The 288,358-nt window shown below is 40.2% G+C and overlaps 5 protein-coding genes, 1 long non-coding RNA gene and 1 pseudogene across 8 annotated transcripts; 3 read left to right on the top strand and 4 right to left on the bottom strand.

The window, feature by feature from the left end:
• Window positions 1-2,472: 2,472 nt before the first annotated feature.
• LOC114690987 (tripartite motif-containing protein 43B-like) lies at window positions 2,473-7,538 on the bottom strand. The gene is made up of 6 exons (XM_028866055.2): window positions 7,127-7,538; window positions 6,158-6,253; window positions 5,377-5,670; window positions 4,572-4,594; window positions 4,078-4,175; window positions 2,473-2,975 (listed from the first exon to the last, which is right to left on the bottom strand). The coding sequence occupies exons 1-6, from the start codon at window positions 7,535-7,537 to the stop codon at window positions 2,473-2,475; spliced, it is 1,425 nt and encodes a 474-aa protein (XP_028721888.1). The 5' UTR covers window position 7,538.
• Window positions 7,539-23,138: 15,600 nt separating this feature from the next.
• On the bottom strand, window positions 23,139-27,933 carry LOC114690988 (tripartite motif-containing protein 43-like). Its single transcript, XM_037208237.1, has 6 exons — window positions 27,526-27,933; window positions 26,907-27,002; window positions 26,124-26,354; window positions 25,234-25,256; window positions 24,758-24,855; window positions 23,139-23,656 (listed from the first exon to the last, which is right to left on the bottom strand). The coding sequence occupies exons 1-6, from the start codon at window positions 27,931-27,933 to the stop codon at window positions 23,139-23,141; spliced, it is 1,374 nt and encodes a 457-aa protein (XP_037064132.1).
• An 18,251-nt stretch (window positions 27,934-46,184) lies between these two features.
• Window positions 46,185-57,241, bottom strand: LOC114690989 (annotated as a pseudogene).
• A 28,064-nt stretch (window positions 57,242-85,305) lies between these two features.
• Window positions 85,306-182,651, bottom strand: LOC114690936. Of its 2 annotated transcripts, XM_037207829.1 has the most exons (22): window positions 182,563-182,651; window positions 168,895-169,037; window positions 130,690-130,760; window positions 129,345-129,369; window positions 124,961-125,074; window positions 122,020-122,090; window positions 120,744-120,768; window positions 117,131-117,244; window positions 107,907-107,977; window positions 107,203-107,221; window positions 106,115-106,228; window positions 103,554-103,588; window positions 102,741-102,765; window positions 100,207-100,347; window positions 97,431-97,498; window positions 96,948-96,972; window positions 94,785-94,825; window positions 94,366-94,390; window positions 94,077-94,145; window positions 92,876-92,932; window positions 90,900-91,017; window positions 85,306-85,465 (listed from the first exon to the last, which is right to left on the bottom strand). In XM_037207829.1, exons 2-21 carry the CDS (start codon window positions 168,914-168,916, stop codon window positions 90,923-90,925), a joined length of 1,227 nt encoding a protein of 408 aa, XP_037063724.1. In that variant the 5' UTR covers window positions 168,917-169,037; window positions 182,563-182,651; the 3' UTR covers window positions 85,306-85,465; window positions 90,900-90,922. The 2 variants fall into 2 exon arrangements, with proteins under 2 accessions (XP_037063724.1, XP_037063726.1); XM_037207831.1 differs by lacking the exon at window positions 168,895-169,037 and having other exon boundaries at window positions 182,563-182,644.
• Bcl2a1 (BCL2 related protein A1) lies at window positions 170,797-179,875 on the top strand. The gene is made up of 2 exons (XM_028865944.2): window positions 170,797-171,493; window positions 179,612-179,875. The coding sequence occupies exons 1-2, from the start codon at window positions 170,987-170,989 to the stop codon at window positions 179,801-179,803; spliced, it is 699 nt and encodes a 232-aa protein (XP_028721777.1). The 5' UTR covers window positions 170,797-170,986; the 3' UTR covers window positions 179,804-179,875.
• Window positions 182,617-219,457, top strand: Mthfs (methenyltetrahydrofolate synthetase). 2 transcript variants are annotated; one of them, XM_028865947.2, is made up of 4 exons: window positions 183,265-183,353; window positions 187,152-187,224; window positions 187,958-188,219; window positions 217,461-219,457. In XM_028865947.2, exons 3-4 carry the CDS (start codon window positions 188,012-188,014, stop codon window positions 217,691-217,693), a joined length of 441 nt encoding a protein of 146 aa, XP_028721780.1. In that variant the 5' UTR covers window positions 183,265-183,353; window positions 187,152-187,224; window positions 187,958-188,011; the 3' UTR covers window positions 217,694-219,457. The 2 variants fall into 2 exon arrangements, with proteins under 2 accessions (XP_028721779.1, XP_028721780.1); XM_028865946.2 differs by lacking the exon at window positions 187,152-187,224 and having other exon boundaries at window positions 182,617-183,353.
• Window positions 219,458-263,287: 43,830 nt separating this feature from the next.
• LOC119088356 lies at window positions 263,288-275,528 on the top strand. Its single transcript, XR_005092017.1, has 3 exons — window positions 263,288-263,449; window positions 272,064-272,170; window positions 273,804-275,528. It is a non-coding gene; the product is annotated as an uncharacterized LOC119088356 (long non-coding RNA).
• The last annotated feature ends 12,830 nt before the right edge of the window (window positions 275,529-288,358 follow it).

The raw sequence follows: 288,358 nt of genomic DNA on the forward strand, positions 1-288,358 counted from the left end.
TCCATGGCTGATATGTAGAACTGAATTGTATTGTAAAATAAAATAAATTAAAAAAAATAGAATCAATTTAGAAACCTTTCCTACATAGGTATTTAATTCTTTTAACTCTGTTTATGTTGCAAAAAATCCATTCTAAAATATTATCTCTCTGCAAAGGGATTCCTGTTGAAGAAATTGTGGAAGGTAGTATAACCCGAATACAACCAAATTCTGCATCCAAGCAATCCACATGTGCATCCTGTAGTTTCTTTTGTAAGCCAATTCTCTTTCAGCTTCAGCTGATAAGTTTTTGGAATATTTAAGTCTTTGTCACCTTGTAAAGTTTGAAATAAATTACTTAGTTCTTGAATTTTTAATGATTGAGGGCCATAACTCAGCAATTTTTGAAAACTTTTATGAGTTCGTAATTGGTCTGGATTACCTCACTCAGTATGATATTTTTCTAGTTTCATCCATCTACCTGGAAATCTCATGACTGCATCTATTTAATGGAGGAGTAATATTCCATTGTGTGAGTGTGCCATACTTTTTAATCCATTCATGTGTTGAATGACATCTATGTTGTTCTAATTTCTGGCTAGTATGAATAAAGCAGCAATGAACATGTTTTAACAAGTGTCTCTGTAGTAGATCCTTCTTCAAAGGCTTCTCCTGGCCTCTCATGCTTCCAAGCCTGAGCTGTTCTCCATGACCTCTTCATGCCTTCACAACCAGGACCCCTTACACTACCAAGTTTGGCTAACAGCAAGAGTACAAGCTCAGGTCTTCTGGAACCCAGCTTTTGTGGGATGACACTGAAAAAACACTTATCAGAAGACATCACCTAGATGATGCTGATCTCTTTCTTAATCATATCTGATTTCTTCAGCCAAGCTGACCAGCATCCATTTACCCAGCAAAGCAAAAATTTTACTTTAGTGGTTTTGGTCTGTGGTGAATCACAGCTGATTCCAGCTCCAGATGACAAGACATCACAGGTTCTTTACACAAAAGGCCTCATAGACTCTTTCCTTCCCTCTGAAACTTCACAACCCAGGTCTCCATCATCTCAACATTCTTACCTTCCAAAGTCCTATAGAACAGGACATTGGGCACTCAACACTCAATGACTTTTCTAGTGCAAAGGTACCAAATTCTTCCACCATTCTCTCCAAAACAGCATGGTCTGGTCTGTTACAACTCAAACCCACTATCCTGGTACTATATTGTTCTATTAATAGTACTATTGCTGTGATTAAATACCTTGACAAAAGCAATCTGGGGAGAAAAGTGTTTATGGTGATATTTTATTTGTACTGAAATGTGATTTCATTGTATGTTAATAAATAATGTTGCCTGGGGGTCAGAGCTAATAGCAAGCCATGGTAGAAGTCTGGCAGTGGTAGCACATGCCCTTAATTCTGATCACACGACAGGCAGATCTCTGTTTGTTCAAGGATACAGTCAACATGGAGACACACACCTTTAATCTTAATACCAAACATAGAAGACCTAGACGTCTGCATAGATGGGCAGTGACAAGGAGGTCATGTGGTTGGGCTTACAACCAATGAGAAGGCAGAACAGAAAGTCTATAAAAAGACAGATATACAAGAAGTAGCTCTTGCTGAGTGTAAGGACAGCGGCAACAGTGAAGGGTAAGAGAGGGTTTTTAGCTCTTAGTTATTACTCTGACATCTTGGCTTTTAACTAGGCATTTTGCTTTGTGTTTCTTATTTAAAAAGACTGTTCATCTACAAGTGTTTATTTGGCTTATACTTCCATATCATTCATTGTTCATCATTAAAGGAAGTTAGGACAGGAACTCTTACAGGGTAGGAACCTTGAAGCAGGAGACTTGGAGGAACCCTACTTACTCAATTACACCCTGTGGCTTGCTAATACTACTTTCTCATAGAACCCACCACCAGCAGCCCTGGAAAATCCTGCCAACAGTAATCTGCCATGCTCCATCATCAACAACTAAGTAAGAAAATGCTCTACAGGCTTGCACAGAGTCCATGGTCATGGATGCATTTTCACAACTTGAGTTCCTTTCTCTCAGATAACTGTAGCCTGTTTCAAGCTGACTTAAAATTAGTAAGTATGATACATATCTGTGCTCCTGCGTGGCACCAATAAGATAGTAAAATATTATATGCATAGATATGTATATATAACAGACATATATAAATAGCTACATGAATTTTTTGTGGTGCTAGAATCCAACTGAAGGTCCTGAGCATACTTAAAAAGGGCTCTAGGACCAAACTAAAGCTTTAGTCCTAATTAGTAATTCTGACAAATTTGCAAAAACAAACAAGACAAAACCACTTTGAAAGGATGTTATCTTGATATAACATGTGGACCACAGATGAAAAGGAAACATAGTCAACCATCTTTTTCATGTAATAGTATTTTAATATTTAATAGCAATAAATGAGGTAACAGAGCAAATACTTTAAAAATACCAAAGTACTGGATTACATCTTCCTATGACCAAGTGTAGCCAGTGAGGAAGAAAGGCTTGACCTGATAATTAAAGGTACCAGGGGGGTACCTGTATATGAGAGAACTCCGAGCAACATTCAGGAAACTTAAACTTCCATCCACACAATCAAGGAGCACCCCAACTCGACCTATTGGCTTCTTTATATAGTGCTGGAATACTGGGCACGTGGTGAGGAGACTATAATGACTACCCTCCTTCACACACACAAGAAGAAATGCACCTTCATAGTCAGTCAGTTGGTTTCTGTTCCTTAACCAGGAATCCTTACAGAACCCCACAGCCCAGTCCCAAGTGTCCTTCAAATCCAGTTCCCAGTAATATCTCCCAGAAGTGAAGGAGTTCTTTGATCTCCAGGAAGCAAAATAGCATCCAGCAGAATCTGCAGGTGTATCTTTATGGTGAGGTCGAAAGATAAATCTTCTCATGGCATTAAATATGTTCATTTTGTGATGGAATACGATTGTATTTTCAAAGAAAATGTGAACTGTTGGAAGAATCAACATTTTAGTTAAAATGACCATTTACATTTCTCAGGGAGAGGTCCATAGAGTCTTCTTGATCTTAAAGAGTGAAGGCTAAGACTTGGAGTCATATACAAGGTGATGGATATCCACAAGAAACAGAATAGCAGCATTTTTTTATGAAACTTTTTAAGTGCTGTAGAGGAGCTTGCCTCAGCCAAATTCTATCAGGTGACTTTTATTACACTGGGCAAAAGATGATGTGTGTATAGTAGCGAGGGCCAGAGCAAAGGCTGTGCTCGTGTGTCTACATCAAAAGTTATTACCAAGGTACAAGCAGTGATAACTTTCATATTAGTGTTTTTATTTGCATCTAACTGAGCATATTTATACTCAAGGAGAATCTAAATATACTCTAGAAGTGGATCCCTGAATGTATTGGTCCTCATTTAACCTTTGGTTCCTCTGATTTCTTTGCCTGTGAGGTTATAATTGACTTTTAGATCTACAAGGGGGATTTAGACACTGCCTCATGTCTTTTCAATTTGTTTTATTTTCATTGCTCATGATACATGGCTTTGTCTGTTTAGTTATTTTATGATTTTTCTTTTCTGGTTCCTTTTGTGATAGGGTCTTGCTATTTATCCTTGACCTGCATGGAACTCACTATGTTGACCAGACGGTACTCAAAATCATTGGCAGTCCTCCTTTCTCTAGTTTTTTGATGTTGGGATTCTGAGTGTGCACCACTATATTCTGTGTATTTTTAACTATGGAGTTAACTGCAATGTAACAAATTAATTGCTAAAATGTTTAAAGTAAAATATTCAAATATATCCATCACTGGCTACATTAATTTGAATTAAACCATTCTGAATTAATTTATAATTCCTTATGTCTCAGTGAACAAATGATACTCTTTTCAGCCAGTATCACATACACCATAATTTTGATATTCATTTATGTTTGTTTTTTTGTTGTTGTTTGTAAGATGACCACCTCATTAAATAAGATTACAATGTAACTTACCTAGACATATTACTGGGGAGTAAAATATTTGTGTTTGCAAAGGTTATCTTGTTATTGAAGGGTACCTTTGGTCATGTTATCAGTGGAGACACTTACCTTGGAACTGTTTGTAACTTTCAGTCAGTCCAGTGATGGGTAGGGCATTGAGTTCTGGGTTCGTAGTCTGAGGCATGCTTAGCTGCGTTGACTCACTCCTGCAAGGAAAAGAAAATATTGATCTGGCTGGCCCTAAAGATATTATCACAGTGATTAGGAAAAACCACACTCCAAGTACAGCCAAATGGCTCAGGGGATAAGTCCCTTGTTACACAAATTTAACAACTTGAGTTCAATCCCATGGTAGAGGGAAAGGACTGTCTCCTGAAAGATATCCTCTGACCTACACACCTGTGCAATGGCACATGTGCATGTACATCCACAAACATTCACACACATAAGTATAACAAATCAAATAGAAGAATCCCAAACATATTAAACACCAAAAATTGAGCATTTTCTATATAAAGCATATCTGTACTTTGCTAAGGGAGGTTCATCAATTTTATAGCATATTTCAGGGTATCCTGGGTTGCACTGATATCTAAACTCACCTTCTGAACATGTCGTCCAAACCCTGCAAACAAAACAAGAAAAAATTAGATAGCTTAAGAAATGGCATACGTTTGTTTTTAAAATTCATGTAATTTTAGTCATCATCACATCTATCTACTGTTAAAACTTATATTTATGTCTCAAGATAATGCCAATGAAGAAGTTTAGCAGAATTTGAATTCTTGTTGAAATTAGACTGCAAGAGTAAAATTTGAGGACAAGGGTAGTGAACAAGCATTGCATTTGAACCCCCACCTGTCTCAAAAGGTAACTTTCTCTGAGCTTTGCTGCAAAGCACAGGGATACTTTAAGTAAGAGTACTTCAAATGGATAAGTTCACCTCTGCATGCTGCTTCACACCTATAATTCATGAATTACAGGGTTAGAGACCTGAGCATTACTGTGAGTTGCAGGCCACCATCCACCAGAAAAGGACATTATGTAAACCTCGAAAATCCCAACCTCCCAAAGAACTCTCAAAAACACAGCTTTCAAACATAAGATAATAAGACATAGGTCACTTTAAAATTGTGCACAATATTGAAGTAGAGGGGAAAAGAGTGTTGGAAAGAGCAACCACTGAATTTGGGTTCTCAGAGAAGCAAGGTACAAAAGCCAACAGTTACCACATATTCTTTGGGAAATCTACTGGCATAATTTCAAAAAGCTTGTTCTTTCAAGATTATTCCTGAAAAGGAAATCTCCTAACATAAATACAGGGGACATTGAAAGCTATCTTAGTATATCAATCACTAGTGTGGGCCTAAGACAATAAAGCCTCTTCCTACCCTCCTCCATGCTCACCTGCAGCAGGACCACATATGGCTCCTGGGACATTGCCATCAGCTCCTGATACATGTCTCTTAGTTCTTTGTTCTTTTGGAACATCATGGCTTCACTTGTCTTGAGTTTCTCTAAAACAAATTGGCCTTCATTTCCCATAGACTCAATGTGTTTCTCTTCCTCTTCACAGAGGAGTGGATGTAGCTTTCTATACTCTGTCCTGATCATTTCTTCCCGAAAAGTCAAGTAGTCCTGAAGAAAAAAACATTCCCAATCATATTTGCAAAGTATTTTGTCCTCCCTCATTCCATCCTCCTATGCTTAAATTCCACAAATGACTTGTATAACTTTGTACATAGACTGTGATTGACTGTCCCCACTTTTCAGAAAATGTAAATGCCTTGGTTTCATTTATTTCTTCTTTATTAATTACACAGGCAAACAGACACTAAGCATTTTCACCTATATTAGAGATGCAGAGGTGCCTGAAGAAAAGGTATTGATTGATAATTTGTATGTTCACAAAGATATGAAACTCTGCATGTAGTAATTACAATTCATGGTGTAGTCATAGAGTCTAATGCAGTGTGCTGAACTGTCAGCAATTCACTCATTATTCCCAGACTCTTCTGCCACAGCCAGACAATTCATTCTACATATAGTTATACTAACACTAGGAATTAGAGACTAGCATTACATGTACTCCTAATATCATATCCAATGCCTTATACTCAAATCTTAATTGATGAATTTTGAAAAATATCTGCTTCAACCAGATTTTAAGCTTGAATCTCATACTCACCATCCACAAAGTTATCATTCTGTTCTCTGCCTTTATATTCTCTTGATTTTCTTGAATCTTCTCCCATAAACATGTCATTTGCTCTAGAAGTCTTTGCTGTAAAAAAACAATAAATATCAACTTTTGATAAATAATACTGATAGACATACTCTTGGGCATTTGATACAATTACTTTAGTGGGAGTAGAAGAATCACAATATTAATTTTTTCTTTTTTCACTATGAATGTTAGATTTCAGAACGTAGAAATAGAAAGTATAGTATACCCTTTCTCTCAGGTATACTGCTTAGTAATTTTGACTAATGTCTGGGTACTGTAGTGGGTAGCCATTCCAGGTTTGGTTTGGAAGTTCCAACCCCCATTGAGGTTATGCTAACTATCACGCCCACAAGGCGGGGCCAAGGGAGGGCCTGAAGACCCCAGATTGAGATCGGATATGACGTGCTCTCTTGCTACTGGGAGCCTGGATGCCTGAGGTGGATGGAGGAGAGTTCTCCAGAGAACATCGCCAGACTACTGCTGTGTCTTTCCCAAAACCCTCAACCTACGTATTCCTTCATTTTTTAAGTTACGCCATTAAATAAATCTCCTTTTAACTAAGCGGAGTGGCCTTAATAATTTCACCAATAGGGAAATTTGAATAAGATTGGGATTCCCAGATTCTTGGCTGTACCTGACTCCAATGTATTTTATTAATTTAGTCTCCAGTCATAGACAATTTTAAAATATATGAATTCAATATTGCTGTTTCCAGTGACCTAGGTATAATGCATCATAAAATACAAATTATCTTTTTACTAATGGGTCAAGACATATTTACATTTCTAGTCACCCTTTCTTTATTAGCTGTTATTAAAGTTACACCATTCTGAAAACAGTGGCTTTGTCATAATGAGGACCAGCATCTTCCTGTGGTTTCCTAAGCCTACCTCTCTCCAGCTTGCAAGTTCTCTCAGAAGCATCACTTACCATTTGATCCTCAGCAGCTACTTCAGTGGGACAGTGTCTGTGTCCTCTGTGCTCGTGGGAGTTTGAGCAGAGTTGACAGAGGAAGATCCTGTTCTCAGCACAGAAGATCCTCTTTGTTTCCATGTGAGTCACACACTTATGCTCCTCAGAGCTCAGGTCCTTCATGAGGCTGGCTTTTCTGGCAATGGACACCAGCTCCTTCAGAACAATGTTAGTTCTCAAGCCCTTCTTCTGGGCTGGTTCCCTGCACATAGGGCATTGGACAGGACATTCGATGTCTTCCCAGGAAAGGTGGAGGCAGGCTTGACAGAAGCTGTGACCACAGCTTATGGTGACTGGGTCTGTCAGGCAGCTCAGGCAGATGAAGCAGGTGAGTTCTTTCTGGAAGGCTTGTGAGATGTCTGACTCCATTTTTCTGAAGGAGGAAAAGCAGTATTGCTATTATTGGACCTCGGACAAAGAAGAGACTACACAAAATTTCCTTCAAGTTGTGATTCAATTCTATGTTTGTCAAAACAGGTTTTATTTTTGGGTGACCAAAAATCAACATTAGTGTAGGATTGCAGTTGCTGATCTTTCCTGTTTCACTCTTCCTGACAGAAGCATGGATTCATCTAATGACCTTCTGTGCCCCACCACCTGCATCATTTTTGGAGATTCCATCCATATTAGTACCTTGGTTCATGGTCTGAGACATGATCTCTCAGTTCTTATGAAAAAATTATACACTGTGGAGTGATCTAAATCCTTCACGTCCACATGTTGGCCTTTCACTACAGACATAGGTAGGTTAAACATATGCTTCTTTGTTGTCTATTCAAGAATGCACTTCCTATTTCACATGGTCCATTATAAATGATTTGTTTGATTTCTGATGTGAGTGTCCTACATGACACTGTCCCACCCCTTGACACTTGAAGGCAATATTAGTTACTTATCTTCTTTTTGTTGAAAATATGTAATGAGAATAAGAATTATGTTGGCTCATAATTGAAGGATATTATTCATCATTGTGGGGATGAAATGATGTCAGGAGCTTGAGGTAACTGGTCTCATGGCATCCAAAATCAGGAAGCAGAAACCAAGGAACACCATTTGCTGCTCAGCTACTGTTCCATTTTTTTTTTTCAGATTAAGACCTCAAACCATGGTATGGTCAAGTGATGTCTTGAGCATTTAGTGTGGATTTTTCCAAGTGTAGTGAATCTACACCAAATAATCCTTTAGACATCCCCAGACGTTTCCATGTCTTTCCTAAATCCCATTGAGTCCAATACTAAGGTACTCTCTGGGGAAACTTATTTGTTTACTAAAGATACAGTTCCTGGCTTGAGTTTATAGGATGAACATGAGGCATAAATTAGGTTCTCATGACTGTTGAGAATCGGCCATCTAGGGCTGGAGAGATGGCTCAGCCGTTAAAGGCTAGGCTCATAACCAAAAATATAAGAGAATTGGCCATCTAATCAACAGGTGTCCATTGTCCTTCTCTTTAAACATCTACACAAATAAAGAATTTTGGTTTGACCAAGATAAACATCCCTCAAATGACTTAAGCTTCTGGGGTCTGAAGCAAATGGAGTCAATGATTTTAGTATTTAAATCAATAATAATACTAATGCTCATTGTGAAGATTAGTTTAGAAAAGAGATGGAGACTCTAGTTCTGCCTTCTTTAACCTACCTAATCACTTCCATTTGGTATTTTTTTCTGTACATTTGATACTTCATTCCAAAATAATTCATGAGTTCACAGAAATAATGAAAACTGAACATAGAATTGAAAAATTGCACCAGATTATAACCAGAATCTATTTTTTTGAATACAATATTGTGTTTAGTTTTCTCTAATTTAATCACACATATACTTCCAACCAAATAAATCTGTCTATAGCAGGAATAGCCAGTTCTTCCAAGATGTAAACTATTATCAAGCATTATTTCACACTGTGATGTTTTCCTATAGTTTACAACAGAAAAATACTAAAATGTTTTCCTTTGGTAAATCATGAGTTTTCACTTTTATATACAATATTTATAGAATGTATCTCTAAATACTAGTAATTATCAACCTAATCTGAGCAATTATTTTTATATATTATCCATATAAAATTAATTTAGAGGTATTGATCTTGCATATATGAAGTACATACAAAACTGCTCTAAAATATTTTTAAAATTTAGAGAAAGATCAAAATTGAAAAGTAGAACATCAAAGAAAGACTATATATATATATATATATATATATATATATATATATATATATACTAAAATTTGCCTACAGCTGTAATTCACAGTATATTTATGAGGAAAGATGACCAAACAGGAGCAGAATCTCTTTTGATAAACAGCCAAATTTTAAGCAATTTTAAGCAGGAACCTTTAGTTTGGTAATAAATTAAAAATAAGAAATATCAATGACTTTCCAACTGTAAATTGTCCACTTACCCACAAATAGACTCTGGCCTCAGCAGTGTTTAGTGGAAACACAACAATATTAGCTCAGCTCTGGGGTATGATCTTCAATGTGTGGAGGAGATATATCTAACAGTCTGAGAGCCAGAAGCTATGGAAACACACTCTGTCTGGTCTAGAGAAGAATGAAGCTGTCTGGCCCCTGGACTGTCCTTATATACTCTCTAAGGACCACGCCCTCTTCCTCACATGTTGCTTTTACTAATGCTTGTTGTAGGTGAGTTCCTGTAAATAGCAGTATTCTAAATTGATGGAAGATTGAATTAAATCTATAACCAGTATCCATAATTAAATCTGCACAACAAGGTTTCCTGAGTTCCTCCTTAACTGGGTGTGGTAGCTCACACCTTTAATCCTAGAGTCCTAGGGAATGGGCTGCTGAAGCAGAGGGAGTTTAGGTTCAATGCCTTCTTAGGATATACAATGAGAACTTGTCTAAAAAAAATTCCTACAATATTTCACTGTTTCTAAATATTTCATGGTGTGCTCATATTTTTGATTTTGCTTTTGTAATTTCACAGATAATGATATCAATCTGTGATTTTAGCAAATATCAATATTAAACATTTCTTTAAAATTCTTTAGAATTTTGTTCAAATCATTTTTATCATATTCACCTCAACTGTGATTTCTTTGAGATTCACCCCACTCTCTACCCACTCAACTGTTTGTTCTTTTCTTTTTAAATAAATACATTGTGAAGTCAGGCAGTGGTTGCACATACCTTCAATCCTAGCATTCTGGAGCCACAGGCAGGCAGATCTCTGTGAGTTAGAGGCTAGCCTGGTCTACAAAGTGTTTTCAAAGATGCGCTCTAAAGATACACAAAGAAACCAGGTTTTGAAATAAAATATTTGATTAATCTAAAACCCAAGAGTCTTAGATTTTTCTTGTGAGGGAATTTTCTTGATTGAATCATTTGAAGTGGGATGCCCCATCTAAACTCAGATGTTTTGAAGTGTGAGAATCCACCTTAAATTTTAGCTGGTGGCAGCCTATATAAAGGACATGGAAGAAGAAAACTCTCTCATCTTTGCTCTTTGTCTTCCTGCTCTCAATCTCACTGCCAAGTTCATCCCTTCACTGGTATAAGAGCCTATTTTTTTGCGGGGGGGGGGGGGGGGGGGGATTCCAAAGTATACTGAAGACCAGCTCATACATCCATCCTTGTAAACTGAACCACTGCTCTCTCTCTCTCTGTCTGTCTCTCTCTGTCTGTCTCTCTGTCTCTCTCTGCATGTGTGCCCATATTCATTTAGTTTTGTTTCTCCAAATTCAGGGTAGTTGCTCCACTTATCTCTTGGGTTTTAGTTAACTCCACAAGTAATCAAATTGACAACAAGGAATAGCCATCAGCAGGGCTTACCACTTTGTGTATGGATGATCAGTAGGGAGCTCGTCCCTAATAGAGCCTAATTCTTTGTCTAGGGGTTGGACTCTCAAAATTACCCACATTCATATCAACATATTTATTGTTCTGGTCTTGCTTATGCAGCCATTTCTACGAGAGACTGCTTCACAGCACACTTGCTGGTATTCTGGCTCTCACTGTCTTTCTGACCCTTATTCCACAATATTTCTGGAGCCATTGATGAAGGAAATAGATGTATCTGTTAGTGTTCAGATCCCCATGATCTCTTGATTTTTATATTTTGTCCAGTTGTGGTATCCTGTGAGTGTCTGCCTGTATGGCCAATTGATTTTTTTCTATGTTCTTGTAAATAAACATGACTAGTCTTCTATTACTTGATCTGAAATCTAATGTATTGTTCAGTTTAATAGTAAACCAAGACAGGTGGTGGTGGTGGTGGTGGTGGTGGTGGTGGTGGTGGTGGTGGTGGTGCACGCCTTTAATCCCAGCATTCAGGAGGCAGAGGCAGGCGGATCTCTGTGATTTCAAGGCCAGCCTGGTCTACAGAGTGAGTTCTAGGACAGGCTCCAAAGCCACACAGAGAAATCCTGTCTCAAAAAACCAAAAAAAAAAAAAAAAAACCAGGTAAACCAAATCAAGGATAAATTGTTTCAGGGATTGTGAGTTCAAGTAATGATAGGAATAACTACTAAGAAAACAGGCAGGAAAAATGTGCTTAGTATTTTTTGTCATGCAAGTTGTAAACACTGAGATGTGTTTAGTGTTTAGAGAGCATAAGGAACCATAATGGGTATCTTAACACAGCTTCCAAGGAGTGTGTAAAAAGATGATGAGAAAGACTTTAATATTACATATAACTTACCCTTTAAATACTGGGTGAGGGAACTGGAGTTGTCAGACTGGTGATGATTTCCTGTATGTAAAGTTTATTTGAGTCTTCTAATATAAATATGGCTCAGATAAAAATTATTTCTGTCTGGAGTTAGCAGGAATCTTATTGATGGAGTCATGACCTGTGCTATCATTCATGCCGTGGCTTCTATGTAGCATCTCCCTGGTGTTTGAATTAAAATCACTATAGTAACATGTGTTACCTGATTGGAGACCAGGAGAAGGAGCTTCTTGGTTCCTCTGAGGCAATTTTCTTTGCCTCTAAAGTCATCACCAGACTCTTGACAGCCTTAACCCTAGTTGAAGCCTTTTAGAATCTGCCATTGGGACTACTAGGGCAAAAGAAGTTGGATGATTTGTTTCCTCTAAGGAAAATTTGGGGTGCAAATGAAGCTTTATGAGGAGCTCCTTAATCCTTCTCTATGGTGGGCTCAGTATTAGGAATGGAGGCTACAGGAAAAAGACATCCTGAAGTGGAGTTTGTTGTGTGTCCTCCTTTGGGAATTCTCTGTTTAGATCTATACTCCATTTTTAACTAGATTAATTGTTTTCTTGATATCCATTTTTTTAAGTTCTTTATGTGTTTAAGATATTAGCTCTTTATTGGTTTTGTAGTAGTTCAACTTCTTTTCTTATTCTGTAGGCTTCCATTTGTCCCAATGATAGTGTGTTATGCCAAACAGAATCTTTTCAGTTCCATGAAGTCCTATTTATTAATTGTTATTCTTAGTGCTTGTGCTATTGTTGTTCTGTTCAGAAAGGCTTTTCCTATTCCAGTGAGGTCAAGGCTGTTTTCCACTTTCTCTTCTATCATATTCAATGTATCTGGCTGAGGTCTTTTTTATCTATTTAGAGTTGAGTTCTATATAGTGTGATAAATATTGATGTATTTGGAATCTTCTACATGAGGTCATCCAGTTTGACCAGGTACATTTATTAAAGATGTTGTCTTCATTTTAATATGCATTTTGGCTTTTTTAAGAATGAAAAATTAGGTTTCCATTTTTCCATGAGTTTATGAATTTATGTGAAGATCTTCAATTTGTTTCCATTGACCAATGTGTCTATTTTTATGCCAACAGCAAATAATTTTTATTACTATAGCTCTGTAATACAGTTTGCAAACAATGAGAGTGATATATCCAACAGTTCTTTTATTGTTCATGATTGTTTTGGTTTTCCTGAGTTTTTTGTCCTTTTTTTTTGGTTCTTGTATTTGTTTTTGTTTGTTTTTTATTTCCATATGAATCTGATGATTTTCCTTTCAAGATCTCTAAAGAATTGAGGGCCTGGCAACAACCTAGATGCCCCTCAACCAAAGAATGGATTAAGAAACTGTGGTACACATACACAATGGAGTACTACTCAGCAGAGAAAAACAATAGCATCATGAAATTTGCAGGCAAATGGATGGAACTAGAAATATCATCCTGAGTGAGGTAACCCAGACTCAGAAAGACAAACATGTTATGTACGCACACATAAGTGGATTCTAGGTGTAAATCAAAGGGTAATCAGACAACAACCCAGAACTCCAGAGAAGCTAGCTAGTAAGGAAAACCCAAAGAGAGATGCATGGATCACCCTGGGAAGGGGAAATAGATCAGATGCCCATGAGTAAACTGGGTATGAGGGGTGGGCAATGGAGAGTAGGGGATAGGGAATGAGAACATAAGGGAATGGGATCATTGAGCTAGAACAGGGATGGATGGGAAAAGCCATGGAAGAGATACCACAATAGAGAGAGATATCATGGGGATAGTGAGAAACCTGGTCCTTGAGAAGTTGCCAGGAATCCCCAGTGATGACCTCAGCTTGGAATGCTAGAAATAGTGGAAAGGTTGCCTGAACTGAACTAGCTTACCCCAGTGATCAGACCAGTGAATACCCTAACATCATCACAGAGCTTCTCCCCAATGACTGATAGAAGCAGATGCAGAGATCCACAGACAAACACCAGGCTGAGCTTTAGGAGTCCAGTCAAAGAGAGATATGTGAGATTCTATGAGCAAGTGCATCAGAATCATCATGGGGAAACCTTTAGAAATGACTAAACCAAACTAGTGGGAACTCATGAAAGTTGCATCAATTACCGTGGAGCCTGCATGGGACTAGACTAGTCCCTCTGCATGGTTAGACAGTTGTGAAGCTTGATCTGTTTGGGGGTGACCCCTGGTAGTAGGATCAGAATCCATTTCTGGTGCATGAGCAGGCTTTTTGGAGCCCACTACCTACGATGCAACACCTTTGGCAATCTTGAGACAGAGGCAAGGGATTGGATTTGACTCTACTGGATGTGACTCCTCATGGGAGGCTTTGCATGCCAGTCTCTCTCTTGTGGGAGAGACTGGTAGGTGGGTTGGGATGGGGAGGCTGGGGTGTGGGAGGAGGGAAGAGTGGGATCTTTGGTGTGTAAAATGAATGAAAAATTTTCTTAATAAAAAAATGCATTGTGGGCTAGCAGTGGATTTTCACTCATTTAATCTTAACCCCAGGGAGGCAGAGTGGACAGATCTCTTTGAGTCTGAGGCCACCCTAGTCTACAGTTGAAGTTCTGTAACAGAGAAGGCTACAGAGAGAAACCTGTTCTTAAACCAACCCAAATAAAGAGAGGGGGATCTTTCTTGTGGTAGTGACATAAGCCTTTAATCCCAGCACTTGGAAAGCAGAGACAGGGAGATATCTGTGAATTCAAGGATACCCTAGTCTATAGCATGATCTAGAACTTACAAGGCTACACAAAAATACCTTGTCTCAAATAACAAATAAAAGCAAGCAAGCAAGCAAGAAAGAAAGAAAGAAAGAAAGAAAGAAAGAAAGAAAGAAAGAAAGAAAGACAAGAAAGAAAAAAAGAGAAAGAGAAAGAGTTTTTTTCAAGTGATAGTGGTATACAACTTTAATCCCAGTACTTGGGATGTGTAGAAGATAGCCAAGGTTACACAGAGAAATGGTGTCTCAAAAAATAAAAAATAGCCTATGTCAAGCTTACATTAAATTAGCCAGCACAATACATATCTGTGCTCCTGCTTAATGGCATTAAAAGAGTCCCATAGCTAGATCATATTTTTATGATGCTAGATCCAACTGAGGGTCCTTAGCATACTTTAAAGAGCTTTCTAACTCTAACCTAGAACCTTAGTTCCTAAGACTTGTCTTTTTTATACTCTAAGCTTAATAACTAAATTAGTACTTCTAGTGAGTATGAAAAAACAAACAAACAAATAATGAGGTTTTCTTCAAGGTTCTTTCTCTCCAGAAGGTTCTTCCTGCCCCGCCAGCTCTGGGTACTGGGCTCTGCATCATGCAAACATGATGGACCAAAGTCCTTTGCTTGTGCTCAGTCAAAATACAAAGTATGAGTCTAGAAGAAAAGTTCAATCTGGAAATATCAATGCTACTAAGAAAATTGCAGACATCATCCGGTCATGTTTGGGACCTAAATCTATGATGAAGATGCTTTTGGACCCAATGGGAGGCATGGTGATGACCAATGATGGCAATGCCCTTCTTTAAGTCCAGCATCCAGAAGCCAATTCCATGACTGAAATTAGCAGGACCCAGGATAAAGAGGTTGGAGATGGAACCACATCAGTAATTATTCTTGCAGGAGAAATGCTGTCTGTGGCTGAGCACTTTCTAGAGCAGCAGATGAACCCAACAGTGGTGATCAGTGCTTACCACATGACACTGGATGATATGATCAGCACTCTGAAGAAAATCAGTACCCCATTGATGTTAATAACCGTGATATAATGCTGAACATCTATAGTGATATTTTATTTGTACTGAAATGTGATTTTATTTGTATGTTAATAAATAAAGTTGCCTGGGTGGGGGTCAGAGCTAATAGCAAGCCATAGCAGAAGTCTCACAGTGGTAGCACACACCCTTAATCCCGATCACATGACAGGCAGATCTCTGTGTGTTCAAGGATACAGCCAGCATGGAGACACACACCTTTAATCTCAATACCAACCATAGAAGACCTGGAGGTCTGTATAGACAGGCAATGATGATCCAGCTAGGATCTCCCACTCTCTTTCCCTTGACCCTCGCCCTTCATTGCTCCCACTCATGTCCAGGCTGTTCATGTAGATCTCATCCATTTCTCTGTGTCTTTCTTGGGGTCCTGTTTTTCAGCTAGCCTCACTGGTGATGTGAGTAGCAGTACAGTCATCCTTGTTCCACATCTAGCATCCTCCCATGAGTGACTACATACCATATTTGTCTTTCTGAGGCTTGGGTACCTCACTCAGGATGATTTTTTCTAGATCCATTCTTTTGCCTGCAAACCTCATGATGTCATTGTTTTTCTCTGCTGAGTAGTATTCCATTGTGTATATGTGCCACAATTTATTTATCCATTCTTCAGTTGAAGGGCATCTAGGTTGTTTCCAGGTTTTGGCTATTACAAACAATGCTGATATGAACATAGCTGAGCAAGTGCTCTTGTGGTATGATTGAGCATTTCTTGGGTATATGCTCAGGAGTGGTATAGCTGGATCTTGGGGGAGATTGATTCCCAATTTTCTAAGAAAGCGCCATATTGATTTCCAAAGTGGGAGCAGGAGATCCCAGCTGGATCAAGAACAGAGAGGGAGAACAAGGAATAGGAGACCATGGTAAATGAAGACCACATGAAAAAAGGAAGAAACAAAGTGCTAGAGAGGCCCACAGAAATCCACAAAGATACCCCCACAATAGACTGCTGGCACTGGCAAGAGACAGCTGGAACTGACCTACTCTGGTGATGGGATGGCCAAACACCCTAATAGTCATGCCAGAAACCCCATCCAAGGACTGAGGAATCTGGATGCAGAGATCCACGGCTAGGCCCCGGGGTGGAGCTCTGGGAGTCTAATTATCGAGAAAGAGGAGGGATTATATGAGTGAGAATTATTGAAACCAAGGTTGGATAAAGCACAGGGACAAATAGCCAAACAAATAGAAACACATGAACTATGAACCAAAGGCTGAGGGGCCCCCACCTGGATCAGGTCCTCTGAATAGGTGAAACAGTTGATTAGCTTTATCTGTTTGGGAGGCATCTAGGCTTTACCTGGCATGGCTAAAATTCCTCTTCTCTATCTCAATCACACAAGCAACCACACACCATAGTAATAGTCCTATACATAGTGTCATATATAGGTGAATGAACCTCCCCGTATTGTGACAACAGGAAAACATAAAATTGAAGAAACTGATTGTAAAGTGAATGATTCTATATCTACATATCTAAGAGTAATTCCTTTTTTTTTTTCTTTTTCTTTTTTTTTTTTTTGGAGGGGGGTGACAAGAGGGTTGTTTGTTTTTTGGTTTGGTCTGGTTTGGTTTTGGTTTTTCAAGACAAGGTTTCCCTGTGAAGCTCTGGCTGTCCTGGAACTTACTATGTAGTCCAGGCTGGTTTAGAACTCAGAGATTCAGCTGCCTCTGCATCCTGAGTGCTGGAACTAAAGCCATGGGCCACCACAGTCTGGCAGCTACTGGGTGAGGTTTCTCTGTGTAACAGTCTTGGCTGTCCTGGAACTCACTTTGTGAACCAGGCTGGCCTTGAACCCACAGGGATCTACCTACCTCTGCTGGGATTAAAGCTGTATGCCACCACCACCCAGCTAGATATATCTAGACTGATATCAAAGATAAGTGCATGTCAGAAGAGCAGCAGGTGGCAACTGAAGTCAGAGAAGTCAGCCCACCAGGAGGCAAAGCTTTGATTAGTGAATCTTGGATAGGAAAGTCCTTGAGGGTTTCAGCCCCAAAATGTCTCTTGCTACTTCTGTGCCTATATATGTTTGCTGCTGTCATTTTTCACTGGTATCTGGCATGGTGTGAATGGGCATGGGGGGACCCCCATTTACTTTAATGTGGAATAATTATCTCATGGAAATATCCTGTTCTGCTGGGCATTTTTACCTGTGGATTATTGTGAAGATGATTTTCCCTAAACTGTACTGTAACTAAATTAATGATTATACACAATAGTAGTGTTGGTTTAAATAGGACTTTTTGTTGTTCTGTTTTTTTGTTTGTTTTTCAAGACAGGGTTTACTCTGTGTAGTTTTGGAGCCTGTCCTAGATCTCACTCTATAGACTAGGCTGGCCTTGAACTCACAAGTTCTGCCTGGTTCTGCCTCCAGAGTGCTGGGATTAAAGGCGTGCACCACCACCACCTGGCTTAAATAGGATTTTGATGATTGACAGGCTTTAATAAATACAGTAAGAGGTTAGAATAAAGGTTAGCTTAGTGAGAAAACTAATACAGGTGAAAGTAATATACAATGTTGCCCCTGCCCCTAATAAAGCAGGGGTTGCAGAGGATAGAAAATACAAACAAGAAAATGTCTCTTGAGGAGTGCTATAGACATTGACTAGTGACGTAGGTTAATGATTAAGAAAAACAATTGAAGCCAGGCAGTGGTGGTGCACACCTTTAATCCCAGCACTCCGGAGGCAGAGCCATGTGGAACTCTGTGAGTTCGAGGTCAGGCTGGGCTACAAAGTGAGTTCCAGGACAGGCTCCCAAGCTACACAGAGAAACCCTGTCTCAAAAAACAAAACAAAACAAATTAAATAAATAAATAAAAAATAAAAAATAAAAGAGAAAAGAAAAAGAAAAGAAAGAAAGAAAGAAAAACAATTGAGTCCCAGGAGCCCAGATAGCTTGAATTCTTTTATCCTTAATGTTGGGAGATGTGCTCACAGGTTTTGGTGTACATTGTAGCTAAAACAAAGTATTAAATAAATAATGACTTGAGGTTAGGGAAAAATGTTTTTGTTAATTGGCTTTGAGGTAAAAACATCTTGGAAAATATTTTAAGGCATACTTTATTAGTTCACCAACTCTGTGGCTTCCTCCTCAATCCTTGAGTTGCTGCAGCCTGGTCCTCATGGCAGCAGTAGGTAAGCTTTATATGCTGACTGGTATTCCGTACAGATTAAAGGTGTGTATTCTGACATTCCAATATTTCCTTGCCCATACAAATAACTGCTTATTACTTGTTATTATTAAGACCTACTAATTACAAAATTATAGTATAATAGTATGAAGTTGTATCAGAACAGGTAAGTGAACTGAGCAGATCTGGATTTCAACAGCTATCCCATAGTAAAATTAGAAAGGCTTATGGGATAGTCAGAAGGAAGAAAAGAGAGACATGGGAGTATTTTCAGATACAAAGGAGGAAACACACACACACACACACACACACACACACACACACACACACACACCAAACAAACAAAAATCTTGCTATGAAATTCCTATTCCACAGGTAGAGGCTCTCCAAACAGACTAAGGTAAACAAATTACTACTAGATAAAGATTGGATTGAAAAGACCTCTTAAATAAGTTTTAGAATATTTTGAAATGGAGAGATGGCATAATGGTTTAGCAATTAAATGTGCTTGCCATCAAGACTTACACACTAAATTCTATCCCTGGACCTACATGTTCCTCTGATTTGTACCCATATGTGTGAGTGCTTGAACATACATGCACACACACACATACACACACACACACACACACAGAGAGAGAGAGAGAGAGAGAGAGAGAGAGAGAGAGAGAGAGACATAAATGTAAAAAAGAATATTCTGAACTGAATTTTAAAAAGATAAGTAAGGTAAAAACTGGAGACCACAGCATAAACTGCTACTAGAAGGAAACTGATGCATGAAATAAAATATTAGGAAGAATAAGCTAAGATTGGTAATCTAAGTTTGAACCTTTTGAGAGTTGAAAAACAAAAATTGAATACAGCAATGGGAGAAAAACAAGAATCAAAGAATAAATCAATGAAATTAAAATAAAAAGTTAGCATACAGAGCACACACACACAGAGACACACCACACACTCTGCTCAACAACTGAGGGTTAGAACTATTCTGGACCTGAGTTCATTAGAAATCAAAAGAAACACCTTTAATCCCAGCACTTGAGAGGCAGAGGCAGGCAGATCTCTGTGAGTTCAAGGCCAGCCTGGGCTACATTGTAAGTTCCAGGACAGGCTCCAAAGCTACACAAAGAAACCCTGTCTGGAAAAACAAAACAAAAAAGAAAAGAAAAAAGAAAAGAAATTAATGGTACATAGGCTACAAAGTCAAGAAGAAGGCAGATATTGATGACAAAAATCTTGATTTTAGTGTTAAAGAAGAAACAGAAAAGACACCAAAACAGAACATTATATTGACCCAAACTCAAATCCCCAAAATAAAATGCTATATATGCTCTGAATATAAATCCTTTAAATAAGAAACCAGTATCAAATCAAGAGTCTAGGAATGACTCAATATTCAGGAATTAAATACTGTACTTTGAAATAACCTTTGAGCTAAGCAAGTATACGTGAAGAACACTTTAGTGAACTTGGATAATGACTTTTGGGAGTGGTCCACAACTATTGGGCAATTCTTCCATCTATGGTGGAAACTAAATCCTCTTAGGCCTTATCTGTAGCAACCGGTTTGATCAATGAAACATGGCAAAGGTACCATCTGGAAAATTTATAGGCTAGACTGCAAAAACTCACACAGTGAGGGTGTCCCTGCAAGTATCATACAGGGAAGCAAACAACTGAAGAGGTAAGAATGAAAACTGAGGATTGGGAATTTAGCTCATTGGTAGAGCATTTGGCTAGCAAGAACAAGGCCCTGGGTTCAGTCTTCAGCTCAAAAAAAAAAAAAAAATGAAAACTGCCGGGCGGTGGTGGTGCACGCCTTTAATCCCAGCACTCAGGAGGCAGAGGCAGGCAGATCTCTGTGAGTTCAAGGACAGCCTGGTCTACCAAGTGAGTTCCAGGAAAGGCGGAAAGCTACACAAAGAAACCCTGTCTTGAAAAACCAAAAAAAAAAAAAAAAAATGAAAACTGTAGGCAGGTGGTGGTGGCTCATGCCTTTAATCCTAATACTTGGGAGGCAGAGGCAGGTGGATCTCTGAGTTTGAGGACAGCGTAGTCTACAGAGCAAGTTCCAGAACTGACAAGGGTAAACAGAAAACCCTATCTCAAAGAAAGAAAGAAAAGAAAGAAGGAAAGAGGGAAGGAGGAAGGGAGGAAAAGAAACAAAGAAAGGAAGGAAGGAAGGAAGGAGAAAGAAAATAAGAAAGAAAGAAAGAATAAAAGAAAGAAAAGAGAAGAGAAAAGAAAAGAAGAGAAAAGAAAAGAAAAGAAAAGAAAAGAAAAGAAAAGAAAAGAAAAGAAAAGAAAAGAAAAGAAAAGGAAAAACCTGGTGCAGATTGACTTTTTGAACCTAGATCAGACTTTGGGGAGTCTAATGCCAGGTATTCATTGTCAGCATATTTAAAACAGTACAATTTGGAAAGAGGTTTCTAGGCAATAATTGGTCCAATCAATCCAATTTCATGTGCACAGTAAAGCTCAAACTGTGACTACAAAGAAACTCATTTACAAGGTACATGTGACCATGAGGGTGAGTTCTATAGCTCAAAGACCTAGAATTTAGATTGGTGAGCAGATTATAAAGTACACGAAACATCTTCCCTAAGGATTTCTAACTATCTAGGGAGAGAAGAGTCTGGAATAATAATTCTTGTGAATTTGGGCAACCCTCTGCCTCTATAGCAAAAGCCAGGTGAGATCTGTCTCTGTAGCAAAAGGTAGGTGAGGTCTGCCTCCACAGAAAGCAAAAAGGTCACCAGGTCATTAACAAAATCCACTCTAAGCTTTCTGGATGGAATAATGGTATTTGGTTTTTAACTCCTCCATTGAGGAGACACTCCTGCAATGATTAACATTCCTGGTTTTCCAGGGGCTTCTCTGTGAGTAAAAGGGCCTCTGTGCCCCCAACAACACAGCTCTGTTAGGAAGCTAGGCATTGGGTAGGAAATCCAGATATCCTGAGACAACCAAAGAAGCACAATAAAAATCCAGAAGAACCCTTCTTCCTAGGACACATGGAAATTCCTGCAGCTGCCCACCGTCAGGCAACAGTGAGTGTTCTTGTACATCATCCCAGTTCTGCTTTCAGTGACCCACTCCAGCTTCCTGATCACTGCAACACTGAGTTAAAGCCAGCCAGCAGAGAATCCCTACCACAAACCAGTAGTCATAAACTATTCTAAGTTGTCACATTTTTAGGATGGTTTTTGATCCATAGTTTGAATATGAAAGTTCCTCCACATTTTCATGCACCAGATGCTTGGGCATAAACTGGTGACATTATTTTTTAGAAGTGAAGAAAACTTCAGGAAGTTGGGACCAGCTAGAAGAAATAGATCACTGGGGTCATGTCCTTGCTTGTACATTATAGTCTCTGGCCCTTTATGGCCTCTTTGATTGCTTTCTATAACCAGGAGAATAAGCTTCAAAGCCACTCATACCTACCAGTATGATATATGATATTCTTTTCCAGTACAGGAGACCAGGACACCATAGACTCAACTTGCAATTACCATGAGCAACAACAACAAAAGTCCTTTCCAATAGGTTGTTGCTCTCCAGTTATCATGCTACAAAACAACAAAAAGTCTAATTCAAGAAGAATAGCTGGCTAAATAAAATATAATCTGTTGTGTAGAAATGGGATTTTATTTTAATAAAAAGTTATAAACCAAGACCGTGTCATTGAAAGGAAGTTGAGATCTAAAGGTTACCGGAATTCAAGCTAGAAGGACACCACAACACTTGATGAGGTATGAAGGGTGATCATAAATGTATTGTCAGAAATTGGTGAAAAATAAGGAAGAAGTAAACAGGGATATGATCAAAATTCTTACCTAACAGAACAGGTAAAACGGTAAGTGCTACTGAGTATCTCATGGGTCTGTCAAACAAATTCCTGGGGAAATGTACAAAGAACTGCCTAGTTACCTATCTCTACCTTTGGAAAAGATGCAGAGGACAGCCCACGCTATACAGGGAAATCATGTCACAAAACATCAAAAGAGTCAGTGTAAAATTGACATTAAATTAGAGAGCACAATACATCCTGTGCTCAAGTTTGACACCATTAAGTGGAATTCCATAGGTAGAGCATATTTTTATGGGGCTAGAATGCAGCTGAGGGTCCTGAGTACACTTAAAAGGGGCTTTAACTGCCGACTAGAGCCTGAGTCTCTAAGACTACTCTCTTAGTTTCTAAGCATAATTATTTAATGTCAAGTACACAAAAAAAGCAAACAAAAATCACTATGAAATAAGGTTTCTTTGTGGAATATGTGGACTACAGAATAAAAGGTAGTATAGTCTACCATTTTTCATTTAATAGTATTTTAATATTTAATAGCAATAAGGAAAGTAACATTACAGTAGGGAGTACTTAAAAATCACTTGGTACTGGACTGCAGATTTGCCCCATGGAGAAGTAAGGCCAGACAGGGTTTTTGAGGGTGCCAGGAGGGTACTTGTGTATGAGGGAACTTTTGGCAACATTCACAAAACTTAAACATCCATCCTCACAATCAAGGAACACACCAACTCGGCCCAGTGGCTTCTCTATATAGTGCTGGAATACTGGGCATGTGGTGAGGAGGCTGTAATGATTACCCTCCTTCACACACACAAGAAGAAATGCACCTTCAGGTTCAATCAGTTGTTCTCTATTCCTTAACAGGGAATGCTTACAGACCCCTATAGCCCAGTCCCAAGAGTCCTTCAAATTAATCTCCCAGTAATATTTCCCTAAGATGAAGCTCTGTGATCTCCAGTAAGCAGAATAGCATCCAGCATAATCCGCAGATGTATCTTTATGGTGAGGTCTGAAGCTCAATCTTCTCATCGCATTAAAGAGGTTTATCTTGTGTTGGATGATGGTTACGTTTGGTAAGGAAATGTGCACTGTGGGAAGAAACAACGTTAGCTAAAATGACCGTTTACATTTCTCAGGTGAGTGAGGTCCATAGAGTCTTCGAGATTTTAAAAAGAGAAGGCTAAGACCTGAGGTTAAATTTGGCTCAAATACACCAAGGTCAAGAATTTCCACCAGAAAAGAGTGGTAGCATGCTGAAAAGTTTTTTGAAAATTTTAGATGCTGTAGAGGAGGGAATCTCAACCTATTTCTGTCAGGTAACTTTTAATTACACCTGCCTAAGGGAAGATGTGTGCATTGCAACAAGGGCCAGAGCAAAGGCTGTGCTCATGGATCTACATGAAAAGTTATGTTTTGTAGATATAAGTAGTGATAACTTTCATATTGGTGTTTTCATTTGCATCTAACTGAGCATATTTACACTCAAGGAGAATGTAAATATGCTCTAGAAGTGGATTCCTGTATGTATCTGTCCTCCTTTAACCTCTGGTTCCTCTGATACTCTTTCTCTGTGAGGTTACAACTGACTTTTAGTTCTAACAGCGGGATTTAGACACTGCCTCATGTCCTATCAATATGTTTCATTTTCATTGCTCATGATACATGGCTTTGTCTGTTAAGTTATTTTATGATTCTTTTTGGTTCCTTTGATGATAAAGTCTGTGTATTTGTCCTAGACTGGCATAGAACTCGATATGTTCACCAGACAATCCTCAGTCTCATTGGCAGTACTCCATACACTAGGTTTTTGATGTTGGGATTACTAGTGTGCACCTCTTTATCTTGTGTATTTTTTAATCTATGGAGTAAAATGCAATGTAAGAAATTAAATTTTAACACATTGAAAGGAAAATATCAAATATCTCCATCACTGGCTGCACTTCCTTTGAATTATACTGTCCAGAGTTAAATAACCATTCTATTCAATAAACAACGGATACTCTCTTTTCAGCCACTATTACATACCACATGATATTAGTTTGCATTCCATTTATTGGTCTGTTTGTCAGATGACCATGTGATTCAATAACAATACAAAGTTACTTACATATACATATTTCTGGGTGTTTGCAAAGGTTTTCTCATTATTGAAGGGTACCTCTGGTCATTTCATCAGTGGAGACACTCACCTTGGAACTGTTTGTAACTTTGAGTCAGTCCAGTGATGGGTAGCACATTCAGTTCTGTCTTAATAGGCTGCGGCATGCTCAGTTGCATTGACTCACTCCTGAAAGGAAAAGAAAATATTGACCTCTGTGGGGCTACAGATATCACACACAGTGATTAGGAAAAGCTTCATTCCAAGTTCAGCCAAACACCTCAGGTTACACATGCCTGACAACTTGAGTTCAATCCTGGGAACCCTTGATGGAAAGAGAAGTTGTCCCCTGAAAGTTATCCTCTGACCTGCACACAAGTGCATGTACATGCACACACATTCACACACACATAAAAATAACAAAACTTATAAAAGAATCCCCAAAACAGCACAATAAAGCAAGTGAGTATTTTCTATATAAAAGACATCTGCATTTTCCTAAGGCAACTTGGACAATTTTATAGCATATTTCAGGGTGTCCTGACTTGCACTGATGGCTAAACTCACCTTCTGAAAATGTCATCCAAACCCTGCAAAGAAAACAAGAAAAACTTAGACATCTGAAGAAATGATACAGTGTTTGTATGAAAGTTCATATAAATGTCAATCACTATCACACCAGTCTATCCTGGTAAATTATATTCATGTCTTAAGATAATGACAAATAAATAGATTAGCAGAACTCAAATTCTTGAAAAAATCAGACTGGAGAGTCAAATTTGAGAAAAACATGGGTATCGACTGTACATTGCTTTTTAACCCCTCCTTGTCTGCAAAGGTAACTTTCCCTGAGCTTGTCTACAAGCCATAGGAATACTTTAGCTATGGATACTCCAAAAGGGTGGCCTCACCCCTGCATGGTGCTTCATATGTGTATTTCAGAATTGTAGGGTTAGAGGCCTGAGCATTATTCTGAGAAGCAAGGTACCATGTACTACCAAATAGGATACTTTCTCAAAATGCCAACCTCCCCAAGGATTCTCAAAAACACAGTGCTCAAACAGAAGAAATTAAGCCATAGGTTACTTTAATATTGTGCAATATATATATATATATATATATATATATATATATATATATATATATATATAGAGAGAGAGAGAGAGAGAGAGAGAGAGAGAGGTAAAGAATTTTGGAAACAGAAATCACTGAATTTCAGTTATCAGAAAAGCAAGGCACAAAAGCCAAAAGTTAGGACATAATCCCTGGAGAATCTATGAACATAGTTTCAAAAAGCTTCTTCTTTCAAGACTATTACAAAATTTTGTTTCTTCAGAAAATTTCTGATAAGGAAACTCCCTTTAAAAATGCAGGATATATTGAAAGCTATCTTAGTATAACAATCACACTGTGGGCCTAAGACAATAAAGCCTCTTCCTGCACTCCTCCATGCTCACCTGCAGCAGGACCAAATATGGCTCCTGGGACATTGCCATCAGCTCCTGATACATTTCCCTTAGTTCTTTTCTCTTTTGGACCATCATGGCTTCACTTGTCCTGAGTTTCTCTAAAACACATTGGCCTTCATTTCTCATAGACTCAATGTGTTTCTCTTCCTCTTCACAGAGGAGTGGATGTAGCTTTCTATACTCTGTCCTGATCATTTCTTCCCGAAAAGTCAAGTAGTCCTGAAGAAAAAAAGACATTCCCAATCATATTTGCAAAGTATTTTGTCCTCCCTCATTCCATCCTCCTATGCTTAAATTCCACAAATGACTTGTATAACTCTGATGTATATAATCTGATTGACTGTGTTCACATCTCAGAAAATGTAAATGCCTTCGTTCCATTTATTTCTTCCTTATTAATTACACAGGCAATCCAACTCTAAGATGCATTTACACCTATATGACAGGTGCAGAGCTGCCTGAAAAAAAGATTGATCATTCATATGTTCACAAAGTTATGAAACTCTGCATGTAGTAATTAGAATTCATGGTGTAGTCATAAAGTCTAACGCAGTGTGCAGAACCATCAGCAATTCACTCATTCGTCCCAGACTCTTCTGCCAGAGGCAGACCATTCTTTCTAAGAACAGGGACATATTATACACTCAAAATTACAGGTGAGCAGGACACATATTCCAAGTATCCTATCCTAGGCCTTATATTCAAATCTTGAATGGTGAATTTTGAAAGTATCTGCATCAAGCAGATTTTAAGCATGGTTCTCATACTCACCATCCAAAGAGTTTTCATTCTGTTCTCTGCCTCTAAATTCTCCTGATTTTCTTGGACCTTCTCCCATAAAGATGCCATTTGCTTCAAAAGTCTATGCTGTAAAAAATCAATGTATATCAATTTTGAAAAATATAACTGATTGACAGACTCTTTGGCAATTAATACAATTATTGTAGTGAAAGTACCAGAATCAAAATTATCCTCCATTTTTTTCTTTTCATAACTACGAATTTTAGATTAGAACACAGAATTAGAAAATGCAGCTATCCCTTTTGCTCAGGTATATTGATGAATAATTTTGATTACATGCTTGGCTGTACCAGACTCCAATGTACTTTTCCTAATTTAGTCTCCAGCCATAGACACTTTTAAAGATAGGAAGTTAGTATTGCACTTTCAGTGACCTGGGCATAATGTATCATAAAATATAAATTATCTTTACACTCATGAGTCCCCCAAAGGATGTTTACAGTCCTAATCACCCTTTATTCATTAGCTGTTATTAAAGGTACACCATTCTGAAAACAGTGGCTTGTTACTAATGAGGACCAGCATTATCCTGTGGTTTGCTAAGCCTACCTCTCTCCAGCTTGCAAGTTCTCTCAGAAGCATCACTTACCATTTGATCCTCAGCAGCTGCTTCAATGGGATGGTGACTGTGTCCTCTGTGCTCATGGGAGTTAGAGCAGAGTTGACAGAGGAAGAGCCTGTTCTCAGGACAGAAGATCCTCTTAGTATCCTTGTGGGTCACACACTTATGCGCCTCAGAGCTCAGGTCCTTCATGAGGCTAGCTTGTCTGACAATGGTCACCAGCTTCTTCAGAACAATGTTGGTTCTCAATTCCTTCCAATATTGTTCCCTACACATAGGGCATTGGACAGGAGGTTGGAAGTCTTCCCAGGAAAGTTGGAGGCAGGCTCGACAGAAGCTGTGACCACAGCTTATGGTGACTGGATCTGTCAGGCAGCTCAGGCAGATGAAGCAGGTAAGTTCTTTCAGGAAGGCCTGTGAAATGTCTGACTCCATTTTTCTGAAGGAAGAAAAGCAGAATTGCTATTATTTGACCCTAGAGAAGCCAGAAACAGCAAAAAAAAAAAAAAAAAAAAAAAAACCTGATGCAAGTTGTGATTTAATTCTGTGTATGGCAAAGCAGGCTTCATTTTTCAGGAACAAAAATCAAGATAATTATAGAATTGCAGTTGCTGATATTTCCTGTTTCACTCTTCTTGGCAGAAATATAGATTAATCTGATGTCCTTCTGAGCCATTCCACCTGTATCTTTTTTGGAGACTCCATTCAAATTAGTGCCTTGTTTGCTGGTCTGAGACATGCTTTCCAAGGGTTTATAAATGAATATATTCTAGAGTGATCAAACTCCTTCAAGTCCACATGTTTGCCCTTCACTACAGACATAGGTAGGTTAAACACACCCTTCCTTGTTGGCTACCCAAGAAACACTCCCTATTTCACATGGTCCCTAGAAAATGCTTTGCTTCATTTCTGATTTTAGCATTTTAGTCCTTCACATTCTCCTGTCCCACCCCTTGACACTTGAAGGCAACATTAGTTACTTGACTTCTTTCTGATGCAAATAGTTAACAAGAATAAGAATTAGGGAGGCTCATAATTCAAGGTTATGTCCATCATTGTGAGGAAGAAATGGTGGCAGCAGCTTCACGGAGCTGGTCGCATTGCATCCAAAATCAGCAAGAAGAAAACAAGGAACTCTTGCTGTTCAGCTCCTGTTCCCTTTTCCTTACTTTGAGACCTCAAACCATGGAATGGTCAAGTGATCTCATGAGCATTTAGTGTGGATCTTACCAAATGTAGTGAATCTACTTCCAATTATCCTTCACAGACATCCCCATAGGTTACCATATCTATCCTAAATCCCATCAAGTTGAAATCTAGGGTACTCTCTGTGGAAACTTGTTTGTTTATCAAATATACAGTTCCTGGCTTCAGTTTATGGGATGAACCTTGAGGCATAAATGAGGCTCTCATGACTATAGCAGAATTTCCTATTTAATCAACAGGTACTCATTGTTCCTTCTCTTTGAACATCTACCCAAATAAAGAATCTTGGATTGACTGAGATAAACATCCCCCAAATACATTCAGCTTCTGAGGTCTGAAGCAAATTGAGTCCATGGCTTTAGCTGGTGGTCCTATTTACCTTGAAAATAATACTAATACTCATTGTCAAGATTATTTTAGAAAAGAGATGGAGACTCCAATGCTCCCTTCCTTAACTTACCTAATTCCCGCCCCATTTGGTATTTTTTCTGTATATTAGATACTTCATTTTTTTGAATAACTAAATCTGTTTATTGAAGGAGGGAAGAGATCTTAAATACAGGCTTACAGCACAATGGAGGAACCCCGGAGGGCAGAAGGTGCTACTGATATTTTACAATCTTGCAGGTAAGCTGTTACTGCCCTATATGCAGGATATACACACAAGGAACTTGCCTTAACCATTCGGGAGGGTGGATTGGGGCAGGGAATTAGCATAGGGAGGTTATCAAGGTCAAGGTCAGCAAGCAAGGAAACAGTTAACCAAAATTGGAGCCAGTGTAACACAGGTCCCCACTTTTACTAAAAAATGAGCTTCTGATACTTCATTCCAAAATAATTTATGAATTCACAGAAATAATGAAAACTGAATGCAGAATTTAAAAATTGCACCAGATTATAACCAGGATGTACTTTCCTGAATAGAATATTGTGTTTAGTTTTCTCTAAATTCATCACATGTATACTTCCAACCTTGCAAATCAACTAATAGCAGGAAAGATGGTTTAAAAGATGATAAACTATTATCAAGCATTATTTCACACTGTGATGTTTTCCTATAGTTTACAACAGAAAATACAAAAATATTTTCCTTTGCTAAATAATGAGTTTACACTTTAATGCATCATACTCATTGAATATATCTCTAAATGCTAGTAATCATCAATCTCTTCAGAGCAATTATTTTATATATTACACATGTAAAATTGATTTAGAGGTGTTAATCTCACATCTATGAACTACATACAGAAATAATCTACAAATATTCTTAATATTTAGAGAAAGATCAAAATTGAAAGGTGGAACATCAGAGCAAAGAAACACTGTGAATGGATAAACTACAATCATCTACAGCTGTAACTCACAGTATTTTTATGAAGCAAGATGACCAAATGGGAACAGAATCTCCTTTGATATATAGACAAATTTCAAGCATTTTTAAGGAGAAACCTCAGTTTTGTAATAAATTAAAATAGAAAACACCAACGACTTACAATCTTAAATTGTGCACTCACCCAAGAAATAGTCTCCAGTCTCAGCAGTGTTTTGAGGAGACACAGCAATATTAGCTCAGCTCTGGGGTGTGATCCTCAATGTGTGGAGGAGATAGATCTAGCAGTCTAGGAGTCAGAAGTTTTGGAGACACACTCTGTCTGGTCTAGAAAACAATGAACCTGGCTGGCCCCTGGAGTGTCCTTATATACTCTCTAAAGACCACACCCGCTGGGCGGTGGTGGTGCACGCCTTTAATCTCAGCACTTGGGAGGCAGAACCAGCCAGATCTCTGTGAGTTCGAGGCCAGCCTGGGCTACCAAGTGAGTTCCAGGAAAGGTGCAAAGCGACACAGAGAAACCCAACTCAAAAAACCAAAAAAAAAAAAAGACCACTCCCACTTCCTCCATGTTCCTTTTACTGATGCTTGCTGTAGTTGAGCTCCTGTAAGTAGCAGTATTCTAAATGGATGGAAGATTGACTTAACTCTATGGCCAGTATCCACAAACAAATGTCCACAACAGGGTTTCCTGAGGTCATGCTTAGCTGGCTGTGGTAGCTCACACCTTTAATCCATAGAGTCCCAGAGGATGACCTGCTAAAGCAGGAGGAGTTTTAGTTTAAGTTCTGCCTAGGATATACAGTGAGAACATTTCTAAAAAAATAAATAAATAAATAAAGAGGAATTTTTGCTACAATATTTCACTGTTTCTAAATAATTTGTGGTGTGCTTATATTCTTGCTTTTCCATTTGTAATTTCAAACTTAATGATATCAATCTGTGATTTTAGAAAATATTCTGGTCAAAATGTGTTTCTAAGTACTGGGAGCTGACAAGTAGTGATGGGTGTGCTGGTGTAGGAGAGTTAAGGGAGTTCTTAGGATGGAGAAAAGCAGGTGTTCCACCAGAATCTAATTTGTGCCCTGAGAAATGGGGCAGAGAGTGAAGAGAGGCCACAGCAGGTAGTCTGCTACAGAGCTGGGCTGAGACTATGGCATTGGATTTGGAGAGAAGACTGAAGATCTTCAGTTAGCCTGCCTGCTTCCCTAGCCTACATGCTTCTCTGGCAGGCTTCACTGAAGGGTTCCTAGGGAATGCATGCTGGTGTTTGGAGGCTGGAATAATGTGATTAGAAGCTGGAAAGAAGGTTGGAGGGGAAGATCTGTGTAATGCACTAGAGGTGGGGGCAGAGAGGAAGGGAAGGTCACAGCAGTTGGTCTGCTACAATGCCTGAGCTAAGACTAGGGGATTGCATTTGGAAGAGAGGAGGGAGAAGTGATGGTCCACAGTTAGCCTGTTTCCCTGGCTAGAGTTCTGAACTTTATTTTTGTTTCCCATTAAAATCCCTGTGGTATATATTGCTGGAACACAGTAATGTTTTGTAAAATGTATCTTCGTGGGCAGATTTTAAAACAGGCTGCATTTTACTCCATTGTACAGTCATCCTAACAAAAGTAGGGGAAGAGGCAAAGGCTTGCTCCAGGTAATGCTTGTCTTTGAGAAATTGTAGCTAAAGTTTTTACATGACCATCCCACATTCTCTCTCTATGATCTTTCAAGATGCAAGAGAGATGGGATAAAAATGAATGTGGCTTTTCATCTAGGACCTCTTCTGACTTCCTCAGGCCCCAGACATGCATGTGATAGACATACATAACATACATACATTTATTCAGGCAAAATACTTACACATAAAGTCAAGTAAATATGTCCCTGTTTTTCTTTAAAGTGTAGTGGAATCAAAGCTTACCAATTAAATAGCTATTAGTGGGCATGTACCTAGCATTCCATAACTGGAAATTCAATTATACAGAGTAACTCATCACACATCCTTTGGCATACATACCTACACCTGTGCAGGTACCAATTTCAACATCTCTGGAAATTCATCTTCCAGAGATTGCATTTAACTGAATGGAATAAAATATTACCATTGTTCACAGCTATCTGAGGTAATTAACAGTTAATCTGTTCAAAGTAATGTGCAAGGGTTGTATATATCTACAAAAATGCTTCTTTTTTTATTACAGGGTGCAACTATGCACAGTGAAGTCATTGGGCAGGTGTGTTTTACTTATGATTTAGGTAATAAAAATAGAAACTGGCTGGCAATGTTGGCACACACCTTTAATCCCAGACTTGGGGGGCAGAGACAAGTAGATATGTGAGTTGCAGGTCAGCCTAGTTGACATAGCAAATGTCAAGGTCAGATGGGTCTACATAGCAAGTCTAGGACAGCAAAAGCTACATAATAAGGAGACCTTGTCTCAAAGCCACAACCAAAATTTTTAAATAAATTAAAATCTGACATTCATTAGTAGAAAATGTATAGTATAATTCTTCTATGTGTCATACTTAAAACAACATGATCTTGCAGTAGCAGTTAGTGTAAAAAGCCTTTCAAAATTGTATGTGCTAGGTAAAACTTGGCCCACTGTGTGGTAGTGTTGAAAGGTGAGTGAACCTCTGCCAGATGGCAAGGAAAGGAGGGAAGAGGAACTGGATCAAGGGAACATGCCACAAAAGGGATTAGTGCTAATCTTGGGCTTACTCCCATAATTTTGTTTCTTTTAATGCAGGGTCAAAGCACATTTGCTATCTCTCTACACATAGCGTGTTCCCTTTACAACTCTTCAACATGTTGTAAAACAGCTAAGCAGGCCCACGGTAGAAGCTAAAATGATGAAACTACCTGATCTTGGATTTTCAACCTAAAAAAGAAACTATCATCAAAATAAATTTAATCTCCTGGTAAAGATCTAAACATTAAGTGTTTTGTTACAGCAACAGAAAATGACAGAGCACATTATTTGTCACAATATTTATTATATTAGCTGTATGTATTATCATGTCACAGTTAAGGTGTCATTAAGAGAAATTTCTGACATAAATTTCTAACCTGAGGAGGCTCTTCAGTGTTTCTTAAGCAATGTATCAGATCCCTGGCCTCTACCCAGGAGCTGATGATCAGCAGCTCCCAACATCCAGTTAAATAAACAAGAATGTCTCCAGACTCGGTCAAATGTACCTTCACAGACTATATCACCACTCATGTTTTATGCCTGGTCAATACTCAAATATTTGTTGTTAAAGTAATTATGTTTAACATTACTTGTATCCATATGTATAATACATAAGTTGGTAAGTCTCTCTTCATTACAATTTTTTATAAAAAAGAAAAGTCAGGTGGTGGTGGTACACACAGTAATCCCAGAATTGAAGCAGGGAGTCAGAGCCAGGCAGATCTCTGTGAGTTCGAGGCCAGCCTGGTCTACAAAGCGAGTTCCAGGACGGGCGCCAAAACTACACAGAGAAACCCTGTCTCAAAAAAACAAAAAAAGAAAAGAAAAAGAAAAAGAAGAAAAATGAAAATACTATAAAAGTATTTGACAGTGATCTATATTTTCATTATTGAGATACCCCTGCATGATTAAACAATTTCTCAAAAATGGTTCACTGTGATCTTTCCACAATTGATTCTTCTAGAATTAAGCTGGAAATGACAAATGATTAAGCAGGATTCTTTTCTGTATGAATATGCTGATAAAAGGCTACTCACATCTCTCAGAAAGACTCCCTGTATTCATAAAATGAATTATCAAGAGTGACCTCATAATACAATGAGAACAGATCACACTTGGGAAGACTAAATATTACAAACATTTATTTCACACTAATGTGCCTGGCATAGAGCACAAAGACAAAGGTGAAAGATCTCTGTTTTATTCAACGAATTCCTCAGTCCTAATGAATTTTCCTCAATGTTTGCTAGAATGTCTTTTGGGCCAGGTGGTGTTGGTGCAAGCCTTTAGTCCCAGGAATCGGGAGGCAGAAGCAGGCGGATCTCTGTGAGTTTGAGGCCAGCCTGGGCTACAGATTGAGTTCCAGGAAAGGTGCCAAAGCTACACAGAGAATCCCTGTCTCAAAAAGGGGGGGGGAGGTCACCATAACTTCACTTTGACATAAACTGGAAAAAATGCCTGCTGTTCTTTGGGGTGCCAAGTCTAGAAATATTGCATATCTGCTGAGTTCATAGTCTTCCAGCAAAGCTCACTTAACTTGTAATGACCATAGTGAGGCTTAGAATTTCAGGCTAGGTCCAGAGATATAAGAAAAAGGTCTCTGAGGGACAAGTAGCCACTCTGCCACCCAGTATTATTCCATTGTACACAGTTTGTGATGTATGCCAATGCTTAATTTCTAAATGTTCTTGATGTTCTTCAACACTATAAGACTTTTCCTAGATTGTGCTGTCTGATACTTGCTTAGGTGTGATGTATGGTTAATGAATGGGCTTTCACCATTATAGGCATTCCTTTCTCAATTGAGTTCTCTGATGCAAACTGTGGTGAAATTTCTACTGGACAGATTCCATGATTATTCCATTCACAGAGATTTTCCTCACAGGATTATTTCATATTTAACAAGGAGTGACTTTTAGACAGTTTTCTAATGATTACATTCCTAGAAGAGTCTTTTGCCAGTGCAGACTTTCTCGTGCATATTAAGGCATGAATGATGCCAAAATGATTTTCAACTTTAATTATATTCATAGATTTTTCTCAGTTATAAAAAGTATTTTCCACGTTCATGACTTTCGTTGAGGTTTTCTCCAATATGAGTTAGATATATTTAAAACATGTTTAAAACTTCTATATTTTTTATATTCATGTTTCCTCCTATGTAAATACTTAGATGCATTCCAAGTTTAGACCTGTAGTGTGGGACCTTTTCCCATATGTATTACATTTATAAAAATTTCCTCTTGTGTGAGTTTTCTCATTACATTTTATGGGCAAGTTCTGGTGAAACTTTCCTTCACATTCAATATGTCCCTAATGTTTCTCAAACCTGTGAGGGTTCTCTCATGTTAACTGAGAACTGTTTTACAGAAAGAACACCTATACTACACACACTCAAGGGAATGCTTGGTTGGAGTATTTGAAGCATTCTGAGGCTTAAATAAATGTCGTTCTATACCCATCCTCATCATAATTCTCCATGTCTGTGAGTTCTCTGATGCCTACTTAGGTTTGATTTCTGTGAAAATGTTTTTCTACATATATTGCATTCATAGGGTTTCTCCCCATAATGCATCAACTCATGTAATATGAGAGATGATTTGTAACCACACATTGTCCCACACTGAATGCATTCATAGAGCTTTTCACCTGTGTGAATTCTATATGCTTACTAAGGACTAACTTCAACTGAAATGTTTTCCCACACTTATCACATTCATAGGGTTTCTCAACTGTGTGAACTTTCTGATGAGTTCTGAGGTATGACTTATTTTGAAAGGCTTTTCCACATTCCTCACATTCATGTAATTTCTCACTGTTGTGAATTCTCTGATGCCTCCTGAGGTCTGACTTTTGGTTAAAAGCTTTCCCACACTCATTGCATGCATAGGGTTTCTCACCAGTGTGAGTTCTATGATGCATGTTGAAGTAAGACTTGTTATGGAAGGTTTTACCACATTCTTCACATTCATATGGTTTATCCCTCTTTTGAGTTCCCTGATGCATTTTGAGGTATGACTACTTTAGAAATGCTCTTTCACATATGAATGTTTACATTCATATGGTTTCTCACCTGTGTGAGTTCTCTGATGTATTTTGAGATACCAGTTATGTTGGAAGGTTTTACCACACTCATAACATTCAAAGGGTTTCTTGCCAGTATGAGTTCTCTCATGTAAAATGAGGGCTGACTTTTTCCTGAAGGTTTTATCACATCTAGTACATCCATAGGGCTTTTCTCCTTTGTGAATTCTCTGGTGATTAGTAAGGGAAGATTTAGTGCTAAAGAGTTTCTCACACTGGATGCATACATGGGCTTTTCTCTGGTTATGTGTCCCCAGATAAACTGTAAGATCTTATTGGCTAGTAAAGGTTTTTTTTTTTTTTACTTTCAATGCATTTACAAGATTTGCTCCCTGAGTATGTTTCTTGGTGTTCACTGAGGATGCTATCCACATTGTAGAAGCCTAAAAGGACCAAAAAAATCATTTCTGTGAATTACACTTTAGGTTTTCTAATGGACTTCTCATGTTCATGTGAAGGAATTTTTCCAATCTTACTAGAATAGTGTTTTAAAATTACATGAAGTATAAATATATAAACAGTATATATTAATTTACATACTGAAACACACTAACAGGTTAACATATTTTTCTCACTTTATTTTGTTTTTGTGAAGAAATATTTTGTTAAAATATCAAGCTGGGTGGTGGTGGTGCACGCCTTTAATCCCAGCACTTGAGAGGTAGAGGCAGGAGGATCTCTGTGAGTTTGAGGCAAGCCTGGTCTAAAAAGCCAGTTTCAGGACAGGCTACAAAGCTACAAAGGGAAACCCTGTCTTGAAAAACAAGCAAGCAAGCAAGCAAACAAACAAACAAACAAATAAAAATTAATTAATTAATTAATTAATAAAACATCCATTAATTGCTAGGCATACTTTTCCACTCGGATAATGGTTACATTTTTTTACACTGCTCTATTCTCATATTTACTTTGATATATGACAATTGTGAACTTTTCTCTCTGGCATTCTATTTATTCTGGTCTAAAATTGGCAATAATTTCTAGAACATCTTCTTTCTAGAATATGAGAGAAGTCCAATGGACAGCTTCCTAACCTGAAGCTTCCCTTATGGCTATGAATTTCTATCTTAGTTTGTTTAGAATTACTGCTTCAGGAGTGGTCATGTATTGTGAGTTTTTTAAACATGAAATTTCTTCCTTACCACTTCCACACAAAACAGATACCAGTAATTGAGGTCTTAACTGAAGAACATTTTCTATTCTATTCAAAACCAGAATAAATACAAGGAAACACCTGTCCACCACCACCCTGGGGAAATATGTATGCTGTATGTCATCTCTAAAGTGTCTAGCTACTTGTGATCACATAAGCTTTGACATTCACCTACAAATTGCTGACACACACTCCTCTGTCTGATAATCCATAGCTTCTCAAGGATCTTATCATGTTTGCAGAGATATTGCTTTTTTTAGTTTCATAAAAAGTAGAATCTTCTGTTATTTCTCATTATTTTTGTTGCTTTAGAAAAAGAAAAAAATAGAGGGGAGTGCTACACTCAGACTATAGTCCCCATTGAAAAAAGACGAAGAAGAAGGAGGAGGAGGAGGAGGAGGAGAGGAGAAGAAAAAGCCTAAGTTCTTTTTTGTTTTTTGTTTTTATGAGGTTTTTTTTGTTTGTTTGTTTTTGTTTTTGTTTTGTTTTGTTTTTTTAGACAGGGTTTCTCTGTGTAGCTTTGTGCCTTTCCTGGAACTCACTCTGTAGACCAGGCTGGACTTGAACTCACAGAGATCCGCCTGGCTCTGCCTCCCAAGTGCTGGGATTAAAGGCATGCACCACCACAGCCTGCGCTGAATTCTTAAATATGAAAACTTAGTTCTCTTATTCTTGATTCTTAAGTAGGAACAACTCTTCCTATGCTGGGTCCTCCTGCTTTCTTACGTCATGCCTCATAAGTCTAACTTTTAGATCTCTTTCTCTATTTTCTAATCAACAACCTAAGTAAAATACTCTATAACTTAAACACCATCTGTTACTCACTACACTCTGGTTCAATATTACACAGAGTTGTTTGTGACTCCTTGATGTAAATAAACTTATCTGACCTTTACCAAAATATTAATTGCATGAAATAAGGACATTAGTCTTACATTTTTATTGATGTACAATATATAAAATGACCAGCACTTGAAATTTGCTTCATTAAAATGTGCTAAAACAAAAACAAACACATGAAAAAATGTCTGAAAACAAAATCCCCCATGAGATTGGAGTGTAAGAGGCAAATGAAACTATGAAAAAAGAAGTACCAGAGGAAATTATCAAAAAACAGACGTCAAAGGTTAGACTTTGGGTATAAATCTTAGAAAATTTTCATCAAATGAAAGATAGTAACATATTCAAGAGAATTCTCCTTGTAGAGCATGTAATGAACAAGTTTGTCCCTCAGATATGGAACTTGTGATAAATTGGTAAAATGGCCAACCTATGCTAGACATGATCTCCCCATCCATGAGTACGATTAACCCGGCAGGCTCTGGTTTGCAGATTCATTTGCTGTCCATGGCTCTGCTCCCTGTTCCAATTTGAAGATCAACTCAGGTTTAGAGATACATTGTCCTGTTAATAAGAAATAATGTAGGACTTAGAGAAAATTTCTGCTAATAAGGTTCTTTGAAGGAAGACAAAAACAGGTTTTAAGAATTTTGCAACCAAAGTGTAAATGTGCACCTTTCATTAGAGAACACTGAACAATCATAATGTGTGGCCTAGAATCTTACCCCTAAACAGCTTTAGATCTCACATTTGTTCATATATTTACTATACTGAAAGTGCTTGCTCCTGACACTACTTACCCAGTGACAACAGGTTGCTGTATGTCTCCAGCATCACATACCTGTATAGCACCCTCTGAGTATCATCAAGATTCTGCCACTCCTCCCAGGTGAAGTTCATAGTGACATCCTCAAATGACACCAAATCCTGTAACAGCACATTTCTCCTCAATCAATTACTCTATGCTTATAAACAGGAACATGAAGATACAGCTTCTCTTTAGGAGTGGAAGGCTCTCATATATATTTTACATTACAATTTACCTTGCTTACATTGTGAAGAAAAAAATATCAAAGAACTATTCTGATATTATTAATTTATGAATGGTGTACAATGATTACCTTATAGATTAAAACATTCCCATTCTGTAGGCTGTTGTTTTGCCTTGTTGAACGTATCCTTTGCTCTACAAAAGCTTCTCAGTTTCAAGAGGTCCCATTGATTGATTGTTTCTCTCAGCGTCTGTGCTACTGGTGTTATCTTTAGGAAGTGATTTACTATGCCAATGCATTCAAGACTACTTCCTACTTTCTCTTCTAGCAGGTTCAGAGTAGCTGGATTTATGTTGAGGTTCTTGATCCACTTGGACTTAAGTTTTGTGCTCGGTGACAGATATGGATCTATTTGTAGCCTTCTACACGTTGATATCCAGTTATGCCAGCACCATTTGTTGAAGATGCTTTCTTTTTCCATTGTACACTTTTGGCTTCTTTGTCAAAGATTATATGTTCATAGGTGTGCTGGTTAATGTCAGGGTCTTCAATTCGATTCCATTGGTCCACATGTCAGTTGTTATGCCAATACCAAGCTGCTTTTATTACTGTAGCTCTATAGTAGAGCTTGAAGTCAAGGATCATGATGCCTCCAGAGGTTGTTTTATTGTACAGGATTCTTTAGGCTATCCTGGGTTTTTTGTTTTTCCATATGAACTGGCCCTCTGAATAGGTGAGTCAGTTGATTGGCTTGATCTGTTTGGGAGGCATCTAGGCAGTGGTACCGGGTCCTGTGCTCATTGCATGAGTTGGCTGTTTGAAACCTGGGGCTTATGCAAGGACACTTGGCTCAGTCTGGAAGGAGGAGACAGGACCTGCCTGGACTGAGTCTTCCAGGTTGATCTCAGTCCTAGGGGAGGATTTGCCCTGGAGGAGGTGGGGCTGGGGGTGGGCTGGGGGAAGCGGAGGGGAACAGGAGGGGGGAGAACAAGGGAATCTGTGGCTGATATGTAGAACTAAATGGTATTGTAAATAATGATATAGAAAGGAAAAAAAAGAAGCTAACAAAAAAAGCAAAACATTCACTGTTGGTGTAAGAGAACTAAAGCTATTCAGGTAACTAGGCCTTAATCACATAGGGATGCATGTGAGGCATGAACATACCCAGGCCTCACTTTCCCTCTTAGGAGTTGAAGGCAGCCTCACTACTGTCATGTTGTATGGGTCATGCAATAACAATCGCCACTCCCAAAGAAAGAGTGATCCTTGTCACTAAGTCATGCAGCATAAGTCATATGTTAACCAAACCTGCTTCCTACAAGACCTCAGGAACCTTTGAAAGTATAACCTTTGCTTTACCTGGAATGGCTGAAACACTTCTTCAGCACCCTGTCTCAATCACACAAGCAACCACTCACCATAGTAATAGTCCTATACATAGTATCACATATAGGTGAATGAACCTCCCTGTATTGTGACAACAGGAAAACATAAAATTGAAGAAACTGATTGTAAAGTGAATGATTCTATATTTACATATCTAGACTAATTCCTTTTTTTTCTTTTTCTTTTTTTTTTGGGGGGGGGATAAGGGGGTTGTTTGTTTTTTGTTTTGGTCTGGTTTGGTTTTGGTTTTTCAAGACATGGTTTCCCTGTGAAGCTCTGGCTGTCCTGGAACTCAATATGTAGTGAAGGCTGGTCTAGAACTCAGAGATTCACCTGCCTCTGCCTCCTGAGTGCTGGGACTAAAGCCATGGGCCACCACAGCCTGGCAACTACTGGGAGAGAAGGTTTCTCTGTGTAACAGTCCTAGGCTGTCCTGGAACTCACTTTGTGAACCAGGCTGGCCTTGAACCCACAGGGATCTACCTACCTCTGCTGGGATTAAAGCTGTATGCCAGCACCACACAGCTAGATATATCTAGACTGACTTCAATGGTAAGTGCATGTCAGAAGAGCAGCAGGTGGCAACTGAAGTCAGAGAAGTCAGCCTACCAGGAAGCAAAGCTTTGATAGGTGAATCTTGGATAGGAAAGTCCCTGAGGGCTTCAGCCCCAAAATGTCTCTTGCTACTTCTGTGCCTATATATGTTTGCTGCTGTCATTTTTCACTGGTATCTGGCATGGTGTGAATGGGCATGGGGGGATCCCCATTCCTTTAATCGGGTATGATTATCTCATGAAAATATCCTGTTCTGCTGGGCATATTTACCTGTGGATAATTGTGAAGATGATTTCCTCCTAAACTGTACTGTAACTAAAGCAATGATTATACACAATAAGAGTGTTGATTTAAATAGGATTGTTTGTTATTTTATTTTTTGTTTTTTTTTTGTTTATTTTTCAAGACAGGGTTTACACTGTGTAGTTTTGGAGCCTGTCCTAGATCTCACTCTATAGACTAGGCTGGCCTTGAACTCACAAGTTCTGCCTGGTTCTGCCTCCTGAGTGCTGGGATTAAAGGCGTATACCACCACCACCTGGCTTAAATAGGATTTTGATGATTGACAGGCTTTAATAAATACAGTAAGAGGTTAGAATAAAGGTTAGCTTAGTGAGAAAACTAATACAGGTGAAAGTAAGATACAATGTTGCCCCTGCTCCTAATAAAGCAGGGGTTGCAGAGGATAGAAAATAAGAACAAGAAAATGTCTCTTGAGGAGTGCTATAGACATTGACTAGTGACGTAGGTTAATGATTAAGAAAAACAATTGAAGCCAGGCAGTGGTGGTGCACACCTTTAATCCCAGCACTCCGGAGGCAGAGCCATGTGGAACTCTGTGAGTTGGAGGTCAGGCTGGGCTACAAAGTGAGTTCCAGGACAGGCTCCCAAGCTACACAGAGAAACCCTGTCTCTAAAACCAAAAATAAATAAATAAATAAATAAATAATAAATAAATAATAAAAAAAAAAAAAGAGAGAGAAAAGAAAAAGAAAAGAAAGAAAGAAAGAAAGAAAAAAAAAACAATTGAGTCCCAGTAGCCCAGATAGCTTAAATTCTTTATCCTTAATGTTGGGAGATGTGCTCACAGGTTTTGGTGTACATCGTAGCTAAAGCAAAGTATTAAATAAATAATGACTTGAGGTTAGGGAAAAATGTTTTTGTTAATTGGCTTTGAGGTAAAAATATCTTGGAAAATATTTTAAGGCATACTTTATTAGTTCACCAACTCTGTGGCTTCCTCCTCAATCCTTGAGTTGCTGCAGCCTGGTCCTCATGGCAGCAGTAGGTAAGCTTTATATGCTGACTGGTATTCCGTACAGATTAAAGGTGTGTATTCTGACATTCCAATATTTCCTTGCCCATACAAATAACTGCTTATTACTTGTTATTATTAAGACCTACTAATTACAAAATTATAGTATAATAGTATGAAGTTGTATCAGAACAGGTAAGTGAACTGAGCAGATCTGGATTTCAACAGCTATCCCATAGTAAAATTAGAAAGGCTTATGGGATAGTCAGAAGGAAGAAAAGAGAGTGAGACATGGGAGTGTTTTCAGATACAGAGGAGGAAACACACATACACACACACACAAACACACACAAAAAAAATGAAAATCTTGCTATGAAATTCCTATTGCACAGGTAGAGGCTCTCCAAACAGACTAAGGTTAAACAAATTACTACTAGATAAAGATTGGATTGAAAAGACTTCTTTAAGTAAGTTTTAGAATATTTTGAAATGGAGAGATGGCATAATGGTTTAGCAGTTAAAGGTGCCTGTCATCAAGCCTTACACACTAAATTCTATCCCTGGGCCCACATGTTCCTCTGATTTGTACCCATATGTGTGTATGCTTGAACATATATGTATGCACACACACATACACACACATACACACACACACACATACATAAATGTAAAAAAGAATATTCTGAACTGAATTTTAAAAAGATGAGTAAGGTAAAAACTGGAGACCACAGCATAAATTGCTACTAGAGGGAAGCTGTTGTATGAAATAAAATATTAGGAAGAATAAGCTAAGATTGGCAATCTAAGTTTGAGCCTTTTGAGAGTAGAAAAACTAAAATTGAATACAGCAATGGGAGAAAAACAAGAATCAAAGAATAAATCAATGAAATTAAAATAAACAGTTAGCATACAGAGCACACACACAGAGACACACCACACACTCTGCTCAACAACTGAGGGTTAGAACTATTCTGGACCTGAGTTCATTAGAAATCAAAAGAAACACTTTTAATCCCAGCACTTGAGAGGCAGAGGCAGGCAGATCTCTGTGAGTTCAAGGCCAGCCTGGGCTACATTGTAAGTTCCAGGACAGGCTTCAAAGCTACACAAAGAAACCCTGTCTGCAAAAAAAAAGAAAAGAAAAGAAAAGAAAAGAAAAAAGAAAAGAAATTAATGGGACATAGGCTACAAAGTCAAGAAGAAGGCAGATATTGATGACAAAAATCTTGATTTTAGTGTTAAAGAAGAAACAGAAAAGACACCAAAACAGAACATTATATTGACCCAAACTCAAATCCCCAAAATAAAATGCCATATATGCTCTGAATATAAATCCTTTAAATAAGAAACCAGTATCAAATCAAGAGTCTAGGAATGACTCAATATTCAGGAATTAAATACTATACTTTGAAATAACCTTTGAGCTAAGCAAGTATACATGAAGAATAATGAAGTAAACTTGGATACTGACTTTTGGAACTGGTCCACAACTACTGGGCAATTCTTCCATCTATGGTGGAAACTAAATCCTCTTAGGCCTTATCTGTAGCAACCGGTTTGATCAATGAAACATGGCAAAGGTACCATCTGGAAAACTCATAGGCTAGACTGCAAAAACTCACACAGTGAGGGGGTCCCTGCAAGTGTCATACAGGGAAGGAAACAACTGAAGAGATAAGAATGAAAACTGAGGGCTGGGGTTTTAGCTCAGTGGTAGAGCACCTGCTTAGCAAGAACAAGGCCCTGGGTTCAGTCTTCAGCTCATAAAAAAAAATGAAAACTATAGGCAGGTGGTGGTGGCTTATGCTTTTAATCCTAATACTTGGGAGGCAGAGGCAGGTGGATCTCTGAGTTTGAGGACAGCCTAGTCTACAGAGGAAGTTCCAGAACAGACAAGGCTACACAGAGAACCCAATCTCAAAAAGAGAAAGAAAAGGAAGAAAGAAAGAAAGAAAGAAAGAAAGAAAGAAAGAAAGAAAGGAAGGAAGGAAGGAAGGAAGGAAGGAAGGAAGGAAGGAAGGAAGGAAGGAAGGGAAGGGAAGGGAAGGGAAGGGAAGAGAAGAGAAGAGAAGAGAAGAGAAAAGAAAGAAAAGAAAAGAAAAGAAAAGAAAAGAAAAGAAAAGAAATCTGGTGCAGATTGACTTTTTGAACCTAGATCAGACTTTGGGGAGTCTAATGCCAGGTATTCATTGTCAGCATATTTAAAACACAGTACAATTTGGGAAGAGGTTTCTAGGCAATAATTGGTCCAATCAATCCAATTTCAGGTGCACAGTAAAGCTCAAAGTGTGACTACAAAGAAACTCATTTACAAGGTACATGTGACCATGAGGGTGAGTTCTATAGCTCAAAGACCTAGAATTTAGATTGGTGTATGACCAAAGCATAGAGGTGAGCAGATTATAAAGTACATGGAACATCTTCCGTAAAGATTTCTAACTATCTAGGAAGAGAACAGTCTGGAATAATAATTCTGGTGAATTGGGCAACCCTCTGCCTCTATAGCAAAAGCTAGGTGAGATCTCTCTCTGTAGCAAAAAGTGGGTGAGGTCTGCCTCCACAGAAAGGAAAAAGGTCACCAGGTCATTAACAAAATCCACTCTCACTCAGCTTTCTGGATGGAATAGTGGTATTTGGTTTTTAACTCCTCCATTGAGGAGACACTCCTGCAATGATTAACATTCCTGGTTCTCCTGGGGCTTCTCTGTGAGTAAAAGGTCCTCTGTGCCCCCAACAACACAGCTCTGTTAGGAAGCTAGGCATTAGGTAGGAAATCAAGCTATCCTGAGACAACCAAAGAAGCACAATAAAAATCCAGAAGAACCCTTCTTCCTAGGACACATGGAAATTCCTGCAGCTGCCCACTGTCAGGCAACAGTGAGTGTTCTTGTACAACATCCCAGTTCTGCTTTCAGTGACCCACTCCAGCTTCCAGATCACTGAAACACTGAGTTAAAGCCAGCTAGCAGAGAATCCCTATCACAGAACCAGCAGTCATAAACTATTCTAAGTTGTCACATTTTTAGGATGGTTTTTGATCCATAATTTGAATATGAAAGATCCTCCACAGATTCATGCACCAGATGCTTGGGCATAAACTGGTGACATTATTTTTAGAAGTGAAGAAAACTTCAGGAAGTTGGGACCAGCTAGAAGAAATAGATCACTGGGGTCATGTCCTTCCTTGTACATTAGAGTCTCTGGCCCTTTATGGCCTCTTGATTGCTTTCTATAACCAGGAGAATAAGCTTCAAAGCCATTCATACCTACCAGTATGATATATGATATTCTTTTCCAGTACAGGAGACCAGGACACCATAGACTCAACTTGCAATTACCATGAGCAACAACAACAAAAGTCCTTTCCAATAGGTTGTTGATCTCCAGTTATCATGCTACAACAACAACAAAAAGCCTACTTCAAGAATAGCTGGCTAAATAAAATATAATCTGTTGTGTAGAAATGGGATTTTATTTTAATAAATTTATAAACGATGAGTGTGTCATTGCAAGTAACTTGAGGGCTAAAGGTTACCCAAAATCCAAGATAGAAGGAAACCACAACACTTGATGAGGGAGTGAAGGGTGGTCATGAATGTATTGTCAGAAATGGGTAAAAAATGTGGAAGAAGTAAACAGGGATATGATCAAAATTCTACCTAACAGGACACGCAAAATGGTCAGCTGAACTGATATCTCATGGGTCTGTCTAAGCAAATTCCTGGGGAAATGTACAAAGTACTACCTAATTACCTATCTCTACCTTTGGAAAAGCTGCAGAGGACAGTCCAAGCTATATAGAGAAACCATATACCAAAACACCAAAAGAGTCTGTGTCAAATTGACATTAAATTAGTGAACACAATACATACCTGTGCTCCAGCTTGACAACATTAAGTGGAATCCCATAGGTAGAGAATATTTTTATGGTGCTAGAATGCAGCTGAGTGTCCTGAGTACACTTAAAAGGGGCTTTAACAGCCAACTAGAGCCTGAGTCTCTAAGACTACTCTCTTAATATCTAAGCATAATTATTTAATGTCAAGTACACAAAGACAAGCAAACAAAAATCACTATGAAATAAGGTTACTTTATGGAATATGTGGACTACAGAATAATAGGTAATATGGTCTACCATTTTTCATTTAATAGTATTTTAATATTTAATAGCAATAAGGAAAGTAACATTACAGTAGGGAGTACTTAAAAATCACTTGGTACTGGACTGCAGATTTGCCCCATGGAGAAGTAAGGCCAGACAGGGTTTTTGAAGGTGCCAGGAGGGTACTTGTATATCAGGGAACTCTTGGCAACATTCATAAAACTTAAACATCCCTCCTCACAATCAAGAAACACACCAACTCGGCCCAGTGGCTTCTCTATATAGTGCTGGAATACTGGGCATGTGGTGAGGAGGCTGTAATGATTACCCTCCTTCACACACACAAGAAGAAATGCACCTTCAGGTTCAATCAGTTGTTCTCTATTCCTTAACAGGGAATGCTTACAGACCCCTATAGCCCAGTCCCAAGAGTCCTTCAAATTAATCTCCCAGTAATATTTCCCTAAGATGAAGCTCTGTGATCTCCAGTAAGCAGAATAGCATCCAGCATAATCCGCAGATGTATCTTTATGGTGAGGTCTGAAGCTCAATCTTCTCATCGCATTAAAGAGGTTTATCTTGTGTTGGATGTGGTTACGTTTGGTAAGGAAATGTGCACTGTGGGAAGAAACAACGTTAGCTAAAATGACCGTTTACATTTCTCAGGTGAGTGAGGTCCATAGAGTCTTCGAGATTTTAAAAAGAGAAGGCTAATACCTGAGGTTAAATTTGGCTCAAATACACCAAGGTCAAGAATTTCCACCAGAAAAGAGTGGTAGCATGCTGAAAAGTTTTTTGAAAATTTTAGATGCTGTAGAGGAGGGAATCTCAACCTATTTCTGTCAGGTAACTTTTAATTACACCTGCCTAAGGGAAGATGTGTGCATTGCAACAAGGGCCAGAGCAAAGGCTGTGCTCATGGATCTACATGAAAAGTTATGTTTTGTAGATATAAGTAGTGATAACTTTCATATTGGTGTTTTCATTGGCATCTAACTGAGCATATTTACACTCAAGGAGAATGTAAATATGCTCTAGAAGTGGATTCCTGTATGTATCTGTCCTCCTTTAACCTCTGGTTCCTCTGATACTCTTTCTCTGTGAGGTTACAACTGACTTTTAGTTCTAACAGCGGGATTTAGACACTGCCTCATGTCCTATCAATATGTTTCATTTTCATTGCTCATGATACATGGCTTTGTCTGTTAAGTTATTTTATGATTCTTTTTGGTTCCTTTGATAATAAGGTCTGTGTATTTGTCCTAGACTGGCATAGAACTCGATATGTTCACCAGACAATCCTCAATCTCATTGGCAGTACTCCATACACTAGGTTTTTGATGTTGGGATTACTAGTGTGCACCTCTTTATCTTGTGTATTTTTTAATCTATGGAGTAAAATGCAATGTAAGAAATTAAATTTTAACACATTGAAAGGAAAATATCGCCAGGCGGTGGTGGCGCACGCCTTTAATCCCAGAACTCGGGAGGCAGAGGCAGGCAGATCTCTGTGAGTTCGAGGCGAGCCTGGGCTACCAAGTGAGTTCCAGGAAGGCACAAAGCTACACAGAGAAACCCTGTCTCGAAAAAACAAAAAAATAAATAAATAAATAAATAAAGGAAAATATCAAATATTTTTATGACTGGTTACAATTTCTTTTGAATTATACGGTCCAGAGTTAAATAATCATTCTATTCAATAAACAACGGATACTCTCTTTTCAGCCACTATTACATACCACATGATATTAGTTTGCATTCCATTTATTGGTCTGTTTGTCAGATGACCATGTGATTCAATAACAATACAAAGTTACTTACCTATACATATTTCTGGGTGTTTGCAAAGGTTTTCTCATTATTGAAGGGTACCTCTGGTCATTTCATCAGTGGAGACACTCACCTTAGAACAGGTTGTAACTTTGAGTCAGTCCAGTGATGGATAGGGCATTCAGTTCTGTCTTAATAGGCTGCGGCATGCTCAGCTGAGCTGCATTGACTCACTCCTGAAAGGAAAAGAAAATATTGACCTCTGTGGGGCTACAGATATCACACACAGTAATTAGGAAAAGCTTCATTCCAAGTTCAGCCAAACACCTCAGGTTACACAAGCCTGACAACTTGAGTTCAATCCTGGGAACCCTTGATGGAAAGAGAAGTTGTCCCCTGAAAGTTATCCTCTGACCTGCACACAAGTGCATGTACATGCACACACATTCACACACACAGAAAAATAACATAACATATAAAAGAATCCCCAAAACATCACATTAAAGCAAGTGAGTGTTTTCTATATAAAAGACATCTGCACTTTCCTAAGGCAACTTGGACAATTTTATAGCATATTTCAGGGTGTCCTGTCTTGCACTGATGGTTAAACTCACCTTCTGAAAATGTCATCCAAACCCTGCAAAGTAAACTAGAAAAACTTAGACATCTGAAGAAATGAAATACAGTGTCTGTATCGAAAGTTCATATAAATGTCAATCACTATCACACCAGTCTATCCTGGTAAATTATATTCATGTCTTAAGATAATGACAAACAAATGGATTAGCAGAACTCAAATTCTTGATGAAATCAGACTGGAGAGTCAAATTTGAGAAAAACATAGGTATCGACTGTACATTGCTTTTGAACCCCTACCTGTCTGCAAAGGTAACTTTTTATGTCTACAAACCATAGGGATACTTTAGCTATGGATACTTCAAAAGGGTGGCCTAAGCCCTGCATGGTGCTTCACATGTGTATTTCAGAATTGCAGGGTTAGAGAAATGAGCATTATTCTGAGATGCAATGTATCATTTACTACCAAGTAGGATCCTTTCTCAAAATGCCAACCTCCTCAAGGACTCTCAAAAACACAGTGCTCAAACAGAAGAAATTAAGCCATAGGTTACTTTAATATTGTGCACAATATATAAGTAGAGGTAAAGAATGTTGGAAACAGAAATTACTGAATTTCAGTTATCAGAAAAGCAAGGCACAAAAGCCAAAAGTTAAGACATAATCCCTGGAGAATCTATGAAAACAGTTTCAAAAAGCTTTTTCTTTCAAGACTATTACAGAATTTTGTTTCTCCAGAAAATTTGTGAAAAGAAACTCCCTTTAAAAATGCAGGATATGAGCTCCCAGCCTGCCCCTGACTTCCCTTCTGGTCCAGAGAGTCTGCCCCCGACTTCCCTTCTGGACCAGAGAGTTGGACAAGAGAACTCCCTTTTGGACAAGAGAGAGAGTCTTCCTGAATCTGTCAGCTCTTTCTGAAACAAGTACACTGATAAGACGAAGAAGGAACCACAAGGAGATGGGCAGACGTCAAGGCAGAAGTACATACAGCAAAATGAAGAGCAATACAGCATCACCAGAACCTAGCCCGCCTCCAACATCTAGACCTGAACACCAAAAATTGGAAGAAGCAGAAGAAAGTAGCCTTATGAGTAACTTCATGAAGAAGGTAGAGGCTTGTGTAGAGGAAAAGACAAGAAAATTGGAAGAACGCTGTAAACAACTAGAGGAAAGGGCAAACAAATTAGAAGAAAACAATAAAGCCCTCCAAGAAAACAATAAAGTCCTGGAAGAAAACATTAAAGTCCTGGAAGAAAACAATAAAGCACTGAAAGAAAATCATGAAAAAGCAATGGAACAAACAAAGGAAACAGTCCAAGAACTGAAAAGGGAAATTGAAAAAATAAAGAAGACACAAACAGAGGGAATGCTGGAAATAGAAAACCTGAGTAAAAGATCAGGAACTTCGGATGCAAGTATAACCAACAGAATGCAAGAGGTGGAAGAGAGGATTTCTGGCATTGAAGATACAGTAGAAGAAATAGTTTCATCAGTCGAAGGAAACACTAAAGCCAACAAAGTCATGAACCAAAATGTCCAAGAAATCTGGGACACCATGAAAAGACCAAACCTACGAATTATAGGGATAGAAGAAGGTGAAGAATACCAACTCAAAGGCACAGAAAATATATTCAACAAAATTATAGAAGAAAACTTTCCCAACTTAAAGAAGTAAATGCCTATGAAGATACAAGAAGCCTATAGAACACCAAACAGACGAGACACCCAAAAAAAGTCCCCTCGACACATAATAATTAAACAACTAAATGTACAGAATAAAGAAAGAATATTAAGAGCAGCCAAGGAAAAAGGTCAAGTGACCTATAAAGGTAAACCCATCAGAATAACACCCGATTTCTCAATGGAGACTTTGAAAGCCAGAAGGACCTGGACAGATGTAATGCAGACACTAAGAAACCATGGATGTCAGCCCAGACTAATATACCCAGCAAAACTTTCAATCATCATAGACGGAAGGAACAAGACATTCGAAGACAAAGCCAGATTTAAACAATACCTATCCACAAACCCAGCCTACAGAAAGCACTAGAAGGAAAATTCCAACCGAAAGAAGTCAGATACACACTCGAAAACACAGGCAATAGATAAAGCCACAACAGTAAACCCCAAAGAAGAGAAGTACACACACACTACCACCAAAAATAACAGGGATGAACAATCACTGGTCGTTAATATCCCTTAATATCAACGGACTTAATTCACCTATAAAAAGACATAGACTTACAGAATGGATACGAAAGCAGAACCCAACTTTCTGCAGCATACAAGAAACACATCTCAAATTCAAAGACAGACACTACCTAAGAATAAAAGGCTGGAAAAAGACTTTCCAATCAAATGGTCTTAAGAAACAAGCAGGGTAGCCATCCTGATATCCAACAAAATAGACTTCAAACTAAAATCAATCAAAAGAGATAAAGAAGGACATTACATATTCATCACAGGAAAGATCCACCAAGATGAAGTTTCAATTCTGAACATTTATGCCCCAAACACAAGGGCACCCACATATGTAAAAGAAACATTACTAAAGCTTAAACCACATATAAAACCCCACACATTAATAGTGGGAGATCTCAACACCCCACTTTCACCACTGGACAGATCTCCCAAATCGAAACTTAACAGAGAAATAAAGGACTTAACTGATGTCATGACCCAATTGGACCTAATAGATATCTACAGAACATTCCATCCTAACAAGAAAGAATATACATTCTTCTCAGCACCCCATGGAACTTTCTCTAAAATCAACCACATACTTGGCCACAAAGCAAATCTCAACAGATACAAAACAATTGGAATAACCTCCTGTGTTCTATCAGACCACCATGGGTTAAAGTTAGATCTCAACAACAACAAAAACTACAGAAAACCTACAATCTCATGGAAACTGAATAATGCTCAACTGAATCACCAATGGGTTAAGGAAGAAATAAAGAAAGAAATTAAAGACTTCCTAGAGATCAACGAAAATGAGGACACCACATACCCAAACTTATGGGACACTATGAAAGTAGTGTTAAGAGGGAAATTCATAGCACTAAATGCCCACATAAAGAAGTTGGAGAAATCTCACACTAGTCACTTAACAGGACACCTGAAAGCTCTAGAACAAGAAGAAGCAAAGTCTCCCAGGAAGAATAGACGCCAGGAAATTATCAAAGTGAGAGGTGAAATTAATAAATTAGAAACTAAGAGAATAATACAAAAAATTAATGAAACAAAGAGTTGGTTCTTTGAGGAAATCAACAAGATAGACAAGCCCTTATCCAAACTAACCAAAAGACAGAGAGAGAGTATCCAAATCAACAAAATTAGAAATGAAAAGGGGGACATAACAACAGACATTGAGGAAATCCAGAGAATTATAAGGTCATATTTCAAAAACCTCTACTCCACAAAACTGGAAAACCCAAAAGAAATGGACATTTTTCTGGATAAGTACCACATACCTAAGCTAAATCAAGACCAGATAAACTATTTAAATAGCCCAATAACCCCTAAGGAAATAGAAACAGTCATTAAAAGTCTCCCAACCAAAAAAAGCCCAGGACCAGATGGTTTCAGCACAGAATTCTACCAGATCTTCAAAGAAGAGTTAATACCAATACTCTCTAAATTGTTCCACATAATAGAAACAGAAGGAACATTACCAAACTCCTTTTATGAGGCTACAATTACCCTGATTCCTAAACCAAACAAGGATACAACAAAGAAAGAGAACTACAGACCGATCTCCCTCATGAACATTGATGCAAAAATACTCAATAAAATATTGGCAAACAGACTCCAAGAACACATCAGAACAATTATCCACCATGATCAAGTAGACTTCATCCCAGGGATGCAAGGGTGGTTCAACATACGAAAGTCCATCAATGTAATACACCATATAAACAAACTCAAAGAAAAAAACCACATGATCATCTCACTAGATGCAGAAAAGGCATTTGACAAAATCCAGCACCCCTTCATGATAAAAGTCTTGGAGCGATCAGGAATACAGGGAACATACCTAAACATAATAAAGGCAATATATAGCAAACCAACAGCCAACATCAAATTAAATGGAGAGAAACTCAAAGCAATTCCACTAAAATCAGGAACGAGGCAAGGCTGTCCACTCTCCCATACTTATTCAATATAGTACTTGAAGTTCTAGCCAGAGCAATAAGACAACATAAGGAGATTAAGGGGATACAAATTGGAAAGGAAGAAGTCAAGCTTTCCCTATTTGCAGATGACATGATAGTATACTTGAGTGACCCCAAAGATTCCACCCAGGAATTGATAAAGCTTATAAACACCTTCAGCAACATAGCAGGATACAAGATCAACTCAAAAAAATCAGTAGCCTTCCTATATACAATGGACAAAGAAGCTGAGAAGGCAATTAGAGATACATCACCCTTTACAATAGCCAAAAATGACATAAAATACCTTGGGGTAATACTAACCAAGCAAGTGAAGGACCTATATGACAAGAACTTTAAGTCCCTGAAAAAAGAAATTGAAGAAGATGTCAGAAAATGGAAAGATCTCCCATGCTCATGGATAGGCAGGACCAACATAGTAAAAATGGCAATCTTACCAAAAGCAATCTACAGATTCAATGCAATCCCCATCAAAATACCAACACAATTCTTCACAGACCTGGAAAGAATAATACTCAACTTCATATGGAAAAACAAAAAACCCAGAATAGCTAAAAGAAACCTGTACAATAAAACAACTTCTGGAGGCATCACAATCCCTAACTTCAAGCTCTACTATAGAGCTACAGTAATATAAACAGCTTGGTATTGGCATAAAAACCGACATGTGGACCAATGGAATCGAATTGAAGACCCTGACATTAACCCACACACCTATGGACATATAATTTTTGACAAAGAAGCCAAAAGTGTACAATGGAAAAAAGAAAGCATCTTCAACAAATGGTGCTGGCATAACTGGATATCAACGTGTAGAAGGCTGCAAATAGATCCATATCTGTCACCGTGCACAAAACTTAAGTCCAAGTGGATCAAAGACCTCAACATAAATCCAGCTACTCTAAACCTGCTAGAAGAGAAAGTAGGAAGTAATCTTGAACGCATTGGCATAGGAGATCACTTCCTAAATATAACACCAGTAGCGCAGACACTGAGACAAACAATCAATCAATGGGACCTCCTGAAACTGAGAAGCTTTTGTAGAGCAAAGGATATGGTCAACAAGGCAAAGCGACAGCCTACTGAATGGGAAAAGATCTTCACCAACCCCACAGGTGACAGAGGACTGATATCCAGAATATATAAGGAACTCAAGAAATTAGACATCAAAACGACCAACAGTCCAATTGAGAAATGGGCTTTAGAATTAAACAGAGAATTCTCAATAGAGGAAACTCAAATGGCTGAAAGACATTTAAGAAATTGCTCAACATCCCTAATCATCAGGGAAATGCAAATCAAAACAACTCTGAGATACCACCTTACGCCTGTCAGAATGGCTAAGATCAAAAACACTGAAGACACTTTATGCTGGAGAGGTTGTGGAGCTAGAGGAACTCTCCTCCACTGCTGGTGGCAATGCAAGCTTGTACAACCACTTTGGAAATCAATATGGCGCTTTCTTAGAAAATTGGGAATCAATCTCCCCCAAGATCCAGCTATACCACTCCTGGGCATATATCCAAGAAATGCTCAATCATACCACAAGAGCACTTGCTCAGCTATGTTCATATCAGCATTGTTTGTAATAGCCAAAACCTGGAAACAACCTAGATGCCCTTCAACTGAAGAATGGATAAATAAATTGTGGCACATATACACAATGGAATACTACTCAGCAGAGAAAAACAATGACATCATACGGTTTGCAGACAAATGGATGGATCTAGAAAAAATCATCCTGAGTGAGGTGACCCAGACTCAGAAAGACAAATATGGTATGTACCCACTCATAGGAAGATACTAGATGTGGAACAAGGATGACTGAACTGCTACTCACATCACCAGTGAGGCTACCTGGAAAATGGGACCCCAAAAAAGACATGGAGAAATGGATGAGATCTACATGAACAGCCTGGTCATGAGTGGGAACAATGAAGAGCGACGGTCGAGGGAAAGAGAGTGGGAGATCCTAGCTGGATCAAGAAAAGAGAGGGAGAACAACGAATAGGAGACCATGGTAAATGAAGACACATGAAAAGGGGAGGAAGCAGAGAGCTAGGGAGGCCCACGGAGATCCACAAAGATACCGCCAGAAAAGACTGCTGGCAATGGACGAGAGACGGCAGGAACTGACCTACTCCGGTGATGGGATGGCCAGACACCCTGTTAGTTGTGCCATAAACCCCATCCAAGGAAGGTCTGAGGAATCTGGATGCAGACATCCACGGCTGGGCCCCTGGTGGAGCACTGGGAGTCTAATTAGTGAGAAAGAAGAGGGTTTATATGAGCGAGAATTGTTGAAGCCAGGGTTGGATAAAGCACAGGGACAAATAGCCAAACGAATGGAAGCACAGGATCTATGAACCAAAGGCTGAGGGGCCCCCAACTGCATCAGGCCCCTGAACGGGTGAGACAGTCATTTGGCTTGATCTGTTTGGGAGGCAGCCGTGTGTTGGTGCCGGGTCCTGGGCTTGTTGCATGAGTTGGCTGTTTGAATCCTGGGACATATGCAGGGACACTTGGCTCGGTCCGGGAGGGGGGGACTGGTCCTGGCTGGACTGAGTCTACCAGGTCGATCCCGGTCCTCGGGGGAGACCTTGATCTGGAGGAGGTGGGAATGGGGGGTGGGATGGGGGAGGGGGAGGGGGGTGAGAGTGGGAGAACAGGGGATTCTGTGGCTATTATGTTGAACTAAATGATGTTGTAAAATAAATTTACTTAAAAAAAAATGCAGGATATATTGAAAGCTATCTTAGTATAACAATCACCACTGTGGGCCTAAGTCAATAAAGCCTCTTCCTGCACTTCTCCATGCTCACCTGCAGCAGGACCACATATGGCTCCTGGGACATTGCCATCAGCTCCTGATATATTACTCTTAGTTCTTTTCTCTTTTGGACCATCATGGCTTCACTTGTCCTGAGTTTCTCTAAAACACATTGGCCTTCATTTCTCATAGACTCAATGTGTTTCTCTTCCTCTTCACAGAGGAGTGGATGTAGCTTTCTATACTCTGTCCTGATCATTTCTTCCCGAAAAGTCAAATAGTCCTGAAGAAAAAAAGACATTCCCAATCATATTTGCAAAGTATTTTGTCCTCCCTCATTCCATCCTCCTATGCTTAAATTCCACAAATGACTTGTATAACTCTGATGCATATACTCTGATTGACTGTCTTCACATCTCAGAAAAGGTAAATGCCTTCGTTCCATTTATTTCTTCCTTATTAATTACACAAGCAATCCAGCCCTAAGATGCATTTACACCTATATGACAGGTGCAGAGCTGCCTGAAAAAAAGATTGATCATTCATATGTTCACAAAGTTATGAAACTCTGCATGTAGTAATTAGAATTCATGGTGTAGTCATAAAGTCTAACGCAGTGTGCAGAACCATCAGCAATTCACTCATTCGTCCCAGACTCTTCTGCCAGAGGCAGACCATTCTTTCCAAGAACAGGAACTTATTATACACTCAGAATTACAGGTGAGCAGGACACATATTCCAAGTATCCTATCCTAGGACTTATATTCAAATCTTGAATGGTGAATTTTGAAAGTATCTGCATCAAGCAGATTTTAAGCATGGTTCTCATACTCACCATCCAAAGAGTTTTCATTCTGTTCTCTGCCTCTAAATTCTCCTGATTTCTTGGACCTTCTCCCATAAAGATGCCATTTGCTTTAAAAGTCTATCCTATAAAAAATCAATGAATGTCAATTTTGAAAAATATAATTGATTGACAGACTCTTTGGCAATTAATACAATTATTGTAGTGAAAGTACCAGAATTAAAATTATCCTCCATTTTTTTTCTTTTCATAACTATGAATTTTAGATTAGAACACAGAATTAGAAAATGCAGCTTCCCCTTTTGCTCATGTATATTGATGAATAATTTTGATTACATGCTTGGCTGTACCTGACACCAATGTACTTTTTCGAATTTAGTCTCCAGCCATAGACACTTTTAAAGATAGGAAGTTGGTATTGCACTTTCAGTGACCTGGGCATAATGTATCATAAAATACAATTGATCTTTATACTCATCGGTCTCCCAAAGGATGTTTACAGTCCTAATCATCCTTTCTTCATTAGCTGTTATTAAAGGTACACCATTCTGAAAACAGTGTCTTTGTCAATATGAGGACCAGTATCTTCCTGTGGTTTGCTAAGCCTACCTCTCTCCAGCTTGCAAGTTCTCTCAGAAGCATCACTTACCATTTGATCCTCAGCAGCTGCTTCAATGGGACAGTGTCTGTGTCCTCTGTGCTCATGGGAGTTAGAGCAGAGTTGACAGAGGAAGAGCCTATTGTCAGCACAGAAGATCCTCTTAGTATCCTTGTGGGTCACACACTTATGCGCCTCAGAGCTCAGGTCCTTCATGAGGCTGGCTTGTCTGACAATGGTCACCAGCTTCTTCAGAACAATGTTGGTTCGCCATTCCTTCCAATATTGTTCCCTACACATAGGGCATTGGAAAGGAGGTTGGAAGTCTTCCCAGGAAAGTTGGAGGCAGGCTCGACAGAAGCTGTGACCACAGCTTATGGTGACTGGATCTGTCAGGCAGCTCAGGTGGATGAAGCAGGTAAGTTCTTTCAGGAAGGCCTGTGAAATGTCTGACTCCATTTTTCTGAAGGAAGAAAAGCAGAATTGCTATTATTTGACCCCAGAGAAGCCAGAAACAGCAAAAAAAAAAAAAAAAAAAAAAAAAAAAAAAAAAAAAAAAACCTGATCTGTGATTTAATTCTGTGTATGGCAATGCAGGCTTCATTTTTCAGGAATAAAAAATCAAGATAATTATAGGATTGCAGTTGCTGATATTTCCTGTTTCACTCTTCTTGACAGAAATATAGATTAATCTGATGTCCTTCTGAGCCATTCTACCTGTGTCTTTTTTGGAGACTCCATTGAAATTAGTGTCTTGGTTGCTGGTCTGAGACATGCTTTCCAAGTGTTTATAAATAAATATACACTAGAGTGATCAAACTCCTTCAAGTCCACATGTTTGCCTTTCACTACAGACATAGGTAGGTTAAGCACACCCTTCCTTGTTGGCTATCCAAGAAAACACTCCCTATTTCACATGGTCCCTAGTAAATGCTTTGCTTCATTTCTGATTTTAGCATCTTAGTCCTTCACATCCTCCTGCCCACCCCTCGCCACTTGAAGGCAACATTAGTTACTTGACTTCTTTCTGATGCAAATAGTTAACGAGAATAAGAATTAGGGAGGCTCATAGTTCAAGGATATGTCCATCATGTTGGGGAACAAATGGTGGCAGCAGCTTGAGGGAGCTGGTCCCATTGCATCTAAAATCAGCAAGAAGAAAACAAGGAACTCTTGCTGTTCAGCTCCTGTTCCCTTTTCCTTACTTTGAGACCTCAAACCATGGAATGGTCAAGTGATCTCATGAGCATTTAGTGTGGATCTTACCAACTGTAGTGAATCTAACCCCCAATCATCCTTCAGAGACATCCCCAGAGGTTTCTATATCTGTCCTAAATCCCATCAAGTTGAATTCTAGGGTACCCTCTGTGGAAACTTGTTTGTTTATCAAAGATACAGTTCCTGGCTTCAGTTTATTGGATGAACCTTGAGGCATAAATGAGGCTCTCATGACTATAGAAGAATTTCCTATTCAATCAACAGGTACCCATTGTTCCTTCTTTTTGAATTTCTACACAAATAGAGAATCTTGGATTGACTGAGATAAACATCCCCCAAATAACTTCAGCTTCTGTGGTCTGAAGCAAATTGAGTCCATGGCTTTAGCTGGTGATCCTATTTACCTTGAAAATAATACTAATACTCATTGTCAAGTTTATTTTAGAAAAGAGATGAAGACTCCAATGCTCCCTTCCTTAACTTACCTAATTACCCCCATTTGGTATTTTTTTCTGTATATTAGATACTTCTTTTTTTGAATGCCTAATTCTGTATATTGAAAGAAGGAGGAGGTCTTAAATACAGGCTTAGAGCACAATGGGAGGACCTCAGAGAACAGAAGTTCACTACTGATGTTTTACAGTCTTGAATCTAAGCTGTTAAGGCCCATTATGCAGGATATACAGACATGGAACTTTCCCAAGAAAGACACGAGGATTGCCCAGTGACAGAGAAATGGCTGAGATCTACATGAACAACCTGGACATGAGTGGGAGTAATGAAGGGCAAGGGTCGAGGGAAAGAGAGCCTGTGGTGAAGGAGTTCTTTGATCCCCAGGAAGCAAAATAGCAACCAGCAGAATATGCAGATGCATCTTTATGATGAAGTCTAAAGCTCAATCTTCTCATGACATTAAATAGGTTCATCTTAAAATGGAGCACGGTTATGTTTTCAAAGAAAATATGAACTGTGGGAAGAATCAACATTTTAGTTAAAATGATCATTTCTATTTCTCAGGTGAGAGAGGTCTGTAGAGTCTTCTTGGTTTTTAAAAAGATAAGGCTAAGGCTTGAGGTTCATTATGGCTCATGATACAAAGTGAAGTTTTTCCACAAGAAACAGAATGGTACTACGAATTTTTTAATGAAACTTTGTAGGTGCTGTAGAGGAGGTTGCCTCAGCCTACTTCTATCAGGTGACTTTTAATTACACCTGGCAAAGAGAAGATGTATGTATTGCAGAGAGGGCCAGAGCAAAGGCTGTGCTCATGGGTCTACATGAAAAGTTATTCCCATTATATAAGTAGTGATAATTTTCATATTGGTGTTTTGACTTGCATCTAACTGAGCATATTTATACTCAAGGAGAATCTAAATATGTTCTAGAAGTGGATCCCTAGATGTAATTGTCCTCGTTTAACCTCTAGTTCCTCTGATACTCTTTTCCTGTGATGTTACAATTGACTTTTAGGTCTATGAGTGGAATTTAGACACTGCCTCATGTCCCATCAATTTGTTTCATTTTCATTGCTCATGATACATGGATTTGTCTGTTTAGTGTTTTTATAATTTTTCTTTTTCAGATCCTTTTGTGATAGGACCTTGGTATTTAAAATCCTTGAGTGGAAACCGGGCAGTGGTGGCGCACCCCTTTAATCCCAGCACTCGGGAGGCAGAGCCAGGCGGATCTCTGTGAGTTCGAGGCCAGCCTGGGCTACCAAGTGAGTTCCAGGAAAGGCGCAAAGCTACACAGAGACACCTTGTCTCGAAAAACCAAAAAAAAAAAAAAAAATCCTTGACTGGTATGGAACTCACTATATTGACCAGACTGTCCTCAAACTCATTAATATTCCTCCCCACTCTAGGTATTTGATGTTGGGATTACTAGTGTGCATGACTATATCTTGTGTATTTCTAGCTATGGAGTAAAATGCAATGTAAGAAATTAATTGTTAAAATGTTTAAAGGAAAATATTCAAATATATACATCACTGTATCCTCTTAATTTGAATTAAATCATCCTGAATTAATTTATCATTCCTTATGTCTCAGTGAACAAATGATACTCTTTTCAGCCAATATCATGTACAACATGATATTGATATTCATTTATGTATGTTATTTTGTTTGTAAGATGACCATGTGCTTAAATTACAATGTAATAAACCTAGATATATTACTAGGGAGTTAAAATATTTGTGCTTGCAAAAGTTATCTCTATGTGGAAGAATGCCTCTGGTCATATTATCAGTGGAGACACTCACCTTGGAACTGGTTGTAACTTTCAGTCAGTCCAGTGATGGGTAGGGCATTGAGTTCTGGGTTCGTAGTCTGAGGCATGCTCAGCTGCGTTGACTCACTCCTGCAAGGAAAAGAAAATATTGATCTGCCTCGTACTAAAGATATTATCACAATCATTAGAAACAAAACCTCACTCCAAGTCCAGCCAAATGACTCAGGGGATAAGTCCCTTGCTACACAAGCCTGACAACTTGAGTTCAATCCCAGGTGGAAGGAAAGCACTGTCTCCTGAAAGATGTCTTCTGACTTGCACACATGTATAATGGCATATTTGCATGTACATGTATACACATTGACACACACATAAATATTGCAAATCAAATAGAAAAATCCCAAACATATTAAACACAAACAATTGACTATTTTCCATTCAATCTATATCTGCACTTTGCTAAGGCAGGTTGATCAATATTCTAGCATATTTCAGGGTATCCTGGCTTGCACTGATACCTAAACTCACCTTCTGAACATGTCGTCCAAACCCTGCAAATAAAACAAGAGAAAATTAGATATCTTAAGAAATGGTATACAGAGTTTGTTTTTAAAGTTCACATAATGTCAGTCACCATCACATCGATCTACTGTGAAAATTTATATTTATGTCTCAAGATAATGCCAATGAAGCTGTTTAGCAGAATTTGAATTCTTGTTGAAATTAGACTGCAAGAGTAAAATTTGAGGACAAGGGTAGTGAACGAACATTGCATTTGAACTCCCACCTGTCTGCAAGGTAAATTTTCTGAGCTTTGCTACAAAGCACAGGGATACTTTAAGTAAGAGTACTTCAAAAGGATAACTTCACCTCTGTATGGTGCGGCACACCTGTAATTCCAGAATTACAGGGTTAGAGGCCTAAGGATTACTGTGAGTTGCAGGCCACCATACACCAGAATTGAAACCTATCCCAACTTCCAAAATCCCAACTTACCAAAGAGCTCTCGAAAACACAGCTTTCAAACATAAGATATTAAGACATAGGTTTCTTTAAAATTGTACACAATATTGAAGTAGAGGTAAAAAAGAGCGTTTGAAAGAGCAACCACTGAATTTGGGTTCTCAGAGAAGCAAGATACAAAAGCCAACAGTTAAGACATATTCTTTGGGGAATCTACTGACATAATTTCAAAAAGCTTGTTCTTTCAAGATTATTCCTGAAAAGGAAATCCCCTAGCATAAATGCAGGGAATATTGAAAGCTATCTTAGTATAACACTCACCAGTGTGGGTCTAAGACAATAAAGACTCTTCCTGCACTCCTCCATGCTCACCTACAGCAGGACCACATATGGCTCCTGGGACATTGCCATCAGCTCCTGATACATTTCTCTTAGTTCTTTTCTCTTTTGGACCATCATGGCTTCACTTGTCCTGAGTTTCTCTAAAACACATTGGCCTTCATTTCTCATAGACTGAATGTGTTTCTCTTCTTCTTCACAGAGGAGTGGATGCAGTTTTCTGTACTCTGTCCTGATCATTTCTTTCCACAGAGTCATATAGTACTGAAAAAAAGGGGACATTCTTGATAATATTTGCAAAGTATTTTATCCTCCTCCATTGCATCCTCCAATGCTTACATTTGACAAATATCTTCTATAACTGTTCTACATAGACTCTGACTGTCTCCACTTCTCAGAAAACGTAAATTCCTTGGTTTCATTCATTTATTCTTTATTAATTACACAGGCAAATAAACCCTAAGCATATTCACCTATATTAGAGATGCAGAGGTACCTGAAGAAAAGGTATTGATTGATCATTCATATGTTGAATCAGATATGAAACTCCTCTTATTGTAATTAGAATTCATCGTTCAGTCAGTGAGTCTAATGCAGTGTGCTGAACTGTCAGCAATTCACTCATTAGTCTGAAACTCTTCTCCACAGCCGGACCATTCATTCCATGTGTAGTTATACTAACAATCATGATTAGAGCCAGCAGGAAATGTTTTCCTAGTATCATATCCCATGCCTTTTACTCAATTCATGATTAATGAATTTTGAAAAATATCTGCTTTAACTAGATTTTAAGCATGAATCTCATACTTACCATCCACAGAGTTGTCTTTCTGTTCTCTGACTTTATATTCTCTGGATTTTCTTGATTCTTCTCCCATAAAGATACCATTTGCTTTATAAGCCTTTCCTGTAAATCACAATGAATATCAACTTTTGATAAATAGTACTGAGAGACAGACTTTTGGGCAATTAATACAATTACTTTAATGAGAGTAGAAGGATCACAATATTCCTTCATTTTCTCTATTCATAACTATGAATTTTATATTTCAGTACATAGAAATAGAAAATATAGCATACCCCTTTGCTCAGGTATAGTGATTAATAATTTTGATTAATGTCTGGGTAATTTGCATAAGATTGGGGTTCCCCACTCCTCCACTGTTGGTGGGAATGTAAACTTGTACAACCACTGTGGAAATCAGTATGGCGGTTTCACAGAAAATTAGGAATCGAACTACCTCAAGACCCAGCCATCCCACTCTTGGGCATATACCCAAGGAATGCTGATTCATACCATAAAGATACATGCTCAGCTATGTTCATAGCAGCACTATTTGTAATAGCCAGAACCTGGAAACAACCTAGATGCCCATCAATGGAAGAATGGATGAAAAAAATGTGGTACATATACACAATGGAGTACTACTCAGCAGAGAAAAACAATGAAAGCATGAAATTTGCAGGCAAATGGATGGAACTAGAAAAAATCATCCTGAGTGAGGTAACCCAAACCCAGAAAGACAGTTATGGTATGTACTCACTCATAGGTGGATTCTAGATATAAAATAAAGAACAATCAGACCACAACCCATAGAACCATAGAGGCTATATATATATATTGCATGGAGGTCCCTAGGACAACTGTGGCATATAATAAATTTCAGTTTTACTCAATTATTGAAAAAAATAGCCAAATGAATGGAAACACATGAACTATGAACCAAAGGCTGAGGGGCCCCTAGCTGGATCAGGCACTCTGAATAGGTGAGACAGTTGATTGGCTTGATCAGTTTGGGAGGCAACTAGGCAGTGGGACCAAGTCCTGTGCTCATTGCATGAGTTGGCTGTTTGAAACCTGGAACTTATGCAGGGACACTTGGCTCAGTCTGGGAGGAAGGGACTGGACCTCCTTGGACTGAGTCTACCAGGTTGATCGCAGTCCTCGGGGGAGGACTTGTCCTGGAGGAGGTGGGAATGGAGGGTGGGCTGGGGGTAAGGGGAGGGGGTGGGAGGGGGGAGAATAGGGGAACCCATGGCTGATATGTAGAACTGAATGGTATTATAAAATAATACATATATATATATATATATATATATATATATATATATATATATAATAAAAAATAAAAAAAAAAGATTGGGATTCCCAGATGTTTGGTGCACCTGACTACAAAGTATTTTTCCTAATTTAATCTCCAGTCATAGACACTTTTTTTTAAATTTTATTTTATTTTACAATACCATTCAGTTCTACATATCAGCCACGGGTTCCCCTATTCTCCCCCCTCCCACCCCCTCCCCTTACCCCCAGCCCACCCCCCATTCCCACCTCCTCCAGGGCAAATCCTCCCCCGAGGACTGTGATCAACCTGGTAGACTCTGTCCAGGCAGGTCCAGTCCCTTCCTCCCAGACTGAGCCAAGTGTCCCTGCATAAGCTTCAGGTTTCAAACAGCCAACTCATGCAATGAGCACAGGACTTGGTCCCACTGCCTAGTTGCCTCCCAAACTGATCAAGCCAATCAAGCCATCTTCTTTATGTGTGCATTTAGAGCTATGAATTATCCTCTTAGCACTGCTTTCATAGTGTTCCATAAGTTTGGGTATGTTGTACTTTCATTTTCATTGAATTCTAGGAAATCTTTAATTTCTTTCTTTATTTCTTCCTTGACCCATTGATGTTTCAGGTGGGCATTATTCAGTTTCCATGAGTTTGTGGGTTTTCTATAATTTTTGTTGTTGTTGAGGTCTAACTTTAAGGCATGGTGGTCTGATAAGATACAGGAGGTTATTCCAATTTTTTTGTATCTGTTGAGATTTGTTTTGTGTCCAAGCCACATGTATACTTCTAACCTAGTAAATCAGTCAATAGCAGGAATAACCAACATGGTAAACTATGACTACATATTACTTCACACTGTAATAATATCTTCCTAAAGTTTACAACAGAAAAATACTAAAATATTTTCCTTTGATAAATCATGAGTTTTCACTTTTATACATAGTATTTATATAACAAATCTCTAAACACTAGTAATTTTCAACCCATTCAGAGTATTTATTTTTAGACATTATATGTGTACAATAATTTAGAGATGTCCATGTTGCATGTATGAAGTACATCAGAAACACTCTAAATATATATTTATGAAGAAAGATGACCAAATGGGAGTAGAATCTCTTTTCATAAATTGCAAAATATTAATCATTTTTAAGCATAAACCTTAGTTTGGTAATAAATTAACAATAGGAAATATCAATGACATTTTACCTATAAATTGTGCACTCACCCAAGGAATTATCTTTGGCCTCAGAACTTTTTAGTGGAGACACAATATTAGCTCAGCTCTGGGATATGATACTCAATGTATGGTGGTGACAGATCTAGTACTCTAGGAGCCAGAAGTTACAGAAACACACTCTGTCTGGTCTAGAGAAGAATGAACCTGGCTGGCCCCTAGAGTGTCCTTATATACTCTCTAAAGGTATCTGTTGGAGTTTGGATCCCCATCATCTCTTGCCTTTTTTCACTCTCCATTGTGGTATTCTGTGCATATCTGCCTATATGGCCCATTGCTTCTTTCATATGTTCTTCTAAACAAGCATTAGTAGGCTTTTCTTACTTGATCTAAAAATCTAATGTTTTGCTTAATTTTATAGTAAGCCAAATCAATGACAAATTAATGTTTCACGGATTATGAGATCAAGAGAAGGCTAGGTATAATTATTAAGAGGACTGACAGGTTAAAGTGTGTTTCATATTATTTATGTGGCAAGCCAGTTGTCAACATTGACATGTGTTTAGTATTTAGAGAGCACAAAGAACATAAGGGGTATGTTACGATGGATTTTAAGGAGTATGTAAAATAATGAGTAGAAAGACATAAAAATTATAGGTAACTTACTAAATCCTGATTAGGGAATTGGAGTCATCAGACTTATGAAGATTTCACATATGTAAAGTTTATTTGAGTCTTGTGTCTAGAAATATAGTTCAGATAAGGATTACTACTAACTGAGTTAGCAGGAATCCCATGGATGAGGCCACCACCTGTGCTATCATTCACGTTATGGCTTTTATGAAGCATCTTCCTGGCGTTTGAATTTAAATCACTACAGTAACAAGGGTTACCTGATGGGACACCAGAAGATGGAGACTCTCACATTCCCTTAGGCAATTTTCTTTGCCTCTGAAGTCATAGTCAGATCCTGGAAAGTCTTAACCCTATTTGAGTAGATCACAGAAGCCATTTTGCATATGTCTTTGAGAATACAAGAGCCAAAAAGGCAGATGATTTGGTTCATTAAACAAACTTTTGTGGTGTGAACTAAGTTTCATGCAGAGCTCCCTGATCCTGCTCTTTGGGGGACTGAAGATTAGGAAGGGTGGGTACAAGATAAAGGCATCCTGAAGTGAAGGTTGTATTTTAACATTTGAGAATTCTCTGTTTAGATCTATACTCCAATTTTAGCTGAGTTAATTGTTTTCCTGATGTTCAGTTTTTTGAGTTCTTTATGTATTTTAAATATTATCCATCTATTGTGTGTGTAAAAATCTTTTCCCATTCTGTAGGTTGTCATCAATGATTTTAATTTTAGTCGTTCTGACAGGTATAAGAGGATATCTCAATGTCATTTTGATTTGCATTTCCCTGATGGCTAAGGATGCTTAGCAATGCTTTAAAGGTATTTCAGCCATTTGATATTGTTCTGTTGAGACTTCTGTTTAGCTCTGTACCCCATTTTTAATTGGATTATTGGGTATTTTGATGTCTAGTTTCTTGAGTTCTTTATGTATTTTGGAGATCAGCCTACTGTCAGATGTGGGGTTGGTGAAGATCTTTCCCATTCAGTAGGCTGCCATTTTGTCTCATTTACTGTGTCCTTTGCCTTAAAGAAGCTTCCCAGTTTTAGCAGGTTTTATTTAATAATTGTTGCTCTCTGTATCTGTGCTACAGGTGTTATACTTAAGAAGTAGTCTCCTGTACCAATGCATTTGATGCTACTTCCTACTTTCTTTTATCAGGATCAGTGTAACTGGATATGTTGAGGATTTTGATTCATTTGGCTTGAGTTTTATGCATGGGGATAGATATGAATCTATTTTCATTCTTTAGAATTGAGACTTCATCTTGATGGGTTTTTCCTCTGATGAATATGAAATGTGCTTCATCTCTTTTGATTGATTTTTGTTTGAAGTCTATTTTGTTAGATATTCGGATAGCTATACCAGCTTATTTCTTAGGTCCATTTGATTGGAAAATCTTTTCCCGACCCTTTGATGCCTGTCTTTGAGGTTGAGGTGTCTTTCTGGTATGCAGCAGAAAAATGGGACCTGTTTTTATATTCATTCTGTTAGCCTGAGTGTTTTTTATAGGTGAATTGAGTTCATTGATGTTAAGGGATATTCATGACCAGTAGTTGTTAATTCCTGTTATTTTCAGTTTGGGGGGTGGTAGTGGTAGTGCTTGTGTGTTTCCCTTCTTTGGGGTTTGTTGGTGTGAGGTTATGTATTGCCTGTGTTTTTGTGAGTACAGTTAACTTCCTTGGGTTGGAGTTTTCCTTCTAGTATTTTCTGTTGGGCTGGTTTTGTGGATAGGTATTGTTTAAATCTGGCTTTGTCATGGAATATCTTGTTTTCTCCATCTATGATGATTGAAAGCTTTGTTGGTATAGTAGTCTGGCCTGCTGTCTAGGGCCTTCTGGCTTTCAGAGTCTCCACTGAGAAGGTGAGTGTAATTCTGATGGGTCTGCCTTTATATATCACTTGACTTTTTTCTTTGTAACTCTTAATATTCTTTCTTTATACTGTATGTTTAGTGGTTTGATGATTATATGGCGAGGGGACTTTTTTTGGTCCAGTCTATTTGGTGTTCTGTAAGCTTCTTGTAGTTTCCTATGCATGTCCTTCTTTAGGTGGGGAAAATTTTCTTTTATGATTTTGTTAAATGTATTTTCTATGCCTTTAAGCTGAAATTCTTCTTTCTTCTTTCCCTATTATTCTTAGGTTTGGTCTTTTCATGGTTTCTCAGATTTCCTAGATGTTGTGTTAAGAATTTGTTGGGTTCAGTATTTTCTTTGACTAATAAATCTATTTCTGTGATCATATCTTCAACACTTGAGATTCCCTCTTCCATCTCTTGTATTCCGTTTGTTATGCCTGCATCTGTAGTATCTTATGATTTACTCAGATTTTCCCTCTCCAGAAGTCCCTTAGTTTATGTTTTCTTGATTGCCTCTATTTCAATTTTCTAGTCTTGAACTGTTTTCTTTACCTGTTTGTTTTTTCTTGGCTCTCTTTAAGGAATTTATTGATCTCTTCCAATTTTTTTTATCTTTTCTTCCATTTATTTAAGGGAGTTTTTTATTTCCTTTTTAAGGGCCTCTATCATCTTTATAAAGATATTTTTTAGGTTGTGTTCTTCTGCTTCTTCATTGGGGTGTTCATATCTTGTAGTCATAGAACCACTAGTTTCTGGTGGTGCCATATTGTTCTTTATGTTGTTGAATGTATTCTTATACTGTAGTCTACCATCTCTTCCTCCACTTGGTGCAGGCGGGGCTTGTGGCTCTGGTGGTCAGTGATGCCTCAGGGGATGTTTGAGGGTATGGGGAGGGTGCTGCTGGGTCTCTGGGGCTTTGATGTCTGGAGGGGGGGACATGAGATGTACCCCTGGGTGCTAAGGACTAGAGAGCAGGGCTGTCCAGCTGAAAGTCCACACACTCACATCCTCCTCTAGGTGCAGGTGGTTCCTGTGGTAACTCCTCCTCCAGGTGCAGGTGGTCCTGGTCCACCTGATGAGAGGGGAAATTCTGGGGGTGGGGGAGGGTGTTACAGTGTCTCTGAGGTGTAGGTGTCAGTGGGTGGGGGAGAGGCATGAGATGTACCCCTGGAGGCTAGGGCCTAGGGAGCAGGGCTATCCAGCTGATGTTGTTTTTCAAGAGGTTATTTTTTTTAACAGCTGAGTAATAGTCCATTTTGTAGCACATTTACTTTATCTATTCTTCTGTTGAGGGACATCTAGGCTGTTTCCAATTTCTGACAGTCATGAAGAGCAGCAATGAATATGGTTGAACATGTTTCCTTGTGGTAGGATGAAGTGTCATTTGAATATTTGCCCAAGAGCAGTAATTCTCTATTAAGAATTCTGTTTAGATTTGTTCCCCATTTTTAATCGGGTTATTTGGTTACTTGATATCTAGTCTTGAGTTTTTTCCATATTTTGGATTGTGGTAATATTGTGTCCCCCAATATATTGTGTACTGTAATAAACTTATCTAGAGTCAGAGAACAGAACAGGCACTAGATAGACATAGAGACCAGAAGATGTTGTGTGGTGGTATTCTAATTGTATTGAAATGTGATTTTGATTGTATGTTAATAAATAAAGTTGCCCGGGGGTCAGAGCTATTAGAGCCACAGACAGAGTGTGGCAGTGGTGGCGCACACCTTTAATCCCATAGATCTCTGTGTGTTCAGGGATACAGCCAGCATTGGAGACATATGCCTTTAAGACCTGGGGGCCTGTACATACAGACAGTGGGCCTGTACATACAGACAGTGACGAGGCAGTCATGTGTTTGGGTTTACAACCAATGAGAAGGCAGAACAAAAGACTATGAAAAGACGGACAGACAGGAAATAGAGGAAATAGCTCTCTTTTGGGAAGCTAGGACCACCACAGGAGGAAGGGTGAGATTTTTGCTCTGAGCTTTGAACTCTTCGCTTTCTCTTTTACATTGGTTCTGTGTTTCTTATTTAATAAGACAGTTGGTTACATCTACAATGGTGGCATACACACCTTTAATCCTAGCATTCTGGAGGCATCCATCCAGATCTCTGTGATTTCAAAACCACACTGGAAACAGCCAGGCATGGTGACACACGCCTTTAATCCTAGGAAGTGATGGCAGGAAGCATAAATGTATATAAGGTGTGAAAACAAGTGACTAGAACCCTTTCAGCTTTTAGGCTTTCAGCAGCAGTTCAGCTGAGATCCATTTGGGTGAGGACTCAGAGGCTTCCAGTTTGAGGAAACAGGATGGGCTAAGAAGTTGGCGAGGTGAAGTTAGCTGTAGCTTGTTCTGCTTCTCTGATCTTTCAGCGTTCATCCCAAAATCTGGCTCCCAAGTTTTTTATTAATAAGACTCTTTGAGATTTATGCTACATTGGATATTAATCTTCTACTAGATGTGGAGTTGGTATAACCTTTTTCCATTCTGTAGGCTGTTACTTTGTAGGAATGATGGTGTCCTTTGTCTTACAGAAACTTTTCAGTTTCATGAGTTCCCATTTATCAATTGTTGAATTTTGTGTCCATGCTAACAGTGTTCTGTTCAAGAAGTCATCTCCTGTGCCTATGAGTCAAGACTATTCCCTACTTTCTCTTCTATAAGGTTCAGTGTATCTGTCCTTATGTTGAGATCTTTCATCTATTTGGAGTTGTTTTGTGAAGGGTTGTAGGTATGAATCTATTTTTCATTCTTTCCCATGCAGACATCCTATTTTACCAGAACCATTTGTTGAAGATGCTTTTTTTGTTTCCAAAGTGTATTTCTGGCTTCTTTATAAAAACAGGTGCTAAAATAATGTGGATTTATGCCTGGTTCTTCAATCCTATTCCATGCATCAATGTGTCTTTTTTATGCTAATACTATATGGTTTTTTGTTAATATAGCTTTCCAGTACAACTTGAAATCAGTAATAGTGAGCTCTCCAGCAGCTCTTTTATTGTTCAGGATTGTTTTATCTATTCTAGATTTTTTGGTTTTTGATATGAAGCTAAAAATTGTTCTTTCAAGTTCTGTGAAGAATTGTGTTGAAATTTTGATGGGGGTTACATTCAATCTGTATTGCTTTTGGTCAGATGGCCATTTTTACTATGTTACTCCTACTGATCCATGAGCATGGAAGATCTTTGCATCTACTAATATATTCTTCAATTTCTTTTTTTAAAAAAAAAACTTGAAGTTTTCATCATATAAATCTTTTACTTTCTTGAGTAGAGTTACTCCAAGATATTTTATATTATTAGTGGCTATTGAAATAGGTGTGTTTCTTTGAATTTTTTCTCAGTCTGTTTGTCATTTGTATATGGGAGGGCTACTGATTTTTGTGAGTTTACTTTTGTATCCAGTTACTTTGCTGAAATGTTTATCAGGTGTATGAGTTCCCTGGTGGAATTTTTAGGTTCACTTATGTATACTATCATACAATCTGCAAATAAAGATTCTTTGACTTCTCCCTTTTCAGTTTGCATCCCTTTGGTTTTCTTTAGTTGTCTTATTGCTCTAGTTAAGAGTTCAAGTAGAATATTGAATAGGTCTGGAGAGAATGGACAACCTTGCCTTGTGATTTTAGTAGAATTGTTTTGAGTTTCTCTCCATTTACGTTGATGTTGGCTACAGGCTTGCTATAAAATGCCTTTATTATGTTGAGTGTGTCCCCTGTGTCCCTAAACTCTCCAGGACTTTAATCATGAAGAGGTGTTTGGGACCTGATCCAGAGAAGTGAACACTTTATTCCCAAACCCAGAACCCAGGAAATATGCCCTGACTCTGAGACTAGTACCAAAATATCACTCTTGGCCCCTAGAATCAGTCAGTGAAAGAAATGTGCCCTGGCCTTAGAGGTAGTGTCAAAAAGCCAAGAAAGGCCAGTGAAAGAAATGCAGTTTGGCCCTGAAATCAGGGCCATCTCTGCCCCTTGCTCATAAAACTGGCCAATCCCTGGACAGAAAATAAACTAACCAATCACAGTTGACTCTGCCCCCTAGACATCTTATAAAAACTTCCCTGCCTAGTCAGTTGTGAGCTGTTCTCTCCACCCTGGTAGAGGCAGCTACTCTCCTGGACTCCTCCTTCCCAAATAAACCTCTTTCTCAAAAGAGTATTGGGTGAAGAACTTCATTGACAGCTGAACAGAAGAACCTTGCTGGGACATCCCATAGTGCACTGAGCGAGAAAGAGCTGGTAACACTGAGCCAAAGATTGTGGCTCTCCAGGAGAGGAGCAAGATTGCTGTGTCCTGCGGGGAAACCATCCCCCATCATACCATCATACCAGGTATATCCTGACCTTCCCGAAGAGTCAGGATACCCTGACTTTGCCGAAGAGTCAGAATACCCTTCCTTGCTGAAGCAGTTCCAGGCCTGACTTTTCTGAGAAGTCAGAAAACCTTCCTTTCCAAGGTTGGGCTGTTTCTTTACAGTCTCAGCCATCAGAGTTGTGCTAAACAGCTCCAGGAGTCTGTGACACCTTCAGGGCAGAGCTCTTGTCCTAAGCAGCTCTGAGGTGCCCAGGATATCTTGCCCTCTAGGGCAGAACTGTCTCCAGTTCTGCCATTACTGCTGTGCTAAACTGCTTCAGGTTTCCGGACACCTTCAGGGCAGAGCTCTTATCCATAGTAGCTCTTAGGTGTCTGGGATATCTCGCCCTCTAGGGCTGAACTGTCTCCTCGCAGTTTCAGCCATCAATTTACTAACATTTGGTGCCAAAACTCAGGACACCAAACCCAGAGCTTTTGTAGTTTACTACCATTTGGTGCCAAAATCAGGACATCAAACCCAGAGTTTTTGCAGTTTACTAACAGGCAATGTTCCTTTTGTATCTATTTTGTGGAATAATTTGCAGAGTATTGGCATTAACTTTTTGAATGTCTGGTGAATTCTGCACTGAAAACATCTGGTCCTAGGCTATTTTTACTTTTAATGACTGTTTCTAATTCACTAGGTGTTATAGGTCAATTTAAATTGCTTGCCTGATCTTCATTTTACTTTTGTAAGTGGTACCTATTCAGAAAAGTATCCATTTCTTTTAGATTTTTCCAATTTAGTGGAGTACAGGTTTTTAAACTATGTCCTCATGATTCTATGGATTTCCTCTGTGTCTGTTGTTATGCCTTCCTTTACATTTCTGATCTTATTGCTTTGGACATTTTCTCTCTGACTTTTAATTTGGATGAGGGTTTATCTATCATATTTATTTTCTCAAAGAATCAATTACTCTTTTTGTTTCTATTTGATTTCAGCCTTGGGTTTGATTATTTCTTGCCATTCACTCCTTTGTGTGTGATTTCTCCTTTTTGTTCTAGCATTTCAGTTGTTCTGTTATATTGCTATCATAAGATCACTTCAGGTTTTTTTAATTAATTTTTTATGTAGGTACTTGGTGCTATGGATTTGCCTCTTAAAACCTCTAGGTTTGCTCTTTTCTGAAGGGAAACAGAGGAGTAGTGTTTCTGGGGGAAAGAGATGAGGGGGTTATGAGGAAGGGATGGAGTAAGCATGAAGACAGGATCTATTGTATGAGAGAATAAACTAAAAAGAAAAAAACCTCTTTCATTGTATCCCATAATTTTGGGCATGTTGTGTATTTATTTTTATTTAATTCTGAAAAATTTTTGTGGTTGTTTTAATGAAAATGCCCCACATAGCCTCATAATGAGTTACACTATAAATTGATCTGGCCTGGTATGAGTAGGAATGGCCCTTTTGGAAGAAGCGTGTCAATGGACTTTGAGGTTTTAGAAGTGCAAGCCAAGCCCAGTGTCTATCTCTTTCTTCCTGCTGCCTGCCAAACCACATGTAGAATTCTCAGCTACCTCTCCAATACCTTGTCTGCCTGTGTGCTGCCATGCTTACTGCCATGATGATAATTAACTAAACCTCTGAACTGTAAGCCAGCCCCAATTAAATGTTTTTATTTAACAAGAGTTGCCATGGTCATGGTGTCTCTTTACAGCAATAGAAACTCTAATACAGTCTTTAATTTCTTTATTTCTGTCTCGACCCATTTTTTCATTTGGTAGAGAGTTCTTCAGTTTCCATGAGTTTGTAAGCTTTCTGTTGATATCAACCTCTATTCTGTGCTGGCTTAATAGGATGCAGTGAGCTATTTCAATTTTCTTGTATCTGGTGAGACTTGCTTTATGTCCAAGTATGTGATCAGTTTTGGAGAAAGTTCAATGAGGTGCAGAGAAGGTATATTCTTTTTAGTTTGAGTAAAATGTTCTGTAAACATGTTTGGTCTATTTAGTTTATAACATTTGTTAGCTCAAGTATTTCCCTGTTTAGCTTTTATCTGGATACCTGCATATTGGTAAGAGTGGGGTATTGAAGTTACCCACTGTCACTGTGTGAGGGGCAATGTATGATATAAGCTGTAGTGGTGTTGCTTTTTACAAACTTTGGTGCCCCTGTGTTTGGGGCATTGTTGTTAAGAACTGAAATGTTATCTTGGTGGATTTTTTTCTTTGATGAATATGTAGTGTCCTTTCTCATCTCTTTTGATTAGTTTTGTTTTGAAGTCTGTTTTGTTAGATATTAAAATGGCTACACCACCTTGCTTCTTAGGTTCATTTGCTTGGAATATCTTTTTTCAAACCTTTACCCTGAGGTAATGCCTCTCCTCGATTTTGAGGCATGTTTCTTGGATGCAAGAGGATAGATCCTGTTTTCATATCCATTCTGTCTATGTCTATATCTTTCTGTTGGGTGATTGAGATCATAGCTATTGAGATATCAATGACCAATGATTGTTGATTTCTGTTGTGTTGTTGCTGTTGTTGTTGTTGGTGGTGGTGGTGATGGTGATGGTGATGGTGTGTGTGTGTGTGTGTGTGTGTGTGTGTGTGTGTGTGTGTGTGTATTTTACCTTCTTTTAATCTTGCTGGTGTAAGATTATTCCCTGTGTTTTCATGGGTGTAGTTAGCCTCCTTAGGTTGCAATTTTCCTTCTAGCACCTTCTGTAAGACTAAATTTGTAGATAAATACTGATTAAATTTGGCTTTTATCTTAGTTAGGGTTTCTATTACTGTGAAAAGACATCATAACCTGGCAACTCTTATAAAAGAAAACATTTAATTGGGATGGCTTGCTTACATTTTTAGAGGTTTAGTCCATTATCATCACAGTGTGACATGCCAGAATGCAGGCAGACATATTGCTGGAAAAGTGGCTGAGAATCTACATCTTGCAAGCAACAGAAAGTGATCTGAAACACTGGACAATATCTTGAGCATATATGAAACCTCCACTCCCTCCACATGATATACTTCCTCCAAAAAGACCACACCTATTCCACCAAGGCCACATCTCCTTATAGTGCCACTCCCTTTGGGATCATTCTCTTTCAAACCACCACAGCTTTATCTATGGTGATTGAAAGTTTTGCTGGGTATAGTACTCTGGGCTGGCATCTGTGCTGTGGTATCTTAGAGTCTATAGAATATCTGTCCAGGCTACTCTGGCTTTTAGAGTGTCCATGGATAAGTCAGATGTAATTCTAATTGGTCTGCCTTTATATGTCACTTGGTCTTTTTCCCTTGTAACTTTTAATATTTTTCTTTGTTCTATATATTTAGTATTCTGATTATGTGCTGAGGGGAACTTTCTTTTCTGGTCCCACCTATTTAGAGCTTTGTATGCTTCTTGTACTTTTATTCACACCTCCTTTTTTAGGTTAAGAAAATTTTATTCTATAGTCTTATTGAAAATATTTTCTGGGCATTTGAGCTATGTTTCTTCTCTTTCCTTTATTCCTATTATTCTTAGATTTAGTCTTTTCATAGTGTCCCATATTTCCTGGATATTTTGTGCCAGAAGTTTTTTAGAGTTAACATTTTCTTTACTAATGTATCAGTTTCTTCTATCATATCATCAACACCTGATATTCTTTCATCTATCTCTTGTATTCTGTTGGTGAAGCCTGCCTCTGTGGTTCCTGTTAAATTTCTAAGTTTTTCATTTACAGAATGCCCTCAGCTGGGTTTTTGTTGTTGTTGTTGATTCTATTTCCATTTTCAGGTCTTGAACTGCTTTATTCATTTCCTTCCTCTGTTTCTTTGTGTTTTACTGTATTTATTTAAGAAGCTTATTCATTTCCTTCTACTGTTTGCTTGTATTTTCATCAATTTCTTTAAGAGATTTATCAATTTCCTCGTTAAGGACCTCTATCATCTTCATACTGACTGTTTTAAGGTCTTTTTCGAGTGCTTTCAGCTAAATTGGAATATTCAGGGTCTGCTTTGGTATGCTGTGGAACAATCTTTGTAAATATCTGTTGCTCTCATTGTTAATATAAATCTCATTGATAGATAGTGAGGCAGGATTTTCAGGGCAGAGAGAATGCTGGAAATGAGGGCAGAGTCTAACAGGTCTCCAGGACATTCAGAGGAAACAAGACTTACTGGAGAACAGGCAAATCCATGAGCCACGTGGCAATACCTATGTATTAACAGAAATGGGTTAATTTAAGTTGTAAGAATTAGTTAGTAATAAGAATGAGCTATTGACCAAGCACGTATAATTTGTATTAATTCTATGTGTCAGTTTTTTGGTAACTTTCCTTGTGGGCAGGAAAGTAAAGTCTGCCTACAGTGGTTTGGTTTCAGGGCTTTGTTTCCCTAGGCTGTTCACCTGGTGTTTTCCAGATGAATGCCTGCTGACATTGGAGCTTGAAATAATGGGATGAGTTGGGGAAAGGAAGGTTGTAGGAGAAGATCTTTGTGTTCCACTGGGGATGGGGTCAGAGAAGAAAGGGAGACTGCAGCAGGTGTTCTGCAACAGAGCTGGGGGTGAGACTGGGTAGATTGAATCTGGTGGAGCAGAAGAGGTGAATAGCTGCCCATTCTTATTTTTCAAAATCACCTGATCAATATGCTCCCATCCACAGATCTTTTAGACAATGGATAGAGGAATCAGGATTGAATCTGCTCTTTTTCAGGCTCTTCTCATGCCAAACACTCTTGGCTCTCTTCTGTGAAATCCAGGTTGCTGACCTGGTAAGAAGCTTTAACTCCAAGGCTGCCTACCCAGAGGTTGATGATCAGTGGTAAAGGAACCATGGTGCAGAAGGTACATGAGGAAAGTCTTGCCTCTGTCTCCATCTCTCACTCAGTGACATAGACATTGAATTCAAAGTCATTCTGAGCCTTGCCAGTCATGAGATCTCTGCAGATATCATCCCAGCCTCCTTAAAGTCTATTCATGTGTTTTTGGGCATGCCCCCTTCTTCTGGCTTGGTGGACAGATTACATTCTGATTCACCTTCTTACCTGTGAATCAGGTGTGAGCTTCTAGATCAATAAGTGTGTTGAGAGTTATTTTGACCTCTTGGGGCCAGGCTGCAATCTTAAGATGAGCTTCTATAAAACAAAAAAGACTTCTGTGAAGAGATCAACATGCCCTAACAGCAGCATTTGACTATGCTGGAACCTGTAATTTATCAGGTACTGTAAAACACGGGGAAACCTCTTCCTGGGTAATTCTGCATGTCCAGGTTCCAGGCCATGAACCTAAGCAGCCAGCTGTGTAACCAGAATCTTCTTCCTTTAGCACACTGTGTGGTGATATTTTGTGTATGCTCTAACAAATAATGTTTGCCTGAAGATCAGAGGGCAAAGCCAGCCACTAGTTAGTCATAGAGGACAGGCAATGGTGGTATACATCTTTGATCCCAGCCCTTGGGATCTCAGGCCTTTAATTCCAGCACTAGGGAGATGGAGATAGGAACTGATATGGCTGGGTGGAAAGAGGAATATAAGGCAGGATGAGATAGGAACCCAGTCTCCTTTTAGGCTGAGGATTTTGAAGATGTAGGAAGTCTAGTGGCTGGCTGCTCTGCTTTCTTATCTTTCAGCTTTCTTTTTGATATCTGACTCTGGGTTTTTATTATCCAGACCATTTAGATTTGTACTACAACACTGGGTTTCCTTGCTAAGCTCTGGGCTACTCCCCCAGGTTTCAGAGGCATTATATAGATAGCCCATCTATATCAAAGGCATCTAAAATTGGCTCTCTCAAGACACTTGCTTTGCTCACCCATTGAGAAGGACCTTTCAGTGGGTACCCAATCCCACAGTGTCTAGGACCTGTTAGGGATACATAGGACCCTTCCAGGAATGACTTTGTTCTGGTGGACCTGATTAAAAGTCTGTGTGGAATAAAGACACTGTGGCAGGTCCCTTCAGTACTATAGCAGGGTGAGGGCCTCTGTCACTTTTATCTAAGGACTGGAGATCTGGAGGACACCCCAGGGACCAAGCCCAGCCTCTGAAGGAGCACCACTGAAATTGGCTATCTTAGGCTCCCCAGCTACCCAGTGAGGTTCTAAGGTGTCTCCAGAGGAACATTACCTAATATTGGTCTCCAGGACTCTGGCATACTACAAGGGGTTGTTCAGGGATGATATACTCCTCTTAGAGACTTCTACACCTCCTGTCCTAGGTGTTGGAGATATTCTGGGGGAGTATTTTTAAGCCTATCTGTATCTGTGGCTGGATACTATCAAAATATCAAATGTGCCTTCAAGATGGAGATCTGGATACTAGAAAGATGGCTCAGTAGCTAGGTGTGCTTGCTGTTCTTTCAGAGAACTGGATCTCAGTTCAAAGTAGCTCCATGGGAAGGGTCACAATTGTCTATCACAATAGCTCCAGGGAATTTGACACGCTATTTTGTACTCTGTGAGCATACTCATGGATATAGAAATGATAACAAAAAAGACATTTATACAGGATTATTGGCATTATATTATTATGGTGTTAAAACATACATGAAGATAATTAAAAGTTGAAAGCTATTAAAAGCACTTAAAACTAAAAAAACAAAACAACAAAAAGCTGTCTTAAAAAAAATGGCAATCAGAGTCCTGCCTCCAGGACCCAGGCCTTGGGATACAATCAGTCCCTGGAAACCCCCATCCATCTCTGCCCCAGTTGCTGGCCAGCAGGGAAAATTCCTCTGGGCAGGCTCCCCCACCAGAACCCCTATCAGACCCAGCAATCTACAAGACCCATGCTCTAACTCAATACCCCTCCCCCTGTGACACCAGTGTCTTTCTGAGACATAGAATATGCCAGCTGTCATTGGACCAAGAGGTGAGTGATTCCTCTCTAACCCAGAGAGTCCTGCTTTGAGGACCTAGGCCTTGGGACACAACCAGTCTCCAGGAACCCCCACCCATCTCTGCCCCAGTTGTTGGCCAGCAGGGAAGACTCCTGTAGGCAGGCTTCCCTACCAACCCCCCATTGGACCCAGCAATTTACATGACCCACACCCTACCCCAATACCCATACTCCTGCAACACTAGTGCCTTCCTGAGGCACAGAATCTACCAGCTCTCATTGGACAAAGAGCCGTGATAAGACTAAAAGTGGCTCCCTGATTCTGAGCCACACAATCAGCTAGCTTGGATTCGATCAAGAGCAGCTCCCTGAGATACAGAATCTGCCAGCTCCAATTAGACCAAGAGCTAAGATTGGACCCAGAGGGGCCCTGTGAGACATAAGACACAGCAAGCACAGATTGGACTAATAGCAGCTTGCTCAGAAACAGGCATCTCTTGCACTTACTGGAGGAAGAGATGGGTAGATGCCAGTGCAAAAACACATACCACAACATAAAGAGCAATATGGCATCACCAGAACCAGGCCTTTTATAACAGCAGGACCTGAACATCACAATGTAGAAGCAGAAGAAAGCAACCTTAAAAATAACATCATGAATATGCTAGGGGTCTTTAAAGAGGAAATGAAAAATTCTTTTAAAAAATTAAGGACAAGAAAAACAAAAAATGGAAGAAATCAATAAATCCCTTAAAGAAAGCCAAGAAAACCATTAAAAAGCAATTAAACATGAGAAAGCAACAGTTCAAAACCAGAAAAGGGAAATAGAAACAATAAGAAGACACAAACAGAGAGAATGCTGAAAATAAAAAATCTGAGTAAACAAACAGGAATTACCAATACAAGCATAACCAACAGAATACAAGAGATGGAGGACAGAATCTCTGGTGTAGAGGATGCAATAGAGGAAATAGATTTTCAGTCAAAGAAAACACTAAATCAAAAAATGTCTTAACACAAAATGTCCAGGAAATCTGGGACACCATGAAAAGGCCAAAGCTAAGAAAAATAGGGATAGAAGAAGGAGAAGAATACCAACTCAAAGGCACAGAAGATATATCTAACAAAATCATGGAAGAAAACTTTTCCTGACTTAAAGAAGGAAATACTTATGAAGATACAAGAACCTTATAGAACACCAAATATACTAGACCCCCCAAAAAGTCCTCTCACCACATATTAAGCCACTAAACATACAGAATAAATAAAGAATATTAAAAACACCAAAAGAAAAAGGCCAAATGACTTATAAAGGCAGATCCATAAGTATAACACTTGACTTCTCAATGGTAGACTTTGAAAGCCAGAAGGACCTGGACAGATGTAATGCAGACACTAAGAGACCATGGATGCCAGCCTATACTAATATAACCAGCAAAAATTTCAATCACCATAGACAGAGTGAACATGACATTCCTAGACAAAACTAATTTAAACAATACCTATTCACAAATCCAGCCCTAAAGAAAGCACTAGAAGGAAAATTCCAACCTAAGGAAATCAGATACACCAATGAAAACACAGACAATAGATAACCCCACAGCAGTAAATCCCAAAGAAGGGAAGAACACACACATCACTACCAAAAGATAACAGAAATTAACAATCACTGGTCATTAATATCCCTTAATATCAATGGATTCAATTTACCTATAAAAAGACACAGGCCAGAATGGATACCAAATCAGTATCCATCTTTCTGCTGAATACAAGTAACATATTTCATCTTCAAAGACAGACACTACCTCAGCGTAAAAGTCTGGTAAAAGACTTTCCAATCAAATGGATTTAAGAAGCAAGCTGGTGTAGCTATCCTAATATCTAAGAAAATACACTTCAAACTAAAATCAATCCAAAGAGGTCAGGAAAAACATTACATACTCATCACAGGAAAGATCCACCAACATGAAGTTTCAATTCTGAACATTTATGCCCCAAATTACAAGGGCACCCACATTTGTAAAAGAAACAACACTAAAGTTTAAATCACACATCAAAACCCACACATTAATAGTTGCAGATTTCAACACCCCACTTTCACCACTGGACAGATCTGCCAGACAGAAATTTAACAGAGAAATAAGGGAACTAATAGATACAATGACTCAAATAGACTTAATCGACATCTAGAGAACATTCCACCCTAATACAAAAGAATATAGCTTCTTCTCAGCACCCTAAAAAACCATCTCTAATATCAACCACATACTCTGAAACAAAGCAAATCTCAACAGATACAAAAAAATTGAATAACTTCCTATATTCTATAGGACCACCATGGCTTAAGAATAGATTTTAACAACAAAAATTACAGAAAGGCTACAATCTCATGGAAACTGAATAATGCCAACTGAATCACCAATTGGTCAAGGAAGAAATAAGAAAGTAAAGACTTCCTAGAATTCAATGAATATGAATGTACAACATACCCAAATTTATGGGATACTATGAAAGCAGTGCTAAGAGAAAAATTCATAGCAGTAAATGCCCACAAAAAAGTTGGAGAAATATTACACTAGTGACTTCACAGCACACCTGAAAGCTCTAGAATAAGAAGAAGTAAACTCATTCAGGAGGAATAGACATTTGAGGGTTGAAATCCACAAAAATAGAAACAAAGAGAATAATATAAAGAATCAATGAAACAGAGTTGGTTCTTTGAGAAAATCAACAAGATAGACAATCCCTTATCCAAACTAACCAAAAGGTACAGAGAGAATGTCCAAATAAACAAAATCAGAAATGAAAAGGGAGACATAACAACAGACAATGAGGAAATTCTGAGAATCATCAGGTCATACTTCAAAACCTGACTTCACAAAATTAGAAAATCTAAAAGAAATGGATAATTTTCTGGTACCACATACCAAAGTTGAATCAAGACCAGATAAACAAATTAAATAGACCAATAATACCTAAGGAAATAGAAACAGTCATTAAAAGTCTCCCAACCAAAAAAAGGCCAGGACCAGATGACTTCAAAGCAGAATTCTACCAGCTATTCAAAGAAGAGCTAATACCGATACTCTTCAAATTGTTCCACACAATAGAAACAGAAGGAACATTACCAACCTCCTTTTATGATTTACTCTGATTCCCTAACCACACAAAGATGCAACAAAGAAAGAGAATTACAGACCAGTCTCTCTCATGAACATTGATGCAAAAAATATTAAATAAAATATTGGCAAACTGGATCTACAAACACATAAAAAATTATCCATGATCAAGTAGGCTTCATCCCAGAGATGCAAGGATGTTTTAACATATGAAAATCTGTCAATGTAATACACCATATAAACAAACTGAAAGAAAAAACCCCCACATGATCATTTCATTAGATGCTGAAAAGGCCTTTGACAAGATCCAATACCCCTTCATGATAAAGGCCTTGGAGAGATCAGTAATATAAGGAACATACCTAAACATAATAAAGACAATTTACAGCAAGCCAACAGCCAACATCAAAGTAAATGGAGAGGAACTCAAAATGATTCCACTAAACTCAGGAACAAGACAAGACTCTCCATTCTCCCCATATTTATTCAATATAGTACTTGAAGTTCTAGCTAGAGCAAAAAGACAACAAGTTGAGATAAAGGAGATACGAATTGGAAAGGAAAAAGTCAAACTTTCACTATTTGCAGATGATATGATAGTATATATAAGTGACCCCCAAAATTCTACCAGGGTACTCCTACAGATAATAAACTTCTGTAATATGGCAGGATATAAGATTAACACAAAAAAATCAGTATCCCTCCTATATACAAATGACAAATAGACTGAGAAAGAAATCACAGAAACATCATTCTTTACAATAGCCACAAATACCTTGGGGTAACTCTAAGCAAGTGGAAAAACTGTATGACAAAAACTTTAAGTCTCTGAAGAAAGAAATTGAAGAGTGTATCAGAAAATGGAAAGATCTCCCATGCTCGTGGATAGGTAGGATCAACATAGTAAAAATGGCAATCTTACCAAAAGCAATCTACAGATTCAGCGAAATCCTCATCAAAATCCCAACACAATTCTTCACAGACCTAGGAAGAACAATACTCAAGTTCATTTGGAAAAACAGAAAACCCAGGATGGCTAAAATAATCCTGTACAATAAAGCCACCTTTGAAGCCATCACGATCCCTGACCTAAAGCTCTACTTTAGAGCTATAGTAATTAAAACAGTTTGGTATTGCCATAAAAACTGATATGTGGAACAATGGAATCTAACTGAAGACCCTGACATTAATCCAAATACCTATGAACACCTGATTTTTGACAAAGAAGCCAAAACTGTACAATGGAAAAAAGAAAGCATCTTCAACAAATGGTGCTGGCAAACCTGGATGTGGACATGTAAAAGAATGTAAATAGATCAATATCTATCCCCATGCACAAAACTCAAGTCCAATGGATAAAAAACCTCAACATAGATCCAGTTACACTAAACCTGATAGAAGAGAAAGTAGGAAGTAGCCTTGAATGCATTGGCACAAAGAGACCACTTCTTAAACATAACACCAGCAGCACAGACATGGAGAGCAACAACTAATAAATGGGACATCCTGAAACTGAGAAACTTCTGTAAGGCAAAAGACACAGGAAATAAGAAAAAAATGACAGCTTACAAAATGGGAAAAGATCTTCACCAACCCTACATGTGACAGAGGACTAATCTCCAAAATATATAAAGAGCTCAAGAAACTAGACATCAAAATAATGGACAATCTTTAAAAAAAAAAATAGGCTACAGAGCTAAACAGCAAATTCTCAAAGGAAGAATCTCAAATGGCTGAAAAACATTTAAGAAATTGCTAAATATCCTTAGACATCAGGGAAATGCAAATAAAAACAACTCTGAGATACCATCTTACACCTGTCAGAATGGCTATGATCAAAAACAATGAAGACAGAACTCTTTTTATTCTCTGAAAAATCAAAGATGACTTCCTCTTCCTTTGAGATGTGAGGAGATAAGTTTGGAGAAGTTTGGAACAGGTGTGAGTACAGGTGAATTAACCAGAGAGATGTGAGTTCCCAAGACAACATTACAAGTATTCTACTAAATAAGCTATCAGGAGACAAATTGCTCCTTAGCTTTTACTTTAGAGGTGCCTGGATGGAGTTAACAATGTCCCCTATATGCTCAGATATTTGAACACTTGGCACCCAGTTGATGGTGCTGTTGTGGGAGGCTTAGATGGTGCGCCTTGTTGGCAGAAGTATGTCATTAGGGAAGCGATTAGAGATTAAAAGCTCAACACTTCCAGTTAACTCTCTTTGATTCATGTTTTCAGTTGAGACTGTGAGCTCTCAGCTTCTTGTTCTTGTTGTCATGCCTCCCTGCCAAGATGGGTCCCTAACCCTCTGGAACTACAAGTCAAAATAAACTCTTCCTTCTATAAAACAAACAAACAAAAACACTAAAGACAGCTTATGTTGGAGAGGATTTGGAGCAACGGGAACACTCCTTTACTGTTGGTGGGAGCGCAAATTTATACAGCCACTCTGGAAATCAGTGTGGCGGTTTCTCCAAAATTTGGGAATCAATCTTCATCAAAACCCAGCTACACTACTCTTCGGCATATATTCAAGGAATACTCAATCATACCACAAGGACCTGTGCTCAACTATGTTTATAGCAGCATTATTTGTAATAGCCAGAACATGGAAACAGCCTAGATACCCCTGAACTGAAAAATGGATTAAGAAAAAGTGGTACATATATACAGTGGAGTTCTACTCAGCAGAGAAAAACTATGACATCATGAAATTTGCAGGCAAATGGATGGAACTAGAAAATATCATCCTGAGTGAGGTAACCTAGACTCAGAAGGACAAACATAGTATATACTCACTCATAAGTGGATTCTAGATGTAAAACAAAGGATAACCACACTCCAACCCACAACTCCATAGAAGTTAGCTAACAAGGAAGACCATAGAGGGACACATGGATTGCCCTAGGAAAAGGAAATAGATGAGAACTCCATGAGTAAAATGGGGATGAGGGATGGGCAATGGAGGGTAGGGGATAGGGGATGAGAACATAAGAAAATGGGATGGTTGAGCTGGAACAGGGATGGAATGGGAAAGCAATGAAAGAGAAACCATGATAGAGGGAGACATCATGGGGATAGAGAGAAATCGGGTGCTAGGGAAGTTCCCAGGAATCCCCAAGGATGACCCCAGCTTGGACTATTAGAAATAGTGGAGAGGGTGCCTGAACTGAACTGGCTTACCCCAGTGACCAGATTGGTGAATACCCCAACTGTAATCACAGAGCTTTTCTCCAGTGACTGATGGAAGCAGATGCAGAAATGCACAAGCAAACACCAGGCAGAGCTCCAGGAGTCCAGTCAAAGAGAGATAAGAAGGATTTTATGAGCAAGTGTGTCAAGATCATGATGGGGGAACCTGCAGAGATGACCAAACCAAACTAGTGGGAACTCATGAAAGTTGGATCAATGTCTGTGGAGCCTGCATGGGACTGGGCTAGGTCCTCTTCATGGCAAGACAGTTATGCAGCCTGATCTGTTTGGGAGGCCCCCTGCCAGGAGGATCAGAATCCATCCCTGGTACATGAGCAGGCTTTTGGGAGCTCACTACCTATTATGGGACACCTCTAGCAGACTTAGGCAGGGGGAAGGGCTTGGACTTGCTTCTACTGGATGTTTCTTCATGGGAGGCCTTGCCTTCTTGTGGAGAGAAGTAGGGGGTTGGTTATGAGGGGAAGGCTGGGGTTGGGAGAAGGAGGGGAGAGGTGGATCTTTGATTGGTGTATAAAATGAATGGAAAATTTTTCTTAGTTAAAAAAAGGAGTTGGCAATCTGCTCCAAGAGGCAAGGCATTTAGGAACCTGAGACTGATTAAGGAGAGCTGTATTGATCTATACAGGCAGTTTCTGAAGCTGCTCAGAGGCTGGTCCCACTGACTGGTGTCCATAAACAGCCAGGTAGCAGGATGTGTCCTGGGGTTTGACAGAGCCTGGAGGTCTTGTTCCTTCTCCTTGATTCTGGCAACCCTAGGAAGGAAGAGAGGAAGTAAAGATCAGGGTAGGGAAAGCTGATGTTATCCATTTTCCAACTGTACAGCAGATCTCCCCATGAGAAAGTGTAATGGGTCATCATTTTTATCTGTCATGTGGACCCCAATGCTTATTTTCTCACACCATGTGTTTCTGTGTGTCTGTGTGCTTGTGCACTTGTGATTATTATAGTCATGTGTCTTCATCACCAGCCTTTGAACTTGGGCATAAGGCATTTCATTTTCCATAACTCAGTTTCCTCAACTGACATGTGGATGTCAGAGCTCCAGATTGGCAGTGTTCTTTGAGAATCAAGAAGATGGACTGTACTGTTGAGCTCTTAGCCATGTAATCCACCTCCTTGACAGAAGTCCCTCTTCATTCACTCAACTGAGAGAAAGTTCAGCACAAAGAGACACACTTCTCGCTGGGGACACCTCCTGAGGAGCAGATACTGGAAATAACCTGAAATATACCTCTTCTCCTTAAATAACTCTGTCTTCTGCTTTCTGGTTTGTGGAATTGCCATGAGCAAGGCTAGAAAATGCCTTCCAAATGGCATTGTGGACTCCACTATCTCTACACATGCAGAACTAAAACTTGTCTTAATTAATATTAAAAGCACACATTAGTAGGTCCATATCTAGGACTTAGAGGAAGTAACTAGGTGTTAACTGCCTAGGTAAGAAGAAGGATTCAGCCTCACCACAATCACTTCCTCTACTTACCATCCAAATTATACCTTAAATTTTTATTTAAAAAAATGTTAGGACACCTCCCTAATGAAAAAGCTAAAAATGTTGAAATGATCACTCCCACCAGGTTTACATTCATGAGAGTCTATCTTCCTATTTTATCTGGATACAACTGATTTAGTACCTATTAGAAAATCTTAGATAATGATTCTCATTTAATTGACTGTGACAAGCTTTTGGAGACAACCTTGAATCCAAGGATATACAGTCTGGCTTTAATCCACATGAACAAAGGTGTTAACATCTTGGAATGAAATTTGAGAACTCAAGGAAGAGAAAAACCCATTCATATCTACAGGTCATATGTACGGGAGAAAGTATTTGGTATTCATTGTGTAGTCTCAGGATGGAAGTAGTGTGACATAATTTCACAGTTAAAGTTCTTCCCATTTTCAATATTGGAAATTTCCATGTCCATTCCCTCATTCCATGTACCCCTTTCAAAACAAGGAAAACTGTGAGTGCTGGTGAGATGAGTAACATTCCTTCTCTAGTTGAGAGTTTTAGAATCTATGAGGAGACATACTATGAGATATGTCTGTGCAATTGAACTGAAGACCTTCTGTCAGTGAAGGCAGCACCATGCCATGGGCTGGTGTAGAAGACTGAGCAAAAAGGGGTAAAACTGAAATCAAATGAGCACAAGCATTCATCGATCAGTGCTTCCCAATTACACATGCAATATAACCTGATGATGCATCCTCCCATGACCATGATGGATTGATTATATGTCCTCTGAACCTGAGAAAAAAGCCACCTTAGTTGCTTTTGTTGGAACAAGAAGAAAAGTTACTAATACAGTCATTTGTAGTTTTAAATTTCTTGTCAGTTGCTCTCCTGAGGTGGCTTACAATTGCTTGTGAAAACAAGATGGGAACTATTGGCTAAGTCTTCATTTTGCAGATCAAAATCAAGGAGGCAAGTATGTTTAATTGACATCCTTGATGAACCTATGGAAATAACCAAGCCCAACCTACTGAACTCTTTCTTACACCAAGACATGCCCTTTGGTAATGATTCACAATCACAGAAAACTCACCTGAAATGGGAATGTGGCCAAAAACTAGAAGGCACAGCCTTTCTGTTTTATAATCATAGTCCAAACCAGAGTGATTAGTTTGAATTAACAGTCCCAGACTCACTGAATTAATCTTTAGCCATCAGAGTTTTGTCCAGGAATGCCTAAACTAATTTATATCTCATAGAACACATAACATCAACAATTTATATCTTGTTGGGTATTTGCCATTTTCAATTTAGAAACTTGTCCTAATATTTAACTGTCAAATTGTTTATGACTATCCCAGCACTGGGGTTATTCAGTGTGTCCATGGAATATCACTGGTTAAGTTGTTAAGAGTAAAAAAATACATCAGACAAGATCTTCGATGTATTAATTTTATATATACACAAAAACTCTCTTGGATATTTTGAAAGTTGCACACTTTTTTGTAAGCTTATTGAGGAAGAATTTGTCAAGTAGTCTAAATTGGCCTTGAACTTTTCCTGCCTAACCCCCCAGATTGCAGGGATTATAGGCATGGGCCACATGCCTATGAGGAAATTATATTTTATCAACTTTTTATACTTTGCTGTGCCCAGTCTAGCCTGCCTACAGGAAGAGTATTGATGAGGAAAGGACATAAACCAGCAAGAGGCATTACTAGAAGGAAACAGCAGGCCAAATGACAAGTAAGCAAATAAAAGGTAGTCCATGTTGGTCTAGACCACATAGCTTAAATCTGCTTATTGGAACCCACAACTGTGACAGAGTTTAAATTACATTCAACCTGGTTTGATCTTAAGGGTTGTGACCATTCTCCAAAGCTGGAATTCTTAGCTTTGGGAGCCTAAACTCAGGAAGGACATGTTTGTAATCTCCACACTGGAGAAGCTGACTTAGAAGGATTGAGAGTTTTTGGCCAGCTTATGCTGAGTTGCAGGTCAGCCTGAGCTACATAGTGAGATCATATATAAAACGAACAACAAAAACAACCCAATACACACATACACACACACACACACACACACACACACACACACACACACACACCAAAACAAAACAAATACTATTTGCAAGGTATTTCTCTGATGTGATATTCTCTAGTTAAAACACAAATATTTTGGAAGAGGGAACACATAAAGCCTTTTTAGTTGTGTACATGTTGCTATAAACAAATTACTAGTCTTATAGTTAGGGTTTATATTGCAGTAATGAAGCAACATGACCAAAAACAACTTGGAGAAGAAAGGGTTTATTTTGCACCAGTTCCTACAGTTCATCATCAAAAGCAGTGAGGGCAGGAACTCACACAGGACAGGAACCTGGAGCCAGGAGTTAATGCAGAGACCATGGAGGGGTGCTTCTTATTGGCCTGCTTCTCATGGCTTGCTCATCCTTCTTTCTTACAGAACCCAAGACCAACTGCCAAGGTATGGCACCACCCACAATGGGCTGGGCTCTCCTCAACCAATCACTAATTAAGAAAATGCCCCAGAGCTTGACCTTATGGAAGCATTCTCTCAATTGAGGTTTCTATTTCTCACATAGCTCTAGCTTGTGTCAAGTTGACAAACTAAGCCAACACATATAGGCTTTTCTGCCAGTACGTTTGGGATGACAGAGAGAATGCCCTGGCAAGCACTGCCTTGGTGGGACTAGGATTGTAAAAGAGATTCAGGAATAAAACAGGGTCCTGGATCTTACCAGGTCTTAACAGGTGACAAAGACACTGTCCTTAGATCCATGTCCTGGAAGAAGCTCTCCAACTAGGTTCTGGGGGTGGGGGGCATTCTGGCCATTGGCTAACACTTATCTGCCTCCAGCTACTGAAAGCCAGCATTCATACCAAGTACCTTGGGCCTATAAATGTAACACAAACCTTAAAAGGTTTTATAATTTAAAAAAAAAAACAGAGCCAGATATTGGGGTAAAAGTTGAAAGATCAAAGAAGCAGAACAGCCAGCCACTAGCTTACCTCTATAAAGTCCTCAGCCTCAAGAGAGCGAGTTTATGTTTCCTCAAGCCTTACTTTCTCGAATTAAAGGCATGTGTCACCATTGCCTGGTTCTGTTTCTCTCATGCAGCCCAGTGTGGCCTTGAATTCATAGAGATCAAGACAGATCCCTGCTTCCCGAGTGATAGGATTAAAGGTGTGTGCCACCACTGCCTGAACACTGTCTAATTTAGTGGCTGGCTCTGTCCTCTGACCCCCAGGTAAGCTTTATTGGGGTACACTATATATTACCACATATAAACAGAGGATAAATAAAGGGTTATTTCAATAGAGATGAGACTCTGAAGTGTCTGAACAGCCCTTCCTAGGCTGCCAACCCATCATAGTCCGAGAACATCTCCTTCCCAGGGACTGTGCTATGTGCAAGGTCCCTTGGCCTGGGATGCACTTTTCCAAATTGTGGCCTCATTTTCTGTGTATCTCAGTTCCACTCTCAATGCTTCCAGTAACTTATACCTGAAGAAGCCTCTGGCAAGGCAGAGTTGTGGTTTCTGACCTTGATGGTACCACAAACCTTTGGGACCTTGCTATCTCAAAGTGGAAAGACAGGTGTCAGTACAGCCGAGTGGTCTAAGGCACCAGACTCAAAGTGGAAAGAGCCCTTGGAAAATTACTTTTCTCTCTTCATCAAGTTTCCTCAACTCTGTACTGATTCAGGCTTGGTCAGGTTTCTCCACTCTCATCTCTCAGCCCCACTCTCCACCATTTCCTCTTGATGTCATTCATATATTCTTTGACACAAGTAACCTCATACCCCAACATGTGGTTCTTAGTGTACTGCATGACCTGACCTGTGCACTTACCTTCCATCCTCACTCCCCTAGTCCTACCTAGTTTGATGTCAAGCTGACCCAAGCTAAAGTCATCTGGAAGGAGTGAGTCTCAGTTGAGAATTTGCCTACACAAGGCTACAGGCTGTTGGCAAGCTTGTAGGACATTTTCTTTTTCTTTTTTTTAAATTTTATTTTATAATTTAACTTAATTTTACATATCAGCCATAGATTCCCTTGTCCTCCCCCTCCCACATCCCACCCCACCACTGCCTTCCCCCTAGCCCACCCCCCATTCCTATCTCCTCCAGAGCAAAGACTCCCCTGGGGATTGAGTTCAACCTGGTAGATTCAGTTCAGGCAGGTCCAGTCCCCTTCTCCCAGGCTGAGCTAAGTGTCCCTGAATAAGCCCCAGGTTCCAAACAGCCAGCTCATAGTTGTGATTGATGGAAGAGAGCCCAGCCCATTGTGGGTGGTGCCAACCCTAGGCTGGTGATCCTGTGTTCTTTAAGAACTTAAGCTGCACAAGCCATGAGAAGCAAGGCAGTAAGCAGAACTCCTCCATGCCCTCTGCATCAGTGCTGTCCCCAGATTCCTGTACTGAAGGTCACAGACAGACTAAGTGGAGGGTAGGAGTCCAGCATCCACAAAGATTCTGGACTCATGAAGGAAATGGAGTAGCCTGACATGGGCTCTCCTATAGCAAGCTCCCTACACCCAACATCCCCTGACAACTATACAAAGCTTTGATATAGAAATTTTTCATCTTAGTGAAGCTCTGCTACCAAGTGAACTGGAGGCTCAACTGTCTGTCTGTATATCCATTTCTCTGTTTCTCCTGCCCCCAGTGATTTTAACTGCATGACACCTCTGGGTATGCAGTACTTACTGGGCAATATTGGAGACTTTTTATCAGTAGTAGCGCTTCCTCCTTTTCTTCTTCTTCTTTATGGGTAGAATATCTTCATCTGAAGATTTAGTTGGGGCTAGATACAGCACATTCAGCACTAGGAATAAAGTAGGAATAGGTTCAAAACAGGGAAGGAGTCATAGCATAAAGCTCTGGGACATTGTTGGGTATTTCTTGCAGGGACCAAGTTGACCATCCTGGATGAGTGACTGCTCCCACACATGCCACCTTCCATGCTATCAACATTGTTTGGGAGAATTTTCTATTGGCTGTTGTTTTGTTGTTTGTAATTTTTGGATGTTCCCCTTGGGTCTCCTTTCACATCAGAAACAAAGCTTTGCTTGCTAACTGTGTTGTGCTTAGCATCCCTGTTCCCATTCTCTTCAGCTCCCTGCTTTCCTCACCTAGGCAAAAACAACCCTTCACCTCTTTTCCATAAGGAAAGGTGTGACTAGATAACCTGTTAAGACCCAATTGTGTCTTGCTGGGCATGTCCCTAAGAAATGTCCCATTGTATACACTTCCCATTGGGATTTTTGGCTGTCCCATAAACTTTATAAAGGACTCAGGTGAGGCTACATTTCAAGGGAAGGGAAGAAAACCGGGTATACTTAGGCACAAAACAGGAATGAATCCTGGGACCCATGTTGGATGGTTAGGTCCCATCAGATGGGCAATGCAACCCAGTATGCACAATCAAGAACAAGGCAGCAGGGATACACTTTCATGGATAACTAGGAACAAAGTGCAGAGTTCCCATTCCACTCAGGAAATAGGGAAGAGGGTGGAGAAGGCTCTGGGTAAGGGACAGAAGAGTGGTCAAATAATGTGGGCAGTGAAGTGATATTTTATTTATAGTCAAATGTTATTTGTATGTTAATAAATAAATTTGCCTGGGGATTAGAGCTATTAGCAAGCCATAGAAAAGCAGGGCAGTGGTGGTGTACATTTGTAATCCCAGCACTTGGTAGGCAGAGCTAGGTAAGTCTCTGTGTGTTCAGGGATATAGCCAGTATTGGATATACATGCCTTTAATCTCAATACCAATCATAGAAAACCTGGAGGTCTATACAGACAAGCCGTGACAAGGCGGTCATGTGGTTGGGTTTACAATTAATGAGAAGGCAGAACAGAAACACTATAAAAAGACAGACACACAGGAAGTGGTTCTGGTTCGGAGAGGTAGGACCACCACAGGAGGAAGGGTAAGGTTTTAGCTCTTAGCTCTGACTTCTTGGCTTTCTTCTTTGCATTGGTTCTGTGTTTCTTATTTAATAAAATGGTTTGTTACATCTACAGGCTCCTTCAAGGATGTGGACATATTGATTAGAAAGAGGAGTCCCTGAGTTTACACAAGGCAGAATCAATGCATCAGAAGTAGAATACAGAGAAGGCAGGCATACTTTGCAGTGAAGAGAAACCCTCACCCTATTGCAGGGGTTTCATAAAAGACATTTGGGGAATATACTCTCCTTTGATTCAAACTCTAGACCAGTGAAGATAGGTGAGAACTATACTAAGTATGAAGCACATAAAAGTTCCAGACAGCTCAGAGGACAGAATACACAGGCAGACATGGCAAGGTGATCTGATGAGACAGGGCAGGAAATTGACATTCAGACATAAAGAGGATAAGCCAGAGAGGACTCAAAAGATAAAATACAAGTGGCCATACACTTTAAATCCTGGGATCTTGTGCACCAATTATGAACTAGGAATATCTGAAAATGAGGCCTTATCTTGACCAGAGAGTCCCAGATCCACGCTCAAGTACTAGGTCAGAAGCTCCAAGATAGGTGTCAATGTGTTCTTTGACTCATTCACCCTAAATGTCAGTCTAGTGTGAGGAGCAGAGGGTGGAAATGAGCTCACATACAGCCTTCCTTTTTTCCCTGTCCCCACAGATACCTTGTCCACATGACAGAGTAGACACAGAATGCAATGTTGTTACCTACCTGGAGCTACAGTACTTGATACCTTTCTCAACTCCCAGAGCTGTACTTCAAAAGCATCTGGAAGAAAGCAAACAGAGTGGCTCATTCTGCCTACAGAAGATACAACCATATCAGTTCACACCAGATCAGCCTCAGCTTTCCACTGGTTCCTTGACATCTTAGATTATGAAAGGTGCTTCAATGAGGCCAGACTACTCACTCTGCCACCCACCCATAGAGTGCCCTTCATATAAAGACTGAATGGGGGCTGGAGAGATAGCTCAGAGGTCAAGAGCACTGGCTTCCAGAGATTCTGAGTTCAATTCCCAGCAACCACATGGTGGCTCACAACCATCTATGATGAGATCTGGAGGACTCTTCTGGCACACAGGTGTATATGCAGGTAGAACACTGTATACATAATAAATAAACAAATGAAAAAATGAATAGAAGCTGGTACTTCAAGATTTTAGAAAAAAACTGAACAGAAACATTGAGGTACTGTTACAAGTCCTGCAGGACCAGCCAAAAGAGGTTTAGCTTCTTCTGCATTATTGGGCCCACACTACAAAACCTTTGTACTCAGGTTCATGTCATTGACTATAGAGAGTTGTGATCCATTGATAGTTCCTTTTGTCACAACTCACCAAAGGTGAGCACTACGTGGTGTACACTTTTTCCCCAGACTACATCAGAATACACACAATTTCCAAAGAAAGCTACTAATTACAACCGAAGGCTAGGAGCTTTGGAAGTAACAGAGGCAGGAAGGATGGATGTTCTGGTAAAGATAGTATTTTTTATTTTTAAGTTTATTTCATCTGTATTGCCTGCATTTGAATGCCTGTATATCACTTGCATGCAGGCCAGGCAAGACCAGAAGAGGGCATCAGATACCCTGGAACTGAGATACAGATAGTTGTAAGCAGCTATATGGGTGCTCGGACTCAAATCCGGTCCTTTGGTAGAGCAGTCAGTGCTCTTAATCAAAGAGTCATCCCTCCAACTGCCCCAAATCATCTTTAACTGACTGTGGGGTTTGGTGTCATTGTTTCTACCCCTCTGTACAATTATGCCTGAAAGAAGTAGTACACAAATCTCCATGCAAATCTGCACTGCACTGATACATTCCCCACTGCTTCAGCCTGCCAAGCAGAAGGTACAACCTGACTGTTTCCTGGATCCTCTCCTATTGATTCCAGTAGGGCTTGCTGTTACTTACCAGGAAAGCTCTCTTTACTATCGATGTTCTGCTGTTCTTCAACATCTGTGTCTCCCACCTGGGCTACATCTACAAGAACATCAGGACAAAGTGTACCAGGTGAATCCACAAGAGCGCTCACAAAATTAACCCCAATTCTTCTTGGGATTTTCCATGGAGCGTCTACAGCAGAATCATTTCCTCTTATTTTACTTTCAACCTTCCTTCCCTACAAGAATCCTGATTCAGGCTTCTTAGAAAGGAAACACTAAGAGATTTTCTGAACAAGAGAGGGATTTCAGATACTTACAACTTCCTAGCATGTTGGAAGCCACCTGCAATTATAAAACAGAAAGCATTGTTAAGATTGTTCTATACTATATATTTCACAATGGTCTGGTTTTCTCTTCATGACTTAGGGAAAACGGGAATATAGCTCTACTGGTGCTGCATATGACACCAGTAGAGACGGAAAGAGCCTTTCCTGCACTGTACTTCCCAAGTCCATTAACACTGCACGAAAATCTTTAATAGAACAGAGAAAGTAATTTCTGAGGGAACTGCTTCTATGATTCAATTTTAATAGATGTGGTGATGTTAATGACACCAGAGAGCTGGAGACCCAGTGGCAGGAAAACCACCTGAACTCCACAAAGGAAACTATCTTTCAAAGAGTAACACACATGGATCCCAAATATTTTTGTAATAGACACACAAAGGTGCTCTTACTGTATGCTTAGATTCTGGAACATGTATACCACCTGGGAAATCTAGGAGAAAACAGAGTAACTGTGAGGATGTTGGCAACTAATGATTATAAAACACTCAGGAAATATTCTCAATGTGCACACATGTGTATAGAGATAGCTTGGGCTGATGTTGGGCCATCCTCAAGTGTAGAAGGATGTTCCAGAAAAGAAAAAAAAGCAGAACAAAATAAGACCTAGGATCCTGATTCCTCAATTAAAGCCACTTTAAACAATATAAAATAAATCCAGCTGATTCACACTTTGTGGTATATACTTGTAATCACAGCATTCAAGTGGCAGGGGAAGGGGGATCAGGGTTCAAGGTCAGCTTCAACTTTATAATGAGATAGAGGCTAGCCTGGGATAAATGTTTCTCTGTCTCAAAATAATTATATATATATATATATATAATTATATATATATATATATATATATATATATATATATATATATATATATATATTAAAGCAGCATAATTCCTAACTGTATTCTAAATATTTATCCTTACACTCACAGGTCAGTGTTGCTTTTACCATCCAATAAAACAATTTCTCTTTGTAAGAGAATGAGATCATAACAGAAAACCACAACCAATAAAAATGCAGAGAACAAGTAACTGTGGGGTGCCCTGCCTGACCATCCATCTAGAACACTATTCCTGCAACCAAAAACTGTGGAGAGTGGGAGAAAATCCTCTTCCCCAGGGAACAGCCCAATTGGATTTTCAAGAAGAGATGGTCAGCTCTGAAATCTCATAGTACAGATAACATTATATGCAAAGAAGCTGGTCAGTGGTGGAGCATGCCTTTAATCCCAGCACTTGGGAGGCAGAGGTGGGCAGATCTCTGTGAGTTCAAGTCCAGCCTGGGCTACAGACTGGGTTCCAGGAAAGGTGCCAAAGCTATACAGAGAAACCCTGTCTCGAAAAAAAATAAAAAAAAATATATATGTAAAGAGCAGATTGTATATCTATATCTATAGGTATAGATATATAGATATATATTTAGGAATACATACACGCACGCACACACACACACACACACACACACACACACAAAACTAAATTCTACAGTTGGAGGAAAGGAGGCAAGAGGGCGTGAATTTGAGGAAGAAAGGGGACCGGGCATGAGGGAGAAAAGAGGAAAATGACATAATTTCAAAAAATAAAAAAGTTTCAAAGCACAATATGTGTAATTGTTAACACTTGTTATGTGTCACCAACAGATGTTTCTCAGAACTGCACAGGCTGCTCAACTGAATCTTTCTTTGGTTACTGACAAACTAGGTTGGAAAATCTTATTGCTCACAGTGCTATTAGAAAGTGTACTATAATATTTTCATCATTTTTTTTTGTTTTGGGTCAGCTTCTAAGATATGAGTCCAGAATCTACAGAAGTAAGCCACCTTGTCCTTCATGACTGTTTTTAACTCTAAAGGACTCTGGGAAATGACCAGACACAGCAGGGAGTGTTTGAACTTTCACGAGTGACTTCAAGCATCTGTGGATGTGGCCTAATTTAATATGCAGTTAACAGGAAATAGAGGCAGTATGCCATGAAAGGGCAGCATCTCTGAACCACATGGTAAACTACCATCCCTGCTGACAATGCTCTCAAATTTTCTTAAATGAATTTAAGGCTCAACCATGGAAGCAAGAGCAATGGATTACCTAGATAGATTTATGTTTTAACTTTCTGCTTTTGACTTTGAGTCAGGAAATCTTCATTTTTGTTCTGAATCAGGGGTCATAACAATTCCCAGGAACAAATGTCATGAAACCAGCAAAGCTAATAAAGTATAAAGTTCATTCAAAGTGTGTGTGGGAGTGTGAACTATGTCCTCTATAAACCATCACCCTGTGCACAATCACATACACTCAGAATCACAAGACATTGAAGCACATGAAACCCTAACATTCTTTGTACACGCAGCCTCATGGAAATCTATGCAGAAACTTGACTGTAAAAGGGTATCTAGAACATCTTTAAAAAATCATGTTGACTGTTTTGCTCCTTCCAGAAAGAGCAAGTTGGGTGGCCTTTCAAAGAGAATACAGTAAGGGACATTTACTTTTTTAACATTTTTTAACATGTATATCTTATCATTTACATTTTTCCTCATCAAGGAGTTAAACAATACTTACAACTTTGATATTCTTCCCAGGCTCCCTGAAATTACAGAAACAAAGACATTTTGAGGGTGTCATCATGGGACATGTAGGCACATGCCTTTATTTTTCTTTGTCAGTATTGAAAATGCATGGCAGTCACTGCCAACATTAATAGCTGGTAAAACAAAGATAAGATATATCTGTGACAAACCTATAATTTTTTTCTTGAATGATGTATCTCTAACACTCCTTCAGTCCCCAATCACAAAATAATTAATCCAAGGAAGAAGAATTTTTTCCAGAGGAACAGGTAGAGCATCTGTTCTGTACCCTGTCTGTGCCATTCACAAATGCTCTTTCTCTTAAGATGTCCATTGGCAAGGGACAGTTCTACTACTAAAGAAAACACAGCCCAGTATATATAACACACACTATCATATTTTAATAGCAAAACTCAATGAAATAGGAAATTCAGACAGCAACATTTCTATGTTAATCACAGAAAGATCACTTTACCTCATCATGATGGTCGAACTCTTCCTCTCGACAAAAAATCTGTTTAATATCAGGGACATTTGTAGAACCTAGGAAGACAGAGTGACTGTTAATCACTGGTGCTGTGGCCCATGTCTTCCTGAGAGAACACAGCTTAGCTTACACAACAGAATTATATGTATGGCTATGCTCTGAAGGCTAGACCAAATGGCTGCTAGAGCATCCTCATTGAAAGCACCCAGTCAATGAGAAGCTGGGAATAAATGGAACACTTGCAGAGTGCTGATAGCAACAGAAGACAATAAGATAGTTTTCCAGTGGTACAAGCTTCCCATTTCTCCTATCAATCACTTGAAAACCAGACAGTCTTCTAAAATCAAAAAATAATGTGAGTTTTAATTTATGCTAAATGCCATCTAGTACACACTCTCCAGGATACCCAAAAGAATATGGTTTATGGAGTGACATCAGTGAACATGAGAAAATAAAGACCATGATAATGTCTCCATTCTGCAGCACATCTGGGCACCTCAGAATGCCAGAAATGAAGCACAGCTCATAGCACTCTAGGAGCTAATTCAATGAACCATGCAGCATTTTAACTTCTAGTGGCACCATGCTCCATTCCCTAGTTCAGTACATGAACTACAAAGGGAGAGTCACATACTGGGGAAAGGAAAACCTTTAATGCTATTGTGTTGGAGCAGCACAACTTTTCTCTAGAGTAGATATGATTTTTAAAGTGGACTAGTAGAGCTATGTAATTTTTATCTTTGGAGTAGAGAAGCCCTTTTCTAAGTCATCTGCTAAAAGCATTGGTTGACCATGTTTTTCTGGTGGTTTCCTGTGGTGATAGGCATATTCTGGGGCAAACATTCCAGAAAATGAAATCACAATAAAATGAGCATCGTGGAGATTATTTACACACTTCCTACATTTTTTTTGGTACAGTAAGTACATTCAACTTATAATACATGGCCTGTAAAAAGTGGTCCAAAGCTAGCAGGACAGTGAGAATGCAGGAGCAGACATTCTTGTGATGAGCTAAGGCCTTGCACCTACTGAAGACACTTGGAGGAAATGGACTTCTTACACCACGATAAAATATACAAGTATACTAAAGCACATAGGACAGATACAGACAAGGTCCAGATAGGTCACAGAAGGGCTGAGATCATATTTCTAAGCCCTAGTATACAGGTAGAAGTTTATGGGAACTCCCAAGCCCTCTGACCTTGTAGATTGAACCCAGAATGCATTAAAAGGCGTCAAAGCTAGGCCAAGGTCAAGCTTCTTCCTCATCCACTAGGTCAGTTGTTGCAAGACAGATGCCAGCTCTCAGATCTCCATTAACTCAGTCATCTTGCACATCAACCAGTCCAGGGGAAGAAGAGAATTCTAATGAGCGAAACTCATATGTTTGACACTTACTTCCAAGGATGGAAGCCAGACTAAAAAGCCTTTCTGTCAGTTTAGCCATGCCATTCTCTGGATGTCCTTTAAAACAGGTCTAAACATTGAAGAACAGACCATGAGATGGTAATACAAGCTATAAAGGACTAGAGGAAGATAATCTGGTTCTCTTGCAGCATTGAGCCAACACTATGAGACTTTCATATCCAAGTTCATATGTATGAGCACACATGAGAGAATTGTCCTAAGCAGAGAGATGGGCTCTACCATAGGTTAAGACACAACCATTAACAAAGTACTTCATGGCTACTGTGATGATTCATCTCAATTATTAATTTGATGAGATCCAGAACCACAGAGCACACCTGTGGGACTTTATGGTAACTGGGAAAGCAGAGGTGGGATGATCCACCAACTGTAGGGAGACATTATTTCCTTGACTGGGATCTTGGACAGTAAAAATAGAAGAAAGTGAGTTGTGTAATACCATTGATTTCTCACTGCTTTCTGGTTCTGGTTACTTCAGGCTTCTCTCTATATAGATGTTCTGCAATCATGAAATGAATTCTCAAGCTAATTGCAAAATAAACCTTTCAGCTCTAGTTTATTTTTCTCAAAGTATTTTGTTAAAGAGAATAGAAAATTAATTTAGTCAGCATTTCCATGGAGAGCTGTTGTGTATCCTTATGCTTCTGAAAGAGGAAAAGCACAGGAACCTTCCATTTTTCTTGTACTTACAGATCTCTTTCCTGCTCTCTTGCACTCCCAAGCACAGGATGTGACACTGTCACTGCTGGGATCCTTCCCATTGAACCTGATCAAGAAGGCTGCTATAGAAATCATATTTCACCTGTATTTTTGGACCCTTCAGATCTAATCCATTTCTGTTACCCACATGTGGGAATAAGTAGCAGATAGGGAGGCTCACCCATTCCTGCCCACATCAGGTGAAACTACATCAACATGTGCCCCAGCTTTCCTCTAGTTCATGTTATTCAGCAAGAGCCAAAGTGACTTTTAAATATACCTTTAATTTCTATAGTTGTCCTGGTGGTCATGGCCCAGGCCTTTAATCCCAGCACTCAGGAGGCAGAGCCAGGCAGATCTCTGTGAGTTCGAGCTCAACCTGGGGTACAGAGTGGGTTCCAGGAAAGGCACAAAGCTACACAGAGAAACCCTGTCTCAAAAAACCAAAAACCAAAAACCAAAAACAACCCCCCCAAAAAAATCTATGGTTGTATATCTACTGATGAGATATATACATTAACATTTTTCACATATTAAAAGTTCTGATAAGTCTTTTCAGTCTTACAGATAGTACAAAGGATAATTGACTAATACATAGAACAGAAACAAAGCCTCAATATATCAATATGTACACTACCTTCCCTTTGTGTTTGTGACATTTCTTTAGAAGTACTAGTGACAGCTGAAGCAGCTGGAGCAGCTGGAGCAGCTGGAGGTTCATCTACATCTTGAGAGGTGACAGTTTTCTTCTTATAAAATCTTCTAAATATTGAAAAGACTGGGAATGTAATCACAACATGGAGAGTTATATTAGTTTATGGCAGAAAAACAGAAAACTAATCATGGCTGTGTTTGTAAATTTGATCTAATTCCCTGTTTCCAGCTAGTCATCAGAGTCAGAGTGTTGCTTCAGGAAGATCACCACATTTTGTTGTTAAGCAATACAGACACAATAGGTAATGTCTGCATTTACATGGCTGATACAATACATAAAAAGCATCAGGACTGAATGTGTTATATGGGTTTGATGTCAGATGGGAGCCCTTCCTTCTGAAAATCACATGAATACCACTGTTGTTCACACAATTCCTCTTTCTTCCATGCTTTTCTCCAAACACTGGAAGTTTCAGAAGGATTTCTCATGATACTTTCTAGTCTAAAAGAGAACTACAAATGGTAAATCATAAGGAAAGGCACAGCAGAAATACCACAATGATGTTTGTTAAATACCAGAGGAATTCAGCTAGATGCTAGTGACTGAATTCAGAGTGATCCATTGGTCCAGCATGGGGAGCATGGCTGTTGTTGCTCATTCTTTATTTACACAAGGTACTTATAGCTCACAGAGAACATATGGTATTGCCTTAGCTGAGTTGAGAAGTAAAGAACTGCGTGCATTCCCTACTTTTCACCTTTAGGTACCACCGTAGTTATATTCCTGTCACTGTGACTAAACACCTGACACAAGCAGCCTGAGAGAGATACCCTTTACCTTCCGATCTTTAACTCAAAATTAGAGTACAGGCACTGGCTTAGTACAAATATGTGACCCTTCTCCTGTATTTTCAACCTGTCATGTCCCTCTCAGTGACTAATTTTAATTCCCAGGGAACCACACTGAGAGATTATAGATTCAAGCATATACCTTAGACGCAGAGTCCAGTTCATTCTAAACCATGTTATTACATGGCGGTTTGACAAAAATGAAACTTCCCTTCAATTGGCCCAACCTTGACATCTTCAACATGACAAAGCAAGAAAAGCAGTCTGGCATTTGGGTAATATGTATCCACATGGCTTTCTAGATGACAAATATCTTCAGTCACTATATGGATCACCCAGATAAAGTGTAGCTAGAAGGGTAGAATCTATATTAGCACTAAATGTGCACCACAACTGCTCTACTCTGACTCATCAAAGTCCAGTTTCTACATACTATTCCATCCACAGGCTCTATAGGGGCAATTGAGTCACACTGACTCCCTAAACATTTTTAAACTACCAGAAATACCTATAATGAAAGATTAGACTGAAAATCCCTATGTATAAAAGGATAAGTTTGAATTTATGATTCTTCTCACTCCAGCCCCAAAGAATTGGGTTTACAGAAGTGTTCCACCATGGGAACATATTATACAGTCATTGGGATCAAATCCAGGGCTTTGTACATGCTAGGAACACACTAAACCAACTGGTCTTTACATTCCTTCCCATTGACCTTCTCTGTCAAATCCTGACTGTGAGGTTACTGTAACACAGCCAGCATCTTCAAAATGATGATACCCAGCCATGCTCTGCCTGTGTAACTCATTGCTGCTTATATCATTCCACTGAGTGCTCAGACATAGCAAGCAGAAGGGAGAATGACCGCCAGTGATAGAAGTAATATTGGAACACAACTCAAGCTCACCTTTAAAGATGTATATATAGCCAAAAGAATGATCCAGTGCAGCTCAAGAATTATGACTGGAGGTCTTAGTGGACATTGCCCATAAATTGTGTGGCTCTTTAGGCTCATGTTAATGTTGTTAATGTCTAATCTGTTAAGCATTTACACCAGTTCTTACTGGAATGAGTCATCTCTACCATAAATCCAGTTATCTCACACATCCGATCTATTTTTCAGTGTAGTGTCTCCTACAGTCAAACTCTCTGATCTGACCAAACATATGGACTTTCCATCTATCATACTTATGAGTGTCTGCAGGCAGGTAAAGAGCACTGCCCTGGCCTTCTGCCCACTGTGGTGCTCATAATTGTCTGGAATCTCCCTAGGGCTGGGTTATTACAGACAGATGCTGAGAAGCTGAACCTATCACATAGGGATTCCTGAGCCCTTGACAAGTAAAAAGTGCTTCCTGAGCTCTATCACTGGAAAGACGAATGACCTATCTCTTCACCTTGGGCTATGATTCTCCAGAGAGCTGCACAAAGAAACAAGTCTGTATTGGGAAAAAAATCTATTTAGACCCTGCCTGGTGCACAAAATTCCAAAATAACTGAATGCATTGACTGTAGACACATGGGTAGGTCTGGTTACTCGGGGCATTGCCTTTTCCTGCCCCCTTACACTCCCAGTTGGAGTCTCATATCACATTGGTGTACCAGAGAAAAGACAGCCAGCATTTAAATAATTCTAAAATGTGTCTTGAGTGATGCCATAATACATACTGCAATTGAATTTTCTACTCTTCACCTGTAATTGAAAGGAAAAAAAAACACTTTGAGGTTCAGGTCATACAGAGTCTATTTGCATAGCTCTTTAGTTCACGCTATGACACAGCATAGTGTAAAGTAGGATAGGAAAAAGACATAAAAAAGACTGTATTGATACATTATATGATGATGTCACAGAAAACCAGGGCTACATATTTGTGACAAAAACTAATACATCACACATCTATGCTGATTCAAAGTGAGGGCCGAGCATCTCTTCTGTTTGGCCTTCACTGAGGGCTCCCTATGCTATATCACAACATGGCAGACCAACTTAACAACCTGCTTTGGGAGATTATTTTCTTCTATTGGGGGGGGTCCTCCAATTATTTGCATGAGTGCACATGTTTTAAATGTATCATACCCTGCATGCATGAAGCTTTCCACCATATAGACTTTTGGGGAACAACCCAAACTCCATCTAGATGACAGGTTGGAGAAACAAATAGGAGAGGAGTCTTAAGGAAAAATACACATCTTAATAGATGGCATGCCTATTAACTTCTAAATCAATATTACACTCATTTTTCTAAAGAGGAGCCCTTTTTCTCCAGAAGAAAAGACCCCCTCACACAGACTGTGATACTTGATGCTGGAATATTTGATTCAGTCTGTATCAGGATGGTACAATTCCTTTGTCCTCTTCCTAAACTAACTCTCTTATACCCATGATGCCCTACTTAGTTTTGTTGTTCAATGGGATATTCACTCAAACATAAGATCACTAAAGTAACCTTTCTATCTTAGAGAAAAGAAAGGCTCCCTTACCTTCTCTACCTTCACTGGTGTCTTTTCAGGTAATGCTAAGGAGACAGAAAGTAACTGTTAGCTCATGATACTGCTTACTATTTATGCAGCATTCTTACTTGATGTGGCTAAAAGTGCACAGACTCAGTACAAGTGACTAGACCTAACGAACAGGATGGTTGGGTAGCTGCTGAACTGTCTTCCCTTGAAGGGAAATTAAAACAGAGAGAGTCCTGGAGATATATGAGTAACAGAATTGTTGTATTTCCAGACAGTGGAAACCTAAAGCAACATAAAATAATCTATCTGATTGAAGATTAAATAGATATCTTCACATGTATTCTCTTTGGAGGGACCACTGGTATGGCTCAGTTTGCATGTGGAGGTCAGAAGACATATTGTGGGATCCCAAATTGTAGATGCATAAGATACCCCTTCACCTAAGACTTAAGGAACATTTTGGTAGAGGAGTGGAAAGACTATAAGAACCAGAAGGACAGGACATATGCTGCTAGATCGTACCTCTCTATATAGAGAGATTCATCTATTCATTATGCTACTCTACTCCATTAGCTCTACTCCATCTGCATCACCCACAGAGAAAGCATTAAAGAGGGTGGTTCACCCATTCCTGTCTATACCAGGTGAAGCCACCCTTACCCAATACAAGATGAGCCTCAGCTTTCCACCGGTTCATACTATTGAATGAGAGCCCAAGGTGACATTAGGTGTATTTTTTCATTTTTTTTCATTTTTCTTTATTAAGAAATTTTCTACTTACTTCACAACCCTGACTAATCCAGAAAGTACTACATAAAAAGAAGAAAGTGAGCTGAGCCCAAGCATCCATTCATCTAGGTTTTCAACAAGTGTTGTTTCTTTACCATAAGCTCCTGCCTCTGTATGTGGCTGCCCTGAAATTATCGGCTGTAACCTTAGACTCCATGGACTAAAGAAACTAATTATTCTTTGGTTTGTTTTACTCACACCTGAGAAAAAATTCAGGCAGACACAATTAAAATGAAGAGCTAGTAACCACAAGCAAAAGCTTAGGAATCTGGTAGTGTCACAGGCTGAAAAGATATTCTGATACTCATTTCTAAATGTCTTCATTAACACCCCCTCACTCCAGGTTTTAGGGAGGTATGTGGAAGAGGAGGTAGAAAGGAGCCAGTGTTGGATGACATCAAGGAGATACTGTCTTCCAGACACAACAGGACTGACGGACATATAAACTCACAGAGACTGTGGCAGCACGCACAGGTTCTAGCCAGACAGGGCCTCAGTGTTGAGAGGGCAAAGTGAACAGGAGCTCCCATTCCTAACCAAGAAGCTATCTTCATTGGCAAACTCTTGCAAGGGAAAAATCGGTTTTCTCCAATAGAGTCACATTAGGTATATTAACCACACTTAAAGGTAGGTCCAATGCGAGCCAACACCAAACAAATGAGATGGTGTTTTTGTAGACATTTTGGGTCTCATATTGCTTTGTTTGGGCATTTTTAAAATCTTACTTGTCTTTTGCAAATATATTATGGTTTCTGATTTTGTGTTTTATGTTGCTTTTTGAGTGTGTGTATGTGTATGTGTGTTTGTTTGTTGTGCTTTTTCACTGATTATATGTTGGTTTTCTATTTTTAATTTGTTTCTTTTCTAAAGTGAGAGATAAAGACATTGAATGGGTTGTGAAGTGGGGAGAATCTGGGAAGAGATGGAGAAGGGGAAACCAAGATCAGAAACCAAGAAAAAAAGGAAAATATCCAAGACATATTAAATTTTAAAAAGCAAGCCTTGAAAAAAAGAGTAATGTCCAGGGAAATACTGTCCAAATGGCAAAACACACTTTCCCCAGACACTCCACTGAAAGAGGAAAAGGACATTCCCCTCCAATTTTCCTTGTGCTTACTGATATCTTTTCCACTTCCTGACCCTCCAAGCACAGTGTGTATCATGACCACTCCTGGGACACTTGCTCATTGGATCAATCCAGGAACATTCTTATCTAATTTGAATTTAACCCTCAGTCATGAAACATTAGACCTTTACCAAGTCCCTTTGAAAAACATTAGCTCTACTCCATCTGCATCACCCACAGAGACAGCATTAAAGAGGGTGGTTCACCCATTCCTGTCTATACCAGGTGAAGCCACCCTGACCCAATACAAGATGAGCCTCAGCTTTCCACCGGTTCATACTATTGAATGAGAGCCCAAGGTGACATTAGGTGCATTTTTTCATTTTTTTTTCATTTTTCTTTATTAAGAAATTTTCTACTTACTTCACATACCACCCACAGATCCCCCTCCTCCCTCCTCCCACCCCCCTAGTCCTCTCTCCCAAGCCACCCCACATCCCCACATCCCCCAAATCAAGGTCTCCCATGGGGAGTCAGAAGAGCACAGCACACTAAGCCTTAGATGTATTTTAAATTCTGTGGTTGTGTTTACATTGAAGACGTAGATATATTAGTGTTATCCTACATAGGAAAATAGTCTTAAGCTTCTCTATAGACTTAGATATGAAGCAAAATAATTAGCAACCAGTATATACAATTGGACAGAATTATGGAATTCCCACAGTACCTTCTACTCGCATTGGTGTTGTTTCTGCAGAAGGTCCTTCGGGGACTGGAGGTCCTTCCACATCCCGAGGGGCGAAAGATTGCTTCTGACAAATTTCCCTTAAGAATGCAGGAACTGGGAATGCATTATAACAGGGAGTCATGTCAGCCTCATGACAGAAAAACAGAGGAAACTAACAACTGTTGTGTGTTTGTCCATTTGATCTGATTGCTTGTTTCCAGGTACAGTCATCAGAGTGAGAATGGAGCTTCAGGAGGTTCACTGAATACAGTTTATAATCCATTAAGCAATACATGGATTGTGTAGGTAAAGTCTAAATTTATGACAACGTGACAATAGAGGTAATGGAAAGAGCCATATATAACAATAGCCTAAGTGAAAAATGCCTGCCGCATCTCCCCATGCAGTGTCTGTCTCCCATTCTCAGAATCACTGATCTGACTAGAAGCACATGGGCTTTCTAACCTTTTATGATTGTGAATGTCTGTAGGTAGATGAAAAGCAATGCCCCAGGGTTTTGCCCTCTGTGGTAGTCACTACACTACAGGGTCTTGATCTCTGCAGTTTTGACCTCCTGAAGGCAAATGCTAGGGAGCTGGAACTTAGGCATTATCAAGTCCTTGGGCTACAAAATGTCCCTTGATCTGTATGGAGAGCCTCATCACTTACCTCTGTGCCCTGGTTTATTCTTCAGTAGAGTAGCACACAAACAAATAAATGTACTACATGTAATGGGCTTTGAACACATATACTGTAGGTAAAGTGTGTATCCTAATTTGTTAATTCATTAGTTTGTCATCAAGAGATTTGACTGGGTAATTAGGATATCTATCTTTGGGAAAAACAGATTTAGACATAGCCTGGTACAGAACATCCCAAACAATAAAAAGAGATCATATCTGAATCCAGTGATGGTAGCTAATTCCAGTTTTGTTTTGTTTTGTTTTTTTAACTTTGAGTACTACTTTTAAAAAAACAAAAAAACAAAATCCAAGCTCTTCCCTATAGGTGGCTTAGATCAGAGTGGTGCATTAGACATAGGGATATCCAGTAAATATGTCCTAACAAAGGGATTTCATAATACATACTGCGTTTTCTAGACTCCACCTGAAATTTAAAGGAAAGAAAACAGTTTGAGGCACAGGTCATGCTGAATTCTGTTTACATGGGTCTTTGGAACACATGTCAACATGGTATGATGCCAATCAAAATGAGCAAGAGTCCTATGTACTAGTGTATTATGTGACAATGTCACAAAAGAACTGGGACTCTATAGTTTGTGACAGTTCCCACTTTTGCTGGTTCAAAGGCCAGATTAAGAAACACCATTTGTTTGGTCTCTACTGAATGTTCCCAAGCCACACCACATCTGTGAGATAATTCCTCCTACAGCTGGGCCTCAATTATTTACACTTATCCTCATGCTGTCTTACCATTCAACATCCCCACACTGAAAATGAGACACTTTTTCTACAATTATTTCCGTGGAACATAATCAAACTGCATCAAGATTTTAGGAACCAGAAGTTGCTGTCAACTTCTGTGTGAAAACTATACACACATCTAAAGAGGAAACCTTTTCTTCAGGAGAAACCATCCTCTCACACAAACTGTGATAAATGACACTGCAAACATTTGTTTAGTTCAGTCAGGAGCAAGCTGGTACAATTCCATTTCCTTTTCTCCCTGAGCTAACCCACGATGCACCTAGCTTTTGTTAATCAAATTTCATATCCACAAGGTAAGGAGACAAAGCAACTTTTTATATTAGAGAAAGGAAAGGAAGTCTTACCTCCACCATCATCACTGGTGGTGCTCTCTGTTGTCTTGAGGAAGATGCAATGTCAGCATTTTTATGTACCACTAAAAGGACAGAAAGTAACTTGTCAACATATGATATTGCTTTTATTTATTCCAGGGATCCTTGCTTAATGTGTATAGAAGTCCATGTAGCTAGCATATGTGACTTGATCTAATTTTTTTCCAATCCACTCCTCGTCTGTCTCTGTTCAGAAACGGGCAGGCCTCCTATGGATATCAACAAAGCATGGCACACCAAGTTGCCACGGGACTAAGTACTTCTCCTTGTATCAAGGCTGGTCAAGGCAATCCAGTATGAGGAATGGAATCTTAAGAGCCAGCCAAAGTGTTAAGCATGGTTTGCTTTTTGCTCATTTCCAGAACTGTAGATTCTATTGCTGGCAAACAAATTATGGCAAAGAGAAGAACTGAAGATAAATGAGGAACAGAGCTTTTGGTTTTCTAGACAATGGAAATCTAAATCAATGTGAAAGAATCTTTCATGGCATCAAACTAAATAAATCTTTCAAAATATGCACTGCATTTATTCTGGTTAGAGGAAACCATGGATGTGTCTCTGTGTGCAGGTGGAATTTAGAGGTCTGGTTTTCTCCTTTCACCATGTAAGTTCTGGGATTCAACTGCAGTTAGGTCAGAAGGCTTAGCTGAAAAAGTCATTATGCACTGACCCAACTTATCTCTCTCTTTTTTTTTTTTTTACTTTTTTTTCATTTTTCTTTATTAAGAAATTTTCTCTACACCAAGGCTGAGCAAAGTGTTTCAGCATAGGCCTGAGGCTCCAAAAAGCCAGCTCATGCACCAAGGACAGGTCCTGGCTCTACTGCCTGGGGGCCTCCCAAAGAGTTCAAGCTAATCAACTGTCTCACTTATCCAGAGGGCCTGGGGCTCCTCAGCCATTGGTTCACAGTTCATGTGTTTCCTAGTTTGGCTATTTGTCCCTGTGCTTTTTCCAATCATGGTCTCAATATCTCTAGCTCATACAATCCCTCCTCTCTCTTGCCAATTGGAAATCCCAGAACTCCACTTGGCGCTCAGACATAGATCTCTGCATCCACTTCCATCAGACACTGGATGAGAGTTCTATCACGACAGTTAGGGTGTTTGGCCATCCGATCATCAGAGCAGGTCAGCTCAGGCACTCTCTGGATCATTGCCATTAGTCTACAGTGGAGGTATCTTTGTGGATTTCTGGGGACCTCTCTAGCACTCTGCTGCTTCTTATTCCCCTGGGGTCTTCATTCATCATGTTATCTCCCTCTCGGTTCTCCCACTCTGCTCCTGATCCAGCTGGGACATCCCACTGCCTTAAGCTCTCATTTCCTGGACCCTTGCCCTCCATTACCCCACCCCCACCCCCAGTTTGCTCATGTAGATCTCATCATCTATTTCTCTGTCATTGGGCAATTCCTGTATCTTTCTTAGGGTCCGTTTACTAGGTAGCCTCCCTGGAGTTGTGAGTTGCAGTCTGGTTATCCTTTGCTTTACATCTAGTATCCACTTATGAGTGAGTACATACCAGATTTGTCTTTCTGAGTCTGGGTTACCTCACTTAGGGTGATTTTTTCTAGTTCATCCATTTGTCTGAAAACCTCATGATGTCATTGTTTTCTCTGCTGAGTAGTACTCCATTGTGTATATGTACCACATTTTATTTATCCATTCTTCAGTTGCTCAGCCTTGGTATAGAGAGGAGGGGACTGGACCTGCCTCGGCTGAGTCCCCAGGGGAGACCTTGCCTTGGAGAAGGCGAGAATGGGGGGTGGGTTGGGGGAAGGGCTGGGGGTGGGGGGAGAGAGGACAGGGGAATCTGTGGCTGATATGTGAAATTAAATTAATTATAAAATAAAAGTATTAAAAAAGAAATTTTCTACTTAATCTACATGCCACCCACAGATCCCACCTCCTCCCTCCTCCCACTCCCCAGCCCGCCCTCCCAAGCCACCCTATATCCCCACATCCCCCAAATCAAGATCACCCATGGGGAGTCAGCATAGCGGCAAACTGAGCCTAGGCAGGTCCAAGCCCCTTCCCACTGCACCAAGGCTGTGGAAGGCATCACGCCACAGGCACTGGATTCTTTGGGATTCATCCCTGGTACATAGGCAGGCTTTTTGGAATCTGGTGCCTGTAGTGTGATGCCAACCTATCTTTCCTATTAAAAGAAGCTTTATGATTAAGTGACAAAATACTGCCACTTCCTGTTTTAAAGCAGGGAACAATTGATACTTCCTGAGGCACATGTCTCAAGTCTATTTCAACCTCCAACAATCCTCATATGTTAATTAAGAATTTGTCATTGATTATGATCCATGCTAATTTCTCCATTTTACTTGGGAAATTTTACTAGATGAGCATATCTAAGAAAATTCTTGCCTATGTTGTGTACACATTATTTCCTTAAGTATAGCACATTATATATTATGTTTTGTTATACTGTGCTGAGTATTGTCAGTATTCTACAGGGTTTTAAGGAGCATGAAGAACATGTATGTGTTATAGCCCTATAAGACACAGTGTAATAGAAGGGCTTGATTAGTTTCAGATATTGGTGCTAAGGAGAATGGGAAAAATTCTAAGGAAATACTGAGACAACTACACAAAATAACACACCTCTGCAAGCCATGACCTGTAGTATGAATCTTAAAAGTTCTTATTAATAAAATCAAACTTGAGCCAGGTATTGGGGTGAATACTGGAAGATCAGAGAGACAGAACAAGCCACAGCTAACCTCACCTGGCCAACTTCTCAGCTGATTTTGTTTCCTCAAACTGGAAGCCTCTGTGTCCTCATCCAGAATGGGTGTCAGCTGAACTGCTGCTCAAAAGCCTGAATGCTTAACCAGGCCAAATGTTTAACCAGGCCAAATGCTTCTAGTCCTGGTCCTCACGCCTTATATATCTTTCTGCCTTCTACCATCACTCCCTGGGATTAAAGGCATGAGTCACTATGCTTGGCTGTATCCTTGAACACATGGATTTCTGCCTAGCTCTGCCTCCCAAGTGCTGGGATTAAAGGCGTGTGCCACCACTGCCTATCCTCTATGTTTAATATTGTAGCTGTTCTGTCTCTGACCCCAGATAAGTTTATTAGGGTGCACAATATTTCAGAGAACACAATACCACCACATTTCCCTTTTTTTCTAAAATTAAAAAAAGATTATAACTAATACAAGAAAAATTATATCCAATAAGTATATACAATATACACAGTCAAGATTACATTAACGATGTCTAGTCCATTAACATTTGACAGATTCAGACAAAAAAATTCCATTATATATATAACAAGGTCCAGTCCAGTAACATTTGATAAACTCAGACAAAAAATTTTCATTATTTATCTTATTTAAAACAAGTAGCTCCTTTTTAAAAGTATTTTTATTTTTAGTGTAGATTCAGTGATCTATCTACCTTTTGTCATTTTTATATCTTCCCCTTTTTCTTTTTAGAGTAGATTCAGTGATCTATCCATTTTTCCTATTATTTCTTTATCTTTATTTTTAAACAAAAACTCTGAATCTAATCTCCTTGTTCAGCTTTTTTCCTGAACATTAACAATCAACAGCTTGTAACCAACTATCATAAACAATGACAATATCCATAACTCAAATGACCAAAAACCTCCCATCCTACCTCTTGGGAATGTGGGCATCATTTTCTTAAAATTACTTTCTGCTTTCTAGGGGTGAAGACATCTTTAGGGAATCCTGAAAAGAAAATTTGGGGGTTAATTTTCAAGTCCTATATCATTTATCCAGTCTCTGTATAATAGGAAATTTTAGGGCTTGTCACAAATCCTTGTTCAAGTAGTCTGTCAGGCTGGATCATCTCAGCTAGTCATCTCAAAATTGTCCTGACCAGTTTGTAGTCCAAAGTCGATCTTTCCTTGGTATTAATCAGCTTAATGGTTTTTATCATAGTCCATGTGGAATCATCGTTGTGGAATTCTATCATCTTTTTGAAGATTTCAAAGTTGCTGTTAGGCGTGGTCATGGTTCCCTGCAGATTTTTTTTTGCCTCCTCTGTGGTTTGGAGCAATCACAGTCTGATAAATGTCTGTCTCTTGGAAACATGAATGTTCTTCCCTAGAAGAGAATATCTTCACAGCAATTTCTCCCCACCATTTGTCTTGCCAAACTTTTCCAAACTGACCTTTGCCGATGCTTTCTTATAACATGATGGTCCTGGCAATTCTTCTCTGGACAAACAGCCGTAAACCCTTTGTCCCAGGTAGCATAGCAGTATCATTTGTAGTCACCAACACAATGAGAAGCAGCCTGCAACTCAGAGCAGCAGTCACTGCTTTCATGGTCCTGCTGCCACCATTTGTGCCTGGACCCTGGCCAAAGCTTCTCCTTAGCAAGCCTCCTAGGCTGCCCTCAAACTCAGGATCCTCCTGCCTCTGCCTTCTTCAGTAAATCCTATGGGCATGCACCACCAAAACCGGCTTAGTGTAGCTGGGGCATGAGCTGGGACCTACAAGGTCACAGGCAAGCAGCGTTTTCATGAATTTGTACCATGAATGTTGGGGCAAGAATTCATTAAAAACTGCTTGGCTTGGCAGTGGGTCCAGTTTCCTGCCTAGGTTGCCCGGCTCCCTAGCTCGGGCCTGGCTCCCTAGCTCGGGCCCAGCTTGGCTTAGGTTCTCAGGCCCCACTGACTGTAGCTAGAAGCCATTAATTACCACAGCTGGAGCTACTTGCTTAAAGCCTGTGCTACAAACAACTCAGGCCTGCCCTGCCAGAAATACTACTAATTGAAGTGGTCTGAGCTTAAGGAAGCCAGAGAACAGGCTCAGCTCAAGTGGGAACATGTGGCTGGATTTAAGCTTTTAGCCCTCTCCCTCTCCTCCCTCTCCTCTCCTCCCTCTCCTCCCTCTCCCTCTCCTCTCTCTCCCTCTCCTCTCTCTCCCTCTCCTCCTTCTCCCTCTCCTCCCTCTCCCTCTCTTTCCTCTCCCTCCTCTCCCTCTCTTTCCTCTCCTTCTCCCTCTCCTCCCTCTCCTTCCCCCTCTCTCCCCTTCCCCCTTTGGATTCACACCTTGGACTGTAGCTGTTTTGAAATTCCCTCAGAATGCTACTGTTCTACACAGACTTGGTAAGTCAATTAAGATATCAGATATTTTATGGGGGTATCTTTGTGGATTTCTGTGAGAGACAGCCGGGAATGACCTACTCTGGTGATGTGATGGCCAAACATCCTAATAGTTGTGCCATAAACCCATCCATGGAATGAGGAATCTGGATGCAGACATCCATGGTAAGGCCCCAGGTGGAGCTCTGGGAGTCTAATTAGTGAGAAAGAGGAGGGTTTATATGAGCGAGAATTGTTGAAACCAAGGTTGGATAAAGCACAGGGACAAATAACCAAATGAATGGAAACACATGAACTATGAACTAAAGGCTGAGGGGCCTCCAACTGGATCAGGCCCTCTGAATAGGTGAGACAGTCGATTGGCTTGATCTGTTTGGGAGGCATCTAGGCAGTGGTACCAGGTCCTGGGCTTGTTGCATGTGTTAGCTGTTTGAAACCTGGGACTTATGCAGGGACGCTTGGCTCAATCTGGGAGGAGGGGACTGGACCTGCCTGGACTGAGTCTATCAGGTCAATCCCAGTCCTTGGGGGAGACCTTGATCTGGAGGAGGTGGGAATTGGGGGTGGGCTGGGGGAAGGGGAAGGGGGCAGCAAGGGAGAGAACAAGGGAATCTGTAGCTATTATGTAGAACTGAATAGTATTGTAAAATAAAAAAATAAAATATAGAAAAAAATCCAGGTTAAGTAGAAAAAAATAAAAATAAAAAAAAGATATCAGATATTTTAAAGGAAATTATTTAAAAGAGAAATTTTTTTCCACACTAAAAAAAATGGGTTTTAGGTGTACATTGGAAGAAAATTGGGCTTTGTTTGAAATTTTAGGCAGTCTGACAATGGAACAACTATATGAGAAGATTAATGTTGATTGAATTATGCACTTTATTACTTTTCTTATCCTTATATTACTATTTAAAAAGATAGTCAATTTAAGTGCCAGGATAAAAGTTTTAGAAAAACCTGTTAAAATGAATTATGGAGAAATTAAAATTCAGACAGAAGAAACTAACAGTGAAGTTTTTTCAAGATTGGATCATAAGGTTACAGAAAGAAAGCCTGTTTTCACACAATCACCCTTAATTTATCTGGTAACTGTACAGCAGTTACCTGATCAAGTGAATATACAAAATATTTGGACTCCAATTGAAATGTTAGATTTACTATGGTTTAAGGAGGCAATAGTATCTTATGGCATGCATTCCCCATATGTAAAGCAATTGTTAAACACCTGGTCAACTTATAATAGGATTGTACCACAGGACAGGCGTGGGCTGCCACATGCTGTTCTGGAACCTGGAAAACAGCTCCAGTGGCAAATGTGGTTCAAAGAGGAGGCTAAAAACAGAGAAAAACAATGGAGGGATAAAGGAATACAAGTCTTCCAGAATCAGCTTGTTGGAGAAGGCCAATATGCTGCAATAAAAACACAATGTTTATATGCTATCCAAACCTTAATTCTATGTTGAGTGGCAGCCTTGAATGCATGGGACAGAGTTGAGGAACCAGGAAAAAAAAATCTGAGTCATTTACAAAGGTTATACAGGGCCCAAAAGAATCTTTCACAGATTTCTTACAAAGACTGACTTCAGCAGTAAAGAGAATGGTCTTGGATTCAGAAGCTAGTAAGATAATAATTGAATCTTTGGCCTTTGAGAATGCGAATGCAGCATGCAAAAGAATAATCAGGCCATTAAAGGCAAGATCTGCACCTTTGGAAGATTAAAACATGAGAGCTAAAAGAAGGTACAGCATATCATGATCTATCACTCTTTCTCCTTTCTCTCAGACAGGGTCTCTCATAGACTCTAGAGATAGGATGACAGCTAGCAAGCACTAGAAATACTCCTGTCTATTCACCCAACAGTGTAGGATTACAAATATGAACAGCTCTGTCCAGCTTTTGTATGTGTGTGAGCAGATTCAAGGTCAGGTCTCCAGCTTTTCTAGTAACTATTCTTCCCACTGAGCCATTAATTACCTCGAAGTTCATCTTATAAAGCTATTTGAAATGGTGTGTTGATTTTGTTTGCAAATCTCTCAAATGGAAATCACTATATATGGCCTGTAAGTGTGTAAATAATGATCAAGTTTAATATTTTATCATATACTTTGTACATATTTTGTGGAAATAAACTGTAAATTAGATAATGGCCTGTAATTTATGCATGTATGCTTTATCTTAACTTCATAATATTTCTAGACCATGTAGTATACATGTAATATTTGTACAGCTCATACAAGTCTTTAAGGAAATTCCTAATACAACATATAGAAGTGGAGACTTTTTTCACAAGGGCAATGTCAAGGTCATGCACCTTCATTTTACTTCATTTAGGAAAGGCTACAGAGATACTTCTCAGTGAGTTTTCCATCTTCCCATTCAAAAGAGGCATTCTGTACAGGATAGGCTGCCTCCAGCTCAGTTACTAATGGAGAGAGAGTGGAGTGTTGGGTCAAGTTTGGGACAAGGTACTGCCCTAATTTGTGTCATAGCACTGGGGGTTTCATAAGGGCCAATATGATGGCCACATGTCAGTCACTCCTTCACCTTCTTCCTTACAATCCCTAAGGTTTGGAACAACCTTTTGTGGGTTTGTTTTTCTTCTAATATACAGAGTCTTGCCCCATGTTCTGAATCTTGAAGGCTGATCCAAGAATTTATGAAATGGGCCAAGTGTGCGCTAGAGTTCAGATCACACCCCCACCTAATGGGTCAGAGGCTCCAAGATGGATGTCAGACCTATAATTTCCCTTGTCTGAGCCATCCTGTATGTCAGTCTAAGGTGAGGAACACTGCCTACAAAGGAGCTAAAGTCATACACTGAGCCCTTACTCCAGGACAGTGCAGCCTTGGGGTTTTGACAGAACAAAAAGCCATTCTGGTTCTTTAGCCACTCCACCCTGTTGGGTCCATGAAAAGCAGTGGTTCACAGGGAAGAGAGGAACTTGAAGTGCTGCTACAAGACCTGGGAGAAGAAGGGAGAGAACCTGTTTCTCCTGCATCATTGGGATCACACTATAAGACATTTACCTATAGGTTCTGGTGAGGAGAGAAAGCTGTTCCCCATAGATAAATTGGCTCCAATACAGGTTAATACTCAAAAGTGAAAACAACACTTCATTGGCTCTATGATGCTGAAGCTCAGCTGTAAAACTGATAAGATCTGTGTTATCTGGGTATACCCTTGGGGTTTATCTTGATTAGATTAAGTTAGATGGGAAGACCTGTTCCCTGTGGGTACAATCATTCCCTTGAATGGGATCCTGGACAGTATAAAAGGAATAAAAGTACATTCATCCATTTTTCTTTGCTTCTGGGCTCTGGTTGCAAGGTCAGTCTCCCTCAAGTTTCTGTCTCTATCTACTGCTTCCCAATTATAGACTCCAAACTCAAACTCTATGGCAAAGTAAACATTTTCTTACTCACTGCCTCTGGAAAAGTAATCCTAACAAAACTTTCCAGGTGAGCTATAACAACAGTCAAACGTTTGGGCATTGGGACTGGCAGGGGAAGAATGGTCTATGAATTCTGGGAAATGCAGTCTCGAAATAACAGAGCCAGAAGCAAAGCAGAGCACCCTCACCCCTGCCAGTGTTAGCCATTATGTGTCCTTACTGACCTTTCCCACTCTTTTAGGCTCCCAAGCACAAAGTCTAAGATGACTACTCCTAGGGTCCTCTCCCAGTGGACCTGACTAGGAATGCCTTTATCTAACTCAAATTTCATCCTCACTCTTGAGATTCTGGACATTCATCAGATAATTCTTGAGACTTTCCATATCTGCATCATCCATGTCTGGGACAAAGTGACTGAGAGGGTGACTCAGTCATTCATTCCTACCCCGGGTGAAGCCACACTCACTCATACAAGGCAAGTCTCAGCTTTCCTATGATTACTTAATGAAAGGCAAAGGTTACCTTTAACCTTTAAATGTATTTATCCTATTTAAATTCTGTAGTTGTATTTCTACAGATGAACTAGATAAATTAACAGTATCCACACATTCAAAACTACAGCAAAATATCTCTATAGATTTACATATAGTACATAGCATAAAAGGCATCTACTATACATAACTGAACATAATTACTGAATTCCCTCAGTACCTTCTGTTTTAATGTGTGATGTTTCTCTGGAGGTATTGGAGATGACTTGAGGTCCATCCATATCAAGCGGGATCACAGTTGTTTTGATACACCTTTTCTTTAGTAATGCAGAAACTGGGAATGCAGTCACAACAGGGTGAGTTATGTTAGCTTCATGGCAGACAAACAGAGGAAACTAAGAATAGTTGAGTGTTTATTTGATCTCCTTATTTATATTCAGGTAAGTCACTGTAATTAGAATGGTGCTTCAGGAAGATCACCAAGTCAGCATCCAATTAATTATGTATCACATGATGATGTAGATAAAGTCTATTATGGTCACATGATGTTGTAGGTAAAGTCTAAATTAGCACAGATGTGACAATAGAGAAAGAAGACCAATGTGACTGTGTTATGTTGGTATGGTGACTGATAGGAAGCATTCAAATCCCAGTTAGAGCATCAGGACACAGTGAAATCCATGCAATCCCACTGTGATCACATCTTTGCACTGGGGAACTAAAAATTTCATGAGGATCCCCAGGAGTCTTATTGGTGTAAAATATATGTTAAATCATAAGGAAAAGCACAAGGATTGTACAAGTATTCTATGATGTTTGTGAAATGTGAAAACAATTCAATTAGATAAGCATGACTGAATCCTGAGCAAGTGTTTAGTTTGCTACAGGACAGTGACCAACAGTTGTTTAGTTTTCATTCTTTGCTTATCCAGGATATTTTACAGCTCATGCAGGACATACAGTATCACTTTAAGTGAGTTTTGAAGGTAAGGAGCTGTGTATTCCTCTAACTTTTTAACCTTGGGTACCATATTAGTTATATCCATGATGCTCTGATCAAATTCCCTGACAGATATAACCAAAGAGATAGATGCTCTGTCTTTGATTCCTGACTCCAATTATGTATTTACTCCAAAATAAGTTGTAGAAGGTCTCTGAATTGTAAACACAGCCTTTCTCCAACATCTTCATCCTGCCAGGGACCTCTCAGCAAGTGATTCTGATCATCAAGTACCCACACTGAGAAGTGACTTATACTTGTGTGTCTTCTGTGATGACTCAGAGTCCAAGTTGTTCTAAATGAAATTGTCACATGAAGGTTGGACAAAAAACAAGTTCCTTTAAATTGTCCAACTCTGTACAATTCCTGAACATAAGCTAACATTAAAAGGGGTCTGGTGCTTCATGATGTAACTGCTCTCTGGGTGCCAATAGATAATAGAAGTGGCTGCACAAGTCATGACTGTGTATCATATCTGCTCACTGCTTCCTCACCAAAAATTGTAATAAAATACTTGATTCTTTGAAAATTCCATAAAATCTATTTTGATCATATTCATCTCTACTCATCACTCTCACTCTCTTGATTATATTCATATCTCTCCACTCCTTACCAGCTCTGTGTCCTTTTTATTCTCCCTAAATAACCTACTAAGTTCAGTTTATGCTAATAACATACTTATGGGCACGTGGCTATCCTCTGAACTTTGATCAACCTGCTATGGGCAAAGTCAGTTTCTATATACTTCCATCAACAGATCTTATAAGGGCCTCTTCTATTTCAGTTTATTTTTGTTTTTTCATTGATTATTTGTTTTGTTTTATTGGTGAAAAGGCCTTTAGCCTAGGCTGGCCTAAAATTCACTATTTAGAAAAGGCTGGTCTTGAACTTATAACTTTCTTGCATCTACCACCTAAATCAAAGATTACAGACTGGGCAGTCCTGGGTACATTATATGGAGTACTTGGGATGAAACTTGGGTTTTTAGACATGATAGGCATGTACAAAGCCAGTCCCCATAATAGCTCCACTTAACACATCAGCTCACTGGTGAGAGCCTGAGCATGCAGACAACACCAATGTGGATAGAATGATGCCCAGTGACACTCTTTCCTGATGCCTATGTGAATGCCCCAGAGCAAAAATGGAATAGGCAACATGGAGTCTAACTACCCATGACAGGAAGTAGCCTTGTTGCTCAGAGTCTAGCTCTCCTTTAATAGTTTATTGTTGGTTGCTTGCACAGGACCCATACAAGATCAAGAGGTCAACACTGTGGCTTGCAAGGAAGAGAGGTTCAGAAGCCCTTCTCACCCCTAACTGAGAAGCTATTGTTAATTTATGACTTTTGTGTGAAGGAAGGACAGTTTAATTAGAGGTATTATCCCTGGAAGGTCAACCCAGAGTCAGTGGATGTCCCTACATGTTTGAGTATATGTTTAACACAAAATGTACTAGCAAGTTATTTTTAAGGATAAAATTTGGAAAAGGTAAAATGAGAGAGGATCTATGAACAGTAAAAATCATGAGGGATGAATAAACATCAAAATTAAAAAATATATTAACAATTTTAAAAGAAATAAAAATTTTACAGCAGTGTGTTGCTAATAGTAAAAAAGTTAAAACAACTCAAATAGCTATCAAATACTGGAGAGAAATAAAATGTGGCTTATTCATACAATAGAATATTATTAAGACATAAAAATGAATGAGAAACTGACAGATTAAATGACTTTGGTGAACCTTCATAATTTCATTTGTAGATCTTTCCATTTCTAATTTATAAATACATTTGGGGTTATAAATTATAAATGTACTGCCTCCTGTCAACATTGTATAATTCTATTTGATGATTTCTGTGTCAAATATTATATGGAAATGTTTCCAAGTATTTTCTGTATTAACTGTGAATGAATAGAACAAAATAAATTGCCTGTGATGGAAAAAAAAATTTAAATGTATTGCTAGAATAATGATGCACCACAGATCATTAAATGAATGATGACTGGAAGTCTTAGTAGACATTGTCCTTAAATTCTATGGCTCTTTGTACCCATTCTGATGTTGTCTAATCTGATAATGCTTTTCTCCAGAACTTACAGGAATATGTCAGATCTAAGAGAAACCCATTTTCGAACTATCCATCCTACTCTCTCATGTACATTATTTAATTTGAGGGCTCTGTCATCCAAAAATAAGCATGTGTGCTTCTCTACCTTTCAAAGCAGTGACTGTCTGCTGCATGCTGAATGCCACTACATAGAACTTTTAACCACTACAATAGTCACTGTAGTGTTTGGGGTCCCTATTTATTTGCCTTATTGCAGGGAGATGCAAGAAAGCAGAACTCTTCTACAGGAATTACCGTGCCCTTGATGGGGTGGTAAGAAGTGGCTCTTGAGATGAATAGCTAAGGAGCCTCATCACTACCTCTATGCTCTGGTTTATTCATCTATGAAGGAACACAAGCATGTAACCCAAACATGCATGGCTGTGGTCAAGTTTGAACACATTTTTGTAGATAAACTTATTCTGATTTGTCACTAGAAATTAGGTTAGGTAGTTGGGATATTTTCCTTTGGAAAAAATTTAGACACAACTTGGTGAACAAATCACTCAAATAACTAAAGGAATCACAGTTGAACATGACAACCATAGACACCTGGTCATGATTTGTTACTTGGGATGTCATTTCCTTAAAAAACTATATATATATATTTCTCATTATCAGTAAGCAGATTATATCACAGTGGTCCATCACACAAAAGACAACCAGTATTTATACAATTCTCATCTAAATTGTGTCTTAAGAGGGTGATTCTACAGTACATACCACATTTTCGTTTATTATATACCACCTGTAATTGAAATGAAAGAAAATATTTAACATTTAGATCATGTTGAGTAGTATTTGTAAAGATCTTTGATCCTTCCATAGTTGAAATGGAGACTATATTATATCCCTTTTTTGATGATGTAACAGAAGGTCTGGGACTCTATACTTTGTGTTAAAGACTAGTACCTTTTACATTTTTTTCTGATTCAAGGGCAGATCAGGATAACCTGTCTGGCCTCTACTGAAGGTTCCCTAACCTATATCACTTAACATCTATGAAAACTTGTATTTTTATTTTTTTTATTTTTTCATCTTTCAATATGGTTGTTCTTTTTTGTTTAAATTTTTTTCATTTTACATACCAACCACAGTTCCCTGTCCCATCCCTCCTCCCATTCCCCTTTCTCCCTTTCCCCCTTCTGACCCACCCCTCATCCATTCTTCCAAAAGGGTAAGGCCTCCCATGGGGAGTCAACAAAACCTGGTACATTCAGTTGAGGCAGGACTAACAACCCCCCATCCCCAACCCACATCAAGGCTGAGCAAAGCATTCCATCATATGGAATGGGACTAAAAAGCCAACTCATGAAAACTTATATTTTTCACTAAGATATTTTTTGTTTCTAGGGACTATGGTAGAAATAACTTGAGCATATGACCCAAAGTTTGACATGTCAGGAGCTTAATGTGTCCAGCAACATGAAGATCTGTTTGTTTGTTTGTTTGTTTGTTTGTTTTTTCAAGACAGGGTTTTTCTGTGTAGTTTTGGTGCCTGTCCTGGATATCTTTCTGTAGACCAGGCTGGCCCAGAACTCACAGAGATCTGCCTGGCTCTGCCTCACGAGTGCTGGGATTAAAGGTGTGTGTCATCACCGCCCGGCAACATGAGGATCTTTAAATACTGGGCTAGGAAGATGACTTAGATGTTAAGAGCACTGGATGCTCTTCCAGAGGACCTGGGTACAATTCCCAGTACCCACGTGACATCTCACACCTGTATGTAACTCCAGTTCCAGGGCTTGTGATACTCTCATACAGACATACATACTCATACTGGGATTTGATTTCCAGCACCCACATGGTGTTTCTGCCCTGTTTGGCACCAAGTATACACATGGTGCAAATATACATACTCAGGCAAAATACACATTTAAAACAACAACAACACATGATAAACCTGATCAGTTTCATGATTAAAATGTGATACCCACTGAAACATAAGGGGACCACTGAGGTAACCTTTCTATCTCAGAGAAAGAAAAGGCCCTTTTACCTCCAACATCCTCACTGGTGGCTTTCGCTGGTCCACTGGTGAATCTGTACTGTCAGCTGGTTGATGGGACGCTAGGAGGACAGAAAGTGACTGTCAGCTCGAGGACTGCTTACTATTTCCACTGGAATTTACTTGATGTGGGTAAAAGTGCATGGACTTAGTACATGTGACTAAACCTAATGAACAAGATGGTTCTGCTGCTGCAGCTGGATTGTCTTCCCATAAAGCAAACTAAAGCAGAGGGAAGACTTGGAGAAAAATGAGGATGTACCTCTGTGTTGTATAATATTTTGTTTGTGTTCTGACAAATAAAGCTTGCCTGGAGATCAGAGGACAGAGCTAGCCATGAGTTAACCATAGATACTATGCAGTGGTGGCTCACACCTTTAATCCCAGCACTTGGGAGGAGGAAGCAGGAAGATCAGGAGTTCAAGGCCACCCTAGGCTACAGGAGATTGAACCAGTCTAAAAGATAAACAGAGCCAGGTGGTAGTGGTGGTGCATGACTTTAATCCCAGCACTAGAGAGGTGGAGACAGGAATATAAGGTGGATGGAGACAGGATCTCAGTGCCCCATTCAGTCTGAGGACACATAGAGACAGGATTTCCCCCATTCGATCTGAGATTTCATAGAGGTAAAGAGTCTCTAGTGGCTGGCTGCTCTGTTTCTCTGATCTCCAGGCAAGCTTTGTCAGAACACAAACAAAATATCACACAACACCTTAGTACATGTGTGAAGATCCAGATGACCTACTGAGATTCAACTGCCTTTCTAGGCATATTGTCCCCAAGAAGGGTTCTGTTCAGTTCTCTCCCAGTGACCTTGTCAGTCTCATTAGTTTTGTGAGGGACAGACAATTAGTGGATACAAAAGAGCCCAGTACACCAAGGGCTGAAGCTGGGGGACATGCCTGGGAGTTAGGCCACATTGCATGGGCAATGTGTTCCAGTATGTAGCATCAGTAATAAGTTAACAGGTGAAAGCAATCACATAGGCCTCCATGACTTGCCAGACCTATAGTCCTGGTCAACATGGCAAGTATGAAAGAGGAGAAGTGGCTGGAGAAGGATAGGGGCAAGAAGTAATAATGGAGATTGAAAGGTGAGGGCTAGAAGTGGAATCCCGTGTCTCTGACACACATGGCTCAGAAGCAGGAGCCTGACTTTACAATCAATAAAAACTGTGCATCAAACCTACAGGCCTAGCCTATGATTGATACCAGACCACTTGTACAGTGAGAGAATCCAGGAGAAACAGACATGCTTCTGATGAGCCTTGGCTGTGAACCTACTCAAGTAGCTATATAAAGAAGCCACTTTGAGGAAGATGATTCCTTAGATTATAATCTCATGTTGCAGAAAAGATGAAACAGGTCAGGCCATGCCAAGAGTGAGAGAGAGACCCAAGTACTGACAGCACAGAGGACAGACATAGCCTATGATCAAGATGGGTGCCAGGAGAGCTGATCCCCATGCATCCATGTCCTTTATCCTGAGGAACCTGGGCAGTCTTTTAGGAGAACTATCAAACCCAGCCTCTGCCTTGGAAGATGAATCAAGAATGCCTTGGCACTAAGAATGGGCCAGAGTGAAGACCCTTTCTCATCCATTAAGTACAAGGATCCAAGATAAATATCAGGCTTTAACCTTTCTTGACTCAAACATCTAACATGCAGGCCAATGTAAGGAACAAAGATTGAAAAGAACCTAAAGACATACATTATATCCTTAATTGTCAGAATATTGCTAGTGCTGGAATGAAGCCAGACTAGAGAACCCTACTAGCTATTTAGCAGTTTACCCAGTGAATGTCCTTTATATAGGGACAAAATGGTCATGAGAGAACCAAAAAGGCACTACTACAAATGTACCAAGGGACCCAGGGACAGGAACTGCATCACCAGAACCACTTTATAAACTCTTTATTTATATGTACATTTGAGTGTAAATGAGAGGGTTGCCCCCTATCAGAGAGACTGGCTCTACCATATATTAAAACACTAAAATGACCATACCAGTCATTTTAAAATCAGTAGTCAACTCCATAAGGTCCAGATCCCAGAGCACACCTTTATGACATTATCTTGACAAGGTTAACTGAAGTAGCAAATGGTTCAGCTGTTATTGCATTGTTCCTGGGGCTGAGATCCATGACTGTAGAAGGAGAAGGTGAGCTGAGCATAAGCACCCCTTTTCTCTATTCTTGGTGCACTGCACCTCTGATTCAGGCTCCGTTGTCTATGGTTTCTCAACAAATATGCACACCATACTCATGACATCATGGCAAAACAAACACTCCTTCTCTGGCATGTTTGGGTCATAGTATTTCATCACACAAACTGGGAAAGTCCCTTATGCACACATTCCATGGAAAGCTACTAAGCACAATGACAGGCTTAGACATTTGGTAGTGATGAATGCTGAAAAGCATTAAGTGTTAAAAGACTGCCTTCAAATGGCAGAGCCAGAAGCCAAGAATACTTAAACCAGACAAGACTACCATGATGCCTTTGGAAAGGAAAAGCTCAGAAACCTCCTGCAATGTCCTTGTCTCTACTGTTCTTTCTCATAAGCACAGGGTGTGACACACTACTCCAGGGACCCAATCCCCTTGGGTCAGACCAGAACTGCTGTTATCTGTTTCAAATTTTGTCCTAATTCTTGACAATTTTGACAGTAACCACATAATCTTGTAAAGTATAAATAATCTTGAGATTATTTATACTCAGTTCACCTACATCACATATTTCTGGGATAAAATAATAGAGAGGTTGGTTCACCTATTCCTGCCTGTACCAGGTGATGGGATAGTGACAGAGACAGCAAATTTACAGTATCTACATAGGAAAATACTGATAATTTATTCAGTTTGTTCATGTACTACACAATATGATCTATAATTATGAAACAATTCAATCAAATTATTGCATTTCAACAATACCTTCCATTTCACTTTGTGGTGTTTTTCTGCAAGTTTCAGCTTGGGCTTCAGATCCTTCAGCATCTTTGGGAACAACATTGACCTCCCAATTCAATTTTCCCAAGATCTTCGACCCTGAGAATTCATTCACAACAGAGACAGTTATGTCAGTTTCATGGCATAAAAATAGAGGGAACCAGTAATGGTTCTGTTTATACATTTCATCTCATGACCCCTCTCCAGGCACTGTCATCAGAGACAGAGTGGTGTTTCAGGAAATTCTCTGCATGCACTGCACATTCCAGCATGCATAACATTGATGTTGAAGAGAAGTCATAATTCATGTCAATGTGACAATGCAAGAAGAAGAGCAATGTGACTGTGTTACATTGGTGCTGTACCTAATAAGCAGCATCAAAATTTCTCTTAGAGTCAGATAAACACAGTAAAATTTATAAACTCCCCCACTTCTGTGTGGTTTTCACTAAGATGCTATATACTTGACTCCCTATGAAACTTTTCAGTTCAAAACACAAGTATGTATGCACTTATGTACATATAACTACATAAATTAAAACTCAAAGAAAAGCAGATATACTGCAGATGTGCTCTGTGGTATCTGTTAAATGGCAGAAGAGTCAGCTACGTATCAGTGAATCTAGGTAGCATGAGGTTTGTGTTGGTTACTCATGTAACCAAGAGCAGAGGATGTATATATTTTCACTGTTTACCTTCACTATTTACATGAAAGGCTAGGAGGGTCCTAGCTTAGCAGAAATTTATGGTCTTCCTGCAATATTTTCAATCTGCCTGGTGCCTCTCAGTGAGCAATTCTCTGGTTAGAGGACCACATTGAGAGGTGAACATTGCATATTTCCTAGACATGCTGAGATTCAAAGTTACTCAAAGCCAACTTGTCACATGATGGTTGGGATGAATAGAAACTTCCCTTCCACAAGCCAATCATGGATATGTGCTCATCAGGAACTGACAAGAATAGCAGCCAGGTGCATTGGTAATATAATAAACAGTGCCTGTACATATCACTTTCTAGGTGACATCCTCATTGACCATCTACACAGCCTTTATTAATTCTAAGATAGGGATAATGACCACAGGAGCACTGAGAATGCCCCATACCTGTCCATGCCTTCATCACCAAAGTCCTATTTTCTCTATATTGCTATGTTTTCTTTTTTTCCAGAAAATATCTGTATTCCAGTCTAGTCTGAAATTCACTCTAGAGCAATGAATGACCTTGAACTTGTATCTCTCCTTCTTCTCCTTCTCAAGGACATAAATTAATAGGATTGAGACATCCTGGGTACATTTTAAGCAGAACCAGGAATCACTCTGGGTCCTGGACATGCTAAGCATGTACAGAGGCAATTAGGCCATAAGCTCCAGCCCATATTAGCATACTAGCTTCCACAAGTCCTGAAAGTGTAGTTGCCCTATGCAGGATACACTTGAAATAATGATATTGAGTCACACAGTTCACTGCTGAAAATATGTATCTACTGTGTGTGAACTTCAAAACATGAAGACTGACCACCACTGAGAGGGAAAACTCCTGAAGCATAGTGTGTGCCCAACATCTAAAGGTGTATTCCCATGGGGGCAGTGGCATAGTACACTCCTTTAAAAACAGCATGTAGGCTTAGGCAAGTGAAACTGTATGAGATCCAGGTCAGAAATTTTGTGTGTGTGTGTATATATATATATATATATATATATTCAGTTCTAGTACAGTCATGGATACATAGTGAGACCCTGTCTCAAAAATAAACCAAAAACAAAACCCTAAATTCCTTAAAGAATTAGATAGCACTGATAAACATCTAGGTGGTGACTGGAATTCTTAGTTGACACTGTGTGTAAATTGTGTTGCTCTTTGTTTATACTAAGATTGTGAACCCACTTAAGCTTTTCTCCAGACCCGATTAAAATGAGTCATGTCTATTCAAAAGCCAGTCCCACATCCACCCCAGGCTCCCATGTATTGTATTTCATTTTCAGGCTCTGTCATCTGAAAAGAAGTATGTGTACCTTTCAAACTATCTTCTACCTGCTGAATGACACTATTTAGGACTTCTAACCACAACAGCAGTCATTATAGCATTTAAGATTCCTGTAGCCAGGTCGTGGTGGCGCATGCCTTTAATCCCAGCACTCAGGAGGCAGAGCCAGGCAGATCTCTGTGAGTTCAAGGCCAGCCTGGGGTACCAAGTGAGTCCCAGGAAAGGTGAAAAGCTACACAGAGAAACCCTGTCTTGAAAAACCAAAAAAAAAAAAAAAAAATTCTTGTAGATTTGCCTTATTGCCAGATAGAAGCTAGAACTCTTCCATAGGGATTATTTTGCCCATGGTGGGGTAAAAGCAGCTCTTGAGATGAGCAGCAAAAGATCTTTATCAATGCTTCTGAATTATGCTTTATTCAGATGTGGATGAGCACAAAATCGTATGCCTGAAAAAGCATGGCTAGGATGAAGATTAAGCACATTTTTGTAGGTAACCTGTATTCTATTTTTTTCCTTTTATTTTACAATACCATTCAGTTCAACATATCAGCCATGGATTCCCTTGTTCTCCCCTTCCTGCCCCCTCCCCTTCCCCCATCACCCCCTCCCCATTCCCACATCCTCCAGGGCAAAGCCTCCCCCGAGGACTGAGATCGATCGACCTGGTAGACTCAGTCCAGGCAGGTCCAGTCCCCTCCTCCCAGATTGAGTCAAGCGTCCCTGCATAAGTCCCAGGTTTCAAACAGCTAACTCATGCAATGAGCACAGGTCCTGGTACCACTGCCTAGATGCCTCCCAAACAGATCAAGCCAATCGACTGTCTCACCTATTCAGAGGGCCTGATCCAGTTGGGGGCCCCTCAGCCTTTGGTTCATAGTTCATGTGTTTCCATTTGTTTGGCTATTTGTCCCTGTGTGCTATCCAACCTTGGTTTCAACAATTCTTGCTCATATAAACACTCCTCTTTCTCGCTAATTAGACTCCCGGTGCTCCACTCGGGGCCTAGTCGTGGATGTCTGCATCCAGATTCGTCAGTCCTTGGATGGGGTTTCTGGCACAACTATTAGGGTGCTTGGCCATCCCATCACCAGAGTAGGTCAGCTCAGGATGTCTCTCGACCATTGCCATCAGTCTATTGTGGAGGTATCTTTGTGGATTTCTGTGGGCCTCTTTAGCACATTGTTTCTTCCTTTTCTCATGTGGTCTTCATTTACCATGGTCTCCTATTCCTTGTTCTCCCTCTCTGTTCTTGATCCAGCTGGGACCTCCTGCTCCCACAGGCTCTCTTTCCCTCGACCCTCGCCCTTCATTACGCCCACTCATGTCCAGGTTGTTCATGTAGATCTCAGCCATTTCTCTGTCATTGGGTGATCCCTGTGTCTTTCTTGGGGTCCTGTTTTCCAGGTAGCTTCCCTGGTAATGTCAGTAGCAGTCCAGTAATCTTTGTTCCACCTCTAGTATCCTCCTATGAGTGAGTACATACCATATTTCTCTTTCTGAGTCTGGGTTACCTCACTCAGGATGATTTTTCTAGATCCATCCATTTGCCTGCAAACCTCATGATGTCATTGTTTTTCTCTGCTGAGTAGTATTCCATTGTGTATATGTGCCACAATTTATTTATCCATTCTTCAGTTGACATTTAAGGAATTGCTCAACATCCCTAATCATCAGGGAAATGCAAATCAAAACAACTCTGAGATACCACCTTACGCCTGTCAGAATGACTAAGATCAAAAACACTGAAGACACTTTATGCTGGAGAGGATGTGGAACTAGGGGAACTCTCCTCCACTGCTGGTGGGAATGCAAACTTGTACAACCACTTTGGAAATCAATATGGCGCTTTCTTAGAAAATTGGGAATCAATCTCCCCCAAGATCCAGCTATATCACTCTTGGGCATATAACGAAGAAATGCTCAATCATACCACAAGAGCACTTGCTCAGCTATGTCCATAGCAGCTTTGTTTATAATAACCAAAACCTGGAAACAACCTAGATGCCCTTCAACTGAAGAATGGGTAACCTTTATTCTGACTTTTCAATTTACATATCTGTCACTGTAATCTAGGCTAGGAAAATGGCATGTTAATTTTTGGGGAAAAAGATTTAGAGACGACTTGGAGTACAATAGACAAGATTTTAAAAAAGAGTTCACTAATGAGCAAAACAAACAAAGAAATATCCATGAGTTTTTACTTTGTGTGTTATTTCTTCTAATTTTTTGTTTGTTTAAAAAAAGAAACCCCATTGCTAAAACCACAATTCTCATTACCAGTTAGTATCTTAGATTATAATGGTGCATCACAAAAAAATACAACCAGTGTTTTCACAATTCCTATCTAAACTGTGTTTTAGAAAGTGATAAAAAAAAATACATACCATATCTGCGTTTTCTAGACATCCCCTGTAATCAATAGGAAAGAAAATATTTAATGCCATAATCATGCTAAATAATGTCTGCAAAGCCTTTGGCTTCTCCACTGACACAGTATAATTGAAATCAGGACAGAGAAGAGCAGTAAAGATACTATATTGATGGGTATATTATTTGATGATGCCACAGAAGATCTGGGTCTCTCTACTTTATGACATCAACTATTACCTTTCATACTTTCTCTGATTCAAAGGCAGATGAGGCAAATCAGTCTGACCTCTAGAGGGTTGCAAAACCTATATCACATACCATCTATGAAAACTTGTATTTTTCACTAAGGTGTTTTCTGTTTCTAGGGACTATGGTTTACAAATATCTTGAGTATATGGCCCAAAGTTTAATGTGTTGGAAGCTCATTGTGTCCAGATTGGATGTTCAGCGTTCAGTTGGTAAGATCTTTAAACCATGAGGATTAGTGGTCTTTGGCTTTGTGTTTTCTTGTAAGCTGAGCATTGAGATATGCAGAATTTTTTTTATGTGCATTGGTGTTTTACCTGCATGTATGTCTGTGTGAGGGTATCAGATCCCCTGGAACTGAAGTTACAGACATGTGAGCTGTCATGTGGGTGCTGGTAAATGAACCTAGGTCCTCTGGAAGAGCAGGCAGTACTCTTAACCACTGAGCCATCTCTCCAGCCCTAGAATGCAGATTTTTAATTGTAACTTCACCAGTACTTCTATCTAGAGGCCTACTGCCATTTTTGTCTTCTATAAATTTTTGTTGTCAAGGAAGACAGGATTATAGTTTTGTCTGGCAGATTGAGATAGCATGGTAATTCTTGGTTGAGATAGCATGGTAATTCTTGGTTATCAAAATACTCATGTAGCATGGGGTTTTTAGTTGGTGAATATTCGAAATGTGGGGGAAAGCATAGTACATGCTGTATAATCTCAGTTCCCTAAATGAATGTACACTTGCAGCATCTAGAAGGACACATCAAGCTGAGCTGCTTGTGACTGGGTGGCTGTTCTTGGCTTCTTATGTTGTGTTTCCTGTAATGCACATACTACAAATAAATGCTTCTTTTAAATGCTTAAAACAAAGAAAAAAGAAGCACCCACCTTGATGGGATCATTCATAAAGCAGGATACAAAGTTGGGCCACATTGTGATGTATGCTATCTTGACTCAAGACCAAGTTGGTACAGTTCCTTTCCCTCCTCTTATTATATAAACTCTCTAATATCCATGCCTCAGATCAGTTTAATGATTCAAACATGATACCCACTGAAACACAAGGGGACCACTGAGGCAACCTTTCTACCTTAGAGAAAGAAAAAGCCCTCTTACCTTCACCATTCTAATTGGACGCTTTCGTTCGTACACTGTTGTAGTTGTGTTGTCTGTAGATTCAGGAGACACTAAGAGAACAGAAAGTGATTCTCAGCTCACAGAACTGAATATTATTTGCATGAGATCTTTGTTTGACGTGAATAAGAGCATACAGACTTGGTACATTTTGCTAAACATAATGAACAAAATGGTTGGGCTGTTGTTGGACTGTCTTGGTACATTTTACTAAACCTAATGAACAATATGGTTAGGCTGTTGCCTGACTGTATTCCAGGAAGACAAACTAAGGCAGAGAGAAGATCTGGAGACAAGTAAGGAATAGAATTTTTTCTTTGTAGGGAATGGGAATCTAAAGCTGTGTAAAGAAAATCTGTTATATGGTGTAAAGATGAAATCTTCCAAAAATTTTTTTATACTTATTCTGTTTAGGAACTCAACAGCTGGCAGTGCATCCAGCAGAAGTGAATCTTATGTACCTGGTTCTCTCAGTCAACCATGTAGATTCCAGATTCAAAATCTTGATCTCAATCTTTAAAGAAAGTGCATTGACTGCTGAGCTCTCACTGACCCCATAAAACAAATCTTAAGATAAAAATCACAGAGTACAATCAGTCCCTGTGATGATTTTGAGTGCAAAGTAATTGCTACTGTCTTAAACCTCAGCTGGCCACCAGCAGACTTTTACCTATGTACATATAGTAAAGGTCTGGTCCACAACTTTACTAGAGACTCAACTGCTTTTCCAGGCATGTTTCTCTGAGAAGAGTTCTTTTCTGTTCTCTACACTTATTTTTTCAATCTCAAGAGATTTGTGAGAGATAGACATTTAGGGATTAAAGACCTAAAACACCCAGGACTGAAACTGGGCATTTGTCTGTGAGTTAGGCCACATTGCCTGGACAATGTGTTCCAGTACACAGTACCAATAAGGTAACTGGAAGAATGAACTACATAGCCTTCTATGGCTTTCCAGAGCTACAGTCTCCAATCAACATGGCAATTATGAAGGAGAAGTGGCAGGAGAAGAATAGGAGCAAGAGGTAATAAGAAGGGATATTGAAAATACAGACCCTTTTTTATCCATTAAGGCAAAGGATCCAAGATGGATGTCAGCCTGCAACCTCCCTTGACTCAAATCATCCAGCTTGCCAGTTAAAGTTATAAGCATAGATGGCTAAAAGGTAAAGCTATACATTAGGCCTTTACTTGTCAGGACATTGCTAGGGTTGCAATGAGGCCATGCTAAAGAAGCCTGCTAGCTACTTAACAGTTTACCCTGTGGATGTCCTATAAAGCACAACTAAATGGTCAAGAAAGAACCAAGAAGGACACTGTTACCAAAGTCCCAAGGGACCATGGGAACAAAATTTGCTTATTATATATCACCAAGACCACTTTGTAAGACTTTTATCTATAGGTACATTTGAGTGCACAGAAGAGGGTTGGTTGTTTCACACCAGAGAGACTGGCTCTACCATAGATTAAAATGTTGTGCAATATTTGTACAGTGTTGAAGATGTGTCACTGTGATTGGTTTAATAAAGAGCTGAATGAAATATCTAGGCAGGAAAAGGTTAGGTGGGACTTTCAGGGACAGAAAAGACTCTGAAAAAAAAGAAAAGGAGAAATCACCAGGAAGACATGGATTAGGAACAGGAGGTGTAAGATAGAAGAATAGAGGTAATGCTAACTGATAGAACATAGATTAATATAAGTGGGTTAATTTAACTTATAAGAACTAGTTAGGCACAAGCCTAACCTGTAGGCTGAGCTTTCATAACTAAAAGGAAGTCTTGATTTTGTTATTTGTGAGCTAGCAGCCCAAAGAAAAATCTGACTACATATGGCACCCAACATGGGGCACAAACCCATTACCCTGAGATTACAAGTCTCATACTCCACCAACAGAATTAGCCAGGCTGAGACATTGAGTGAACCTAATCATAACCACTAGACCACAAGGGGGGCTAGGCTGATGAGCCAGCCAGGAGCATCCTCATGGCATAATTTCCTTCCTATTTTTGCCTCTGTCTTTTAGTCTACCCTTTTAACTAGGGAAATATTATGAATATACTAGGCTCATCTTCCGTGACTTCATTTCATTGTTCATCTTGGAGTCATATATTTTCCTTCTTGGTGCTGTGGTATCTGAGTGATCATATTGGGTCTTGATATGGAAGCCTTAAAAATGTACTCCCTAATATTTTCTATATTATTCTCCTCCTTCCTTCCTTTGGGCTGCAAGCTCACACCTAACAAAATAGAGACTTCTTATTAATTAGGAAAGCTTGGCATATAGCTTATGCCTATTCCTATCTAGCTCTTATAAGTTAAATTAACCCATTTATACTAATCTATATTCTATCACATGCCATTACTTATCTTCTATCTTGCACCTCCTGTTTCCTCTCTGTGTCTTTTAGGTGACTCCACCTTTTCTTTTTTCCAGGATCCTCATTGTCCCCAGAAGTCCCAGTAACCTATTCCCGTTTAGTTATTGGCCATTCAGTTCTTTATTAAACCAACCACAGTGACACATCTTCATACAGTATAAATATCTAACATCAATACCCTAAAATGACCACAAAAGTTTGTGAGCACTGTGATAGTTACTATCAGTACTCAACTGATAAGGTCAACTCATAATGCCTGGATAGCATTATCTTGACAAGGTTAACTGGGGCAGCAAATGGTTCAGCTGTTAGTGTATTGTTCCTGGGGCTGAGATCCATGACTGTAGAAGGAGAAGGTGAGCTGAGCATAAGCACCCCTTTTCTCTATTCTTGGTGCACTGCACCTCTGATTCAGGCTCCGTTGTCTATTGTTTCTCAACAAATATGCACACCATACTCATGACATCATGGCAAAACAAACACTCCTTCTCTGGCATGTTTGGGTCATAGTATTTCATCACACAAACTGGGAAAGTCCCTTATGCACACATTCCATGGAAAGCTACTAAGCACAATGACAGGCTTGGACATTTGGTAGTGATGAATGCTGAAAAGCATTAAGTGTTAAAAGACTGCCTTCAAATGGCAGAGCCAGAAGCCAAGAATACTTAAACCAGACAAGACTACCATGATGCCTTTTGAAAGGAAAAGCTCAGAAACCTCCTGCAATGTCCTTGTCTCTACTGTTCTTTCTCATAAGCACAGGGTGTGACACACTACTCCAGGGACCCACTCCCCTTGGGTCAGACCAGAACTGCTGTTATCTGTTTCAAATTTTGTCCTAACTCTTGACAATTTTGACAGTCACCATATCAATCTTGAGATTATTTATACTCAGTTCACCTACATCACATGTTTCTGGGATAAAGTAATAGAGAGGTTGGTTCACCTATTCTTGCCTGCACCAGGTAAAGGGACAATGACAGAGACAAGATTGAGTTCACCTTTCCTCTGTTTCTTGTTACTCAACAATTGCAAAACGTGAATTTCAATTTCATTCTTAAATCGTATGGTTGAACCTCAAGTGTCCCTTCCATTTTACTTTGTGATCTTTCTATGGAAGTACCAGCATGGACTTGAGGTCCTTCAGCATCCTCAGGAGCAAGAACATGCTTCTGATGGTTTTTCCCAAGATACTGAACACTGAGTGCATTAACAGCAGAAACAGTTATGTCAGCTTCACTCCAGGAAAACAGAGGAGGTCAGAAATGGTTCTGTGTTTGTACATTCCATGTCATGACCCTTCTCCAGGCACTGTCATCATAGCCTTGGTGGTGTTTCAGGAAGGTCACTGAGTGCACTGCACGGTACAGCATGCACTGCATTCGTGGTGTAGGCAAGTCATAAATTCATGTCAGTGCAACAGTGTTAAAAGAGCAACATGACTGTGTTAAGTTCGCTTTTACCTGATGAGCAGGGTCAATGCCTCTCTTGGAGTCACATAAATATGGTAACATTTATAAACTCCCTCCTTTCTGAGTAGTGTTCACTAGGGTGCTATATACTGACACACTATGAGACTTTCGGCCCAAACCATATAGATATACAAGTATATACCCATCCGTCTATATATCCATACACACACACACACACACACACACACACACACACACACACACAAACACAGCTTGCCCTCAAGGAAATGGACATATACTACAAAATTGCTCTGTGGTATCTGTTACTGGCAGAAGAGTCAGCTACATATAAGTGAATCTATGTAGCATGAGGTTTGTGTTGGTTACTCATATAACCAACAGTAGAGAATGTATTTATTTTCACTGTTTACCTTCACTATTTACATAAGAAGCTTTAGGAGGGCACTAGTTGAGCAGAAATATACTGTCTTCCTCCAATATTTTCAATCTGCCTGGTGCCTCTCAGTGAGCAGTTCTCTGGTTAGAGGACCACATTGAGAGGTAAACAAGGCTTGAATATTTTCTAGAGATGTTCAGATTCAAAGTCACACAAAGCCAAGCTGTCACATGACAGGATGAATAGAAACTTCCCTTTCACTAGCCAAGCATGGATATGTCCTCATCAGGAACTGACAAGAACAGCAGCCAGGTGCATTGGTAAAATGATAAACAATGCCTGTACACATCACTTTCTAGGTGACTTCCTCATTGACCATCTGTACAGCCTTTATTAATCCTAGCTAAGACAGGGGTAATGACCACAGGGGCACTGACAGTGCCCCAGACCTGTTCATGCCTTTCATTTTTCTAGAAAAGATCTGTATTGCATTCTAGCCTGAAATTCACACTACAGCAAGGAATGACCTTGAACTTGTGTCTCTCCTTCTTCCCCTTCTCAAAGACAAGGATTAATAGCATTGAGTCATCCTGGGTACATTTTAAGCAGAACTAGGAATCAAACTCTTGGCCCCAGGCATGCTAAACATGCACTGAGGCAACTGGGCCTTCAGAAACTCCAGCCCATATTAGCATACTAGCTTCCCTTAATCAAATTACAATTTAACAAAATCCTGAAAGTATATAGTTGCACTATGCATAAAACGCTTTTGAAATAATGTTACTGAGCCATATGTGGTTCACTGTTGTGAACACACACACACACACACACACACACACACACACATATATATATATAATATATATATATATATGAATTGTCACACTGAAAACATGGGGACCAATCACCACTGAAAAGAAAACTCCTAGAACATAGAGTGTATCCCATTTTTAAAGATATAGTACCACTGGGTGTGGTAGTGAACTCCTTTTATAACAGTACTCTGTAGGCAAAGACAGGTGGAACTCTGTGAGTTTCAGGTCAGAAATGTATATATGTAGATAGTTCCAGGAGAGTCATGGATACACAGTGAGACCCTGTCTCAAAAAAAATAGCAAAAAACAGAAACAAAATACTATATTGTCCAAAAAGTCAGAAATCACAGATCAAAATCCAGGTGGAGACTGGAATTCTTAATGGATACTGTGCCTAAATTGTGTTGCTTTTTGTGTCTATACTAATATTACTAAACACTGGAAAGCTTTACAAGTTTTCCTGGAAGGAGCCAACCAAATCTAGCACACACCCTGTTCACACACATCCATCCTATCTCAATGTAGTGGTTAGCATACAATCTGAAATCTACACCACAACATGGGCTGTTTTCTTTCATACTTGCTAATATGTGCAGGCAGGTGAATTGCACTGCCCAGGCCTTCTGACCTCTGTGGTAGTCATGGTGGTGTTTGGAATTCCTGTAGCATTGACTTATTTCAGGCAGATGTTGGAAATCCAGATACTCTTCCATGGAGATTATTGTACCCTTGATGGTGTTAAATGAAGTTGTTGTACTGCATATGTAAAGATCCTTATCACTTATTCTGAGCCTTGGTTTAGTCATCTTTTTAGGAAAACACAAATCAACCTACTACATATTGTCGTGGTGAATTTTAAACACATTGTTATAGATAAATTGTGAATACTATTTTTCTTAAGAAATTTATAATTTTAATATAAACCAGTTGACATTCGTCCCAAAAAGCTCATTTCCAGTTAAAATTTTTTCTTAAAAGGTGAAAATAAAAAAGTCTGCCAGAACAAGAATGAAGCTTGGGTTAGGTCCTCCATGGTTGACTTATGGCCAGCTGACACAGGGGCTCAGGTTCTTATTTTTTTTTCACAATAGTTTTCCTGGACATTGGGTTAGGTGATACGGATATCTGTTGAATGAAATAATTTTAGACATAACCTGGTACACAAAATCCCAAACTAAAGAGGACATAGCAACTGTAGACACATGACTAGAATTTCTTACTTGAGGTATCACTTTAAAAAAAAAAATCAAACTCCCAACTGTCCACTTCCAACTGTCAATTGATAAATGTGTTTTTGCTTACTGTGGTGCACTAGACAAAAGACAACCAGTATTCACACAATTCACATCTAAAACATGTCTTCAGTGACTTCCAAATACATACTGTGTCTATGTTTTCCAGGCTCCATTTGTAATATACAGGAAAGAAAACACTTTGAGGCTCAGATTATGGTGAGGTCTGTTTGCACAACTCTTTGGTTCACCTTTTTGATGGGTGTTATTACACGAAGGATTGCCAAATCCTTGTGTGGAAGATTCTGGATTAGTATGTTGTGTAATACTGACAGAATATGTCAGGATGTCTACTTTGTGACAAAAACTAGTCTGTTTTCCACTTTTGCTGACTAGGGGCCACATCAGGCATCCCTATGTGTTTAGCCTCCACTCACGGTGGAGTAAAGCTAAGTATATCACAACATGACAGAGCAACTCTATATCAGATTACTATGATATCAATCCCTTTTATGAAGCACTCTAATAATGTACCTCCATCCTCATGTCTTAGAGTTCTCAGCACCGAGACATCCTATACTGGGGCATATGAAGCTTCTATCACATAAATCTTCGGGGAACATAATTAAAATCAATCTAAGCCAGAGGCTCTAGAAGCCATAAAAGGAGGGAACCCTTACATAAAGATTCAAGTCTACACGGATGATATGACTATCAATTCCTGAGTGAAATATACATACTTTAATCAAAAGCAGAACACCATTCTCCCAAAGACACCCTGCCCCCATGACTCAAGCATGTGTGAATGTTCTATCCAATCACTATTCTGGTCTAATTCTGTTTCCCCTCTTCATAAATATACTATTTAATACTCATGATATCCTAACCAACTTTATTTGTCAAGTGTGGTAGCCACTAAAACACAAGGGAATCATCATTAAAACAGCTTTTCTCTCTTTCATAAAAGAAAGAAACTTTGGGGTTGGGGATTTAGCTCAGTGGTAGAGTGCTTCCAAGCAAGTGCAAGGCCCTGGGTTCGGTCCTCAGCTCCAACAAAAAAAAAAAAAAAAAAAAAGAAAGAAACTTTTTACCTTCATCAAGGGTGCTGAGCAGTTCTGTTAAGCAATTGGAGAACATGTGACAGTTGCATGTTCTGGTAGATGTAGGAGTACAGAAAATAACTGTCAGCTCATGGTACCATTTACCCACCCAAGCATCTTTATTTGACATGGATAAAATGTATGGAGCCAGTACATGTGATTAGACTTAGCTAGGTGACTACTGGACTGTCTTTCCTGAAATGTAGGTAAAGATTAAAAATAAAAAAGGGTTATTTTTTTCTGCTTTATAGAGAATAGAGATCTAAAGCAATGTGAGAGTCTATGTTTCAATATATAACTACTGAATGCATATTTTAAAAACTTTTATACATTTATTCAGTGTGGGAGGGAGCACATCAGAGGACAACCTTTGGTGTCCAGTTCTCTCCTTCCATTAGGTGGATTCTGGGGATAGAATCAGAATATCAGGTCTGGTGACAAGCAACCCACTGAGCCATCTCACTCTCCCCATTAAAATAAATTTCACAATTAAACCACATATCACCATCAATTCCTGAGATCATTGTGAAGCCCAGAAGAACTGACAATCCCATTAGCATATCTCAGAAACATATTTTAACCTCCATAAATTGATACATTCTGATTCTGCATTCATCATAAAGAACATAGAATTTTAGCCTTGATAATATACATTTTACTGGGAAAGTGAATTTAGTATGAGGCATATGGTATAACTGTATTGATCCATTCATTTTTTGACATACAACAACAATAATTTATTGAAGAGTAGAAAACAATAATAAGCATATTGTGTCTTATTTCTCCTTATAGTCTTTCTTTACTATTCTATGAATTTTGTATTTATGTGTTTTGTGGCATCCAATTTAAAACAGGCAGTGATGGGAAAGAATGAGTGTCTGGATCCTTTTGACCATTCAAGTCTTTTAACATAGTTCTATATGAGAGTTACTTCGAGGATGATGCAAGCTCTAAAAACTGGGTAGATATTCTGGGTACTTGTGTGTCACTCTTTCAAGGTGTATAGCTCACAAGGTCTCTGCACTTCTAAGGGCCACATCTGTATTGCCATTAGACATCAATCAAAGATATCTCCATTTGTAATTGTCATTAGGCCAGGTATGAAGGCAAGTTTCTCAACCCTAAGTATCTGTGAACATGAGAAGCACTGGTGCTTCCTTATAATGACTAGGATGAAATGTGGCACTGATGTAGCAATACCTGTCCTGGACTAAGTGACCATGGACTCTATGTAATACAGTAGATAATGCCTAGGATTTCTACAAACATGCAGACATCCTGACATGTACACAGATTATAGAACATCATGTTTGGTGAATAAGGTAATATTTTAGAAACTCAGGATAGTGGACAATGTCTGGGTTCACATCTTCGCTCCTCTACCTAAAAGCATTCTCTCTCTCTCTCTCTCTCTCTCTCTCTCTCTCTCTCTCTCTCTCTCTCTCTCTCTCTCTCTGTTGTTCCACCTTGGGAATTCACATAGTCAATAAAGAAGAGAATGTGTCTATGCTGTTGCTGAATTATTCAATGAATATAACCCAAGCAGTGTCAACACTTGGGAAGGTTAGTTATTGTAAAATATCTTGCTATCCAAAGTCCTTAATTTTAAATTCCCAGGCCACTGTTCTTAATGACATATGACTGCTAGTCCTACAGACCTACATTTCAATTTACCAATCTCTATTACAAAGAGGTATAGATTTTAAAATGATGCCTATGTTGTCCTAATTATACAATCAATGTTCATGCCTAAAAATAGCATTGTTTTCCAGAGTATTTTAGCTGCTTTACGATGGTCAGTGTATACCTGTTTAATGAAACAAACCCCAGAATTCTTGATGGATTAACCTTACATATTAAAATTTCTAGTATTATAAGATCATTGAAAACCTACAATTTTAATTAATTATCAGCTCTTCACAAATATGAGCATCTCTACATTTAGGTTTTGAATAATTCATGAAGACAGCTATAGCTCTGAAAGAAGTCAGGATAAGTAAAACACAAGACACATGAAAACAGCAATAAGAGTTAACACATCTTTTCAGAGTTGTGGTTCTACATGAAAAATCACAATTACTTTTGCAAGCAATTCATTTTCTTCACCATATACATACTCTTTATACTCACTGATGACTGTGAATGGATACTAACTTTCTAGTTAGTTCACAAGTCTCTCTAATTCATCTGAGTTTCTAATTCATGTGTTGAAATAGTGATCACTCATTCAGGACAAAACAATCACATTACAGTGTGAAATTAATCATAACATCTCCACTACTGTGGAGCCACACAAATTTTCTGGGATTAATAATTTCAATACAGAGAACCTTACTTATTGCACAGCATGTTTTTGAAAGAGTGTTGTAGTATTTATATATAGGTGTATCTATTAAGGACAAGCTTGAGGGAGGGAATATGAATTTATATTATATATATGTATAATATATACACATATTAAATTCTAAAGTCAAAATTTCAGGAGGCTGTGGGAGTATATAGCAGTTGACAAGTAGTGTTAACAAGTCGACCTATCAGATGGGGATCCCCACGTGGCAAAGCCGTGGAGTTACTGACTGTAAATGACTGGTTGTTTCTGTTTGTAATTTCTCTCATATGCCACTTCATTTCTTTCCTAATAACAGCTATGGGTATTTTCCCTACTGCTTGTGTGTTTATCTTGAGAAAATATTCCATCTTTGGGTACACATATATAGTTGTGGGTAGTCAGGAAGATTATTTCTATTTAATCTGTATAATTCTGATGAATAAAAATAATACTAGAATATTTTTCATAACTGACACAGAAAAGTAATAGTATGTTCAGTCAAAAAGGCAGCTAATTTTAGAATTCAGAATATATTCAAATCAAACTGGTTGCTGCTGGAGGATGAATTCCCAGGTGTTGTTTATTGCTGATTCAAGGTCAGGCTTGAAGCAACTTTGGTAGACATAACTCCCTGCAGTAACTGACATTTTGCATGTAGTCCCAGCCTCAGTTTATGTTACATGCTAAAGGTTCAGTCAACTGTTCACTTTCTGTCTGGGAGCCCTCACCAACTTAGAGCTACGTGTGTGGCCAAGCGTTACTCACTGGCTGGTCAATGTGGCCTAACTAGGCTGTGAGAAATTGTGTGACTTATGTGTTATGAGAATGGGTGGGTCAGATCCTAAAAATGTAATGACCAGAGAGAAGAAGAGGAGGTGTGAGAGTGTGTGTGTGAGAGAGAGCATGAGAGAGCTGCTGTGAAAAGACTTGTGAGTGTATATTAGAGTGTGTGTGAATAAAGAGTTAATAAATGATGTAATATATGTGAAGGAATGTAGCAGAAGAGAGAAAAAATGTGTATAGAAGAGAGAAGTGGGGCTATGAAAAAAAAAGATGTCAAAGAAAATGAAGCTGTATAGAAAAGAGATGTAACTGCAAAAGAGGTAAGTGGTTATGTGGAAAATATGTGTGAAATGTAACTTCAAGGTGTGAAGAATGTAACAAGGTGGTATGTATCTATGTGGAGACAGACATTTTCAGAGAAAGAGATTTTTTAAAGATGAAATAAAAGAGAAAGTTAGAATCAAAATGCATGTGTGCTTCCTTATTTACCTGTCAGATAGAAACTTATTTCTAAATACCTCAGACAAAAGAGTTTCCTAGTCTGAGGTCTTCTATTCACAACCCTGGAGCAGTTCTGGGGATCTGGCCTCCTATGGACTGCATTACAAAATATTTCATAAAGAATAGACTATATACAATATATAAAAAAACATAATTCTAACAGTACAGAAGTTACAAATATTTAAAGCAGATGTTTGGAGAAAAATTAACCAGTCTAATTGAAGGAGAAGTATTCAATGGCTAGTAATGTCATACTTTGGTTGCCACAACAGTTTCCCATTATACTCTAATTCCAAAACAATCATCACTCTGCATTTTTGTAAAAGTCTACTCCAAGCAAAGTCACAGTGTATACTGGCATTCAGCACTGAGGCATGAGACATGTCAGCAATGTGTCATAGAACTTTCATAGTGAGCTCATAATCCATACTGTGACATCCAACAGCTGCTATTCAAGCAAGCCTACTCATATAAGTCTAATACTACAGTGTGGGTTATTTTAAATGCCAGTGTACTTTACCTCAAAATCATCAACTGCAAAGTAAATGTTTTTCCTACACACACACACACACACACACAAAAAAAAAAAAAAAAAAAAAAAAACAAAAAACAAAAAAAAAAAAAAAAAAAACTAATTGCCCTCAAGGAAATGGACATATACTACAGAATTGCTCTGTGGTATCTGTTACTGGCAGAATCAGCTACATATGAGTGAATCTAGGTAGCATAAGGTTTGTGTTACTCATGTAATCAACAGTAGAGAATGTATTTATTTTCACTGTTTACCTTCACTGTTTACATGAGAAGCTATAGGAGCGCACTAGTTTAGCAGAAATATGTGGTCCTCCTCCAATATTTTCAATCTGCCTGGTGCCCAGGACCTGGCACCAATGCACAGCTGCCTCCCAAACAGATCAAGCCAATCAACTGTCTCAGCAGTCTTTTGCGGGGGTATCTTTGTGGATCTCCGTGGGCCTCCCTAGCTCTCTGCTTCCTCCCCTTCTCACCTTCTCATGTGGTCTTCATTTACCATGGTCTCCTATTCCTTGTTCTCCCTCTCTTTTCTTGATCCAGCTAGGATCTCCCACTCTTTCCCTCGACCGTCGCCCTTCATTGTTCCCACTCATGACCAGGCTGTTCATGTAGATCTCGTCCATTTCTCCGTGTCTTTTTTTGGGGTCCCGTTGTCCAGGTAGCCTCACTGGTGATGTGAGTAGCAGTCCAGTCACCCTTGTTCCACATCTAGCATCTTCCTATGAGTGAGTACATACCATATTTGTCTTTCTGAGTCTGGGTTACCTCACTCAGGATGATTTTTTCTAGATCCATCCATTTGCCTGCAAACCTCATGATGTCATTGTTTTTCTCTGCTGAGTAGTATTCCATTGTGTATATGTGCCACAATTTATTTATCCATTCTTCAGTTGAAGGGCATCTAGGTTGTTTCCAGGTTTTGGCTATTACAAACAATGCTGATATGAACATAGCTGAGCAAGTGCTCTTGTGGTATGATTGAGCATTTCTTGGGTATATGCCCAGGAGTGGTATAGCTGGATCTTGGGGGAGATTGATTCCCAATTTTCTAACAAAGCGCCATATTGATTTCCAAAGTGGTTGTACAAGCTTGCATTCCCACCAGCAGTGGAGGAGAGTTCCCCTAGTTCCACATCCTCTCCAGCATAAAGTGTCTTCAGTGTTTTTGATCTTAGCCACTCTGACAGGCGTAAGGTGGTGTCTCAGAGTTGTTTTGATTTGCATTTCCCTGATGATTAGGGATGTTGAGGAATTCCTTAAATGTCTTTCAGCCATTTGGGTTTCCTCTGTTGAGAATTCTCTGTTTAATTCTAAAGCCCATTTCTCAATTGGACTGTTGGTCGTTTTGATGTCTAATTTCTTGAGTTCCTTATATATTCTGGATATCAGTCCTCTGTCACATGTGGGGTTGGTGAAGATCTTTTCCCATTCAGTAGGCTGTTGCTTTGCCTTGTTGACTATATCCTTTGCTCTACAAAAGCTTCTCAGTTTCAAGAGGTCCCATTGATTGATTGTTTGTCTCAGTGTCTGTGCTACTGGTGTTATATTTAGGAAGTGATCTCCTATGCCAATGCGTTCAAGACTATTTCCTACTTTCTCTTCTAGCAGGTTCAGAGTAGCTGGATTTATGTTGAGGTCTTTGATCCACTTGGACTTAAGTTTTGTGCACGGTGACAGATATGGATCTATTTGCAGCCTTCTACATGTTGATATCCAGTTATGCCAGCACCATTTGTTGAAGGTGCTTTCATTTTTCCACTGTACACTTTTGGTTTCTTTGTCAAAAATTATATGTCCATAGGTGTGTGGGTTAATGTCAGGGTCTTCAATTCGATTCCATTGGTCCACATGTCGGTTTTTATGCCAATACCAAGCTGTTTTTATTACTGTAGCTCTATAGTAGAGCTTGAAGTCAGGGATTGTGATGCCTCCAGAAGTTGTTTTATTGTACAGGTTTCTTTTAGCTATCCTGGGTTTTTTGTTTTTCCATATGAAGTTGAGTATTATTCTTTCCAGGTCTGTGAAGAATTGTGTTGGTATTTTGATGGGGATTGCATTGAATCTGTAAATTGCTTTTGGTAAGATTGCCATTTTTACTATGTTAACCCTGCCTATCCATGAGCATGGGAGATCTTTCCATTTTCTGACATCTTCTTCAATTTCTTTTTTCAGGGACTTAAAGTTCTTGTCATATAGGTCCTTCACTTGCTTGGTTAGTGTTACCCCAAGGTATTTTATGTCATTTTTGGCTATTGTAAAGGGTGATGTATCTCTAATTGCCTTCTCAGCTTCTTTGTCCATTGTATATAGGAGGGTTACTGATTTTTTTGAGTTGATCTTGTATCCTTCTATGTTGCTGAAGGTGTTTATAAGCTTTATCAATTCCTGGTGGAATCTTTGGGGTCACTCAAGTATACTATCATGTCATCTGCAAATAGGGAAAGCTTGACTTCTTCCTTTCCAATTTGAATCCCCTTAATCTCCTTATGTTGTCTTATTGCTCTGGCTAGAACTTCAAGTACTATATTGAATAAGTATGGGGAGAGTGGACAGCCTTGTCTCGTTCCTGATTTTAGTGGAATTGCTTTGAGTTTCTCTCCATTTAATTTGATGTTGGCTGTTGGTTTGCTATATATTGCCTTTATTATGTTTAGGTATGTTCCCTGTATTTCTGATCGCTCCAAGACTTTTATCATGAAGGGGTGTTGGATTTTGTCAAATGCCTTTTCTGCATCTAGTGAGACGATCATGTTGTTTTTTTCTTTGAGTTTGTTTATATGGTGTATTACATTGATGGACTTTCGTATGTTGAACCACCCTTGCATCCTGTGATTGTTTTAATAAAGATGACTGACCAATAGTTGAACAGGATAAGATTAGGCAGGAGAGCCAAACTGAGAATTCTGGGAAGAGGAAGGGCAGAGTCAGAGGAGTTGCCACCCAGATGTAGACGGAGCAGGGGATTTATGGGCCATGCTAATAAAGGTACCACCATATGGCAGAGCATAAATATATGAGTTAACTTAAAATGTAAGAGATAGTTAGTATTAAGCCTGAGCTATTGGCCAAGCATTTATAAGTAATCTTAAGTCTTCATGTTGATTATTTGGGAGCAGGTGGTCAGGAGAGGAAAACTCTGCCTACAAATGGCACCCAGCTTCCAGAGCCATATTCATCCATATAAAGCCTGAGAAAGCTTTATAAAGTGTTCTAAATGCACAGAAACAGAGCCAGACATGACTTCCTAGTGTTGTATCTCTCATACCTGCTACACATAATGCCCGAGAAAACTTTAAAAAGTGTCCTAAATGCACAGAAACAGAGCCAGACATGACTTCCTATTGTATCTCTCTACCTGCTACAGTACAGAGACACATTTCCTGGCAACTGCAAGCACATCATGCAAGCATATCCCACAGTTTCTCACATAGGCCATGGTACAGAGAGATGTCTCCCAGCAGCATGCTGTATGGTGGGTTTAAGGCTTTTGTGCATGCAGACAAGAAAAGGTTACAGATACACAGTAAAGACAGATCCAGACTAAAAAGACTTCTAAATGGGTAACAGCATGTTTAAAAGTATACATAGGTGAGACAGATAAGGCCCACACACCAAATGAATGGGCTCAGCCTCAAGTAAAAAAAAGCTGTGACATGCATAGTAGCACCTTGACCCAGAGGAGACAAACTGGACACCCAGGATGACAACTGCCGATGTAAGACCCAGGGCCAAATCAAGAAATGCAACAATAGCCATAGAAGCAAAGCCCACTAAACAGTCCACACATAAATACCTCAGCCCTTTGTTTAATAAACAAGCTTGCTCACAACCTCCTGGAGTCTATGTTGTTAACTCTGCATATTCTTACCTGCTGCCCACAACGGGGCCAGACCTGCCTTGACTGAATCTACCAGGCTGAGCTGAATCCCCAGTGTAGTATTTGCCCTGGAGGAGGTGGGAATAGGGGTGGGCTGGGGGGAGGGCAGGAGGAGTGAGGACAGGGGAATCTGTGGCTGATATGTGAAATTAAATTAAATTATAAAATAAAAAATGTAATGTATAATTAAAAATACAGATTAAGCTGGGTGATGGTGGTGTAGGCCTTTAATCTCAGCACTTGGGAGGCAGAGTCAGGTGGATCTCTGTGAGTTAAAGGCCAGCCTGGTCTACAAAGCAAGTTCCAGGACAGGCTCCAAAGCAACACAGGGAAACCCTGTCTCGAAAACAAAACAAAACAAAAAATATGGATCAACAGTCATCTACAATAGTCAAACTTATAGTCACATTAGATATGTTTTCAAGTCATAAACAGATATATTTAGATAGATATATAGTATTCAAACACTTCAAAGACCTATAGAATATATCATTTAATATGCTTAATAACCTAAAGCTTTTCATGACAGTGAGACCCATCTGCTCCTGGAAGTACCAATCTACTTCAGAGATGATGGGCATCAAGGAAACTCCATATAGAGTTTGCTTTATTTATTGCAAAAACTAGCCATGTGGGCAAAAAAAATGACCTTGCCTCAATTGTTGACAGTTATGTCCAAACTGGACCAGCAGGATACAAGAAAGGTGACTGTGGAACTTTGCCAAGACAAGGTAGAACTGCTGTGGGATGTTCTGTATGTCCTGTGGGATCCTGTTCTCGGGTTCCTTGTGGCTTTACCCAGCAGGTCCGCATAGAGGATGATTAGGACCACGGGCCTGAGTGCAGGTGTCTGAGATGGTCTGCACTTGGCTGTGCTGGTGGATGGTCTGTATGTCAAGTTGCTCTTATTGGTGAATAAATAAAACCTGATTGGCCATGGCTAGGCACGAAGTATAGGCGGGAATAACAGAGAGGAGAAATAAAAGAACAGGAAGGCAGAAGGAGCCTGCTAGACACCTCCAGGACAAGCAGCATGTGAAAATACCGATGAGCCATGAGCCACATGGCAAGGAATAGATTTATAGAAATGGATTAATTTAAGATATAAAAACAGCAAGAAACCTGCCATGGCCATACAGTTTGTAAGCAATATAAGTCTTATGACCCAAGAAATGTTCAATCATATCACAAGAGCACTTGCTCAGCTATGTTCATATCAGCATTGTTTGTAATAGCCAAAACCTAGAAACAACCTAGATGCCCTTCAACTGAAGAATGGATAAATAAATTGTGGCACATATACACAATGGAATACTACTCAGCAGAGAAAAACAATGACATCATGTGGTTTGCAGGCAAATGGATGGATCTAGAAAAAATCATCCTGAGTAAGGTAACCCAGACTCAGAAAGACAAATATGGTATGTACTCACTCATAGGAGGATGCTAGATGTGGAACAAGGATGACTGGACTGCTACTCACATCACCAGTGAGGCTACCTGGGAAACAGGACCCCAAGAACAATACGGAGAAATGGATGAGATCTACATGAACAGCCTGGACATGAGTGGGAGCAATGAATGGCGAGGGTCGAGGGAAAGAGAGCAAGAGATCCTAGCAGGATCAGATTTGATTGGGGAAAACCCTTGAAAATTCTGGCTACAGACATAAGGAAATAAACCTATAAAAACTACAAGACAGATGATGTATCTTTTACCTGCTCAATCATAAAACTGTTGCTGTTGGTTAATTTTGCTCTTTTGGGGGGCCTGCTACCCAGCTCCCAAATAAATACACACAGAGATCTAGTCCTAATTATAAATTCCTGACCTTAGCGTGGCTTGTTTTTAGCCAGATTTCCTTAACTTAAATTATCCTGTCTACCTTTTGCCTCTGGGCTTTTACCTTTCTCTTACTTTTGTATATCTTACTTTCATTCTTACTCCATGGCTGGCTGTGTGGCTGGGTGGCTGGCCCCTGAAGTCCTCCTATCCTTCTCTGGTACCTTCTTTCTTTTCCTTCCAGACTTCTCCTTATATTTATTCTCTCTGCCTGCCAGCCCTTCCTCTCCTTTCTGTTTCACCACTACTGGCTGCTCAGCTCTTCATCAGACCATCAGGTACTCTAGATAGACAAAGCAACACAACTTCACAGGGCTAAACAAATGCAACATAAAAGAATGTAACATATCCCTGCATTATTAAACAAATGTCCCACGGCACAAAACATCTTAGAATAATATTCTACAACATGAAACAAAAAGTTATCTTTAATTGACTTGTGCACACCACTCAGTCCAAACTTGTGTTAATGTAGGTATGTATGTTACCTTTGAAAGTTTATGTGTTTTCAGAACAAAGGGACCAGACACCAATGAAAACAGATGGTCCAGGTGATCCAGCCTCTCAGAGTGTCTTTGTTGCAGTTTCTTCAGAGTTGTGCATCCAGAATAGCTTCAAGGCTGCTGGCTGAGATAGTCCTACTGTGGATATTGCTTTGTATGCTGTGAATGTGTTGCCCTGATTTGGTTGATAAATAAATGCTGATTGGCCAGTAGCCAGGCAGGAAGTATAGGTGGGACAAGCAGAGAGGAGAATTCTGGGAAGAAGAAGGCTGAGTCAGGAGATGCTGCCAGCTGCTACTGCCATTAGAAGCAAGATGTAAAGATATTGGTAAGCCATGAGCCATGTGACAAGGTACAGATTTATAGAAAGGGGTTAATTTAAGAAGTAAGATCTAGCTAGCAAGAAGCCTGACTCATTAGTCCATACACTTTTAATTAATATAAGCCTCTGTGTGTTTATTTGGGTCTGAGAGGGTGCGGGCCCAGGTGGGACTAGAGAAAAATCCAGCTACATGGTCCAACCATGCAGATTATTTTAGCCAGCACTTGACTATTGTCCTAATTTACTTAAGGTCCCCAAAGATGCCAGTGCCCCCAGACAACAAGAAGAAGTTTAGAGAACATGACACCTACATTCCCAAGAGGTGGAGTGGGTAGTTTATGGTAATCTAATGTGTTATGGATGTTTGTCATAATTTAGTGGGGATATAGGAATATAGGATAAAAAGACAACTTTTATCCTCAAATATTTTACATTGGTATGGATTTTGGTATATTGATACAAATTTAAAGTTATTTTTGTTATACTGAAGGTATGTTTATACTCTTATTTAAGATATTGTGTCTATGCACCTCATTTAAAAATGTAATTTAAGTTCTAGCCCATGAAAACTACTTAGGATAATAAAGAAATACAGGTTAGTAGTTAGTCTTCTATAACAATCAAACTTATAGTTAGGTATATTTTCAAGGTTAATCAGAGACATATTTTAAATATATAGATGGTCTTCAAACACTTTCGAGACCTACATAATATGGCATTTTAATGTTTTAATAATATAGGGCTTTTCATGACAGTGGGACACATCTGCTACTGGCAGCAGCAATCTACTTCAGAGAAGATAAGTCATTGAATAAACTACCTATGTAGTTTGCTTTCTATGTGGCAAAAGCTATCCATTTTGGCAAGAAACTGCCTTTGCCTCTACCGTTGTCAGTACACTGTCTAAACTGGACAAGCAGGACATACAAAAAAGCAACTACTGAATTTTGCCAAGACAGGGTAAGGACAGTCCTTCAAAAGTTCCTAATTCATAGAAAAGTCTGACAGATAGACTGTAGGCTAAAGATGGATGACCCAATGTTATAAAGGCATATAGAGGCATGTTGAGTGATTGTCCAGGCATCCGGATGTCTGTCATTTTTACAGGTTTGGAAGTGGCTTGCACTGCACTTCCTGTTTACTCAGGTAATATTATATCCTTCTGAGGTCTTTGATGAAGTTGAAGACTAGATAGTTATAGTTATAGTTTTCCTTAGTTATGAAAGAAAAAAGTTAGGTACAAAACTTTGGACTCACCAAGATAGGATAAATAATGGAGTATTTTCTTTGAATCTGCCAAATACAAATGGACTGGAGATTGTAAATGTAATCCTTACTTGACAATTGTTCTTATTGTATATAGTTTTACTATATTAGAGTTAAAAAGTCATTTCCTTTTTATTTCCCAAAAAGAGGGAAATGTTGCAAATATATGATTACACTGTGTGAAGATATGTCATTGTGAATTGTTTAATAAAAAGCTAAATGGCCAATAGCTAGGCAGAATTTGGGGAGCACAGAGGACACTGGGAAGAAGAAGGGCAGAGGTGCTGAGAGAGAGGCAACAAGCAAGACATGCAGGAGGAGAGGTAACAGATATGAGCCACATGACAGGATGTAGATTAATAGAAATGGGTTAATTTAAATTATAAGAACTAGTTAAAAGCAAGCCTAAGCTACAGGGCTACAGGCTGAGTTTTCATAATTAATAAGTCTCCGTGTCATTATTGGGGAGCTGACAGTCCTGATTAAAAAGACAAACAGAAGAAGAAGGAGAAAGAGAAGGAGAAGGAGAGGAGGAGGAGGAGGAGGAAGAGGAGGAGGAGGAAGAGAAGAGAAGAAAAGAACAGATAACACTCAAAAGGAGTAGACATCGAGAAATAATCAACTCATGGCTGAAATCAATGAGATAGAGGCAGGCACACACACACACACACACACACACACACACACACACACACACACACACACACACATTTTATACCAGTCAGAACAACCAAGATCATCAATAAAACAAATGAACAAATGGTAGCTCATGCTGGTAAGGATGTTCTAGTCTAATTACATTACACAATGGAATTTCATTCAGCTTTAAAAAGCACAGAATTCCTTTGTGTAAATGTACCGCATTTTCAATATCCTCTCAATCAGTCAATGGACATCTAGACTAGAACAGCAATGAATGTGGATGAAAAAGTTTCTCTGTAAGAGGATATAGAGTCCTTTGGGTACATGCCCAAGAGTGGTATATTTAGATCTTCAGGTAGATCTATTCCCAGATTCCTGAGGAACCATCAAACTGATTGCCATTGTGGCTGTACAAATTTGCCCTCCCACCACCAAAGAAAATATTTTCTCCTTTTCCCCACATCCTTGCTACAAAAAGATCAGTCCAAGTTTTACTGGATTTTTCTCCCCTTTTGTGTTCTAAGAAAAAAAAAATACATGAAAAACTTCACCCTGGCTCTGCCTCTTCTCCCTGGTCCTTGTTATCTCTGTTGAGAAAATTCTGATGAGACATTTTAGAATATTGTACAGGAGGCAGACAGTCCTTACTACAGAGTAAAGTGTGGTGCTCTCAACAGGGGTAAGTTAACAGTGACCACAGATACCATTATGTCAATTTATGTTTTAAGCAGGTTTTATTCCAAAGCCCCCTGAGGAGTGTTTTCCTCTGTGGTGATTGACAAGAACATTCAGATTGACTCTTACAGGATGTATATATGGTATCCCTTGCTCATTATCAGAAGGCCTCTTGCTAAATAATAATTTTATAAGATTGTTTTGTAGCAGGCTGAGTGTTCAGCCACTACAGTAGTGGGGAAGGCATGAGTGTAGAGTTAACAAATTCACTCTTTAGCCCAGAACAGGAATAATAGTTTATCGAGTAGACTGAAAAAGGTAAGCAGGCTGGGAAGTAACTACAGTATCACCTAGAGGACAGGGCAGCGGGTGTGAAGCAAGTGTGGGGGATGTCTTCATTTAAGCAAACTATTTTTAAAGTAAGGGGGAGTTTCCTTGTGTGTGGTTTCCTAGCATGTTTCCCAACATGCAAAAAATGCAGTTCAGATTACCTAGTCTGGGAGGTCAGCATAAACTGCAGTGCACACAATCCTCAATTATACATTCCTGGCCATGTGACTAGGCCCTGTGCAAGTCAGAGTCATACAAATAAGAGCAGTCCTGGTTGATTAAAGTTTGGTTCTGGTTAAAGTATGGGTCACAGGGCAATAGGCTGCAGCTCTGTGATGCCAAATTGCAGCAATCTGTGGTTAGCAGTTTGAGATTTCAGGACCATGCTTTTGAATATTCCCTATGGGGATCATATCTTTTTTTTTTTAATTTAAGGTCATTTTCTCCATAACCAGGTATTGGCAGTTACCATGATTCTCCAGATCCAGGTTTTGACAGTTATCAATTAAAGGTTTTCTTAGCAATTCAAGATGTCATGTTATCTTCCAGGGTCAGAGATATGACTTAGGTCCCATTCTTCTTGACCACTGGTTGATTGTAGTTGTAGTCCTTGGTTTTAAACATTATTAATTATGATGTCCTTCAAGCCTACTAATATTGTAGTAGCTATGTAACACTTAGGCCCGAGTAACTCAGCTTTCTCTACCACTTCACAAAGGCCTTGGATGTTAGAGTGTGGAGAAGGTACCAATATACGCTGTACTCATTCATCATCATCTAATTGAAAGTTAGTTTATTTACTGCACTGATGCTAGGTGATGACTACTGAGCTACACCCAGATGTCATACCAGAATGAGCAACAATCTGTGTTTGGAAGCTATTATAATGCACAGAACAGTAAGCAATGTGGTCAGTGAAGTCTATAATCAACATGAGGCCCTAGGCCAAGAACTCTGCAAATGCCATCTACTTAACATTGTAAAAAACTTATTTTGCCTTTGCCATAGGTATTGGTTACAAATAGCTTCTTGATTAGGAGTAGGAACCCTGTCCACTTCCCTCTCACAGAGTTTCTGAACCTGTCTGGCTTGTCCCTGTGAAGGTCCTATGTGTGCTGCCACAGGCTCTATGAATTCATACATGCATCAGTCCTGTTACAGTGTTTCCTTGGAGTCATTCATCACCTCTGGAGTCATTTCCACCTCCTCTTCTGCATAGGTCCCTGAGCCATGAGGGGCAGACTAGATGAAGACATATCATTTAGGACTGAGTGTTCCAAAATTCCTCTTTCTGCACATTGTTCAGTTGTGGGTCTTTTTGTCCTTCCCGACCCCACAGGTTTGTTTGCCTGCGTGTGCCATGTAGTGAGTCTGGTTTCAAGTGAAACCATCCTGGAAAGAGTACAGATATTTAAAAATGTGGTCATATGGTTATAAGGACTAGCCTCTTGATTAGACTGTCTATGTGTCTATTGGGGCTCAAGCCCTTTTGTTTTTGGGGGAACAAACCTGGATTGCCTCAAGAGGCTTTTTATAAGCTTGGGGTGATTAGCATAGCTCTTTAGAATTGCTAACCCACCCAGGTTGTAACAGAGGGGTAGAATAGGTTAAAAGAAGTTCTTTTTAGGCTTCTTCAGCTGTAAACAATCCCCCATGTACAGTTCCTATACTTGATGTGTGTTTCCTACGTTAGGGTCCAAGCCATGACTCTGAATCCCACTATGGTCATTCAAATAAGAATGGCTTCCATAGGCTCATATATTTGAACACTTGGTCTACAATTGTTGGAACTTTTTGGAAAGTATTAAGAGGTGTGGCCTTATTGGAGGAGGTGATGTTACTGGGAGCAAATATTGAGGTTTCAAAAGACTTTTTGCCATTGTGTGTGTGTGTGTGTGTGTGTGTGTGTGTGTATGTGTGTTTATGTGTGTGTTTTCCTCCTACTTGTGGATCAAAATGTGAGTTCTCAGCTACTGCTGCACTGTCATTCTTGCCTGCCTGTTGCCATGCTTTTTGCCATGATGGTCATGGATTCTAACCTTCTGAAACTTTAAGCCCCAAATTAAATATTTTCTTTTATAAGTTGCCCATGATGTTTTATCACAGAAATATAAAAGTAACTAAGACACTCCCTCATCAATTAAAGACACAATTAATAGTAAAAAGCAGAAAAGAAAGATTGATAAATTAACTCTTTTCTTTGCTTCAGCCCCACCAGACCACTTTCTATGAATGCTCTGACTGCTCTGCTGTAGTCCCACTGAACAACACAAGATGGCATCCTAAGAAGGCCTGTTGATGTTGGCTATGGTAGTTCATTGAGAAGAGAAACAAAGAGGTTTATTGACTCCTCCATCAAGACCATCCTGAGATTTAGTTTTAAACAAAGTCAAGAGGTGTCTATATAGCTCAGCAGTGTTGGTCAAGGTATTCCCTCCCTCCTGACCTCCATTACCATTGTCTGAGCTTCAGTCTCCTGAAAAGTGATATGATATGTTTTAAGTTTCCTTCCAGAAAATAAGTCTTCCTGGCTTCCTCATGGGTCCTAGCTTGTAGCTTCTCCCAGAATGAGATTCCTGGCATCAATGGTTATCAGTGTTCTAATACCAAAAGTATATCTTTACATTATTTCATGCCTGCCAGGATGGTTATAGAAGTAGATGCTTCATGACTTGGAATCACTTCTTTGAGCCCTTACACTCCCTTCTTCCTGTATAGTTTCCATGTATGGCAGAGTAGAATACACAGGATGAAATGGCAGAATTTATCACTCATCATTAATTCTTCTGCATTTAAACTATGATCTACAAAGGGGACTGAGCTCTAAGGATAGAACTTTGCCCTCAGTGGGAAGCTTGGCCAAGTGTTTAGGACTTCTGCTTTATGTCTAACCTCCATGATTAAAAAAATATATGAGAGCTAAAGTGACTTGAGAAATAGGAAGTGGGAAGAAAAGATTCTGGAAACCCCCCAAAACTTTCTAATGGTGGAAACATATGGCTGTTAAAGCTATCTGCAACTAGGGTTGGTTCCTGAGATGTCAAGAATGACACAGGAAGGGAGTTTCCTTTGGAGCTTACATTTCACTAGATAGATAGATGTCCCCCAAGTGTATTAGAAAGCAAAGGTAACCCTACTTGCAAGAGTAAAAATATTCTAAATAAAACAACTTGTTTTCTTCCCTTTGGCTATCAGAACATCAAAACAATGGTCCCCTATAAATTAGAATTTCCTATGGAGTATCATGGCAGGAAGAAATGGCTGAGGCCCTAGTGCCTGTGGGAAATGTTTTCCTGTGAGACATACTTCTCTCTACTATTTTCCAAGGCCAAGCTTTGGGCATGTGGTTAACAGGGAAGAGAGGCAAATGTTCTAAATATCTTGGATGCAATGGAGGATGATGCTTTTCATAAGATAAGGAACACTGTGGGAACAGACAGGAGTGAAGTAAAATTTCATTTGGAGATTTTAAAGTCTGAGATGCCTGTTATATATTTAAGTAGAAAAACCAGGTAGCCAACTGGATATATGAGTCTAGAGTCTGTGGGAAAGAAATACTAGAGAAACAGTGAGGATTGGAAGCCCTAGAATTGAGCACATTTTGGACCAACCTCACCATTCTACACCTGTTATATCTGCATTGCTGGAATCCAAGAACTAGTAGCTAGAAAGTCTATATAGTATAGTGCTTTCTGATATCCTAGGAAGAGTCCTCTGACGGTGTTGCAATCAGAGAAAATCAGAAAGGGTAACAGATATGTGAAAAAGGTGTATGAGTTAAGGGCAGGCATGTCTATTTCTAACTACATGATCCAACAGGAATTAACTCCGACAGATCCAGCCCAATCTATGTATATATTATTAATCCATTCCTGAGTGGAGTCTGCCATGTTCTAATTTGCTTGGGGATATCTAATCACACTGTGAACCCCAGAGTTTGCATTGTGTTGATTAAATAAAATTAACCTTGGGTCAGGAGGCTGAGTTAGCAATTAGTTGACAGAAAGTAATCATAGAGCATCAGAGGGCATCCAGGAGAGATAGAGAGACACAGGAACTAGTAGGGATGGATTTGGAGTGGCACAGATTTTTCTAGTTTGGCAAGCAGAAACAAGGAGAAAATGTTAGCTTTTGGCTACTCAGCCTCTCTAAGCTCACAGGTTTTTATCACAACCTTTGAATTCCAAGTCTTATTTATAAATTAGAACAATAGAGATTTAGTTAAAGCTACATTCAGTGACAGTGACAGAGCTGGTGCCTGCAGGAACAGAATTCTCACCAGCCTGTGGCCTGAGCAACCAAGGCCACTGCTGGAGAAGCAGGCCCATAACTGCAGAGTTGCAATTGCTGGCTGTAATAGCAGTAGATTAGGGCTCATGCACTGTACCTAAATTAAAACATCACTAATTACTTTCTATTGGGCTCTCAACACTGCCATGCTGGAGACGAAGTTTTCAGCCCATAAATCCTGAGAAATAACTCATATAAAAATCTTGAAGGGAGATTCTCATTGGGTCATATCCTACATACATGGTCTGGTCAAATAACAACAGGAAATTGTGGGGTTGTTATGGCAAAGCTGGTGTTTTCAGGACAGAGGTGGTAGGAGGTTTGTGTAAACGGAGGCTTTTTTGTGTCCCACCCCGTCCAGTGACTGCTTCTAAAATAATCACTCAGAGGCTTAATATTGATTAATTAAAAACTGCTTGGGTACACAGCTCAGGTTTATTACTAACTAGCTCTTACTACTTAAATTAACCCATTTCTGTAACTGAAAGTTTTCCTGTATCCTGGCTGGCTGGCAGTTGGGACAAATCTCTCCCACTTGCATCCCTCAATTAAGTACACAGAGACTTATATTAATTATAACTGCTTGGTCATTAGCTCAGTCTTATTACTGACTAACTTTTACACTTAAATTAACCCATAATTTTTATTTATGTTTAGTCACATGGCTTAGTACCTTTTTTCAGTTCTGCCTTGTCATATTGTATTCTCTGTGTCTGGCTGATGACTCCTGACTCTGTCTTTCTCTTTTCAGAATTCTCCTTGTCTGCTTATCCCACCTATACTTCCTGCCTGGCTACTAGCCAATCAGCATTTTATTTATCAATCAATCAGAGAAACACACATTCACAGCATACAGAATGACATTCCACAGCACTTCCTTCCCCTTTTCTGTCTAATCAAAAAGGAAGGTTTTAACTTTAACATAGTAAAATTACATATAATATAACAATTATCAAGCAAGAATTACAATTACAATATCTAGTCTATTTGTATTTGTCAAAATTAAAGAAAATATTCTATCATCTATTCTACATTTGTGAGGCTAAATTTTTATACCTATTTATCTTTTATCATGACTAAGGAAAACTATAATTATAACTATCTAGTCTTCAACTACATCAAAGACCCAAATGGATATAATATTACCTAAGTAAACAGGAAGAGCATTGTAAGCAACTTCCAAAAATGTAGAATGACAGAGGCAGTTGGCTACCTGGACAGTCATTCAACATTCCTCTGCAATGTTAAGGGATCCATCTTCAACCCATGGGCCTAGAATTTTTCAGTCATTTCTCCTTGTGTCCTATAGACTATCTAGCAGTTTCTTCTGCGTAGCAGGAACCTAAAGGACCATCTTACCTTGCAAAGTTCAGTGGTCACCTTCCTATGGGTCCTGCATGTCCAGTTTATATAACATATTATCAGCAGTAAAGGCAAGAGAAGTTTCTTGCCCAAATGGCTCTTTTTGCCAAGAAGAAGATAAATTCCATATAGAGTGTTTTTGATGCCCATCTTCCTCTTTGAAGTAAATTGGTACTGCCAGGAGCAGACGTGTCTCACTATACAGACAGTCTAAGTTTTTAAAACATTTTAAATGCTATATTCTGTAGGTCTTTGAGAGTGTTTGAAGATTACCTACCTAATTGAAATATATCTATGTATACCTAGAGAACTTAACTAATATGACTATAAGTTTGATTATCATAGAAAACTAATTATTAATTTGTATTTCTCAACTATACACTACAATTTCAAATGAGTTGCACAAACAAAATACTTTAAGCAAGAGTAGAAATATACATACAATATAACAAAATTAACTTTAAATTTATGTCAATAAACTAAAATCTATAGCAATGTAAAATATTTATCATATATTTCTATATCACATTTTTATTAATCTATGTATTGCCATGTGGCCATGGTGTTACCAGTCTGCTGGCATCTTGCTCCTTGGGTGGCTGGCTAAATTCTCCCAAACTCTGTCCTTCTCCTTTATCTCCATTTGGTTTTCCTGCCTGGCTCTATTCTGCCTTGCCATAGGCCAAAGAAGCTTTATTTATTAACCAAAGGAAGCAACATATATTCACAGCGTACAGAAAGACATCCCACATCAGATTAGCTTAGGCTAGGAACTGCTTAAGGAAAGACAGACTTGCCTCTGGTGGCTAAGAACAGGTCATCATCTTCAACATCTTTAACTGAGAATTAACCTAGAGTTTAGTAGCTTTGATCCTTCGATCAGAAAGTGGATCAAGTTTTGGAGTTGTTACGTGCTATTGTGGTGTAGAGTCTGCAAATTCTGATGTGGCAGAGGTATACACAATCCTTATAGTGTCAATCCTCCACTAGGTTAATGCTCACGAGGCTCTAAAGTACAAACATCAGGCTTTGGTCTGCTGTGGTTCCTTTCCATGCTCCCAATGCACTTGAAGACAACTTTCAGCTCAAAACTATCCCAAGAGGTACAATCTGGGGGTCTCTAAGGAGTGCGAGGGTGAGAAAATCTGTGCAACCCATTAATGTAGTTAAGTGCTGCCTTCTGAGGCCCCTGAGATAACAAGAGAAAACTCCCACTGTGAAGGCAGCTCAAGCAAACATCAGACACTTTTCCAATACAGACTCAGCAACATCAAGAAGAAAAGTGGGTGAAATACTAATCATCAAATATTAATGAAGAAAAAGAAAACAAATGAGTATGACTGCATTGTCCAGGAGCTCTGAGCTGCACTAAGTAGACCAAACTCTCAAATCTATAGGATGCAAGGAGCTGAGATAAACATTAGGATGGCACAGAGAACCTATTTAGGATAGAAGAAAATTTCCTAAATCTTAGACAAAGAAATAGATATTCAAACAAAGGGCCATTTAGAATACCAAATAGATATGACCAGAATACTTATCCACAACATAGTACTGTCAATATGTCAAAAATACTGAGTAAAAGAATATTGAAAAGTGGTAAGAGAAAAACACCAATTCATTTACAAAGGCAGAAACATTTAAACAATATCAGCAACCCTCAAAGCCAGGAAATTGTAGAATGGTGTTTATTTCAAGCCATGAAAGTAAATTACTGACAAATAGTTTTACATCACAAAGACATATTTTAAATAGACAGAAAAAAATAAGGATTTCAAAATAAGCGACACCAAGGCAGTTCATAACCACCAACCTTATCTCTGTTGTTGGTGCTTAGAGGAATGCTATAAAAGGAAGAGAAAGGAAGACAGCCTCAAATTAAAGAGCACAGGAAACACATTTTATGAAAGAAATGCCTAAACAAAGAAGAGCTAAGAAAGAGTTCATCATGTCCAGAATAATTAACCAGAAAACCCCTAACACAATGATTGGAGAGAAAAATCAAACAATAAACATCTAACAAAATTATTGGACTCAGTGAGTATAGCTTAGTAATAACCTTAAATACAAGTGGATTCAATTCACCAATGAAAAGAAAAGACTGGCTACCTGAGTTAAAAATAATTAGATTCAACTTTTTGTTATCTCTAAGAAGCATACCTTAACTAATAAAGACAACCACAGACTAATAACCAATGATGGGAAACAATCAAATAAATGGAAATAGGTACTATTCTACCAAATGAAGTAGATTCAAATCAAAAATAGAAAGGATAAAGGAAACTACATCATACTAAAAAATGGAACAATTATTAAGAAAATATGGCAATGTAAAAATACATGCATTAAATATCAGTATCCCCATTTTCACAAAACAAAGTCCAAGGGACATAAAAGGTCAGGAGGATCCTGATATAATAATATTTGGTAATTTCAATACTCCACTCTCATTTCAAGAGAAGTCATCCAAACTAAAAGTTAAAAAAAAAGTTAGACTATATTGTAAAGTAAATGGACTTAACAGATGTATACGGAACATTTCATCCAACAGAAACAGTATGAACACCTTTCTTAGGGGCCTGTCAACCTTCTCTAACACAGACCACAAATCCAATCTAGGCAAATATAAAATTACCAAAATAATATCTTGTATCTTACCAGACCACAGTGCAAAAAAGAAAATCCTATAATTAAGTGGCAAGGACAACTACAGAAAAATGACCAATACACAGAAACTGAACAGTGCATTCTTGAATGACCAGCAGGGCTGTTGAAGAAATTAAAAAAAAAAAAAACCTAGAACAAAATGAAAATGAAAATACATTATATCAAAACTTTTGGAATATAACTAAGGCATTTTTATGAGGAGAAAATATAGTTTTGAGTACTTTTAAAAACCAGAACAATCTAGAGTAAATAACTTAAGGATGTACCTCAAGGTCCTAGAAAACAAGAACAGTCCAAACTCTAAAGCAGTAAATGGCAATGAATATATAGGGAAACAGAGATTAAAAGAATACTATATAGAACCAAAAAAAAAATTGACAAATCCCCGCCCTATTTGGCAAAAGAGAGAAAAGACCCAAATTGAAAAATTAGAGAAAACATTAGGTAAATACAAAGAATCATTAAAGGGTACATTGACAACTTATATACTTCTCCGAACTGAGGAATATAGAAGAAATGGATAAATTTACACACAAATTATCTACCAAAATCCAAACACGAAGTTATAAAGAACTTAAAAAGAACCATAATAATAATTTTGGATCGATTTCCCTGATGAATATTGATCCAAGTTGTGATATTTTAATTGTGCTGAAATGTGATTTTATTTACATGTTAATAAATAAGTTTGCTAGCCAAACGAATGGAAACACATGAACTATGAACCAAAAGCTGAGGGGCCCCCAACTGGATCAGGCCCTCTGAATAGGTGAGACAGTTGATTGGCTTGATGTGTTTGGAGGCATCTAGGCAGTGGTACCAGGTCCTGGGCTCATTGCATGAGTTAGCTGTTTGAAACCTGGGACTTTGCAGGGACGCTTGGCTCAATCTGGGAGGAGGGACTGGACCTGCCTGGACTGAGTCTATCAGGTCGATCCTCAAGGGAGGCCTTGCTCTGGAGGAGTAGGAATGGGGGTGGGTTGGGGGAAGGGGAGGGGGCAGGAAGGGAGAGAACAAGGGAATCTGTGGCTGTTATGTAAAACTGAATAGTATTGTAAAATAAAATAAAACAATAATAAATAAATAAATAAATAAATAAATAAATAAATAAATAGACTGAAAACAAAAAAAATAATAAGTTTGCCTGGAGATCAGAGGTTATTAGCGAGCCAGGAGTAGAAGTCAGGTGGTGGTAGGCTACGCCCTTAATTCTGATCACATGGCAGGCAGAGTCTCTGTGTGGTCAAGGACACAGCCAAGCATGGTGACCCTTGAGTCTTTAGTCCCAGTACCAACCATAAAGACTAGGAGGTCTGTATAGACAGGCAGTGATGAGGAAGTCATGTGGCTGGGCTTAGAGCCAATGAGAAGGCAGAATAGAAAAGCAATAAAACTCAAGACACACAGGAAGACCGTCTCTCTCTCTCAGAGGAAGGATGGCAGCGAGTGGTAAGGTAAGGTAGTCTTGGCTCTTTGCTAATGCTCGGATCTCTTGGGCTTTTAACTCTATATTTGGCTCTGTGTTTCTTATTTAATAAGACCATTTAGAATTTCCTCTACACCAAGTAGTCTCAATAAAATTCTTACAAGCTGAAGTGAAGAACATAATAAGATAATCAAGTTGGTTTCACTCCAGGGAGGTATAGAAGTTTCAACATCTGTAATAAGTAAGTGTAACTCAGATCATAAGTAGGCTTAGAGATAGAAACCACATTATGATATTAATCAATGAAAAAAAAAAGGTCTTGGATAAAGTCCACCATTCCTTCATCATAAAACCTCAAAGAAACTCAGAAGAAAAGACTATCTCAAGATAATAAAGACAGTGTACAACAAGTATTAGTGTTATACTAATTGGGGGAAACTGGGAGCATTTCCTTTGAAATCTACAATGAAAACAGGATGCACACACCTTCCATTGTTATTAAATACAAAGTCTTAGCTAGAGCATTTAAGATAAGAGAATTGAAGAAAGGGGATACAAACAGAAAAAAAGAAGGTGTTTTACTGCTATTTGTAGACAGCACAACCTTATACTTAATAGATCCTCATGATTCTACCGGCAAATTATAAGCTCTAACAAACACTTTCAGCAGAGTAGCAGGATATAAAAATTAAAACACAAAAACAGTATCCTTTGTATATATCAATAGTAAACTCATTGGGGAATGAAGTTAGAGAAAAATCCCACTTATAATAGCTTTAAAAAAAAGTTGGGAATAGGCCTAACCATGAAAGTAAAAGACCTACAATGAAAATTTATGAAACTAAAGAAAAAAATTGAGAGAAAAACTAGGAATGACCTCCTGTTCTTTTGGGTAGGCAAAATGATATAGGTGTGTGTGTGTGTGTGTGTGTGTGTGTGTGTGTGTGTGTGTGTGTATCAAAGCAATGTACATATTCAAATCAATTTCTGTCAAAATGACAATGACATTCTTCAGATAATAAGAAAAGACAATCTTAAATCTCATATGGAAGCACAACACTTCTAATAACTAATGTAATTCTTAGCAGAAAGAATAACACAGGATATGTCACAATATCCAATCTCAAATTGTATTACATAGTTATTGGAACAAAAACAGCATAGTGCTGTCATTAAACCATATATGCAGATTAATGGGCTAGAATAGATGATCAAGTAATAAAGCCTTATAGTCACAGTCATATTGTTTTTGAAAAGCTGTCCAAAATATAAATTGGAGACAAAATAGGCTCCTTTACAAATGGTTCTAAGGGAATGATTTTTCATGTAGAAGAACACAATTAGATCTCTATTGCTCACCCTCCACAGAATCAATTCAAAATGGATCAAAGATATTAAAGTGAAACTTTGCAATTGAACAATCTAATTAAAAAATGGGCTACAGAGCTAAACAGAGAATTCTCAACAAAAGGCTCTCAAATGGATGAAAGACATTTAAGGAATTGCTCAACATACTTAGTTATCAGGGAAATGCAAATCAAAATGACTCTGAGATACCATCTTACACCTGTCAGAGGGCTAATATCAAAAACACTGAAGACAGCTTATCTTGGAGAGGATAAGGAGCAAGGGGAACATTTGTCCACTGTTGGTGGGAATGCAAACTTGTACAGCCACTTTGGAAATCAGTATGGCAGTTTCTCAGAAAATTGGGAATCAATCCTCCTCAAGACCCAGCTATACCACTCATGGATATATACGCAAGGAATGCTCAATCATACCACAAGGACACATGCTCAACTATGTTCATAACAGCATTATTTGTAATAGCCAGAACCTGGAAACAACCTAGATGCCCCTCAACTGAAGAATGGGTTAAGAAAATGTGGCACATACACACAATGGAGCACTATGCAGCAGTAAAAAAAAAAAAACCAATGCTATCATGAAATTTGCAGGCAAATGGGTGGAACTAGGAAGTATCATCCTGAGTGAGGTAACCCAGATGCAGAAGGACATGTACTTATTCATAAGTAGATACTATATGTAAAACAAAGAAAAACTAGACTACAACCCACAGCTCCAGAGAAGCTAGCTAACAAGGAAGACCCTAAGAGGAATACATAGATAGCTCAGAGAAAGAGAAATAGATGAGATCTCTGTGAGCAAACTGGGAGTGGGGGGGGGCGGTAATGGACGGCCAAGAATGGGGGATGAGAACATAAGGAAATGGGAGGTTCAAGCTGGAACAGGAACAGAGTGGGTGACCAAGGAAAGAGATACCATGATAAATGAAGATATCCTGGGAATAGGAAGAAACATGGTGCTAGGGAAGTTCCCAGGAATCCACAAGGATGACCCCACCTTAGACTACTAGCAATAGTCAAGAGGGTGCCTGAACCTGTCTACTCTGGTAACCAGATTTGCAAATACCCTAACTGTCATCATAGAGCCTTCATCCAGTTACTGATGGAAGCAGTTGCAGAGCTCCATGGCTGGGTACCAGGCTGAGCTCTAGGAATCCAATCAATGAGAGAGAGGATTCTATAAGAAAGGGTCATCAAGATCACGATGGGAAAACGTAAAGAGATGACCAGCCACACTAGTGGAAACCCATGAACCATGGACCAGTAGTTGTGGAGCCCCATGGGACTGCATTAGGCCCTCAGGATATGTGAGACAGTTGTTTAGCTTGAACTGTTTGGGGGGTCCCCAGGCAAGGGGATCAGGATCTGTCCCTGGTGCATAAGTGGGCTTTTTAGAGCCCACTGCCTAATGTATGACACCTTGCACAGCCTTGGTTCAGGGGGTAGGGGCATGGACCTGCCTCAACTGAATGTACCAGGCTCTGCTGACTTCCCATGGGAGACCTTGACTTGGAGGAAGTGCGAATTGGGGGAGGGTTGTGCGGGGGGCAGGTTGGGGAAGGGGAGAGGAGGATCTGTGGTTGGTATATAAAATGAATAGAAAATTTCTTAATAATAATAAATAATAATAATAAAAGAAACTTTGCAAATGTTACAAAAAAATCTATGAAAAACACCTAAAGATACAGGCATAGGCAAGCATTTTTTGAAAAAGACTCTAATATATCAGAAATAGTTCTAAGAATTGACAAATGAGAGATTACATGAAATGAAAACATCTTTGGCACAGCAAAGAAAACAACATTAGAATGAAGTGTCAGCCTACTGAATGGAAAAAAAATATCTGCCTATTACTCATAAGACAAGTCATTGATTTCTGGGATATTTATAAAGAACTGCAAAAAATGGAACAGATAAAAACAAAGCACCTAAACCAGTAAATGGGCCAATGAACTAAATAGACTATTCTCAAGTGAGGAAATACAAATGGGCAATAAATACTTGGAAAAGTATTCCAAGTCATCAAGGAGACACAATACTACTTTGAAATTCCATTTCAACCCAGTCAGATGATCATGATCATGGAAACAAATGACATCAAATGCAGGAAAGGAGGATGCGAGAGGAGAACCCTTATTCGTTGCTGGTGGGAAACCAAATCTGTGCAGCCACTATGGAAATAAGTATGGAGGCATGTCAAAAAAATAAAAATTGAATGACCATTTCAATCTCCTATGTCACTCTTATGTACATATTTGAAAGATACCACATTAACAGACAGAAATACCTTACCTACACATTCACATTTATTGCTGTACTATTTATAATTGCCTGAAATAGAGCCAGCCTAGATGTCCATCAACAAAAAATGGATAAAGGGAACATGATACATATTCACAGTAGAATTTTATGATCCTGTAAATAAAATTGAAATCATTGTTAAGTGAAATAAATTGAACTCAGCCTAATACCACACTTTCTTGCATATGCAGGACTTGTATAAATTCGTTTCTCATGACACAAATTTCCCTAGGACCCAACTGCCGTGGGAGGATCAATGTATGCTGCTCTCATTGATTGATAATAAAAGCTGATTTGGCCTACAGCCAGGCAGAATAAGGCTGAGCGGGAAAGCAAAATGGAGATACAGGGAGAAGGAAGGAGGAGTCAGCAGACTCGATTCAGTCACCAGAGGAACAAGATGTCAGAGAACCAGTAAGTCACAGGCTACACGGCAATGCATAGATTAATAGAAATGGGTTCATCTGAATGTGAGATCTAGTTAGTAATAAGCCTGAACTATGGGCCAAACATTCTGTAACTAATATTAAGCCTCTAAGTGATTATTTAAAAGCAGCTGTGGGACAGGGCAGGACAGAGGAAAGCTTCTGTTTACCAGAAATAAAGTCAAACTAGAAGTCCTAAAATATAGATTTTACCATGATCCTGTCCTATTTTAAACCTTTCAAATGTCTCTCTTATTTTCAGCTTATAACCCAGTACTCAAAGCTCATAATCTGGCACTCAAGGCTACTGTGATCTGGATTCCCCTCTCTTCTCTTAAGGCATCCATCCATACACTAGAGTCCACACTTTAGCTCACCATAAAGCACACTCACTAAAGTACACTAATACACTTCACAATGCTGCAGTTTCTGACTGGTGACATCTTGTTTCTCTATAAAAGCCAACTTCAATGCCAGTCTTCTCAGAAAAGACCCTTTTTCCTCCCTCTTGGTCTTTTGTATTATTTGTACTGTGACACTCTGCAGTTCAATTTTTTTGTTGTTGTTGGTTCACATTCTGAGGACTGTGTTAATAACTCAAGACTCCCTGTTCTGATTCCTGGAGCCCAGTTCAGGGCCTGTCATGTGGCCTGTACTCAACAGAGAGCAACTGGCTTTGTGCATAGCTGTCAGTTCTCTGTACTTTGTTTCTCAGTGAATGTGTAGACCTTGACACTTGTAGAAAATTGCCCTGGAGAGACCCAGTTTCACTTGCTGTCACCAAGTACTTCTGCTTCTTTGGTAATGTGTGCTTTTTGCCATTTCATTCTGGGCAGTGAAAATCCCAAGGCCCTCTACCACAATGACTTAAAGGTCCTATTTAAACAGGCCTTCCCCTCGTACTTCCCCTGAGATGATATTTGAAGGAAAAGAACATTTTTCCTTTTGCTTTGCTGGGCAAAACTTAACAGAAAGCTAATACAGTTTGGATACAATATCAACCTCGGTTTATATCAGGACATACATGAAATACTAATACAATACTACTGAACCCATTGAACATTTATTATGTGTTTTCTATGCACAGTCTGTAAGCCAGGTCTTCCAGAGAAATCAAAGGTGAGGTAGTACTACTAGACAGCTATGAGCCTGTAGCTCAGCTTAAAGCGTATAGTAGCTGCAGCATAAGACACAGCATGGCACTCACTATCTGCATACCTACTTCCAGCACACATAAAGAGGTTTGTTGCAGGATATTTGATTGCACTGTGAACCTGAGACTATGCAATAAAATCAACCTCTAATTCCTGTCAACTAGAGCCAGCAACTAGTTGACAGGAATTAGACATAGAGAGCATGAAGGAGCCAGGAAGATGGATAGAGAGATAGACAGGAAGTAGTAGGAAGACTTGGAGTATTGGCAGTCTTTTGGGTTTGGGACAGCTGGAGAGATAATCTTTCTGGGTTGTCAGCCAAAGAGGAAGGTCAGTCAGTTGGTTGCTTTCAGGCTTCTCTGAGCTAGCAGGTTTTCACCCCATCATCTGACTCCCAAGTCTTTATTGGTAAATAGAATGATAGAGACTTAGCTAAAACCTACATTTGGTGACAGTGGAAGAACTGGTGTCAGCTGGATGGGAAGTCCCACCAGCCACAGCCTGAGTAGAGGAGCTACAGGAGCCCTGACTGCAGAGCTGCAGACAGCAGCTAAAATAGCTCTAGATGTGGATGTAGCTGCTAAGCCAACAGTAAAACAACAGAGTTTTCCTGACTGTATCTGTAAAGATAACCTCTCCCCTGGCTTCCCTTTCCTTGCTTCACTTCCCCCATCCTTTCCCCTTTCATTTCCTTGTGCCTCTGTATCCTTAGATAACATTCCACACTAGGTTGCCCGATGCTTCTATGCTTTCTCAGGTATCAATCCACTGACTGATTTCACAACTAGTTGGGTCTCTCCAGAACCCTCTTGAACCTTCCTCTGGAACATAGGAAGAAAATTAAGGGAACTCCTGCTTCCATTTGTGCTCATAGAATAGCCTGGAGCAATGCACTCCTACCAGGAACTTGTCACTCTGATCCTCTAGTGTTTTTTTTTTTTTAAAGACCTAACCAAACAACCAACCAAATAAACAAAAACAAAAAAATAACCCAGGGAACTGAGGAGATGGGTTTGTCTCCAGTGGATTTTTCTGACCAGGAAGGCCTGATCCCATGGGACTGAAGGAGGTCATGAAAGACACACAGGTGAATTCTTATGCTTATTTCTCTCATTCTTTGTGCTTCAACTGTGTTATTAGTGTGTCAGGTCCAAGGGAAACTGGGGACAAATGGCTAACGGTGGTACCTATTAACATACCAAAGAACATGCTGGCTTCTAGGCCCTCTCAGCATTGCAAGTACCTGTTATAGTCCATGACTCCTCTCAGCTCTTCTCACCCCAACCCCTACCCTAAACTTCTCCAGCCTATGGGCTTCCCTTTCTCCAGCTTCTCATCTCTATAGAACCTTGCCATTTTGGACATGTGCCCTCTTTTTGTTGTCTTGGTTGTCTCTCTCTCTCTCTTTTTTTTTTTTTTAGATTGATTGATTGATGGATAGATGGATTCTTTGTGAGACAGGGTTTCTCTATCTAGTTTTAGTGCCTGTTCTGGATTTCGCTCTGTAGACCAGGCTGGCCTCGAACTCACAGAGATCCACCTGGCCCTGGTTCCTGAGTGCTGGGATTAAAGGCATGGGCCACCACTGCCTGGCCAGATTTATTTATTTATTATTATGTATACAGTGTTCTACTTGCATATATGCCTGCAGGCCAGAAGAGGGCACCAGATCTCATTAAAGGTGGTTGTGAGTCACCTTGTGGTTGCTGGGAATTGAACTCAGGACTTCTAGAAGGGTAGCCAGTGCTCTTAACCACTGAGCATCTCTCCAGCCCCTGTCTTGGTTCTCTTCTCTTGGTTCTTGGTCCTCTCTCTTGGCCCTCTCTTGGCCCTCTCTTTCTTTGCTCTCTCTTCTCTTCCTCTCTTGCTCCCCCTCCTGCCATGGCCCAGTTCAGTCTGCTGGTCAAGTTTAGTCTACTACTTTCTCTCCTGCTCTGGACTTTTCCAGATACCTCTGACGTACTCTCCCTCATATATACAAAAAACAAAACCTTTTCCTCAATTATACCTTGGAGAGATCGTCTCCTTGTTTTGTATACATGAAGACCATCTTTCTCTACAGAGAATTTGCCTTGGTCAGGGCTTCAGAATAGGGAAGTAGTTATGCTAAATTCAGAAGAGTGAAAGAGCCAAGCAGAGTCAGAACTCCCCCATGTCACTTCCGAGGAAGCAACAAAAAGCCCAGCAAATTTTCAGGTTCCTCCTTTGGGGAAAGAGAAGTTGACCTCAATAGTTTCTTTTGAAACTTACTTACCTTGTCCTGCAGCTTGCATCATCCTGGATACTCATTAGCTGGGATAGTTTTGGAGTTCTGTACTCTTGTTTCCTATCACAACTATTCCTTCTATTGGTCAGAACAGAAGAGTCCCAATTGTTTTAAGTCATTTCAGCCAAATCCTAGACATTAAGGAACAAATACCAGTTAGCCCTATTAGGTCCTGACAAATGTCAGGGTCATGAGAAACATACATACATACTTATACACACAAACACAGAAGAGAAGAGAGAGAGAGAGAGAGAGAGAGAAGAAGAGAGAGAGAGAGAGAACTACCTGATTACTATTTTAAACCTTGGGTATTGAGAGGGTGGATTATTATAAGCACAGATAATTAGACATAGGAGTACTTTTACAAGTTCAATGAAAATACACAAGGATGTACACATTAATTAATAACCAAAACATTGACAGCAAAAAAAATTGTACAAAAGGATGAAGTAGATGTTAAGTAGATGTGAGGAGATAGCTGAGGAAAATACTGTTAGAGGAGATGGGGAGGGAGCCAGAAGAAACTGGCAGGCTGCAAGAGAGTAATTCAGGACTGAACCATGTGAGGAAGGAAGAAAAGCATGGAAAGTAGGCTCAGGCTTGGAGAGCTCTCAAGTAGATTAATATAATCTACCTGTTGTATAACCAGTTGTATAGGAGGGTGGCTTCAGAGTCCTCCCCTGCTGTCTCTAGTGCAAAGTTGGTGGTAAGTTTAAAACAAATCAGCTGGGGCTTTGAATCAATAACTCTCAGGTATTTCCATGGCTACCATATGTCTCTATTTCCAAGCACCCTAAGCAATCTCTCTCCCCTCCTCCTCAACTCTATGGTGACGGATTGTAAATACAAGTTGTAAATGATTTTGTCTTCCATTTTTGCAGTCGCTCATGAGAATTTGATGCAAAGAATCAAAATCACGGCATGTATAGAAGAAGGGTAAAAAAAAACCATTTGACTGTTCCAAAGATAGGAATTGTCTCTATTTCTCCACCACTGGCTCTTCAGTTTGAAGCTATCGGACAAGCAAGCCCCTCATCTTCATGAATTCAGCAGCTGCTTTCACTGATACATACTTAAATGAGGAGACTTAAGCTTCAACCCAAAGTTGGCAACATTGCTTTAGCTACTGATTTCACCATCTCCACTAAGCTTCTCTTAGAATTGCTACCAAAGTTCAACAAAATGCAGGCTTTCAAATTGTGAACTTCTGAAGTTCTCTACTCACTGGGTCAGGAGATGACTGAGAAGCCGAATCATCACTAATTCTTAAAAGAATGAAGAGCAGCACCACAAAGCACCTAATCTCACCAGACATGATGACAGGTGCATTATCTAGGTTATCTCCTTTGGTTTCACCTCAGTCCTCTAAAGCCAGTCTAGATGGCTTCCTTTTACAAAGTTCAGGCCACAGCCACAGTAAACAGGAAGAAGGACTTGTCTACAACTGAGACCAGGCATTGTAACTCTAAGATCATTGTTCCTTCTAATTTCACCCATGATTTCTGACCCAGTTACAAGATAATGTATATTATTTAAGAATATGTATTAAGGACTAGAAATGTGGCTCAGAAGTTAAGAGTACACTTGTTGCTATTTCAGGGGATCCCAGGTTCAGATCCCAGCACCCATATCAGGCTGCCAGTAACTCCAGTTCTAAGGGGTCCAACCCCTCTTCTGGCTTCCATGGGTACTGCATGCATATGCTGCATATACATAAACTCAGGCCCAGGCATAAAACAAAAATACACACTTAAACGAGAATATGTATTAAGTTGGGCTTAAAGCCAAATTGTTTCCTATAAGAAATTATAAATATGAGAAGCTAACTTTTTCTCCTTTCAACCTAGTATATCTACATCTCAAGGGTAATATGCCAGAGTGACTCAGAAAGGCCTCTAGTTCCCAGGAACGTACGGGGATCTGATTTCTCTACCTCCTCTCATTTTTGATGCTTCAACTGAACCGTAAGAGGAAGTGGTGTTGCTCTGAAACATTTTCCTCCTTCACAGTTTGAGCTTTTGCTTTCACACATAGCCCACACAGTGACCTACGTAAAGAGAAATTCCAGCAGCCTCCAAATATGATTACCCATCCACCGCCAGATGCTGTCTTTGTGTTAGTTGCCTCTTTGGCCTCCGGAGCTGTCCAGTCAGCTCCACCAGGGAAGATGACTGACTGTGAGTTCATGTATATCCACTCTTTGGCTGAGGACTATCTTCAGTATGTCTTGCAGGTACCTGCTTTGGAATCGGCTCCAAGCAAAACATCCAGAGTGCTACAAAGAGTTGCTTTCTCAGCTCAAAAAAAAGTGGAAAAGAATCTGAAACTATACTTGGATTATTTTGATGTGGGATCCATAGATGCTGCCAGAACTATCTTCAATCAAGTGATGGAAAAAGAATTTGAAGATGGCATCATTAACTGGGGAAGGATTGTGACTGTATTTGCCTTTGGGGGTGTTCTCCTCAAAAAACTCCCACAAGAGCAGATTGACATGGATGCAGATGCTTACAAGCAAGTTTCCAGTTTTGTGGCTGAATTCATAATGAATAACACAGGAGAATGGATACGGCAGAATGGAGGCTGGGTAAGTGTGATGACATTCTTTTTACATTTCTCTACTGCAAAATTGGAATGGAGAGTCTCCTTACTAATTAAAACAAACAAGAAAATACCAATGAAAAGATTTCATTCTGTTTGTAGATCTTATTTTAGATGCTTTTAATTAAAAGTAAACAAAGCAGAAATCTCCTGGGTCATTTACAATGGATCCTACAACTTTACAGTTGGCTAACATTTGTCTAGCTTTTCTTCTAGCTTGGGAACTAGTCATGAGGTCTGGGACTGAAAGCAGCAGCTTTTGACTACATCTTCAGAATCAGCAGTGCAGACCCTCAAGTGTCTGCCTTTTGCTAGGATTCTCATGACAATTGAGAATTAGTACAGAAATAGCTGGAATTAGATCTTCTCATTTGTACTTTGTAGTGTTGAAACAGTCAGCTGCACAGTTTTGTGCATTCCTTACTTATACATTGACTTTTCCCATTTTTCTAACATACAAATTATGGGCTATTAAAGTTTCATGATAAAAATAAATAATGTACTGCCTCACTGGAATGAACCCTTTTTAAAGCATTTTCAAATATTAAAATTTGCTTCTTTTTAAACATCAGTATCTCAAAAAGCCAGGACTATGCCAATAATTTTTGGAGCTCATGTTATCCAGAAGCCTTGCTCAGCTAGATTTAGATGCTTTGTTTTATGTCTCAATATGCTTAATAAAGAGTTGAAAAACATTTCTATCCCCATGTATTCTCTCTCCCATCCCCTGCTCTTATCTCTCTCAAGGTCTGTTTAATCTGTCCACCCTAAATAGTACATGGACTTATTCTGTAACTGTTTTTTCAACCCAGGGTACTTAAAATAGTATTTTAAAGAACACTTTAGGGACTGGGGAAGTAGATCAATTGTGGAGCTTCTGTGTTGCATGAACAAGGTCCCTAATTCAATCCCTAGCACCATAAATAAACAAAAATTAAAAGAGTTCTTAATATGTTCTACTGAATGTACATGCTGTTGAAGAGCTGTTTGTTTGGGTTATTTCCAGAGTTTTCTGTCACAAGCAATGTTTCTTTGAATATATCAATATGCATCCTCTCCTGTGTGTAGTTGTTTTCTAGGGTGGATATTTGGTCATTTGCTCATGGTTTATATCTGTTTTGAAATTAATAGATTTTTCTGCTCCATAGTGGTTCTAACAAATTATAATCCTGTCAGCAGCATGTTAAAGTATTCAACATTTCCTTGGTACAAGGAGGTCCTAGTAATCTATTACAATGTCTCCACTTTGTTAATACATATACTTAGTATCTTATGTTAATTAATTTTGCCCTAGGTTACTAGTATAGTTAAAGTTCTCTTAATGCTGAGTTCAAATTCATGTTCACTGACTAATTCTTACTGAAAGAATTGCTCGCTTATTTCTTTTGCCTGGTTTCCAATTGTTTTATTAACAAAGGAATTCTTTGAACAAGCTGAATGCAAATTATTTTCATATGTGGCACATTTCATTTCATTTGTTGATTATCTCCTAAACTGTAGATGTGTTCAATAATTACAAGTGTTTGGAATTTGATGCAATTGACTGTATTGAACACAGACTTTGTTCCATTTCTATTTTGTTGAGTCTGCTTGCTCAGTGCTATGTCTTACTGTAAAGCAGTCTTCCTTTTCAATTGCTTTCAACTACCTGTAGCTAGCTCTTCTTTCTAATTTGGGTCTAGGTGAAACATGTCAGATGTTTGGTTATGTTTCTCCTAGTTGGCTGTGGGAAGGATTCAGGAAAATCTCTGCTGCACTATGTACACCTAAGGTGAAGGCAGGTGTCTTATAGCACAGAGGCCACCAGTGGACCTATAGAGAATAGTCTTACAAGCTCTTTAGGTTTATTCAATGTTGCCATTGTCTAGCACAGTATGTAGAAGACACTGAATACATGTTACTTAAATACATGTTAATATATTGTGTGAATTCTTAGAATTAAAAATGAATGAAGGGTATGGAATGGTCTCTTGGAATTTCTAGAAATGCATTCACCTGGGAATCATAGATATCTTAGCACGTATATAATAGGGAAAACTTATCCTAATAGAGATATAAAAGTACATCTCATGCAAAACACACACACACACACACACACACACACACACACACACACACACACACACACCCTCCCCCCACACCCTTAGCCTTCATAAAGCTCCTATGTGGATTCTCAGATCTTTTCTTTTACACCTGAGAGCTTATGCTATAGACATGTTAGAAGCACTCTTTAAGATCATTGTAAAGCAATCTATATACTGTATTCCAGCCAATAGAAATCACTTATTCTGTTGATGGCAAATAATGCTATAGTGAGCCAGTACATACAGGCATAGCAAACACTTTTTTTTCCACAATGCCATTGACAAATCTGTTCTGATGAATGAGTTTACTTTGAATGATTCATTTTGTAGAAAATGCTCATGTCTTTGCTAGTAGTCAGGGGATCCAGTAGGAAGGGGAAATGGGTATTTTACAATTTTTCCCTTTTTACTTTTCTGAAAGAGAAACCTCTAAAATGATCATAAACATGCAAGCTATGGTCTTGTTACACTTGAAATATGCCTGAAATTTTATGGGAAGTTTTGAATCAAGATGTGATAGAGAAGTACAGCACAGATATTAGGAGCACCAATTCCAATTCAAACAGGGCTGACTTTATTTCAGGACTCAGTGCTTACCATCTATTTGAATGGGATAACTTACAAACCTTCTCTGTACTTTGTTTCCTTGTCTGTAAAAATAGGACATACTGCAGTTTATCTGCTGGAGCTGGCATAGGGATCACATGAGTTATTTACACAAACGGCATCCAGAGTGATTCCTATAAATGAGCACTTAGTACAATTTCAAGACGATTGCTATTACTAATAAATACTAATACTAATAATACTAATATAGCTTCTATTTAGCAAATCCAAGGAAATCTAGACTTCAAAAGTTATGTGGTTCACTTCAGTTAGATATCAGTCACCATGGACCTCAGGTGCAATAAAGGGAAAAACATGAGACAGAGCATTAATAATGAGATGCATAATCTCATTTCTTCTTCTTTTAAAAAAATCAGTTTGAATGCTTCCCCATCCCTCTCCTTTTCATTCTTTGATCCTTCCCTTTCCTTTCTCTCATCCTTCCTCTATTTTTCCTTCTCCTCCATATCCTCTTTAGTTTCAACTTGTCATCTCTGTTCTTCATCTTCTACATTTACTATTATTTTCTCCAGTTCCCTCTACCAGTCTGAAGTGCAGAGTTAGACTCATAATGCCTGGTAGAAGATTTAATGTGATTTTTTTTTCAGCTATCATGAGCATTTGGGAGGAAAAGATAGTTCCTAGAGCCACTAGAGTACATTTTAGTAGCTGGTGTGTATAGTCTCAGCTACACAGAGGCAAAGGCTAGAGGAACATTGCTTGAGCACAGGAGAATTTCAAGGCCAGTGTAGGCAATTTAGTAAGACCCTATCTGAAAAACAAAGGATGTACTTAAGATGAAACTCACGGTCTCACCCCTTGGAAATCACACTTTGGTTTGATTAAAGTGACTTTCCTACCTCCATGCTCTTTAATGAAAGACTTTTCTGTGCCCAGGATTTGGAATCAAGAAGAATACTTGGTCATTAGTCCCACAAAGGGGGACTATATCTACTATACACATCTCTGTACCTTTCATGCTTAGCATAGGCCTATTGCACACAAGGTACCTGACACAGCTATAGATCTCAGGAACTGACATTGGTATCTGAGGCCGGAACTCCAAATTTTCCTGCTTATTAGAGGCATGACTTAGGTTAAGTTACCTAGGAAGTACTCCAAGACTCATGGTTCCTATTTAATATGCATATCAACATAATATAGCATAATTTAATAATAATTATATTATGTGATGTAATAATAATATTGCATAAACAATAAAAATGAAGACAATAATACCTATATGCAAAGAACCAGAAAGCTTTCTCATAAGAGTACTTTGTGAGTATGTAAATAGAATGATACAAGTATGGGGATTACAAGGGAAATTTCAAGAAATTTAAATATATAGTTTTTAAAACTACTCTAAATACAAAAAGAAATCCCTTTTAGAAGTGGGGATGCACTGAATTGGTCCCTTCCAAGTAGCCAGAATAGTAAGAGTTAAACTAAGAGGTCCTCTCCTCTTCTCACCTTGCTCCCCTCCCACCTTCTTTCTGCTTGCTCTAATGGTGCGGTTAGTTTGGTGACAAAGTGAATGGGCAGAGTGGATACACAGATATGTACAGATGACTGGGTAACCATTCATCTCAGTAAAGGAATTTCCAAAGGTATAAATAGCCAAGTTCTGTAAATGCTAAACATACACTCTACCATCAAGCTTTTGCCCCAGACCACCAAAACAGCACTCAAATGAATGACTGAACAAATAATCTTTAGAGGAGTGACTGTGGTATCTACTTATATCTATAAAAAATTTCAGAGCTTTTAATTTTCTTTGGGTTATTGGTACAGTATGTGTCAGTCTGCTTTGTAATGCTATAATGGAATATTACACAGTAAATAATAATAGAAAGGAAGTTGAATAGGGAGTCTGAGAGTGCCAGCATCCAAGGCCACCAGCACTGAAGTGCACCAGTATTGAAGAGATGCATCTAGTAATAGCCTTCTTGCTGCAGGAAGTGAGGTAGAAAGGCAGGGATGGAGGGAGGGAAGAAAAATGACTAGAGGGCTGAATACATGATAACAAATCCACTCCTTGGATAATAGTCTCCATCTAGTCATGGAGGGGGTGCTCTCATGATCAAACAATTTCTTAAAGATACTAACTCGTAATATTATCAAAATAGCAATTAAGAATCAACATGAGTTTTGGAAGATATAAACAAAACATGCCAACTTGGTATATTATTTATTCTTTAGCCTTTCTTAAAATCAGAGTAGTCCAATTAAGCAAATTTTCACTACTCCCAGAAATAATCAGACCTGGGCATTTCTTATTTATTACTGCATTACAGATGTGACAATGAATCCTTATTTGTATATTTATTTTTATATATTGATCTTAGGATTCAAATTGCATCACTAAAGGAAATAGTTTTGAAAGAATCTACTCGAAAAAGCATTTTGTATAGGTACAAAAACTATGATTGTATTGTAATATAAAGCTCTTTATTTGATGGTAATGTGAAGTGTTTTCCTATATATTATTAGTGATTTAGTCTCAGTGAATTCCTCTTTTTAACTACTGAAGCCTCATTATTGTCTCTTACATTTGAATGAACTCTTTCTTGATAAATATATTTTACTGGTTTGTGGTTCTTTTAATTTTTGTTTCTTATGGATTTATGACTATTTCATATCTTCATTTAGCTTTTTCTTTTACTTTCTTTACCTTAGAAGTTGAAAATATGTAACAAGTTAACATGTTAACTGCCCAGAAATAACGAGTTGTTATGTTAATAAAGGATCATTTTAGAGGCTATCACTGTACCTATCTGTTATAAGATTATGATTATTCTTGGAAGGGGAACAAGAAATGTCTAAATACTGAGACTGTGGGAAATACTTGAGAATGTAAAGTTAGGAGAAGAGGAAAAAGGGAAATGAGCAATCTCTTTTTTTCTGTTGGAACATGACATCATGTGCCTCACAGCTGACTCTGCACACCACATGCAGATACTTTCCCCTGACTGGTGGCTGCCTGGTTTGCTGATAATTACACAACTATTAATTTCATGATCTGCAGAGATTTCCAGAGTCCTCTGATTCTCAAGATTCTCATTGTTTTTTTGGTCTCTCTCTGTGTGTTTCTTTCTTTCTCTCTCTCTCTCTCTCTCTCTCTCTCTCTCTCTCTCTCTCTCTCTCTCTCTCTCTCTGTGTGTGTGTGTGTGTGTGTGTGTGTGTGTGTGTGTATTCTAGGGCTTGAATCTAGGAATGCATATATCCTAGACAGGCATTTCTACCAGGATAGATGTTCTTAATTAAAAGGTAAACCTAGTTCAACTTTTCTGGATTAGTCCCACTATAGCATACACATTTGGAGACATTGTAATCCTGGAACCTAAAAGATGCAGAACAAATGTTTACTAGATGAACATCAAAAATATCAGGGGTGGTGGTACAGAGAGCATGCAAGCATAGTCTGGGGACATAGCTCAGTTGGTAGGGTGCTTGCTTAGCATGCACAAGATACTAGTGTCTATCCCCAGCACTGCCTGAACCAGGCATGATGGGGCATGGCTATAATCCCAGGGTTAGGAGGTAGAGACAGAAAATTCAAATGTCCAAGGGCATCTCTGGCTACTTGGCAAGTTCTAGAAAATAAAATGAGTATAAATAAACAAACAAATAAATAAATAACAATAAATGAAATAAATGTTTTAAACAATTTTACAGTCTTTTTTTTTTTTTTTTTTTTTTGCTTGTTTTGAAATATATGGAGTGAAAAGGAGTATAATGTTAGCATCCCAATCCAGGTCCAGGCAAAGAATTATATTGTCTTTTATTTATTTATTTTTGGCACAACATCTTGCTGTGTAGCCCAGGCTGGCTTGGAACTCACTGTGTAGTCAAGGCTTGCTTACAGTAATCCCCCTGTCTCCATCTTCTAAGTATCAAGAACATGGTATATACCAATACATGCCATGAGTTGTATTATCTTAGGAACCTTTTCCCCCTGGTCTCAATGTCCTCATTAGACAACATAAGAGTTTGCACTTGGATAAAAGTAATTTCCAATAAAGATGTACTATAATTATAGATTTTCAAGTTGTTAACATATTATTACAGTGTGCTACAGTTCATTGGTTTTTTTTTTTTTTTTTTTTTGGTCTGTCTCTGTCTCTGTCTCTGTCTCTGTCTCTCTCTCTCTCTCTCTCTGTGTGTGTGTGTGTGTGTGTGTGTGTGTGTGTGTATTCTGGAACTTGAATCTAGGAACCCATATATCCTAGACAGGCATTTCTATCAGGATAGATGTTCTTAATTTAAAAAAAATTTCAGCCTCAAAAATAATTATAGTGGAAATAATCAACATTTTCTTAGGCTCAAGTACACTGATTTAATTTGGATTTACTATGAGTCCTTATAATTCTCAGAACAGCTAGGCAGCAGTCCTTTAATCCCAGCAATTGGGAGGCAGAGGCTGGTGGATCTCTATGAATTTAAGGCCAGCCTGGTCTACAAAGTGAGTTCTAGGGCAGCCATTGCTGTTACATAGAGAAACCCTGTCTCAAAAAACAAACAAATAAATAATAATAATTCTCAGTATAATACATTTTATAAATATAAATTTAAATTTAAATTTTCAGTGGTAGGTACCTGAAAGAAAAAGAGAGGAAAATAAGACAAAGCACCAGAGAAATCCTTTCCCTGGAGCTTACAGGCAGTGAGCAACAGAAACAGGGCTAGTTTGAACAAAGATGAAAGCACTGTTCTTTGGATTTCGAATGCCTGGTAGGCAAAACAGAATACTACATCTCAATAATGACTTTATACTGTCTATACTCTGAAAGAATATTCATATACTAAATATACATTGAATTAGATAAATTTTCAAAATATTTTTACTTTTTTACTTCTTGTGGTGGTTTGAATAGGAATGGCTTCATAGGCTTAGTCACCAGGGAGCGGCACTCTCTGAAAGGATTAAAGGGATTAGGAGGTATGGCCTCCTTGGAGGAAGTATGTCAGTTAGGGTAGGCTTTGGGGTTTCAAAAGCCCATGCCAACCCCAGAGTCTCTCTCTCTGCTTATGGATCAGATCAAGATGTAGCTTTTAACAGCTACTGCATGTCATCTTAGTTCTTACCTGCATGCATGCCACCATGCTTCCTGTCATGATGATAATGGACTAAGCCTCTGAAACTATAAGCCAGCCCCCAATTAAATTAAGAGCTACGTTGGTCATGGTGTCTCTTCACAGAAACAGAAGATTGATAAAGATACTTCTTAATATATGGCTGCAAAAAACTCTTGAAAACATATGTAGCTCAAACTGTATTTCTATTGGGTGGTATTTCTAAAGGAATTTAGCTTTGGAGTAGAGAACAATACTGAGAATGAAATGACTACACATAGTGAGAGAATAGAGAAGACTGTCTCACCGAGTCTTAAATCTTCACTTTGTTCTCATAGGAAGATGGCTTCATGAAGAAGTTTGAACCTAAATCTGGCTGGCTGACCTTTCTGGAAATGACAGGGCAGATCTGGGAAATGCTCTTTTTCTCCTCAAGCAACACTACTGACCAGAGAGACAATGGAACCTGTGACAATGGTGACCAGCACTTAGTACGTCCATTTGCAAACAACTCAGATGACAGGACTTGACTTTCCAGAGTTGCGGATGTTTTGTTCCCACTTTACACTTTAATGAATAAATTACTGATATTTGTTCCTGGATGTGTTTCATGTTTTAAGTTTTCAAGTCTGCCTGGAACTCCAACGATACTCCACACAGGGACAGGTACTGAAGTAAGGACTGATGATGACCTGGAGAGTACTGTCTTTTCTTCCTCTGCCATGAGGTAGAGACTCTCCCATAAGGCTGTGTCTGTTAGCCAACATCATTCTGTGTCACCAGGCTAAACCGTATGGGGGCTAAAATCTGCCTCCTAACTCTTTCAGAGTCCACCCTTTCTATATCCCTAGCGGCTTACAGTTTCTCGTTGACACTCTCTTCTCAACTTTCCTGGCCTTTCATTTGGGCTTCATGGATAGGACAGTCAGATATGCAGCGTTGGGGTCAGAAAAGATATCCTAAAAGGAAGGACTCAAATCATTTTTCTCTCTGACCTCTTGCCTTCTTTTCTCTCAACCACCCCCCCCCACACACACACATTTTCCTCCAAGACAAGATACAAAAAGTAGAATTCACTTTCCCTGAGTCAAGTCATAATCAATAGTCAGACTATATATATGATCAATCTGCCTTTCTAGTAGTCAGGAAGGGATCACTTCTCTTTCTGCTCCTACATCAGGAAACTGGAATGGTTTGACTAAAAACAGTTAAGTGAATGAATATCAAGTCATTTTTAAATTTGATTTTTATGTGTGAGAGAAAACTGTCTTTTGTTAGACCATGTTCCAATTTTTAGATCAAGTTTGATGGCAATATAGAAATCCTCTATTTAGGTCTAGATCATTTGCATTACATTTCCTTTGAGACCATTAATAGATTCAATAAAGACAGAACCCCTTTTTTCCAAGGCCAGGTACATCTTTATAAGGGATCTCAGTTATCAACACTACCTCTGCGATGTGATTCCTGAGAGAATGAAGATATGGGACCAAGTCAATAAGGATCTTAACATCTGATCCTTCTGTTTCCATATCCTGAGGGCTAGGATTACAGCTATGTTATCACCAGCAGGCTCTGTGCATGCAAGGCAAGCACCCTAGCAATGGTGCTTCATCCTAAACAACATGGACTTTTATTTTTTACCACTTTTAAACTGGAGAAGGGAAAAGGAATAAGCAAGAAGATGAGGTAGGAAGTTACTTAAAATCCTATTGAGGTGAATCAGAACAAGATACCACCTTTGACCTTTGCTGCCCACACTGATCTACTTATTAGAAATGTTCCAAAGCACCCCAAAACAGTGCCACCAGATGGGGACTAAGTGTTCAGACACATGAGACTGTGGGTGGGGGAATTTCATATTCAAACCATGAAACTGTGTTTAAAACACAGTCTCCCATGTGTAGCTGATACCGAAATCCTCCTGCCTCTCAGTCTTCTGAATATTGAGATTAGAGGTGTGTGAAACCAGTTCAAGTTATCCTATGTGAGGTTTTTTATTTATTTATTTATTTTGGTTTTGTTTTGTTTTGAGTCTTCCTATGTACTTATGTAGCTCAGAATGGCCTAGAACCTTCAAGGTTCAGATATTAGCCTGTAAGACCTTTAACAACCTATTTTCTATAGAACACTTGATCTCTTCTTTTGTTTCAGCTACTCTACAGTGTCAAGTATAATCTTTCTTTAGTATCTGACACCTTTATGTTATTGAGTCTTCCTATAATTTTTATTTTTGCTGAAAATAATAGCTCCAGATGGTTGAAAACATTGGGGAAATGGAGATATTAGCGATTCTGTCATGAAGTCTTACCTGTGAGAGGACATACAGAACCCTCTGAAGATTCATAATCCTAACAAGCTTTACACCTAAGGTTGCATGCATTTATAGGTGAATACATACATACATACATATATATATATATATATCCTTCATGAAAATGTACATATGTAACTAAAGTATTTTTGTCAAAGACTGGGATTAAGTAAAAATGCTTCCTCCCATGCCAAACTGAACAAAGCTATCATTATTTTTGCAGCACTGGCAATCAAACCAAAAGCCTTGTATCTGCAAAGCAGGCACTTTACCCCTCGGACAGACTATGTATTGCTGAAGGGATGTGCCCATGACAGGAAGCCACATAGAATAGCCAGGGATATCCAGAATTCAATAGCAGCAATTTATCAATAGTAACACGTACAATTTATTTTTGTGTGTGTGGTGTTGGTGATAAAACCTAGGACCACTTGCGCGTTAAGTTTTAAGTTTCTTCTGCAGATTAATACTTGCTGCATACATTGATTTATGGTAGTGATTCTCAAACATTAATATAGATAGAAGTCACCTGAGGACCATTTGGACTGCCTAGGTCTGGGAATGGCTCAGGATTCTCCATACTTGACATGCTTCTGGGCACACTGATCCATAGACCACACTCATGGTCAAGTATTGCTAAGTGGATATTACATGGCCACACTGAACTGAATTGTTAGGTCTATAAGCGTAAAGATGAGACCACAGAAGTAAGTGAATTCACTGCTTGTTTTACAGCCCATGATAAGAATTCTATTCATCTTTGTTCTCCCTCTTCTGCCTTGCTTTGTCTTCAAGCGCTTAGATTTTACAGAAATGAACTATATACCTTTTTAACATGGGTGCTGGAGATCTGAACTCGACTCCTCATCTTCCCAGCTCTGAAAAATTAACTCTTAAAAACCAGTCCTCAGCTACTGAATGGTAACATGGGGGTGGTGGTATAAATCCAAGTCAGTGCTCCTCATATCTACTTACTTTAATCTCCTCTCTCCACTCAGTCAAACATCTGCTAGAGAAAGGCATTGTCTGTCTCTGAACAGCAGGTTAAGACAGCAGCAAAACTCTTCTATAATAATGAACAGGGAGGGTGTCTGAGTCCTTGAGTTCCCCAGAGACTGGACATCCATCTCCAGAAAGGGTCTGCCATTTGTTGTAACAGCGGCCCCAAAGTCTATCAGTAATGAGCCAACTGACTGAAAAAGGTACTTTGTGGTAAAGCACGATGTTCTGTCCTTTGGCCAGGGGGAATCAAGTGTCCACCGGCAATGATGTTCACGCATCTGGCTCCCTCTGCCCTTCTTCTGATGACTCTTCAGCCCTGCAACTCTACAACGTTAAGGTAATTTAGACGAGTAATGAGTTCGCAAGTATAGTTGACAGCCGTGGCTGGACCTTCTGCAGAAGCATGGCTACGTCCTTAGGCTGTGAGGAAGGGTAAATGCACAGGGCTTTGTGCACAGTCCCCGGCTATTCCAGCAGGAAAGGCCAAGGACGCCACAGCACGCTGCCCTTCGCGGCCACAAGATGGGGGCCGGCTCAGACGCCTGAGCGGCCGTTGCACCTCCACTGTCTACAGAGGCCACGCCCCCTCACTCCCCTTCCCCGCGGCAGGAGGTGGTGGGCGTGGCCTGGGCGGTGCTTGCCACGTGATGGCGGCGGCCGCTGTGAGCAGCGCCAAGCGGAGCCTGCGGGCGGAGCTGAAGCAGCGTTTGCGGGCCCTAAGCGCGGAAGAACGGCTGCGCCAGTCTCACCTCCTCACTCAGAAGGTACGGGAAGGCTGCAGGAGTTAAACGCCTGGCAGCTTGGGCTCGGCTCGCGGGTCTGCGCAGGCGCACCTCTCCCCCTTGCGCGCGCGCGCGCCCTCTTAGGCGCATGCTCGTGGCTCCAGGCTGGCTTTGTAGGGCAGGGGGCGGAGCCTGTGGAGAGCCCGGGAGCATCTGAGCGAGGTTGGACCCAGGCATGTTTGCAGTTATTTTGTTATAGTGAGGAAAGGCCTTGCTGTGAGCTTAAGTAGATGCAGAGAATGTCCAAACAGGCCCGCACTTCCCGGTTTACATTTAATTCATTCACATGTGTTTAACACCTAGTAGTAAACCATTTTTCTGTGTATTGGGTTATAGAGAAGAAAAAGATGATTGTTGCCTCTTAAAGGATCCGAAGATCTAGCAGACGGAGCAGTCCAAAGAAAAATTGTAGGACTGGGGATTAGGCTTAGTGATACAGTTGTTTAAAAATGTGCTACATTTTATTTATCCCATACTTAGAACACTGAATGGGGTCTGTTTTTCTAGTTTTAAATTGTGTCATCCTTTATTTACTAGAATCTGAGTTTATCTGTGGGTAGATTAATTTTCACGTTGTGAGTTAACTGCATCCGCACAGTCTGGTTTCTGCTTCTGAGTTAGGGTTGTGTCTGGAACTCGTTGCCTTCTTTCTTACTTACTTTTTCTTCTCAACTTTTTTAGATTATGTCCTTAATTTTTTTTTTTTTAAAGAAAATAGCAATGTGATTGGCAACCTTTATTTATTTTTAGTTCATATGTATGGATTTTTAAAGAAAATACAAAGTGATTGGCAACCTTTATTTTTAGTTCATATGTATGAATGTTTTGCCTGTATGTGTGTAAGTGCATTTGTGTGTGTGTGTGTGTGTGTGTGTGTGTGTGTGTGTGCATGTGCGAATGGGCCTGGTGCCTTTGGGGGTCAGAAGTGGGTGCCAGATCCCCTGAAAATATAGTTAAGGATGGTTGTAAGCCCCCATGTAGGTGCTATAATTTGTTTAGTTTGTGTTTTTGTTTTGTTTTGTGTTTTGTTTTGTTTTTGGTTCGGGTTTTTCAAGACAGGGTTTCTCTGTATAGTCCTGGATGTCCTGAACTCCCGTTATAGACCCATCTGGCCTCGAACTCACAGAGATCCGCTGGCCCCTGCCTCCAGAGTGCTGGAATTAAAGACATGTGCCACCACTGCCCGGCGTAGGTGCTATAATTTGAATCCAGGTTGTCTGCAAGAGCATTAAATGCTCTTAAACTGCCGAACCATCTCTCTAGACCCAACAACTCCCATTTGACTGCTCAATTGATTTTAAATTTTTAATTTTTTTCTCATTGTGTTCAACATCTATGACATCCAATCTAGAATTTTTATTTATGTATTATATCTTGTGGCTTAGTTACAGTTCTATTGCTGTGAAGAGATACCATAACCAAGGCACCTTATAAAGAGAAGCATTTAATCTGGGACTTGCTTATAGTGTCAGAGGGCTAGACTGTAATCATGGTGCGAAGCATGGAGGCAAGCAGGGAGGCATAGTGCTGGAGAAGTAACTGAGAGCTTACATCTTATCCATGAAATGGAGGGAGGGAGAGAGGGAGAGAGAGACTGACTGGGTTTGTCATGGGCTGTGGGATTTTGAAACCTCAAAGCCCTCTGTGATCATAGAGGCCAGAAGAGTGTCATCAGTGTGAAGCAAGAAAGAAGCCCGCCTCAACACGACTCAGTGGCGGGTGTTGGTTCAAACTTTTAGAGTCTGACAAAGGACAGTTTATTTTAGGCATACTTAAGCACAGCACATTTTGAGAAAAAGTTTTTTGGTGCTAATTAATTCAATCCTGTCTGTGCAACAAAGCTTAAGACACGGTTACATTGAAACTCTTTCCAAGGTACATGTGTCCTCTCCCATTAAGATGGATTGTATAGATTGACTACATGTGACATGTTAAAGGTCTGGTGTGGTGTTGGTCATACAGATAGTGCAAAAGTCACCACACTATTAACCACTTCTGCTCCCATTTGTAAAGTACATGTGATAGCTCCCATAAAGATGGGCTCTAGTGACTGAGAAACAATGCTCAAGGTAAGCGTCTAGGGAGGATGACTGAGACAAACATAAGAATATGGGAGAACCATGTGTGGTCTGGCCATAGAGATAGTTCAGAGGTCATCAGGCTATTAACCAAATCCATTCCCAGCCTTCTCGGCAGAAAAGAAATGATACATCTCTTCCTTTGAAGAGACAAACCTTAGTGTTTAACGTTCAGGGTTTCTCAGTGCTTAGCTGTGAGCACAAAGACTTTGTGCTCTCTACAGCCCACCCAGAATGTCACACCTACAAGAAGGTACACATCTCCTAACCCTTCTAAATAGTTCATCAACTGAAAACAACACATTCAAATGGATGAGCTTATGGTATCCATTCTCATTCAAACCACTACGTCTTGATTACTAGTTTTCCTCTGGATCTTTCAGGAATTCTTGTTAATTAGATAGTAAAAACTCTAGAATGATCTTCTGTATCTCTTAACATTTTTTTTCTTTCTTCGATAATTTGTCTCCCCATGCAGGATTTCCTCCTAGATTGTTTTCATGTTGTTAACCATGTTTTTTTTTTTTTTTTTTGGGGGGGGGGTTGTTTTTTTGTTTTGTTTTGTTTTTTGTTTTTTGATACAGGGTTTCTCTGCGTAGTTTTGCGCCTTTTCCTGGAACTCACTTGGTAGCCCAGGCTGGCCTCGAACTCACAGAGATCCGCCTGGCTCTGCCTCCGGAGTGCTGGGATTAAAGACATGTGCCACCACCGTCTGGCCTAATCATGGTTTTAATTTCCCATAATCATTTCTTACTGATTCCTTTCTATAGCAGCCTATTGATGTTTTATAGATTCAGTTATTGTTTTCAGCTTGTCTAAGAAAACTAATTAGAATTAAAAAATAACCTCCATTCTTTGAATTATCTGTTTAGCACTGAATCATATTTTCTTTTCATTTTAAAAATCTTTCTATTTTGTATTTGTATTTTGGCTTTTCAAAATGGTTGAAAATCATTTATTCGCTATGTATATTTATGTCCTTTGGGGGTACTGAGCATCAACTGAGAACCTTGTACATGGTAGTGAAGCCTCCTACCACTGAATGAAACTCCTGGCCCTTCTTGTCTATACATACTTAGGAATGAAAGTGTGTTAGCTACAAGATGCCTCCTGTTTTTGTAGACACTGGTCGGAATTGAAAGAGAAGATTGGATTCTGTCTACCTCCTGTGTCCATGTTTTAGTGCTGCTTTGTCTGTAAAAACTGTCTCGTCCTCCCTCTGTCTTCCAGGAATTAGTCAAATTTCTGCTTTATTGTCTTCATTGTTATGACAGATTTCATTTTTTCCTCTCTTCTTAACAAATAGCATGTAAGTGGGCTTGAGGCAGGAAGGCAAATGCGTATGCATAGTCTCACACCGAATTGTAGCTGTGTGCCTTACTGCTTAATCAGCTCTTGGGTTTCTATCCTCTGCTTTAAAGAGATTAAGAGAAGTACTTTCTCATATAGTAAGTGTTGTCAAAGCCTTGGGCCTCCTCCAAATCTGGGTTTCCCCTTTCCATTTGCTGCACTTATGCCAAACCTTCTAACAGCTTTACAGCTTTTCAGAAACCGGGGGTTGACTCTTTTCCTCAGCCCTGGTTCGGTATGCTTTGCTGCACTTCTCTCTTCCCTTTGTATTACATGTAATTTGGCTTTCTTTACTGTATCTTTCTGCCAGTCATATTTGTAAGCTGTGTTTGTATTATCCTTCTCTTCTTAGCTTGGAGGACAGGGGAGAACAGAAAAGGAATGGAGTTTTAAAAAGGGAGTTAAGGGCCAACTTCTGAGTCTGGGTAAGTTCCTAGGGTTTTGAGCAAAACTTAGCTCCCTTTGCCTGACGAGTGATTCTACTAAATAAGGATTCTTACACTAGGAGCCCCTTAGCCTCATTTTAATGAACTTTCGGAACACCCAGTTGAACGGAATAGCATTGGTAGAGACTTATAGGGCATGTTCTCTGTGGGAGCTTGTGGACTGGTTCCGAATCCTTCATTTAGGACACATAAGCAGTGATTGACTCACGACTTAACCTCCTACAGACTGAAGTGCTGAGTTGTGTATCACTCTGAATGTAGTAAAGCTTCTGCAGAGGTCAGGAAGGTTAGATCTTGGCTGGGCTTAAAGGGGTAAAAATTGATGGGAGAAATGCCAAACAGTCCAAGGACTGGAAAATTGGTGAGATCCAAATCTCAAAGAGAAAATAAATCAAAAATCCTCTATTAAGTCTCTGACATGTACTGGAAACTGGGATCACATCTGGAATTCTAAAGATAGACAGCTTTTCCACTTCATGTCTTCTCAATGAGTTTCCATACAGACAACAGGCCTACCAGAGAGGAAAAGGGATCATCAAATATGCAAATCTTGAGTATGGAAATAAAAGCCATGTATCAGGACATAGCATTCACTCGCTGTATCACTTTACTTGGAAGAGGCTATGACAAAAGGGGGAAATTGGTAGGAGGAGTTACTAGTTTATGAAAAATATAATCTTAAAAATTATAATTGCCATCATTTCCTACTTAGGTGATTGCCCACAGTCAGTATCAAAATTCCAAAAGAATTTCCATCTTTTTGAGCATGCAAGATGAAATTGACACGGAAGAGATCATCAAGGACATTTTCAAACAAGGCAAAATCTGCTTCATCCCTCGGTACCGATTCCAGAGCAATCACATGGACATGGTGAAATTAGCATCACCTGAAGAGATCTCTTCACTTCCCAAAACATCCTGGAATATTCATCAGCCTGGTGAGGGAGACATTCGGGAGGAGGCCTTATCCACGGGTAAGGCATCATTTCTCACATCAAAACACTTACCTAGATGCATCCTATATCTTCTGATCTTGGATGCTAAGCATGGTCAGGCTTGGCTAGTTTATGAGAATTGATGTCTTTGAATGTTTAGGTAATGTCATCAGAATTTTTCTTCTTCTAAAAATCTCTCTCTCTCTCTCTCTCTCTCTGTGTGTGTGTGTGTGTGTGTGTGTGTGTGTGTGTGTGTGTGTGTGTGTGTGTGTGTGTGTGTGTGTGTGTGTGTGTGTGTGTGTGTGTGAAGACAGGGTCTGGCTTCAAACTCTCAACTCCTGCGTCTTCAGTGCTGAGCTCATGGGCACATACATTTCCTTTCTGGCTTCTACCGGATATTTTCATCTATTTTATGTCAGATCTGTTGTATGTATAGGAAGATAAGACCCTGTATCTGAAAGGACTCACATTGTACCTGGGGAGACAGAAATTTTATACTAATAAAGTATCCCAACTTGTACTATGCATCAAATATAAGTATCAATAAAAAGATACTGAATATTGAAATCATTGAAGCTCAGGGGTTGGTCTTGAAAATGTGCATTCCCAACACTGGCTTATTCATTTTCATCCTCTGCTCTGTATCCATCTGTGTTTATGGCATCAGTGACTTTTGCTCCCAGGACACTTGCAAGCCCAAGTTGCAGTGGCATGGAGATGAAACTTTAGAGTCTCTCAGTTGTGGTCTGAGGCAGAGATCCCTGCTGTTGTTTGTAGAAATGTCTGAGCAGGCAGGCTTGCTGTTTGTTACCTCCCAACATCATATTCTCAGTGTGCAGTTTTACTTGCATCAGCAGTTTAGACTATGGCAAGTTCAGTGCTAAAGCATAAATCCAGCTTCGCAGTATTTGAGACGAGCTGATTGGAGCTCAGATTGTCTTTGCTGCAGCCTTTGTGGTTTGTCTCTGTTATCTCAGTTTTAGAAGGGAGTAAGCTTGTGTGCCCTCAGTTGCAATGATAAGTTCTCAAGCAAAAATTTCACATAAAGCATTCCTGTTTTAGGTTTACAACATAATAACCCAGCTGGCAAATGAAATAGAGAGGCTGTATCTTTACTGAATATAAAGTGAGAGCTGCCTAGACAATTCGATCAGCCGGGGGTTCTTCCACTGAGAATTTATAGTCTGATTCAACCTTAATCAACTTGGCTTAAGTAAGTGGGATAATAGTGGTACAGAAACAGAAGACTCACACAACAGCCAACCCTGAATGTCTCTGGATTAGTGTCTTTAGGAGTCAATCTGCCTTTGCTGTGACTCTGTATCTGTGATGACATCATATCCACTGTGGCCCATGGCAGCTTGGACTTGGACATCATCTTATCAGCTAGAATTCCCAGCAGAAAAGAGCATGTCTTTTCTGGTTTTCTAACAGTTTCAATAAAATCCTGGTCCTAACTCTCATTGCTCCAAGTGGTCATCTCCAAATTAATCACTATGACTAGACCTGGAATTGGTTTGCTGGCTCAGGCCTGGGTTGTCATTGACCATTTCTGACTTTTTTTTTTTTTTTTTTTTTTTTTTTGTGATCAGGGAATAGGACCTATAGCCATCTCTCCAGCCCTCCTCAACTACTAAGCTGAATTGTGGGGCTGAGGTGAGAGTGACATGTGTTCTAGAACAAAGAGAATGGATATGACATTGTCAGAAGTCAAACTCCCCTATACTATTAACAATTTATAAGGTCCTATAGAAAAGACTCTTGCCTATAACTTTTAGTGATGGTTTTTCTGTCTGATTTTCTTTTGAGTATTATTTTCCTTTTTTTTTTTTTTTATTTTATTTTACAATACAATTCAGTTCTACATATCAGCCACGGATTCCCTTGTTCCCTCCCCTCCTGCCCCCTCCCCTTGCCCCCAGCCTACCCCACATTCCCACCTTCTCCAGAGCAAAGCCTCTCCCCAGGACTGAGATCAACCTGGTAGACTCAGTCCAGGCAGGTCCAGTCCCCTCTTCCCAGGTCGAGCCAAGCGACCCTGAATAAGCCCCAGGTTTCAAACAGCCAACTCATGTAATGAGCACAGGACCCGGTCCCACTGCCTGGATGCCTCCCAAACAGATCAAGTAAATCAACTCTCTCACCATTCAGAGGGCCTGATCCAGTTGGGGGCTCCTCAGCCATTGGTTCATAGTTCATGTGTTTCCATTCGTTTGGCTATTTGTCCCTGTGCTTTATGAACCTTGATCTCAACAATTCTCGCTCATATAAACCCTCCTCTTTCTCGCTAATTAGACTCCCGGAGCTCCACCCGGGGCCTAGCTGTGGATCTCTGCATCCAGATCCCTCAGTCATTGGATAGGGTTTCTAGCAGGACAATTAGGGTGTTTGGCCATCCCATCACCAGAGTAGGTCAGTTTGGGCTGTCTCTCAACCATTGCCATCAGTCTATTGTGGGGGTATCTTTGTGGATTTCTGTGGCCCTCTCTAGCACTTTGCTTCTTCCTATTCTCATGTGGTCTTCATTTACCATGGTCTCGTATTCCTTGTTCTCCCTCTCTGTTCTTAATCCAGCTGGGATCTCCCGCTCCCCCAAGCTCCCCTTCCCTCGACCCTCACCCTTCATTACCCCTACTCATGTCCAGGCTGTTCATGTAGATCTCATTCATTTCTCTGTCATTGGGTGATCCCCATGTCTTTCTTGGGGTCCTGTTTTCCAGGTGGCTCAGCCGTTAAAGGCTAGGCTCACAACCAAAAATATAAGAGTTCTGTCTGATTTTTTTGCTTTGAGATATCTTAAGAATTCATGTCTGTGTGAGAATACCTAAGACACAATTTAAATAGGTAGCTGCAATGATTTTATAGTGCTCCACAGTAACATTTTACAATAATTAAAGGGGCACTGTCAAGGGCAAGGTCTTTGAATATACCCCCCAGGTTGAGCAGGTCAGTACTTTGGGGGAGGCTAGGATTAGTTCATTGAGAGTAATTCATACTCAGTTGTCCCATTTTCTTCTTTACTAGGACTATGTGGTACCTGCAAAATTATGGTGAAACTTTGGACATGGGTTTAATAAAAGTCTTTGACCAAGTATACACACACACACACACACACACACACACACACACACACACATATATGTATATGTATATATATATATTTTTTTGGTTTTTCGAGACAGGGTTTCTCTGTGTAGCTTTGCGCCTTTCCTGGGACTCAGTTGGTAACCCAGGCTGGCCTCGAACTCACAGAGATCCACCTGGCTCTGCCTCCCGAGTGCTGGGATAAAAGGCGTGTGCCACCACCACCCAGCCCGTATATGTATATTTTTAATGAGAACTTTATTATAGAGAACTTGCAAATAAAAAACACCTTGACAATAGGCCTGAGAAATTTGAATTTTGTCACAAAAAACTTGAAAATGTTCTCTTACTTTGTTTTTTTTTTTTTTTTTTTTTTTTTGAGATGGTGTGGTGGTTTGAAAGAAAATGGCCCTCAAGCCCTCAAAGGAAGTGACACTATTAGGAGATGTGGCTTTGTTGGGATGGGTGTGGCCTTGTTGGAGGAAATATGTCACTTTGAGGTGGGCTTTATGTCACTGTGAAGCGGGCTTTAAGGTCTTCTATAGCTCAAGCCACAACCATGTCTCAGACCATTTTCTCCTGCCTTTGTGAGATGTAGGACTCTCAGCTACCTCTCCAGCACCATGTCTGCCTGCATGCTACCATGTCTTCTTGCCGTGATGATAATGGACTGAACCTCTGAAAATGTAAGCAAGCCTAATCAAACTTTTTTCCTTCATAACAAATGCTGTGGTCATGGTGTCTTTTCACAACAATAGAAACCCTAACTAAGACAGAAGTTATCTCACTGTGTAGCCCAGGCTGGTCTTGAATTCACATTCTACATGCCTTAACCTTTAAGGATTATAGACCTACATAGCCATCTGGCTGGTAAATATTTATTAAGCATTTAGTGCAGTGGTTCTCAGCCTTCCTAGTGCTGTGACCCTTTAATACAATTCTTCATGTTGTAGTGACCCCAACTATAAAATTATTTTCATTGCTCTTTCATAACTGTAGACAAATTTCTAAATAGTCTTATTAAATAAGAAACACAGAGCCAAATACAAGGTAATAGCCCAAGAGATCAGAGAAACAGCGAATAGCCATGACTAGCCTTAGCTTACTACCACGCAGTAGCTTCCCCAGAGAGAGCTTCTTCCTGTCTAACCTGCGCTTTTATTGCCTTTCTGTTCTGCCTTCTCATTGGCTCTAAGCCCAGCTACATCACTTCCTTGTCACTGCCTATCTATACAGAGCTCCAGTCTCTATGGTTGGTACTGGAATTAAAGGTTCGTGTGTCACCACGCTTGACTGTGTCCTTGACCACACAGAGACTCTGCCTGCCATCTAATCAGATTAAGGGAGTGTATTACCACTGCCTGACTTCTGTTTTATGGCTCACTGTGACCTCTGATCTCCAGGCAAACTTTATTTATTAACATACAGATAAAAATCACATTTCAGCACAAATAAAATATCACCACACATAACTGTAACTTTGATACTTTTATGAATTGTAATGTAAATATCTGATATGCCAGCCCTGTGAAAGCATTGTTTGACCCCCAAAAGAGGTTGCTACTCACAGACTAAGAACCACTGAATGCCTGTAAGAAGCATGATGGAGACCTAGTTCTCACAGTAATGGAGTTAACTAGCCTGTTGTTCTCACAGAGGCAGGGTTTTGCTTGCTTGTCATAGCTCCTCTTCTTTGAGCTGTCATGCTCAGCTTTGTGTTAAACATCATACTGTCCCACCCTTCCTTAATTCCACTTTCTTAATTTATTCTTTATTCTATTTCTGTTTGTAGCTAGCTTATGCCCATAAAATTATCCTTGTCTCTCCCTTTTAACCATCCAATTATCCAGTATTACCAGATTTTTCTTTGTAATATATTCGTGTGCAGTGCATGTGTATGGTGTGTGTATATGTGTGTGTACCTTGTGTAGGAGTAGAAGCCAAAGGAGTGTGTTGCACGTCCTGCTCTGTCACTCTTCCCTTATTCCTTTGAGCCAGGGCCTCTCACTGACCCTGGAGCTAGGCTGGCATCAAGCAAGCCCCAATGAATCGTCCTGTTTCTTTCATGTCATATTACTGGGTTACAGACACAACCACACCAGGCTTTTTACATTGCTGCTAGGGTTTGAAATCAAGTCCTCATGTTTATGCAGCAAGCATTCTTAGCCACTCAGACATTTCCCCAGCCCCTCTTTGTAAAATGTTTATCACCTGCTTCTAAGCCCAGCCATCTTTTGTCTCTATGTTTTGACTCTTTACATCTATTCCCCTAGAATGAGTTCCAAACTTGTTCCCTGATCATAGTGATTCCTCTCAGATACCTTTTTACACAGCTCACCCATCTGTTAGGTCTTGTCCTGTACACTATAATGATCTCTGTCTCTGGCTGGCAGTACTTCCTGCTGATGTGTTGTGGCCAAAAGCAGGGACATTGGATAACTCCAAAGTCCAGACCGCTGTTTGAGCTAGTCTTTCCCCATGCTCCCTGCTCCTCCCCAGAGCAGTGTGCTTCCTTTCCTTCTCTCCCAGAGCTCTGCTGAAGGACAGCATTTCCTAACAGTTGACAGTAAGAGATTCAGGACCGATCTCTAGATTTACCCCTTTCTAACTGTGTGACTTCAGTCCCTGAACTCCTTTGAGTTTCAGACATCTCACCCAGACACGGAGCTCATGAAGCCCACCCACAGGCTGTTGCAGAGCTTCAGTGAGAGACTGTCTGAAAGGTAATAGTCACATAGTAGGTGCTCAGTGAAGGTGCCCATGCTGCTGTGGCTGCTGTTTTGCTGGGGTTCAGTTGTCATGCACGTGGACCTCTGTGAAAGTGAGGCTTGCTGTTTTCCAGGCTAGAATGTGCCATTTGTTTCTTCAGGATAGAACACTACTGTCCGGTGAGATCTGAGATCACTAGCTCTCAAGTTGCAATCTGTGTTCAGTTCCTTACCAGTTGGGCAAATTACTTAATATCTGAAAGCACCTGCGATTTGGGAATAACAAAGCTATTTTGTAATGCAGTAAAGTAGTATGATATACAATTATATGCTACACAGTGTGTTGTCATGAGGAATCAGTAAAATGCAGCCATCATCAAGTGCTGAGTATTTTCCCTGCCTGCTCTCAAGACCCTAGTCTTTTTCTTCTGTGATTCTTAAATCCTTGGCACTTACTATTAATCCTCATTCTTTATTAATTCCTCTTGGGAGTATATTTCTTTTTGTGCTAGTAGACTTAGTCTCTTTAGGGGCTGAGATCTTGGTCTAAGATACTCTACCCTGTGGTTTGTAGTGTGTATAGCTATCCTGGCAGGAATGAAGACAGGTCTAAGGAGAGATGCAGGTGCCCTTTCTTCCAGCTATCAGATTACTGAAACAGTGGTTCCCCAAGAAAATGGAATTTCCCTAGAAGAGATGAAAAAAGCTGAAGCCTGGTGCCAACCAGAGAAGGAACTTGTCTGCCAGGAAGTGATTTCACACAGTTCTGACAACTTTCCAGACTACCTTGCAGGAGAGACTGAAGCTTGAACAGTGATGGGGCAATGACCCACCTTGAGTGGAACTGCTCTTTTATACACAACTCTTGCCAGCTGTTCAAACATAAACTTTGGGGCTGGTGAGATGACTCAATAGGTAAAGGTTGCTTGTCACTAAGCTGAGGACTTGAATTTGACCCCGGAACCCATGTGGAAGGAGAGAACTGACTCCTACAACTTGACTTCTGACTTCCTACGTGTTCTGTAGCATGTGTTGCCCTCCTTCATAACTAACTGAATAACTAACTAAGTAATGTGGCTGCTTATGCTGCCTTACCTGCAGTGGAGGCTATGAATTAGCATGGATACCTTGTATATTTGTTATGTTAAATGTTTGTTGAGCACAATACATTTGTTGTATTAAAGGTTTGTAAGAAACAGAAACTGTTACTGGAGTGTTTAAGGTCAAAAGCCTGGGTTCTAGAAGGCTCAACAAGCCAAGCTTGGCCACCTGTCCCTAATTCCTCCATTAGAGAGACAAGTCATAGTGAAAAGTAGAAAAGACTTCCTCCAGATTTTAGCCTTTCTATCCTTGCAGCGTGGTATTACTAGAGAAAGTCCTTGGGGGCGAGTGTTTCAGTTGTCTGATAGCCACCGGGATGACCACAACTGTCTCTCTTGAGAACATCTTTGCTCCTGCCAGATGGTTACAGCTTGTTTGTGTCAAGGTGGCCTACTCCACCAGGCTTGTTTCTACACCCCAGAGGTGCACTGAGATGGTTGCTAGGCCCCAGTTCAGATGAAGATAACACACCAGCATATATCTCCTATTTTGTAGGCCAAACAAATGTGTTAATTGTTAAACTGAAAGCCTGGGGTGGTCCCTAGGCACAAGGACCAGGCCAGGCTGTCACAGGTACCACAGTCTCAGCCAGCTGGTGGAAACTTGGGGACACTGAGCACAGATGACTGTCATCTGCTCAGGAGAACTTTTGGTTTGGGTGTAGTTTTTAGTGAACAAAGAAGTACGTTGCTAAAGATCACACATGGTTTGTTGTGGTTTGTAGCAGCTCTTCTCTTACAGGAAGTGTGTTTACAAACCTTTAACCATCTTCTTAATCCTGAGATTCGAAAAAGAAAAACCAGTTCAACAATTTTGAGCCAAGTTGGAAGCAAACTTTCGCCAAGTACTGACCAGTGTGGACTCAGATCAGGACCACTCCCCAGAATCTCAGAGAGTGGTGGTGAGACACATGTGGTAAGGCCTTTTTAAAGGACAAGTCTATTCAGCTGCTGTATTTCCCATAGGGCTTTGTACATCCCCCAGCATTCCAGGAAGTTACCTGGTCTTTGGGCAGGTGGGGCTTACATACTGAGTCTTACAATGTCTCCTTTACACAACAGAAATGTTATTCATTGATTTTATTCAAACTTTTGAAATAGATTGTCTTAGTGAAAAAGAAATCTAACAGTGGTCATTTTCATATGTGCTTTTGTACATTTATCTGTCATGATGGCAGTTAGGGTGGCTTCCTTCTCTGGACCATAGAGAAAGTTTCCTTCAGACTTAGGCATTCTAGAAAGCAGAACAAATTCTTACTGTCCTTTAGTCTCCCTTGTATTCCAGTGAGTTAGTGGTAGCTTAGAGAGGTCGAGTGACTTATTAGAGTACACACAGGCAGTTAACGAGAGTGGGAGGCCATCCAATTCTCTAGTTTTCCATTCTAGTGCATCTCCCTTTTGCAGTAAGGTCTCAGGTAGCTCAGGAATGTATAGAGCTCACTATGCTGCTGAGGGTGACTTTGAATTTATGCTCCTCCTGCCTCTACCATCCAGATGCTTGGACTAAAGTCATCTGCCACCATGCCCAGTTTGTGCAGTGCTGGAAAACAAACTAGGTAAGCACTTTATGAACTGAGCTGTATTCCCAACCTACCCTCTGCCCCACTCAGTGCCCTTTGAGCTACTTTTCCAAGATATTATTCATTGAAATTGCTGTACTGCCTGCGTTTTCCTTGTCTCTGGTGCTGTTCATTAGAACCATTGTACATGGGGCAGGTACCTTTGGTGATTGCATTCAATGGGACATGTTTTCCCTGAGGAGCAACTTGTACAGAGTCCCATGTATCTAAATCCATACTGCTCATGAGTTAATCTCTTTCTGTAGTCATTTTGTACTCAACCAAGCACAGAGAAGCCAGCTTTGGCTTTTAATTTGAATGGTAAGTGCACTCATGTTAGGTTTCCCTGGATCTGTTCCAGAACATTCTATTTTATCTTTTGTAGCAGCTACTGTAGAATACATTCTGATTTTCCCAAGTGGTAATTTACTTCTGGTTAACTCTCAGTGCATTGAGATTAAAAGGGATTGTGGCCAAGCCTTGCCAAGTGCGTTAGCCTGCTGAATGTCTATTCATGTACAATGATTCACTGAATGTGCTATTGAACACTTGATTTTCTTTAAAGGACTAAGCCAGGTGACTTAGAACTCTCTCTCTTTGTAGAACCTGAAGCAGTTAGAGTACTTTTCCTGTTCCTTTCTTATTGCCTGTAATTGAGACATTAAAATTACTATTAGGTTTAAGTTTCTGTACACATTCAATTATTAGAAGCCCCAGACTTTTAAAAAGAAGTTTGAATTATAAGTAAACCAATTAATAAAATTTGTTATAATATATTGTAGCATTTTTCTAGGACATTGAGTTAGAAAAAAAATTTTTAATTGAAAAATCATGGTAAAAGGAAATTTTAAGTAAACCTTGTCAGTAAATGAAGTTTGCCTTCACCCCTGATGACCTTAACAGACACTGAATTCTTTTCTACAGAGAACTGAAGCCTACTCACTAGCTGCTGTTCTTTAAATGTTCCTGCAAATGTGACCTTATCTCAACCACATAGCATTACTGTACCACGTAGAAGTTGTTTTTATTGCCTAGAAAAAATTCCAGATTCTATGGCAAGGAAGAAAAAAAAAGAGGTGTTTAATAGTCCCCTCCCCCTTTTTTGGGGAGCGGGTCTCTGCTTTCATTCATCTGCTTACCTCGACTGAATGTCACCTTCTTTCTCTGACTGCTGGAGTCTTTCATCTTTCTTTTGGGGGAGTGGGAAATAGAGTCTATATAACCTACTCTAGTCTTGAACTAGATAGTGTCCAGGTTGGCCTTATACTTAAAACCCTGAACATCAGCTTCTAGAGCTGAAACTGTCTGTGAACCACTCTGCCCAGCTCCTGCTCAAATCCTAACCATTGTTATGTCCTTGGCTTTATGGACTTCTGATCCTTGGCTTCTGCCTAGCAAGTACTTAGTACTTTGAGTTCAGGTGTGTACAACTCTTCCTTGTTTATGCCATTCTGGGGCTTGAACTCAATTCTTGTCGTCATGCATACTAGGCAAGCACTCTTGTAATTGAGTTACCAGCTGGATATTTTTTTAAAAAAAGAATTTTAGTTGATGTCATGAAATACTAACCATATATGGTGTTTATTGAATGATCTCTTCTTCTGGTAGAGTCACAACTGGGTTTTATTCCTAGCATAGTGTAATAGGCAAGTAAACTAGTCTAGTGATGCCTAACTCAGTGGTTCTCAACCTTCCTAACACTGCAACCCTTTAATACAGTTTCTCATATGGTGGTAGCCCCCAACCATAAAATTAGTTTTGTTGCTACTTTATAAATACAATTTTTCTGCTGCTATGAATCATACTATAAATGTCTGATATGCAAAATATCTGATATGTGACCCCTGTGAAAGCATCCTTCGACCCCCAGATTGAGAACCGCTGGCTTAACTCTAGAGAACATTGAAACATCTACACTTTGTTCAATAGATTTATTTTCTACACTTCTTGCTGTGGTCAGCATGCTGAGGGGTTACGGATGTAGAGAGCCAGGGGTCCAGTGGACAGGTGGGATGGGCAGTGTCAGTGTTGGTAAGGGTGACTGGTTAAGAAAGAAAGGGCTGGTCAGGCATTAGCTGGGTGAAACACAGGCTTTGGACATTCAGAGCTAGGGCCAGGGAGCTTGGAAAAAGTTCTTATGTGGACAGGGATGTGCAGGGTACAGCTCTTCTTCCCCTCCCCAAGGATCTTCCTCTCCTTTCCTGTTTCTCTCTCCTACTATCTCTGTTTTCCCTATGTTTTCCTCAACTCCTTGCTTTCTCCCTTTATCTCATTATCTATCCCTTACCTACTCTTTTTATAAGTCATTCAAGTAATCAATATTTTTGTCCTTGTTATTACCTTGGTATTAGCCTATAATATTTCTTGATTCCTTACTCATTTATTTTCATTCCTACCTGTATATTAATACAAAGGTAATAATACTTAATATTTTGATATAAAGTGCTTTTGGTCTCATTGTTATCTGATTTATCTTAATAGTATTAGATGCTTCATTGACCCAAGCAATATTTAATATTATTAAATGTCCTAACCATTTTCTTATCTATTCCCCTTGAGTAAGAGAATACTGGCACAAATACTTCAGAACTTTTGGAATTTATCAAAAAGTTCTTTTTAGGTTAATATATTTGATTATGCAGTCTGGCTAGTAATGGCATTGGATTATAAGAAACAGAAATCTTGTGAAGTACAGTTTAAACAAGGAAAGGGCTTATTTATTACTTGTTTTTATACAATGAGAATAGAATTTCAATGGCACGTGATTGTTGACACTGGCCTCTCAGTTTAAGGAGATGAAAGATTGGGCTACTATTTTCTTGGCAATTCTTTCCTACTTATGAAATAGCTTCTATGGATCCAGCCATCACATCTGTAGTGAGCAAGAAGGAAAACGGAGCTAATGGCATGGGTGAATGTTAGCTGTCCCTACAACAAGAAGCTTTTCTGGAAATCCTTACATCTCATTGGCTTTATCTATAGCAAAACCTAAATATAAGGCAATCCAGGAATTTTCCTTTGTTTATTTTTATACAGATTATAGGATGGTATTGGGTCAGTAGATAACAGTTCCTATCAGCCGTGTTTTGTAGACTTGCAAAACAATATGTGTTTTTTGTCTAGAGGACAAAGTAAGCTCTATGGTTGTATATTCAGGTAAATTCATTCCTGGGCTTATAATTGACATCACCTAAACTGGAAACGGCAACAGGAGCAAGAAGACACAGCCTTGCTATGGCTCAGCCTGAGGATTTCTTCTCAGAGATCTCCACTCCAGTGAAGCCAGTATTCTTGACTTCATCAAGGAAATGATTTATAGGATGAACAGTTTGTAACAGAGTTGGAGTTTATTAGAAAAGTTTTTAATATACATTTAATATACAATATTGAGAGAGTAGGGTGGAGAGGGAGAAGAGGAAAGGGAGACAGAGACAAACAGACTCATGTAGCAGGAATCTTAACAGTTCTTATTAATAAAATCAAATGTGAAGTCAGTTATTGGGGTGAATCCTGGAAGATCAGAGAGACAGAACAAGCCACAGCTAACCTCACCTGGCCAACTTCTCAGCTAATCTTGTTTCCTCAGACTGGAAGCATCTGAGTCCTCATATCCAAATGGCTCTCAGCTAAACTGCTACTCGAAAGCCTGAAGCTTAACCAGCCAAATGCTTAACCAGCCAAATGCTTCTAGTTCCTGGTCTTCACGCTTTATATACCTTTCTGCTATCTGCCATCACTCCCTGGGATTAAAGGCTCACTTTCTGGGATTAAAGGGGGTGAGTCACCATGCTTGGCTGTATCTTTGAACAGATGGATTTCTGCCTTTGGAATGCTAGGATTAAAGGTGTGAGTGCCACCATTTTCTAGCCTTTGTATCTAGTGGCTGTTCTGTCTCTGACCCCAGATAAGTTTATTAGTGTGCACAATATTTTGGGGAACACAATACCACCAGAGACTCATTTAGGAAAAAAACAACACACACCCAAGTGTAGGCATGGATGTCCCCAATGGAGAGTTGCCCTTGATGTCTTAGGATAGCTGTGTAAACATTCTGGTGACTTTTCAAGTTACATTATTTCAGGTCTAGAGAGATGGCTCTGGTTAAGAGCAGGTATATGTCTTGTAGAAGATCTGAGCTCAGTATCTAGTGCCCACACCAGGCAGTTCCAGCTCCAAAGGGTCCAGATCTCTCTTCTTGTCTATACAGGTATCTGTACTCAAATGCACATACCCACACAAAACTAAAAATTGTAAAAATAAATCTTTCAAGTTAAATTTTCAGTATTCAATGTGGTGGTATTGTCTTCCCCAAAATATTGTGCACTGCCAATAAACTTATCTGGGGTCAGAGAACAGGACAGCCACAATATTAAACATAGAGGATAGACAGTGGCAGCACACGCCTTTAATAACCTAGCATTCCAGAGGCAGAAATCCATCTGGATCTCTGTGAGTTCAAGGCCACATTGGAAACAGCCAGGCATGGTGACACACGCCTTTAATCCCAAGAAGTGAGCCTTTAATCCCAGGGAGTGATAGCAGATAGCAGAAAGGTAGATAAGGCGTGAAGACCAGAAACAAGAAGCATTTGGCAGGTTAAGCTTTTAGGCTTTTGAGCTACAGTTCAGCTGAAACCCATTCTGGATGAGGACTCAGAGGTTTCCGGTCTGAGGAAACAGGTTCAGCTGAGGAACTGGCAAGGTGAGGAAGCTGTGGCTTATTCTACTTCTCTGATTTTTCAGCATTCACCCCAATACTTGGCTCCAGGTTTGATTTTATTAATAAGTACCTTTAAGATTCATGCTCAATTCAAAGAGTTTAGAGAGTAGCTAAAGATGTTTTGGTATATTTGTTCTGCCAGAAACTTCTGTTTTGTAAATAAAGTAGTTTCTGAGGTACATTGAACAGAATTACTGGCTGATAAGATAAAGGCACAAGTAGTCCAAAGAGTCAACAGAATTTTTAGCATAGTATCCTCCATGTCTTCACGTACTCCTGACCTTGCTTCTGCACATTTCCTTTAGTGTACTGTTAAGTGTATTTTAGCCAGGTTATACTTGTTACTATTGTGTGTACATTTTTTCCTTTTCATATAGTGGATATAGTATGTATTTTCAGTGATATAAAGAGAGAAGGAGATAAAGTGTGTTTGTGTGTGTGTGTGTGTGTGTGTGTGTGTGTGTGTGTGTGTGTTAGTTTTTTGCTAGATAGTGCCTGGAACTCATTATTTTCTTTATCCACTCCCCTCTCCCCCCCCCACCCAATGCTGTGATTACACACGTGTATCACAGCTGGATACTCTATTATGCTTTAAAGTGATGATTTCTGTTGTATAGAAAAGCATAGCAGCATAGACTTTTTAAATAGGATCAGGAGTTTCTAAAAGAATATTAAAGATTATTATAATCTTAAATTATTTCTCAAGTTTGATGAAAACAAACATTGAAACTTTGATTTTCTAAGAATCATGTATCCTTGATGAACTGTTTTCAAAATGAGGTGTGCAAACTATAGTTTCCAAGGCTATTTCTTAGATGAATTGCATACTTTTCTCCAAGTCCACCAGATGTCAGTGTTTCACAGATGTATTAGTCTGAAGCAGTGCCTTTGTCCACAGTCTCCACATTCCTCTGTCCCTTAGTCAGTTGACAATGTAGTCGGAATCATTGAAATCGGAGTCAACTGGAGACCATCCAAGTCAGCCTTTTACCTTTGGTAAGGGAATGGGGCTCTGTGGGAAATGATTCATCAAAGCCACAAAGTGAACAGTGAAGCCAAGCCAAGTGTTTTTGTTTCTAAGACTCTCCATCTTCAGAAGTTGATTAAAAATAGGTGCCAAAATCATGGAAAACAAAAATGTATAATCCAGAATAGAAGCCCCACTTTGGAGGAAAAAGAGGCAAATACTGTTCCATTTGTTTGGGTATATAGACAGCAGTTCAGTTGTGATGAATAAGTTGCTAGATTCTTAAACTGTATAATTAGATGGAACCATCTGAAACAGCTGGCTGGGTATGGAATTACTGGATGTGAAAGTGACCTTTGAAAACGATTCTGTTCTTTATCTGAGTCATATGACACCAGCGTCGGTACTTTTCTAATACCAGTAGAATAACTCCCACATCCTCTCTGCCCATAGCCTTATCCATTGCCTTGGAGAAAAATAATACAAACCATTTAGTTCTACCTGTGTTGAAAAACACTATGGAAGAATTTATTATCTTTTTAAATAAATGCATGGGATAAGAGACAAACCATGTTATTTTCCTTCTATGTTATGGCTAGAGAGACAAACCCGTGCAAATAAGGGAACACTTAGACAAAGTCATAGAGAATATGATATCCACTTTAAGGAAACACCTCATCTTTAACCAGCACACAACAGTTTTTCATAACATGTAAAGGAATGTAAGACATGTAATTGCTAGGCTCTAGAAAGTTCTCCCTCATTATGTGATGAGCACCCACTGTATCCCTGTTGACCCAAGTTCCCTTCAGGGGAACTCCTTTAAGCTTCTGCTTCTAAGTTCTTGAGAGGGTCTTTAGAAGAGTCAGTTGTCTGGTGGGATACATGGGGATACAAGTTACTGGGGTCTGATTACAAACCAGTAGCCAACAAGAACCTTCTCTAGAGCCTTCCTTCAGAGTGCTGCAGGGAATGTGGGAATGCTGTGCAGTTTTATACTGCATATTCATAAGGAGTGGGTTTGCTTATGTAGGAATATGTTAATGTAGCATTTTAAATGCTAGGAATGATTTTAGTCTGTTTCTGTGTAGTCTTAAAGATGCTTCTCACTGGTCCTGGGCCTTCTACACCTCACAGTGGTGTTTATTTTCCTTGGAGATTCAGTTGACCTCCCATGGCCACTCATGTTCCCCTGATTTTCCTGTCAAGCTGCCCAAGGTCTTCCCTGATTCTCCTGATGAAATTTAGTGGGTTTCTTTCCTGGGCACTGGCGGCAATTTTCTATGTGTATGCTATGGACCTGCTGCCTTGTTTTCCAGAGGCAACCATCACTGTCCCTGAACACATGCCAAGCTCTCCAAATCTATGCTTTGGCTTATTTTGATATTACAGGCCATCACTGACCCTCTTGCAGATTCCTGGAAGTTCTGTTTTTCCAGCACCCACTTCCTTAATGTCATTTTCCTGGACTTAACCCCTTTGCCAGTGGGATATAATTATCTCCTTTCTGTATATTGCCTTGGCACTTAAATTACTCTGTTCCTATTACAGTTTAGGTGTTTTCTTACACTCAACTTCTTGGGTCTGTTTTTAGCTGAGTGAGTTGTTAGTCCTTATTGGTATATACCTTTCCTATGCTCTTTGTAGTTCTTTGGGTGTGACTGACATTGTATTCATTGAGTTATTAATGATGGCTATTTATTGACTTGATTGCATTGAATTTCTGATAGAATGTCAAGCTTTGGGATTTTTTTTTTTCTGCTTCCCCTTTCTGGTCAAGCTGGTTTTAGGGTGCATTAAGGGTTTCAAGATGAAGTTTTTTACCCACCAGAAAAGGATGTATTGAAGCAGATAACAAGGCTAGCTGGAGTAGAAAAATTACCACAATTCATTGGAAAAGGATGTTATAGAGACCTAGGTGATACTATTTCATAGCATTGTCTTACTTTAACTTAGGTTTTGCAGCAGTAAAAGTTGTTCTGGTCCACAAGGATCATATCAGGTGAGCTATGAGGCTTCCTATAAATGGAGGATGAGAGCAAGCTGGAGGAATATACTGTAAGTCTAGTTACATTTGCTGAACCAGAGATCCTGCTGAGCTTTCAAGTGTCTGTTAAACATTTGAGTAAAACAAGAGATGGAAGCCAGCAAGCAGTTTCCATTTTGCTAAAGTCTCGAGGCTGAGGAAATTGACAGAACTATAACTGACTAGGATAAAGAATTTGTGAGCTCATCGTGTACAAAGTAAGATAGATAGCAAGAAATCGAAAGGTACACTTACCCTTTACCTGGAAGAGATGCTCTTCATTACTCTAAAGCAGTGGTTCTCAACCTTCTTAATGATTACAACCCTTTAATACAGTTTTTCATGTGGTAACCCCCAACCATAAAATTATTTCATAAATAATTTTATTACTTTTATAAATTATACTGTACATATTTGTGTTTCCAATGGTCTTAAGTGACTCCTGTGAAAGAGTCATATGACCCCCTCCTCAAAGGGCCCCAAACCACAGGTTGAGAAACACTGCTTTGAGAGTAAGCCACATTTTAATTCATTAATGATGCTGGTTGCTTCCACATGCTAGGGAAACACTCTCCTATCCAGAATCTTAGCCCTTTTCTTCTCTTTTGTGCTACCTCTCCTGTCGTGTGTGTGTGTGTGTGTGTGTGTGTGTGTGTGTGTGTGTGTGTGTGTGTGTTTTATTGTAAGGAAGCACATAGTATAAAATCCACACTTTTGCCCTTCCATTCAGCAGTGTTAAGTTCATTCAGCTCTTGTGCAACAGATCTCTGCCAGGCTATGGTGGTGCAAACCTTTAATCCCAGTACTCTGGAGGTAGAGGCAGGTAGATCTCTGTGAGTTTGAGGCCAGCTTGGTCTTCTGATGGAGTTCCAGGACAGCCAGAACTACAACTCCACAGAGAAACCCTGTCTCAAAAAAAATTTCATTTGGGACCTGAAACTGCCTACTGAAAGATGACACTCACATCAGATGATCCCCCTCCCAGTCCTAAGGAACTGGTTCTTCTTTCCATTTCTGTGATTTTGACTGCTTTAGATACACATAAGTGGGGTTTTAAGTATTTTGTCTTTCTGTGGTTCTCTTATTTATTTCTCGATTGTGTCACCCAGAAAAAGAATTCTAAGAATCATTAGCTTAGATTAAAGAGTTTCTATCTTCCTCTCTCTCTCTTTTTTTTTAAGAAAATCGCATAACCAGAGGTTACTCAGGTTAGAGAAAAAGCATAGGAAAATCATTTATTCATTTCTTCCCACTTTAATTATCCTGTTTGGGGCCATCTGACCATGAATATCTCCCAAGCTCAGTGTCAAAATAACATTTAAGAATGCTATTTGATTAGATAATACTGCTTCTGTACATTTTTTTGCATTGAAAACAATATCTCCTTCCATAATGTTTTTTTTTTAGTCCATATCTTCTAAGATAGGATGAACTGAAGTTTGATTTTCTCTGCCTGTAAGCCCTAAGGGAGATGCCCAAATCAAAGGCTGGCAACCTTTCCTGTGAAGGAGCAGGTAGTAAATGTTTGGGGATTGGTGGCTGGTACTGCATCTGTTTCAGGGACTGACTCTTCCTTCCATTTTAGTGGCAAAGTAAAGTGTGGCTGGGTTCGAGTGAAGCTTTATAGCAGTATTTGGCTGGTAGGCTGTGGGTTGCAAACCTATGTAGTTAATGAATTGTGGGGTGCGGAGATGGCTCAGTGGGTAAGACTGCTTGTTGTGCACGCAAGCATGAGGACTGAGTTTAAACCCCCAGAACCCAAGCAAAAAGCCAGGCCTATTCTCCCAGTACTGTGGGAAGGTGGCACCCAGAGGATCACTGGTACTTATCTCTACCTCAGTGGAATAAAGTTGAGAGTGATAGAACATTAGCTGTCCTCGTCTGGCCTCTATGTGCCTGTGTGGGTGCACACCAACACGTACACACTACATACATGCACCATACCCACACAGAATTGGTTCGCCTCTTCTCACTTTGGTTCTTGGTAACTTATTTGGTGTTTTTCATATATGGTTATAATTGCTGTTCATAGGGATAGCAGTGACGGTTGTGATGTCTAATAAAATACTATCAGATAATTGCTACGTGTTCCGTTATTTTAATATTTGAGGCATATTTTCTAGATAAGGTGTTGGTCAAGATATAATTAAATTTTTAAGTGCTTAAGAAAATAGTTAACATGATTTGAATTGTGTCTCCTGGTGAAGACTAGAAATATTTTAGAATATTCCTACACACACATACACACACACACACACACACACACACACACACACACACACACACACTTACTAAAAGAAAATAGCTGTGTTCTGTTTTTGCATTGCCTTGTCCTGGGAATATGTGAAAATGCATCTATTTACCCCAGATGTAGCACTAACACCAACCAAAGTGAGGTTTCCACCCTAGTCCAATGTGGTAAACCATTGAGTTTGTTTATTAGGCTTGTTTATAGGAACATACGTAAGGGGTTGCTTACAGGAGAGTGGGTGGTCCCCATATAGCTACATTACTGCAAAGTCCCACTCCATCATGGATGGTGATGTCATGAAAGCTGTATCATGGAGTCCTACTTTCAGGTAATCTTCCTCTTTTTTTATACTGTAGCATCACAGCTGACTTGTGGGAATGAGTAATGTCTGGAATCCAAGATGAGGCTCCTGTGGTCATCCTTCACCTTTTTCTGTTGGGGGTTGTCCATAGCTCTGCTACCATTACATAGACCTAGGTTTCGTTGTATTTTTGTTCTTACTTTGTTACCATGGCTATGGGCCAAAGTTTTCTTTATTCTCTACTACATTATAGCACTGGGATACTCATTTTATGTCCAGATAAAGCAAACAAACAGATCCAGCAGTGTTTGATCATAAAGATGAGACATAAAGTAGGAACTAAAAATTATCCAACTCTCCATACCCAGAAGTAACCACTGATAATAACCATGTTTAAGTCTGTAGGTTAGCTTCCACTCACAGTCTTTTTCACTTTCCACTTGATAGAAACCCACAAAGGGCAACTTAGTGGACATATTAGAGACCAGAGGATGGTGAAGCATGAGCTGGAGTGCTAACACTGTACCCCGTGCAGCACCCACATTCCTGTCCAGCAGCCTTTCTAGCTGCCATGCTGCTGGTACCAGAGGCATCCTTCCCCTACTCCTACCTCCTGCAGGTCTGTGGATGGCCAGCGTCCATCCCCAGCAGTTACTACCTAAGCACTGCCCGCCCTGTCACTTTCCCCTTTGTTGAACTGCTTCCCTTTTCCCAGTTTCTGTGTCATCCGTCCACATTGCACCCCAAGCCTGACTAGTATAGATGGCTGTATTCAGTGTGGCTGAGCCTGCTTCCGTGGTAGATTTAGTAGAATAGTCTTTCTGGGCTTTACCCTCCAGCAAGAAGCTTCCATCTTTGCCAGCACTGGAGTCTCAGCATCACTGGCCATATGACTTTGCCAGATTATATCATGATTTTCCCGTTTGGAAAAAAAAAAGATGATAATGTGTCTTGTGGGGTTTGTGGGCAGGTGATGTGAGGATGTGTCTGTGAAGTGGACAGTACAGCTGGAAGAAAGCATCAAGGATTAATGTCATTGTTCCTGCTTTTCTTAGAAACAGACACTTCACAGAGGATCCTCTGCCAAAGGAAGGGTGGTTTATAACCAGAATGCTTTCCCATCACATCTGTGTAAAGCCACCATTTCTGAGATCCTGCATGGCTCATGCTCTGCTATAGCATCTTATGTGAATGGTGCCTGCCTGCACATTTCTGTGTGACAGCAGATGGCAGTAGAGAGTTAGGCTTCCCCTTGAAAGGGTTTGGGCTGATAAAAAAAAAAAATAAAAAAAAAAAAAAATTAAATAACTCTTTTAAGAAAAAACTTTCGGGCTGGAGGGATAGCTCAGCAGTTAAAGGCTAGGCTCACAACCAAAAATATAAGAAAAAACTTTCAGAGTCAACAGAGTAGGCATTTTCATATCTGTAACTATAAGAGAAGCCTGCATTTATTGAACACCTTATTGAGTTTTGACATACTTCCTTTATGTACTTAGTCTCTCTGTAAAGTCCCATCTTAAGAAGTTGGGTTTTAAGGAGAGCTTCAGTTACTTAGAAGTTTCTTAGCTACCCATAGTTGTTGTGGGATCCAAACCCAAACCCAGTGATCCATCTGGAAGCCAGTACATTTGACTGATTGCTAGACTGTCTTCTCGGCTCTTGCCTTCACACAGAAGGTTGACATTTAAGAGGAGAAGTTTACATTTCTAGTTCTGTGTGTCATAAAAATTCACAAGGAGTAGTGTGGAAGTGTAGGGTCCCTTTTTATCCAGGATCTTCCTTGTGTTCTCCAACTTTTCATCTCAGAGGCAGCCACTTCTCTGTGTATCCTTCCTGAGATGGACTCACAGGAGTGCACAGACATTGTAGAGAGAAGGGCGACTGTCTTCATAGGCCATCTTAGTTTGACTCTGCTGTGTGGAACTGCTCAGTAGTTAGTGCCATATGAACTTTAGATTTCTTCTGTGTTGGTTTGGCTTATTACCTTGTGTGTTCTGCATTATTTTTCTGTGAGGAGTAAGCATCGTGCATCAGTCTACTTTAACACAACCATGATGAGTTCAAAGTATTGATTTCTGAGTCTGTCATAAGAGCTGTCCTGAATTACTGGCCCTTGTGTTTTGTTTGGGGATTTCAGGTCCTTGTGCTGTGGAAACATGTTTGATGGCCATGCCTGAATCTCTGCAGTCAGCCATGTTGCCTAAGGAGTAGGCATGCAGTCGTTGATTAAGTTGACATTTGATATTAATAGTTCAGGGAAGCTTTACATCATAATATGCTTATTCATTCAAGGTTTTAGGCGAAGGTTGTTTTGATTGTTGTTTTGTAGTTAAATACACGGCAGTGCTGGGATCCCAACCTGGCAGCCTGTGACATAGAAGCCTGCACAGTCCATCTCTCAGTAAAATGGTGTGAGGTCCTTCCTCCACAAAAAAGCCTCACTTGTGTTAAGAATTCCACAAATCTGTTTAGAGTTTATGTGATTGTGGAGAGTTGGAATGCTGAGGATCTGTAACTCAATTATAATGAGCTATCTTTAGCCCACCAATAGCTCTGTATTATATCCAACATCCTTGTGGTTTCCAGGTGAAATCCTTTTGTGATGTACTCACAAACCACTAATTCCCACCAACCCAAAGGCTAAGATGCCACCAGATACCACCTGAAGCCTATAACTGCCATTCTCTTGCTTTGCTGTCACTGGCCTTATCTGATGCTCCCACCATGTATTTGAAGAGTATCTTGATGTGACTTTCTTTTGTTCTGTAACCATAAAACCTTCACAAAACTGTTACCACTCTGGGGCTTGGTTTTTCGAATAACCTGAACCCATGTTCCTGGCCCATGACCACTAATATTTGGCTTTAGAATAATTTATCCCTTATTCCCTTTGAGGTGAGAGCTATGTTTTTGTACTGACCATGGCCTCTAAAGTAGTTGACCTATGGCTTTCTTTCTTCCATCCCTTTGCTCAGCCACACTTGTACCTTGTACCTGTTGGCAGTGGGAACAGTATAGATGTTGAATCTTGACCCTCCTGGGATAGCTTTCTCTTTGAACTCAATGACTGAAGAACCCTTTGAGCTTTCTGAATTGCTTTTTGTGTATGAAGTGAAGAGCAGTCTGAACCCTCCTGCCTGCCTGTAGATGCAGCACTTTTACTCACCCTTTTATTCCTAGAGGATAGTAGCGTGCTGGGCATTGGTGGACACTTCCCAAATATTGGTTCCTGAACTCTGCTCTTCTTGACCCTACACTGTGGTTCAGAGTCAGGTGTCTCATGTGATGATCTAAGCAAGTGACTGCCTGGATAGGGTCAGGAGCCTAAAAAGAATATAATATGGCCACAGGCTGCTCATTGTGTCCTTCACCCTCATTCTTTCTTTTGTTTCAGAGAGAGCTGAGCTGTAAGGAGTCCTAGGAAGAAGAATTTCCACTCTTTACTGGTCCCCAGGGCAAGAGCAGGTTACAGCATAGTGATTGGACAAAAGAACTGCATGGACGCTTAGCTAAGGCTTGTTGTATGACCATTGCTATATTAGATGAGGTATCCATGGGGATGGAACACAGATATCCAGGCACAAAATCACAAGTGGGGTTGTGAGACATGATTCAGTTGATGTAACTGGTGTCACAGGAATACACAGGGAAAATGATATGGAGATGACTGGGAGACTAGAGGAGGCTTTGCATAGCCAAGAAAGGACAATTGGATGTTATCATTAAAGGTGATTTACCAAATGTATTTTGGATTTTTTTTTTTTTTGTAATTGTTTTTGAGACAAGGTCTCATGTAACCCAGGATGGCCTTGAACTCTATGTAACCATGGATAACTTTGAATTCCTGATCCTCTGCTAGAATTACAGTCAGGATAACATAAGGTTCACCATGCCCATTTTCAGGCAGTGTTGAAGATCAAACATAGGGCTCTGTGCATAATAGGTAAACATTCCTCAACTGAGCTACATCCCTAAGCTAAATGCTTTTGAGCAAGGAAGACCCAGGAAAATGCTTGCTTTTTAGGAAGTGGGTAAGCAGTTGGACTTGCTGAGGAATAGTACATTCAGAATAGCAAGATGAGAACTCTGGCCTTAGTGCAGAGAGGCAACTGCATTGTTACATTCATGAAGTTCCTGAAGAACATGGAAGATATGGTCTAAAGGAAGAAGGAGAACACTAAGAACTATGCCTGTTGGATTTAGAGCAGACAGGCTATTCCTATCTCTTGTGCTCCACCACTTACTCTCAGGATCAGGGCAGAGACAATCCAGGAGCTGAACCAGTTCCATCTGTCCCAGGAGTCTAAGTTCAGGATGTCATCAGAGACATCTACTGTTGTCTTACTGAAAATGATGTTTCCAAGGGTGAGCTAAATCCTCAGAACTAGGGCCAGTAGAAGAATGCACTAAATCCACTTCCATTTTCTCTGAAAGCCTGTTTCCTAGGGTTCCTGTTGCTGATGAAGAGTTCACAGCTCTGCTTGGTCCCATCTCCTTCCTCTATGTCCTGTACTGCAATGGTTGCCTCCCAGCCACCCCTAAGAGATACTGTTCTTATCCTCTCCATCTTTGACTCCATTTCTGTGTTTGTTTCGGAAACTTTGTATATACCATGATGGTAGCATCTGCAGCCTGTGGGCACATTCTGCCCCCCTACCTGTGCTAGTAAATAAGCATAGCCAGTTATCCATGTGTTAGTAAATAAGCATAGCCAGTTATCCATGTATATATTGTCTATGGCTGCTTTCATAGTACAAAACTGACCTGTGGCCCACAGTGTCTCACAGCCTGAATTATTTATTGTTTGGCCCTTTACAGAGAAAAAAAAAAAAATCAACCAACCTAACTCCGGTTCTTCACCTGCACTCTCCTAGTTTCTTGTTCCCTCTTTGGCTGAGCCCTGGGGAAGAAAGAATGTAGAAATCAGTTCTAAGGGAAGACTGGAATAAGTAGGTGTGCTTGATTTCACTGGGCATTCCACAGGAACTCCATCCCTTTCTCTGCCAGCCTGTTCATGAAATGGTGCCTCATATTTCTTAATTCCCAAGAGAAAGTCTCATAATAAATGTGATTATCATAAACGGTACTTAACCGTAGAGTTCATAAGTGCTATCTAATTTAATGTTCGTGATCTGCAGGTGACCAAGCAAATTTGCAGGTGGTAATGTTGAAACACAGACTGGAAAGTGACTTGCCCTTGATCCCACAGGTAGGAAGGAGCATGGTCCTTGCCCCTTACCAGCTGCCTTCAGAGCAGTACCAAGTAAGGGGAAAAAGAAAGATTGTGAACAAACACAGGGTGTAAGGCTGGGGCCGTTGAGCTTTACAGTTTTAAAGGCAAGAAAGCTATGAAACTAAACTTCCCCCAAGAAGAATAAACAATTGTGATTGTGCAGAAGGATTTGGTGGTCCCCAGAAGTTCCTGTTGCAATCCTGATGAGTGGAGCTCTTTGCCTATCCTAGTTAATTACATTCTACTCCAGCAGGGCCTGTGAAGCCAGAGCACAAAGGGTTAAACAAAATCAGGATTGTGGTTGATACTGTGTTAATATCGGTGCTAATTTATCATTGTCCTCTGTTAATGAGCCTTTGGTGATTGTAAACAGGGCCAGGCCAGAGCTTCAGGAAGAATATGCGTGAAGAAGGAAGGCTTTTCTTTTTTTCCTACTGAATTTTGACTTTGTGGTATGTTAGGGTGTGTCTAGGGTCACACTCATGTGTGTGTGTGTGTGTGTGTGTGTGTGTGTGTGTGTGTGTGTGTGCCATGGAAAGCTTGTTGAGCCCATACCTGATTTTCTTGTCCCACTAATTTCTTCATCACTGGGGAAAGGAGGCGTCCAGAAGTAGTGATGTGATGTGTGAAGATTCCCAGAGGTGTGTGTGTGTGTGTGTGTGTGTGTGTGTGTGTGTGTGTGTGTGTGAAAGAGGAGAGAAGGGAAGAAAGGATGGTAGCAAGGCACAGGAAGAACTTCAACTACAGACGGATGAAGTCAAGTAAGGGATGTAATATGTATTCAGAAAAACCAAATAGCAGATGTGGGAGCATATCAGAAAAGACTTCCTAGGTAACTACTGGAACCAGGGGCCACAGTCCACAAATGGTAGAAGGTTATTGGGTGGGGGTAATCCTATGGGCAGGGACACACAGCCAACATCCCCAGTAGACTGCCAGGACCCTGAAGTTTCAGATCCCTGAGTTACCTAACAATCCAAAGGCCATTTTCACTTCTGCTTATCAGCTCTAGAGTTCACGTCAAACTGAACAGCCATGCGAAGATAAACTTACTCATTTTGTCCCATAATATTACTTTTTTAATCCAAATATATGTACCTTAGAGGTATAAAAGTAGGGGGTGTTATGCCAGGATTGATCTATCTGAAGATAATGTACTTGTCTCTCAGGGTCTTTGTGTTCTAGAAGTCTATTAAAATTCAAACATGCAGCATGACTTGGAAAAAATTATGGCATGCAAGGAAATTTGCTACCCACTGGGGTCACTGAGACATATACACTCAGCTCTATGAGGTAGACTCCAGGGAGAGCAGTAGACCAAGCACAAGGCGGAGCAGGGAGGAAGAGGGCAATGACAGCAAGCTTACCTCTAGCCTGAGGGCAAAGAATGGCTTTCCTTATTTGTTTCCTTTCTGCATTCTGTTCTTCCACCAGCATAAATGTGGCAGCTCCAGAATTCTGCCTCCTCTCCTTAGGAGCTGGCACTGGTGGTTATCTCTGCCTTCTCCTCTTAGCAGCTAGCACTGATGGTTTTCTCTGCCTTCTCTCTTAGGAGCTGGCACTGATGGTTATCTCTGCCTTCTCTTAGAGCTGCACTGATGGTTTCTCTTTTTTCTTTGTTTTCTCTGCCTTCTCTTAGGAGCTGGCACTGGTGGTTCTCCTGGCTGTTCTGTTGCCTTTCTTTTCTGTTGCTTTGCTTTTATACTTTTTATTATGTTATCTAGTATGCCACATGAGATGTAACCTCTTAAATTGTAGGTGTAGAGTGCATTTGTTTTGGCTATAAACACAATGTCATATCACAGACCTCTAGAACTTTTCCATCTTGTATGACTGAAATGTTGAATGCTGGGTTTATCAAAAGCATCTTCCTCAGGCCTCTGGCAAAGGGCATTCTGCTTTCTGTTTATAAAAGTTTTACTATTCTAGATGCCTGCAGGTGGAATCAGGTAGTCCATGTGTTTATGTGATTTTTTTTTTTCATTTAGTGTAGTATCCTCACAGTTCATCCATGCCCACTATTATAAAATTTTCTTCTATTTTATGGTAGATTAATATATTACCACATGTATGTGCCATGGAGTTTGTTTTTTGTTGGTAAAATTTTTATTTAAGAAATCTTTTAAGTTCATTTTACATACCAACCACAGATCCCCCTCTCATCCCTCCACCTGCTCCCCCCAGCCTCCCCCCTACCCCCTGACCTATCCCCATCCCCTCCTCCAAAAGAGTAAGGCCCTCATAGGAGTAAACAAAGCCTGATACATTCAGTTGAGGCAGGATCAAGCCTTTCTTCACTTCATCAGGGGTGAGCAAGGTGTCTGACCATAGGGAATGGGCTCCAGAAAGCCAGCTCATGCACCAGGGATCCTGATTCCACTGCCAGGGGTCCCCTTGAACAGACCCAACTATACAACTGTCTCCCACATGCAGAGGGTCTACTCTGGTCCCATGCTGGCTCCACAGCTGTCAGTCTAGGGTTCATGAGTTCCCACAAGCTTGATTCAGTTGTCTCTATAGGTTTCCCCATCATGATCTTAACCCCCCCTTGCTCACATAATCCTTCCTCCCTCTCTTCGACTGGACTCTTGGAGCTTGGCCTGGTGCTTGGCTGTGGATCTCTGCATCTGCTTCCATCAGTTATTGGATGAAGGCTCTATGATGACAGTTAGGGTGTTCAACAATCTGATTAGAGGAGAAAACCAGTTCAGGCACCCCCTCCACTACTGCTTGGAGTCTTAGCTGGGGTCATCCTTGTTGATTCCTGGGAATTTCCCTAGCACCAGGTGTGGTGGTATTGTGTTCCCCAAAATATTGTGTACCTTAATAAACTTATCTGGGGTCAGAGAACAGAAAAGCCACTAGTTAGGCAGTGATAGCACACGCCTTTAATCCTAGCATTCCAGAGGCAGAAATCCATCTGGGATCTCAGTGAGTTCAAGGCCACATTGGAAACAGCCAGGCATGGTGACTCACGCCTTTAATCCCAGGAAGCAAGCCTTTAATCCTAGGGAGTGATGGTAGAAAGCAGAAAGGTATATAAGGCGTGAGGACCAGAAACTAGAAGCATTTGGCTGGTTAAGCATTTGACTGGTTAAGCATTTAGGCTTTTAAGCAGCAGTTCAGCTGAGAGCCATTGGGATGAGGACACAGAAGCTTCCAGTCTGAGGAAACAGGACCAGCTAAGGAATTGGCGAGGTTAGATAGCTGTGGCTTGTTCTGTCTCTCTGACCTTCCAGTATTCACCCCAATAACTGGCCTTGGGTTTGATTTTATTAATAAGAACTTTTAAGATTCATGCTATAACCAGGTTTCTCCCTAACCCTATAATGTCTCCCTCTATCAAGATATCTCTTTCATTGCTCTCCCACTCTGTCCCTCCCCCAGCTCAACCATCCTGTTCGCTCATGTTCTCATCCCCTCCCCTCTGTTGCCCTCCTCGCCCCCAGTTTACTCATGGAGATCTCATCTGCTTCCCCTTCCCAGGGTAATCCATGCATCCCTCTTAGGGTCCTCCTTGTTTCCTTGTTTCTTTGGAGCTGTGGGTTGTAGTCTGGTTATCCTTTGCTTTACATCTAGTATCCACTTATGAGTGAGCACATACCATACTTGTCTTTCTGAGTCTGGGTTACCTCACTCAGGATGATATTTCTAGTTCTATCCATTTGCCTGCAAATTTCATGATGTCATTTTTTTTTTTTACGGGATTTGCTTTTTGTTGTTGTTGTCATCATCATTTTTGTTTGTTTGTTCTGATCAGTTGTTACTGTGATGGACATTTAGGCTATTCTACCTTTTTGCTGTTCTGTACAATTCTACAATGAAAATGGAAGGGCAAAGACACTCTAAGATCTTGTTTTAATTCTTTTGGATAACATCTAGGAGTGAGATTGCTAGATTTTATGGTAGTTCTACTTTTAATTTTCTGAGAAATCTGCATGCCATGTCCTATCATTATGTACTTTTATGACTAGTGCTGGAGAGAACTGCACACCTATCTCTCTTCTTACTCTTTACCCCTATCTTCCTTCTCCAGCAAACAAAACTGTTGCCTGCCCGTTGTCAACACACTGCTCCTACTACCCTTCTTTCAGTTTCTAGGATATAACCTGACTCTTGACATGTTCTTAAAAATCCACGTCAAATCAAAATACCCCATGACCTGATCTTTTCACCCAGCTAGATTTACTTAGTTTCTGCTGGAGTCTCTAGAGCCCTTGTCTTTGTTGTTTGGGACAATTGATAGAGATGTTGTCTTGGTCTGAGTTTTTATTTTAACTGAACTGCAATCTCCTGAAGGCAGGGACTCTGGGTCCCCTCTGAGGACTTTACAAAATGCCTTTTTCTCATCGTGGAGAGGTGAAAATCACAGAGAATGTATGTGTGTAGCTGGGTTAGAAGACAGAACTTTAAGTCAGTTGCTCTGGAAATATAAAGAGGACCCTAGGGAGTAGGGTTCAATCCAAGTGTCCAGGACACTATTCATTTCTATAGTGATAAATGACAGGGACAGGGCAGAGAGGAAAGGTCAGTGACACCCATTTTTTAGCAAACAGGTCTTAGAATAGATAGGTAGGCTTAGAGGATTGAATGTGACTGCACCTGAGCTCTTTGGTGTGGAATGTTGCCAGGTGGGGTGGACAGGTACATGCCAGCAATAGCAAGTAGAGTTCACCTCACAGGAAGTCAGCAGCTGCTTTAAAACAGGGGCCAGTCTAGCTGGCAGTCTGAACACCACTACTTCTAGCACCCTTTGCTGGAGAGTCCTTGACTTCTGCCCATAGTATGCCATGCAGACAGTGCTGTCTGAATGGCTGGCCCCCAGCTAAGCTGAAAGTCTGAGCCTACCTTTGCCTGTCAATGGGAGGGAGAGGAGGAAGAGTGGGCTGCTTGGTATTCTTAATAGCTAGGAAAACAGCTCCATCTTTTCTGCTTTTCCCTTACCCTCTCACACCCCACCATTACCCTCTCACACCCCTCCATCTGTCACTATCCCAGGGTACTGCCTCCCAAACCTGACAGGTATGTAGAATCAGCTGCATGTTAGAATTAAAGGAAGTTGTGAGACTCTGCCCATGGAGAACCCTCTAGCTTGTGTGGATGAGGCTAGGAATCTGCCAAGAACTGCTGGAGGATGGATACAGGACTAACTACATAGCTGAATAATTATTTCCTTCTTTGTCCAACTTGATTTTTTCATAACTTCACAACGATCACATATTTCTTTAAAAATTTAAAAAGCATTAATATTATTAGAAATAAAACCCAGAGGCTATCCTGAAGTGATCTTGCAGTAATCATTGATACTCCAAATCCATTCCTGTTTCCACAGGTGGACTTGACCTCATCTTCTTGCCAGGCCTCGGGTTTGACAGAGATGGCAACCGGCTTGGGCGGGGCAAGGGCTACTATGACACCTACCTGAAGCGCTGTGTGCAGCATCAGGAAGTGAAGCCCTACACCTTGGCTTTGGCTTTCAAAGAGCAGATCTGTCCCCAGGTCCCAGTGGATGAGCACGACATGAAGGTAGATGAAGTCCTTTATGAAGACTCTCCAGCATCTTAAGTCAGACGATGACAGCCATACTCACTGTTTTGTACTGGTGTGAGGAAAATATGTGTGTTTTCCCCTTGTCAGAAACGAGTCACAATGGCACATTAAAGTGAATATGGATTGTGTTTCTTTAGTGTAAATATAAAGTACCTACCATAAAACCATCTTTACAAATCAATAGAAGAATGAATACTAGAATATTAATTCAAATGGAGGCAAAAGCTCTGTGGTTTTCAGCTTAGCTTCCTGGTGTTAAGATGGTAAGTTGACCTTTCTGCCTTGCAGTTTAAATTAAATATTTATGAGTATTAGAGAAACATAGAAATTGGGGGTGAAGGCTCTATTTCTTAATGTCCAGTCATCGGCCTGATTGCTCTGGCATATGGAGACTCAGCTGTTATTAATTGGTTTGGCAGTACTTGCTATGGATAAAATATTCCCCAAGAATATTATACCACCTAATCGTGGCTTTATTCACTCACCTTGAAGTTTTATGTATGACACTTCGTAGCTTCATGTGGTGAATAGATGGGAATCATTTGTGGTTTACATACTTTGATTCAGTTGATTGGTCTCTGGCCCTTAGGACTTTAAGATCTGATATATGTTAGGAATCATTTCTGTTGATTCATGGGTTCCATTTGGAAATGGAAGCTGCCATGGGTTGGACATTGGCAGATGGCCTCACAGCCAGGGAGAGGTAATTTTGTTGGGGGGGAGGGGAGATTTGGTTATCACAAGACACTCAGGGGTCTTCCTGGACATGACTGCTTGCTTGGGTCCCACCCGCAGCCTGTCACCAGCTCCTGCTGGCGTTGCCTCTGGGATGCCGTCTGCATCTGTTCTCTCTTCCCTCTCATCTTGCGGCTATTTTCCTCAACCCTCAGCATTTCTCAGCTGAAGTAGGCAGCTTCATGCTCAGCTTCTTTTGCCTCCAATTTATTTCAGGAGTGATCTGACAAGACATGAATCTAATGTGGACTCTCCCAATTGGAGTATTCTGGAGACTTTTTAACAGTGAGATGTCGCCTTCCACTGTGGAAGAAATCTCTTGTAAGGGGCCCCTTACCCTTCTTCTACCATCTTTTCCCTCTCTTCCTGTATTATCTTTCTGTGCATGCTGTGAGCATCACAGGCTGCTCCTGCCCTCTGCCCTGTGCAAGCCTGTTTTCCTCTGTCTGCTCAGTGTTGTCTTCTTTTGTCCTGAGAACTGCTGTGCTTCTTTAGGGCTCAGCCCCTGTGTTCTTCTTCCAGGAGGTCTTCTTGTCTCCCCCACTGCTGGTTCAAGTCCCCCCTTCTTCCCTGAATGTGGCCAGTGCTCCGTTTATCACATTGACCTACATAACAGTTATTAGTGTCTGTGTCAGTTTCCTTCATGAGTCTATAAGTTCAAAGGAGCTTCCTGTGTTCAGTATATAACTGATGTAGAGTATTTGGTAACATTTTTAAAGAATAAACAAAATGCATGTACACTTACTTCATTTAAACACAAATCTGCTTTTTTTTTATATAATATATAGTTTACATAATATATAGCTTGATATTTTATGCACAAAAGTAAAAAAAATACTTCAAAAATGCCAATTTGGCTAACAGTGGATCTGTACAATTTTGGATATACAATGAGAAATGAGAGAGAAATGGAATTCCTACAGCCTAGGATGACATGATTATACTGGTTGATCTTCCATGTTACTGCAACCGCAAGGTTAAGGTAAATGTTGATATAGCTGGCATGACTGTGATATAGTTAAATCATAAAATTACCGAGCTACAGCAGGTCTGGAAATCTTTCTTTCTTAACTCACCCTAAGTTATTCTTTTACCAAAAGAGCCAGGTGTAGTTAGAGAAATGACTGGCCAGAAATTGCCGAGTCATCCAAGGTTCAGAAAAGTAAAAAACCACAGGATCTCTCCCTGTAATGATTAATCCTGTCAACTTGTCAGGATTTAGAATTACTGTGGAAGCACATTCCTGGGTGTGTTTATGAGGGTGTTTGCAGCAAAGTTTTATTAAACAGTGAAGACTTACCCCAAATGTGGTAACTCCGTCTCACGGGGTAGGATCCTGGACTGAGTGACAAGGAGAAAAGGAGCCGAGCACTAACGTTCACGGCTCTCTGCTTCCTGACTGTGGGTGCCTCATGTTCCAGATGCCATGATGGATTATGTATGCCAAAGCAAACACTTCCCTAGTTGCTTCTTACTAAGTATTTTGGTAATAACAAGCATAGTAACTAATACACACTCCTAAAATGACAGCCATTCCTGTGTGACCAACCATGCATCATAGTATTCCTGCTGAAGGTATTAGAAGGAAGAACCCACCACCACCTGATGATGTAGAGTATGATGACACTTTAGCTGTGTGATTAGGACATCTATGACCCAGAGATGAGCACCACAGTGCAGGGCATCATGTGTTATGATTTGAATCTGAAATGCCCTCACAGGTTCATGTTTTGAACAGTTGTCCCCAGTGATGGCACTATTTTGCAGGAAGTGGGGCCTTCAGAGGTAGATCCTAGCTAGCAGAAGTAGGCCATTGGGAGTAGATCTGCCCCTGGTTCATCTCTGACTTCCTGCTTCCTAATCTGCTGTGATGAAGCCCTCACTGCTGTGAGTGACACTTCCCTAGCAAGCCTTCCTTGCATTCATGAACTAAAGCCCTCTGAAACTGTGAGCCCAACCAAATCATTCCCATCTTGATTTGTTTTTGACAGATGTCTGTCACAGCAATACGAAAGAAATGAGTACACACTGTAAGAATAAAGAGAGTCTCAGGAGAAGGGTTAAACTAGGTAGAGGAGAACCAGCAACCAGATACTAACTGAAACCTTTAGCCAGAGAGGAAACCAGGGACAGATCTTCTCCCAGTGGCCTACTTCTGCTAGATAGGCTCCACCCCCTAAGACTCCACTTAATCTTGAAAGGTTGAAAACACCACAACCATAACAAGTGTATGATGTATATTATAGAACTATAGAACTGTGCTTAGTTGAACTAAAACTAGACATATGAAGTTCTAGTCCAATGGTTAAGAATAATTCACACTTAATCCTAATGTCCTCCTGTATAAAGGACTGATTGAATATATCCTGGCCCCAGATATTAAAATATTTGTGTAGATATGGTAATATGGGATGGGGGGTATGTGTGTTCCTTGTAAAGATGTCTGAAATTTAGTTGCTCACAGTGTATTTGCGTGAGTGTATGTTTAATTCTTCTACTAGCCTATAGTTCTCAAAGTACATTCTCTGACAAATTCATAATCATTTCAAGACCTAGTACAGACCCCAACACAAAATAAATGGTGAATAATTCCTGATGAAGGAATGAACTTGATTCAATGTTGCCCTGCCTCTGTAGCACATGTGCTGGATTTTATGGTGGTTACTATTCATTGTTGAAGTTCTTCTCACTCAGCATTGCCATAGGATTGGATTATTCCAGAACAAGTGTTCCAGGAATTCAGGTTCACTGCTTTTGCCAGTATGTATCTGTGAGTTACGTTGTCTGTGTTCCATTTCCTTGTTGGCAATTTCCGTCTTTGCATATTTTGCATATTTTTTTTTTGGTCATTTTCTTATGCCTGGAAGGTTTTAGACCTTCTGCCCTGTAAGAGTGATTGTCATTCCCATGGGCTTCTATCCCACATAAATGCTTCTTTTTATGCTTAAATGTAAATGTTCCTCTAAATAATAAAATGCACACCATAAAACATGCATACCCAAAGGGTATGGTAATACTGAAATAGAGTGTATAAAATTTACCATATATTTTTAAAGGAGATAGTAATATGATAAAATTGTGTTTTAAAATATATTTTTCACTATATCTTTTTAAAATCATATTTTAGTAATTCTTTGAGAATTTCATACACTGAGCATATTTTGATGATATTCATTCCCCTATACTTCTCAGATTCACCTTACATCCCTACCCACACAATTTCACATTCTCTGTCTTTCCTTTAAAACCTATTGATTCCAAGTTGTATTGTTCAGCTACTTTCAAGTGTGTAACTTCCCTGTAGTATGGTCTGCCTACCAAGGGTAACACTACGGAAAAAAACAAAAACAAAAACAAACTGACTTTCTCTCTCTCCGCACCTATTAAGGGTCAATAATCGCTCCTCAGCTAGGAGTGGGACCTTATGGCTATCACCCCTTGCCCCCATGCTGCACCTTTGTCTGACTTGAGCTTGTGCACTTTGAGTTCACGTGTGCTACTTCCCAGTTGTGCCAGAAAACACTGTTTTCTTGATGTCACTCACCACCTCTAGTTCCTGCAATTTTCTGTCCCCTCTGCCTGGAAGATTCCTGAGCCTTAGGGAAAGGGGTGTTATAAACATAACACTTAAGCCTGAGCAATCAGTTTCTTACTCTTTGTACATTGACCAATTGTTGATCTATGTTCTAGTTTCCATCTGTTGCAGGAAGTTGCCTATCTAGTAAGGGCTGATAGGTAGACTGATCTACGAGTATATAGCAATAAGTCATTTGGAGTTATTTTAATACTATGTCCATTTAGTGGAATAATAGTACTAGATATGTCTAGGGCCTATGGTCTATCTAGCCATGTTCTTGGCCCTGAGAATGAATAGCAGTATAGGTTCTAACTCATAGAGTAGGTCTTACATATCTTATTCTAAGAGGGTTTTTTTGTTTTTGTTTTTGTTTTTTTGTTTGTTTGTTTGTTTAGATTTTGTTGTTTTAGTTTTTGGAGAATTTCATACAATGTATTTTTATCAAAATTGCCCAACTCCTCTTTCTAACTACTCCCTGATCCATCCTCATCTTGCTACCCACCCCCAAATTCATGCCCTCTTATTTATTTGTTTGTTTGTTTGTTTGTATATCCATTCATTCATTTTTAAATAACTATGACTCCTATTTGTGCTGTCCATATACTCCTAGGTGTGGGATTATCCACTGTACTGTCATTGACCTACCAGAAGCCACACTCCTGAAAACATACACCCAAGTAACATTGTATAGACTCAGCATGTTATATTTAGGAATATATAGGTACATACAAATACATATATGTATGTAATACAAATTAATGAAAAAAGAATTTGAAGGAAGGCAGAAAGGATTATATGGGAGGGCTTAGAGGGAGGAAAGGGAAAAGTTTGTAATTAAATTATAATATCAAAAATAAAAACAAAACAAAAAAGAAAACAGACTCTCTTCCCCCCAGAAGTCATCAGCTGTCCATAGCTCCTCATTTAGGGGTGGAGGCTCAAGAATCCCTTCCTTCTCCATGCTAGAATTCTGATTGGCTTGATCTTCTGCAGTCAACCACTGCTATGAGTTCAGGAGTGCAGCTGTCCTGTCCTGTCCTGTCCAGAAGATACTGTTTAGCTCTGGTCCTCTCTGACTTAAATCTTTCTTTCTTCTGTCCTTCAATGGTCCCTGGGCCTTGGGAAGCAGGTGTGATATACAAACAGATGGCTGAGCACTCCATTGACACTCATTCTCTATATTTGGACCAATTGTGAGTTACTTCATTAATCATCATCTGCTGCAACTTCTCTGATGAGGTCTGGTCTGGCATGTGTGTGTGTGTGTGTGTGTGTGTGTGTGTGTGTGTGTGTGTGTGTGTGCGTGAGCGCACGCGCGCGCTTATCATGCCTACAGAGCCCAGAAGAGGACATCAGATCCCCTTGAGTTGGCTTTACAGGTGGTTGTGAGTTGCTAGACTTAAGTTGCTAGCATTGAAGTTGATCCTCTGGAAGAACAGGAAAGGCTCTTAAGCTGAACCATCTCCCTGGTTTTGAATTTGTAAGACAGACTACATACTACCAGGTTGGAACTTTCCATAATAGAGCTGATGGCCACAGATTTCTTGCAGTATTCCTTTCTCTGCCTTCCAAGTGTTGGGATTACAGATGTGCACCACAGCAATCTTATTAAACTATGGGAGTTGTGTAACTGAGTTTAAGGATTCCAACACACACACACACACACACACACACACACACACACACACACACAAAGGTTGATGTTTTTTGAATTGTGAGTACTGAAAATTAATTCAAAATCAAGCATGTTTTGGATCCAAGCTTTTTGTGGCAGTGCTGGCCCATGTTGTGTCACAAGACTTCATCACAACCTTGGTTCTGAATACATGATGTGCACTTTACAGTGCATACATCATCACACCAGTTAGTGCTAATGAATACTGTCTGCAAACCCTCAGCTTGGAGAGCAATGTATGTTTTGAATTCTAATATTTTTACTATTACTATACATACAAAGATTTCTGCTCTCATAGAAGCATAGTAGCAATTATGGAAAACAAAGCATTTAATATTTTCCTGCCAAAATTTCTCAGCATGTAAGCATCAAATGAATATATCTTCAGGTTGAATATTTGATTTTAAAAATTGCTGAGAGTTGCTGACTTAAATTTCATAAAAAAAAATGATTAATTGAATTCTGGTTTGGGATTAGAACAGAATCTCCAGCAATTTCTGAAATGTCCTAAACATTTTGACCATGATGCACTATGTATTTATGTGAAATGGAAGTCTTAACACTGACAGTCATAAAGTCAAAATACTGGTCAACTCTATCACATATTGAAGATGCTCTTTATCTGCACTACCAAATATTCAGCAAAGACTTAATTCTGCATGTAAAACAAACAAGTGTATTTCCCATTAATTAGCTTTAAGGGTTGTTATAGTTCCCTTCTGGGACAAGCAGGGTCAGGTGAAAGAAGTGCAGTAGCACTAACATTTCTAGTTCTAGTTGCCACTTATTTGATTGTTTTTTGTTTTGTTTTGTTTTTGTTTTTTGGAGTTTTTTTTTCTGAAGTCTGACTAGCCAGTGTCCATTTCTTTATGTAGATCTGCCATTTTTACATTAATCAGTGCCCTGGCCAGCAGAGTCCTCAACGGGGACATAAAGGGAGGGCCGGTGAATGAGAGGGACAAGAGACAAAGAATGAGAGTAAGACAGGATGTCTGATCAAGCTCCAAAATTTTATTTTTCTCTTAAGGCATATATAGGTAGGCAAAGGGGGTTGCAAGGAGGAAGGGACTTAATTATAGGCTGTTTGGCCAACAGGGAATGTTGTTCTGAAAGTTATCTATCTACTCTTGCCTAACTGTCTAATTGTTTAACTGCAGCTAGTTCACCTGGTATCTGAGAAAAGGTTCTGGTGCTATGGAGACTTAAGCAAGGCCTAGATCTAAGAAAAGAGGAGAGAAGCCCAAATATGGCAGCATGTGTGTTAAGGGTCGCTTAGGCTTCTGGCTCCCGTCAAATCAGAAGATGTTACCCATCTTCTTTTTTGACAGAGTCTCACTGTGGAGCCCTAGTTGGCCTGGAACTCACTATGTAGACTAGGCTGAGATTGAACTAACAGAGATCCACCTGTTTCTGCCTGCTGCAATTAAAGGTGACCCGTCTATATTGTTTATAAGTAAGTTAACAGCTCATTGAAATTTTTAAAAGGTGTTAAACCAAGTTAGAAAGATATGCTTCCTGTCTTACTTGTGCAGATATGATGGATTTTGCAGTTCAGTTACACAATATAAATCATGGCAAATAGGCATTTTCAGTAAGTATATCGAACTGCTGTCCCTCTCTCTTTCCTTCTCTCCTTCCCTCCCTCTCCCTCCCTTACTTCTTTGCCTCACTCCTCCCTTCCCTTCTGTCCTCTCCTTTCCTTCCACCTGTCAGGGATAAAGCTCAGGGCCACATATGCTAGGTAAACATTCTGCTCGAGAACTACATCCTCAATCACAAATCCCCTTTTTAAAGTAGTTCCCATTTCTGTTATTGGAACATGGCCATTTACCTGGAAGATTCAAATTATACATATTCATATTTTGAAAATATTTACTTAGGTAGCAATTTACCAGTTACCATTATAGCCTAGAAAGGTCAGAAAATTCTCAACATATCACAAAGAGCTGCAAATGTTTTACTTATTTTAAACTGTGATTTTATAACCACATCAGTGACGCTCGCCTCATGTGGAGCATCTCTCCCCTGTAAATTATGTGTTAGTCCTTCATGTGGAAGCCATTATCCATGTCAAAGAAGCTGTTCAGTCAGGGATTGGAAACTTTCAAGGTAGGTCTTTTAAGAAATATATATTTTATCTCTTGTGTAGGTGTGTTTTGTTCATATGGGTACACTTACATATGTGTGTACGTGTATGTGGAGGTCAGAGGTCAACTTCAGATGTTCGTTATTCTTCAGGAACCATTCACCTTTTTTATTGAGACAGGGTCTCTCCCTGCCTGGGAGCTCTCAGCTGCTTAACCAGTAAGCCCCAGCGCTCTGCCTGTCTCCACTTCCCCAGCCCTGGGATTACAAGGAAGCTCCTCTGTGCAGCAGGCACTTTATAGACAGAGCTGTCTCCAGCTCTCTCCTATCTCAGCTCTAAAATCTTCCTGATAGCCGAACTGGTAGAGGAAGCATGTCATTTTACTCAACCTCCCACCCTGTGCAGTTTATGCTTGTATTGAGGTCTTCAGCTTGTCAAAATGTTTTCTCTGTGTCATCCTGTGATGCTTCCTGACGAAAGGATGCAGCTGGCTCTTTCTCTCATTGCTTTGTCACATTTCACTCCTATTTCTTTGGCCTGAAGAATCTGTCCTTTTTAAATGGCATGCTACTTTTTGTCTTTTTCTATTAAGTGAGAAAACTTTTTTTTTTTTTTTTTTTTTTTGGTTTTTCGAGATAGGGTTTCTCTGTGTAGCTTTGTGCCTTTCCTGGATCTCGCTCTGTAGACCAGGCTGGCCTTAGATAATTATTTGCTATTGTATTTAGTGAGTATTGTTTCACAGCCCTTAAAGTTGGCATCTCAGGATGAAATATACTGCTGAACAGGTGAGTTTGCCTTCATCGTCTTTGCCAGTCATGGTGATGTTACAGTTGTTGCTGTGGGTGTGAGATGTGAAGGCCCTCATGAAGCACAGGGTCATGAATCCTCACTTGGGACAAAAATCTTTGTGATCATTTCAAATTCTTCAGCTAACTTCGTGACAAAACATTAGGTTTTTCCTTGTGAAGCTCGTGAACAGCTTATACCATAAACAGAAGCATCTGCAATTGTTGCTCATCTGTGCCCATGTGATTGATGAGTTATCTTTGCTCTCCTGTTATCTCGTAGGAATCTTTTAAAGGCACTTGTCAATTTGGGGAAGGTTGGTCTAGTGATACTACAGGGTATAGTGGGCGAGTCCTTGTTTTGAGGGATCAGAGTAGAAACTATTATGTCTCAATGGACAGAAAGTGGCTAAGTGCCCCTCCCACATCTGTATCCTTCAAGCACAGACCCTAAATAGTACCAGACATAACCTTCAAAACAGCAGAGTGAGTGGCTGATGTCAGTCTACATTTTGGAAAACAAATTCATCTCTGTGACTTCTACTCAAGAGACAAAGTGCTTTAAAAATGCTGTCCCCAAGGAAACAAAAGATCCTTTTGTGGGAGCTGGTTTTTCCCCTTCCAGGCTGGCTGAGACTTACTATCTGAAGTCTATCAAAGGAGTCTCAAGACTAGAGTAAGGAAAACTGGAATTTCTTTTAAGTTTCCCACCTTTTTCCCCCCATGACATCTTCTCCCTTGTCCTACCACCAGTCACAACTATTTTCTGTTTTAACATTTTGGTTTATTATGACAGCAGGCTACCCAATACAAAGGAAAAAATATGCTTATGTGTCAGGGATATGCTTTTAGTGTTAACATGATATGTTTAAAAAACACACTTTCAAAGCAATAGTGAATGAAAATGCAAGGACTATATTGTAAAATGATGGCTACTTGGTTGATCACAGGAAAATCTTTAGAATTACAACTCAAGGATGTGTTTCTTTCCCCCTGAGCCTAGAGATAAAGAATACTGCATTGTTCTGAAGATCTGAGTTGATATACCCATGATGCTGACTGTGTAGAATAGATGCACTGCTGTAGTTCCTAAATATTTGCTATCCTTCAAATCTAGGATAAGATGAGATAAACCCCATTTCCTGTAGATATATGTAATGTAAGAGCCAGTGGAATGTGGAGATTACTTATCAGTATGACCATGTCCTCTAGGCTCTCTTCCATGCTTGCAAGCATTACATCCATAAAACGTTCCCTGCCTGCTTAACAGCCTTTATTGTTTCTATATTGCCTACAGAGTAAAGATCCAAACCCTGGCTCTCATACACAAAGGGCATTTTCCAACCAAGTTGCAATTTTCCCACCCCCAACTCCAGACCAGTAATGTTAGTTACATTCACATCTAATATGCTTGGTGAGAACTGTAAGAACTCATTTTTCTACAGTAGGATACAAATAGAACAGAACAGAATTGTTAAAAGAGGCACCAAAATATTTCAGAAAGTGGACAGTGACTTTATTGGTTCATGTAAGAATTGGGTTAAAATGTGAAAGCTGGTCTAGTTGCCTTAAGGTGTGACCTGAAATTTGGCATTTTTCACAAGATCTCAGATGCTGCTGCATGTTCACTGTGCCCCTGAGTAGCGAGATTTTAAGGTTTACTCACCAGTATGGTTGCTCTAATCCCAAGTGGCTGTTTAAGTAAATTTAAATTTAAGAAATCTTTAATTGAGAATCACCATCCTTGGTTCCATTAGCCACATGATAGCTGTGGCTATGGCCCATTCTTGAATAGCCTGGGGATAGGACATTTCGTCGAAGTAGAAAGTTCTGCCAGGCAACATGTTTTCTAGAACACAATTTCAAGTGGCTTTCTGTAGACTGCTTATTAAGTCTGAAACTGTAGGGTAAGGTACTGGAAATAATCATTTTTAACAACTATCCCCTGGGCATTCTTGTACAAATTAAAGTTTGAGAAACATTTCTACAAGGATCCCAAATCCGATCTCTAGATGTTAAACTAATGTGGAACTAGATGAATGTCAGAGATGGACAGGGAGTGGTCCTGCTTAAAAACTCCCCTGCCAGCCATGAAAATCAAAGCCAGTTGTTTACAGCTGCAGAGGGTTTTTGTTGGTGGAGCTGGCCTGTGACAACAGAGCTATGTAGGATGAAGGAGATCTAAGCCATCAGGCAACAGCATTCAGCTGGTATGCAACTGATTCCAGGTGTTTTCTCTGCTCCCTTAGGCCTGTTTCTCCAGGTGCTAGTTTGAGGACCAGAGCTTGCATGCAATTTCAAGGATAAATCTCATTCCTGGAAGGAACGACTAAGAACTCCATTCTTCTTCAAACCTTTGGGAACATCTTTTCTTTCCTAGGGACATATTTTGGGGTGAACTACCTATGGTGGTTTGAATGAAAATGCTCCCATAGGCTTATAGGGAGTGGCACTATTAGGAGGTGTGGCTTTGTTAGAGGAGGTGTGTCACTGGAGTTGGGCTTTGAGGTTTCAGATATTCAAGCCAGGCCTAGTGTCACTCTCTTCCTGCTGCCTGCTGATCCAGATGTAGAACTCTCAGTTCCTCTCCAGCATCATGCCCCCATGCTTCCCACCATGATGATAATGGACTAACCCTCTGAACCTGTAAGCCAGCTCCAATTAAATATTTTCCTTTTTAAGAGTTGTCATGGTCATAGTGTCTCAAGATACTACCTCCTTGATTATTATCTTTCAGATTTTTTTTAAGTTCCATTTTCTTTAAGAAAGAACATTTAAAAGTTAAGCTCCAGCCGGGCAGTAGTGGTGCACGCCTTTAATCCTAACACTCGGGAGGCAGAGGCAGGCAGATCTATGTGAGTTCGAGGCCAGCCTGGGCTACAGAGCGAGATCCAGGAAAGGCGCAAAGCTACACAGAGAAACCCTGTCTCAAAAAACAAAAAAACAAACAAACAAAAAAAACAAAACAAAAAAAAAGCGTTAAGCTCCATTTTGATCGGAATTTCATCCTCTTCTATGTAGATTTTTGCTTGTTTCTGTGCCCCTCCCCCTAGCAGCTCGGTGTTGGGAGTGGGTTTTAGTGTAGTGTTTGATTTTTCCTTTCTCGTGGCTTTTCTCCTGGCTTTTCTCCTGGTTCTCAAATTTCTAATAGGAAAAGGGCAAAGCTGGCCTAACTCATTGTTGCTGTTAACTGGCCTTGGAGCCTTCACATACCACATGCCCAGCTGATTTTCAGAGAGCTGCTATTTAAGTTTTGGGGGAAGCTCTGTAAAGACTGCATGTTGCACCTCTCTCTAGCTGAGCACTTATAGCTTTGATTAGTGTCCACCCTATCCACCCCCACCCTCCAGTCCCTCATTCAATCTGGCTGTCCTTAATTATGGCTTTGTGTGGTCTCCACATGAGATGACCACTTAGCTAAATAGATTACTAACTGTATGTTTGTCCCACCAAGCTGCAAGTGTCCCTAGTTTCCAGATTATCCATGCTTGATGTGCGCTGATGGCTTTTCCAGACAGGGCACAACTTTCAGAATTCTGCCATCTTCACAAATGTGTGCAACCATGTGTCTCCCAGGAACTCTCCTTCTAGACTGTGGTAACTACCAGTACATATGATTCTGCTAGGAGACAAATGCCTCTTTTATTAACACCTTCGGTTTAAAGGAACCTTTCATTGGTTTGGAGTAGTAGCGAGAAGTCATGGTGAAGGAAAAGAGAATAACAGCACTTTCTACACCAGCAAATTCCCTTCCTTCAAAGAATCTGATCATGGCTTGCTGTTTTCATGCAAATTCATCCTGAAGCTGGGTTACTGGTGGGGACTGGTCAAGAACCATGCTGGCTATGTACTTAAAAAATCTGTATAGATGTGTGGCATGCCCCCTCTTGTGTTACACCTACATTCTGTCAGGGGACTTTCCTTACCCCATGATTGGTTTAGTATTTCTCGCCTGCATTGCTTTCTACTCTGGGATGTCACATTTTAATAAGTCCCCTGAAAAAGCCCCTTTCATCACTCTGGTCCATGTGTAGACTTGGAAGTATGAAGGTGTGAATTCCTCACGGAGCAGTGCTTGACCAAGGTAGGGAAGGAGGCAACTAATAACATCTGCTCTCCTCTCAACCTAACGTCAATTCCAGGCATTGAACCCTGTACCCATGGTGGTGATAAGCTAGTTAATTCACATTCCTCTATTGTTTCCGTCTTCCCAGTCCCCAGCTGCTGTTTCTTCATACTGAGTTGCACAGTTCCTTGTCCTGGCTGCCTGTTTTTCTGAGGATTCAGGCTAAACATGTCTATCACATTAGACACTGTGGATATTTGTTCTCTGTTGTTCTCACTTTGAAGACTACAAGAAGGAAAGTGTCATCTAGCATCTTTCTATACTTTATTATTGTAAACAGACAGGTAACAGTCACAGTCACTGTCAAGCAGAAGCCCCAACTGGGTAGCAGCAGGTACATGTTCCTGGTCATAAGGGTTCATATTCCTGTTCTGGTTTGGGGATGAGAGTGACGTGAGGTAGCAAGATAAACTTTGATTTAGATGTTGTGAAGGAATGTTCTCCCTGAGCAGGGGGTAAATTGGAGCCTAGGGCCTGACATATCTTTGTGTCTGTATGTGTCTGCTTTTGTTTTGTGCTTCAAGCAGGGACTGAATTTCAATAAGAAAAAAGAAATATTGGACAGAGCCCTAGCCAGTATGAGATGATTCCCAATTCTTCCTCGAGATAGGGTTATAGTTTCCTCAGTAACCAGGCTGCTAACAACTCAGAGCTGAGGTCCTACCCAACAGTTGCCCTTGGATAGAGAGGCATCTTGCCCACGGTTTCAGGCCCCTCTTGATGGCACCGTGCTCCTGAGGCCTGAATAGTATTGCCCTATAGGTTTAAGAAAGGATTTCTGTAAAGGACATCCCAGTTACAGTCTGGGGGCCTTGTACTATATGCAATAGCACTTCAGTTCCAAGTCTCTCTCTGCCCAGTCCTGTTTCCTCCTCTCCCTACAGGAGTTATTCCTGAGATTTCTCTCTCATCAATCTCTGGATACAGGGGTCCACCTTGCCAAATTGAACAAAGCAGAAGTCCTGGGCAGGACAAAAAGCAGGCATCCCCCGAGGCCTAAAATTTGAAAACATTTTTGGGTGCTACCAGGTTATTTCATATTCCAACCTCTGACTTCCTGGGTGGGAGCACATGGCTGTCTCCACTTGTATTGAAACCAGTCTCTGTGTACAGAATGCCCTAGAGGAGTGACAGTGCTCCCCACTCCCATTGTGGTTCTACCATACATGGTCAACAATAGCCTGAATATACGGGAAATTCCTGAAGCAAACATTTCATTACTTTTAAGTTATGTGTATCACATGCTGTTCTGAGTAATGCGATGGAATCTGTTACCCCAGTTCGAGCCCTGCAGATGGGAAGGATCCATTTATCCTGCATACCTGCGCTGTAATCATCCCCTGCCAAGTCGTCCTTGAGCAGCTTGAGTATCAGACCAGCTGTGACTTGCATTGCACTGCTTTAGGTTATCCTTACACATTAGCCCAGCCCCACATCAGTCCACACCATTCAGCTTACTCCATCTCCTCGCATGGCCCTTGCATCATCTCACATCATCCCATGGAGAAAGAGGAGTGCAACACTGAAAGGTAATTTTGAGAGTGAGGCCCATCCACTTGTCTCTTATTACAGTTGTTGTGGTTGCTCTAGTTATTAGTTGTTAATCTCTTACTATACCTAATTTATAAAAATAAGTCCTGCTGTGCATAGCTATTTGGAGGGGAAACCAACCATATGTATAGGACTCAGTACTATTGTGGTTTCTTGTAGCCCCCAGGCATCTTAGAATGTACTCCCCACATAAGAGAAAGGCTTATGTCTCTGAAGTTTTCTTACAGAAAGAACTTGGATATACTGTGTGAGGATAGGTGCTGTAAGCAGAGGATGCAGTGGTTCATTTAAGAAGATAATAATAATCAGGATGCTGTCATGACCCTGAGTGTTAAATTGGAAATGAAATAGGGACATTTTCCCCCAATGGTACATAACTGAAAAGGGAGACTAAGGCTCCCAGGCTAATTCTTGCTGTTTGAGATTAATTAATTTAGGGGCTAAGTGTTCCTTCTGGAGGAACTGCTACCAGACTTAGTGGAGGGCCCCATCTCAGGAGAAAGTGCACATAACAGGTTAAATGGGTATTTTGTTCCTATGCAACAGGAGCTACCAATTATTACCCTCTGAACTTAGAGTCATTCATGAGAGTCACAGAGATCAGAAGAAAAAGGTTGGATTAATTTGGTTCATAAAGGATTGACAGGCAGCTGACATGCTGCTAGTCTCCTGAATCAGACCCAGCCATATAAAGCTAGGTATAGTGGCACCCATAATTTAAGCTTTTGGACGGTGGAGGCAGGAGGATCAGGAGTTCCATGTCATCCTCAGCTGCTTAGGGAGTTCAGCAGCACTGGGAAACATGAGGTACAATCTTAAAAACAAAAACAAAACAAAAGACCACTACTGGCCAGACACTGGCTGGCTTCCCCATCGAGAGAATATGCCAGTATATGGTACAGGACACTCTTCCTACAGGGAGTTGGATTGAAGGAAAGAAAAAGAGGCTGAGTCTATAAAACTTACCCTTTGAGCTGGAGAGAGAGAACAGAGATGTTACTCTGGCTGAAGTCTATACACATGTGTTCCTAGAGCCAGGGAAATGACCATGCAAGACTGGCTTTCCATGCCTCTGATGAGTTCATTCATCACATTTTTTAACCATATGAGGTAGTGCTTGCCCCATTTTATAAAAAGCTGAGATGGGGTCTGTTTTTACAAGTCAGTGGCAGTTCAGGATATAAAACCAAGTATATGATTTTAAAACCAAAGTCTTTGTGCTCATTCCTTTTGTCCCTTATTTCTCACTTAGATTGCTGGGAAAGTGAGCACTCCTGGCCCTTGTCCTGAACCCGTACATGAGGTGTCTTAGGTTCTAATGACTTGACTTATCTCAAGGACCTGAGTCCACAAAGGCTTCATGGGTCTGTGGCAGACTTGAAGACAAAGCCATTAAGCCCAAGACAGGAAGGCTGGGAGAGGACCATGGCTTCCTATTCCAGGCTTGTGCCTGATCAACATGTCATTCTGTCCTGGGCCGGTGACAGTGACTCCTTTAGCTTAGTCTTCAGAGACCAGCTCCTTCCAATCAGGGCTTAGGCCAGTAGGGGTTTCTCCTGAGGTTTAATTCTTTCTGGTTAGGGAGCTGTGGATTCATGGGTTCTCAGATCACTAGTTGATTCTGTTAGACTTTGACTACTTCCTCTAGATGTCTTGCAAACCTTCAAGGCATCTATCAAATGATTTTATTTCTTGCTTTTCAGCCTCTGAATATGGTCCATCTACTTCCCATCCCTATTCCCCTCTTCTTATCTCATTTCTTTAATGATCCTGCGTATTCTTCCTGCTCTTTTTTATACTTCCCTTACGTTGCCTTTCTATCTGTATTTCTTCCTTTTCCCTTCTATCCCTCCTCAGCTGTCCCCTTCACCTTGAACCTGAGAGGGATAGGCCTTTCTGCAAAGGAAGGCTCTTTGTCACATTATGTAAAAATCCTAAAATATTATCCAGCAGAAGACAGGACAATGGAAGCATTCTGCTAAGGGCTACTGGGATGTATTGGTTTCCTAAATGTTATAGAAGTTCCTGAGGATGCTACAAAGATGATGGTGAGCTTCAGGACTCTCCCCCCCCCAAAAAAAAATAGCGACAAATGAGAAGGTAGGGTTTCATATATCATTTTTCTTTTGACATATTTGCTCAGAATTGATATTGCCTATATTATTGTCACCTAGAAAAGCATTTCCACCCAATTAATCACTAAAGCTTAGAGAAAAGTTTAAAATATCCTACCATCAACCTCAGCCATCAGAAGGAACATTTCAGAGAATGAGATGACCAGATTTCCTAGTTTATTGAAAATCCATAGATAAGTGTATGGCTCTTCCTGATATCTTATATAAGAAGTAAAGCTAGCCAAGCTTTTTAATAATGAGCTGTTTGGCTGTGCTGATGGAAATGAACACTGGACATACCATAGTCAGTGGCATAGAGTCACCTTGCAGGCTGAGCCACAAAGGTTCTTAGAAGCTGTCTATGGGGTCTACAAGGCAAACAATGGCCTGGTGGCCATAGTGCCTAGGTCTTTCCAAGCCCAGTGGGACTGAAACATTCCACCATGGCAGCCATCTCATTCCAATCTGAAACTGGGCATTATTGTCCCTGTTTTCCAAATCGATAAAATAATGGCCACAGAAGATTCTAGGTAAAATCACAGCATAGAATGGCACAGCCAGAAAGTGACAGGCCCTGTTGCTCTGCAGGCCACCCTACCACCTACCAGATAGATGCTACAGAAGCCATCATTTGATTATGGGGTGACAACTTTTGAGGGGGTCAGACATGGGTTTTAGGGACAATACAACTTAGAAGCTATGTATATATTCTAAAGTGGGACAGTTTCATATGCTGTCTGCTACTTATGACCTCTATAACTGTATAAATAAACCACTTTCTCTTTGCCTCTATAAAATAAGGAATAATCATAATATCTACTTCATAGATTTGTGATAAAGGATGAAAAAGAAAATGGATAAAGCACAAAATACAATAGCTGACTCGTAGTAAATTGTATAAACTACACAGACTTAGGCCCAGTTTTATATCAAATGAAATTAGTCAAAGTGTCTGTTATATGGCATTTTCCTCTGAATTGCAATGTTTACTCCAAATGCAATATTACCTCCAGGGAGGAAGGGGAGGCTCATGGGCTTCAGAAGGAAAGAAAAAAAAGGTCACATGTTCCTTAAAACAGAAACTTGGAAGATTCTTGAGGGCCCCTATCCCACCATATGGAAAGAAGTACAGAGTTGTTGAGGGAAGAGAGACTCTGACCAGTCAAGTAGCAATTCGGAGTGTGGAGCTGTGTGCAAGCTGCATGGAGAGCCTCATGGAGAGTTTGCTGTTTTGGGAAGCCCCGGGGTTGCTGTTTTCAGGGGTCACCTATGTTGAGGTAGACTTTTGGCTGATGCAGCTGCTTTCGAGTTACCTGGGCTCTTTGTAAGTAACCCCTCATCCATACTTCTGTCAGTAACCCTAATACAATCCTCAGTGGTTAGCCATGTTGGGCTAGTGCAGTTGTTACTTTGGCCTGTCACAGGTTCCCTTTCAGAGGTGAGTAGCTGTGCGTTGTGTTCCCAGGAAAAGTCTGTCACATAACAGTGTCGCACACAGTGTCTGTCCTATAGAGCAGTTTTGGTGGAAGAGCCAGGTTGTTTGGTCTAGTGAGCTAAAGAAAGAGGTGCTTCCAGTGGCAGTGGTTGAAAACCTTGTTGAGGTATCCTCTAGAGTGGAACTCCTGAACCTTAGAAGAAACAAAACTGACAGGTTAATAATTCAGGGATCATCTAGTAACTGATGGAAGCCAATGTAGAGATCCACAGCTTAGCACTGGGTGGAGCTCCCAGAGTCCAGTTGAAGAGAAGGAGGAGGGATCATATGAGCAAGGGATCAAGATCATGATGGTAAAACCCACAGAGACAGCTGACCCAACCTATTTAGAGCTCACTGACTCTGAACTGACAACTGGGAAACCTGCAGGGGACTGAACTAAGCCCTCTGAATGTGGGTGACAGTTGTGTGGCTTGGGCAGTTTGTGGGGCCACTGGCAGTGAGACCAGATTTATCCCTAGTGCATGAACTGGCTTTCTGGAGCCCATTGCTTATGAAGGGATACCTTGCTCAGCTTTGATGCAGTAGGGAGAGGCTTGGTCCTGCCTCAACTTGATATGCCAGACTTTGTTGACTCCCTATGGGAGGCCTTACTCTTTCTGAGGAGTGGATGGGAGATGGAGTAGGGTGAAGGTGGGAGTGAGCAGGAGCAGGGGAAGGAGGGGGAACTGGGTTGGTATGTAAAATGGAAAAAAAAAAAAACTTTAAAATAAAAAAAAAATCAGGAACCAAATACAAAGAATCAGGTGGTCATGTATACTTCTAGAAATGAAAGCAGCCAGGATAGTCACAACCAGACATTTGTTTTAAAGTCCCACCAATCAAGCCTTCTTGTTAGTCTTTGCTCACCTAAATCACCGGTACCTTTGGTATTTTAGAGTTTTTGTTTCATTTGTCTGGATTTGTTGATATGAAACCAACTGGTTCCACCTTGAGCACTAGTCAGCAGATATGGGGCTTAGTGATTTTGAAGTACAACTGCTCCAGGTGCATTTCACTGTCTTTATATTATTGAAAATCCTTGGGCTACTACAGTTACTTACATGGCTTGTAAGTTCCTGTAACTATAGTGAGGGTGAGCCAAGAGCCTCACAATAAAACTAGCACTAGGTCAGAGAGGCAATTATGGCAGGGGTATGCAGTCCTGATTAAATGTGGTTTGGGGAGGGATAGATACCAATGTACCTGTTCCTGTCCAGGCAGCTGCAAGGCAGATATAGGCTCAGGTTGATAGGATCCTCAGGGTTAAGAAACTGAACTGTTGAATGTTTCCAGTAGTGCCCAGAAAGCTGGAGTCCATGGCTACAACCATAATGGAGTTAAGGTACCTTGTCAAAGAGCAGACTTATCTTAGGGTTTCTGTTGCTGTGGTAGAACACCATGACAAAAATGAGCTTGGGGAGGAAAGGGCTTATGTCATCTTACACTTTGTAGTACATCATCCAGAAAAGTCAGAGCAGGAATTCAAGGCAGGAACCTGGAGGCCGGAACTGTTGCAGCGGCCATGGAGGAATGTTGCTTACCTGCTGTTTCACAGATCCAGAAATATAGGAGACCAAACAGCCTTCAGGCTCCCAAGCTGGGGAAGGTCCCTCTCCCACAGGGGATCCTCTGATTCTAGAAAGAGAGTCAAAGGTAACTGTTGATCCTTTTTGACAGTCTTTCTCAGACTTTTGTCAAGAGGATAATTCTCTCTTTTGGAAAAAAAGGATTAGTCACATTTTCATTGTCTTTTGTTTATAACATGGGTACTGGCCAGATATCCATCCTTTGACAGTCCTGACTAAAGTGTCCTTGCTGGCCACACTTGTATCAGCTCTATGAGGGTCCCCCACAGAACTGGGAGAGGATGTTATTAAACCTCAGCTCTTCTGAACATAGATATAGGACAGAGGGGCAGTGCCCAGCGTAGACTTTGAGCTACCTATGGCAGCTGTTGGGTATTGGGTCTGTTATTTATCATGTTCCTATTCTTTTATTTACTTCTCATTCTTTGAGGCTTCCACCACTTTGCTGAATATCTTGTAGGCCACCTACAGTAAAATGGGGAGAAGGGCTTGGGGTCACTCCTTTTCTGTTTGGGAGACACTGCATCGGGAACCCATTCCCTGCCTGGTTTTTCTCAGTTGTGATCTTCCTGCCATAGATCACTTACAGTTGAGTGCTATTGGTAACTTCTTCATAAGAAGAGGGAGAACGACCAGAAAATATGTGCATGCATTCCTTTCACACGTATGTGTTCCCCATGTCCCTTTCTATGTGATACTTTCAGCTACTGTAGGATTCTACCAGCCAAGAAGGCCAGGTGTAGCCCTTGACATTGAATGAGATCTGTGGGCCAAAGTAAACCTCTCTTATAATTTGCCAAGTCTGGGGTATTTTGTTGTTAGTAACAGAAAACAGATGAGTACAGTGGTCCAGAATGTGTTGTTAACAAGCACACTCCAGCTGCCCATGCTAAGGCCCAGGTTCAGAGATTTGTATGCAACTAATCGGTAATGGAATAAAATTAATAATAAATCAATGAACTAAAATTTGAATGTACTTTTAGCTTTGGTTTTAAATTTTTACAATAAAATAAAAGTAAAAATTCATGAGTGCTTCTTTTAAATTAAGAATAGCTTTACTATATGTGAATAAAAAAGGTGATTTTCTTTGTAATTATTCTGTTTGAGGTTTGTAACGTTTCTGGAAACTGCGGTTTGTCATACTTTGTCAATTTGGGAAAATTCTGTCATTCTATAAAAATGACTACCTCCCCAATGACCTTTCCTGTGCAGGAGCCCAATCACGTGGGTTGGCCTTCTTTGTGTCCCATTGGGTCTCATGTGTTGCCCTGGTTCACCCCCAGTACTTCCTGTGCATGTTTTTTCCATTCATTCAGCCCAAATACTCTGTTACTTCTCTTTGGATCACAAGCTATCCCTTCTTTATTACTAACTCCAACTGTTTAGTTCTCTGCTTTCTTATATCTTCACATAAGATTTTTCATTTGGATTTGCTTCTTCTCTAAAATTTATTTTCTTGAACACACTGATTACATTTATTTTGGAAGTTCCTATGTTAAAAGTCCTGTATCAGCACCTCTTTGGAAATATTTCTGTGTTTATCTTCTTGAATTCTGGACTTTCCTATCTTTAATTTGTTTAATTGGTTTTTGTAACTTGTTTATTGGTGAGAAGATCCTGTGTGTGCAGATGTGAAGAGAATCAGAGGATCTGGGTGATTGGCTCTCCCTCTGAGATCTTCTTTTGCTTTTGGAAATCAGAGTACGGGTGGATTGGGATATTACAGTCATGGACTGAGCAGACTTAAACCCACATGCCAATCTGTTTCTGGTTGGTCCCACTGCTAAGATTCAGGAGTTCCTTTTAAAAACCTGTGTGCATTCCAGGCCCCCTCCTTTTGGGGGAGCCATCAATTCTACTTTCGCTCCTCAAAGGCAAAGAGACTGCTACAACTCTGCTCATGCCATAGCCTCTTGGTTTCCAGCCTCCACTTCATTTTTCCTCTTAGCTTCTCTCAGATAAAGGGCACAGCTTCTCGGCTGTAGGCTTAGCTTCAGATTCAGCCAAAGCTTTGAGGCGTGTGCTCTGTTAACACTAGATTCACTTCTGTGCATTCTTTCTCTTAGAGATCCCTGTGCCTCAAGAGTTCATTCCATTTGATAGCTCTCTGATGCTTGCAAACATAATGAGTTCTTCTAAAATATTACCTTGTTCAGGACTTACATTTTCTCTTCCTAAGAAGAGCTGGCCTGGATGGTCTATCACTGTCTTGATCATTGTTTTTAAATCTTGCCAAGTGATTCTAAAATGAAACCAACTGAACAAAAAAAAATCTACTCCTTGCCACATCATAAAAACCACCTCCGGCTCTTATTTGCAAATATTGGTCTCCTGGTCCTATCCCAGAATACTACACCAGAATTTCCAGGAAAAAAAAGAATCGCAAATCTCCATTTATACAGAAGAGGCAGCAATGGAGAGTGTGTGCTAGATAAGCCGACTGGAGACAATCTGGAAAAAAACAGACTTACTAGATTAAAATCAAACAGTTTACTTCCTGTCCACTGACTTGTCAAAACCTATTCTTTAAAATGGAAGACCTTATCCCAAAGCTTCTAAAATGATATTAGCCCTTCCTGATGTAGGCTATCTTCTCTTTAAGCACATTTTCCTCTGAGAACACAGCCTTCATTCCCTGTTTGTTTGTTTTAAAATAATTAATCATTTATTTTATTCTCTCTCTCTCTCTCTCTCTCTCTCTCTCTCTCTCTCTCCTCTCCCTCTCTCTCTCTCTCTCTCTCTCTCTCTCTCTCTCTCTCTCTCTCTCTCGTGTGTGTGTGTGTGTGTGTGTGTGTGTGTGTGTGTGTGTGTGTGTTTGTAGAACTCACAATGCAGATCAGAAGACATCTTGAACATATTCTTCTTCCACCTTCTTCTACCAAGGTCCCAGGATCTGAACTCGGGTTCTCAGGGTTGAGCCATTTCTCTGTCCTAAAGGGCCATGATTTCATTTCTAGTCTCCTCCATGCTGAGCTGCTGTTTGGGAAGAGGCTCCAAATGAATGGCAGATTGACTCTTTTATCACTACCCTTTTAATTACTGCATGTAACTAATTTTATTATCCAATTATGGGTAAGATTAAAGTTCATCAAGCTATTCATTTTATGTGAAATTCCTTCATTTCCAAAAGATCAGTAGGACATTAAAGAACAATGGAAACAGCCAGTAGGAGATAACAGAGGGTGGTTTATCATTGATCATGCACAAACAGCAAAAATGGCCCTGTTACCCCAGCATAATTGGTCTGTGGATATAATTCACTGTATATGTTTTCATTAGAGTCTTGAAAAAGTAACATGATACACCCCAAGTGGACGTAATAATTTCACCCGCTGTATTGTGCTTAAGGCTCCAAAGCACCAGGCTGGTTTGTTACAGCAAATGGCCAAGAGCCCACAATTTCATGAAATTGCTTTTGCATATTTGCAGGATTGTAACCCAGTGCAGTGGGTTCAGGTCTTGATGAGTGCAGATCTGAAATTAATACTGCCAAGACATAAAAAGGTGGAAGAAATGTCTGAGCCAACCAAGGGCCATGTGGACGTCAGCAGCCTTCGTTGCCACCTAGGACCAGGTCAATGTCCAAGGGTTGAGCTCTGCTGGGCCATGATCTGAGTAGCCTGTGGTGCCACTAGGGGCCATGGTGTCATGTCTGCGTCTGTGGCACTGCCACAGCTGCATTCTGTGGTCTGTGTTGATGTCTGTGGCTCCTGTTATCACTAAAAGCAGTGAGAATAGGGCTGCACAGAGTTGGCCCCGCCCACCCCTCACTGCCTACATCACTTTGGAGAGCTGATCCTGCCCCCACCAACTGAAACACTTGCCCAGGGCAGCACAGTAGAGCTGTCCCTGATGACAGGGATGTGGGAGAGCTAGTCCCAAGGTCCGTCATGAGGTGGTATGGGCGAAGGAGAGATAACCTCTTGCTGCCTACTGAAGGAGGGAAAAACTGACCCAGGGTCACCAGAGTGGGAGAGCTGATCCTGCCCTCCAGCAGCTGCAGCACTCAGGAGAGTGGACCCTGCACCTAGCCGGGCGAGACAGTAGAACTGACCCCATTGACGGGGGTGCAAGTGATCTGGTGCCACGAATGTGCCTGGGAGATACAGCTCCACCCTTTAGCTGCCTTATGGTAGAGTGGGAGAGGGGGAGATGACCTCCGAACCTCCCACTCCTCACTGCCTGTGGTGGGTGTGAAAGCTGGCCCTTATGAGAGCGGGAGGATTGGCACTGTCCCCCACTGCCAGCAGCACTTGGAAGAGCAAGCCCTACACCTTGACGGGGGAGGTAAGAAAGAGCTGACCCTGTTGGCGGGAGCACAGGTGCATCTGTAGCAGGCAGGTAAGAGAGCTGGCTCCAGGACCATGAAGAGTAGGAGAGCTGGCCCTGCCCCTCAGCACACAGGAGAGCAGGCAGGGCACCTCGCCTGGGCAGCACACTAGAGCTGAGGCTGTTGGTGGGGGAACAGGTGAGCTAGGCCTGTGGGCATTGAGAGCAGGAGAGCTGCCCCTCAGCCTCCCTCCTATGCCATGGGATGGCAAGCGTAAAGGAAATATGACCCCCACCACCACCTTCGAGAGCAGCCTTGGAGTCATGAGAACAGAAGAGCTGGCCCTGCCTCTTACCAGTACAGCAATCCTGAGAGAGGGCCCTGCACCTCACCTGGGCAAAACAGTAGAGTTGACCCTGGCGGGGGGGGGGGGGGGGGGGGGGGGGGTGTGAGTGTGGGTGAAGTGGACCTGAGGGTGGAGAGCAGGAGAAGTGGCCCCGCTCCTTGCTGGGGCAGTGCTGGAGAGCTCGCCTGGGTGGTCATGATAAAGGTGATGATCAACACAGCTACCACCAGGCCCTATGAACTGCTGAAGTGTGTTAAGGGGCTGGACCTGCAGATTCAGAGCTACAGAATCACCATGACACAAGACAACACAATAGGATATCTAAGAGGAGTCCCAATGAGGCAGAGCAGCTTTGAACCAGACCAATGACTCACTGCAATGAACATTGACAAGTAAAGATGTATGGACTAAAAGGTACACTGTGTGATTCACTGGGACACACTACAACTTCCATGCCAAGATTATCTTTTCATTTTTTTTTGTTGTTGTTGTTGTTGTTCACTTTTGTTGTTGCTTTTGTTTTACTTTATAATTTTGTGGGGGTTTTTTGGGGAGGGTTGCAAGGGCAGAGGATAGAAGTGAGAGGACATGGAGATGAGTGGGATCCAGATGCATAATGTGAAATCCACAAAGTATCAATAAAAAGTCAAAAAAAAAAAAAAGGTGGGAGAAGATTTCTTAATTGTAGCAAGCGAAGAAAGAATATAGTAGTCATTTCTCAAGCTATGTCCTACTACAACAAATGAAGCCTGCGGACTTTATGTTTGGATATACATATTCATATTGGGGTTGGCTGATTCATAAGCTTGCTCAGTTAAGTTGTACATCCCTGAGCATGCTCAGTTTAAGGTCATAATTTTCAAAGTAAACATTTCTTTTGCATGTGCTTAGCTCAAAGCCAAGGGCACATATGTAAAAGATTAGAGCAATGGACACAAATGCCCCTGGGCATGTTCAGCTGGCAGCATAAGTTTCCAGCTGGAAGGAAAGAATGGATACTTTGAAGGTGCATTAACACAGGCATCTGCCCCTGAAGGTATCGACCTTGCTCAGTAGCTAACAGAACGACCTTTTCCAACTCCATCCTACCAAAGTACATTAACTCCTTCCAGGTGAGGTGAGAAAGTGCTACACTGATCTGTGTTCCTACAAGGTCCAATAGAAATATCACATCCTTTAATATTGTTACCAGAGTCTTTACTGTAGCAGGAATCTTAACAGTTCTTATTAATAAAATCAAACCTGAGCCAGGTATTGGGGTGAACACTGGAAGATCAGAGAACCAGAACAAGCCACAGCTAAGCTCACCTGGCCAACTCCTCAACTGATCTTGTTTCCTCAGACTGGAAGCCTCTGTGTCCTCATATCTGAATGATTCTCAGCTGAACTATGCTGCTCAAAACCTAAATGCTTAACCAGCCAAAATGCTCCTAGTTTCTGGTCCTCATGCCTTATATACCTTTCTGCTTTCTACCACCAGTCCCTGGGATTAAAGGCTCGCTTTCTGGGATTAAAGGCGTGTGTCACCATGCCTGGCCATTTCCAATGTGGCCTTGAACTCACAAAGATCCAGAGGGATTTCTACCCCTGGAGTGCTAGGATTAAAGGTGAGTGCCACCATTTTCTAGCCTTTGTATCTATGCTGTTCTGTCTCTGACCCCAGATAAGTTTATTAGGGTGTACAATATTTTGGGGAACACAATACCACCACACTTTAGGGCAAAAACTCTATGTCCCAGCAGCCACAACAGGCTAGGTTCAGCGAACTGTCAAGTTTTGCTGTGTGGCTGTATTGGGAAGAGGACCGATAAAGGGCAGAAGTGACCCCAAGTCAACTTTGGGGTGCTGACATCAGCTATGGGGTTCATAGAGGAAGAACTGAAGCAGGGGGCACAGAGGTGTGCATGATTATCCAGGCTTGGTCAAGGAGTTGTCTGGTTGTTATTATCTCTGTTCTGGTTCTGCAAGAGAACCAAAGAAGTCCTCAGCACTGTCATCACTTGAGGGTATCACCTGGTTCTTAGATGATTACCACCTATGGCCTCAACCATCATGGGTAATTGCCCTCATCTGGGCAAGGAGCTGTCCTGTGAGATCTTGCTGTGCCAGTAGTCCATGGTGATGCAAGAGGAAAGATTAAGGACAATGACATCTCTGTCCTTTCAGCCAAAATAAGAGAGACACAAAATGAAAGGAGAGATATCAGGTTTTCATTTTGTGTTTGGTTACCTTGCGGGCCAAGTGAAAGGAAGTAAGATACCACTGGTGGCATTTCCAAGGTCACACACCTGGTAAGTAGTAGAGCCAAGATTATATTGGCTGTCCACAAAGCCATTGTGACTCCTCCCCTTCCCCCCAAGCATAGTGTTTATTTTCTTCCTTTCATCCTTGTTTGCCTTCTATTTCAGCAGTTTGAGTTTACTTTCCTTCCACTGTGGTGTGAGGTCTTGGGAGATTCCTTATGTCCATCCTGCAACGACCACCATGTCAAGTGTACTTTGATATAGAAATCAGAGTTCACAGAGAGAAGCAGATCCACAAAGGGATAGCGTCCATCTATACCTGGTCCTGTTGGACAAATTTTAAACTCTTGGATGCTAGAGGATGAAGTCCATAGACAGAGTGGTTATGAAGGGAAGATGGATGTAAGATGGACTGCAAGTTGAGCTGGAGAGCAGAGGATAGCATGGACTTGTAATCTTGACAGTACATGTGTTATGCCGGAGCGAGAGACCTGCATCCTGGAGTTGTCTGTTCTTATCCAGCCTCAGAGCAAGAGAAGCTGAAGCAAGGCTCAGGGAAGAGAAGACATTTCAGGTTTAGCTGTGAGTCAAATCTGTGACAAAATACAGGAGAAAATGACCAGTGCTTGTATTCTGCTTTTCATCTCTGTCATGATGATCTTGGATCTGAGTAGAAATCCACAGAACAGGGAATTCTGGGGAATGTAGTCCAGCTCAACCAAATTACCATCAAAAAATCACTGTGGACAGGTTCTGTCAACCTGGCACCCACTTGTGTTGCCTTAAGCCATAATCACATAAAAACACCATTCAAGTTCTCTGTCTCATGGGCTATGTACAACCAGACACAAGTGTTTTTCCCAGAAGAGAATACAAAAGCCTCCTTTGGGTCTTGAGTAATGTTTACTTTTTTCTTGGCTATTTGTATTTCCTCTTTGAATATATACATATATATATATATATATATTCCTAATAAACATATTATAAATATTGCCAGATATGATTAACTGTTATTGACAATCCTTATGTAAATGATAATGAGGTCACAATTCTTATACATAAACATTATGGTTTTTGTTGTTGTTACTTTTTGCTTTTTTAAGATAGAATCTCTTGTAGCTCTTGCTAGCCTCAAATTCATTAAGTAACTGAGGATGACCTTGAATTGATATTCTGACCTCCACCTTCTCAGTGCTCGGATTGCAGGTGCACACTACAATGCCAGTTTATACTTTGCTGGGGACTGAATCCAAGGTTTTGTGCATGTTAGGCAAACATTCTACCAATGACTCTACATTCCTAATCCAAATACATAAACATTTATATCAAAATAATAAAGAAATTGAGTATTATGACTCTCCTTTATGTAACTGGTCATATAACCATAGCTAGTTCCAATCAATTATTCAATATTACTTTTGCTTTCTGAAAGTACCCAGTGGTAGGTAGGTCTAGACCAGGAGTCACCAAACCTTTTTTGGTAAGGGTCTAGACAGTTAAACAAAGTTTATATGACTTTGTGATTCTGTCTCAACTACTCAATTGGATGTTGCAATGTCACAATAAAATACTGTGGGCTATAATTTGCTGATCTTAGGCTATTCACAGTCCTGCATAAATTGAATGTAATTTCTCATCAATTTTGCTTATTTAAAATTTTAATTATTGCACACATTTATTTTGTGTTATTTGGAGGCCTGAACATGCTTACCATAGCTCCTGTGTAGAGGTGAGAATAGAGCTTTCAGAAATCAGTATTCTCTTCCTCCCATGTGGGTCCTAGAGGTCAAACTTGGTTTGATCATCATCAGGTTTGCTGCAAACACCTTTGCCCACTGAACCATCTAGCCAGGTCTCTATCATTTTTAATTAGAGGATCTGAGTCATGAACCCCAGTGGATCACTTGCATTCCAGATACACATTTATGCAGTGGCAGTCTTTCCCCTCTGATAGCCAGGATCAGTCATTCTAGCCAGTACAGCAGGCTGCACCACTTGTCATCCACTTGGCAAGAGGAGAGTAGGCAGCCTCTGTCTCCTTCTCCACTTGGGAACTAACAGCTCTAGAGCACACATCCTGGGGTGACTGGGAAGAGAAGCATTTTTCCCAGTGGCTAACACTAGCTCTCTATTCTCTCCACCTCCCACAACTTGCCACTACCATTTTACTTTCTGACTATGAGTTTGACTACTGTAGGTACTTTGTGTACATGGAATCTTCCAGTTTCTGTCCTTCAATGATTGCTTTATTTCTCTTAGGGCAATGTCTTCAAGTTTATTCCATGTTGTGCATATGTCAGAATTCCCTTTCTTTGGGGGCTATGGTGTACCTCAAGAGTAAAATACTTGGCTAGTGTGCACATGACTGTAGTTTCCATTCTCAGCACTGTAGATGGTTTTCTTCCATTGCTAGGATGAATAATAGTCCATTGTGTGTATAAGCCATATTTTGCTTTTCTAGTCATCTGTTGCTATGTACTTGCACTGTTTCCACATAGTAATTATGAGACTGTTATGAACAATGCTGTTCAGAGCATGGCTGCACAGATATGTGTTGTAGTCCCTGCATTCAGTCTTTGGGATATATACTTAGTAGAATTTCTGGATCATATGGTGATTCTACTTATTTTTATTTTAGAAACTAACATAATATTTCACACAGTGACCACAGCATTTTAAATTTCCACCAAGAATATACATGATCCAATGTTTTAATTTACTTTTACACTTTTGCTGACATTTGTTGTTTTGTTTTCTGCTAATACCCATTTTTAATGAGTGTAAAATGGTATCTTCTTTTGGGTTTTAATGAAATAAAAATTGAAGTTTCAGCATGTTCAGTTGAAGACTGTTAGGGAAACCTCCAAGTGGGGTGATGGGCTGACAGTTGGACACCAGAGGCTAAAGTCTGAAGAAAGGAAGGGAAAATCTTTAATTCACTAGCACAAAAATAACTGTGTAGTCAGTCTGTGCTAGGACGAGGTCATCAGGAACTGAGAGAGGGCACAGCAGTGCCTGTGGAAGTTGACCAAAGATAGGACAGGAGGAGATGTAGTAGGCACTTGTAGTTGAAGAGCCAGTCCACAAGACTGGATGACAGTAGTGCTGACACCCAGGTAGGGCAGGAGGCTATGCTGAGAAGGATGCAATGGCCTCTTGTACCAGAAGAGATCTGAGGTCATATGAGCACAGGTAACTGTATTACACAGATATTGTGTAGGGCTGAAGGGATTTGAGGATCTGGGGTCCATCAAGTATGTTTTGGGGCTTTCCCAATAACAGATGGTCTTCACTGTGCTCCTCAAAACTGTATTGTAGCTTCTATACATGGTGCCCAGTTCACCATTTCCAGCATGCATGTGGGTGGGGTTGATAGAAGCACCTGTTTCTTAATATATTTTAAGATCTATTATAAGGAGGTAGAGAACAGTCTCACTGTGACATGCCATCTCAGACTAGGCTGAATCTTCCTTCCAGGCAAGAAAGTCAGAAAAACCTCTGGATCCAAAAAAGGGGGAGCTCATGCAGATTGGGATGACTTGGTTGAGTCTGTGAGTGTCCTCATAAATGTAGTTCCTTTACAGGTAGCATGGTCCCACAGAGCCTATTCAGGTTGGAGTAGATGCTAAGAGAGGAGCTACTAGTCCAGGTTTCTTCTGACTCTTTGCTTGTCCATTCTTCTCGTGTGGGATTTATCAGCATGGCTATAAGACTCTTGCTTTTCCTTTAGTTCCCTCCAGAGTCCACATTCTAGGCAGGAAAAGGTAGAAGGTACAGACATGGACAGGTGGAGTCAGTTTTGTTTTTCTATCATTTTCTCTTGACATCTGTCATGACTGGGCTATGGCAGAAACACAGATGGATGTATTTGCGTCTTTCTACAGTGTCAGAATTTATTGAATGACCAATAAATTCACAAGCTGTGTCAGTTCTGTTGGCTGCAATTTACAAAGTAATCTTATTTCTCTTGATAGCTGGCCATTGGCAAACACAAATTATTTTTTAATTTAAATTATTTATTCATTTATTTTTCTCTCAGTATATGTATGCCATGCCACACCTGTAGAAGTCAGAGGACTTGGAGGAGTTGGTGGGTGAGTCCCAGGGATCAAACTCACAATCTTTATCTGCTGAGTCATCTTACCAGGCATACAGATTCTTTAATTTCTAATCTTAGTTACAAGCATTAGCTCTCACATCCCTCACAAGACATTACAGGACAGTATGCACATATGCAGCTTACAGAATGGCTAGGCAAGTGTTACAAAGTCTGCAGTATTTAGAGGCCATCCTGAAGTCTAGGCAGAGAGCTGATGCAGGCTCAGAAAGAGTCCATGGGAAGCTAAGGACCTGCAGGCACAGAGCTGTTCAGACTCAGAGATGTCAAATCCAAGTCTGGGTAATGGGCCATTTCAGGTCCCAAAGTGGGCTGAAGGTTATGGACAGGGAAAACTGCACTTGATCTGGAGCCTGGAGACAGAGGCAGGAGCCCATCACTGTCTATGTGTCTGACACATATAGTCTTGGGGCTCTCCTTCTACAGCTCCAGTTGAGGGATTCCATTATTTATCAGTTTGTACCTCTGGGTATGCTAGCAGATGGTGGTTGTTGACCACCATCGTGTGGCTATAAACATGGTATGTAGAGTCATTCTTCTGGGCACTTATACTCAAGATGGAGTAACTGAGGTCAAGGTTGCTTCTTTCTAAAGTGGAGTTGTTCTGGGTTAGGCATTGCCTAAGTCGCAGAACAATCCAGAGCAGTCGAGCCTGTGCTCACATCTGACCAGCCAGATGGGTCACCTGCACATCTCTAGCTAAAACAGAATCAGGGAGCTATTTCTAATGGAACATATGCATGCTGGACAAAATCAGGATGCTATGCTCACCATAAGACATTGAGAGATGAAAGCACTGGTATTAGCTAAACTATTAGAGTGCCTCCTATAGGGCAGGGTGAGGTGAGGAGGGGGAAGGGCATGAAACAAGCTTGCCAGGGCATAGTGCACACACAGACATGCATGGGGGGCTGTGAGTAGGAGGGAAGATGGGAGAGAGAACTCAAGGCCACGGATACCCCAGTGGTGCTCATTATAAAACTGAAATGTCATATTGGGAGTTTCTAAATGGCATGTGAACTATTTCCACCTCTTTCTAAATAGGACTACACTACCACATCCAGCTGAATGGGTATTGCCTGACTCAACAAATAACCATAATGTTTCCTGCTTCTCTAATTTGTACTTGTCTTGAATAGCCATCTTTACAAATCCCCAACTCATGAGACTATAACATTTGCCTTTATTTATACAGTGCTTTAAGAAGAAAACAAAAGATAATTAAAAAATACAAAATTATTCAAAGATTACTTACATTCATTCTCCCTTGGTGTCCCAGAAGGGAACTTTTTCTGGAGAATTCATGAAAGCCTGACCTAAGAATAATAATGGCAAAAATGTCACAGGAGACCAGCGTTTTGAATTATTGATCAGACAAGGAGTTTCCAGGCTTCCCCCCTGCTTCTTAATTACATACTCTAAAATAGATAAAGGAGAGAGAAAAGATGCAGGGGTTTAAAAGAGCAAGGAGGCCCCAGTACTGCTGGGTTTTACTTCCTGTTCCTGGAAGCTGCAGGTGGGCAGGGAGCTGGGAGGAGGAAGTCACAGCGTGGATACCCTGCACCTCTGTTGCTCATCTGATTAGGAGATTCATAGGCCTGGGACATCATGCTCCATCCTTGGCTGAGCAGGGAGGACAGGTGCTGGGTAAAGGGTGAGGTGTCTCCTCCTCACTGCCCTCTCCTTCTGAGAATACTGATCCTAGTGTAGATCTGAGGACACTGGATTCCCAGGGGGGAAACAGGGGTCTCTTGGAATTTGGGACAAATGGCTCTCTTGTTGCTCATTTGCCTGTAAGGCTTGGCTCTCTATATGGCTAATGCGGCTCTGTGATGCTCTTCACAGCATCCTATCTGCCCAGCAGTACCCTCCAGCCTGCATCTGTCTTCTGCTTTCTACCTCTGCACTCTGCACTCTGGCCCTCTGCTGCATATATCCTGCTCTCCTGGAATGTTTCCTCTACTCCCTAGGCCTTCACTCCCAGTGGGTGCCCTCATCATCCCTCAGAAATGCCTGTTGTTTTTCTCTCCAGGAAAATCCTGCTACCTTCCTTCCCTGCACTAGCTAAAGTTGCCTCTGAACTCTCCACCGTTCCAGTGCTTTTTCTTTCTAGATTGTGATAAAAATGAGTTGCTGAATGTCACATTACCGGGTGATGTTCCCTGTATCCCATTGTGCTAACTTAGACCTGTGGTTCCCACCCTGGTAGATATATGAGGACATACAATAAGACATTTTTCTGTGGCTAGGCTGGCCTTGGATGTTTACTCAGACTCCTCACCTAGCTTTTCTATATTCTATCCTGGTTTCTGGATGTAAGGTGACACAGTGGGTTCATCTCTTGGCGAGAGCAGAGCCTTAAGCACACCTGAAAATAAACGAATGGAGAAGGTGTGTGGCCTGCAAAAGAGAAGGGGGTATGGTAGTTATTTCTAAAGCAATGCTTTCCCCTAATAAAGGAAGAATGGGTGGGGGGAGTTTATTCAGGGAGCCTGTACATTTTTGTATGGCAAAGTAGTTTGGAGGTGGGAACATTCCTAAGCACTCCTGTAGCAGAAAAAGTACTTATTAAAAATCAAACCTGAGGCGAGTATTGGGTCATACTGGTAGATCAGAGAACAGAATAACCAAGCTATTCACCTCGCGGATCATCAGCTGGTCTTTCTCCTCAGACTGGCCTCTGATCCTCATCGGAATGGTCTCAGCTGATTACTGTCAAAGCCTGAAGCTTAACCAGCCAAATGTTTAACAGAAAATGCTTGTTTCTGTTTCCGCTTATATATCTTTTTGCTTTCTACCACTCCTGGATTAAAGCTGCTTTCTGGATTAAGCATGTTCTATGCTTGGCTATTTCCATGTGCTTGAACTCACGAGATCGAGGATTTCTATCTCTGGATGCTAGGATTAAGTGTGAGTGCACCATTTTCTAACCTTTGTATCTAGTGCTGTCTGTTCTCTGACCAGATAAATTTATTAAGGTAACAATATTTTGGGGACACAATACCACCACACACTCCAGTTTAAAATGTATGTTATTGAGCATGATCAATTTAAGGGTAGATTTCAAGAAGGAAAAATGGCAGATACATTGCTGGGTATGCTCAGCTCAAGGTCATAAGGGTAAAAAAGAACACTTACTTCTGGGCGTGCTCAGTTTGCATTGTAAAAATGGAAGACAGGAATATACCTGGACATGTTCAGCTTTTTCCCAAACATAGTTTAACCAAAACTGAGTGAAAGAACATTGTGAGCATGAGTTAATTTAGGGTTTACCTTATAGTAACCTAAGGGCCCCTGCCTCTCTTAGCTGCTCACAGGGAAATTTCCAGTGTCAATAGGACACTGTCCTTCGTTGTTCTGGGAACATACTGAGTACTGGGCAGAGTTAACCAGGGCCACCTGCTCAACCATTGTGCCTTCCACGGAGACACAATGCCTCCTCCTTTCCTTCAAGCCCTTAATAGGATCTAGCCTTTGGGGCAGTGCTCGTGACCCAGCACGTTGTGCCCGGATCTGCCCACACAGAAGAGGGTGCTGGCTCCATGCTGGTCCAGGGACGCTGGCTGTCACCAGGACCCCTCTAACCAGAGGGAAGCCAGCATGCTGTGTGCAAGCAGGTGGGCCCGGAATGTGGTGAGACAGCCTACAGGGCAGGGAGAAGAGGCTGCAGGGTTGGACACGTGGTCTGTGGCTGCAGACACACCAGGTGCACCTTAGAGCTCCAGCAGAGTGATTGCAGCCCAGCCAGATGGGATTCCAAGCTCCTGGGCTGGCTTTGTGTGTCCTGACTGGAGACAGGGGTAGAGGAAAGAGAGTCAGTATGGGTGTCTGGTCGTGCTCTCCCCCTTTATCATCACTCTCCTAGTATCTTCCTTCCTGAAATGTTATGATATGTTCCATTCCAGGTGCTCAGCTCTGGGGCTTTGGTTCCTGCCTTGCTGGAGTTTCCATTTAATAAGAGATTTGCCAGAGCGGGGACAAGTCACTCCTCTGGCAGGTGTGAAGTTAAGGACTCTGTGTTATGAAGGTCTCTGGGAGGGAGCTTGGACCTAGCCAGGAGCTGCCAGCAAACTAAAACCAAAGGAAGACAAAGGATTTTGCCCCTAAAATGCCTGTCTCACTTAACTACTAGTAAAGACACCCCCAGTTCCAGCCTCCCACTTCCTGGTGTGTGTTTATGGGAGCATAGTATCCTGGGGAACAACAGGAGGGAACGGGGAGAAGAAGAGGAAGAGTGTCCAGGTTGGAAATGAAGACATTCCCACTGTGGGAGGGTGTCAGAAATGCCAGCCTATGAGAGTGACAGAGACCCAGGGGATATGGTGAGAACAGATTTCCAGTGTGAAATACAGAGTTGGGGTGGGGAAGTTCCTCCTACTCTGGCCTGAGAGAATGCACATTTTAGGCATAATGGGGGAAGAGAATAGTTAGTGTCACCATTTGTCCCTGACACTTAGCAATGCTCAGTAGGTACTAGGCTCTGCTTCCAGGTGACCAAGAAGCCTCCTTAGGGAGGAAGAATAAAGGGCAGGGTGAACTTCAAGGTTTTATTTGGGGCCCACACATAAGGAAGGTCAGAGCATCACCCCTTCTACTTGCAACACACACACACACACACACACACACACACACCCCTTGGATCTGAGCACCTAGAATACAGCATATCATAACAGCTCAACACTCACACACACACACACCTCCCACATCTGTTCTGACCATCAAATGGTGAACAAAAAGCTGAAATAATTTAAGAAATGGAAAAGGCCAGGGTGAGTAGAACATTTCTTCTTAAATACATTTTAAAAATATGCTGGAAGGCCCAAACAATTATTTTTATGAGCAAATGAATTGTTACATATTTTATTTTTTAGTTATCAGGAGAAGGAGTAGATTTGGAACAGATGCCCTCCTTGGAGATCAGACTTGCTGTGTTAGAGAGCAGAGGGATTGGGAAACAGGCATTTCACACCATGTCAGCTGTTCAGAGTATTCCATTTTTCCAGAGTGAACTGTGCATTTTCTTCATGCTGGGGCAGACAGAAGGCAGAAGAAAGCTGATTTTATTACAGAGTCAGTTTTCATTGAATTTTCTGGAAGATCTTTCCAGGACATAAATAGGCTCTCATCTCTTCTGTGTGACCTTGAGGAAAGGTAAAATTCTCTGTCCTTCCGGAGTTGACAAATGATTTAGAATTCTAGAAACAATGAGCATTCTGAACTCATGCAAGCATCTAGTCCACAGTCCACCAAGGAAACTTTTCAAATGTATGAGATCTGTGTCTGTGAAAGAGATGGCAGTATTCTCGGGGATACTGTGGGGACTCACATGAGTCAGAACACACACAAGGCAAACACTTTGGTGCATGGGAACTGATGTCATTTATATGCATGTCGATGTGGGGACATATTCATAGTCTCTCTAGGTATATATTCACATCAACACAGTTATGTATATACAGAGGTGGGAGGGGTAAGAAGGAGGAGAGGCTAAGATTCTCTAACAAAAAACTAGTATGAGTGAGTTTTGGTTTGCATTGGATTTGCATGGAGCCAGGTAAGTTGAACTCGAGGATAAATGACTCAGAATACCCAACAAATGCCCAGATCTTCTGCTGAGTCTTAGTTCCAACCATATCACATAATTTTTTTCAGGGATCTCGACTGCCTGGTTTGACACATTGCTCCCTTCTCTAGCCTCATGTCTCTGTGTGCTTCCTCTCTCCAGGCTCCAGACACATTCATGCTGTAGGATGGTCTGTATGTCAAATTACTCTGATTGGTCAATAAATAAAATACTGATTGGCCAGTGGCTAGGCAGGAAGTATAGGCGGGACTAACAGAGAGGAGAAAAGTAAGAACAGGAAGGCAGAAGGAGACACTGCCAGCCACCACCATGACAAGCAGCATGTGAAGATGCCGGTAAGCCATGAGCCATGTGGCAAGGTATAGATTTATAGAAATGGATTAATTTAAGCTATAAGAACAGTTAGCAAGAAGCCTGGCATGGCCATACAGTTTGTAAGCAATATAAGTCTCTGTGTTTACTTGGTTGGGTCTGAACGGCTGTGGGACTGGCTGTAGACAGAGATTTGTCCTGACTGTGGGCAAGGCAGGAAAACTCTAGCTACACATTCACCTATGCATGGAGAACACCAAGCTTTCTCCTGCCTCCATGCTCTGGCACATACATATTAAGCCAACTGCTAAGAATTTGCTCTTCATCTCATCACTGTTACTCAGCCTTCAGAGCTGCACTTACGAGCCGTTCAGAGAAGACTACCCCAGTATATGCTCCTCGTTTACTTTCAGTTGTATTTCTGACTACTAGTGATAATTGCTTCTCCAGCCACATGATGTTCCACATAGGCATCTCCACCAGCACTCTGGCAGCTTACCACCATACTCACAGCATCTAATAGGAGGTCTGCGTAGAACTCTCAAACAGAATAGTTTCTGTGAGTAAATTGAAGAGCTATGGGTATGATGCAACTACACTTAGATGTCCCATCTGGGCTTACTTTTTTCCTGAAATTGTCCTTTTTACACTTCCTGTTTTGGAATCTGAGGCCACCCTGCCTGAATTTAGGTCCATGCTTATAAAGCACAGCTTTGCAGTCTTGCCCATCTGTTCCTGCAGCAGATGCTGCCGGCTTCCTGTCCCTGAGTCCAGTAGGAGTGGACCACATGTCAAAACCTAGATAGGCCTACAGCTCTGCCTTCTGTCCTTCACAGGCTGCAAGTGCTGAGAAGCTTATAGCCCAGCCGGCTGTCACTGATAGATGATAGAGTTGGTGTCTCTCACAGGTCCTGATGAAACATCTCTGAGTATGCCCTTTTTTTTTACTACTTCCTAGATCCCTGCAGAGGGTCAGTTCGTCTCATATACAGCAGCAGCCAGTTTCATAATGCACCTTTACTGTCTGGCTTCTCTTCCCTGTCTCCTTCGCCCACTCTCTTTCTCACACACATAAATCCCTTTATCTTGATCTTCTCCAAGAGACTACTACTGGGAGCTGGAAACTATGTCACATGCCGTTGCTACATAGTGCAGACATGTGCTTATCAGAGGACCACATGAACACAATGCTCCTGTAAGGTTGTGAGGGAGATGGAGATTCCCAACAGCCATCGTAACACAGCAGTATGCTTCACTGTTCCCCATCTGTGGTGATACTCATATAACAAACCTACCTAGCCACTGGTGTCATGAAAGCATAGCAGCATGATAATGTATAGCACCTAATACTCCAGAAGGGTAATGCAGGACAATGTTACTGGTTTATATATTTATTGTAATATGCTTTTGTCCTTTTGCACTACTTATTAAAATGAACTTACCAGGTACCAGTGTGCCAGGTTATGACAGAAGCAGCGTCCATATACCTGTGTTTGCCATGCTTCCTGATTACATCATTTCTCCTGTGCTTGACTTGAGTTCATGTTTTGCTCAGCATAACCCTAGAAGCAATATGCTGTGCTCCTAGGAGGCCTAGGTGTATCTAGGCTTGAGTAAGTACACCGTTTACTGTTTGCACAATGACAAAACCACTTCAATGGCACATTTTGCTGAGCATTTCCTTGTTCTTTAGTGGTATGTGACTGTTTGTACTATTTCAAGATTATGTACTATGTAATGAACACCCATAAGATGCTTCTGTTTAGGTTTGCTCATCAAATTCTCCCATGAGTCCTGTGAATTAAATATACCTGACTTTGTTTTACAGAAGAAGAAGAGAAGGTAAAGCAATTTACCTAATGCACAACAGCTAATTCAGTAGAGGTCTGTCATCAACTCAGGGTACTATTCATTCTGACTGACAGGACTGGGCAAACTCCACATCAAACAAATGACTCTAGAAAGGGTAAGCTATGAATGAGGCTATGAAGGACATACTCAGATACCAACTCCTGTACACTTAGAACAAAGTATCTAGATGAGGGAGCATCAGTCATGCACATGGCCCCATAGACACACAGAACTACAAATGCTGTTGTGTGCACACTCACACAACACATGCCCAGGTATGCACACTCAGGCCCATGCATGTCTATTTACACAGTCAGACCCATGTGTGCCAGTGCATACACACTCAGATAACACATGCCAGTATGTACACACTTAGACCCACATGTGCAGAAACATATACACCTATTATTAGCACTTTAAGTTTCCTGCTTTAAAACAAACAGTATAGAAGCTGTGTCCTGCCCAGTATTTTTAAACTGGAAGACTTCTTAGGTCATCTGTCTGGTGTCCTGCACCTACACTGGTTCAGACAATGGACTAGCATAGAATGAGGCCTTGTCAGCTAAGAAGGACCATTTTATCAGCCATAGAATTGGCTCTTGAGATCCTGGGATAATGACAGGTTTCTCAAATGGGCAGGTGAGGAGAATTTGGAGAGACATTTTAAGGTTTAAAATGACATGGTAGGATTAATAGGTTCTTTCCTCTTTAATTCCATTTGTCATGATGCACACACTAAGATGCTTTGCTGCTGTGTTCTCATATGGCACCTGCCAGCATAGAATGGAATTGCAATGTTCCACTGAGCATGGTGTTATGGCCAGTAATGGCCTCTGTGTGGTGCTTGCTGCACAGACGCACTGATGTGCTCATATGTGCCTTATGGGCTGATGATCAGGGATAAGGCTCTTATCTCTCCACATCATGGAGCTGTCACATGGACCTGAAGACCCAGGGGCTTTAAGAAGCTGTTCAGGAATGCAGGGAGTTATATGAGTCTTTGGACTCTGCAGCTGGACAGTCCTGCCCAGCTCCGAGGTTGGGAAGAATCTCTCCCACCCACATCGCTCAGCTGCTTTGTCTCAAGTAAACACACAGAGGCTTACATTAATTACAAACTGTATGGTCTAATGGCTCAGGCTTCTCACTAGCTATCTCTTACAGTTTAACTCAGCCCATTTCTGTTAATTCATGCATTGCTACGTGGCTTTGTGGCTTACTGGTACTTTCACATCTTGCTTCTCCTGGCAGTGGCCCGCAGTGTCTACCCCACTTTCCTTTTCTTCTTTCTCCAGTTTGAATGTACCACCTCACCTTATTCTGCCTCACCATTGGCCAAACAGCTTTATTTATCAACCAATCAGAGCAACACATATTCACAGCATACAGAAAGACATCCCACAGCAGGACTCTTATATCCCCCATTTTGAGACCACACATACCTGTCAGAATTCTCCAGTCCTGGTAAGGGGGTCATGGAATGGCTTATTGTTACAAGAGAGTGACCTAAGAGGAGTGAGCATCCAAGTGTATGATCTGTAAGAAGAAGTACCACTGAGGCCACTGTGCCAGGAGCATCTTGATTGAGGGACAGCCACAGGTTATTGAGCTCTGTCTTCAGATGAAGTTGGTGGAAGTCAGTTCACCAAAATATTCATGCAGGAATAGAAGGACAGCAAGCTGGAAATTAGCATTCCAGAAAGAGGAAAGCCATATGAACAGAGAAAGCCATGAACAAAACATCATATTTTGTTAACATTCCTAAGTAGTTTAGATTACCAGATTTATTTCAGAATTTTCTTTTCAATTTTATTGCAGATCTCTTTTGGTCACAAGAAAGAACAGTGAACGCAAACTTTGGTCAAGGGGAGTATTATAGGCTAGGCAGAATGACCTGATAGAGAAATGAGGTATGGGCTAGAGACATAGCCCATCTGGTAGAGTGTTTGCCTTGCATACATGGACCTGTGGTTCAATCCCCAGCATCACAAAAAGAAAGAAAATAAATGAGACATGAGGCATCTTCTCTAAGGAACTAGAAAGAGGTTAGCACCTCTGTTTTGAAAGCCTATTGCTACAAGAGAAATGGGGCTTCCCCAAAATTAATTTTCTTGAAATAGTTCATGTATGGTAAAATGCATGAAATCATATTTAGTGAGCTTTGGTAAAGATATATAGGTACATAGTCTTTGTCATGATCTCAGCACAGAACATTCCTGTCACTGCCTCCAAGTCTCACGTCCCTGCCTCTCCTGGTGATCTGAGTGTCACTAATTTGAGTGCTACTGTTCCTTCACTCTGTGCCAGCTTCACAGGTGTGGATTCTACAGCATCTTTTGTCTAACTTTGTTCACTTAGCATTATGCTTCTGAGAACTACAGGTGGTCAGGACAAGAGAGGATGTTCCTCCACATAAAGACAACTGAACTGACAGGACAAATGTGCTCCCTGTCACCTCACCCACTCACCATCACTCATGCCCAACCAACCAATGATGGCTGGAAATTAGCTCATTGTTTGTGGATACAGCCTTGACTGCAATGAGAATATCCAGAAGCCTGTGTGTAGCAGGAATCTTAAAAGTTCTTATTAATAAAGTCAAACCCGAGGCCAGTTATCGGGGTCCATGCTGGTAGATCAGAGAGACAGAACAAGCCACAGTTATCTCACCTCGCCGGATCCTCAGCTGGTCTTGTCTCCTCAGACTGGAGCCTCTGAGTCCTCATCCGGAATGGGTCTCAGCTGAATTACTGCTCAAAAGCCTGAAGCTTAACCAGCCAAAATCTTAACCAGCCAATGCTTCTAGTTTCTGATCCTCACGCATTATATATCTTTCTGCTTTCTACCACCACTCCCTGGGATTAAAGGCTGGCTTTCTGGATTAAAGGTGTGTGTCACCATGCTTGGCTATTTCCAATGTGGCCTTGAACTCACAGAGATCCAGAGGGATTTCTATCTCTGGAATGCTAGGATTAAAGGTGTGAGTGCCACCATTTTCTAGCCTTTGTATCTAGTGGCTGTCTGTTCTCTGACCCCAGATAAATTTATTAGAGTACACAATATTTTGGGAAACACAATACCACCACACCTGTGCTTGATTTTTATGAAGCTCCACCCCTACACTACATCCCTACCCCCTGTCCAGGGCTGGAATTCTGAACGTGTACCACCATTTCTGGTTTATGTGGTGCTGAGAATGGAATCTGGGGCTTCCTTCTTGCTAGGCAAATACTCTACCAACTAAGCTACATCCACAGCCTTTGCCAAGCCATTTCTAAGAAAGAATATTTTTTGCAATCTTCAAAGAGCATATTCAGATGAAGCAAACACCATCTGCATACCTAAACTCTGATATTTTCATTGTAAATATTGCCTTTTTGTATTCAAAAGAAAGATCTGAGTTTAATATTCAGTTTCTTCCATGTGCCAGAGTAGAGACTGGGATTCAGTTTTTTTTTTAATCCATAGAGTGGAAATAGTTATACCTTCCTAGAAATGGTGGAAAGGATTTAAAAACATGATATATGTAAAACCTAGTACCATGTAAATAAAATGTGTGGAGCTTAACACAGTTGCTCAAAAAGGATTGTTATATTTGTCTTGTTCTAAATATGTAAGGATCTGAAATTAGTTTGTGAAAGTCACACTGAACTGGAGTAGGCTTGAGTTGTTAAAGCTCTGCATTTTAGTTCATGCATTAATGAGAGCAGAAGAGTAATATTTATTGTACCATATGTTACATATATGTGCATATATATTTATGTGAATACAAATTTCAAAGCTAAAAATCTGAACATCCCTTTCCCCTTCACCCTTTCCAATCCTGCTCCATTCTATTTTTAGTGTTTACCTGTTACATAGGATCTAAGCATTAACTCAGTGGACGATACTAAGGAAGAGAAGATGAGAAACCTCAGCACAGCCATAGGCCACCATGAGGCAGCTTCGTGGCTTCCCGGGAAAATCAGCTGCTACATGTCTAGGCTTCTCTGTGTTGCTTGTCCTCAGCCAGCCATCCTCTTCCTGTGTTGACCCTTCACTTTAGTTATCTGTGTATGTTTGTATGTGCATGCACATGTGTGTGTATGTGTGGGGGTCAGAGGGAAACCTTGGGTGTCATTTCTCAGGCACTGTCATCCTCTTCACTTTACTGAGACAAGGCCTCTCACTAGCCAGGAACTCATAAAGTGGGCTGAGCTAGCCTTTAAGTCCCAGGGATCCTTGAGTCTCTACCTCCCAAACACTGGGATTGCAAGTATCCATCATTAGACCCAACTTCTCTTTCTTTAAAAGAATTAAGGAAGTGTGATGTGTGTGTGTGTGTGTGTGTGTGTGTGTGTGTGTGTGTGTGTGTAGGCACACATGTACCTCAGTGTTCATGTGGTGGTCAAAGGACAGCTCTCTGGAGTCTATTCTCTCCTACCATCTTATAGGATCTGAGAATCGAACTCAGGTCAACAGGCTTTTTCACAAGCACAATTACACCATCTCACTGGCTCCCAGATTTTTGTATGTGGGTCCTAGGGATGGAACTCATCTCTTTGCATTTGAAAGGTAAGCAGTTTACTGACCCAAGCTATCTTCCCAGTTTTGCTTAAGCCCAGACACTCCTGGCTATCCTGTTTGGTGGCTCCTGACTTATTATCCAAGTGACCAGCTTTCTTCTGCCCCCTCAGTCTGTGGATCAGAGAGGTGAATTCTCAGGCATTCAGGTATGCCATGAATTAGGTTCCTCTTTAGGACTCTTATTGGAGGGCTGGCCATGATGCTGATAACCAACCCTCCAGGTCCTTTATCTAGGCAGACAGGGCTGTTCTAAGTGAACCCACAGAACAGGAGAAGGCCACAGAGGCTTTCAAAGAGTCTACAGGAAAGAATGTCAGGAAAGATGGGGAAACAGGTAGGACTCCGGCTCCAGAAAAGTTTCCTTTCCCCCAGGATTCTGGAATTACTGGCTTTCAACAGAGGCTCTTGGTTTCCTGCTCAGGGTTCCTCATGGGTCTGAGAAAACCCTACTCCAGTGCTGGCAGTTCTGGCTGCTAATGCTCACAGCTGGACCCTCTCTGGAGAAGTGCTCTGGGTATCTGTAGCTGATAGGGTACATGTTCTGCATTTTCCTTAAGAGGCTCATTAGCAATGTCTAACTTGTAAGGAAAATGGTATCTATCTCAAGTAAGCAATTCTGTTAAAATTCCCACTCGAGAGTTCACCCCAGGAAGCTTGCTCCCTTGGAGGTCATATGCTGACTTAAGCTCCTCCATTTCCCCACATCCAGAAAACATTCCTTTAGTAAATCACTGCTGCCTCTGTCTTTCTCCAGCTTTTCCTTTAAGGAAAAAGGTCCAAAACACTCTTTGAGACACTATGTTTAATTTCACAAAATGGATATGTTCAAGGTCTGTTTCCTCAACCCCAAATCACATTGCTCTTCCTCACACTGACCATTGGTTTCCTGCCCTTTCATCCCTCAGATGTCATCCTGCGCTGCAGGTGCCCTTCCCCAGGACTGACTTTCTTTACTCCTTGCCTAAGTCAAATTCCTTCTTATTGACCTCCTTAGATGTACCATATCCCATCCCAGACAATCAGTTGTTCTAAGTGGAATCTGATGGTTATTTGGTGAACAAATGACTTCCTGTTAGAGAGCACCCATCAGGATTGGAAACATCCTCTCTTTTGTTTTTATACCACATTCTTAATGCCTCCATCAGTGTCCAGAACATGTAGGTATGTAGGTATCAATGAACATTTGTTGAAGGAATGATGTGAAAGATTAAAACAAAAGAGAACTGCCAGCACTGCCAGGGGGTGTGGCAAGAACAGGTCTGACACCTCTCAGAAAGGACTGGGCATCCTGCATTTGGTAGTCTGGAGACCATGGGTAATAATGGAGATCTATTGTGGAATAATCCTCTTGTGGACTATAAAGATCTGTTACTCTCATTGGTTAATAAAATGCTGCAGGGGCTAGGCAGGAAGTACAGGTGGGGCAAACAAACTAAGAATGCTGGGAAGGAGAAGAATCGAGTCAGAGGAGTCACCAGACAGACTCAGAGGAAGCAAGATGAGACTCTCATACTGAGAAAAGGTACCAAGCCAGATGACTGAACATAGCTAAGAATTATAGGTTAATTTAAGTGTAAGAGGTAGTTAGTAATTAGCCTGAGATACCAGCCAGGCATTTATAAGTAATATTAAGCCTCTGAGTGGTTATTTGAGAATTGGCGGACAGGAGAGAAACCTCCCATTACAGAGATCAAAGTAGTGAAGTAATGAAACCTAGAGCTGGACCTCAGCAGAGTGGTGGGAAACTGCAGTGTGCAGACAGCTCTTCCTACACCAGCAGGGATAAAGAATAAGCAACCTAAGCTGAGGTGTGTTCTGCAGTAATGGGCTTTTATGGGGTGTGGAGCTCTTCTGTTACCATTTGCCATTTCCCTGTTATACTCCTGGCAAGTTAATGACTTCTGCATTCCCAGGGGAGGCAGGGGCCCAGCTTCCATGGCCTCCTAAGAGTTGTGCTGCCTAGAACTGCCCCTTTCCTAGCATTTGTGACAACCCACTGCTGGTGTTAAGAAGCCTTGGTAACCTTAGCCCCAATCTCAGTGGGGATGCTTGTTGTAGCTAAAATCGGAACAATTAGCTACAGGCTTTGGAGGCACCATAGTGCCCTGTGCATCTAGTTAAGGCAGCCAATGTACAGTTTCATATCCACAGGAGTGCTGATGCCTCTGGCTAGGACAAAACTAGAGTCTAGGTGGTCACCCAGGCTGGAAGCCAAGTAAGAGTTTGATGTACATTGTTTGTTTTCATAAATTTAAATTAGACATTTTATGAAACTCTGCATCATTCTGAAAACTGTAAGATTTTGGAAATGGCCAGACTTATGTTTCATTGAATTAAACTGAGTGGCTTTCAGAATTATGGACCTCACAGGTTATCTAGTTTAGCACCTCCTGCATACCATGTAACAAAAATCCCTGTGGAATTACCTTCCTCCTCTGAATCGTGCTTTAGTGGCAAGGACCTTCCTTGTTTCTGTGACAGTGTCATCTTTGGACATCTCTTTAGCTGATATGACAGGTGTATTTTTAAAAATAGATAGCACTTCTTATTTTCAAAAAAGTCTTCTTCTATTCCTTTTTGAAGGCTTCTTTTCTGTTGTGGTGGCAGGTGATATGTGGACAGCAATAAAGAGATTAAGAGTCCAAGAGCTGGGACTTGAGCTCTGATGACCAATCCCAAGGCCAAAAGCATATTGAGCTGACTCGGAAAGGAGGAGAACCTCTCCTGGGACAGGAGTTTGCTCTGCCCACTGAGGACCATGAAGCAGAAGGTAAGCTGGTATCACACCTGATAATGGACCTACATATCTGAAAGCAAACCAAGACATAGCTCAGAAGAGAGGATAGAGTCACGGCCTCCTGCTCTCTACCTGGTAGCAAGCCAACACCATCATCTCTCTCTGAGTGATGATCTTGCACAGTTTCCAGCAGCAGATTCCCCAGCACCAGCCATGTACATCACGTTATTCTATTCACTTTCTTTCTGCTCTTAGTCCTTTGCTCTCCCGCACCACATGTGACCCCTAGAGAAAGAAGTCTGCAGCATGTTCCTAATTTCAGGTGATTACTGTGTGCAGAAAAAACATAGCATAGATCTGATCTACTGAGGAAAACAAATACAGTCAGTGTACAGTTTAACCTGCATTTAAATGACTCATAATATCAGTGTCCACTGCAATTTCATCAGTAAGGAAAGACAAATGTATTTCAAGCAAAATTAGTTCATTATTAGACTAGATGGGAGATTGGCTTTCTACCCAATGCATTTGCACACATTGGCAATTAATTCACTAAGGTACATCTTAGGCCTATGTAAATGTTTAAACTTAATCAAACTACAGGTCCACTACTATGTTTTGCTTGGAAGAGGAAAGTTAAAGGATGCTAGTCTAATTTATAAATGTAAATCTCACCTATTATACAGTGTTTGTTCATAATCTTTTTATGTACAAGCTGAAGCCAATCTTTTTATTGTCTAAACATCTGTGAGTATTAGTTTATTTGTATAATTCAAATATGTTCCATTTCTCCTTAAATTACATAGCCAGATGAAGATAAAAGAATCCACATCAAAACCATGCCATAAAATAGCACTCCATCCCACAGTATGTACTATCATATGCTATTTTAACATATTGTCTCTTTAAGAGAGTGATAATACACAAACCAAAAATTGCCCAATTTCTCCTTAAACTGATAAGCAGATAAATAAGATTCTAATGAATGAGTTTGGGTTTTATGAATCTAATTCAAATAAATTAGGTAATTGTCCTGAGTTGCAAACAAAGCTTGTTTTCCTTGTTGATTTGATAACAACCCAGGAAACTGCACCATAAATTTGGGTAGCTGGTACAAACTGAATACAATTTCAAGTTCACACTATATTTGAAGAAAAGGGAAAATGAATGTACAGCTCCTTACTAGCTTTTCCTGAGGTTAATTTGAACAAAAATTAATATTTCACTGTTTTATGTTCACAATTGGGAGTGACATCATTAGATCTTTAATGTGAAAATTGCAAAATCTAACTCCCATTTAGGAATTATATAATAGAGGGTCCTTATTTAAAAGTCAGAATATACTGTCTGTTAGCTTTCCAAATACAGACATTCAAATTGTTTGATTCTAATAATCTCATGTGTTAGCCATGGTGATGCCATTTATAAAGCTCTTTCATTTTGGTTAATTGATGACCATTTCCCCAAACCACAATAATTATCACTCCAGATTTAAAGCAACTTGTTTTCCTAAAACCTTGCTGACCCCTCATGATATCTGGCCATGAGAGATGTTTATTCATTTTCCTATGTTCTTTACTCACTATTTAATGCTCTCTGGTTACTCATAGCAACAGCCAATCTTGGGCATTTTAATCTCCATCTCCTATCCTTTCCCCGCCCACTCTCTCCCTGCAACTTTTCCTAGTCTATAAGTAGGGAGCTCTCTATTTTCCTGATATAGAGACCTCCCTTCTACTGGTTTTCTTAAATTAAATTAAATTTGTTGTGTGGTCAAAGTTGTTTCCTTTCTGTCTTTCCTTTTACCATGTGGTGATTATAGCTGGTTATTCTTCACTTGTAAATGTGAAATCCCTTGTCAACTGATCAAGAATTTGGAGTTTCAGCTGTGGGTTAAAAATGTTTGTAATTACAGTTTTTATTACCCCATCATGATGCACAAGGAGTGTAGACAAAAAATGTATCAGTTAACAATACAAAAAGATAAACACAACAATAATTCATGTGATCTAAAATGGGCAAAAACAATAGAGCTTCCCCTCAAGAACAATCTCAGACCTACAAAATAGATGACAATACTAATAAAAAAAAAAAAAAACAGTACTTAGAAGAATTCAGAATGTCAACAAAACAGCTGTGACTTACCTTTGCCGGTGCAGAGAGGTATGGGGAACATCAACAAAACAGTATTTATTTTCTGTTAGCTGCACGAGACAACCGAAGATTAAAAATCATCACCCTTTTCCTTTAGCACATCTTGTCTTCTTCCTCTCTGAGAACTCCATAGAAAACTCTTGCCCACTGACTGAAGTACCTAAGTATTGTTTTTTGTGCCCTCTGGGCAAGTGTTCACGGATAGTCCATGTGACATTTTGCCTCTTGGCTTCTTAGATCTCCTTTGCCTGTGGCTAGTTGTTTTTTGTTTTCAAATGAGATACATAGTTGCCTGGTGTCCATCCTGTTCTCACTTGCCTTGGCACTGTTCAATCTTTTCTTCTCTTTTATTTTTGAGTTTGTGTGTATGCATGTGTGTGTGTGTGTGTGTGTGTGTGTGTGTGTGTGTCTGTCTGTCTGTCTGTCTGTCTGTCTGTACATGTACATGCAGGTGCACATGTGCATGTGTGTATCTATTGTTTGGAGGCCAGAGGTCAACCTTGGGTGTCATTATTCAGGTATCATCCACACTTTTTGAGACAGGATTTATCACTGGTCTGGATGTGCCAAGTAAGGTAGGAAATGTAGAAAGTAAAGGATCTTTGCATTTTCATCCCCATGACTCCTGTCCTAGGGTTTCTGTTGCTGTGAAGAGACACCATGACCATGGCAACTCTTATAAAGGATAATGTGTAATGGGGTGGCTTACACTTTCAGAGGTTCAGTCCATTATCATCATGGAAGGACATGGCAGAGCATAGGTATTTGGGGGACCAGCCCCCGCTTTTACAACCAGGGTACTCTTGAGCAGGAAGAAATGGGACATATTTAGATAGAAAGAGATACCTAGATGACAAGAGGAAAGACAGAAACACAGGATAGCATTGGGAAGGCCTGGGTCAAAACCCACCAGCCCAAAACTTTATTCAACAGGGCTTTTTATAACAATGCCAAGGGGTAAAGGCAAAAAGACCTCCCCCTGCTAGATACAACCAAGTGTAGACCTTTCCAAACACCTGGTACCCAGGCCCGTGGCCCAATCATCCTTTTATGCAGTCCTGCTGGGTAAAGCCACTAGGAAACCTCGGTGGGCTCCAACACAGGTAGATATGGTGCTGGAGGAACTGAGAATTTTACATCTTGATCTTCAGGCAACAGGAAGTGGCCTGTCTCACTGGGTATGGCTTGAGCATATATGAGACCTCAAAGCCAGCCTCCACAGTGACTCCCTCCAACAAGGCCACACCTTCTAAGGATGCCACTCCCTTTGGGGGCCGTTTTCTTTCAAACCACCACAACATCCTTCCTGTCAGAAACAGCCATACAAACAGGAACAAGTCTAGTTCACCTAAGTTTATATAGTTCTTGTACTGTGACTGAGAGCATTTTTGATCAGGAGAGACCATTTTCATCATAGGGACACACGCAGGCTAAACTTAGGGGAAGCAGGCAGTTGTCTGCTGTGGAGACTGACGAGGTCAAGGGCAGGGGTAAATTTGCAATGGTGTCTTCAAACTGGTCTAAGTGGCTGTTTCAGGATTGGGTACTGACAGAGGCCTAATCTTTTAACCTGGGCAGTTTGGCTTCTCAGGACCAGCTTGTTCCAGTGGCAACCGGATGGATTCAGAATCCTAAAGACAGAGTACTCCGTTGAGGCAGACAGCTTGAAAGGGGCAGTGGGTACTGGTAGCAAAACAGGCAGAGGTGTTTCTCCCCTGGCTCTCCTTAGATCTCCATGCTTGCCCTTTTTTGTGAAATGTTTTCCAGGTTTTGATATCAAATGACTTTTATACTTTTATCCTCCATGACTCATATAAAAATCTAGGCATGGCTATGTGTGCCTGTAACTCCAGTACTGGGGGATGGAGATGGCAGATGTTGAGAGCTCACTAGTCAGCTAGCCTAGCTGAAACTGAAAGCTTCTCATTCAGTGAGACTCTGCCTCAAGGTAAAGGAGTGGAGAACAGTGATAGAGAGAGACTCTTGACATCCTGCTTTGACCTTCACATGCACACACATTGGTACACTCACCCACACATCCATGTGCATGCAACACACACACACACACACACACACACACACACACACACACACACACACCATAGTTAGTGTTAGTGCTTGGCTTGGATAGGTGTCACCCTACCCAAGGTCCCTGTGTTAGAGGCTTGATCCTCATGGCAGCACAGTTGTGAACCCTCAGGAAGTGGAGCCTGATAGGAGGTCCGTTAGCAACTGGGGACATAGTTCTGAACGGAGTTTGTATCTGCAGCCTTTTCTCTTTCACTTATATACCCTGGCTAATGAGATGACTGTTTTGTGCTGCTACCCAGTGTCACAATGATACAGTGCTTTACTACTAGCCCAAAATGGTAAGATCACTTAATCATGAACTAAAGCCTCAAAAATTCAGGGCAAAATTAAACCTCATCCCTATACATTAAGTCACTAAGATATTTTGTTATGGTGACACATGTACATATGTGCATGCTCCCTCTGCCATTCTGTTCCTCCCAAGCACATGTGACAGTAAACAACTGGATGGAAGGCTCCGAAACTGTGACCCAAAAGAAATCCTTTCTCCCCCTTAAGTCATTCTCTTGGGTATTTTGGTCAAGTATTTGGAGCTTATTTTATATGGATTACAAAGTATGAGGTAACCTCATAGGATAGGACTTTTAACAACCTTGGAATTAACCTAATTGACCACTCTGACTTATAGTTCCCTGCTAGGAACTAGAAACTACTGAGAATGCAGTGTCATATGATAAAAGAAAGCTGACTGGGACAGCCAGGGCCTGGGTTGCAGGGCTGCCTCACATGACTTCTAGGTTCCCATTGTCTTTTGCCTGTCTATCTGTGTAGTAAGGTCACTTAATTCAACTTGATGCATAAGGAGTATGTTCAGTCTCACAGAACTCAGACAAACTGGTGCACAGTGAGTCTGTTTCACAATGAGATTATGTATGCAATGAAGATTTTAGCAGAGTGGAATCAAAGCAAGAAATTCTTCTAGTGTCCCTCACCCCTAAAGGAAGGTACCATCACTACATAGCCATCTTTCACCAAGAATAGAAAATAAACTAACCATTCTCTTTTTGGGCAAAAATTTTCCATTGTTGCTTCCCAGCCAGGAAACACCTCAGAAGAATTACTTTAGTGACCCCCAAGGCTTTTGAGACTCAGACATGCAGATACATCACTATCAACCAGGAGACTAACCTAAGTTGATAATTATCTTAGTCCTCTTCTCTTAAGAACAAAAAGGGCCCTTTATTTTGAAGACATACTGATTCTCTTTAGCTGTCTCACATATGGCTTTCCATTAGGCACCTCCTCATAGGGCCAGGCTGCTCTCTAAGTAGTTCAATCACAATTGAATAAAGCAGAGGCACTTTGAGACCAGCTCAGTGATTCCGTAATGGCAACTGTGTAAATTGTTAGCTGTTACCCAGGTTGGGGCATTCATTTTAGTGTTCTGGGAAGGTATTTGCAAAGATTCTCTTTAAAAAGAAGGGGTATCATACAAAGTTTTATTGCCTAAGCCAGTGGGGCTCAACCAAGGGAACCCATGACTCATAGAGGATCTTTGGCAATGTCTGGACTTATTTTTGGTTTTGCTACAACATTGGAGGGGGGCTAGTAGTGCTACATAGTGGGTAAAGGCCTTAGTTTTGGAGAAACATCCCATAAGTCTAGGAATAAGAATTATCTATCCCAAAATATAAATAATGCTGCTGTTGAGAAAGATGATTAGCTTTTGGAGTGTGTGTGTGTGTGTGTGTGTGTGTGTGTGTGTATGTGTGTGTGTGTGTGTGTGTGGTGTGTGTGTGTGTTATATGTTGTATTCTATGAGTGATCAAGACCAGAAATCTTGCCTATCTGGGTTTATAGAGTTCAAATGTTAGTGTTCAGCTGGTACTAATAAATATTGATTTTGTAATAGGACAGATGGAGTATTAAAGGAAGAATATGAACTTCTCAGATCAATGTGAAAGGTTTCTCTCCTTAGTTGAAGCAAAGCACTACAACTGTAAAAATACTACTATGGGGGCTTCAGAGAGAGTCTGCATAGAGAAACAAAACCAAGAAAAAAAAGAGAAAAAGAAAAACAAAACCAATATAGAACTCTGTGCAATTCACTGATCCTTTGCTTAGACAAGTTCTTTGGCTTGACAAGGTTATCTGAGAGGCTATACGTGCAGTTACACATGTGACAGTTTGGCCATTAATTATTCTCAGGGGGCTTTGCTAATCTCTAAGTGGAGTGTATTGAAAACCTGGTTATTTACTTTAACTAACAGGTCCTTGCAGAGCATCCTCAGTGATGCTATTGCTGACAGTGCTCAGATGCCGAATAACAGCTGGTCAGTGCTGCAGAGCCATCTTCCCAGCACTTGGATGCACTTGAGCACTTGCTGTAGTGGGAAATATGTTACTTTCAGCCTCAAGTGTCCATATTTGACTTTAACCTCAGGAATCTGTCAGATCCCTACCTTTTTTTATTTTTAAAATTTAATTTTATCATTATTTTTAATGTATGTGAGTATTTTGCCTATATGTATGTCTGTGTACCATGTACATTTAGTACCCATGGAGGCCAGAAGAGGCGTCTGATCTACCTGGTACTGGAATTACAGACCATTATAAGCTATCATGTGGGTGCTGGGAATCAAACCCAGATCCTCTGGAAGAGCAGCCAGTGCTCTTAACCACTGAGTCATATCTCCTTCCTCAGAATCCTAAATTCAAGATTACTTGTGACAAGGATAGTTGCAATTGATTCCCCTCAAGTATCCATCCAGCTGAAGGTCTCCAAACTCACTCATACCCATGTGCAAAGGGTAGTGCTGGTCATTTCTGAAGGCAGGAAAAATAGAACACAAAGCACTCAGCCATCTGGGCCAAGTGCCCAAGAAGAAAGTGGCAAAGCTGCCACAGTGGAACAAGCAAGGTACTAGGGAAAATATGCAGCAAAGGACTGCCTGTCTTGAGGCATCTAGGGGAACCTATAGCCAAGAGACCTTTCCTCTTCTGCCTGGCCTGCAGGAGGACCAGGAAGCAAAAACATGTCCTTGTTGAGTAGTTTCTTCCACTCGAGTGAATTTGAGATAACCAACATAGATGAGCCAGTGTCTTACAATATTGGATTAAGGGAGAGTTTTCCTGATCTCTAAAGTAATGTATATATAACTTTAAAATATATAAATATATATACTTAAAGGGGTAGTAAATCTCTTCTTCAATGTTTTCTGACAGTATCAGTGTCAGTCTGGGAAAACCTGGGCCCAGTATCCCACAAACCAAACCTTCCCTGGGCTAAGTGTTGTAGGGTCTGAGGAAGGCCATGGTTAAGGGTGGTCCTGTGATAACACTGGGTATATTGCACTTATAACCTAAAGTACTGAGCCACAGAGAGATTCAGCTACTCCACAAAACAAAACAAACAAGAAAACAAAAAGCCAGCCCAGGACATAAGCTGCTGGAAGCTTTTCTACATGCTTATTCCATCTGTTTCTTCTGGACTTTTTAAATGTGTACGGAAAACTCAGAATGATGTGTGGGATTTATATCTGTAGCTGGCATTATCTCGGTGGGACAGAGTGGCTCTAGCTCCTTCTGTTCATGTGAACTAGACAGAGATCAGGGAAGGCAGTGACTCACTATGTAAGCCCTTAGCTTTCTCTGACTTCCATTTTTTTACTCCTGTAAAGTGAAGGTAGTTTCAGTGCCTGGTAAGGTCACTTCCAAATCCTTCCTTCTTGATTTCCATAGAAGACTGGCCAGTTGTGCACAGACTCCACCAGAGGGGCATTAAAATAGTTAATATGTGAACTAATCTCATTAGCACTTGGCCATGACAGCTGTACTGTATTAGCAGTAATTCCACCAACCCATATGGATATCTTGTAAATGATAAATGAAAGCTGGGGCTTAAGTAGATGAACTAAATGGAAGGAGCACACATGTTCATTTCTGTGCTGGCTGAACCTATTTTTTAAAACCTTCATAACCAAACTGCATCATCACAATGAGAGGATGAATCAAGGCCCCGTATTCTGACCAACATCCAGAAGAACTGTTAAATATAATGCAGGAGAAAGATGGCACATTTGATATGATGACTCCTGTGCCCTACTGGCTGGTCCTACAACTGTAAATGTGAGACTCAGCATTGGTTACCGAAACAAAATTTAAATGACTTGATTTTTCTTCATCAGATTTCAACATGGGCTCATCGAAGTGGAAATATAGTTTGTACAAAATTATTTACAGTTTGTTGGCTCTCTTTTTTATAAGGGTCATTTACAAGAAGACACATAATGGGTTCAGATGAGCAGGTCTGAAGATGAAATACTTCATGACTGTTTCATTTCATAAACCCTCTGCTAATGTGCACTGCTATCTTTACTCATTCCTTTCATCAGCCCTGCCTGCTACCCTAGTTTCTAAATTTATGTTCCTTCAATTGGCATTGTTTATCTTTTCCACCTAGCATCATACATGGGAAAAGAAGGAGCCCACTTCATCTTACAAAAGCCAATATATCCCGACTCTTGCTGTCTCCTGTCCTGGAAGCTGGGATACAGTCATGAGATCCAGGTTTGTTGAAGCAGTTGCTCCTACCTGAGGCTGGGCAGCTGGAGGTGGTGATGCAAAGAAGCACAACATGGAGAATCATTCCTCTAGTAACAAGGACCTCTGCTCTGGGGAGCACTGGTCTTAGTGGACTGAAGTGACAGCAGTGTGTATGTACAGGACCTGTATGCAGTGATGTCTTTGCCAGGTTTAACAAGACCTACAGAACTTTTTTCCCATCACTCAAGTCCTTTTACCTTTCCTTAAATTATTTTTGAGACAAATTTCTCATTATATACCATAGGCAGCTTGTGTTGTATTTTCTCCCTCCAGAATGAGCCTTCCTCTGCTTTTTAAAAAGATTGCATTTGCTGTATTTTAATATATTATTGTTTTTGTTTATTGCATGCATGTTTGCAGTTTTAAAATATTTACTTATTTATTATATATATATTTATTTATTATTTATTTATTTATTTATTGTGTGTATATTATGTGTCTGAGTATAATCTGCATATGCAGTAGCCAGAAGAGAGTGCTGGATCTCCTGGAGATGGAGTTACAGGTGGTTGTAAGTTATCCAGTGTGGGTGCTCAGAACCCAACCCAAGTCCTTTGCAAAAGCAGCAAGTGTTCTTAATTGCTGAGCAGTCTCTCCAGACTGTGTTGTATGTTCTTTTGCACAACAATATGAACTCTGTGGAGATGAATATTTTGGATACGGATTTATCCCAATTACTTTGCACATACTAGGCACTCAATATCTGTTAAACTAAACGTTTATTTTAAGATAGAATGATATCTTCCTATGGAGTGATTTAGGCAACCTGGCTTTTGTCCCCCAAAATATTTGTTTTACAGAATCTCTATAGACATTTATGGATCCTCCAACACTGTTATGATACATTCCTCCCATTTCTTCTTAAACTAACCAGAATTCATTGCAGCAACTTTCAAGTAAGATCTGAACCTGGAATGGGAAAGTAGCCCAGAAATGATTTTGTCCCCAGGCTTACTGGTAATTTCTAGAAATAATTTGGCCACAAATGGGAGATGCTATGGGCATCTGCTGGGTAGAGGCTACAGATGCCAGTGCACATGCTGCTGAACAGAATGATATGGCCCAATATGTCAGCAGTGAAAAGAAAGAGCTTGGCTTCAGCTCCTGGGAAGGGTCCTCAGTGAGACTGGGCAGTCTGTTTGCAAGAGTTTGATGATCTGTATACATGTCCATTACATCTCATGTTTCCTCTAGCTTTAGGTTTCCTTATCTTTAAAAATCAAGGTACTGAAGTCTACTTTGGAAACTATATTTGAAGGTTAAGAGATAGGGTGTATGAGGCTTAAAGCAAAAGTTCATAACCTGTGGGCTGTGACCCCTTTAATAAACCTCTATCTCTAAAAGTATTTACATTATGATTCATAACAGAAGTAAAATTACAGTTATGAAGTAGCAAAGAAAAATATTTTATGGTTGGGGTCACCACGACATGAGGAACCATGTGAAAAGGTCACAGCATTAGGAAGGTTGAGAACCACTGCTCTAAGGAATGTGGTAACTGCCAGTCTCATCCCTGGAGAGAAAGTATGGTTAAAGTCTGAATGTTGCTGGCAATTTTGAACACCAAGATAAACCCACCACCAGATGTTTCTCATAGAGAAGGGAGAGGACATCAAGAGATGCTTCATCCTGGAGACAGAGCCCAGGGAACAGGACAGCAGGAAAGCAAAGCACCAGCTGCTGCAGAATCAGTTACATCAAGGCTGACTGGGCAAAGCCAGCTCTCTCAGGAGTTCATCTTGGTGTGTCACCACTGAAATCTGGAAAGTGGTCACCTGGTAAGTGAAGCTTCAGCCACATGATTCAAGGTCATGCTCTTAATATAGCCGATAGAAATAGCAGTCAGGAAATAAGTAGAGCCAATCTAACCAAATCCTGTCTTTTATTCCTATGAGTAAGATTTGTTAATTTAGCATATGTTTTAGGAGGCTTCATATCATTTGTGAGTGATCTTAAGAAATGAAGGTAGAGAAGACAATGTTTATCTGTGTCCTCAAAGTGCCCAGATCTTAAAAGAAAAAAATTATTTGTCCATAGTAACCAATATTAGACAACAATGTAAGACAACAGTAGATTGTATGCATAATGCCTGATGGGTAAAACATCTGAGAAAAACATTAACAGAGGAGATGATGCTGGGGCTGAATCTTATATATGGTGTGGCTGTTAATCTCAAGTCTCAACTTGATGAAAGCTAGACTCGCCCGAGACATGGGCCTCCGGGTGTGCCTGTGTGGAATTTTCTTTACTAGGTTAATTGAGGTCGGAAGGTCCACCCACTGTGAGTAGCACCATTCTCTGGAATGAGATCTTAGATGCTACAGAATGGAGAAATGAGGCCAGCAAGATGGCTCAGTGGACAAAGGCATGGAAGGAAATAATTGGCTTTTGTAAGTTGTCCTCTGACCACTTACATTCATGCCATGGCATATATAACCCCTAATAGACATGTTAAATGTTTTTGAAGAATAAAGTGATATGAGCACAAGGATTCATAGCTCTCTTCTCCCTGAGTGCAGAGGCAATGTGCACAGTGGCTGTGTTGACTTCCTCACCGTGATTGTACCCTTGAACCTGAATAAATCCTTCCCTTCCTTAAGTGCTGTCATCAGGTTATTTTATCAACAACAGAAAAATTAACTAAGATAGATGGGATTTAAGGGACTATTCTTCTCTAGTCCTCAGACCCATCAATGTTTGTTTTTTCCTTCTTTTTTTCTGTTTTTCTTCTCTCACACAATACATTCTGACCACAGTTTCCCCTCCCTCCACTCCTCTCAGCGCTCCCCATCTACTCCTGTGTTTCCCCTCCCCTCAGAAAAGAACAGGCCTCCAAGGGGTTAAGAGCACTGGCCCATTAATGTTTATAAATACCCCCAGGTAACAGGTGGTATTTATGTGCTGTGGATGAACTGCCTAAACCCTCGCGTCTGAGTTTCCTTAGTTAACAAACTGTAATGATAACATGTCTGAAAGGATTTATGAGATTCATGCAACATAACTCCTGCAGAGTGTTTGGCATATGGTAGAATTTCAGCAAATCTTAGCTCCTTGTCCATTTTCCATTACATGTATTGTCTTTATTAAGGAGTTAAGCATTATCTGCTTAGTGAGTCATGTATGTGGTGTACTTACATAAATGCAGGCAAAGTACTCAAACATATGAAATAAACACAAATTTTTAGAACTAGTTTTAAGTTAGCATGAAAAATAATGGGTCCCATTGTGAAATTTTCATTTATATCTGTCATTATTCTTTCTAATTTGCCCCTTCCTCAGTGTCTGCCCCCATTGTCTCTAATACTACCATTGGTTCACATCTTTTCATCCATCTTTATTTTCTTTTAAAAAATATTTATTTTATGTGTAGTAATGTTTTTCCTGAGTATATGTATGTGTACTACATGCATGCCTAGTGCCTTTGGATGTCTGAAGAGAAAGTCAAACACCCTAAAACAGGAGTTACAGGTGGTCATTAGCAGCCTTGTGGGTACCAGGAATTAAATTCAATCCTCTGCAAGAGCAGCCAGCACTTTAACTGTCACTGTCCGTTCATCTCTCTGTCGTCTCTCCTTTCTTTTTTCATGTCACGTGTATTTTCTCCTCTTTAAGATCTCTTCCTCACCTCTCAAGATGCATCCCCCCTTTTTTTAATTTCATGTCCCCACCCTTTAAATCTAAATTGTGCATATGAGAGAAAACATTATTATTTTGACTTTTGGAGCGTGGGCTATTTTGCTTAATCATATAATGATTTCTAATTCCATCCATTTTCTTATAAAGGCCACAATTTATTTTCCTGCAGAAGTATAAAATTCCATTGTGTATATGCGTCACATTTGCTTTACTCACGTATCTGCTGATGAACACCTAGGCCGGTTCCACTTCCTGGCTATTGTGGAGAGTACAGTAGTAAATAGACAACTGAATATCTCTGCAGTAGGTTAACTTAGCATCCTCCAGGTATGTGCTTATGCATACTCCAGGAGTGGTATGCATACTTGTCTTGCATGGGAGTTTTTAGTAGTTTGGCAACTTCCACACTGAGTTCCACAGTGGCTGCTTAAGTTCGCATTCCCCTGAGCCATGACTAAGGAGTCCTCTTTCTTCAACTCCTCTCCAGAATTTATTTTCATGATGATAGGCATTCTGACTGGGTGAGATGGAATAGCCAAGCAGTTTACATTTGCATTTCCCCCATGACTAAGGATCTAAGGATGTGGAACACTTTTTCAAGTAGTTCTTGGCCATTTTTATTTATTGTTAATTGTCTATTCAGTTAATGGGTCCATTTGTTGATTGTGTCATAGGCAGATATCAGGATCTGGGGGGGGGGGTGACTAGATAGGATCTGCAGGTTCTCTTGTATCCTGGAACAAGGAATTGGACAGAGACACATGGACAGTACAGAAACACAGATGGTTTATTAAGAGAAAAAGTACTTCTGTGAGTGTAGTAGGCCAGAGCTGGGGAGAGGGCCAAGGCTCAATGGCACCTGTTCCTCGTGGACTCAGTAAATTTTTAGGTCACTTGGGTAGTGCAGTTTCTATTGCACATGTTCTGCCTGATAGACCACAGCCTCCATGGGAGGAGTTTTCCCTCTCTCTTCCACTGGGTTCTGTATGGTAATATTGATCTCATTCTTCATCTTTCTCTCTTAGCACACTGGATGAGTTGACTTTATTGGTGTTTATCATTTACAATTCTTTTGGATATTAGTGTCCACTTGACTTGTAGCTGGCCTTGCTTTTATCCATTCTGTAGCCTGGCTTTTTACCTCCATGGTTGTTTTGTATGCTGTGCAGGACCTTCTTAATTTCATGTACTCTTTTCTGTTAATTCTTGAGATATAGTTCCTGTATTATTAGAGTCTAATTTAGAAAACTCTTGCCAATGCCTACGTTTTTAAAGTATTTCCATTAGCAGTCTCAAAGTATCAGTGTTTTATTAAGACCATTAATCCATCTTGAACTTATTTTTATGAAGGGCAAGGGTGTGGATCTCTTTTTATTCTTCTGCATTTGGAAACTCAGGGTTTTTTCACAGCAGAAATGAGACTTCCTCTTTTTCAGTGTATGTTTTGGAAACCTTGTTGAAAGTTAGGTGGCTGTAATTGTGTGGGTTTATTTCCTGGTCATCTATTCTATTCCTTTTTTTTTTTTTATCATGGCTTTGTAATGTAATTTGAGATCTAGTTGATATAACCCCAGCATTGCTCATTTTGCAAACAATTTGGCATTCCAGGGTCTTCTGTGCTTCCATATAAAAAATGTCTTTATAAATCTATCAGTATGAATTTATGCTAAGAAAAAATATAGCAAATGCAACAAAATTATGAAGAAATTTTCATGTATAATAGCACCAAAATGAATACATTTAGAAATAAACTCCTAACTTGGAAATATATGATTTATAATTATATGACATCCGTTACATATGCTTTATAATTAAAGATGGTATAATTTTCCAATAAACTTAACAATGAAAAAAGAAATCAAATCTCATGCATTAGAAATTACAAAGTGTTCCTGAGGGAGATTCAAGATCCAAGAAAACAGCGATGGTTCATGTTTGTGGATTGGATTGGAAGAGTCTGCATTATTAAGTCAGCAATTCTCTTTCAACTGAAGTACAGATCCAGACCCAATGCAATCAATGTGACAGCAGCCTTTTCTTGTTTTTAAAATATATGAGCAAATCCTGATACAGGTTTGGATGTACAAAAAACGTTTAGCACAGCCAAAACAAAAATAAAGTTATCATCAGACTGTGAAGGAAAATGGAGCTGTAGAACACTCACCTCCTGGGTTTAAAACTTACTATAAAGACACAGGCATCAAGGCAGTCAGGCGATCACAAGAGACATGAATTACTGGGACAAAACTAGGAGTCTGGACAAAACTCAGGACACAATACGTATATTTATTTGTTTTATTTTTAAAATGAGCACTCACATATTTGATATCATTGTGGCATCTTCAAACAAAGCATGTTTTAGTAGATTCATCTTTCTCCTCATCTCTGATACCCCCTGCTACTGTTGATCCACCCTTGGAACCTCCCCTTCCCATCTCTTTTCTTCTTTTGTGTCCTAGGTGTCTTTTTACCCACCCCTATCTTTCTTTATCCCCTATTATTCAAGGTGACCCAAGCCCAAAAGACAGAAACCTAATGTTCTCTTTCACCTGCAAATCCTAACATGTAATGTATATGGATACTTGTATATATGTGTAAACGTGGGTAACACCTACAAAAACAAAAAACCTTTACTTTTTAACAAAGATGCATAGGCAGTTCTCTTTGATGGAAAGGATGGTTTACTGGGAAAAAAAAGTGCTGCTGAAACAATTGGATATCCACATGGCAAGGATGAACTTGGACCATCACCACATAGCATACATAAAAACTGTATCAAAATAGATTATATACATTTATTGAAATAATACGCTTTTGGAAGAAAGTGTGGGAGGAAATCTTTTACTTTAGCAAACCTTTATTGGCTTGTGCTGTTTTGAATTTAAAAAAAAAAATATCCCACTTAGGCTCAAATGTTTGAACACTTTGTCCCCAGTTGGTGGTGCTGTTTGGATAGGTTAGGAGGAGGTGCAGCCTTGCTGGAGGAAGTACATCACTAGGGGGTGGGCTTTGAGAATTTAGTCTTACCCCACTTCCTACTCTCTCTCTCTCTCTCTCTCTCTCTCTCTCTCTCTCTCTCTCTCTCTCTCTCTCCTTCTTGTTAGAGATAAAAGCTGTGATCTCTCAGTTTCCTGCTCTGGCTCTGGCTCATGCCTGCTGCTTGCTGTCACACTTCCCTTCTATAACAAACTCTTCTTCTCTGAAACTATAAGTCCAAAAAAACTCTTACTTTTATAAGTTGCCCTGGCCATGGTCTTTTAGCACAGCAACAAAAAAGTAACGGATACATGGGTATAACAAAAACATTATGATCCATCAAAAAAAATGAAGACTAGTTAAATTCCACAAAAAGTTAAAGCTTCAACACTTGAAAAGAAGCTATCATCTCCATCTCTCTGATCTTTCCAATCATGACCTTTACTTCTTTCATATTTTCTTTTGCCTTTGTTGCACTTTTCTGAAGGAGTGATTTCTGAATACTGGGTTCAGCTTTTGATAGAGCTCTATTTGTTGTAGCTTCTGTGAGGGATCTGTGTCCATGAGTGTAGTTGGAAATTTTCCTGTGTCCCGGCTGGCCAGGAGTCAGGACAAATCTCTCCCACTCGCATCCCCCAAGTAAGCACACAGGAGCTTATAGTAATTATCACTGCTTGGCCATTAGCTCAGGCTTATTACTGAGTAGCTCTTACATTTAAATTAACCCATAATTCTTATTTATGTTTAGCCATGTGGCTTAGTACCTTTTCTCAGTTCTGCCTTGTTGTCTTGCTTCCTCTGTGTCTGGCTGGTGACTTCTGACTCAGCCTTCCTCTTCCCAGAATTCTCTTTTTCTGCTTATCCTGCCTATACTTCCTGCCTGGCTACTGGCCAATCAGCACTTTATTATCAACCAATCAGAGCAACACATATTCATGGCATACAGAACAACATGCCACAGCACATGGACACATTAATTACTTAACTTTTCAGTGTTAGTGTCACCATCTTTAAAATAGATAAATTGATAGCACCTATCCTACAGTGTTGTGGGAAATAATTCACTGTCTATATTAGCATTGTTTATGAGTAGTCTTATATTATAGTAAGTGGTAATAAAGGTGGTTTTTTTTCATTAAAATGAAGCATTTTCTGACTCCAGACATTCATCTCTGTATAAAGCATTACTATTTGCATATATATTGGGGTAAGTGTGCATCATTTCTCTGATTTCTGAAACTATTCATTTTTTAGCTTAAACTTTTTATGTTTGGGGACTTGTTTGGTTTCTTACTAGGCAGAAGAAGGCCATATAGATTTCCATTGTGTCTTCTGTTTAAATTTGTGGATTACATATTTTGGCATCAGAAAAGGAGGGATAAAAAAAAATCACATTACCTGTGTTGTTTTATTCATTAGAAGGGAGTATATTAGTTACTTTCCTCATTGCTGCTACTAAAACACCTTAAGGAAGGAAGGGTTTATTCTGGCTTATTTTCTGGAAATCCATGGCTGCAGGGAAGGTATGGCAGGAGAAACATACATGGTTGTATTAGTTTTTTTTGTTTTGTTTTCCTTTTTGAGACTTTTTGTATTCCTTTGTTTCTCTGTGTAATAGACCTAGCTGTACTTGAACTAGCTCTGAGGACCAGACTGGCCTTGAACTCACAGAGATCCACCTGCCTCTGCCTCTCCTGAGTTCTGGGATTAAAGGTATGTACCAGCACCACCCAGCACCTGGTTGTATAATGTCCACAGTCAGGAAGAAGAGGGCTATGAATGTTGGTGCTCAAAAGTGTTTCCATTTTTATATAGTCCAAGACTTCATCACAAGGAATGCTGATGCTACATTAAGGGTGTGTCTTCCCATATCAAGCTAATCTAGAAAATTCCTCTCAGTCATGGCCTGAGGCTAACCTAATCAAGGTAATTCCTCACAGGTGTGCTCATTGTTTTGCATCTGCTGATTCTAGAGCCTGTCAAGTTGACAAACAGCATTAACCAGGTCTGTTTACCTGGAAGGGATAATGGGAGAGCCATATCCACATGCTGATCTGTGGTGAATTATACTCTGGTGTGCCGAATGATAATTTTTCTTTACCTATGGTATAATATCAGAGTTAAGTAGGGGAACTAATTCCATGTCTAGCCAGCACTATCACTGTTAGATGTCGGCTGAGGCAATTCCCTCTTCCCCTGACTTGAAACCTCTGGGCTGAAAGAATAAAGGCCTCTCATTCTAAGTTCTGAGAACTTTCACTCCTCCAGATGGCTAAGGACCTTCAAGGGTTTTTCGTTGTAATGGTCCCGTGGGCAATCCTTGCTTCAGTTCCTTCTGCTATAACTTGGTGACATGCATTTGTCATGTTAGAGTTCAGGGTGCTAGTGGATGCGAAGGAAGATGAGAAACCAGAGTCAGTAATGCTACAGGGGATCCCTGGAAAACAGGGGATTTTATTTTTCGGTGTTAGTTGGGTACTTATTGACCTGCACACTGCCCCTTCCCAGAGCTGACAGGGATATCTGCTGGGCCTATAATGCTGTTTTTCTGAACAGTCAATTGATTCCACAAAGGCTGGAGAAATATAGCCAACCCTTAGTGCTTAATAACAGGAACGTGTCCCTACATAACTCATGGTAACAAGCTTTGCTGACTTCCCCTTCCACTTGCCTTCCTAGAATTGCCAGGGAGATGTTCTTTGTGGTCTACTAGGCCTATTTCCCACTGGCTTCCCATATGACCTTTCAAAGACCCTATCAACCAGGAGACAGAGACTTCCCCAACCAGTTCTACTCTATGCAAATTTTATAAAATTCCCAGCTCTTTATGACACTCTCCATTACATTGATACAGATTTTTTTTTTTCTATTTCTAGATACTATAAAATTGAGAGAGTGAAAAGATGAATGTTCAGGTTGTAATTTCCATCCGGAAACAGACCAGGAAAGTTGTTGCATAGGCAATTGATCACTTAAATTGGATTCTTGGAGCTGCCTTTTGCCGCCTCCTCCCACCTACAGATGGGTGTCCCCCTCTTGCCATCTCAGCAACCCTCGGGTCCATTGTACTTGCTCCTGGTTTGTATCTAGACATCTCCTGGTCAGTGGCAGTGCACCATCCACACAACACACTCTTCCTGTGAAAACCTAGAACTCTCACCTTTACTGTCCAGATCCCCCAGCTTATGTTCCTCTTTGGCTGCAGAATTTCTCCTTTGTTGCACTTTTTGTGTTGGCAGAGAGCATTCATACTGCAACTGTATTCTAAATATTCCAATAAAGAATTTTGATTGGCTTTTATTTTAGTGGGGTTTTTTAGCTCTAAGCATTATGAAATATGTCAGAAACTTGTTTCTCTACCTACCAGCTATTTCTTCTTCCTTACTAAAAAAATTCTGATTTTATTGAGGATGTTACAGTACTCAGATGAAAATACCATCATTCTGTAGTATCCTTTGAGTCCATCACTGTAGACATAAACCTCCTCTGGTTTTTAAGAATGTTTGTGTTTCCCTGTATAGCTGCCATGACATTTTGCTATGATGGGGCCTTCCTCATTCTTGGAGCTCAGCTATTGTGAATAGAAGTGAAGCAACCACCATACATATGTTAGGGAAAGCCAAGATAACTTTAAAGGTCTTGATGTTTAGTGGTGTGTGTGTGTGTGTGTGTGTGTGTGTGTGTATGTATCACTCAGTTGGGGATTCAGGGCTTACATGCTATGCAAGTGCTTTGCCAACCAGCTATACCCTAACCCTGATGTGTCTGAACCAACAATTCAATGCCAGCAATTAGCTATCCTTAGTCCTATTGTTTTGGAACAAAAATAATCTCCCATATCTTTTCAACTAATCTTAATTAAGTTTTCTGTTCTTTTATTCCAGGTTGAGTTGCTAAGTGCAACTGGTAACTTATCAATGTTTAGAATGTCCTAATAATGTAAGTAAACTCACCATGGCTTAAGAGACCAGAGTATTTATTACCTTGTGTAATGAGACCATTGGGAGGACAGAATTGGAATGTGTTCTTCAACAGTCTGATATGTTTCTATGGGTGTTTTTGGTTTTATCCTCCTTTTCATGTTGCCTTACCTTCAGTGTAGTGCGCTGGTTCCCCACATTTCACCACATTCACTTGAGAAAAACTACCTCATCCCATTTTTAGTTTCTTGTTGACTGTTCCTCGCAGACTCAGTGGCCAACATCTGCCCATTTCTGAAGCAATGGCTATATGGGGAAAGTGGACACAATTGGGTTTCCTCGGCAAGGACACAGAGGTGAATGTTCACTGAGTGGGCAGCCACAAAGGCCTGCTATTCAGATACTAGTGCTGGTGTAAGGTTGCAAACCCTGTGCATTTATAATTACATTTTAACATCCTAGATAAAAGCCAGTCTATGATTCCACAGGAAGGAATCATATATATACTGAACCCAGCAGGCATGCCAGACACCAGCTCACTAGTGATTCTATCTGTAAGGCTAGTGTCAGGTTGCATACCTTGAGCATTTAGAATTATATTTCAACATTCTAGACTGAAGTTAATCTCTTATTTCAGGGTACAGTGCACTTCACTGAACCCAGTAGACATGGAGCTGGACACCAGCTCACTGGTGATGGTGATTCTGTCTATAACTTTATAGTATAATCATATAAGCTTTGTGGCAAAATAGGTTTCTTTGGATGAGATTTACCCAGATCAGAGGATGAAAAATCAACATCCCTCATGTATTCCTCCATCTTCAATGTAGTGAATTAATACTCTTCAAAGGAAGAGCAGAAAAACAGTACATCGGAAGGCAAAATACTAACTGGAGCACCCTCCTCACAAATATCATACAGAGAATCAGTTGACTGCCATTACTATCCATCATCCTATGTGACACATGGTACCTGTAATTTCATATCCTTATAGTTTCCTTTGACAACAATGGGATAATAAAAAATGTATCAACATAGCCTCCCCACATAGAGGGCAGCAGAGTTTTACACAAGTATGTGCTGAATTGGTAAGTAAGACTAAAATCAAATAGGAAGAAGCCTCTCGTGAACTGGTAAGCATTACAGAATTGCATCTATTTATTGAAAACATACCTTGGAAAACATTTGATTAAGTAACTCTTTTGTTCTATTAGCTAGGACACATAGTTAGGAAACACCCAGTGTCTGGCCCAATGGGCTACAAGTTAGAAGATGGGCATATGAATAAGCAGCTGTTAAATTATTACAGTGTAGAAAGAGAAGCCACAGAGTCTTGTACAAGTGGATAGCAGATCTAAGAAGGCTTCAAAAACAAAAACAAAACAGAGACGACTATGTTAGTTATGCTAATGTTAGCTATAGCAGAAGCAGCAATAACAAAAGCCAAGATTGTAATGGCTTGATATATAAAAGTTGTTCTTAATTGTCTAAGAGTTGATTGAAAATATTCTTGGTTAGTGAGTATTGGCATGACCAACAAGGTTATGAGGAGACAGAGAAGTTTTGCTCTATGTGTGGAGACATAGTCCAATCCTGGCTGTTTTAGTTAGGGTTTCAATGCTGTGAAAAGAAACCATGACCATGTCAACTCTTATAAAGGAAAACATTTGATTGGGGCTGGCTTATAGTTCAGAGGTTTAGTCCATTATAGTCATAGTGGGAAGCATGATGCCATGCAAGTAGACCTGGTGCTGGAGAGGTGGCTGTGAGTTCTACATCTGGATCTGCAGGCAGTAGGAAGAGAATGAATCACACTAGGCCTGGGTTGAACTTCTGAGACCTCAATACCTACCCCCAGTGACACACTTCCTCCAGTAATGCCACACCTACTCTAACAAGGCCACAACTCCCAATAGTGTCAGTTCCTACGAGCCTACAGGGCCATTTTCATTCAAACTACTACAGTGGTCCTATATCTTCAGTATGTTATGTTTTCTGGGTTCTCTGTGAGTGTTGAAATCTGGCCAGCTGATGGGAGAAGAGAGTAGTTAGGCACAAATATGCTGTGGGATGTTCTGTAACCTGTAAAAATGTGTTGCTATGATTGATTGATAAATAAAGCACTGATTGGCCAGTAGCCAGGCAGGAAGTATAGTATAGGTGGGACAAACAGAGAGGAGAATGCTGGGAAGAGGAAGGCTGAGGCTGAGAGACGCTGCAAGCCGCCACCATGAGAAGGAGATGTTAACATAGTGGTAAGCCACGGGACACATGGCAACTTATAGATTACTAGAAATAGGTTAATTTAAGATATAAGAACAGATAGCAAGAAGCCTGCCACGGCCATACAGTTTATAAGTAATATAAGTGTCTGAGTGATTATTTTATAAGTGGGCTGCGGGACAGCTGAGGCTTGGCGGGACCCAGAGAGAAACATCCCAGCTATACAAATACATATACAAAAACATCAATATTTTATTTATGTTGAGGGGGATAAGATTTACACTTCATTGGCTAATACCTGTCACATGGCTCCATCTAGGTTTAGAGGGTTAAAAGTACAGTCCCTGCTCACGTAGCCTTTTTCTAAAACCAGCTCCAACCTACAGAAGGGAAGTGTGGGTCTGTGGTGGGCAGAAGGCAAGCTTTGCCCCAGAGTGCTTTCTGGAAGAGCTAGATTTAACATAGGGTTGTGGATGATAAATTAATCAACCAGATACTGACATACATCCCAGCTACAGACAAAATATTTGCAAGAACATTTCTAATGATCGGCGTTTTGAAAGATGTAAAGTCATCTTTGCCAATTAAAAAGCTTTCAGAAGTTTCATATCTAATAGTGTCCAACAGAGCCATTCACAATGATGTATTTATGTAGGACAAAGATCTGGAAAGCAATTTCTAGGGGAAGAGTGATGACTTCAATGTTCTTGCGATTAAAGCTGTCTGGGTATGAGACTGGATCATGAGTTCATCTGAGGTTTAGATAGAATCAGATGGATTCTGCGCCAGCCCCCCATTCTGGTGCTGTAAACTGAGCTAGCCGAGCATGGACCTAGAGCAAGGAAAGGTCAGCCAAGTTGTAGGGCAGAATTTGCTTGTGAGTTACTGGGGCAGCACATGGAAAGGGTCTGACCAGAGGGCCAATTAAACAACTGGTCTTTCTAAATCTTCTTTCCTCATGGTGGAGTCCACACTGCCTAAAAGTGCCCAGTGCCATCCTGCCTAAATTATTGCATGGTCATTGGGAAATAATACATCAGAAATAAGAGAGTCCAAACAAATAAATAATGTAGATGGAAACATTTATAAGTGACTGTGCTATGCAAATTGGTGGATTCATGACTTCTGTTTCTAGTCAATAGCATTTGATACAGTTACGCTGGGGCAGCTCTTGAGTTGGAAGCTGGAAGTGAAGGGCCATCAATGTCCAGGTGCAAACTTTAGGATGCATTCTACAAGCCATGGCACACCCCAGAAGGCTCTTGGTCAGCCAAATGGCCTAATTAAAAATGTGACAACTACGATTCTATCAGTTCAGTGTACTGAATTGCTCTTGACTCGCGCTGTCCTTTCCAGCCCTACCAACACTGTAATAATCCAGATTCTTGCAGCTTTCATGCAACAGCAACCTGAATAATCTTCTTGCCTCTAGCCTTACCTGCTCAGTATGTGCTTAGAGGACTTTATCCAATGATTTCTTGGTTCATTCCTATTAAACCCTCCAATAAAGTAGTAGCACACAGGGTTTGTAATTTCAGCTCAGCTTTATGGGCAGCGCAGGCTGAGATAGTGGTGCATGGTTTCATTTCTTAAGATTTCCTTTGTTTCAAGAGAGTCACACTGTGGGGGTGCTAAGTCAAAAAGAATGAGTAGCCCAGTGACTCTGAGGACATAACATCAGATTTCAGCTCCACCCATCTAAGATTGTCTGGACATCTTGGAGACAGACTGCACCCCTCAATCCTGAGCTGACAATGAAGCTGAGGTCTTGCTGCCAACTTACAGAAAAGGTGGAAAATAGGAGCATATAACCATTTTCAAGCACAGTGGGTCCAATGATAATATATGGAAAAATAAAATCTTTGCTGAAAAGGAATTTTAACTGTTTGCATATCTTCTCCCTAGAGAAAGAAATCCTAGGTACCTGGCCTTAAAGAGTGTGGTGGTCTCTAGCAATTTCTCTAATTACCTGTGAGCTAATTAGGGACTATTATGTATTCAGAAGTGAGAATTTTATTCTTCAAAATTTGCATTTCCAGCAAGAAACTCATTTTCTATGCACCATAAGGTGAATGTTCCCTGCTGACTTCCTCTCCTTGAGAATAAGCTGGGCTCACTCTGGGACCACTATAATCAGAAGTCCATTAGGCAGAGCCCATGGAAGTCAGGAAAAGGGAGCTGACTTCTAGGGTACACAGAAGGGTCTAGAACTGTGGAAGCAGAAGCAAGTATTTGGAAGAACATGATTTGGACAGCTCCTTGGAGAAGCCACTTTGGAGTTTGCTCAGATATACCCACAGACTTTCTAGAACCAACCAGGCACCAGGCCTCCCACAAGTATGAAACAGCCCATGCCTAGCCCTGTTGCAAGTCAGGAGCTTTGGGTTGCGCAGATAGGGCCTGGCAAGGTATATGTAAGAGTGTTAGCATGAGGAGCATACACAGTCTGAGAAGTCCCCCTTTTCTCTGGATCCCTACTTCTGGTTTCCTTTTGGTGTCCCCGTGGGCTAAAGTCTCCCAGTTCTCAACCGTGTCACTGCATCTCAGGGTTGTGGCTTATTCTCCCTGAGGGACAGGGGGAAAGAAGGAAGAGATTGCCGCCTTCTACTAGCCACCTCTGAGCAGTGAGAATGGTCACAGGACTGTACCTCTTTAGGGAGCCTATTTTCCCAGAGAGCCCTCACTAATGCTGCTTCTCAGGAGCTAAGGGCTGTTGCCAAGACCTGGGAGTTTTGAGTTGTGAATCAGAACAGGGTCAATATTTTAACTCCACCGAGGTTAGTGCACTTGTAACAAAAATTAGATTTGAGTGCTAAGTGGCTCAGATTCATAGTTATAACTCCTCATTAACTGTTCAGCTTTGTCATGTCTATGTATTTGCAGTTTGTAATAACTTAGACTAGAGTCGGAAGACAGCTATGTGGCATATATACCACCACTGCCCTGTTCTCTGACCATGCTGTTGATCCATTATAGATTTATTTTACCAGGAACCCCAAAATACCCTACATTTGTGCTTGGCCAGGACCAAGTAACCTCTAAAATTTTACATAAAATTCCTGGCAAATGATTGTTTCTAAATAGGCTAGCATCAGAATAAAAATCTAGCATACTCTAAAAATTTGCTTTGCAAAGCTCCCTCCATTTCCTTAACAAATACTCCTGTTGTAATTTCTTTCTGTTGTGACAAATACTATGACCAAAAGCAACTTAAAGGAGTGAAAGTATCTGGTGATCATGTCTTCTTGCCTGATCTAACTTTTTTTTTAATATGAGGCAGCTTATTAATAAAAATGTATCAACTTAAATGCATGCTTTTATTTCTTTGTACAAAGTCAAAACTTCCTATTACTGGTTCTGCATTCTTTCACTGACATCACATAAGTGAAGTTATTAA

Source organism: Peromyscus leucopus, chromosome 7 (assembly GCF_004664715.2).
Source record: "Peromyscus leucopus breed LL Stock chromosome 7, UCI_PerLeu_2.1, whole genome shotgun sequence".
Lineage (NCBI taxonomy): Eukaryota > Metazoa > Chordata > Mammalia > Rodentia > Cricetidae > Peromyscus > Peromyscus leucopus.

Bases quoted from the DNA above. Each gene is read 5' to 3' on its own strand.
- LOC114690987 (XM_028866055.2), bottom strand. From the start codon at position 7,537: ATGGAGTCAGACATCTCACAAGCCTTCCAGAAAGAACTCACCTGCTTC. The intron at 5,671-6,157 runs GTGAGTATGAGA...ATTTAAGCATAG, and splicing joins GAATGATAACTTTGTGGATG to GAGGATGGAATGAGGGAGGA. The intron at 2,976-4,077 runs GTAAGTGTCTCC...TTCTTCCAACAG, and splicing joins AAGTTACAAACAGTTCCAAG to TTCACATTTTCTTTGAAAAT.
- LOC114690936 (XM_037207829.1), bottom strand. From the start codon at position 168,916: ATGATGCAAGCTGCAGGACAAG. The intron at 125,075-129,344 runs GTATGTATTTTT...ATGAATTCTCAG, and splicing joins GTCTAGAAAACGCAGATATG to GGTCGAAGATCTTGGGAAAA. The intron at 96,973-97,430 runs GTAAAGTGATCT...CTGTAATTTCAG, and splicing joins AGTTCGACCATCATGATGAG to GGAGCCTGGGAAGAATATCA.
- Bcl2a1 (XM_028865944.2), top strand. From the start codon at position 170,987: ATGATTACCCATCCACCGCCAGATGCTGTCTTTGTGTTAGTTGCCTCT. The intron at 171,494-179,611 runs GTAAGTGTGATG...TTGTTCTCATAG, and splicing joins TACGGCAGAATGGAGGCTGG to GAAGATGGCTTCATGAAGAA.
- Mthfs (XM_028865946.2), top strand. From the start codon at position 183,237: ATGGCGGCGGCCGCTGTGAGCAGCGCCAAGCGGAGCCTGCGGGCGGAG. The intron at 183,354-187,957 runs GTACGGGAAGGC...TTTCCTACTTAG, and splicing joins CTCACCTCCTCACTCAGAAG to GTGATTGCCCACAGTCAGTA. The intron at 188,220-217,460 runs GTAAGGCATCAT...CTGTTTCCACAG, and splicing joins GGAGGAGGCCTTATCCACGG to GTGGACTTGACCTCATCTTC.
- LOC114690988 (XM_037208237.1), bottom strand. From the start codon at position 27,933: ATGGAGTCAGACATTTCACAGGCCTTCCTGAAAGAACTTACCTGCTTC. The intron at 26,355-26,906 runs GTGAGTATGAGA...TTTTTTCTTCAG, and splicing joins GAATGAAAACTCTTTGGATG to GACTACTTGACTTTTCGGGA. The intron at 23,657-24,757 runs GTGAGTGTCTCC...TTCTTCCCACAG, and splicing joins AAGTTACAAACAGTTCCAAG to TGCACATTTCCTTACCAAAC.